Genomic DNA, 288,358 nt, shown 5'->3' with positions numbered 1-288,358 from the left:
CCGCTGAGCTCATGGCCAAACTCCACAGCTAGGCACTTTGCAAAAACAAGGGTGTTTTCTTTGGGAGAATGTGATGTGTCCATTTTGTGTTTTAGGGCATTTCCTGTCGCGGGCGCTAGGCCTACCCACACAAGTGAGGTACCATTTTAATCGGGAGACCTGGGAAAACGCTGGGTGGAAGGACATTTGTGGCTGCTCTCAGATTCCAGAACTTTCTGTCTCTGAAATGTGACGAAAAAGTGTTTTTTGACCAAATTTTGAGGTTTGCATAGAAGTCTGGGTAACAGAACCTGGTGAGAGCCCTACAAGTCACCCTATCTTGGATTCCCCTAGGTGTCTAGTTTTTAAAAATGCACAGGTTTTGGTAAATTTCATTAGGTGCCTGCTGAGCTCGAGGCCAAAAACCACAGCTAGGCACTTTTAAAAAAAAGGGGTGTTTTCTTTGGGAGAATGTGAAGTGTCCATGTTGTGTTTTGGGGCATTTCCTGTCGCGGGCGCTAGGCCTACCCACACAAGTGAGGTACCATTTTTATCGGGAGGCTTGGGGGAACACTGGGTGGAACAAAAATTGTGAGTCCTCTCAGAGTCCAGTACCTTCTGTCACCAAAATGTGAGGAAAAAGTGTTTTTTGGCCAAATTTCGAGGTTTGCAAAGGATTCTGAGTAACAGAACCTGGTGAGAGCCCCACAAGTAACCCCATCGTGCATTCCCCAAGGTGTCTAGTTTTCAAAAATCCACAGGTTTGGTAGGTTTCCTTAGGGTCCGGCTGAGCTCGAGGCCAAAATCCACAGCTAGGCACTTTTAAAAAACAGGGGTGTTTTCCTTGGGAGAATGTGAAGTGTCCATGTTGTGTTTTGGGGCATATCCTGTCGCGGGCGCTAGGCCTACCCACACAAGTGAGGTTCCATTTTTATCAGGAGGCTTAGGGGAACACTGGGTGGATAGAAATGTGTGGGTCCTGTCAGATTCCAGAACTTTCTGTCAATAAAATGTGAGGAAAAAGTGTTTTTTGGCCAAATGTCGAGGTTTGCAAATGATTCTGGGTAAGAGAACCTGGTGAGAGCCCCACAAGTCACCCCATCGTGTATTCCCCAAGGTGTCCAGTTTTCAAATATACACAGGTTTGGTAGGTTTCCTTAGGTGCCGGCTGACCTCGAGGCCAAAATCCACAGCTAGATACTTTGCAAAAACAGGGATGTTTTCTTTGGGAGAATGTGATGTGTCCATGTTGTGTTTTGGGGCATTTCCTGTCGCCGACGCTAGGCCTACCCACACAAGTGAGGTACCATTTTTATCTGGAGGCTTGGGGGAACAGTGGGTGGAAGGAAATTTGTGGGTCCTCTCAGATTACAGTACTTTCTGTCACCAAAATGTGAGGAAAAGGTGTTTTTTGGACAAATTTCGAGGTTTGCAAAGGATTCTGGGTAAGCGAACCTGGTGAGAGCCCTACAACTCACCCCATCTTGGATTCCCCCAGGTGTCTAGTTTTAAAAAATGCACAGGTTTGGTAGATTTCATTAGGTGTCGGCTGAGCTACAGGCCAAAATCCACAGCTAAGCACTTTCCAAAAAACGAGCTCTGTTTTCTTTGGGACAATGTGAAGTGTCCATGTTGTGTTTCGGGGCATTTCCTGTCGCGGGCGCTAGGCCTACCCACACAAGTGAGGTACCATTTTAATCGGGAGTCTTGGGGGAACACTGGGTGGAGGGAAATGTGTGGGTCCTCTCAGATTCCAGAACTTTCTTAAACCAAAATGTGAGGAAATAGTGTTTTTTGGCCAAATGTCGAGGTTTGGAAAGGATTATGGGTAACAGAACCTGGTGAAAGCCCCACTAGTCACCCCATTGTGGATTCCCCAAGGTGTCTAGTTTTCAAAAATACACAGGTTTGGTAGTTTCCTTAGGTGCCGGCTGACCTCGAGGCCAAAATCCACAGCTAGGCACTTTGCAAAAACAGGTGTGTTTTCATGGGAGAATGTGAAGTGTCCACGTTTTGTTTTGGGGCATTTCCTGTTGCGGGCACTAGGCCTACCCACACAAGTGAGGTACCATTTATATCGGGATACTTGGGGGAACACTGGGTGGCAGGATATTTGTAGGTCCTCTCAGATTCCAGAAATTTCTGTCACCAAAATGTGAGCAAAAATTGTTTTTTGGACAAATGTTGAGGTTTGCAAAGGATTCTGTGTAACAGAACCTGGTGAGAGCCCCACAGGTCACCCCATCGTGCATTCCCCAAGGTGTCTAGTTTCAAAAATACACAGGTTTCGTATGTTTCCTTAGGGGCCGGCTGAGCTCGAGGCCAAAATCCACAGCTAGGCACTTTTCAAAAACAGGGGTGTTTTCTTTGGGAGAATGTGAAGTGTCCATGTTGTGTTTTGGGGCATTTCCTGTCGCGGGCGCTAGGCCTACCCACACAAGTGAGGTACCATTTTTATCGGGAGGCTTGGGGGAACACTGGGTGGAGGGAAATGTGTGGGTCCTCTCAGATTCCAGAACTTTCTTTCAATAAAATGTGAGGAAAAAGTGTTTTTTGGCCAAATGTCGAGGTTTGCAAAGGATTCTGGGTAACAGAACCTGGTAAGAGCACTACAAGTCACCCCATCTTGGATTCCCCTAGGTGTATAGTTTTCAAAAATGCATACATTTGGTAGGTTTCCTTAGGTGCCGCTGAGCTCACGGCCAAAATCCACAGCTAGGCACTATGCAAAAACAAGGGTGTTTTCTTTGGGAGAATGTGATGTGTCCATGTTGTGTTTTATGGCATTTCCTGTCGCGGGCGCTAGGCCTACCCACACAATTGAGGTGCCATTTTTATCAGGAGGCTTAGGGGAACACTGGGTGGATAGAAATGTGTGGGTCCTCTAAGATTCCAGAACTTTCTGTCAATAAAATGTGAGGAAAAAGTGTTTTTTGGCCAAATGTCGAGGTTTGCAAAGGATTCTGAGTAACAGAACCTGGTGAGAGCCCCACAAGTAACCCCATCGTGCATTCCCCAAGGTGTCTAGTTTTCAAAAAACCACAGGTTTGGTAGGTTTCCTTAGGGGCCGGCTGAGCTCGAGGCCAAAATCCACAGCTAGGCACTTTTAAAAAACAGGGGTGTTTTCCTTGGGAGAATGTGAAGTGTCCATCTTGTGTTTTGGGGCATATCCTGTCGCGGGCGCTAGGCCTACCCACACAAGTGAGGTTCCATTTTTATCAGGAGGCTTAGGGGAACACTGGGTGGATAGAAATGTGTGGGTCCTCTCAGATTCCAGAACTTTCTGTCAATAAAATGTGAGGAAAAAGTGTTTTTTGGGCAAATGTCGAGGTTTGCAAATGATTCTGGGTAAGAGAACCTGGTGAGAGCCCCACAAGTCACCCCATCGTGTATTCCCCAAGGTGTCCAGTTTTCAAATATACACAGGTTTGGTAGGTTTCCTTAGGTGCCGGCTGACCTCGAGGCCAAAATCCACAGCTAGATACTTGGCAAAAACAGGGATGTTTTCTTTGGGAGAATGTGATGTGTCCATGTTGTGTTTTGGGGCATTTCCTGTCGCCGACGCTAGGCCTACCCACACAAGTGAGGTACCATTTTTATCTGGAGGCTTGGGGGAACAGTGGGTGGAAGGAAATTTGTGGGTCCTCTCAGATTACAGTACTTTCTGTCACCAAAATGTGAGGAAAAGGTGTTTTTTGGACAAATTTCGAGGTTTGCAAAGGATTCTGGGTAAGCGAACCTGGTGAGAGCCCTACAACTCACCCCATCTTGGATTCCCCCAGGTGTCTAGTTTTAAAAAATGCACAGGTTTGGTAGATTTCATTAGGTGTCGGCTGAGCTACAGGCCAAAATCCACAGCTAAGCACTTTCCAAAAAACGAGCTCTGTTTTCTTTGGGACAATGTGAAGTGTCCATGTTGTGTTTCGGGGCATTTCCTGTCGCGGGCGCTAGGCCTACCCACACAAGTGAGGTACCATTTTAATCGGGAGTCTGGGGGGAACACTGGGTGGAGGGAAATGTGTGGGTCCTCTCAGATTCCAGAACTTTCTTAAACCAAAATGTGAGGAAATAGTGTTTTTTGGCCAAATGTCGAGGTTTGGAAAGGATTATGGGTAACAGAACCTGGTGAAAGCCCCACTAGTCACCCCATTGTGGATTCCCCAAGGTGTCTAGTTTTCAAAAATACACAGGTTTGGTAGTTTCCTTAGGTGCCGGCTGACCTCGAGGCCAAAATCCACAGCTAGGCACTTTGCAAAAACAGGTGTGTTTTCATGGGAGAATGTGAAGTGTCCACGTTTTGTTTTGGGGCATTTCCTGTTGCGGGCACTAGGCCTACCCACACAAGTGAGGTACCATTTATATCGGGATACTTGGGGGAACACTGGGTGGCAGGATATTTGTAGGTCCTCTCAGATTCCAGAAATTTCTGTCACCAAAATGTGAGCAAAAATTGTTTTTTGGACAAATGTTGAGGTTTGCAAAGGATTCTGTGTAACAGAACCTGGTGAGAGCCCCACAGGTCACCCCATCGTGCATTCCCCAAGGTGTCTAGTTTCAAAAATACACAGGTTTCGTATGTTTCCTTAGGGGCCGGCTGAGCTCGAGGCCAAAATCCACAGCTAGGCACTTTTCAAAAACAGGGGTGTTTTCTTTGGGAGAATGTGAAGTGTCCATGTTGTGTTTTGGGGCATTTCCTGTCGCGGGCGCTAGGCCTACCCACACAAGTGAGGTACCATTTTTATCGGGAGGCTTGGGGGAACACTGGGTGGAGGGAAATGTGTGGGTCCTCTCAGATTCCAGAACTTTCTTTCAATAAAATGTGAGGAAAAAGTGTTTTTTGGCCAAATGTCGAGGTTTGCAAAGGATTCTGGGTAACAGAACCTGGTAAGAGCACTACAAGTCACCCCATCTTGGATTCCCCTAGGTGTATAGTTTTCAAAAATGCATACATTTGGTAGGTTTCCTTAGGTGCCGCTGAGCTCACGGCCAAAATCCACAGCTAGGCACTATGCAAAAACAAGGGTGTTTTCTTTGGGAGAATGTGATGTGTCCATGTTGTGTTTTATGGCATCTCCTGTCGCGGGCGCTAGGCCTACCCACACAATTGAGGTGCCATTTTTATCAGGAGGCTTAGGGGAACACTGGGTGGATAGAAATGTGTGGGTCCTCTAAGATTCCAGAACTTTCTGTCAATAAAATGTGAGGAAAAAGTGTTTTTTGGCCAAATGTCGAGGTTTGCAAAGGATTCTGAGTAACAGAACCTGGTGAGAGCCCCACAAGTAACCCCATCGTGCATTCCCCAAGGTGTCTAGTTTTAAAAAAACCACAGGTTTGGTAGGTTTCCTTAGGGGCCGGCTGAGCTCGAGGCCAAAATCCACAGCTAGGCACTTTTAAAAAACAGGGGTGTTTTCCTTGGGAGAATGTGAAGTGTCCATGTTGTGTTTTGGGGCATATCCTGTCGCGGGCGCTAGGCCTACCCACACAAGTGAGGTTCCATTTTTATCAGGAGGCTTAGGGGAACACTGGGTGGATAGAAATGTGTGGGTCCTCTCAGATTCCAGAACTTTTCTGTCAATTAAATGTGAGGAAAAAGTGTTTTTTAGCCAAATGTCGAGGTTTGCAAAGGATTCTGGGTAAGAGAACCTGGTGAGAGCCCCACAAGTCACCCCATCGTGTATTCCCCAAGGTGTCCAGTTTTCAAATATACACAGGTTTGGTAGGTTTCCTTAGGTGCCGGCTGACCTTGAGGCCAAAATCCACAGCTAGATACTTTGCAAAAACAGGGGTGTTTTCTTTGGGAGAATGTGATGTGTCCATGTTGTGTTTTGGGGCATTTCCTGTCGCAGACGCTAGGCCTACCCACACAAGTGAGGTACCATTTTTATCTGGAGGCTTGGGGGAACAGTGGGTGGAAGGAAATTTGTGGGTCCTCTCAGATTACAGTACTTTCTGTCACCAAAATGTGAGGAAAATGTGTTTTTTGGCCAAATTTCGAGGTTTGCAAATGATTCTGGGTAACCGAACCTGGTGAGAGCCTTACAACTCACCCCATCTTGGATTCCCCCAGGTGTCTAGTTTTAAAAAATGCACAGGTTTGGTAGATTTCATTAGGTGTCGGCTGAGCTACAGGCCAAAATCCACAGCTAAGCACTTTCCAAAAAACGAACTCTGTTTTCTTTGGGACAATGTGAAGTGTCCATGTTGTGTTTCGGGGCATTTCCTGTCGCGGGCGCTAGGCCTACCCACACAAGTGAGGTACCATTTTAATCTGGATACTTGGGGGAACACTGGGTGGCAGGATATTTGTAGGTCCTCTCAGATTCCAGAAATTTCTGTCACCAAAATGTGAGCAAAAATTGTTTTTGGGCCAAATGTCGAGGTTTGCAAAGGATTCTGTGTAACAGAACCTGGTGAGAGCCCCACAGGTCACCCCATCGTGCATTCCCCAAGGTGTCTAGTTTTCAAAAATATACAGGTTTCGTATGTTTCCTTAGGGGCCGGCTGTGCTCGAGGCCAAAATCCACAGCTAGGCACTTTTCAAAAACAGGGGTGTTTTCTTTGGGAGAATGTGAAGTGTCCATGTTGTGTTTTGGGGCATTTCCTGATGGGGGCGCTAGGCCTACCCACACAAGTGAGGAACCATTTTTATCGGGAGGCTTGGGGGAACACTGGGTGGAGGGAAATGTGTGGGTCCTCTCAGATTCCAGAACTTTCTTTCAATAAAATGTGAGGAAAAAGTGTTTTTTGGCCAAATGTCGAGGTTTGCAAAGGATTCTGAGTAACAGAACCTGGTGAGAGCCCCACAAGTCACCCTATCTTGGATTCCCCTAGGTGTCTAGTTTTCAAAAATGCATACATTTGGTAGGTTTCCTTAGGTGCCGCTGAGCTCATGGCCAAAATCCACAGCTAGGCACTTGGCAAAAACAAGGGTGTTTTCTTTGGGAGAATGTGATGTGTCTATGTTGTGTTTTATGGCATTTCCTGTCGCGGGCGCTAGGCCTACCCACACAAGTGAGGTACCATTTTAATCGGGAGACCTGGGAAAACGCTGGGTGGAGGGACATTTGTGGCTACTCTCAGATTCCAGAACTTTCTGTCACTGAAATGTGAGGAAAAAGTGTTTTTTGACCAAATTTTGAGGTTTGCATAGAAGTCTGGGTAACAGAACCTGGTGAGAGCCCTACAAGTCACCCCATCTTGGATTCCCCTAGGTGTCTAGTTTTTAAAAATGCACAGGTTTTGGTAAATTTCATTAGGTGCCTGCTGAGCTCCAGGCCAAAAACCACAGCTAGGCACTTTTAAAAAAAAGGGGTGTTTTCTTTGGGAGAATGTGAAGTGTCCATGTTGTGTTTTGGGGCATTTCCTGTGGCGGGCGCTAGGCCTACCCACACAAGTGAGGTACCATTTTTATCGGGAGGCTTGGGGGAACACTGGGTGGAACAAAAATTGTGAGTCCTCTCAGAGTCCAGTACCTTCTGTCACCAAAATGTGAGGAAAAAGTGTTTTTTGGCCAAATTTCAAGGTTTGCAAAGGATTCTGAGTAACAGAACCTGGTGAGAGCCCCACAAGTAACCCCATCGTGCATTCCCCAAGGTGTCTAGTTTTCAAAAATCCACAGGTTTGGTAGGTTTCTTTAGGGGCCGGCTGAGCTCGAGGCCAAAATCCACAGCTAGGCACTTTTAAAAAACAGGGGTGTTTTCCTTGGGAGAATGTGAAGTGTCCATGTTGTGTTTTGGGGCATTTCCTGTCGCGGGCGCTAGGCCTACCCACACAAGTGAGGAACCATTTTTATCAGGAGGCTTAGGGGAACACTGGGTGGATAGAAATGTGTGGGACCTCTCAGATTCCAGAACTTTCTGTCAATAAAATGTGAGGAAAAAATGTTTTTTGGCCAAATGTCGAGGTTTGCAAAGGATTCTGGGTAAGAGAACCTGGTGAGAGCCCCACAAGTCACCCCATCGTGTATTCCCCAAGGTGTCTAGTTTTCAAATATACATAGGTTTGGTAGGTTTCCTTAGGTGCCGGATGACCTCGAGGCCAAAATCCACAGCTAGATACTTTGCAAAAACAGTGGTGTTTTCTTTGGGAGAATGTGATGTGTCCATGTTGTGTTTTGGGGCATTTCCTGTCGCAGACGCTAGGCCTACCCATACAAGTGAGGTACCATTTTTATCTGGAGGCTTGGGGGAACAGTGCGTGGAAGGAAATTTGTGGGTCCTCTCAGATTCCAGTACTTTCTGTCACCAAAATGTGATGAAAAAGTGTTTTTTGGCCAAATTCCGAGGTTTGCAAAGGATTCTGGGTAACAGAACCTGGTGAGAGCCCCACAAGTCACCCCATCTTGGATTACCCTAGGTGTCTAATTTTCAAAAATGCACATGTTTGGTAGGTTTCCTTAGGTGCCGCTGAGCTCACGGCCAAAATCCACAGCTAGGTACTTTGCAAAAACAAGGGTGTTTTCTTTGGGAGAATGTGATGTGTCCATTTTGTGTTTTAGGGCATTTCCTGTCGCGGGTGCTAGGCCTACCCACACAAGTGAGGTACCATTTTAATCGGGAGACCTGGGAAAACGCTGGGTGGAAGGACATTTGTGGCTACTCTCAGATTCCAGAACTTTCTGTCACTGAAATGTGAGGAAAAAGTGTTTTTTGACCAAATTTTGAGGTTTGCATAGAAGTCTGGGTAACAGAACCTGGTGAGAGCCCTACAAGTCACCCCATCTTGGATTCCCCTAGGTGTCTAGTTTTTAAAAATGCACAGGTTTTGGTAAATTTCATTAGGTGCCTGCTGAGCTCGAGGCCAAAAACCACAGCTAGGCACTTTTAAAAAAAAAGGGGTGTTTTCTTTGGGAGAATGTGAAGTGTCCATGTTGTGTTTTGGGGTATTTCCTGTCGCGGGCGCTAGGCCTACCCACACAAGTGAGGTACCATTTTTATCGGGAGGCTTGGGGGAACACTGGGTGGAACAAAAATTGTGAGTCCTCTCAGAGTCCAGTACCTTCTGTCACCAAAATGTGAGGAAAAAGTGTTTTTTGGCCAAATTTCGAAGTTTGCAAAGGATTCTGAGTAACAGAACCTGGTGAGAGCCCCACAAGTAACCCCATCGTGCAATCCCCAAGGTGTCTAGTTTTCAAAAATCCACAGGTTTGGTAGGTTTCCTTGGGGCTGGCTGACCTCGAGGCCAAAATCCACAGCTAGGCACTTTTAAAAAACAGGGGTGTTTTCCTTGGGAGAATGTGAAGTGTCCATGTTGTGTTTTGGGCATTTGCTGTCGCGGGCGCTAGGCCTACCCACACAAGTGAGGTACCATTTTTATCAGGAGGCTTAGGGGAACACTGGGTGGATTGAAATGTGTGGGTCCTCTCAGATTCCAGAACTTTCTGTCATTAAAATGTGAGGAAAAAGTGTTTTTTGGCCAAATGTCGAGGTTTGCAAAGGATTCTGGGCAAGAGAACCTGGTGAGAGCCCCACAAGTCACCCCATAGTGTATTCCCCAAGCTGTCTAGTTTTCAAATATACACAGGTTTGGTAGGTTTCCTTAGGTGCCAGCTGACCTCGAGGCCAAAATCCACAGCTAGATACTTTGCAAAAACAGGGGTGTTTTCTTTGGGAGAATGTGATGTGTCCATGTTGTGTTTTAGGGCATTTCCTGTCGCAGACGCTAGGCCTTCCCACACAAGTGAGGTACCATTTTTATCTGGAGCATTGGGGGAACAGTGGGTGGAAGGAAATTTGTGGGTCCTCTCAGATTACAGTACTTTCTGTCACCAAAATGTGAGGAAAAGGTGTTTTTTGGCCAAATTTCGAGGTTTGCAAAGGATTCTGGGTAACCGAACGTGGTGAGAGCCCTACAACTCACCCCATCTAGGATTCCTCCAGGTATCTAGTTTTAAAAAAATGCACAGGTTTGGTAGATTTCATTAGGTATCGGCTGAGCTACAGGCCAAAATCCACAGCTAAGCACTTTCCAAAAAACGAGCTCTGTTTTCTTTGGGACAATGTGAAGTGTCCATGTTGTGTTTCTGGGCATTTCCTGTCGCGGGCGCTAGGCCTACCCACACAAGTGAGGTACCATTTTAATCGGGATACTTGGGGGAACACTGGGTGGCAGAATATTTGTAGGTCCTCTCAGATTCCAGAAATTTCTGTCACCAAAATGTGAGCAAAAATTGTTTTTTGGCCAAATGTTGAGGTTTGCAAAGGATTCTGTGTAACAGAACCTGGTGAGAGCCCCACAGGTCACCCCATCGTGCATTCCCCTAGGTGTCTAGTTTTCAAAAATGCATACATTTGGTAGGTTTCCTTAGGTGCCGCTGAGCTCATGGCCAAAATCCACAGCTAGGCACTTTGCAAAAACAAGGGTGTTTTCTTTGGGAGAATGTGATGTGTCTATGTTGTGTTTTATGGCATTTCCTGTCGCGGGCGCTAGGCCTACCCACACAAGTGAGGTACCATTTTAATCGGGAAACCTAGGAAAACGCTGGGTGGAAGGACATTTGTGGCTACTCTCAGATTCCAGAAATTTCTGTCTCCGAAATATGAGGAAAAAATGTTTTTGGGCCAAATTTTGAGGTTTGCAAAGGATTCTGAGTAACAAAACCTGGTGAGAGCCCCACAAGTCACCACATCTTGGCTTCCCCTAGGTGTCTAGTTTTAAAAAATGCACAGGTTTTGTAGGTTTCCTTAGGTGCTGGCTGAGCTAGATGCCGAAATCCACAGCTAAGCACTTTCCAAAAAACAGCTCTGTTGTCTTTGGGAAAATGTGATGTGTCCGTGTTGTGTTTTGGGGCATTTCCTGTCGCGGGCGCTAGGCCTACCCTCACAAGTGAGCTACCATTTTTATCAGGAGACTTGGCGGAACGCTGGCTTAAATGTGTGGCTACTCTCAGATTCCAGACCTTTCTGTCACCGAAATGTGAGGAAAAAGTGTTTTTTGCCCGAGCTTTGAGGTTTACAAAGGATTCTGGGTAACATAACCTGGTGAGAGCCCCACAAGTCACCCCATCTTGGATTCCCGTCGGTGTCTAGTTTAAAAAAATGCACAGGTTTGGTAGGTTTCCTTAGGAGCTGGCTGAGCTAGAGGCCAATATCTACAGCTAGGTACTTTCCAAAAAACGGCTCTGTTTTTTGGGGGAAAATGTAAAGTGTCTATGTTTTGTTTTGGGGCATTTCCTGTTGCCGGAGCTAGGCCTACCCACACAAAGGAGGTACCATTTTTATCGGGAGACTTGGGGGAACACTGGGTGGAGGGAAATGTGTGGGTCCTACAAGATTCCAGAACTTTCTGTCACCAAAATGTGAGGAAAAAGTGTGTTTTGGCCAAATTTCGAGGTTTTCATAGAAGTCTGGGTAACAGAACCTGGTGAGAGGCCTACAAGTCACCCCATCTTGGATTCCCCTAGGTGTCTAGTTTTTAAAAATGCACAGGTTTTGGTAAATTTCATTAGGTGCCTGCTGAGCTCGAGGCCAAAAACCACAGCTAGGCACTTTTAAAAAAAAGGGGTGTTTTCTTTGGGAGAATGTGAAGTGTCCATGTTGTGTTTTGGGGCATTTCCTGTCGCGGGCGCTAGGCCTACCCACACAAGTGAGGTACCATTTTTATCGGGAGGCTTGGGGGAACACTGGGTGGAACAAAAATTGTGAGTCCTCTCAGAGTCCAGTACCTTCTGTCACCAAAATGTGAGGAAAAAGTGTTTTTTGGCCAAATTTCAAGGTTTGCAAAGGATTCTGAGTAACAGAACCTGGTGAGAGCCCCACAAGTAACCCCATCGTGCATTCCCCAAGGTGTCTAGTTTTCAAAAATCCACAGGTTTGGTAGGTTTCTTTAGGGGCCGGCTGAGCTCGAGGCCAAAATCCACAGCTAGGCACTTTTAAAAAACAGTGGTGTTTTCCTTGGGAGAATGTGAAGTGTCCATGTTGTGTTTTGGGGCATTTCCTGTCGCGGGCGCTAGGCCTACCCACACAAGTGAGGTACCATTTTTATCAGGAGGCTTAGGGGAACACTGGGTAGATAGAAATGTGTGGGTCCTCTCAGATTCCAGAACTTTCTGTCAATAAAATGTGAGGAAAAAGTGTTTTTTGGCCAAATGTCGAGGTTTGCAAAGGATTCTGGGTAAGAGAACCTGGTGAGAGCCCCACAAGTCACCCCATCTTGGATTACCCTAGGTGTCCAGTTTTCAAAAATGCACATGTTTTGTAGGTTTCCTTAGGTGCCGCTGAGCTCACGGCCAAACTCCACAGCTAGGCACTTTGCAAAAACAAGGGTGTTTTCTTTGGGAGAATGTGATGTGTCCATTTTGTGTTTTAGGGCATTTTCTGTCGCGGGCGCTAGGCCTACCCACACAAGTGAGGTACCATTTTAATCGGGAGACCTGGGAAAATGCTGGGTGGAAGGACATTTCTGGCTACTCTCAGATTCCAGAACTTTCTGTCAACGAAATGTGAGGAAAAAGTATTTTTGGCCACATTTTGAAGTTTGCAAAGAAGTCTGGGTAACAGAACCTGGTGAGAGCCCTACAAGTCACCCCATCTTGGATTCCCCTAGGTGTCTAGTTTTTAAAAATGCACAGGTTTGGTAGATTTCATTAGGTGCAGGCAGAGCTCGAGGCCAAAATCCACAGCTAAGCACTCTCCAAAAAACAGCTCTGTTTTCTTTGGGACAATGTGAAGTGTCCATGTTGTGTTTCTGGGCATTTCCTGTCGCAGGCGCTAGGCCTACCCACAAAAGTGAGGTACTATTTTAATCAGGAGACTTGGGGGAACACTGGGTGGAAGGATATTTGTGGGTCATGTTAGATTCCAGAACTTTCTGTCACCAAAATGTGAGGAAAAAGTTTTTTGGGGCCAAATTTCGAGGTTTGAAAAGGATTCTGGGTAACAGAACCTGTTGAGAGCCCCACAAGTCACACCATCTTGGATTCCCCTAGGTGTCTAGATTTAATAAATTCACAGGTTTTGTAGGTTTCCTTAGGTGCCGGCTGAGTTCAAGGCCAAAATCCACAGCTAGGCACTTTGCAAAAACAAGGGTGTTTTCTTTGGGAGAATGTGAAGTGTCCATGTTGTGTTTTGGGGCATCTCCTGTCGCAGGTGCTAGGCCTACCCACACAAGTGAGATACGATTTTTTTTGGGAGACTTGGGGGAAGACTGGGTAGAAGGATATTTGTGGGTCATCTCAGATTCCAGAACTTTCTGTCACAAAAATGTGAGGAAAAAGTGTTTTGGGGCCATATTTCGAGGTTTGCAAAGGATTCTGGGTAACAGAACCTGGTGAGAGCCCCACATGTCAGCCCATCTTTGATTCCCCTAGCTGTCTAGTTTTAAAAAATGCACAGGTTTAGTAGGTTTCCTTAGGTGCCAGCTGACCTCGAGGCCAAAATCCAGAGCTAGGCACTTTGCAAAAACAGGGGTGTTTTCTTTAGGAGAATGTGATGTGCCCATGTTGTGTTTTGGGCATTTCCTGTCGCAGGCGCGAGGCCTACCCACACAAGTGAGGTACCATTTTAATCGGGATACTTGGGGGAACACTGAGTGGCAGGATATTTGTAGGTCCTCTCAGATTCCTGAAATTTCTGTCACCAAAATGTGAGCAAAAATTGTTTTTTGGCCAAATGTTGAGGTTTGCAAAGGATTCTGTGTAACAGAACCTGGTGAGAGCCCCACAGGTCACCCCATCGTGCATTCCCCAAGGTGTCTAGTTTTCAAAAATACACAGGTTTCGTATGTTTCCTTAGGGGCTGGCTGAGCTCGAGGCCAAAATCCACAGCTAGGCACTTTTCAAAAACAGGGGTGTTTTCTTTGGGAGAATGTGAAGTGTCCATGTTGTGTTTTGGGGCATTTCCTGTCGCGGGCGCTAGGCCTACCCACACAAGTGAGGTACCATTTTTATCAGGAGGCTTGGGGGAACACTGGGTGGAGGGAAATGTGTGGGTCCTCTCAGATTCCAGAACTTTCTTTCAATAAAATGTGAGGAAAAAGTGGTTTTTGGCCAAATGTCGAGGTTTGCAAAGGATTCTGGGTAACAGAACCTGGTGAGAGCCCCACAACTCACCCCATCTTGGATTCCCCTAGGTGTCTAGTTTTGAAAAATGCATACATTTGGTAGGTTTCCTTAGGTGCCGCTGAGCTCACAGCCAAAATCCACAGCTAGGCACTTTGCAAAAACAAGGGTGTTTCCTTTGGGAGAATGTGATGTGCCTATGTTGTGTTTTATGGCATTTCCTGTCGCGGGCGCTAGGCCTACCCACACAAGTGAGGTACCATTTTAATCGGGAGGCCTGGGAAAATGCTGGGTGAAAGGACATTTGTGGCTACTCTCAGATTCCAGAACTTTCTGTCACTGAAATGTGAGGAAAAAGTGTTTTTTGACCAAATTTTGAGGTTTGCATAGAAGTCTGGGTAACAGAACCTGGTGAGAGCCCTACAAGTCACCACATCTTGGATTCCCCTAGGTGTCTAGTTTTTAAAAATGCACAGGTTTTGATAAATTTCATTAGGTGCCTGCTGAGCTCGAGGCCAAAAACCACAGCTAGGCACTTTTAAAAAAAAGTGGTGTTTTCTTTGGGAGAATGTGAAGTGTCCATGTTGTGTTTTGGGGCATTTCCTGTCGCGGGCGCTAGGCCTACCCACACAAGTGAGGTACCATTTTTATCGGGAGGCTTGGGGAAACACTGGGTGGAACAAAAATTGTGAGTCCTCTCAGAGTCCAGTACCTTCTGTCACCAAAATGTGAGGAAAAAGTTTTTTTGGGCCAAATTTCGAGGTTTGCAAAGGATTCTGAGTAACAGAACCTGGTGAGAGCCCCACAAGTAACCCCATCGTGCATTCCCCAAGGTGTCTAGTTTTCAAAAATCCACAGGTTTGGTAGGTTTCCTTAGGGGCCGGCTGAGCTCGAGGCCAAAATCCACAGCTAGGCACTTTTAAAAAACAGGGGTGTTTTCCTTGGGAGAATGTGAAGTGTCCATGTTGTGTTTTGGGGCATTTCCTGTCGCGGGCGCTAGGCCTACCCACACAAGTGAGGTACCATTTTTATCAGGAGGCTTAGGGGAAGATTGGGTGGATAGAAATATGTGGGTCCTCTCAGATTCCAGAACTTTCTGTCAATAAAATGTGAGGAAAAAGTGTTTTTTGGCCAAATTTCGAGGTTTGCAAAGGATTCTGGGTAAGAGAACCTGGTGAGAGCCCCACAAGTCACCCCATCGTGTATTCCCCAAGGTGTCTAGTTTTCAAATATACACAGGTTTGGTAGGTTTCCTTAGGTGCCGGCTGACCTCGAGGCCAAAATCCACAGCTAGATACTTTGCAAAAACAGGGGTGTTTTCTTTGGGAGAATGTGATGTGTCCATGTTGTGTTTTGGGGCATTTCCTGTCGCAGACGCTAGGCCTACCCACACAAGTGAGGTACCATTTTTATCTGGAGGCTTGGGGGAACAGTGGGTGGAAGGAAATTTGTGGGTCCTCTCAGATTCCAGTACTTTCTGTTACCAAAATGTGAGGAAAAAGTGTTTTTTGGCCAAATTCCGAGGTTTGCAAAGGATTCTGGGTATTAGAACCTGATGAGAGCCCCACAAGTCACCCCATCTTGGATTACCCTAGGTGTCTAGTTTTCAAAAATGCACATGTTTGGTAGGTTTCCTTAGGTGCCGCTGAGCTCATGGCCAAACTCCACAGCTAGGCACTTTGCAAAAACAAGGGTGTTTTCTTTGGGAGAATGTGATGTGTCCATTTTGTGTTTTAGGGCATTTCCTGTCGCGGGCGCTAGGCCTAACCACACAAGTGAGGTACCATTTTAATCGGGAGACCTGGGAAAACGCTGGGTGGAAGGACATTTGTGGCTACTCTCAGATTCCAGAACTTTCTGTCACCGAAATGTGAGGAAAAAGTATTTTTGGCCACATTTTGAAGTTTGCAAAGAAGTCTGGGTAACAGAACCTGGTGAGAGCCCTACAAGTCACCCCATCTTGGATTCCCCTAGGTGTCTAGTTTTTAAAAATGCACAGGTTTGGTAGATTTCATTAGGTGCAGGCTGAGCTCGAGGCCAAAATCCACAGCTAAGCACTCTCCAAAAAACAGCTCTGTTTTCTTTGGGACAATGTGAAGTGTCCATGTTGTGTTTCTGGGCATTTCCTGTCGCAGGCGCTAGGCCTACCCACACAAGTGAGGTACTATTTTAATCAGGAGACTTGGGGGAACACTGGGTGGAAGGATATTTGTGGGTCATGTCAGATTCCAGAACTTTCAGTCACCAAAATGTGAGGAAAAAGTTTTTTGGGGCCAAATTATGAGGTTTGCAAAGGATTCTGGGTAACAGATCCTGTTGAGAGCCCCACAAGTCACACCATCTTGGATTCCCCTAGGTGTCTAGATTTAATAAATTCACAGGTTTTGTAGGTTTCCTTAGGTGCCGGCTGAGTTCAAGGCCAAAATCCACAGCTAGGCACTTTGCAAAAACAAGGGTGTTTTCTTTGGGAGAATGTGAAGTGTCCATGTTGTGTTTTGGGGCATCTACTGTCGCAGGCGCTAGGCCTACCCACACAAGTGAGGTACGATTTTTTTTGGGAGACTTGGGGGAAGACTGGGTGGAAGGATATTTGTGGGTCATCTCAGATTCCAGAACTTTCTGTCACAAAAATGTGAGGAAAAAGTGTTTTGGGGGCATATTTCGAGGTTTGCAAAGGATTCTGGGTAACAGAACCTGGTGAGAGCCCCACATGTCAGCCCATCTTGGATTCCCCCAGCTGTCTAGTTTAAAAAAATGCACAGGTTTAGTAGGTTTCCTTAGGTGCCAGCTGACCTCGAGGCCAAAATCCAGAGCTAGGCACTTTGCAAAAACAGGGGTGTTTTCTTTAGGAGAATGTGATGTGCCCATGTTGTGTTTTGGGCATTTCCTGTCGCAGGCGCGAGGCCTACCCACACAAGTGAGGTACCATTTTAATCGGGATACTTGGGGGAACACTGAGTGGTAGGATATTTGTAGGTCCTCTCAGATTCCAGAAATTTCTGTCACCAAAATGTGAGCAAAAATTGTTTTTTGGCCAAATGTTGAGGTTTGCAAAGGATTCTGTGTAACAGAACCTGGTAAGAGCCCCACAGGTCACCCCATCGTGCATTCCCCAAGGTGTCTAGTTTTCAAAAATACACAGGTTTTGTATGTTTCCTTAGGGGCCGGCTGAGCTCGAGGCCAAAATCCACAGCTAGGCACTTTTCAAAAACAGGGGTGTTTTCTTTGGGAGAATGTAAAGTGTCCATGTTGTGTTTTGGGGTATTTCCTGTCGCGGGCGCTAGGCCTACCCACACAAGTGAGGTACCATTTTTATCAGGAGGCTTGGGGGAACACTGGGTGGAGGGAAATGTGTGGGTCCTCTCAGATTCCAGAACATTCTTTCAATAAAATGTGAGGAAAAAGTGGTTTTTGGCCAAATGTCGAGGTTTGCAAAGGATTCTGGGTAACAGAACCTGGTGAGAGCCCCACAAGTCACCCCATCTTGGATTCCCCTAGGTGTCTAGTTTTGAAAAATGCATACATTTGGTAGGTTTCCTTGGGTGCCGCTGAGCTCACGGCCAAAATCCACAGCTAGGCACTTTGCAAAAACAAGGGTGTTTTCTTTGGGAGAATGTGATGTGTCTATGTTGTGTTTTATGGCGTTTCCTGTCGCGGGCGCTAGGCCTACCCACACAAAGTGAGGTACCATTTTAATCGGGAGACCTGGGAAAACGCTGGGTGGAAGGACATTTGTGGCTACTCTCAGATTCCAGAACTTTCTGTCACTGAAATGTGAGGAAAAAGTGTTTTTTGACCACATTTTGAGGTTTGCATAGAAGTCTGGGTAACAGAACCTGGTGAGAGCCCTACAAGTCACCCCATCTTGGATTCCCCTAGGTGTCTAGTTTTTAAAAATGCACAGGGTTTGATAAATTTCATTAGGTGCCTGCTGAGCTCGAGGCCAAAAACCACAGCTAGGCATTTTTTAAAAAAAGTGGTGTTTTCTTTGGGAGAATGTGAAGTGTCCATGTTGTGTTTTGGGGCATTTCCTGTCGCGGGCGCTAGGCCTACCCACACAAGTGAGGTACCATTTTTATCGGGAGGCTTGGGGGAACACTGGGTGGAACAAAAATTGTGAGTCCTCTCAGAGTCCAGTACCTTCTGTCACCAAAATGTGAGGAAAAAGTGTTTTTTGGCCACATTTCGAGGTTTGAAAGGATTCTGAGTAACAGAACCTGGTGAGAGCCCCACAAGTAACCCCATCGTGCATTCCCCAAGGTGTCTAGTTTTCAAATATACACAGGTTTGGTAGGTTTCCTTAGGTGCCGGCTGACCTAGAGGCCAAAATCCACAGCTACATACTTTGGAAAAACAGGGGTGTTTTCTTTGGGAGAATGTGATGTGTCCATGTTGTGTTTTGGGGCATTTCCTGTCGCAGACGCTAGGCCTACCCACACAAGTGAGGTACCATTTTTATCTGGAGGCTTGGGGGAACAGTGGGTGGAAGGAAATTTGTGGGTCATGTCAGATTCCAGAACTTTCTGTCACCAAAATATGAGGAAAAAGTTTTTTTGGGCCAAATTTCGAGGTTTGAAAAGGATTCTGGGTAACAGAACCTATTGAGAGCCCCACAAGTCACACCATCTTGGATTCCACTAGGTGTCTAGATTTAATAAATTCACAGGTTTTGTAGGTTTCCTTAGGTGCCGGCTGAGTTCAAGGCCAAAATCCACAGCTAGGTACTTTGCAGAAACAAGGGTGTTTTCTTTGGGAGAATGTGAAGTGTCCATGTTGTGTTTTGGGGCATCTCCTGTTGCAGGCGCTAGGCCTACCCACACAAGTGAGATATGATTTTTTTTGGGAGACTTGGGGGAAGACTGGGTAGAAGGATATTTGTGGGTCATCTCAGATTCCAGAACTTTCTGTCACAAAAATGTGAGGAAAAAGTGTTTTGGGGCCATATTTTGAGGTTTGCAAAGGATTCTGGGTAACAGAACCTGGTGAGAGCCCCACATGTCAGCCCATCTTTGATTCCCCCAGCTGTCTAGTTTTAAAAAATGCACAGGTTTAGTAGGTTTCCTTAGGTGCCAGCTGACCTCAAGGCCAAAATCCAGAGCTAGGCACTTTGCAAAAACAGGGGTGTTTTCTTTAGGAGAATGTGATGTGCCCATGTTGTGTTTTGGGCATTTCCTGTTGCAGGCGCGAGGCCTACCCACACAAGTGAGGTACCATTTGTACTTTCTGTCACCAAAATGTGAGGAAAAAGTGTTTTTGGCCAAATTCCGAGGTTTGCAAAGGATTCTGGGTATTAGAACCTGGTGAGAGCCCCACAAGTCACCCCATCTTGGATTACCCTAGGTGTCCAGTTTTCAAAAATGCACAAGTTTGGTAGGTTTCCTTAGGTGCCGCTGAGCTCACGGCCAAACTCCACAGCTAGGCACTTTGCAAAAACAAGGGTGTTTTCTTTGGGAGAATGTGATGTGTCCATTTTGTGTTTTAGGGCATTTCCTGTCGCGGGCGCTAGGCCTACCCACACAAGTGAGGTACTATTTTAATCGGGAGACCTGGGAAAACGCTGGGTGGAAGGACATTTGTGGCTACTCTCAGATTCCAGAACTTTCTGTCACCGAAATGTGAGGAAAAAGTATTTTTGGCCACATTTTGAAGTTTGCAAAGAAGTCTTGGTAACAGAACCTGGTGAGAGCCCTACAAGTCACCCCATGTTGGATTCCCCTAGGTGTCTAGTTTTTAAAAATGCACCGGTTTGGTAGATTTCATTAGGTGCAGGCTGAGCTCGAGGCCAAAATCCACAGCTAAGCACTCTCCAAAAAACAGCTCTGTTTTCTTTGGGACAATGTGAAGTGTCCATGTTATGTTTCTGGGCATTTCCTGTCGCAGGCGCTAGGCCTACCCACACAAGTGAGGTACTATTTTAATCAGGAGACTTGGGGGAACACTGGGTGGAAGGATGTTTGTGGGTCATGTCAGATTCCAGAACTTTCTGTCACCAAAATGCGAGGAAAAAGTTTTTTGGGGCCAAATTTCGAGGTTTGAAAAGGATTCTGAGTAACAGATCCTGTTGAGAGCCCCACAAGTCACACCATCTTGGATTCCCCTAGGTGTCTAGATTTAATAAATTCACAGGTTTTGTAGGTTTCCTTAGGTGCGGGCTGAATTCAAGGCCAAAATCCACAGCTAGGCACTTTGCAAAAACAAGGGTGTTTTCTTTGGGAGAATGTGAAGTGTCTATGTTGTGTTTTGGGGCATCTCCTGTCGCAGGCGCTAGGCCTACCCACACCAGTGAGGTATGATTTTTTTTGGGAGACTTGGGGGAAGACTGGGAAGAAGGATGTTTGGGGATCATCTCAGATTCCAGAACTTTCTGTCACAAAAATGTGAGGAAAAAGTGTTTTGGGGCCATATTTCAAGTTTTGCAAAGGATTCTGGGTAACAGAACCTGGTGAGAGCCCCACGTGTCAGCCCATCTTTGATTCCCCCAGCTGTCTAGTTTACAAAAATGCACAGGTTTAGTAGGTTTCCTTAGGTGCCAGCTGACCTCGAGGCCAAAATCCAGAGCTAGGCACTTTGCAAAAACAGGGGTGTTTTCTTTAGGAGAATGTGATGTGCCCATGTTGTGTTTTGGGCATTTCCTGTCGCAGGCGCGAGGCCTACCCACACAAGTGAGGTACCATTTTAATCGGGATACTTGGGGGAACACTGAGTGGTAGGATATTTGTAGGTCCTCTCAGATTCCAGAAATTTCTGTCAGCAAAATGTGAGCAAAATTTTTTTTTGGCCAAATGTTGAGGTTTGCAAAGGATTCTGTGTAACAGAACCTGGTGAGAGCCCCACAGGTCACCCCATCGTGCATTCCCCAAGGTGTCTAGTTTTCAAAAATACACAGGTTTCGTATGTTTCCTTAGGGGCCGGCTGAGCTCGAGGCCAAAATCCACAGCTAGGCACTTTTAAAAAACAGGGGTGTTTTCTTTGGGAGTATGTGAAGTGTCCATGTTGTGTTTTGGGGCATTTCCTGTCGCCGGCGCTAGGCCTACCCACACAAGTGAGGTACCATTTTTATTAGGAGGCTTGGGGGAACACTGGGTGGAGGGAAATGTGTGGGTCCTCTCAGATTCCAGAACATTCTTTCAATAAAATGTGAGGAAAAAGTGGTTTTTGGCCAAATGTCGAGGTTTGCAAAGGATTCTGGGTAACAGAACCTGGTGAGAGCCCCACAAGTCACCCCATCTTGGATTCCCCTAGGTGTCTAGTTTTGAAAAATGCATACATTTGGTAGGTTTCCTTAGGTGCCGCTGAGCTCACGGACAAAATCCACAGCTAGGCACTTTGCAAAAACAAGGGTGTTTTCTTTGGGAGAATGTGATGTGTCTATGTTGTGTTTTATGGCATTTCCTGTCGCGGGCGCTAGGCCTACCCACACAAAGTGAGGTACCATTTTAATCGGGAGACCTGGGAAAACGCTGGGTGGAAGGACATTTGTGGCTACTCTCAGATTCCAGAACTTTCTGTCACTGAAATGTGAGGAAAAAGTGTTTTTTGACCACATTTTGAGGTTTGCATAGAAGTCTGGGTAACAGAAACTGGTGAGAGCCCTACAAGTCACCCCATCTTGGATTCCCCTAGGTGTCTAGTTTTTAAAAATGCACAGGGTTTGGTAAATTTCATTAGGTGCCTGCTGAGCTTGAGGCCAAAAACCACAGCTAGGCACTTTTAAAAAAAAGGGGTGTTTTCTTTGGGAGAATGTGAAGTGTCCATGTTGTGTTTTGGGGCATTTCCTGTCGCGGGCGCTAGGCCTACCCACACAAGTGAGGTACCATTTTTATCGGGAGTCTTGGGGGAACACTGGGTGGAACAAAAATTGTGAGTCCTCTCAGAGTCCAGTACCTTCTGTCACCAAAATGTGAGGAAAAAGTGTTTTTTGGCCAAATTTCGAGGTTTGCAAAGGATTCTGAGTAACAGAACCTGGTGAGAGCCCCACAAGTAACCCCATCGTGCATTCGCCAAGGTGTCTAGTTTTCAAAAATCCACAGGTTTGGTAGGTTTCCTTAGGGGCCGGCTGAGTTCGAGGCCAAAATCCACAGTTAGGCACTTTTAAAAACAGGGGTGTTTTCCTTGGGAGAATGTGAAGTGTCCATGTTGTGTTTTGGGGCATTTCCTGTCGCAGGCGCTAGGCCTACCCACACAAGTGAGTTACCATTTTTATCAGGAGGCTTAGGGGAACACTGGGTGGATAGAAATGTGTGGGTCCTCTCAGATTCCAGAACTTTCTGTCAATAAAATGTGAGGAAAAAGTGTTTTTTGACCAAATGTCGAGGTTTGCAAAGGATTCTGGGTAAGAGAACCTGGTGAGAGCCCCACAAGTCACCCCATTGTGTATTCCCCAAGGTGTCTAGTTTTCAAATATACACAGGTTTGGTAGGTTTCCTTAGGTGCCGGGTGACCTCAAGGCCAAAATCCACAGCTAGATACTTTGCAAAAACAGGGGTGTTTTCTTTGGGAGAATGTGATGTGTCCATGTTGTGTTTTGGGGCATTTCCTGTCGCAGACGCTAGGCCTACCCACACAAGTGAGGTACCATTTTTATCTGGAGGATTGGGGGAACAGTGGGTGGAAGGGCATTTCCTGTTGCAGGCGCTAAGCCTACCCACACAAGTGAGGTACCATTTTTATCGGGATTCTTGGGGGAACACTGGGTGGAAGGAAATGTGTAGCTACTCTCACTTTCCAGAACATTCTGTCAGCGAAATGTGAGGAAAAAGTGTTTGTTGGCCAAATTTTGAGGTTTGCAAAGGATTCTAGGTAACAGAACCTGGTGAGAGCCCCAGAAGTCACCACATCTTAGATTCCCCTACGTGTCTAGTTTCCAAAAATGCACAGGTTTGGTAGGTTTCCTTAGGTGCTGGCTGAGCTGGAGGCCTAACTCCACAGCTAAGCTCTTGCCAAAAAACAGCTCTGTTGTCTTTGGGAAAATGTGATGTGTCCATGTTGTGTTTTGGAGCATTTCCTGTCACGGGCAACGGGCATACCCACACAAGTGAGGTACCATTTTTGTCGGAAGACTTGGGGGAACACTGAATGGAAGGACATTTGTAGGTCCTCTCAGATTCCAGAACTTTCTGTCACCGAAATGTAAGGAAAAAGTCTTTTTTGGCCAAGTTTTGAGGTTTGCAAAGGATTCTGGGTAATAGAACCTGGTGAGAGCCCCACAAGTCACCCCATCTTGGATTCCCCTAGTAGTCTAGTTTTCAAAAATGCACATGTTTTGTAGGTTTCCTTATGTGCAGGCTGAGCTCTAGGCCAAAATCCACAGTTAGGCACTTTCCAAAAAAACAGCTCTGTTTTCTTTGGGAAAATGTGAAGTGTGCATTTTTTGTATTGGGGTATTTCCTGTCGCGGGCGCTAGGCATACCGACACAAGTGAGGTACCATTTTTATCGGGAGACTTGGGGGGACACTGTGTGGAAGGAAATGTGTGGGTACTCTCTGATTCCAGAACTTTCAGTCACCAAAATGTGAGGAAAAAGTGTTTTTGGGCCAAATTTTGAGGTTTGCAATGGATTCTGGGTAACAGAACCTGTTGAGAGCCCCACAAGTCACCCCATCTTGAATTCCCGTTGGTGTCCAGTTTTAAAAAAATGGACAAATTTGGTAGGTTTCCTTAGGTGCCGGCTGAGCTCTAGGCCAAAATCCACAGCTAGGCACTTTGAAAAAACAGGGGTGTTTTCTTTGGGAGAATATGAAGTTTCCATGTTGTGTTTTGGGGCATATCCTGTTGCGGGCGCTAGGCCTACCCACACAAGTGAGGTACCATTTTTATCAGGAGACTTGGGGGAACACTGGGTGGAAGAAAATCTGTGGCTATTCTGAGATTCCAGAACTTCCTGTCGCTAAAATGTGAGGAAAAAGTGTTTTTTGGCCATATTTGAGGTTTGCAAAGGATTCTGGGTAACAGAACCGTGTGAGATCCCCACAAGTCAGCCCATCTTGGATTCCCCTAGGTGTCTAGTTTTTAAAAATACACAGGTTTGGTAGGTTTCCTTAGGTGCCGGCTGACCTTGAGGCCAAAATCCACAGCTAGGCACTTTGCAAAAACAGGGGTGTTTTCTTTGGGAGAATATGAAGTTTCCATGTTGTGTTTTGGGGCATTTCCTGTTGCAGGCGCTAGGCCTACCCTCACAATTGAGGTGCCATTTTTATCGCGAGATTTGGGGGAACACTGGGTGGAGGGAAATGTGTGTGACCTCTCAGATTCCAGAACTTTCTGTCACCAAAATGTGAAGTAAAAGTGTTTTTTGGCCAAATTTTGAGGTTTGCAAACGATTCTTGGTAACAGAACCTGGTGAGAGCCCCAGAAGTCACCACATCTTAGATTCCCCTAGGTGTCTAGTTTCCAAAAACGCACAGGATTGGTAGGTTTCCTTAGGTGCAGACTGAGCTCTAGGCCAATATCCACAGCTAGGCACTTTGCAAAAACAGGGATTGTTTTCTTTGGGAGAATATGAAGTTACATGTTGTGTTTTGGGGCATTTCCTTTTGCGGGCGATAGGCCTACCCACACAAGTGAGGTACCATTTTTATCGGGAGACTTGAGGAAACACTGGGTGGAAGGAAATTTGTGGCTATTATGAGATTCCAGAACTTTCTGTCACCAAAATGTGAGGAAAAAGTGTTTTTTGGCCATATTTTGAGGTTTGCAAAGGATTCTGGGTAACAGAACCTGATGAGATCCCCACAAGTCAGCCCATCTAGAATTCCCCTAGGTGTCCAGTTTTACAAAATGGACAAATTTGGTAGGTTTCCTTAGGTGCCGGCTGAGCTCTGGGCCAAAATCCACAGCTATGCACTTTGCAAAAACAGGGGTGTTTTCTTTGGGAGAATATGAAGTTTCCATGTTGTGCTTTGGGGCATTTCCTGTTGCGGGCGCTAGGCCTACCCACACAAGTGAGGTACCATTTTCATCGGGAGACTTGGGGGAACACTGGATGGAAGACAATTTGTGGCTATTCTGAGATTCCAGAACTTTCTGTCACTAAAATCTGAGGAAAAAGTGTTTTTTGGCCATATTTTAAGGTTTGCAAAGGATTCTGGGTAACAGAACCTGGTGAGATCCCCACAAGTCAGCCCATCTTGGATTCCCCTAGGTGTCTACTTTTTAAAAATACACAGGTTTGGTAGGTTTCCTTAGGTGCCGGCTGAGCTTGAGGCCAAAATCCACAGCTAGGCACTTTGCAAAAACAGGGGTGTTTTCTTTGGGAGAATGTGATGTGTCAATGTTGTGTTTTGGGGCATTTCCTGTTGCACGCGCTAGGCCTACCCACACAATTGAGGTACCATTTTTATCGGGAGACTTGGGGAAACACTGGGTGAAGGGAAATGTGTGTGTCCTCTCAGATTCCAGAACTTTCTGTCACCAAAATGTGAAAAAAAAGTGTTTTTTGGCCAAATTTTGAGGTTTTCAAAGGATTCTTGGTAACAGAACCTGGTGAGAGCCCCAGAAGTCACCACATCTTAGATTCCCATAGGTGTCTAGTTTCCAAAAACGCACAGGATTGGTAGGTTTCCTGAGGTGCCGGCTGAGCTCTAGGCCAAAATCCACAGCTAGGCACTTTGCAAAAACAGAGGTGTTTTCTTTGGGAGAATATGAAGTTTCCATGTTGTGTTTTGGGGTATTTCCTGTTGCGGGTGCTAGCCCTACCCACACAAGTGAGGTACCATTTTTATCGGGAGTCTTGGGGGAACACTGCGTGGAAGGACATTTCTGGCTATTCTGAGATTCTAGAACTTTCTGTCACTAAAATATGAGGAAAAAGTGTTTTTTGGCCATATTTTGAGGTTTGCAAAGGATTCTGGGTAACAGAACCTGGTAAGAGCCGCTAAAGTCAGACCATCTTAGATTCCCCTAGGTGTCTAGTTTTTTAAAATACACAGGTTTGGTAGGTTTCCTTGGGTGCCTGCTGAGTTTGAGGCCAAAATCCACAGCAAGGCACTTTGGAAAAACAGGGGTGTTTTTTTTGTTTGGGAGAATGTGAAGTGTCCATGTTGGGTTTTGGGGTATTTCCTGCCGCAGGCGCTATGCCTACCCACACAAGTGAGGTACCATTTTTATTGGGAAACTTGGGGGAACACTGGGTGGAAGGAAATGTGTGGTTATTCTGAGATTCCAGAACTTTCTGTCACTAAAATGTGAGGAAAAAGTGTTTTTTGGCCATATTTTGAGGTTTGCAAAGGATTCTGGGTAACAGAACCTGGTGAGAGCCCCACAAGTCAGTCCATCTTTCATTCCCCTAGGTGTCTAGTTTTCAAAAATAAACAGGTTTGGTAGCTTTCCTTAGGTGCCGGCTGAGCTTGAGGCCAAAATCCGCAGCTAGGCACTTTGCAAAAACAAGGGTGTTTTCTTTGGGAGAATGTGATGTGTCCATGTTGTGTTTTGGGGCATTTCCTGTTGCAGGCGCTAGGCCTACCCACACAATTGAGGTACCATTTTTATTGGGAGACTTGGGGGAACACTAGGTGGAGGGAAATGATTGGGTCCTCTCAGATGCCAGAACTTTCTGTCACCAAAATGTGAAGAAAGGGTATTTTTAGCCAAATTTTGAGGTTTGCAAGGATTCTTGGTAACAGAACCTGGTGAGAGCCCAAGAAGTCACCACATCTTATATTCCCCTAGGTGTCTAGTTTCGAAAACCGCACAGGATTGGTAGGTTTCCTTAGGTGCTGGGTAAGCTAGAGGCCAAAATCCACAGCTAAGCACTTTCCAAAAAAACAGCTCTGTTGTCTGTGGGAAAATGTGATCTGTCCGTGTTGTGTTTTGGGGCATTTCCTGTCACGGGCACTAGGCCTACCCACACAAGTGAGGTACCATTTTTATCGGGAGACTTGGGGAACACTGGGTGGAGGGAAATTTGTAGGTCCTCTCCGATTCCAGAACTTTCTGTCACCGAAATGTAAGGAAAAAGTGTTTTTGGGCCATATTTTGAGGTTTGCAAAGGATTCTGGGTAACAGAACCTGGTGAGAACCCCAAAAGTCACCCCATCTTGGATTCCCCTAGTTGTCTAGTTTTAAAAAATGCACAGGTTATGTAGGTTTCCTTAGGTGCCGGCTGAGTTCTAGGCCAAAATCCACAGCTAGGCACTTTCCAAAAAACAGCTATGTTTTCTTTGGGAAAATGTGAAGTGTCCATTTTATGTATTGGGGTATTTTATGTCGCGGGCGCTAGGCCTACCCACACAAGTGAGGTACCCTTTTTATCAGGAGAGTTGGGGGTACACTGGGTGAAAGGAAATGTGTGGGTACTCTCAGATTCAGAACTTTCAGTCACCAAAATGTGAGGAAAAAGTGTGTTTTGGCCAAATTTGAAGGTTTTCAATGGATTCTGGGTAACAGAACCTGTTGAGAGCCCCACAAGTCACCCCATCTTGAATTCCCCTAGGTGTCCAGTTTTAAAAAATGGACAGATTTCGTAGGTTTCCTAAGGTGCCGGATGAGCTCTAGGCCAAAATCCACAGCTAGGCACTTTGCAAAAATAGGGGTGTTTTCTTTGGGAGAATATGATGTTTCCATGTTGTGTTTTGGGGCATTTCCTGCCGCAGGCGCTAGCCTACCCACACAAGTGAGGTACCATTTTTATCGTGAGATTTGGGGGAACACTGGGTGGAAGGAAATGTGTGGCTACTCTGAGATTCCAGAACTTTCTGTCCCTAAAATGTGAGGAAAAAGTGTTTTTGGCCATATGTTGAGGTTTGCAAAGGATTCTGTTTAACAGAACCTGGTGAGAGCCCCACAAGTCAGCCCATCTTTGATTCCCCTAGGTGTCTAATTTAAAAAAATAAACAGGTTTGGTTGCTTTCCTTATGTGCTGGCTGAGCTTCAGGCCAAAATCCACAGCTAGGCACTTTGCAAAAACAAGGGTGTTTTCTTTGGGAGAATGTGATGTGTCCATGTTGTGTTTTGGGGCATTTCCTGTTGCAGGCGCTAGGCCTACCCACACAATTGAGGTACCATTTTATCGGGAGACTTGGGGAAACACTGGGTGGAAGGAAATTTGTGGCTATCATGAGATTCCAGAACTTTCTGTCACCAAAATGTGAGGAAAAAGTGTTTTTTGGCCATATTTTGCGGTTTGCAAAGGATTCTGGGTAACAGAACCTGATGAGATCCCCACAAGTCAGCCCATCTTGAATTTCCCTAGTTGTCCAGTTTTACAAAATGGACAAATTTGGTAGGTTTCCTTAGGTGCCGGCTGAGCTCTGGGCCAAAATCCACAGCTAGGCACTTTGCAAAACCAGGGGTGTTTTCTTTGGGAGAATATGAAGTTTCCATGTTGTGCTTTGGGGCATTTCCTGTTGCGGGCGCTAGGCCTACCCACACAAGTGAGGTACCATTTTTATCGGGAGACTTGGGGGAACACTGGATGGAAGACAATTTGTGGCTATGCTGAGATTTCAGAACTTTCTTTCACTAAAATCTGAGGAAAAAGTGTTTTTGGGCCATATTTTAAGGTTTGCAAAGGATTCTGGGTAACAGAACCTGGTGAGATCCCCACAAGTCAGCCCATCTTGGATTCCCCTAGGTGTCTACTTTTTAAAAATACACAGGTTTGGTAGGTTTCCTTAGGTGCCGGCTGAGCTTGAGGCCAAAATCCACAGCTAGGCACTTTGCAAAAACAGGGGTGTTTTCTTTGGGAGAATGTGATGTGTCAATGTTGTGTTTTGGGGCATTTCCTGTTGCAGGCGCTAGGCCTACCCACACAAGTGAGGTACCATTTTTATCGGGTGACTTGGGGAAACACTGGGTGAAGGGAAATGTGTGTGTCCTCTCAGATTCCAGAACTTTCTGTCACCAAAATGTGAAGAAAAAGTGTTTTTGGGCCAAATTTTGAGGTCTGCAAATGATTCTTGGTAACAGAGCCTGGTGAGAGCCCCAGAAGTCACCACATCTTAGATTCCCATAGGTGTCTAGTTTCCAAAAATGCTCAGGATTGGTAGGTTTCCTGAGGTGCCAGCTGAGCTCTAGGCCAAAATCCACAGCTAGGCACTTTGCAAAAACAGGGCTGTTTTCTTTGGGAGAATATGAAGTTTCCATGTTGTGTTTTGGGGTATTTCCTGTTGCGGGTGCTAGCCCTACCCACACAAGTGAGGTACCATTTTTATCGGGAGTCTTGGGGGAACACTACGTGGAAGGAAATTTCTGGCTATTCTGAGATTCTAGAACTTTCTGTCACTAAAATATGAGGAAAAAGTGTTTTTGGGCCATATTTTGAGGTTTGCAAAGGATTCTGGGTAACAGAACCTGGTGAGAGCGCCACAAGTCAGTCCATCTTTCATTCCCCTAGGTGTCTAGTTTTAAAAAATAAACAGGTTTGGTAGCTTTCCTTAGGTGCCGGCTGAGCTTGAGGCCAAAATCCACAGCTAGGCACTTTGCAAAAACAAGGGTGTTTTCTTTGGGAGAATGTGATGTGTCCATGTTGTGTTTTGGGGAATTTCCTGTTGCAGGCGCTAGGCCTACCCACACAATTGAGGTACCATTTTTATTGGGAGACTTGGGGGAACACTAGGTTGAGGGAAATGATTGGGTCCTCTCAGATGCCAGAACTTTCTGTCACCAAAATGTGAAGAAAAGGTGTTTTTAGCCAAATTTTGAGGTTTGCAAGGATTCTTGGTAACAGAACCTGGTGAGAGCCCAAGAAGTCACCACATCTTATATTCCCCTAGGTGTCTAGTTTCCAAAACCGCACAGGATTGGTAGGTTTCCTTAGGTGCTGGGTGAGCTAGAGGCCAAAATCCACAGCTAAGCACTTTCCAAAAAAACAGCTCTGTTGTCTGTGGGAAAATGTGATCTGTCCGTGTTGTGTTTTGGGGCATTTCCTGTCACGGGCACTAGGCCTACCAACACAAGTGAGGTACCATTTTTATCGGGAGACTTGGGGAACACTGGGTGGAGGGAAATTTGTAGGTCCTCTCCGATTCCAGAACTTTCTGTCACCGAAATGTAAGGAAAAAGTGTTTTTGGGCCACATTTTGAGGTTTGCAAAGGATTCTGGGTAACAGAACCTGGTGAGAACCCCAAAAGTCACCCCATCTTGGATTCCCCTAGTTGTCTAGTTTTAAAAAATGCACAGGTTATGTAGGTTTCCTTAGGTGCCGGCAGAGCTCTAGGCCAAAATCCACAGCTAGGCACTTTCCAAAAAATAGCTATGTTTTCTTTGGGAAAATGTGAAGTGTCCATTTTATGTATTGGGGTATTTTATGTCGCGGGCGCTAGGCCTACCCACACAAGTGAGGTACCCTTTTTATCGGGAGAGTTGGGGGGACACTGGGTGAAAGGAAATGTGTGGGTACTCTCAGATTCAGAACTTTCAGTCACCAAAATGTGAGGAAAAAGTGTGTTTTGGCCAAATTTTAAGGTTTTCAATGGATTCTGGGTAACAGAACCTGTTGAGAGCCCCACAAGTCACCCCATCTTGAATTCCCCTAGGTGTCCAGTTTTAAAAAATGGACAGATTTCGTAGGTTTCCTAAGGTGCCGGATGAGCTCTAGCTCAAAATCCACAGCTAGGCACTTTGCAAAAATAGGGGTGTTTTCTTTGGGAGAATATGATGTTTCCATGTTGTGTTTTGGGGCATTTCTTGCCGCAGGCGCTAGCCTACCCACACAAGTGAGGTACCATTTTTATCGGGAGCTTTGGGGGAACACTGGGTGGAAGGAAATGTGTGGCTACTCTGAGATTCCAGAACTTTCTGTCCCTAAAATGTGAGGAAAATGTGTTTTTGGCCATATGTTGAGGTTTGCAAAGGATTCTGGGTAACAGAACCTGGTGAGAGCCCCACAAGTCAGCCCATCTTTGATTCCCCTAGGTGTCTAGTTTAAAAAAATAAACAGGTTTGGTTGCTTTCCTTATGTTCTGGCTGAGCTTGAGGCCAAAATCCACAGCTAGGCACTTTGCAAAAACAAGGGTGTTTTCTTTGGGAGAATGTGATGTGTCCATGTTGTGTTTTGGGGCATTTCCTGTTGCAGGAGCTAGGCCTACCCACACAATTGAGGCACCATTTTATCGGGAGACTTGGGGGAACACTGGGTGGAGGGAAATGTGTGGGTCCTCTCAGATTCCAGAACTTTCTGTCACCAAAATGGGAAGTAAAAGTGTTTTTTTGGCCAAATTTCGAGGTTTGCAAAGGATTCTGGGTAACAGAACCTGGTGTGGGCCCCACAAGTCACCCCATCTTGGATTCCCCTAGGTGTTTAGTTTTCGAAAATGCACAGGTTTGGTAGGTTTGCTTAGGTGCCGGCTGAGCTCAAGGCCAAAATCCACAGGTAGGCACTTAGCAAAAACAAGGGTGTTTTCTTTGGGAGAATGTTATGTGTCTATGTTGGGTTTTGTGGCATTTCCTGTCGCAGGCGCTAGGCCTACCCACACAAGTGAGGTTCCATTTTTATCGGGAGACTTGGGAGAATGCTGGTTGGAAGGAAATTTGTGCTACTCTCACATTCCAGAACTTTCTGTCACCGAAATGTGAGGAAAAAGTGTTTTGGGCCAGATTTTGAGGTTTGCAAAGGATTCTTGGCAACAGAACCTGGTGAGAGCCCCAGAAGTCACCACATCTTAGATTCCCCTAGGTGTCTAGTTTGCAAAAACGCACAGGTTTGGTAGGTTTCCTTAGGTGCTGGCCGAGCTAGAGGCCAAAATCCACAGATAAGCACTTTCCAAAAAAACAGCTCTGTTGTCTTTGGGAAAATGTGATGTGTTCGTGTTGTGTTTTGGGGCATTTCCTGTTGCGGGCGCTTGGCCTACCCACACAAGTGAGGTACCATTTTTATCGGGAGACTTGGGGGGACACTGCGTGGAAGGAAATGTTTGGGTACTCTCAGATTCAAGAACTTTCAGTCACCAAAATGTGAGGAAAAAGTGTTTTTTTGGCGAAATTTTGAGGTTTGCAGTGGACTCTGGGTAACAGAGACTGTTGAGAGCCCCACAAGTCACCCCATCTTGAATTCCCCTAGGTGTCCAGTTTTAAAAAATGGACAGATTGGGTAGGTTTCTTAGGTGCCGGCTGAGCTCTAGGTCAAAATCCACAGCTAGGCACTTTGCAAAAACCAGGTTGTTTTCTTTGGGAGAATATGAAGTTTCCATGTTGTGTTTTGGGGCATTTCCTGTTGCGGGCGCTAGGCCTACCCACACAAGTGAGGTACCATTTTTATCGGGAGACTTGGGGGAACATTGGGTGGAAGGACATTTTTGGCTATTTTGAGATTCCAGAACTTTCTGTCACTAAAATGTGAGGAAAAAGGTTCTTTTGGCTATATTTTGAGGTTTGGAAAGGATTCTGGGTAACAGAACCTGGTGTGAGCCCCACAAGTCACCCCATCTTGGATTCCCCTAGGTGTCTAGTTTAAAAAAATGCACAGGTTTGAGAGGTTTCCTTGGGTGCCGAGTGAGCTCAAGGCCAAAATCCACAGCTAGGCACTTTGCAAAAACGAGGGTGTTTTCTATGGGAGAATGTTATGTGTCTATGCTGTGTTTTAGGGCATTTCCTGTTGCAGGCGCTAGGCCTACCCACACAAGTGAGGTACCATTTTTATGAGGAGACTTGGGAGAATGCTGGTTGGAAGTAAATTTGTGCTACTCTCACATTCCAGAACTTTCTGTCACCGAAATGTTAGGAAAACGGGTTTTCGGCCAGATTTTGAGGTTTGCAAAGGATACTTGGCAACAGAACCTGGTGAGAGCCCCAGAAGTCACCACACCTTAGATTCCCCTAGGTGTCTAGTTTGCAAAAACGCACAGGTTTGGTAGGTTTCCTTAGGTGCTGGCCGAGCTAGAGGCCAAAATCCACAGCTAAGCACTTTCCAAAAAAAACAGCTCTGTTGTCTGTGGGAAAATGTGATCTGTCCGTCTTGTGTTTTGGGGCATTTCCTGTCACGGCGCTAGGCCTACCCACACAAGTGAGGTACCATTTTTATCGGGAGTCTTGGGGGAACACTGGGTGGAAGGAAATTTGTAGGTCCTCTCAGATTCCAGAACTTTCTCTCACCGAAATGTAAGGGAAAAGTGTTTTTTGGCCTAGTTTTGAGGTTTGCAAAGGATTCTGGGTAACAGAACCTGGTGATAGCCCCACAGGTCACCCCATCTTGGATTCCCCTAGTTGTCTAGTTTTAAAAAATGCACAGGTTTTGTAGGTTTCCTTAGGTGACGGCTGAGCTCTAGGCCAAAACCCACAGCTAGGCACTTTCCAAAAAACAGCTATGTTTTCTTTGGGAAAATGTGAAGTGTCTATTTTGTGTATGGGGGTATTTTATGTCGCGGGCGCTAGGCTTACCCACACAAGTGAGGTACCATTTTTATCGGGAGACTTGGGGGGACACTGGGTGAAAGGAAGTGTGTGGGTACTCTCACATTCCAGAACTTTCAGTCACCAAAATGTGAGTAAAAAGTGTTTTTGGGCCACATTTTAAGGTTTGCAATGGATTCTGGGTAACAGAACCTGTTGAGAGCCCCACAAGTCACCCCATCTTGAATTCCCCTAGGTTACCAGTTTTAAAACATAGACAGATTTGGTAGGCTTCCTAAGGTTCCGGCTGAGCTCTAGGCCAAAATCCACAGCTAGGCACTTTGCAAAAACAGGGGTGTTTTTTGGGGGAGAATATGAAGTTTCCATGTTGTGTTTTGGGGCATTTCCTGTTGCGGGCGCTAGGCCTACCCACACGAGTGAGGTACCATTTTTATCAGGAGACTTGGGGGAACACTGGGTGGAAGGAAATTTGTGGCTATTCTGAGATTCCAGAACTTTCTGTCACTAAAATGTGAGGAAAAAGTGGTTTTTGGCCATATTTTGAGGTTTGCAAAGGATTCTGGGTAACAGAACCTGGTGAGAGTCCCACACGTCAGCCCATCTTGGATTCCCCTAGGTGTCTAGTTTTTATAAATACACAGGTTTGGTAGGTTTCCTTGGGTGCCGGCTGAGTTTGAGGCCAAAATCCACAGGTAGGCACTTTGGAAAAACAGGGGTGTTTTCTTTGGGAGAATGTGAAGTGTCCGTGTTGTGTTTTGGGGCATTTCCTGTTGAGGGCACTAGGCCTACCCCCAAGTGAGGTGCAATTTTTATCGGGAGGCTTGGGGAACACTGGGTGGAAGGAAATTTGTGGGTCCTCTCAGATTACAGTACTTTCTGTCACCAAAATGTCAGGAAAAAGTGTTTTTTGGCCAAATTTCGAGGGTTGCAAAGGATTCTGCGTAACAGAACCTTGTGAGAGCCCGTCAGGTCACCCCATCTTGGATTCCCCTAGGTGTCTAGATTTATAAAATGCACAGGTTTGGTAGGTTTCCTTAGGCGCTGCTGAGCTCACGGCCAAAATCCACAGCTAGGCACTTTGCAAAAACAAGGGTTTTTTCTTTGGGAGAATGTGATGTGTCCATGTTGTGTTTTGGGGCATTTCCTGTTGCAGGTGCTAGTCTGACACACAGAATTGAGGTACCATTTTTATTGAGAGACTTGGGGGAACGCTGGGTGGAAGGAAATTTGTGGCAACTCTCAGATTCCAGAACTTTCTGTCACTGAAATGTGAGGAAAAAGTGTTTTTGGGCCAAATTGTGAGGTTTGCAAAGGATTCTTGGTAACAGAACCTGATGAGAACCCCACAAGTCACCACATCTTAGATTGCCCTAGGTGTCTCTTTTTTTTAAAATGCACAGGTTTAGTAGGATTCCTTAGGTGCCGGCTGAGCTAGAGGCCAAAATCCACAGCTAAGCACTTTCCAAAAAACAGCTCTGTTGTCTTTGGGAAAATGTGATGTGTCTGTGTTATGTTTTGGGGTATTTCCTGTCACGGGAGCTAGGCCTACCCACGCAAGTGAGGTACCATTTTTATCGGGAGACTTGGGGTAACACTGGGTGGAAGGAAATTTGTAGGTCCTCACAGATTCCAGAACTTTCTGTCACCGAAATGTGAGGAAAAAATGTTTTTGGTCCCAAATTTTGAGGTTTGCATGGATTCTGGGTAACATAACCTGGCGAGTGCCCCACAAGTCACCCCATCTTGGATTCCACTAGATGTCTAGTTTACAAAAATGGACAGGTTTTGTAGGTTTCCTTAGGTGCCGGCTGAGCTCTAGGCCAAAATCCACAGCTAGGCACTTTGCAAAACCATTGGTGTTTTCTTTGTAGAATGAGAATTGTCCATGTTGTGTTTTGGGGCCTTTCCTGTCACGGGCGCTAGGCCTAGCCACACAAGTGATGTCCCATTTTTATCGGGAGACTTGGGGGAACACTGGGTGGAAGGACGTTTGTGGGTCCTCTCAGATTCCAGAACTTTGTCACCAAAATGTGAGGAAAAGGTGTTTTTTGGCCACATTCAAGGTTTGCACAGGATTCTGCGTAACAGAACCTGTTGAGAGCCCCACAAGTCACCCCATGTTGGATTCCCCTAGGTGTCTAGTTTTAAAAAATGCATATTTTGGTAGGTTTCCCTAGGTGCCGGCTGAGCTCGAGGCCAAAATCCACAGCTAGGCACTTTGCAAAAACATTGGTGTTTTTTTGGAGAGAATGTGATGTGTGCATGTTGTGTTTTTGGGGCATTTCCTTATGCAGGCGCTAGGCCTACCTACACAAGTGAGGTACCATTTTTATCAGGAGACTTGGGGAAATGCTGAGTGGAAGGACGTTTGTGGCTAATCTCAGATTCCAGAACTTTCTGTCACCAAAATGTGAGGAAAAAGTGTTTTTCGGCCAAATTTCAAAGTTTGCAAAGGATTCTGGGTAAGAGAACCTGGTGAGAGCCACACAAGTCACCCCATCTTGGATTCCCTTATGTGTCCAGTTTAAAAAAATGTACAGGGTTGGTAGGTTTCCTTAGGTGCCGGCTGAGGTAGAGGCCAAAGTCTACAGATAGGCACTTTGCAAAAAACACGTCAGATATCAATGTAAAAATGTGATGTGTCCATGTTGTGTTTCCTGTCGCGAGCATTAAGCCTACCCACGCAAGTGAGGTACCATTTTTATAGGGAGACTTGGGGCAACACGGAATAACAAAATAAGTGTTATTGCCCCTTGTCTTTCTCTATATTTCTTCCTTTCAAATGTAAGACAGTGTGTAAAAAAATACATCTCTTTGAGAAATGCCCTGTAATTCACATGCTATTATGGGCACCCTGGAATTCAGAGATGTGCAAATAACCACTGCTTCTCAACACCTTATCTTGTCCCCATTTTGGAAATGCAAAGGCTTTCTTGATACCTATTTTTCACTCTTTATATTTCAGGAAATGAATTGCTGTATACCTGGTATGGGATGAAAACCCAACGGTATATTGCTTTAAAAAATCTGACATTGCAGGAAAAAGTAACAGAGTAAAACGTTGAGAAAAATGGCTGTTTTTTTACCTCAATTTCAATTTTTTTTTTTATTGCAGCTGTTATTTTCTGAAGTTAAATCTTGTAGGATCTACACAAATTACCACTTGCTGAATTCAGAAGTTTGTCTACCTTTCAGAAATGTTTAGCTTTCTGGGATCCAGCATTGGTTTTATACCCATTTCTGTCACTAACTGGAAGCAGGTTGAAAGCACAAAAAATAGTAAAAATGGGGCATGTCCCAGTAAAATGGCAACATTGTGTTGAAAAATGTGGTTTTCTGATTCAAGTCTGTCTGTTCCTGAAAGCTGGGAAGCTGGTGATTTTGGGACCGCAAACTCTTTGTTAATGCCATTTTCAGGGAAAAAAACACAAGCCTTCTTCTGTAGCACTTTTTTCCCATTTTTTTTTAACTAAATTTTCACGGTATTTTGCCTAATTTATTAGTCTCCTTCAGGGGAACCCACAAAGTCTGGATACCGCTAGAATCCCTAGGATGTTGGAAAAAAAGGATGCAAATTTGGCGTGGGTAGCTTATGTGGGCAAAAAGTTATGGGGTCCTAACCACGAACTGCCCAGAATAGTAAAAAAAAAGGCATGGCACCTGAGTGGAAAAGGCCAGGCAACAAAGGGGTTAATTGACAATATATATTAAAATCCTTCTTATCTGTCTTAGTGACATAGCTATTGTCCATACAACAAAATTGTTTTTATCGGTCCAGAAACTAAAGCCCATATTTATACTTTTTTAGCGCCGCATTTGTGTCATTTTTTGAAGCAAAAGCGGCACAAACTTACAAAATACAATTGTATTTTGTAAGTTTGCGCACTTTTGTGTTAAAAAGCGGTGCAAATGCGGTGCTAAAAAGGTATAAATATGGTCCTACATGAGGCAAAGAGGGTCTACCGTAAGGCATTGCAACATACCTTAGAATTACCATTGTCCAAACATCGCAATGCAAGAATCCATCAATTAAGATTGCATTCAGAAAGAAAAACAAAAAAATAAAACTGGATAGTCAAGAAAATGTTTGGGCCAAGTTGATGTGTATATAGGTTGACCTAGGTCACCCCTTCTAGGAAAGCTACAGACGAGATCTATTTCTGCTTTACCATACCTGATCTAATTTTAGCGCCAGGGTACTCCCTAGGGAGTGACAATGCACTCTATAAGTATCAAATCAAATCTCGATCAGCGACAAAAGAGCTTTTTGGACTTTGGTTGGTCAAGGCACAGGGTCATACACGTGTCCCAATGACCTGTTCATATCAAATGATAAGTGGGACACACATTTAAAGATTTTGGCCCTCATTACAATCCTGGCTGTCGATGTTAAAGCAGCGGTAATACCGCCAACAGGCCGGCACTAACAAAAATGGAATCATAACTATGGCGGAATCCATCAACACATATACAGCCACTTTAACACTCTGACCGCCACAGCGGTAGCAACAAACACCACGGCGGTAACCGCCAAAAGACAGGTATAAGACAATGTACTGCCCACCCTATTACAACCCGCCCATCCGCCAGCCTTTCCAGGGCGGTACCAACGCCATCAAAAGCACGGCGGAAACAGTACTTTGAAGGGAAACCATTCACCTCTCAACACTTAAGGAAGAACCACGACGCCATGGAGCCCGAACTACAGGTGTTACCCATGCTGTTGTATCTACTCATATACCAGGAGTACCAACGCCGGCGACGACGACCACGGAGGGTACTGCACCTAGTACACAGGGGTGGGGGGAGGAAAAAGAGTGACACACAAACACATCACGTAACACCCCCACCCCCACCCTCACCCCCAACACCATACACACAAACACATGCAACAACATTACATATACACCCCGTAACCCTTTGGAATAACACAAGAACACCTGCAGGCTCAGATGGCTGACGTGTCTTGACTGGTCTTTTGTGTCCCTTCCTGCCCTTGGCAGATGGTGGTGTCATCTTGGGTCTGGCAGCTGGAGTCTTTCTGGAGGCCTTGCTGGATGGTTGTGGCTCTTTCCCCTTGCTGGATGCTGTCCCCTACTTCACCTTGCCAGGTAGTGGAATGTTCTTGCACTTGGCAGGGGTTGGTGGCACACTGGCTGGGCTGACAGGTGCCCCCTTTGAGCCTCTGACAGCTGTAGACACCACAGCAGACGTGGATTTGGTAGCTGAGGTGCTGGACTGGGTTTTGGCCACCCTGGCCCAAGGTGAAGGACCGGGGGAGGGGTAGGAAAGAGGTCAATGTTTGCTAGGAAGAGCTTCTTAGGGACATTGGGGCGGGAAGAGGGTGAAGGTTTGGGAGTGGAGGAAGAGGAAGTGGTTGTAGGAGGTGTCAGTCTGCTGTGTTTGGGTGCAGGTGCATGAGCTGGATGCTGTTGGGTGGGTGTGTGCTTGCGTTTGTGTACTTTGGGAGGAGGGGTCACAGACACAGTGTGTAAGGAAATGCCTCCTTGGTATGGTTACTCCCTGACTTTTTGCCTTTTGCTGATGCCAGTTATGATTGAAAGTGTGCTGGGACCCTGCTAACCAGGCCCCACCACCAGTGTTCTTTCCCTAAACTGTACCTTTGCTTCCACGATTGGCACAGCCCTGGCACTCAGATAAGTCCCTTGTAAATGGTACCCCTGGTACCTAGGGCCCTGATGCCAGGGAAGGTCTCTAAGGGCTGCAGCATGTCTAATGCCACCCTTGGGACCACCTCACTCAGCATATGCACACTGCCTCACAGCTTGTGTGTGCTGGTAGGGAGAAAATGACTAAGTCGACATGGCACTCCCCTCAGAGTGCCATGCCAACCTCACACTGCTTGTGGTACAGGTACGTTACCCCTCTAGCAGGCCTCACAGCCCTAAGGCAGGGTGCATTATACCATAGGTGAGGGCATTTGTGCATGAGCATTATGCCCCTACAGTGTCTAAGCAAAACCTTAGACATTGTAAGTGCAGGGCAGCCATAAAGAGTATATGGTCTGGGAATTTGTCAAACACGAACTCCACAGTTCAATAATGGCTTTACTGAAATCTGGGAAGTTTGGTATCAAACTTCTCAGCACAATAAATGCACACTGATGCCAGTGTGTGGGATTTATTGTAAAATACACCCAGAGGGCATCTTAAAGATGCCCCTGAATACCAGTCCGACTCCTAGTGCGAGGCTGACCAGTTTCTGCCAGCCTGCCACAACCAGACGAGTTGCTGGCCACATGGGGATAGAGTTCCATTTGGGTGGAGGTGCTTCTCACCTCCCCCTGCAGGAACTGTAACACCTGGCGGTGAGCCTCAAAGGCTCATGCCTTTTGTTACAGCACCCCAGGGCATCCCAGCTAGTGGAGATGCCCGCCCCGCCGGCCACTGCCCCCACTTTTGGCGGCAAGGCTAGAGGAGATAATGAGAAAAACAAGGAGGAGTTACCCACCAGTCAGGACAGCCCCTAAGGTGTCCTGAGCTGAGGTGACTCCTGCCTTTAGAAATCCTCCATCTTGAGATTGGAGGATTAGGATTAGGGATGTGCCCACATCCCCTCAAGGAGGAGGCACAAAGAGGGTGTAGCCACCCTCCAGGACAGTAGCCATTGGCTACTGCCCTCCTGACCTAAACACACCCCTAAATTTAGTATTTAGGGGTGACCCAGAACCCAGGAAAACAGATTCCTGCAACCTGAAACAAGAAGAAGGACTGCTGACCTGAAAGCCCTGCATAGACGACGGAGACGACAACTGCTTTGGCCCCAGCCCAAGCGGCCTGTCTCCTGACTCGAAGAAAACTGCAACAGCGACACATCCAACAGGGACCAACGACCTCTGAAGCCTCAGAGGACTGCCTTGAACCAAAGGACCAAGAAACTCCTGTGAGCAGTGGCTCTGTTCAAAAACAGCAACAACTTTGCAACTTTCTTGCAACTTTCAAAGACCTCACTCTTCCCGCCAGAAGCGTGAGACTTCACCCTCTGCACCCGATGCCCCCGACTCGAGCTCCAGAAAACCAACACCACAGGGAGGACTCCCAGGTGACTGCGACCTCGTGAGTCACCCGAGAAGAGCCCCCTGGACCTCCACAGCAACGCATGAAGAGAGAATCCAGAGGCTCCCCCTGACCGCGACTGCCTGTAACAAGGAACCAGACGCCTGGACGAAGCACTGCACCCACAGCCCCCAGGACCAGAAGGAACAGAACCTCAGTGCAGGGCGACCCTCTGCCTTGCCCAGTTGGTGGCTGGCCTGAGAAGCCCCCCTGTGCCCTGCCTGCACCGCTAGAGTGACCCCCGGGTCCCTCCATTGTTTCTAATACAAAACCTGATGCCTCCTTTGCACACTGCACCCGGCCACCCCTGTGCCGCTGAGGGTGTGTTTTGTGTGCCTACTTGTGTCCCCCCCAGTGCTCTACAAAACCCCCCTGGTCTGCCCTCTGAGGACGCGGGTACTTACCTGCTGGCAGACTGGAACCGGCGCACCCCTGTTCTTCATAGGCACCTATGTGTTTTGGGCACCTCTTTAACCTCTGCACCTGACCGGCCCTGTGCTGCTGGTGTGGTAACTTTGAGGTTGCCTTGAACACCCAACGGTGGGCTGCCTATGCCCAGGAACTGTTGATTTTTGCACTGTGTCTACTTTTGAAATAGCTTATTGTCATTTTTACTAAAACTGTGTACGCTATTGCTCTAATTCAAAGTTCCTAACTTACCTGTGTGGAGTACCTTGCATTTTATGTATTTAGTTCAAACCTTGAACTTGTGGTTCTAAAAATAAATTAAGAAAATATATTTTTCTATATAAAAACTATTGGCCTGGAGTTAAGTCTTTGAGTGTGTGTTCCTCATTATTGTCTGATAAGCCTACTGCTTGACCACACTACCACAAAATAGAGCATTAGAATTATCTAATTTTGCCATTATCTTACCTCTAAGGGGAACCCTTGGACTCTTTGCAAACTATCTTTTACTTTGAGATAGTATATACAGAGCCAACTTCCTACGCAGTGGGAGAGGACACAGGGGACATGTGCATGGATGTGGGGGTGGAGACTGCCAGTGAGGGGTGTGTAGTGATGGGCGTGCTGGTGATGGAGGTAGTGGATAAGGATGTAGTGTATGCAGGTGTGAGTGGAGATGCAACTGGGAGGGAGGTGGACGACGAGGAGGAGGGGACACAGTGGAGGCAGCGGATGTTGGTGTGTCTGCATGGAGATGGTGCTTGTGTGAGTGTCAGTGAGATGAAGTGTGATGCTTGTGTTTGCCTGAGCCACTTGTGTGTATTGATTTGGGTAAATGCTGGTCTGAAGGTGTGCTTGGGATAGGTTGTGGTTGAGGGGATTGGGACACGGTAGAGGAAGTTGGAGGGGGGATGCTGGATACAAGGACAATGGCTGCCATCAGTGCGGAGGCCAGAGCCTGAAATGCTCTCTGTTGGGCTGCCACGCCAGAGAGAATGCCCTCCAGGTATGCATTTGTTTGTTGCAAATGCCTCTCGACAGCCTGGATGTCATTCAGTATGGTTGACTGCCCAACAGTGAGGGATCTCAGGAGGTCAATAGCCTCCTCACTGAGGGCAGCAGGGCTGACTGGGGCAGGGCCTGAGGTGCCTGGGGCGAAGGAGATGCCCACCCTCCTGGGTGAGCGGGCACAGGAAACACGCTGAGGGGCTGCTGGGAGGGCGGTGTTGGAAGGGGGGGATGGCGGCTGTACCTGTTGTTGGGGTGGACACAGGCACCAGGGAGCTTCCATCGGAGGAGGAGTCGCTGTCTGTAGTGTCCCCTTCTGTCTCCGTCATGGTGCTCCCTTTGCCCTCTGTCCCACTAGTGCCCTCACCCTCGGTGGATTCGGCCTCCAGGCCCATGGGGGATGCAGCTTCCTCGTCACCGGTGCCTCTACTCCTCCGCCAGATGATGCTAATGCACACAAGGACAGGGTGACAAAAGAAAAAGGGGGGGAGACAAAGGATACACTTGGTCAATGCCTGCAACAACACTACCATTGGCGTACACAAAACACAGGGAGAATCCCTATGTAGTAGGCCATGCACTACCAGTTACAATTGTAGTCACCAGCCCATGGAGAACATAGCATAACGCCATCAGCTGCACACCTGAAACAAACAGGGCCCTGACCAGTAGGAGATGCCCACTAACACCATTGGGTTTGGAGTGCTTCAGAGCCTGCCCAAAAAGGGACCTAACTTGCCATGTTCGCCCTGGCCTAGGGTCACCCACAGTCCACATCTCCACCCAGGTAAAACCTTAACAGGTGCAAAGTCATGATTCTGATTTTGTACTCACCCCCTTGCGGCTGCTGTGAAGCCCTCAAGTGCCCATCCAACTCCGGATAGGCCACCGCCACGATGCAGAACATCATGAGGGTCAGGGTACGACAGGCACCCCTTACTCGTTGGGAGGCTAGCCCCAGCTGGGCCTCTGCCATCTTCCTTGCCCAGTGGCGCAGGTCCTCCCACCATTTGTGGCAGTGGGTGCTCCGCCTGTCAAAGATCCCATGGTTCTGCACCTCCTTGGCAATGGCATGCCAAATACCCTTTTTCTGATGGGCGCTGACCTTGAGGAAAAATACAGCAGAAAAGGGATTAGTCATACCGTCAGGACTATCATACTCATGGCCCACCATATCCCTCCCATCCCCTTAAGCACATACATTGACCACCATACATGCAGCACTCTGCCCAGGACACCTCAGCCCCCCCATACATGTCGCTTACACACACAGCACTCCATACATTCATGGCCCACTCATCATGCTCACAGTGTACTCACCTGTTTCTCTGGAGGACCATAGAGCAAAGTGTACTGGGGTAGGACCCCATCCACCAGTCTCTCCAACTCCTCCAAAGTGAAGGCAGAGGCCCTTTCCCAAGACACATGAGCCATTGTCGCTTCCAGACACAGGTCACAGCAGCACTTCCAGCGTAGGTCCTCTCTTGTTGAAGGTCAGGTAGCAAGTGAGTGAACAGATAGAAAATGGCGGTCACGTCCGCGGCGGTGCATACCGTCACCTCTGGCGTACATCACAATTGGATCCTGGAACCCATAGGGCCTAATGTTAACCAATGCGAAGTTGCGCACCGGTCGTCGACCGCCGACGGCAACGGCTTACAACGCCAGCGGAATTACCTCATTTCCACTTGTCCCTCCTCACAGGTCAGGCAGCCGCCATTTCAGGGTGGCACTGGCCATGGGACCTAACTGCGTCACAGCAGACATTGGCACATCAACTGACTGTCGGATTCACATACTGGTTCTGTAAATAAACATATGCATCATTATTTCAATAGATGTGTGTCTATGGCCCTCTGCTCACTGTTTTCCTCCCTAGACTTCAACCGCTGAGGATGAATATGAGATGGAGACATCCTCCAGTGTACAGACCCCTGGTGGACCTGGCGACAATGGAGGACAGACACATTATCCTAACCTACAGACTTGATTGGGCCACAATCCAAAAACTGTGTGCCCAATTGGAGCCAGACCTGATTTTAGCTATCCACCACCCCACAGGTATTCCCCCTCTAGTGCCGGTCCTGTCAGTGCTCCATTTTCTGGCAAGTGTTTCCTTCCAAACAACAGTGGCCATGGCATCAGGGATGTCTCAGCTAATGTTCTCCAACATGTTGACCAGAGATCTTGTCTGCCCTGCTGAAACACATGCACAGCTACATCGTATTCCCCCAGGTGGAGGATTTGGCCACAATGTAGGCTGACTTTTATGCCCGGGGATATATCCCCAACATCATTGGTGCCATTAATGGTACCCATGTAGCATTTGTCCCCCCCCCCCGGGGAAATCGACAAGGAATAGAAAAAGCTATCACTCTCTGAATGTGCAGATGGTGTGTTTGGCGTACCAGTACCAGTACATCTCCCATGTGAATGTATCCTGGCTCTGTGCATGACACCTTTGTCTTGAGGAATAGCAGCATCCTATATGTGATGGCTTAACTCCAGAGGCACCGGGTGTGGCTAATAGGTGAGCCCAATGTCCCCCACCCCTTATATATTGGTGTATGGGTATTGGTTGTCCCTAAGGGTGAGTGTGTGGATAACAGGTATCCCTTGATATTTGCAGGTGACTCTGGTTCCCCAAACTCTCATGGCTACTGACCCCAGTGAGGAATTCCAGGACAAGGGCAGAGGAACGTTACAATGAAGCACATGGACGAACAAGGTAGATAATTGAAAAAACCTTCGGCCTCCTGAAGGCCAGATTCAGGTGCCTCCATCTGACTGGTGGATCCCTGTACTACTCACCCAAGAAGGTGTGCCAGATCATTGTTGCATGTTGCGTGTTGCACAACCTGGCCTTGAGACAGTAGGTCCCTTTTCTGCAGGAGAATGAGCCTGGAGATGGTCTTGTGGCAGCAGTGGAGCCTGTGGACAGTGAGAAAAAGGAGGCAGAGGATGAAGATGTGGACAACAGACGTTCTCTCATACAGCAGTACTTCCAGTGACACACAGGTAAGACACTGTAACTTCACTTTACATGGCAGTTTTGTGTTGGACATTGGACATGGCAGCATGATTTCCCCATGTCTATAGCCACTCACTGTACCCTTTGGCATCTCTATTTTCAGGTCTCTGTGCCCCACTCTGGCTCCTGGTGTGTTTACTGCTGCCCACTACAGGTCATACCAATGTATATATAACTGTACATATGAATTGCAATGTTTACAGATTGTTAAACTAATACATTTCCAATCAATTGACAGACTCCAGACTTGTATTTGTTCCAAGGGTGTTTATTTAAGTGCTAAGAGGTAGAGGGGGACGTGCAATGGGCTTGGGAGATAGTGGAGGAATGTACAGTTAGAGTCCAGTCTCTTTGTATCACAGGTGCAGTGTCCAATGGGGCATTGGAAGGGGAGCAATGGCAGTTCAAGGTGGACGTGGTAACAGAGTGGGACACAAGGGTGACAATCAGGAGAGTCTTATTTCCTGTCGGGGGTCTTGGCAATTTTCTCTGGCTTCTGCCTGGATCGCAGTGACCGTTTGCGGGGTTGTTCTCCTTCTGCAGGGGGTGGGGTGCTAGTGGCCTGTTATTCCAGGGGCAGGGCCTCCTGTCCACTAGCGCCGGCAGAGGTGGAGGGCTGTTCTTCGGTGTGGCTAGTGTTAGGGGCCTATTGATCTGCCACTGCCTCCATCATGGTCTTGGCCATGTCAGCCAGCACCCCTGCAATGGTGACCAGGATGGTGTGGATGTCCTTCAGGTCATCACTGATCCCCAGGTACTGTTCCTCCTGCAGCCGCTGGGTCTCCTGCAACTTGGCCAGTATCTGGCCCAAGGTCTCCTGGGAATGGTGGTATGCTCCCAGGATCCCTGCAAGTGCCTTGCGGAGAGTGGGTTCCCTGGGCCTGTCCTCCCCCTGTCGCACAGCAGTCCTCCCAGCTTCCCTGTTGTCCTGTGCCTCTGTCCCCTGAACTGTGTGCCCACTGCTACTAACCCCAGGTCCATGATTGTCTTGGGGTTCTGGGGTTGCCTGATTGATGTGTCCTGGGGACAGTGGTGTGGGCCCGCTAGGTGGGTGCTGTGCTGGTGTTTCCTGAGGAGGGAGGGTCTGTGGTGGTATGGGACTGTTCCTGGGTACCCGACTGTCCAGAGGTCCCCGATGGGCCAGGTTGGTCATCGTGGTCCAGGCGTGCAGAGCTGCTGTCATCACTGTGGGCCTCTTCTGTGGGGGGACTGGATGTTGGTGGCACCACCTCTCCGGTGACCTTGAGTGGGGGTCCTGTGGGAATGTAAATGCAGTGTTGTTGTATCTGCGTGTGCCATCTTGTGCATGGGTGTGTTTCCCTGTATGGTTGTGATTGCCCTGTCAGCTTTGCCTTGTTTGCATGGTGATTTTGTGGGCTAGGTGATACTCTCTAATGGGCATGCTTTAGTAATGGGTGTCCATGCAGGTTTGTGATGGGTGTCAATGCATAGGTGTTGCATGCAGGGCTTTGTATTGGGATGGGTGGGTTGTAATTGTGGGGTATTTGTGAGGTGGTGGAGTGATGGGGGTGAGGGTAGGGGTAGGAGTTTGTGATGGCATGCAGGTAGGGTAGTTGATATAGTAGTAAAGATTTGACTTACCAGAGTCCAGTCCTTCTGCTACTCCTACGAGGCCCTCTGGATGCATTTTTGCCAAGACTTGCTTCTCCGATGTTGTTAGTTGTGGGGGAGGAGGTGGGGGTCCAGCTACCTGGTGTCTTGCAACCACGGAACGCACCTTCCCCCGTAGGTCGTTCCACCTCTTCCTGATCTCATTCCTTGTTCTGGGGTGCTGTCCCACGGTGTTTACCCTGTCCACGACTCTCCGCCATAGCTCCCTCTTCTTTGCAATGGACATCTGCTGCACCTGTGATCCGAATAGCTGTGGTTCTACCCAGATGATTTCCTCCACCATGACCCTTAGCTCTGCCTCCGAAAACCTGGGGTGTCCTTGGGGTGCGATGGATGTGGTGTGAGTGGTATGTGTGAAGATGTGTGGGGTGATGTGTTGTGGTGTGTGCTGTGAGGTGCATGGATGGTGTATGGGTGATGGTGTTCTGTGACTTAGATTGAGTGGGTGCACCTGGCTTGTCTCTCTCTCTCTCTCTCTCTCTGTTAGCTATCATTTTTTTTCATTGAAAGGGTTGTGGGTAATATGGGTGTGTGTTTTATAGTGGTGTGGGTGTGGTGGGTGTATGTGTGTCAGGTGTGTGTAGTTTGAATTGTCCAATGTGGTGGAGTTTTGTAAGTGTGTGTGTATTGTGAGCGCGGCGGTGTGTACCGCCAATGGTTTACTGCAGTTGAAAGAACGCCGTGTTGATTCCTGGATCCTGATACTGTGGGAGCATTCCTGTTGGCGTAACAGTGTGGGTTTTGGTACCCCCAGTTTATCACTGACCTTTGGTCTGGCAGACTTGTGTGGGTGTCTGTATAGTGGTGGCTTTCTCTGTGTGGGTCATAATACCTGTAGCGGTATACCGCCGCGGTCACGGTATGTTGGCGGCCGTCAGCACGGCGGTAGGTGGCATTTACCACCAATGTTGTAATGTGGGCCTTTGTATAAATCTACTATCTGTATCTCATTGGATTTTTAGATTTTGAAGGAAAGCTATTTTCTAAGTACCTACAGCTTAAACTGAAGAATCTGGTTGAGGATCAGTTTTTAATTCCATTAACACAAACCGGATTCTGCTCTGGTTGTTCTACGTGGACAACATCATGGCATTGACATTACTTACAAACAATATTTAACAAAGAAATCAACATTATATGCCTGCTTTGTGGATTATTCCATGGCATTTGATAAAGTGAACTGGCACAGGCTGTGGGCCAAGCTTACAAAGTGGAAAATTGACCCCTGTTTGTTACATTTTCTTATCGAACTGCATACTGACACATGGCTGCAGGTAAAATTAACTTCCAACAATACTAAGGTGGTCATTACAACCCTGGCGGACTGTGTTAAAGTGGCGGTAAGACCGCCAACAGGCCGGCGGAAAAAATTTGCAATTACGACCCTGGCGGAAACCGCCAACAAAGACAGCCACTTTAACACTCCGACCGCCACGGCGGTACAAACAAAGAGCGCTGCGGTTAACGCCAACAGACAGGCGGAAGACAATGTACCGCCCACACTATTATGACAGGCCAATCCGCCACCTTTTACGGGGCGGATTCACCGCGGATAAAAACACGGCGGAAACAGGAATTTCGAAGGGAAAACGCTCACCTCTACACGCTCCACGAGGAACGAGGACACCATGGACCCGGAACTCCAAATCCTACCTGCGATAGTCTTCCTGCTCCTGTACCAGGAGCACGAACGCCGGCGGCGAAGACCACGGTGAGTAGTGCACCTACGACACAGGGGAGGGGGAGGCAAAAAACAGGGACAGACACACGCAACACCCCCACCCCACCCTCACCCACTACAACACACACACTAATACATATCTCTACATTATAGTTACAACCCCAACCCCCCCGGAAGAATGCAAAGACAAAAGGAAATGAGTGTAACCATTGTAATCTATTAAAATGCAGTACGCAAAAATATACATATATACACTATTAACAAAATATACACCAAGAATAGTAGTCCAGGTATTGCACCATTCATAGTCCGTGGACCACTGGGCCCAAAATGCATGGGCGAGGCCCACACTCAGTACCAGATCAAAACAGAGAGAACACTGCAGGGGCATCAGATAGAAATACAGCAGGCACCTCAGGGGGAAGGGAAGGGGGGCACCTCAGCCGGATGAGTGCACAACGCCAGATCCACGAGGGGGCTCAATGCCCACTGTTCAATCCTGGGGAGTGCAAAGCCACAGTCTCTCAAGTCTCTCCAGTGGGTGGGTTGCCCACTGCATTATCCTGGGGAGTACAAAGCCACAGTCTCTCAAGTCTCTCCAGTGGGTGGATTGCACACTGCATTATCCTGGGGAGTGCAAAGCCACAGTCTCTCAAGTCTCTCCAGTGGGTGGTTTGCCCACTGCATTATCCTGGCCAGTGCAAAGCCACAGTCTCTCAAGTCTCTCCAGTGTGTGGTTTGCCCACTGCATTATCCTGGGGAGTGCAAAGCCACAGTCTCTCAAGTGGACAACAGTCTCCACTGGTTCTGGAGGGGGACTGGTGCCCAGAGTGCTTCATCCTGTGAAGGACAGAGGTAGTGGATGCATGTCTCCACTGGTTCTGGAGAGGGACTGGTGCCCAGAGTGCTTCATCCTGTGAAGGACAGAGGTAGTGGATGCATGTCTCCACTGGTTCTGGAGGGGGACTGGTGCCCATAGTGCATCACTCACCCCGTGACGGTCCCAGTTGCGTCAGTGCCCTTGCCGCTCATGGGCTAGCAGTGCTTGAGTTGGCGTGCCCTGTTCAGCGGTGCTTGAGTTGGCGGTGCCCTGTTCAGCGGTGCTTGCCCTGTTCAGCGGTGCTTGATTTGGCGGTGCCCTGTTCAGCGGTGCTTGCCCTGTTCAGCGGTGCTTGAGTTGGCGGTGCCCTGTTCAGCGGTGCTTGAGTTGGCGGTGCCCTGTTCAGCGGTGCATGCCCTGTTCAGCGGTGCTTGAGTTGGCGGTGCCCTGTTCAGCGGTGCCTGAGTTGGCGGTGCCCTGTTCAGCGGTGCTTGATTTGGCGGTGCCCTGTTCAGCGGTGCTTGGGTTGGCGGTGCCCTGTTCAGTGGTGATTGATTTGGCGGTGCCCTGTTCAGCGGTGCTTGCCCTGTTCAGCAGTGCTTAAGTTGGCGGTCCTTCATGGCCCAGCAGTGCTTGAGTTGGTGGTCCTTCATGGCCCAGCGGGTCTTGTGCTGGCGGTCTTTCATGGCCCAGCTGGGCTGGGGCTGGCGGTCCTTCATGGCCCAGCTGGGCTGGGGCTGGCGGGGCCCTCCTGGGCAGCTGGCTGGGGCTGGCGGGGCCCTCCTGGGCAGCTGGGCTGGGCCTGGCGGTGGCCTCCTGGGCAGCGGGGATGGGGCTGGCAGGGCCTCCTGGGCAGCTGGGATGGGGCTGGCGGGGCCCTCCTGGGCAGCTGTGCTGGGGCTGGCGGTGGCCTCATGGGCAGCGGGGATGATGGCAGTCTTCTCCGCCGTGCTGCTCTTCCCAGACTTGCCGGGTTTCTTGTGGCCCTTCCCCACCTTGGGAGGTGTCACTGCTGAGTCCACACTCCCACCGGGACCCCTGGGAGCGGCTTGGGTGGCTGGAGTCTTCCCCCTCTCCCACCGGGCACTGGCCAACTTCTGATGCTTCACGGGGGGACTGGCTGTGCTGTGGCTCCGTGCCACACTGGCTGTCCTGGTGGCCGGTGCACTCCACATACCTGTGACTACAGGCATCACTGGTCCCGGAGATGTTGTGGCTGAGGTGCTACTTTGGGACCTATGACATGGACCGGGTGGGGGAGGTGTGGGAAAAATGTCAAGGCTGGACAGGAAATGTTTTTTGGACACACTGGGACGAGTAGCTGGAGGGGTTTGGGAGTGGAGGAAGAGGTGGTCGTAGTAGGAGGTGTACGTTTGTTGAGTTTGGCTGCAGGTGCATGCGCTGGAGGCTGTCGTGAGGTGGATGGCTATTGGGTGGGTGTGTGCCTGCGTTTGTGTATCTTGGGAGGGGACGTCACAGACACACTGGGAGAGGACACAGGGGACGTGTGAATAGTAGTGGCAGTGGTGACAGCACGTGAGCGGGGTGTGCTGGTGAGGAACGTAGTGGATGTAGAGGTAGTGCATGCAGCTGTGTGTGTAGACGAGACTGGGAGGGAGGAGGGAGACGACGAGGAGGGGGACACAGTGGAGGCAGTGGATGTTGGTGTGTCTGCATGTGTTTGATGCTTGCGTGAGTGCCTGTGGGCTGTGTGGTGCTTATGTTTGCCTGAACTTGCCTTGTGTGGTGAGGTGTGTGCAGGCTGGTCTGATGGTGTGCTTGGGATAGGCAGAGGTACAGGGGATTGGGTCTGGGTGGAGGAAGTTGGAGGGGGGAAGCTAGACACAGGGACAATGGCTGCCATCAGTGCTGAGGCCAGAGTTTGAAAGGCTCGGTGAAGGGCCGCCTGACCAGAATGAAATCCCTCCAGGAATGCATTAGTTTGTTGCAACTGCCTTTCTACACCCTGGATGGCATTCAAAATGATAGACTGCCCAACAGTGAGTGACCTGAGGAGGTCAATGGCCTCCTCACTGAGGGCAGCAGGGGTGACTGGGGCAGGGCCTGAGGTGCCTGAGGCGAAGGTGATGCCCACCCTCCTGGGTGAGCGGGTACGGGGCGAAGGCTGAGGGGCTGCTGGGAGGGCAGTGCTGGTAGGGGGTGTGGCGGTTGTACCTGTAGATGTGGGGGGCACAGATGTTGCCACCACCACAAGGGAGCTCCCATCAGAGGACGAGTCTGTGTCACTGGTGTCAGCTCCTGTCCCTGCCGTGGAGCTCCCCTCGCCCTCCGTCCCACTGGTGAATTCAGAGTCCGTAGTGTGGCCCTCCAATGCCATGTGGGATGCAGCTCCCTCGTGCTCCGGTGCTACTGCTCCTCCGCCTGATGATGCTAATGCACACAAGAACAGGGAAACCACAAAAAGTGGGGGCAGAATAAAGACATGTTGAGTGCATGGATTATCGCTACCGTTGGTGGAGATAACAGACACAGTAGCCCCCTGCACTATGCCGCGCTCTTGGGCTCTACAGTGCAATTCCTGGGAAATGGCCTACAAGGCTATGGACGACATCTGCACACATAGATGACACAGGGGCATGAATAGCTGTACTTGGCACTCTACAGAGGTGGGGTGGGGGGCCACAGGGCCATGCCTTACGGAGGGGCCTAGCCTACGGAACTCGCCCTGGCCTAGGGAAACCCACAGCCCTCCTCCCCCACCCAGACAACTCCACTGCGCGCAAAGTCAGCTGAATGAGAGTGTACTCACCCCCTTGTGTCTGCTGTGATGTCCTCAAGCGCCCATCCAACTCCGGGTAGGCCACAGCCAGGATCCTGAACATCAGGGAGGTCATGGTTCGACGGGCACCCCTCCCACGTTGGGAGGCCATCCCCAGCTGAGCCTCCGCCGTCTTCTTGCTCCAGCGGCGAATGTCCTCCCATCTTTTCCGGCAGTGGGTGCTCCATCTGTGGTAGACCCCCAGGGTCCGGACGTCCTTGGCGATGGCACGCCAAATATCTTTCTTCTGGTGGGCGCTGACCTACATGAAATGTACAGGGGAAAAAGAGAAGTCATTACCAACTGCACCGTCAAAGTGAGTGGCCCCCATCCCTACCCTTGTCATGTGGCACATGCACCCACCGTCTTTCATGCACGCAGAACTCTGCCCCACTTCCTTCTTACATCCAGCCCTCTCCACACATGCATAGCCCATACGAAATGCTCCCTCTGTACTTACCTGTTTGTCTGGAGGACCGTAGAGTAGCGTGTACTGGGGGAGGACCCCATCAACGAGCTTCTCCAACTCCTCTGATGTGAAGGCAGGGGCCCATTCCCCAGACGCACAAGCCATTGTCTCTTCCAGACTGAGGTCACAGCAGCACTTGCAGTGTAGGTCCTCTCCTGTCGAAGATCAGGTATCGAGTGATTGAACAGATAGAAAATGGCAGTCACGTCCGCGGCGGTCACGTCCGCGGCGGTGCGTACCATCACCGCCGGCGTACATCGTCATTGGCTCCTGGGACTCATCGGGTCCAATGTTAACCAATACATCATTGCGCTGCGGTCTCCGACCGCCTACCGTGACAGTGTACAACGCCAGCGCAGTTACCTCACATCCCATTGTCCCACTTTAGAGGTCAGGCAGCCGCCATTTCAGGGGCCCACATGGCCTAATTTCCAACTGCGTCACACATACCTAGGCCTAGTCTCAACACACATACAGGCCACCTATTGTGTATGATTGGTGTTCTGGGTAAACTGTGGGTACGTACCTTCAAGTTGTTTGACTCTGTGATCGCTGTTGTCCTTCATAGGCACCGTCCGCTGGGACATGTGAGGAGATGGCGGAATCCTCCGGTGTACCGACCGCTGATGGACCTGTCGACAATGGAGGAAAGACATTTGATAATCACCTACAGGTTTGACCGTGCCACAATCCAGGAACTGTGTACCCAGTTGGAGCCAGACCTGATGTCAGCAATCCGCCATCCCTCAAGAATCCCCCCTCAAGTGCAGGTGCTATCAGCGCTCCATTTCCTTGCAAGTGGGTCTTTTCAAACAACTATGGCCATGGGATCAGGAATGTCCCAGCCTATGTTTTCCAACTTATTGTCCAGAGTGTTGTCTTCCCTGCTGAAACACATGCGGGGCTACATTGTTTTCCCTCAGGTGGAGGATTTGCCTACAGTGAAAGGTGACTTCTATGCCCTTGGACATATCCCCAACATCATAGGTGCCATTGATGGGACCTATGTGGCTTTGGTCCCCCCCCCCACAGGAGTGAACAGGTGTACAGAAACCGGAAGAGTTATCATTCCATGAATGTACAGATGGTATGTTTGGCAGACCAGTACATCTCCCATGTGAATGCTATGTTCCCTGGCTCAGTGCATGACGCCTACATCCTGCGGAATAGCAGCATCCCTTATGTGATGGGTCAACTCCAGAGGCACCGTGTGTGGCTATTAGGTGACCCCCTGGAAGCAAGACAGTGGGAATGGGTGTCTGGGGTTATCCCTACAGGTTAGTGTGTGTCTAACAGTTGTCCCTCGCCATTTGCAGGTTACTCTGGGTACCCCAACCTGTCATGGCTACTGACCCCAGTGAGGAATCCCAGGCCCAGGGCAGAGGAACGCTACAATGAGGCCCATGGGCGAACTAGGAGGGTGATCGAGCGGACGTTCGTCCTCCTGAAGGCCAGGTTCAGGTGCCTCCATATGACAGGTGGATCCCTATTCTACTCACCAAAGAAGGTGTGCCAGATCATCGAGGCCTGCTGTATGCTTCACAACTTGGCTTTGCGGCGACAGGTGCCTTTTCTGCAGGAGGATGGTCCAGATGGCGGTGTTGTGGCAGCTGTGGAGCCTGTGGACAGTGATGAGGATGAAGCAGAGGAAAAAGACATGCAGAACAGGGACTCAGTGATCCAGCAATATTTCCAGTGAAACACAGGTGAGAATACATTCCTGCCTACTACATGTGTTTTTCAACTACTACCTCTCTTCTGTCTGTCGTTTTCCCCCAGTGTATGGTCACTGAGTTGTCACGTTCCTTTACGGTTTCACAGATGTGGGTCCCAACGTGTGTCATCTGCTTAGATTCCTCATGGACGAGAGCTGTGTGACATAGGTATGTTGACATTACTATTTCAAGAACATTTTGTCACTGTAATTGCAAATACACTATTTCGAAATCACAGACAGACTCCAGATCATTTTGTGCTTTAGGTGTGTTTATTTAAATGCAAAATATTGGAGGGGGAAGTTAAATGGTGAGGTGTGATGGCGGAGGAGTGTCCATGGCAGAGTCCAGTATATTAGTCTTACAGGTGCATTGTCCATATGGGCATAGGAAGTGAAGCTGGGGCAGTTTAATTATGGACAGGCTGACAAAGTGGGACAGTTGGATGACAATCAGGGTGGTCTAATTTCTTGGCGGGGGTCTTGGCATCGTGCTCTGTCTTGTTCCTGGATCTCAGGGACCGTTTGCGGGGTGGTTCTCCCTCTGCAGGGGGTGGGGTGCTGGTGTGGTGGTCCTGTGGCGGGGCGTCCTGTCCACTAGTGCCGGCGGAGGTGGTGGGCAGTTCATCGTCCATGCTAGTGTCAGGGGCCCCTTGGAGTGCCACAGTGTCCCTCCTGGTGTTAAGTAGTTCCTTCAGCACCCCTACGATGGTGCCCAGGGTGGAGCTGATGGTTCTGAGTTCCTCCCTGAAGCCCATATACTGTTCCTCCTGCATGCGCTGGGTCTCCTGAAACTTGGCCAGTACCATTGCCATCGTCTCCTGGGAGTGGTGGTATGCTCCCATGATGGAGGAGAGGGCCTCGTGGAGAGTAGGTTCCCTTGGCCTGTCCGCCCCCTGTCGCACGGCAGCCCTCCCAGTTCCCCTGTGTTCCTGGGCCTCCTTCCCCTGGACCGTGTGCCCACTGCCACTGCCCCCAGGTCCCTGTTGTTGTTGGGGTGGTGGGTTATCCTGGGTTCCCTGTAGTGGTGGACACACAGCTGATTGACGTGTCCTGGGGACGGAGGTATGGGCCTGCTGGGTGGGTGCTGTGCTGGTGTTTCCAGAGGGGGGAAGGTCTGTGGTGGCCTGTGCCTGTGTGAGGGGAACCGACTGTCCAGAGGTCCCCGATGGTCCGTGCTGGTCATCTAGATCCAGTTGGACAGAGGTGCTGTCATCACTGTGGGCCTCTTCTGTGGGTGGAGTGGACATGTCTGGACCCTCCTGTCTGGTGACGTTGGGTAGTGGTCCTGCAGGGGTGGAAAGGCATGATTATTGCATCTGTGTGTGGCATGGTGTGCAATGGGTGGGTGACCGTGTACCCCAGTGCTGGCATTCCTGTGTGGGAGCTTGTGTGATGATGGTTTAGGGGGTTGTATGGGTATGTGCAGTGGGCATGCTTTAGTGATGGGTGTCCATGCTATGTTGTTGCATGCAGGGCTTGGTGTTGGGATGTGTGGTTTGTGATATTGGTACATTTGTGAGGAGTTGGAGTGATAGGGGTGAGGGCGAGGGTGGGGGTATGTGATAGCATGCAGGTAGGGTGGGGGATGTAATAGTTAAGATTTGACTTACCAGAGTCCATTTCTCCACCAACTCCTGCGAGGCCCTCAGGATGCAGAATCGCCAAGACCTGCTCATCCCATGTTGTTAGTTGTGGGGGAGGAGGTGGGGGTCCGCCGCCAGTCCGCTGAACCGCAAGGTGGTGTCTTGAGACCATGGAACGCACCTTCCCCCGTAGGTCGTTCCACCTTTTCCTGATGTCCTCCCGATTTCTTGGGTGTTGTCCCACTGCGTCGACCCTGTCCACTATTCTTCGCCATAGCTCAATCTTCCTTGCAATTGAGGTGTGCTGCACCTGTGATCCAAATAGCTGTGGCTCTACCCGGACGATTTCCTCCACCATGACCCTGAGCTCCTCCTCCGAGAACCTGGGGTGTCTTTGGCGTGCCATGGGGTGGTGTGGGTGATGTGTGGGGTGGTGTGTGTGGTGATAAGTGTGGTGATATGTAGTGGTGTGTTGTGTGAGGTGCGTGGAAGTTGTGTGGGTGATGGTGTTATGTGCCTGTGGATGCTGTTGTACTTGCTGGTGGTGTCTCTCTCTGTGCTTCGTTCTCAATTTTTGGTAGTAGGGTTTTGTGTGTGATGTGGGTGTGTGTTTTATATAGAATTGGGTGTGTGGGAGTGGTGTGTGTATGTGTATCAGGTGTGTGTATTTTGAATTGTCCAACGTGGCTGTGTTTTGTAAGAGTGTGTGGATTTTGAGCGCAGCGGTGTGTACCGCCAATGGAATACCGTGGTTGAAAGACCACCATGTGGATTCGTGTGTCGTGATAGTGTGGGCGTATTTCTGTTGCCGTGACGGTGGAGATTTTATTTTCGCCAGTTTATCACTGACCTTTGGTGTGGCGGACTTGTGTGGGTGTCTGAATTTTGGCGGGTTCCAAGATGTGGGTCATAATAGCTGTGGCGGAATTCCGCAGCCGAGGCGGTGTGTTGGCGGTCTTCTGCACGGCGGTAAGCGGCTTTTACCGCCAATGTTGGAATGACCGCCTATGTCACCTAAATTCTATACAGAGAATGGCCTTAAGCTAGGTTGTATCTTAGCACCCTTATTGTTTTCTTTGTATATCGCAGACTGAACGGAGATGTTGGGGTCAGACCAGGGGTGCCCGCCTAAGGAGAAGTTAAAGTATCATTCTTGGCTTTGCCGATGATCTGTTGGTATTCTTGCCAATTGACCTTCAACACCAATTAAACAACTTGAATAGATTTGGAGAATGGACTAATTGCCAATTTATCAAAAACAAAAATTATGATTTTTAGAAAGAAACCTAAGTTCACGAGGTGGGTCTTTGGAGATGCTACGATCAAAATAGTTAAAAAATACAACTATCCTGGAATCACATTTGACAGTAAGCTATCATGGTTTAACCATTTAACCATTTAACCATTTAACCATTAGGAAGCATAAGTCAGCCATGATCACGAAATCTGTTGCAAGATTTGCATAATTTTCAGCAGTAAAACAATCAAGCCAGCATTGTGAGTATTAAATATGAAACATATCCCATACTTGCTACATGCGTCTCCAGTGTTAAATCAGAAAATCATTGATGACCTCAACAAAACTTTTATAAAATGTGTTCCAAACCTCCTTCATCTTCGTATGGCCACTCCTGCTGTGTCATCAGGCTAAAACTAAGGGACAAATTTCAGAGCCCCTAGTGCCTCCTTGCACCACATTAGCATAATTTGTATTGATGCTAATGGGGTCCAACGAGGCAAAAATCACCGCACCAAATTTACAAAGTGTCACAATGCTTGCATTGTGCCACTGTGTAACACTTTGCGCTACATTATGCCTGCACCAGGCATAATGAATGCAAAGGGGCATTTCCCCATTCGGGGGGCTGAAAAATGTCACAAAGAAATCTAAGAAATTTCTTTGCATCATTTTTTTTAGCACTTTAAATGCCTGCTCAGAGCAGATCCTAAAAGGAGACACACCATTGTTTAAAATGGGCCTCAATAGGCTTTGCAGGATTAGCGTCAACATTTTTTACGCTAATCCTGCAAAACTCTAACCTAGCTTCAAAAATGTAGACGCTAGTTCCCTAACTACCACTGTGGTATGCCATATCTTATATACGGTGCAAACATGGTGGTGTTAGAGGAGCACTAAGGGGTGCAAGAAAAGTTGCGCTGTAGTGGGTGCAGCACCACTTTTCTTAAATCTGGTCCTAAGTCTAAAATCTTTAACTTCACTCCATCACAGAAGCACCATGGCTACTTCTGTGATTGTGCTAGAGCGGATCCATTATCTCTGAAATTTCTAATCCATCAAGAAACTAGGGAAACTACATATGAGGATCTAGAGTTGCAAGCTATACCCTCAATCGTGGGACGATATACCTGATATAGAGTCTCTGATACCACTAAAACCCATGGCTCTGAAAAGTCTATTATGGGGAATTTTCAATGCTAGCCAGGGGGGCTCTGACTTAGCTCAGGTCAAACTATACAATCATATTGATGAAGTTTTTTATATCTTTTCCTTGCCGCCTCAAGAGTGTCATGGTTCAAATCTGCCTGGGTACGTTCAGATGACATTTTTAAGATTCAGACTTTTATATTCCAATTTATGAATCTGAGAGGAAATGGAACCCAGTATTCAAAGATAACACTGCTTGTCAACTTTGTGAACACATAACAGAATCCTTCCTTCACCTTGTATGTATTTGCCCCAGATTTTTACCTTTGGGAAGAAAGTACTTGCGACCTATGTTCAACAAGGCAAATCTTAGATCAACTGTGGAGGCTGTTAGATACTGTTTTAATGTTAGGGAGGATTGTGCAATATTATCGGTAACACAATAATTAGATCAGGCTTATTAAGTATTAACTCCTTGATTTTGGCATTGGATTTTATACTCTGTTGTAAATTTTCACTTTATCTGTATATAAGTACCCCAACATCATAATTGATCATAAAGTATAGGTTTTTGCACTTTTCAAGGAATTTCTTCATGTGCTTATGAAAACGAGTTCTTATAGTTTCTTAAAATGTAAACTAGGGGTCTTTTGAAGAAGTAGTTGGAAAAGGACACAGCGTCAGAAATATTAGTGCAACTATAGGATTGATTGTTCGATATTGCGCTTGTGTTTCGGACACTGTTACAATAACAACGGTAAAGATGCTTTTAATTAGGTATATAATGCACCAACATTATTATTAGTACTCTGAATGAATTTATTTTTGTTTAGATTCTGATTAATTTACTTTTAGTGCTGATTTTAATTAGGTTATGATCCTAAAATGTATTGTCAACATTTATTATGTCGGTAAACTGTGTGTTTCATATTTGCTTAAATTGTAATTTTTGATTTATACAATAACATTTTTACCTACCTACAGTTGCTTCACAACAGTAATCCTTTTGTATTCCAGATTCAAATCTAGGAACTCAGAATCCACACATAAACCTTGATCTTCTCCATAAAAATTGTTCCTATACTGTTGCAGTCCATTTCCTGCCCATGTACCTTTCATTGTAGTTTTTAGATGCTTTTACTAACCTATGATTTATGTTAAGTCTTGATGTGTATCAGAGTTCATTAAGGAAATTGAGCCTTGTCCACTGTTTGACCAGCTCTGATGCTAACAGGGTCTTTTAGGCCCTGGTGCAAGGCCTGCTGGTCTGGTAAGTCAGTATAGCCCATGGCCTCTATTCTTCTGGAGGAGGACTGCCTACCAAATTTAGAGGGCCCCTGCAAGCAGGCAGTGATCTCTGTAGATTCATTGGATCCCTCTGTGCTGCAACTGTGCTAAAGGCATTGTATTTTGCTGTGTGAGTGCCTTATTGTTGCATCTCCTGGCAAAGTTTTTATTTTCCAGAAGCAAATTATCAGTGTCAGTTTGAGCCACAAAATAATAAAAACAATGGCCCCATTGAGCCAGGTCCACCCTGAGATTTTGGGTCATTTTTCTGTTTCTTTACCCAGGACTACCATGTCCTGCATGCTGTTCCTGAACAGGAAAAATTGCAGACGGTCACCATGTCTTAACCCTTTGGGTGCTGCTGAGTGAATAGTTCCGTCATCAGCTGTGATGGGTGTGTGCTGAGGACAGAACCATTCTGCCCTTGCACCACCCACTGCAAAAGTGCTGGCGCTCCCCTCATGGGCAGCCCACGTTTACCCCCCCACTTCTGCTGCCATGCCCAATCCCCCCTTTGGCAATCTGATGATGTTGATGCACAGAGCATGCACTGACATCACTATAAACCACCTGACACGCTGGAAGCCATTTGGCTTCTAATGTGCATCAGAGCAGGTAAGCTTTTCCTGTCAGTGCGGGGGGGGGGTGTTACAGTGCACAGAGGCATCAGGGGAGAGAAAAGAGTTTTTCCTTTCTCTGATGTCTCTCTGCAGGTTATTCCTGCTGCACGATCCCCTATAGGGGATAATAATGTTTGTATTACTTTTTGGCATTTTCTGCCCCCCGGGGGGCAGATCGGGCCTATTTTAAGGCCCCTCTACCCCTGGTGGGACAGAAAACCCATTAGTGCCTGGGATTTTTTTATATTGTGTGGGGGCTGCCCCTTGGGCAAGGTTTGTCCCTATTGGGCAATAATATTGTTTAAAATTTATTTTGGCCTTTTTCTGCCCTTTTCTGGGGGTAGGTCGGCCCTACTTGGAAGCCCATCTGCCCCTAGAGGGGCAGAAAGTCAACTTGTACCAGGGATTTCTTTATAGTATGTTTGGGGGTGGCACCTCGGGCAAAGGTTGCCCACCAATAGCCGATAATAATGTTTGTAATTAGCTTTGGCTGTTTTCTGCCCACCCTGGGGCGAGATCAGCCCTATTTGGAGGCCCATCTGCCCTGCGGGGGAACCTACTAGCACCAGGGATTTCTTTATAATATGTTTGGGGGCAGCCCCCTGGGCAAAGGCCATCCCAGTGGGGGATAATAATGGCTGAAAATACTTTTGGCAATTTTCCACTCCCCCCAGGGGTTTTTGCCCCTATTTGGAGGTCCATCTGCCACCGGGGGAGGGCAGAAAACATACTAGCACCAGGGATTTTTTATAGTATGTTTGGGGGTGGCTCCTTGGGTAAGGGTTGTCTTAGTTGGGGAGTGGGTATGAGTTTTTGTTTAGTAATGGTCACTTTTCTGTCCCCCTTGGTGGCAGATTGGCCATAGTTTTAGTCCCGTCTGTCCCCAAGGGAGGGGGAGAAAACTACTAGAGACCAAGTAAAGTTTTTGTGTTTATCTGGAGTTCAGTTGATGGTGTTTGTGGACTTGCACTTGGCTGGCAGTGTATGCAGACTGGCATTTGGGTAGTGACGTAAAGTTTTATAACGTTAACTGTTTTATTTCTTGTCTTTTGCAATTGTGATTGTAATGTTTTTTCTCCTTTTTATTCTAATGCAAAGCTTTTGATTTCCTTTGCTCTGATTCCTCACTGGTAAATTTGTAGTTTGTGTAGTTGCAAGTGTTAGTTAAGAAAACATATTTTGTACAATTTTGTCCAAATTAATATATTTTCCATGAATTAATGTGTTTTTGTAAATGGTGTAATAATATCAGCATTTTTAGCTTCTGTTTTTTCTGTGTGAAAATGCTGCTTGCATTTGTGCACGATGTGTATTGTGTAGTCTTCTGAGTATTTATTTTGTGTTTACTTTTTAGCTGGATATTGTTGGTGCTTGCTGTGTCTGTGCAGAGTAGGTGCTGTTTTTTTCAGCTCTCTCTGGCAAGTGGGTGGCATTGTTTTTGAGTATATAGGTTTTTGCCATAAAACCACACTTTGTTTACTACTTACTTTACACAGCGTTGGTTGTTGTTGACTTTTTTGTCAAGTTACATTTATTAGTAAGGCCTATGACTAGCTGCAAGATGACAGCTCAGCAGGTTGTTGGTATGCTTTTGAATTTTTCCTCTAACCATGATGATGACACTGCCTCTGCATCTGAGGCAGAGGAAGAAGTGTAAGATTCTGGCAGTGAATTTACGGTCCGAGAGGAGTCATCTGATGATGAAGCCCAAGTCAGAGCAGACAAAGTGCCTCTTTTAGGGGACACTGATGTGCCAATAGCTCAGCAAGAGGCACTTGGATTGCAGCATTGGAAGAGCTGAGCTCTGGGTTGCCCCAAACATGGTGCAGCCAGTGTTGCCAATCTTTACTGGTGTCACAGGGTGTAGAGTGTATACTGAAAACTTTTCAGTTGTTTATGGACAATGTATTTTTGGATGAGATTGTTGAGCAGACTAATTTGTATGCAGAACAGTTCATGGTTGGCATTAGCGTCATGTATTTAGTTAGAGCTTTTGTGTTTTTAGTTTTGTATTTAATTACAGTTGGTGTTTTCTTTTTTGTTACAAAAAATGTGATGCTGGTGTGTGTGGACTGGCAGTTGGCTGGTGGTGTGCATGGACTGGCACTTGGCTGGTGATGTGGCACTTGGCTGGCGGTGTGTGTGGAATGGTGCTTGGCTGGTAGTGTGTGTGGACTGGCTGCTGGTAACTACACACACTGCTAGCCAAATGCCAGTCTACACACTCCGTTAGCCGGTGTGATTATTATGTCAGGCATATGCACGTATGAAAGTGATGGGTCTTTAAATGGCGCTGTTTGTTGATGTGAGTTTTGTAATGTGCTAGGCCCACTGCTGGTGGCATCAATGGTCTTGTGTTTGTTCTGTATGAAAGATGTATGATAGCCTGTTAGGCGGTTGGTGCCTAGTCGCAGCTTTACAGCTCATGAGCTGTAAGTGATTGGTTCAGTTTTTTGACCTTTCAATTATTAACACTGCATTTAATTTTTGTGAAATCTCTTGTTAATAAAATTGTATAAATTGAACCATGTAATGGTCACGACATGGATCGCAGGTTGGAAAGGTATTTTTTTATTGAATAATCATAGATTAAACACCTCAATCAATCAATCAATCAAGGAATTTAGAGAGTGCACTACTCACCCGTGAGGGTCTCAGGGTACTGAGGGGGGGCACTGCTACTGCTCCAACAGCCAAATCTTGAGAAGTCTCCTGAAGGTAAGGAGGTCCTTGGTCTGACGCAGGTGGGTGGGAAGAGTGTTCCACGTCTTGGATGGGAGGTGCGAGAATGATCTGCCACCGGTTGTAGTTCTGTGGATGAGCGGGAGGGTTGCGAGGGCGAGGTCGGCGGAGCTGTCGGGTTGGGGTGTCGAAGGAGAGCCATCTGTTGAGGTATTCTGGTCCGGTGTTGTGCAGTGCCTTGTGAGCACAGGTGAGGAGTTTGAAGGTTATTCTCTTGTTGACGGGGAGCCAGTGCAGGCCTCTCAGGTGGCCTGTGATGTGGCATTGGTGGGGGATGTCCAGGATGAGGTTCTGGAGGTGTTGCAGCCTTTTCTGGAGTTTAGCCATAGTTCCTGCATAGAGGGCATTGCCGTAGTCTAGTTTGCTGCTTACGAGGGCTTGGGTGACTGTACTTCTGGTTTCCATGGGGATCCATTTGTAGATCTTTCGGAGCATGCGGAGGGTGTTGAAGCAGGAGTAGGAGATGGCATTGACTTGCTGGGAAAACATAGTGAGGAGTGCTTTGTGATCAGGAATAACACCATTGTTACAGTCTTTATTGCATATGTTTTGAACATGAACCACCTTTGACTTGTTCCACCACTTGTTCCCATTCACTCGTATGACACTGCCACGTACAGCTTCTACTATCACAGGATAACAAAATGTAGAACTGCCTTTTTAAACAAATGTTGGGATTTTAATTCATACCCAATCCTCTTTAGATATGGAGATCTGTTTTACTCCCTCCTTCTTGCCATAATATATTTTTTGTTTACTCTGAGTTATATTAGCATTCAATCTGATTGTGTCATCACATCTACCAGTTTATGTCTGCTTCAATAACTTAGACATCCAACCTGGCTTAAATTGCGTAACCACTTTTTTTCCTCTTAGGACTTCAAAAGGAGACACTCCTGTGGTTGAATGCGGTGTGGTCCTGTAGAACCAGACCATTTAATGCAATCTCCCAAAACTTGATTAAAGCGTTCCACTAAACCATTTGTTTGGGGCTGATGGAGTGAACATTTTAAATGTTTTAGAGACCATTCTTTCAGAAAAGATTCAAATTCCTCTGAAAGAAATTGTACTCCGTTGTCAGAAACTACTTCTTCGGGAGATCCTTCATTCATAAAAATGTCTCTTAGAAATGCCATTGCTGATTTTGGATTTGGTTCATGTACAAATTTCACATAAAGCCACTTTGAACAAAAGTCTGCCAGTACAGAAGAATAATGTAGATTGTAATTAAATGAATAAAACGGCCCAACTAAGTCAATCCCTAACTTCCTCCATGGGCCCGTTGGACATTCTATGGGTTCTAATGGTGTTGAACATGTCTTGAGAGACTTATCACTGTCCGAACAAATTTTAAAATGGTTTACTATTTGATCAATTTCTTCATCCATATATGGCCTCCAATGTTCCTTTTTGTCAAAGTGGCACCCGGATGACCCTCATGTGGTTGTTTTATGATTACATCTCTCAGTACATCTGGTGGAATTAATGTTTCATTCCTTAAAATAACTTTGTTTTCAACTGTAAGTTCCTCAGAAATCTTACAGAATGGTTGAACATTGACCGCTAACACTTTCTCCTGAGGCCAACCCTCTCTGACATATTTCATGATCTCACACAAATTGTCATCTTTGTCCAGTTTAGACTTCCATTCTTCTTCTGGACAAACATTCACCTGATCTATTTCAACTGAAACAACCAAACAACTTTCATCATCATAATTCTCATCATCAATGTCCTTAGCTAAGATCATATGTCTGGACAAATAATCAGTTCTGACATTATGATCCCCTGATATATGCATGGCCTCAAAGTCATATTGCATTAACCTAGTTATGAAACGCGCAATTCTGGGGGTACTTGTCTTATTGTTTGTTGCATTGAGAATTGAGACTAGTAGTTTGTGATCAGTCTTTAATAAGAAATGCCTGCCCCAAAAATAACTTCTGAATTTTTCTATTGCCCAGAGCCAAGCAAGAAGCTCTTTCTCTATCACAGAGTAAAGTGTTTCAGGCTCCCTTAAAACCCTAGATACAAAACCAATGGTGTGTTCCACGCCATCCCTTTCTTGTGTAAGTACAGCACCTAACCCACACTTACTTGAATACAGTGTCAAGCAGCATTCAAAACATTGATCATAGGATTTCAATACACAAGCCCTAGAAAGTTGTAGTTTGATGTCAGCAAACACATCAGCACAGACTGAATCCCATGTAAACTTTGTTTTCTCTTTAAATAGGTGCGAGATCAGCCTAGCTTTTGTCACAAAATCTGGAATAAAAGGTGAGTAAAACTCACACAGCCCTAAAATGATTTAACATCCGTTTTACCACTGGGTGGGAGTACATCAACAATTGCTTAAATCAACCCCAGTTTTGGGTGAATACCATCAGAGAAGATTACATTTTCCAAATATTCCACAGAAGATATCAAAAACTCACACTTATCTCTTTTCACAACGACCCCATGTTGTTCAAAAATTTCTAAAACCTGAAGCAAAATTTTGTTGTGAAACTGTATGTCTGGTGCATGAATCAATACATCATCCTGGAAAACACACACATTCTTAACATCTTTAAGTAATGTCATCATTATTTTCTGAAATACCGAGGCTGCAGACGCCAGCCCAAACGGCATTCAGCAGTATTGGAAAGTCCCTGATGGTGAAACAAAAGCCGTCAAATATCTGGAGTCATGTGTCAACTCTACTTGATGGTAAGCTGTAGTGAAATCCAATTTGATGAAAACGTTTGCCACTTTTATAATTGATAACGTCTCATTAAGGTTTGGCAAGGATGAGAATCCACCCAAATCTCCTTGTTTAATTACCTAAGGTCACTACATATCCGCTGGTCCCTATTTATTCCTTGCTACTACAATGGAGAAAGCCATAGGGAAGAATCAATAGCTTCAATAATCCTTTTGTTTTTTAGCTTTTCAAGTTCTTTTTCCAAATCATCTCTGATGCTAAACAGAACACTTCTCAGCTTATGCTTAACCAGCCTAGCATTTTCTTTTACTTTGATTCTATGTTTGAAGTCCTCTATTTTTCCTGGTTTACCTTAGAACACCTTTGGAAATGTAGTTAAGAGATCTTCAATTTAATCTGGATCTCTGATCACAGTTACTTGATCACTGGTGCCTGGACACAAAATCAATCCAAACAACCCTTGATTGAACCAACCTAGAATGTTTAAAGCCTTTACAGCCACATAAATGTTCCCATGTATACGTTGTCCCCTAAATTCTAAAAACTCTTCAAAAAACCGTTGGAGGGCAATCTTCCTCCCCTCATAAGAAACAGGAGCTTTATCCAGAGGAAACAGCGTATACTTCCCCCAGTTACGATGAAATAAATCTTGAGTGATCATAGTGATTCTGGCTCCTGAATCAACTAAAAGACGTAACTGTTTGTTACCCACTAGTGTATCAACATTGTTCAGGAATACCACTGCTAATGGTGCCATCACCAACCACCAACACCATATCTTGCACCTCACCCAACAAACTTTCAACCATGTTATCATTTCCTTCACCAACTGATATTACATTGTTACTTGTCTGCGTTCCACTTTGACACACTTTTGCAAAATATCCAACTTTCCCACAACTTCTGCATTGAACATTTAAAGGTGGACAAGATTTGACTCCATTTTGATGTAGAGTATTACCGCACCTAAAACACACGTTCCTTTGCTTAAAAAAATATTTTGGTTAGTATACCTATTGTACATTGAGTTCTGCATGATACTGCGTGAAGTTGTTTTGACAGTTTTTTTCTTTTTCATCTTTACTTCTGACGACACTGACTTTACTGTCTAGAGGCTTCTTCAATTATTTGGTTGATTTTATGGACCATTCAATAATTTTTGCAGTCTTGATAATTTCTACTAACAATGGATTGTCTAATGACAACAACTTTTGCTTAATAGATCTGTTGATACACTGACATATGAACTGGTCACAAATCAATTGATCGTGCAGGACTCTGAATTGACACTCTGCTACCAATGTTCTGAAAGCAGAAATGTAAGTATCTACATCCTTACAGGTTCTCTGATCCCTTTTGAAGAATTTGTGTCTTGATACGACTAAACTGGGTGGAGCATCAAATCTGATACTCAATTTCTTTATTGCTTCTTCATATTCATATTCATCTGTTTCTTCTCCATTAATATTTTGAATATCTGGTAAATGTTTGTATATAGCTCATCCTTCAAAAACAATTTAATGAAGAAGAAGATATTTCTTTCGTTCTGGTCTAAATAATGCCCCTCCTGTAGCTCCTAAATATGTTTCAAATGCATCAAGCCAGTGTCTCCACTGTATATGTGGTTCACTTGGACTTTATAGAAAAGGTGGCAGTGGGTTAACAGATTACATATTTAATAAATGCTTTAAAATATCATATAACAAACTGCAGTAGAATAAAATATTAAAAGATATATTATTTTGTCTGTAATGATGCAATGCTGTATCACCTTTAAGACTGCAGACCAAAACAATTAAATCCAGACCTGGATTTGCGTACTGGTTACAACATTTTAGTAGGTGACCTTGAATTTTATTTCAGTTAACATCTTAACCCGTTCTGTGCTGAGGACGTAGTGGTTACGTCCTTCGGCACAGTGCTGCCCAGAGGGAGGGCTCTCGCTCCCTCTGTGTGCTTCCCCCCACCCCCCCAAAGTCAGGGATGGAAGGGGAAGCCCTTCCCCTTCCACCCCGACCCCCCCACCCCCCCATAATGACGTCAGCGCGCAATCGCGCGCTGACTTCATTATGGGGTTCTCGCCGCACAGGAAGCCATTTGCTTCCTGTGCGGCGAGAAAGGAAGAGGTGAGTTTCTCTTCCCGGTGGGTGGGGGGTTTTGCAGAAAGAGGCACCGGGGGAAAGGAAAGGCTTTTCCTTTCCCCCGGTGTCTCTTTGAGCATTCCTGCTGCCCGATCGCATTGCGATCGGGCAGCAGGAATGCCCACTAGACACCAGGGATTTATTTTTTTGGTATTTCTTTTGTGATTTTGACTTGCGGGGAGCGGCCCCTGGGGCAAGGGTCGCTCCCCTTTTGGGGGCAATTACTTACGGCCATTTCTGCCCCCCTTGGGGGCAGATTGGCCTACTATTTTAGGCGGATCTGCCCCCAAGGGGGGCAGAAACCACTGGATCACCAGGGATGTTTTATTATTCGTGTATTTATGTGGGGGGGTGCCCCCTTGGGCAAGGGGCGCCCCCCACAAGGGGGCATAGAACTGTTGGCCTTTTCGGCCTATTTTTTTTAGGTCCATCTGCCCCCAAGGGGGGCAGAAGCCACTTAGGCACCAGGGATTGTGTGTGTAGTGGATGGGGGGGCGGCCCCTTGGGCAAGGGTCGCTCCCCTTTGGGGGGCATGTCTTTTAGGGCCATTTCTGCCCCCCTTGGGGGCAGATCAGCCTATTATTTTTAGGCTGATCTGCCCCCAAGGGGGGCAGAAACCACTAGAATGACAGGGATTTTTTTTTATTTGTTTATTTTTGTGGGGGGGCGTCCCCTTGGGCACGGGGCACCCCCCCAAGGGGGGCATTGACCTGTTGGCCATTTCTGCCCCAGATGGGCATATTTTTTTAGGCCCACCTGCCCCCAAGGGGGCCAGAAGCCACTTGGACACCAGGGATAGTGTGTGTGTGTGTGTGTGTGTGTTAGTGGAGGAGGGGGGGCCTTGGGCAAGGGTCGCCCCCCACTTTGGGGGCATATCTACCAAGGCCATTTCTGCACCCCTTGGAGACAGATCAGCCTATTATTTTTAGGCTGATCTGCCCCCACGGGGGGCAGAAGCCACTTAGGCACCAGGGATAGTGTTGTGTGTGTTTTTTTGTTTTTTTTGTTTGGGGGCTGTCCCCTTTGGCAAGGGTCACGCCCCATGGGGACACACTACTAAAGGTATTTTCTGGCCTCCTTGGGGCAAACAGGCCTATTTTTTTAGTAGGCCCATCTGCCCCTATGGCAGAGTCCACTTAGGCACCAATTTCTACATGTTTGATGGTGGGGTGTTTGTCAACTGATGAAGTATTTGCATTTGTGATAAAAAATGTTTTCCTCCTTTTTGTTCTAGTTCAAAGCTTTTGCTTTATTTGCTGTGGCTCCTTGCGGTTTTGGCGGTGGTTGACCTGCAGTTTGCACAGTTGCATGTTTTAGGTAAGTAAAAACAATTTACTCCAAAGGAGTATTGTTGCCATGCATGAATGACATGTTTGTAGGGGGTGTACTAAATGCAGGATTGTGTGTGAAATTGTCCTTAGATTTGTGCACAATGATATTTGTTTTGCCTTATTTCTAATTTGCCTTTCTTTCTTTCTTTTTAGTGGGATATCATTGGTGATTGCTGTGTCTGTGCAGAGTAGTTGCTGGTGAATCAAGCTTTTTCAGGCAAGTGAGCAGTATAGTTTTTGAGTTTATAACTCTTACTAACAAAGCTACACTTTGTTACTTGTCTTACACAGTGCTGGTTGTTGGAGGTGAATTTGTCCAGTTAATTTTAGTAGGAGAGACCATGGCTAGCCGCAGGATGACCGTTCAGCAGGTGGTTGGTATGCTTTTTGAGTCACTGTCTGATCATGATTATGAGACGGACTCTGCAGCTGAGGCAGAGGAGGAAGTGAGAGATTCTGGCAGTGATGTTTCTGTTGGAGGGGAATCTTCTGATGATGAAGCCACACTCAGTGCAGATGAAGGGCCTGTTTTAGAGGAGGACACTGATGTGCCAATAGTGCAGCAAGCTGGGGCTGAAAGGTTTCCCGTTATAAGACCTGATGTCTGGGTTGCCCCAAACATGGAGCAGCCAGAGTTGCCTGCCTTTACTGGTCTCCCGGGGTGTAACGCCAATACAGAGAACTTTTTGCCTATCAATTTCTTTGAGTTATTCATGGATGATGTGTTTTTGGAAGAGATTGTTGAGCAGACTAATTTGTATGCGGAGCAGCATTTGAGGGACAACGCTGCTAGACTTAGGCCACACTCTAGAGCTGCCCAGTGGATTCCCACAAATTTGAAGGAGATAAAAAAGTTTTGGGGTTTGACTTTTTTGATGGGGTTGATAAGGAAGCCGTCACTGGCTTCTTATTGGTCTACTAGTCCTTTGATGGCAACAGCTATATTTCCTGCGACCATGAGTCGTAATCGGTATTTGCTTCTTCTTAGGATGCTGCATTTTGTTGACAATGCATTAGCCTTGCCACGAGATCCCCCAGATTCTGCCCGTCTTTTTAAGATTAGGCCTGTCCTTGATCATTTTGTAGATCGGTTTTCGGAGGTCTATGTTCCAGGCAAAGAGATAAGTGTGGACGAGTCTTTGGTCCTCTTCAAGGGTCGTTTGGTTTTTAGGCAGTACATTCCTAGCAAAAGGGCACGATATGGAATTAAATTGTATATGCTGTCTGAAAGTAGTACAGGATATGTGCATAGTTTCCGTGTCTACACTGGTAGGGATTCCAATATTGACCCCCCTGGTTGTCCTCCCACTTTTGGAGTTACTGAGAAAATTGTGTGGGATCTTTGTAGACGACTGTTCAACAAAGGTCACCATTTGTATGTAGATAATTTCTACACTGGAGTGCAGTTGTTCAAGGAATTGTTTAGAGTGGACACTGTTGCTTGTGGCACAATCCGTTCTAACCGGAAAGGCTATCCAAGGGAGTTTGTCTGTAAAAAACTTGAGAGGGGACAGTGCTGTGCCTTGCGGAATGATGAGCTGCTAGCTTTGAAATTTTCAGACAAGAGGGATGTCTACATGCTAAGTACCATCCATGATGAGAGTACTTCCCCAGTGACTGTTTGGGGCCAGGTTGCTGAAGTGCGCAAATCTGTGTGCATTTTAGATTATAATAAGCACATGGGAGGTGTAGATAGAGTTGATCAGAGGTTGGAACCTTATACTGCTATTCGTAAGTCTTACGTTTGGTATAAGAAGTTAGCAATTCACCTCTTCCACTTAGCAACCTTCAATGCTTTTATTGTGTTTAGGGATAGGTCTCCAGAGTCAAAGATGACATATGTGAAATTTCAGGAGTCAGTGATAGGGAGCCTTATTGTGGTGAAACAGGCCAGAGTTCCTAGAGAAGCAGTGGTGGAGGATGTGGCTAGATTGAAAGATCGCCACTTTGCTGAGCACATTCCTCCCACACCCAAAAAAGACTTTCCAGCTAAGAAATGTAGAGTGTGTTTTCGAAGAGGTATCCGGAGGGAGACTCGAATGTACTGCCCAGATTGTCCTTCAAAGCCTGGGCTGTGTGTGGGTGGTTGTTTTAAGAATTACCACACCCAGAAGAATTTCTGGGAACAACCATGAGTGTAAACTCATGTCTGTTTTGTATTTTCAGGTGTTCAGTTTCATGGTTAGCATTTCTGTCATGTACTTAGTTAGAGCTTTTGTGTTTGTAGTTTTGTAATTCTTTCTACTTAGTTAGGGGTTCCTCTGTTTAAAAAAAAAAAGAAATGATGCCATTGTGTGTGGAGTGGGGCTTGGCTGAGAGTGTACATATTGGCTTGCTGTTGGCTACTGCAACACACTGCCAGCCAAACACCAGTCCACACACTCCCATCAGCTGGTTTGATTGTTGTATCAGGCATGTGGGCGTATGTAAGTGATGGGCCCTTGAGTGGCGCTGTCTGTCGATGTGAGTGTTGTAATGTGCTGGGCCCGTGGCTGGCGGTGTGAATGGTCTTGTGTGTGTCATGTATGAAAGTTGTGTGAATGGACTGTAAAGCGGTTGGTGCCTTGTCGCGGCTTTACAGCTCACGAGCTGTGAGTCATTGGTTTAGTTTTTTGCCTTTCAGTTATTAACAGTGCATTTCATTTTTGTGAAAGCTCTTGTTAATAAAATGTGATCCACTGAACCATCACTCACCCTCGTGCCAAATCCAACCAGTATGTGTGGTAAAAATGACAAAACCTGCTCCGCTGTAATCAGGCGTCGCAGCACACCTGTGACACGCTAGGTGCCTTAGGTGGGACCCCGATGATGAAGCATGCCACCAACTTGGTTGGTGGGTGAGGGGTCTTTTTCATATAACCTAAGTGCGTTTCTTTTCACAATTTTAGTGTTTGGCACATCACGGACGTATGTGGACACATCAAAACGATATATTACAAAACTACCTGTGTTTGGGGGGAGAGGGCACCTATGTTTTTGGTCCTGGGTGCGGCCTTCATCTAGGGAAACCTACCAAACCCAGACATTTTTTTAAACTAGACACCCCAAGGAGTCCAGGGAGGTGTGGCTTGCGTGGATCCCCCAACATTTTCTTACCCAGACTCCTCTGTAAACCTCAAAATTTGCTTAAAAAAGCATATTTTCCTGACTTTTCTTCATAGGATCAGCGCTCCAGCACAAAATGCCTACTCCCCAGTGTTCCTCTCAGTCTCCCAAGTAAAATGACACCTCACTTATGTGGGTCCCCAAAGCAGAGTCAGTCTAAAGATGTATAAAAGAATATGTCCTTATAAACTCGCTGTGCTATCCCCTCTATCTCTACAAGTTTTGGGCCTTATTCTGTTGCAGGCACCTGGCCCACCCACACAAGTGAGGGCATCATTTTTACCGGGAGACTTGGGGGAATGCTGGGTGGAAGGAAATTTGTCCCTCCACTCAGATTCCAGAACTTTCTATCACCGAAATGTGAGGAAAACGTGTTTCTTTAGCCAAATTTTGAGGTTTGCAAAGGATTCTTGGTAACAGAACCTGGTAGGAGCCCCACAAGTCACCCCATCTTGCATTCCCCTAGGTCTCTAGTTTTCAAAAATGCACAGGTTTGGTAGGTTTCCCTAGGTGCCGGCTGAGCTAGAGGCCAAAATCTACAGGTAGGCACTGTTTTCAATTAAAAAATGTGATGTGTCCACGTTGTGTTTTGGGCCATTTCCTGTTGCGGCGCTAGGCCTACCAACACAAGTGAGGTATCATTTTTATCGGGAGACTTGGGGGAATGCTGGGTGGAAGGAAATTTGTGGCTCCTCTCAGATTCCAGAACTTTCTGTCACAGAAATGTGAGGAAAATGTGTTTTTTTAGCCACAATTTGAGGTTTGCAAAGGATTCTGGGTAACAGAACCTGGTCAGAGCCCCACAAGTCACCCCATCTTGGATTCCCCTAGGTCTCTAGTTTTCAAAAATGCACAGGTTTGGTATGTTTCCCTAGGTGCCGGCTGAGCTAGAGGCCAAAATCTATAGGTAGGCACTTTGCAAAAAACAGCTCTGTTTTCTTTCAAAAAATGGGATGTGTCCACGTTGTGTTTTGGGGCGTCTCCTGTTTCGGCCGCTAGGCCTACTCACACAAGTGAGGTATCATTTTTATCGGGAGACTTGGGGGAACGCTGGGAGGAAGAAAATTTGTGGCTCCTTTGAGATTCCAGAACTTTCTGTCACCGAAATGTGAGGAAAATGTGTTTTTTTAGCCAAATTTTGAGGTTTGCAAAGGATTCTGGGAAACAGAACCTGGTCAGAGCCCCACAAGTCACCCCATCTTGGATTCCCCTAGGTCTCTAGTTTTAAAAAATGCACAGGATTGGTAGGTTTCCCAAGGTGCCGGCTCAGCTAGAGGCCAAAATCTACAGGTAGGAACTTTGAAAAAAACAGCTCTGTTTTCTTTAAAAAAATGGGATGTGTCCACGTTGCGTTTTGGGGTGTTTCTAGGCCTACCCACACAAGTGAGGTATCATTTTTATCGGGAGACTTGGGGGAATGCTGTGTGGAAGGAAATTTGTGGCTCCTCTCAGATTCCAGAACTTTCTGTCACCGAAATGCGAGGAAAATGTGTTTTTTTAGCCAAAATTTGAGGTTTGCAAAGGATTCTGGGTAACAGAACCTGGTCAGAGCCCCACAAGTCACCCCATCTTGGATTCCCCTAGGTCTCTAGTTTTCAAAAATGCACAGGTTTGGTAGGTTTCCCCAGGTGCCGGCTGAGCTAGAGGCCAAAATCTACAGGTAGGCACTGTTTTCAATTAAAAAATGTGATGTGTCCAAGTTGTGTTTTGGGCCATTTCCTGTTGCGGGCGCTAGGCCTACCCACACAAGTGAGGTATCATTTTTATCGGGAGACTTGGGGGAATGCTGGGTGGAAGGAAATTTGTAGCTCCTCTCAGATTCCAGAACTTTCTGTCACCGAAATGTGAGGAAAATTTGTTTTTTTAGCCAAAATTTGAGGTTTGCAAAGGATTCTGGGTAACAGAACTTGGTCAGAGCCCCACAAGTCACCCCATCTTGGATTCCCCTAGGTCTCTAGTTTTAAAAAATGCACAGGTTTGGTCGGTTTCCCTAGGTGCCGGCTGAGCTAGAGGCCAAAATCTACAGGTAGGCACTTTGCAAAAAACAGCTCTGTTTTCTTTCAAAAAATGGGATGTGTCCATGTTGTGTTTTGGGGCGTCTCCTGTCGTGCCCGCTAGGCCTACTCACACAAGTGAGGTATCATTTTTATCGGGAGACTTGGGGGAACGCTGGGTGGAAGGAAATTTGTGGCTCCTCTCAGATTCCAGGACTTTCTGTCACCGAAATGTAAGGAAAATGTGTTTTTCTAGCCAAATTTTGAGGTTTGCAAAGGATTCTGGGAAACAGAACCTGGTCAGAGCCCCACAAGTCACCCCATCTTGGATTCCCCTAGGTCTCTAGTTTTAAAAAATGCACAGGTTTGGTAGGTTTCCCTAGGTGCCGGCTCAGCTAGAGGCCAAAATATACAGGTAGGCCCTTTGCAAAAAACAGCTCTGTTTTCTTTAAAAAAATGGGATGTGTCCACGTTGCGTTTTGGGGCGTGTCCTGTCGCGGGCGCTAGGCCTACCCACACAAGTGAGGTATCATTTTTATAGGGAGACTTGGGGGAACGCTGGGTGGAAGGAAATTTGTGGCTCCTCTCAGATTCCAGAACTTTCTGTCACCGAAATGTGAGGAAAATGTGTTTTTTTAGCCACAATTTGAGGTTTGCAAAGGATTCTGGGTAACAGAACCTGGTCAGAGCCCCACAAGTCACCCCATCTTGGATTCCCCTAGATCTCTAGTTTTCAAAAATGCACAGGTTTGGTAGGTTTCCCTAGGTGCCGGCTGAGCTAGAGGCCAAAATCTACAGGTAGGCACTTTGCAAAAAACAGCTCTGTTTTCTGTGATGTGTCCACGTTGTGTTTTGGGGCATATCCTGTCGCGGGCGCTAGGTCTACCCACACAAGTGAGGTACCATTTTTTTCGGGAGACTTGGGGGAACGCTGTGTGGAAGGAAATTTGTGGCTCCTTTGAGATTCCAGAACTTTCTGTCACCGAAATGTGAGGAAAATGTGTTTTTTTAGCCAAATTTTGAGGTTTGCAAAGGATTCTGGGAAACAGAACCTGGTCAGAGCCCCACAAGTCACCCCATCTTGGATTCCCCTAGGTCTCTAGTTTTAAAAAATGCACAGGATTGGTAGGTTTCCCAAGGTGCCGGCTCAGCTAGAGGCCAAAATCTACAGGTAGGAACTTTGAAAAAAACAGCTCTGTTTTCTTTAAAAAAATGGGATGTGTCCACGTTGCGTTTTGGGGTGTTTCTAGGCCTACCCACACAAGTGAGGTATCATTTTTATCGGGAGACTTGGGGGAATGCTGTGTGGAAGGAAATTTGTGGCTCCTCTCAGATTCCAGAACTTTCTGTCACCGAAATGCGAGGAAAATGTGTTTTTTTAGCCAAAATTTGAGGTTTGCAAAGGATTCTGGGTAACAGAACCTGGTCAGAGCCCCACAAGTCACCCCATCTTGGATTCCCCTAGGTCTCTAGTTTTCAAAAATGCACAGGTTTGGTAGGTTTCCCTAGGTGCCGGCTGAGCTAGAGGCCAAAATCTACAGGTAGGCACTGTTTTCAATTAAAAAATGTGATGTGTCCAAGTTGTGTTTTGGGCCATTTCCTGTTGCGGGCGCTAGGCCTACCCACACAAGTGAGGTATCATTTTTATCGGGAGACTTGGGGGAATGCTGGGTGGAAGGACATTTGTAGCTCCTCTCAGATTCCAGAACTTTCTGTCACCGAAATGTGATGAAAATTTGTTTTTTTAGCCAAAATTTGAGGTTTGCAAAGGATTCTGGGTAACAGAACTTGGTCAGAGCCCCACAAGTCACCCCATCTTGGATTCCCCTAGGTCTCTAGTTTTAAAAAATGCACAGGTTTGGTCGGTTTCCCTAGGTGCCGGCTGAGCTAGAGGCCAAAATCTACAGGTAGGCACTTTGCAAAAAACAGCTCTGTTTTCTTTCAAAAAATGGGATGTGTCCATGTTGTGTTTTGGGGCGTCTCCTGTCGTGCCCGCTAGGCCTACTCACACAAGTGAGGTATCATTTTTATCGGGAGACTTGGGGGAACGCTGGGTGGAAGGAAATTTGTGGCTCCTCTCAGATTCCAGGACTTTCTGTCACCGAAATGTAAGGAAAATGTGTTTTTCTAGCCAAATTTTGAGGTTTGCAAAGGATTCTGGGAAACAGAACCTGGTCAGAGCCCCACAAGTCACCCCATCTTGGATTCCCCTAGGTCTCTAGTTTTAAAAAATGCACAGGTTTGGTAGGTTTCCCTAGGTGCCGGCTCAGCTAGAGGCCAAAATATACAGGTAGGCCCTTTGCAAAAAACAGCTCTGTTTTCTTTAAAAAAATGGGATGTGTCCACGTTGCGTTTTGGGGCGTGTCCTGTCGCGGGCGCTAGGCCTACCCACACAAGTGAGGTATCATTTTTATAGGGAGACTTGGGGGAACGCTGGGTGGAAGGAAATTTGTGGCTCCTCTCAGATTCCAGAACTTTCTGTCAACGAAATGTGAGGAAAATGTGTTTTTTTAGCCACAATTTGAGGTTTGCAAAGGATTCTGGGTAACAGAACCTGGTCAGAGCCCCACAAGTCACCCCATCTTGGATTCCCCTAGATCTCTAGTTTTCAAAAATGCACAGGTTTGGTAGGTTTCCCTAGGTGCCGGCTGAGCTAGAGGCCAAAATCTACAGGTAGGCACTTTGCAAAAAACAGCTCTGTTTTCTGTGATGTGTCCACGTTGTGTTTTGGGGCATATCCTGTCGCGGGCGCTAGGTCTACCCACACAAGTGAGGTACCATTTTTTTCGGGAGACTTGGGGGAACGCTGTGTGGAAGGAAATTTGTGGCTCCTTTGAGATTCCAGAACTTTCTGTCACCGAAATGTGAGGAAAATGTGTTTTTTTAGCCAAATTTTGAGGTTTGCAAAGGATTCTGGGAAACAGAACCTGGTCAGAGCCCCACAAGTCACCCCATCTTGGATTCCCCTAGGTCTCTAGTTTTAAAAAATGCACAGGATTGGTAGGTTTCCCAAGGTGCCGGCTCAGCTAGAGGCCAAAATCTACAGGTAGGAACTTTGAAAAAAACAGCTCTGTTTTCTTTAAAAAAATGGGATGTGTCCACGTTGCGTTTTGGGGTGTTTCTAGGCCTACCCACACAAGTGAGGTATCATTTTTATCGGGAGACTTGGGGGAATGCTGTGTGGAAGGAAATTTGTGGCTCCTCTCAGATTCCAGAACTTTCTGTCACCGAAATGCGAGGAAAATGTGTTTTTTTAGCCAAAATTTGAGGTTTGCAAAGGATTCTGGGTAACAGAACCTGGTCAGAGCCCCACAAGTCACCCCATCTTGGATTCCCCTAGGTCTCTAGTTTTCAAAAATGCACAGGTTTGGTAGGTTTCCCTAGGTGCCGGCTGAGCTAGAGGCCAAAATCTACAGGTAGGCACTGTTTTCAATTAAAAAATGTGATGTGTCCAAGTTGTGTTTTGGGCCATTTCCTGTTGCGGGCGCTAGGCCTACCCACACAAGTGAGGTATCATTTTTATCGGGAGACTTGGGGGAATGCTGGGTGGAAGGACATTTGTAGCTCCTCTCAGATTCCAGAACTTTCTGTCACCGAAATGTGATGAAAATTTGTTTTTTTAGCCAAAATTTGAGGTTTGCAAAGGATTCTGGGTAACAGAACTTGGTCAGAGCCCCACAAGTCACCCCATCTTGGATTCCCCTAGGTCTCTAGTTTTAAAAAATGCACAGGTTTGGTCGGTTTCCCTAGGTGCCGGCTGAGCTAGAGGCCAAAATCTACAGGTAGGCACTTTGCAAAAAACAGCTCTGTTTTCTTTCAAAAAATGGGATGTGTCCATGTTGTGTTTTGGGGCGTCTCCTGTCGTGCCCGCTAGGCCTACTCACACAAGTGAGGTATCATTTTTATCGGGAGACTTGGGGGAACGCTGGGTGGAAGGAAATTTGTGGCTCCTCTCAGATTCCAGGACTTTCTGTCACCGAAATGTAAGGAAAATGTGTTTTTCTAGCCAAATTTTGAGGTTTGCAAAGGATTCTGGGAAACAGAACCTGGTCAGAGCCCCACAAGTCACCCCATCTTGGATTCCCCTAGGTCTCTAGTTTTAAAAAATGCACAGGTTTGGTAGGTTTCCCTAGGTGCCGGCTCAGCTAGAGGCCAAAATATACAGGTAGGCCCTTTGCAAAAAACAGCTCTGTTTTCTTTAAAAAAATGGGATGTGTCCACGTTGCGTTTTGGGGCGTGTCCTGTCGCGGGCGCTAGGCCTACCCACACAAGTGAGGTATCATTTTTATAGGGAGACTTGGGGGAACGCTGGGTGGAAGGAAATTTGTGGCTCCTCTCAGATTCCAGAACTTTCTGTCACCGAAATGTGAGGAAAATGTGTTTTTTTAGCCACAATTTGAGGTTTGCAAAGGATTCTGGGTAACAGAACCTGGTCAGAGCCCCACAAGTCACCCCATCTTGGATTCCCCTAGGTCTCTAGTTTTCAAAAATGCACAGGTTTGGTAGGTTTCCCTAGGTGCCGGCTGAGCTAGAGGCCAAAATCTACAGGTAGGCACTTTGCAAAAAACAGCTCTGTTTTCTGTGATGTGTCCACGTTGTGTTTTGGGGCATATCCTGTCGCGGGCGCTAGGGCTACCCACACAAGTGAGGTACCATTTTTTTCGGGAGACTTGGGGGAACGCTGTGTGGAAGGAAATTTCTGGCTCCTCTCAGATTCCAGAACTTTCTGTCACCGAAATGTGAGGAAAATTTGTTTTTTTAGCCAAAATTTGAGGTTTGCAAAGGATTCTGGGTAACAGAACCTGGTCAGAGCCCCACAAGTCACCCCATCTTGGATTCCCCTAGGTCTCTAGTTTTCAAAAATGCACAGGTTTGGTAGGTTTCCCTAGGTGCCGGCTGAGCTAGAGGCCAAAATCTACAGGTAGGCCCTTTGCAAAAAACAGCTCTGTTTTCTTTCAAAAAATGGGATTTGTCCACGTTGTGTTTTGGGGCGTCTCCTGTCGCGGCCGCTAGGCCTACCCACACAAGTGAGGTATCATTTTTATCGGGAGACTTGGGGGAACGCTGTGTGGAAGGAAATGTGTGGCTCCTCTCAGATTCCAGAACTTTCTGTCACCGAAATGTGAGGAAAATGAGTTTTTTTAGCCACATTTTGAGGTTTGCAAAGGATTCTGGGTAACAGAACCTGGTCAGAGCCCCACAAGTCACCCCATCTTGGATTCCCCTAGGTCTCTAGTTTTCAAAAATGCACAGGTTTGGTAGGTTTCCCCAGGTGCTGGCTGAGCTAGAGGCCAAAATCTACAGGTAGGCACTGTTTTCAATTAAAAAATGTGATGTGTCCACGTTGTGTTTTGGGCCATTTCCTGTTGCTGGCGCTAGGCCTACCCACACAAGTGAGGTATCATTTTTATCGGTAGACTTGGGGGAACGCTGGGTGGAAGGAAATTTGTGGCTCCTCTCAGATTCCAGAACTTTCTGTCACCGAAATGTGAGGAAAATGTGTTTTTTTAGCCAAAATTTGAGGTTTGCAAAGGATTCTGGGTAACAGAACCTGGTCAGAGCCCCACAAGTCACCCCATCTTGGATTGCCCTAGGTCTCTTGTTTTAAAAAATGCACAGGTTTGGTAGGTTTCCCTAGGTGCCGGCTGAGCTAGAGGCCAAAATCTACAGGTAGGCACTTCGCAAAAAACAGCTCTGTTTTCTTTCAAAAAATGGGATGTGTCCACGTTGTGTTTTGGGGTGTGTCCTGTCGCGGCCGCTAGGCCTACTCACACAAGTGAGGTATCATTTTTATCGGGAGACTTGGGGGAACGCTGGGTGGAAGGAAATTTGAGGCTCCTCTCAGATTCCAGAACTTTCTGTCACCGAAATGTGAGGAAAATGTGTTTTTTTAGCCACATTTTGAGGTTTGCAAAGGATTCTGGGAAACAGAACCTGGTCAGAGCCCCACAAGTCACCCCATCTTGGATTGCCCTAGGTCTCTAGTTTTCAAAAATGCACAGGTTTGGTAGATTTCCATAGAAGCCTGCTCAGCTAGAGGCCAAAATCTACAGGTAGGCACTTTGCAAAAAACAGCTCGGTTTTCTTTAAAAAAATGGGATGTGTCCACGTTGCGTTTTGGGGCGTTTCCTGTCGCGGGCGCTAGGCCTACCCACACAAGTGAGGTATCATTTTTATCGGGAGACTTGGGGGAACGCTGGGTGGAAGGAAATTTGTGGCTCCTCTCAGATTCCAGAACTTTCTGTCACCGAAATGTGAGGAAAATGTGTTTTTTTAGCCACAATTTGAGGTTTGCAAAGGATTCTGGGTAACAGAACCTGGTCAGAGCCCCACAAGTCACCCCATCTTGGATTCCCCTAGGTCTCTAGTTTTCAAAAATGCACAGGTTTGGTAGGTTTCCCTAGGTGTCGGCTGAGCTAGAGGCCACAATCTACAGGTAGGCACTTTGCAAAAAACGGCTCTGTTTTCTTGAAAAAAATGGGATTTGTACACGTTGTGTTTTGGGGCCGTGTCGTGTCGCGGCCGCTAGGCCTATCCACACAAGTGAGGTATCATTTTTATCGGGAGACTTGGGGGAACGCTGTGTGGAAGGAAATTTGTGGCTCCTCTCAGATTCCAGAACTTTCTGTCACCGAAATGTGAGGAAAATGTGTTTTTTTAGCCAAATTTTGAGGTTTGCAAAGGATTCTGGGTAACAGAACCTGGTCAGAGCCCCACAAGTCACCCCATCTTGGATTCCCCTAGGTCTTTAGTTTTAAAAAATGCACAGGTTTGGGAGGTTTCCCTAGGTGCCGGCTGAGCTAGAGGCCAAAATCTACAGGTAGGCACAATTTTCAATTAAAAAATGTGATGTGTCCACGTTGTGTTTTGGGCCATTTCCTGTTGCTGGCGCTAGGCCTACCCACACAAGTGAGGTATCATTTTTATCGGGAGACCTGGGGGAACGCTGGGTGGAAGGAAATTTGTGGCTCCTCTCAGATTCCAGGACTTTCTGGCCCCAAAATTTGAGGAAAATGTGTTTTTTTAGCCAAAATTTGAGGTTTGCAAAAGATTCTGGGTAACAGAACCTGGTCAGAGCCCAACAAGTCACCCCATCTTGGATTCCCCTAGGTCTCTAGTTTTAAAAAATGCACAGGTTTGGTATGTTTCCCTAAGTGCCAGCGGAGCTAGAGGCCAAAATCTACAGGTAGGCACTTTGCAAAAAACAGCTCTGTTTTCTGTGATGTGTCCACGTTGTGTTTTGGGGCATATCCTGTCGCGGGCGCTAGGTCTACCCACACAAGTGAGGTACCATTTTTTTCGGGAGACTTGGGGGAACGCTGTGTGGAAGGAAATTTCTTGCTCCTCTCAGATTCCAGAACTTTCTGTCACCGAAATGTGAGGAAAATGTGTTTTTTTAGCCAAAATTTGAGGTTTGCAAAGGATTCTGGGTAACAGAACCTGGTCAGAGCCCCACAAGTCACCCCTTCTTGGATTCCCCTAGGTCTCTAGTTTTCAAAAATGCACAGGTTTGGTAGGTTTCCCTAGGTGCCGGCTGAGCTAGAGGCCAAAATCTACAGGTAGGCACTTTACAAAAAACAGCTCTGTTTTCTTTCAAAAAATGGGATTTGTCCACGTTGTGTTTTGGGGCAGTTCTTGTCGCGGCCGCTAGGCCTACCCACACAAGTGAGCTATCATTTTTATCGGGAGACTTGGGGGAACGCTGTGTGGAAGGAAATTTGTGGCTCCTCTCAGATTCCAAAACTTTCTGTCACCGAAATGTGAGGAAAATGTGTTTTTTTAGCCATATTTTGAGGTTTGCAAAGGATTCTGGGTAACAGAACCTGGTCAGAGCCCCACAAGTCACCCCATCTTGGATTCCCCTAGGTCTCTAGTTTTCAAAAATGCACAGGTTTGGTAGGTTTCCCTAGCTGCCGGCTGAGCTAGAGGCCAAAATCTACAGGTAGGCACTGTTTTCAATTAAAAAATGTGATGTGTCCACGTTGTGTTTTGGGCCATTTCCTGTTGCTGGCGCTAGGCCTACCCACACAAGTGAGGTATCATTTTTATCGGGAGACTTGGGGGAACGCTGGGTGGAAGGAAATTTGTGGCTCCTCTCAGATTCCAGAACTTTCTGTCACCGAAATGTGAGGAAAATGTGTTTTTTTAGCCAAAATTTGAGGTTTGCAAAGGATTCTGGGTAACAGAACCTGGTCAGAGCCCCACAACTCACCCAATCTTGGATTCCCCTAGGTCTCTAGTTTTCAAAAAAGGACAGGTTTGGTAGGTTTCCCTAGGTGCCGGCTGAGCTAGAGGCCAAAATCTACAGGTAGGCACTTTGCAAGAAACAGCTCTGTTTTCTTTCAAAAAGTGGGATGTGTCCACGTTGTGTTTTGGGGCGTGTTGTGTCGTGGCCGCTAGGCCTACCCACACAAGTGAGGTATCATTTTTATCGGGAGACTTGGGGGAACGCTGGGTGGAAGGAAATTTGTGGCTCCTCTCAGATTCCAGAACTTTCTGTCACCGAAATGTGAGGAAAATGTGTTTTTTTAGCCACATTTTGAGGTTTGCAAAGGATTCTGGGAAACAGAACCTGGTCAGAGCCCCACAAGTCACCCCATCTTGGATTCCCCTAGGTCTCTAGTTTTCAAAAATGCACAGGTTTGGTAGGTTTCCCTAGGTGCCGGCTCAGCTAGAGGCCAAAATCTACAGGTAGGCACTTTGGAAAAAACAGCTCTGTTTTCTTTCAAAAAATGGGATGTGTCCACGTTGCGTTTTGGGGCGTTTCCTGTCGCGGGCGCTAGGCCTACCCACACAAGTGAGGTATCATTTTTATCGGGAGACTTGTGGGAACGCTGGATGGAAGGAAATGTGTGGCTCCTCTCAGATTCCAGAACTTTCTGTCACCGAAATGTGAGGAAAATGTGTTTTTTTAGCCACAATTTGAGGTTTGCAAAGGATTCTGGGTAACAGAACCTGGTCAGAGCCCCACAAGTCACCCCATCTTGGATTCCCCTAGGTCTCTAGTTTTCAAAAATGCACAGGTTTGGTAGGTTTCCCTAGCTGCCGGCTGAGCTAGAGGCCAAAATCTACAGGTAGGCACTGTTTTCAATTAAAAAATGTGATGTTTCCACGTTGTGTTTTGGGCCATTTCCTGTTGCTGGCGCTAGGCCTACCCACACAAGTGAGGTATCATTTTTATCGGGAGACTTGGGGGAACGCTGGGTGGAAGGAAATTTGTGGCTCCTCTCAGATTCCAGAACTTTCTGTCACCGAAATGTGAGGAAAATGTGTTTTTTTAGCCAAAATTTGAGGTTTGCAAAGGATTCTGGGTAACAGAACCTGGTCAGAGCCCCACAACTCACCCAATCTTTGATTCCCCTAGGTCTCTAGTTTTCAAAAAAGGACAGGTTTGGTAGGTTTCCCTAGGTGCCGGCTGAGCTAGAGGCCAAAATCTACAGGTAGGCACTTTGCAAGAAACAGCTCTGTTTTCTTTCAAAAAGTGGGATGTGTCCACGTTGTGTTTTGGGGCGTGTTGTGTCGTGGCCGCTAGGCCTACCCACACAAGTGAGGTATCATTTTTATCGGGAGACTTGGGGGAACGCTGGGTGGAAGGAAATTTGTGGCTCCTCTCAGATTCCAGAACTTTCTGTCACCGAAATGTGAGGAAAATGTGTTTTTTTAGCCACATTTTGAGGTTTGCAAAGGATTCTGGGAAACAGAACCTGGTCAGAGCCCCACAAGTCACCCCATCTTGGATTCCCCTAGGTCTCTAGTTTTCAAAAATGCACAGGTTTGGTAGGTTTCCCTAGGTGCCGGCTCAGCTAGAGGCCAAAATCTACAGGTAGGCACTTTGGAAAAAACAGCTCTGTTTTCTTTCAAAAAATGGGATGTGTCCACGTTGCGTTTTGGGGCGTTTCCTGTCGCGGGCGCTAGGCCTACCCACACAAGTGAGGTATCATTTTTATCGGGAGACTTGTGGGAACGCTGGATGGAAGGAAATTTGTGGCTCCTCTCAGATTCCAGAACTTTCTGTCACCGAAATGTGAGGAAAATGTGTTTTTTTAGCCACAATTTGAGGTTTGCAAAGGATTCTGGGTAACAGAACCTGGTCAGAGCCCCACAAGTCACCCCATCTTGGATTCCCCTAGGTCTCTAGTTTTCAAAAATGCACAGGTTTGGTAGGTTTCCCTAGGTGCCGGCTGAGCTAGAGGCCAAAATCTACAGGTAGGCACTTTGCAAAAAACAGCTCTGTTTTCTTTCAAAAAATGGGATGTGTCCACGTTGTGTTTTGGGGCGTGACCTGTCGCGGCCGCTAGGCCTACCCACACAAGTGAGGTATCATTTTTATCGGGAAACTTGGGGGAACGCTGTGTGGAAGGAAATTTGTGGCTCCTCTCAGATTCCAGAACTTTCTGTCACCGAAATATGAGGAACATGTGTTTTTTTAGCCAACTTTTGAGGTTTGCAAAGGATTCTGGGTAACAGAACCTGGCCAGAGCCCCACAAGTCACCCCATCTTGGATTCCCCTAGGTCTCTAGTTTTAAAAAATGCACAGGTTTGGTAGGTTTCCCTAGGTGCCGGCTGAGCTAGAGGCCACAATCTACAGGTAGGCACTTTGCAAAAAACAGCTCTGTTTTCTTTAAAAAAATGGGATTTGTCCACGTTGTGTTTTGGGGCGTGTCGTGTCGCGGCCGCTAGGCCCACCCACACAAGTGAGGTATCATTTTTATCGGGAGACTTGGGGGAACGCTGTGTGGAAGGAAATTTGTGGCTCCTCTCAAATTCCAGAACTTTCTGTCACCGAAATGTGAGGAAAATGTGTTTTTTTAGCCAAATTTTGAGGTTTGCAAAGGATTCTGGGTAACAGAACCTGGTCAGAGCACCACAAGTCACCCCATCTTGGATTCCCCTAGGTCTCTAGTTTTCAAAAATGCACAGGTTTGGTAGGTTTTCCTAGGTGCCGGCTGAGCTAGAGGCCAAAAACTACAGGTAGGCACTGTTTTCAATTAAAAAATGTGATGTGTCCACGTTGTGTTTTGGGCCATTTCCTGTTGCGGGCGCTAGGCCTACCCACACAAGTGAGGTGTCATTTTTATCGGGAGACTTGGGGGAATGCTGGGTGGAAGGACATTTGTAGCTCCTCTCAGATTCCAGAACTTTCTGTCACCGAAATGTGATGAAAATTTGTTTTTTAAGCCAAAATTTGAGGTTTGCAAAGGATTCTGGGTAACAGAACTTGGTCAGAGCCCCACAAGTCACCCCATCTTGGATTCCCCTAGGTCTCTAGTTTTAAAAAATGCACAGGTTTGGTCGGTTTCGCTAGGTGCCGGCTGAGCTAGAGGCCAAAATCTACAGGTAGGCACTTTGCAAAAAACAGCTCTGTTTTCTTTCAAAAAATGGGATGTGTCCATGTTGTGTTTTGGGGCGTCTCCTGTCGTGCCCGCTAGGCCTACTCACACAAGTGAGGTATCATTTTTATCGGGAGACTTGGGGGAACGCTGGGTGGAAGGAAATTTGTGGCTCCTCTCAGATTCCAGGACTTTCTGTCACCGAAATGTAAGGAAAATGTGTTTTTCTAGCCAAATTTTGAGGTTTGCAAAGGATTCTGGGAAACAGAACCTGGTCAGAGCCCCACAAGTCACCCCATCTTGGATTCCCCTAGGTCTCTAGTTTTAAAAAATGCACAGGTTTGGTAGGTTTCCCTAGGTGCCGGCTCAGCTAGAGGCCAAAATATACAGGTAGGCCCTTTGCAAAAAACAGCTCTGTTTTCTTTAAAAAAATGGGATGTGTCCACGTTGCGTTTTGGGGCGTGTCCTGTCGCGGGCGCTAGGCCTACCCACACAAGTGAGGTATCATTTTTATAGGGAGACTTGGGGGAACGCTGGGTGGAAGGAAATTTGTGGCTCCTCTCAGATTCCAGAACTTTCTGTCACCGAAATGTGAGGAAAATGTGTTTTTTTAGCCACAATTTGAGGTTTGCAAAGGATTCTGGGTAACAGAACCTGGTCAGAGCCCCACAAGTCACCCCATCTTGGATTCCCCTAGGTCTCTAGTTTTCAAAAATGCACAGGTTTGGTAGGTTTCCCTAGGTGCCGGCTGAGCTAGAGGCCAAAATCTACAGGTAGGCACTTTTCAAAAAACAGCTCTGTTTTCTGTGATGTGTCCACGTTGTGTTTTGGGGCATATCCTGTCGCGGGCGCTAGGGCTACCCACACAAGTGAGGTACCATTTTTTTCGGGAGACTTGGGGGAACGCTGTGTGGAAGGAAATTTCTGGCTCCTCTCAGATTCCAGAACTTTCTGTCACCGAAATGTGAGGAAAATTTGTTTTTTTAGCCAAAATTTGAGGTTTGCAAAGGATTCTGGGTAACAGAACCTGGTCAGAGCCCCACAAGTCACCCCATCTTGGATTCCCCTAGGTCTCTAGTTTTCAAAAATGCACAGGTTTGGTAGGTTTCCCTAGGTGCCGGCTGAGCTAGAGGCCAAAATCTACAGGTAGGCCCTTTGCAAAAAACAGCTCTGTTTTCTTTCAAAAAATGGGATTTGTCCACGTTGTGTTTTGGGGCGTCTCCTGTCGCGGCCGCTAGGCCTACCCACACAAGTGAGGTATCATTTTTATCGGGAGACTTGGGGGAACGCTGTGTGGAAGGAAATGTGTGGCTCCTCTCAGATTCCAGAACTTTCTGTCACCGAAATGTGAGGAAAATGAGTTTTTTTAGCCACATTTTGAGGTTTGCAAAGGATTCTGGGTAACAGAACCTGGTCAGAGCCCCACAAGTCACCCCATCTTGGATTCCCCTAGGTCTCTAGTTTTCAAAAATGCACAGGTTTGGTAGGTTTCCCCAGGTGCTAGCTGAGCTAGAGGCCAAAATCTACAGGTAGGCACTGTTTTCAATTAAAAAATGTGATGTGTCCACGTTGTGTTTTGGGCCATTTCCTGTTGCTGGCGCTAGGCCTACCCACACAAGTGAGGTATCATTTTTATCGGTAGACTTGGGGGAACGCTGGGTGGAAGGAAATTTGTGGCTCCTCTCAGATTCCAGAACTTTCTGTCACCGAAATGTGAGGAAAATGTGTTTTTTTAGCCAAAATTTGAGGTTTGCAAAGGATTCTGGGTAACAGAACCTGGTCAGAGCCCCACAAGTCACCCCATCTTGGATTGCCCTAGGTCTCTTGTTTTAAAAAATGCACAGGTTTGGTAGGTTTCCCTAGGTGCCGGCTGAGCTAGAGGCCAAAATCTACAGGTAGGCACTTCGCAAAAAACAGCTCTGTTTTCTTTCAAAAAATGGGATGTGTCCACGTTGTGTTTTGGGGTGTGTCCTGTCGCGGCCGCTAGGCCTACTCACACAAGTGAGGTATCATTTTTATCGGGAGACTTGGGGGAACGCTGGGTGGAAGGAAATTTGAGGCTCCTCTCAGATTCCAGAACTTTCTGTCACCGAAATGTGAGGAAAATGTGTTTTTTTAGCCACATTTTGAGGTTTGCAAAGGATTCTGGGAAACAGAACCTGGTCAGAGCCCCACAAGTCACCCCATCTTGGATTGCCCTAGGTCTCTAGTTTTCAAAAATGCACAGGTTTGGTAGATTTCCATAGAAGCCTGCTCAGCTAGAGGCCAAAATCTACAGGTAGGCACTTTGCAAAAAACAGCTCGGTTTTCTTTAAAAAAATGGGATGTGTCCACGTTGCGTTTTGGGGCGTTTCCTGTCGCGGGCGCTAGGCCTACCCACACAAGTGAGGTATCATTTTTATCGGGAGACTTGGGGGAACGCTGGGTGGAAGGAAATTTGTGGCTCCTCTCAGATTCCAGAACTTTCTGTCACCGAAATGTGAGGAAAATGTGTTTTTTTAGCCACAATTTGAGGTTTGCAAAGGATTCTGGGTAACAGAACCTGGTCAGAGCCCCACAAGTCACCCCATCTTGGATTCCCCTAGGTCTCTAGTTTTCAAAAATGCACAGGTTTGGTAGGTTTCCCTAGGTGTCGGCTGAGCTAGAGGCCACAATCTACAGGTAGGCACTTTGCAAAAAACGGCTCTGTTTTCTTGAAAAAAATGGGATTTGTACACGTTGTGTTTTGGGGCGTGTCGTGTCGCGGCCGCTAGGCCTATCCACACAAGTGAGGTATCATTTTTATCGGGAGACTTGGGGGAACGCTGTGTGGAAGGAAATTTGTGGCTCCTCTCAGATTCCAGAACTTTCTGTCACCGAAATGTGAGGAAAATGTGTTTTTTTAGCCAAATTTTGAGGTTTGCAAAGGATTCTGGGTAACAGAACCTGGTCAGAGCTCCACAAGTCACCCCATCTTGGATTCCCCTAGGTCTTTAGTTTTAAAAAATGCACAGGTTTGGGAGGTTTCCCTAGGTGCCGGCTGAGCTAGAGGCCAAAATCTACAGGTAGGCACAATTTTCAATTAAAAAATGTGATGTGTCCACGTTGTGTTTTGGGCCATTTCCTGTTGCTGGCGCTAGGCCTACCCACACAAGTGAGGTATCATTTTTATCGGGAGACCTGGGGGAACGCTGGGTGGAAGGAAATTTGTGGCTCCTCTCAGATTCCAGGACTTTCTGGCCCCAAAATTTGAGGAAAATGTGTTTTTTTAGCCAAAATTTGAGGTTTGCAAAAGATTCTGGGTAACAGAACCTGGTCAGAGCCCAACAAGTCACCCCATCTTGGATTCCCCTAGGTCTCTAGTTTTCAAAAATGCACAGGTTTGGTATGTTTCCCTAAGTGCCAGCGGAGCTAGAGGCCAAAATCTACAGGTAGGCACTTTGCAAAAAACAGCTCTGTTTTCTGTGATGTGTCCACGTTGTGTTTTGGGGCATATCCTGTCGCGGGCGCTAGGTCTACCCACACAAGTGAGGTACCATTTTTTTCGGGAGACTTGGGGGAACGCTGTGTGGAAGGAAATTTCTTGCTCCTCTCAGATTCCAGAACTTTCTGTCACCGAAATGTGAGGAAAATGTGTTTTTTTAGCCAAAATTTGAGGTTTGCAAAGGATTCTGGGTAACAGAACCTGGTCAGAGCCCCACAAGTCACCCCTTCTTGGATTCCCCTAGGTCTCTAGTTTTCAAAAATGCACAGGTTTGGTAGGTTTCCCTAGGTGCCGGCTGAGCTAGAGGCCAAAATCTACAGGTAGGCACTTTACAAAAAACAGCTCTGTTTTCTTTCAAAAAATGGGATTTGTCCACGTTGTGTTTTGGGGCAGTTCTTGTCGCGGCCGCTAGGCCTACCCACACAAGTGAGCTATCATTTTTATCGGGAGACTTGGGGGAACGCTGTGTGGAAGGAAATTTGTGGCTCCTCTCAGATTCCAAAACTTTCTGTCACCGAAATGTGAGGAAAATGTGTTTTTTTAGCCATATTTTGAGGTTTGCAAAGGATTCTGGGTAACAGAACCTGGTCAGAGCCCCACAAGTCACCCCATCTTGGATTCCCCTAGGTCTCTAGTTTTCAAAAATGCACAGGTTTGGTAGGTTTCCCTAGCTGCCGGCTGAGCTAGAGGCCAAAATCTACAGGTAGGCACTGTTTTCAATTAAAAAATGTGATGTGTCCACGTTGTGTTTTGGGCCATTTCCTGTTGCTGGCGCTAGGCCTACCCACACAAGTGAGGTATCATTTTTATCGGGAGACTTGGGGGAACGCTGGGTGGAAGGAAATTTGTGGCTCCTCTCAGATTCCAGAACTTTCTGTCACCGAAATGTGAGGAAAATGTGTTTTTTTAGCCAAAATTTGAGGTTTGCAAAGGATTCTGGGTAACAGAACCTGGTCAGAGCCCCACAACTCACCCAATCTTGGATTCCCCTAGGTCTCTAGTTTTCAAAAAAGGACAGGTTTGGTAGGTTTCCCTAGGTGCCAGCTGAGCTAGAGGCCAAAATCTACAGGTAGGCACTTTGCAAGAAACAGCTCTGTTTTCTTTCAAAAAGTGGGATGTGTCCACGTTGTGTTTTGGGGCGTGTTGTGTCGTGGCCGCTAGGCCTACCCACACAAGTGAGGTATCATTTTTATCGGGAGACTTGGGGGAACGCTGGGTGGAAGGAAATTTGTGGCTCCTCTCAGATTCCAGAACTTTCTGTCACCGAAATGTGAGGAAAATGTGTTTTTTTAGCCACATTTTGAGGTTTGCAAAGGATTCTGGGAAACAGAACCTGGTCAGAGCCCCACAAGTCACCCCATCTTGGATTCCCCTAGGTCTCTAGTTTTCAAAAATGCACAGGTTTGGTAGGTTTCCCTAGGTGCCGGCTCAGCTAGAGGCCAAAATCTACAGGTAGGCACTTTGGAAAAAACAGCTCTGTTTTCTTTCAAAAAATGGGATGTGTCCACGTTGCGTTTTGGGGCGTTTCCTGTCGCGGGCGCTAGGCCTACCCACACAAGTGAGGTATCATTTTTATCGGGAGACTTGTGGGAACGCTGGATGGAAGGAAATGTGTGGCTCCTCTCAGATTCCAGAACTTTCTGTCACCGAAATGTGAGGAAAATGTGTTTTTTTAGCCACAATTTGAGGTTTGCAAAGGATTCTGGGTAACAGAACCTGGTCAGAGCCCCACAAGTCACCCCATCTTGGATTCCCCTAGGTCTCTAGTTTTCAAAAATGCACAGGTTTGGTAGGTTTCCCTAGCTGCCGGCTGAGCTAGAGGCCAAAATCTACAGGTAGGCACTGTTTTCAATTAAAAAATGTGATGTGTCCACGTTGTGTTTTGGGCCATTTCCTGTTGCTGGCGCTAGGCCTACCCACACAAGTGAGGTATCATTTTTATCGGGAGACTTGGGGGAACGCTGGGTGGAAGGAAATTTGTGGCTCCTCTCAGATTCCAGAACTTTCTGTCACCGAAATGTGAGGAAAATGTGTTTTTTTAGCCAAAATTTGAGGTTTGCAAAGGATTCTGGGTAACAGAACCTGGTCAGAGCCCCACAACTCACCCAATCTTTGATTCCCCTAGGTCTCTAGTTTTCAAAAAAGGACAGGTTTGGTAGGTTTCCCTAGGTGCCGGCTGAGCTAGAGGCCAAAATCTACAGGTAGGCACTTTGCAAGAAACAGCTCTGTTTTCTTTCAAAAAGTGGGATGTGTCCACGTTGTGTTTTGGGGCGTGTTGTGTCGTGGCCGCTAGGCCTACCCACACAAGTGAGGTATCATTTTTATCGGGAGACTTGGGGGAACGCTGGGTGGAAGGAAATTTGTGGCTCCTCTCAGATTCCAGAACTTTCTGTCACCGAAATGTGAGGAAAATGTGTTTTTTTAGCCACATTTTGAGGTTTGCAAAGGATTCTGGGAAACAGAACCTGGTCAGAGCCCCACAAGTCACCCCATCTTGGATTCCCCTAGGTCTCTAGTTTTCAAAAATGCACAGGTTTGGTAGGTTTCCCTAGGTGCCGGCTCAGCTAGAGGCCAAAATCTACAGGTAGGCACTTTGGAAAAAACAGCTCTGTTTTCTTTCAAAAAATGGGATGTGTCCACGTTGCGTTTTGGGGCGTTTCCTGTCGCGGGCGCTAGGCCTACCCACACAAGTGAGGTATCATTTTTATCGGGAGACTTGTGGGAACGCTGGATGGAAGGAAATTTGTGGCTCCTCTCAGATTCCAGAACTTTCTGTCACCGAAATGTGAGGAAAATGTGTTTTTTTAGCCACAATTTGAGGTTTGCAAAGGATTCTGGGTAACAGAACCTGGTCAGAGCCCCACAAGTCACCCCATCTTGGATTCCCCTAGGTCTCTAGTTTTCAAAAATGCACAGGTTTGGTAGGTTTCCCTAGGTGCCGGCTGAGCTAGAGGCCAAAATCTACAGGTAGGCACTTTGCAAAAAACAGCTCTGTTTTCTTTCAAAAAATGGGATGTGTCCACGTTGTGTTTTGGGGCGTGACCTGTCGCGGCCGCTAGGCCTACCCACACAAGTGAGGTATCATTTTTATCGGGAAACTTGGGGGAACGCTGTGTGGAAGGAAATTTGTGGCTCCTCTCAGATTCCAGAACTTTCTGTCACCGAAATATGAGGAACATGTGTTTTTTTAGCCAACTTTTGAGGTTTGCAAAGGATTCTGGGTAACAGAACCTGGCCAGAGCCCCACAAGTCACCCCATCTTGGATTCCCCTAGGTCTCTAGTTTTAAAAAATGCACAGGTTTGGTAGGTTTCCCTAGGTGCCGGCTGAGCTAGAGGCCACAATCTACAGGTAGGCACTTTGCAAAAAACAGCTCTGTTTTCTTTAAAAAAATGGGATTTGTCCACGTTGTGTTTTGGGGCGTGTCGTGTCGCGGCCGCTAGGCCCACCCACACAAGTGAGGTATCATTTTTATCGGGAGACTTGGGGGAACGCTGTGTGGAAGGAAATTTGTGGCTCCTCTCAAATTCCAGAACTTTCTGTCACCGAAATGTGAGGAAAATGTGTTTTTTTTAGCCAAATTTTGAGGTTTGCAAAGGATTCTGGGTAACAGAACCTGGTCAGAGCACCACAAGTCACCCCATCTTGGATTCCCCTAGGTCTCTAGTTTTCAAAAATGCACAGGTTTGGTAGGTTTTCCTAGGTGCCGGCTGATCTAGAGGCCAAAAACTACAGGTAGGCACTGTTTTCAATTAAAAAATGTGATGTGTCCACGTTGTGTTTTGGGCCATTTCCTGTTGCGGGCGCTAGGCCTACCCACACAAGTGAGGTATCATTTTTATCGGGAGACTTGGGGGAACGCTGGGTGGAAGGAAATTTGTGGCTCCTCTCAGATTCCAGAACTTTCTGTCACCGAAATTTGAGGAAAATGTGTTTTTTTAGCCAAAATTTGAGGTTTGCAAAGGATTCTGGGTAACAGAACCTGGTCAGAGCCCCACAAGTCACCCCATCTTGGATTCCTCTAGGTCTCTAGTTTTCAAAAATGTACAGGTTTGGTAGGTTTCCCCCAGGTGCCGGCTGAGCTAGAGGCCAAAATCTACAGGTAGGCACTTTGCAAAAAACAGCTCTGTTTTCTTTCAAAAAATGGGAAGTGTCCACGTTGTGTTTTGGGGCGTCTGCTGTCGCGGCCGCTAGGCCTACTCACACAAGTGAGGTATCATTCTTATCGGGAGACTTGGGGGAACGCTGGGTAGAAGGAAATTTGTGGCTCCTCTCAGATTCCAGAACTTTCTGTCACCGAAATGTGAGGAAAATGTGTTTTTTCAGCCACATTTTGAGGTTTGCAAAGGATTCTGGGAAACAGAACCTGGTCAGAGCCCCACAAGTCACCCCATCTTGGATTCCCCTAGGTCTCTAGTTTTAAAAAATGCACAGGTTTGGTAGGTTTCCCTAGGTGCCGGCTGAGCTAGAGGCCAAAATCTACAGGTAGGCACTTTGCAAAAAACAGCTCTGTTTTCTTTAAAAAAATGGGATGTGTCCACGTTGTGTTTTGGGGAGTGTCCTGTCGCGGCCGCTAGGCCTACTCACACAAGTGAGGTATCATTCTTATCGGGAGACTTGGGGGAACGCTGGGTGGAAGGAAATTTGAGGCTCCTCTCAGATTCCAGAACTTTCTGTCACCGAAATGTGAGGAAAATGTGTTTTTTTAGCCAAAATTTGAGGTTTGCAAAGGATTCTGGGTAACAGAACCTGGTCAGAGCCCCACAAGTCACCCAATCTTGGATTCCCCTAGGTCTCTAGTTTTAAAAAATGCACAGGTTTGGTAGGTTTCCCTAGGTGCCGGCTGAGCTAGAGGCCAAAATCTACAGGTAGGCACTTTGCAAGAAACAGCTGTTTTCTTTCAAAAAGTGGGATGTGTCCACGTTGTGTTTTGGGGTGCCTCCTGTCTTGGCCGCTAGGCCTACTCACACAAGTGAGGTATCATTTTTATCGGGAGACTTGGGGGAACGCTGGGTGGAAGGAAATTTGAGGCTCCTCTCAGATTCCAGAACTTTCTGTCACCGAAATGTGAGGAAAATCTGTTTTTTTAGCCACATTTTGAGGTTTGCAAAGGATTCTGGGAAACAGAACCTGGTCAGAGCCCCACAAGTCACCCCATCTTGGATTCCCCTAGGTCTCTAGTTTTCAAAAATGCACAGGTTTGGTAGGTTTCCCTAGGTGCCGGCTCAGCTAGAGGCCACAATCTACAGGTAGGCACTGTTTTCAATTAAAAAATGTGATGTGTCCACGTTGTGTTTTGGGCCATTTCCTGTTGCTGGCGCTAGGCCTACCCACACAAGTGAGGTATAATTTTTATCGGGAGACTTGGGGGAACGCTGGGTGGAAGGAAATTTGTGGCTCCTCTCAGATTCCAGAACTTTCTGTCACCGAAATGTGAGGAAAATGTGTTTTTTTAGCCAAAATTTGAGGTTTGCAAAGGATTCTGGGTAACAGAACCTGGTCAGAGCCCCACAAGTGCCCCAATCTTGGATTCCCCTAGGTCTCTAGTTTTAAAAAATGCACTGGTTTGGTAGGTTTCCCTAGGTGCCGGCTGAGCTAGAGGCCACAATCTACAGGTAGGCACTTTGCAAAAAACAGCTCTGTTTTCTTTAAAAAAATGGGATTTGTCCACGTTGTGTTTTGGGGCGTGTCGTGTCGCGGCCGCTAGGCCTACCCACACAAGTGAGGTATCATTTTTATCGGGAGACTTGGGGGAACGCTGTGTGGAAGGAAATTTGTGGCTCCTCTCAGATTCCAGAACTTTCTGTCACCGAAATGTGAGGAAAATGTGTTTTTTTAGCCAAATTTTGAGGTTTGCAAAGGATTCTGGGTAACAGAACCTGGTCAGAGCACCACAAGTCACCCCATCTTGGATTCCCCTAGGTCTCTAGTTTTCAAAAATGCACAGGTTTGGTAGGTTTCCCTAGGTGCCGGCTGAGCTAGAGGCCAAAAACTACAGGTAGGCACTGTTTTCAATTAAAAAATGTGATGTGTCCACGTTGTGTTTTGGGCCATTTCCTGTTGCGGGCGCTAGGCCTACCCACACAAGTGAGGTATCATTTTTATCGGGAGACTTGGGGGAACGCTGGGTGGAAGGAAATTTGTGGCTCCTCTCAGATTCCAGAACTTTCTGTCACCGAAATGTGAGGAAAATGTGTTTTTTTAGCCAAAATTTGAGGTTTGCAAAGGATTCTGGGTAACAGAACCTGGTCAGAGCCCCACAAGTCACCCCATCTTGGATTCCTCTAGGTCTCTAGTTTTCAAAAATGCACAGGTTTGGTAGGTATCCCCCAGGTGCCGGCTGAGCTAGAGGCCAAAATCTACAGGTAGGCACTTTGCAAAAAACAGCTCTGTTTTCTTTCAAAAAATGGGAAGTGTCCACGTTGTGTTTTGGGGCGTGTGCTGTCGCGGCCGCTAGGCCTACTCACACAAGTGAGGTATCATTCTTATCGGGAGACTTGGGGGAACGCTGGGTAGAAGGAAATTTGTGGCTCCTCTCAGATTCCAGAACTTTCTGTCACCGAAATGTGAGGAAAATGTGTTTTTTCAGCCACATTTTGAGGTTTGCAAAGGATTCTGGGAAACAGAACCTGGTCAGAGCCCCACAAGTCACCCCATCTTGGATTCCCCTAGGTCTCTAGTTTTAAAAAAAGCACAGGTTTGGTAGGTTTCCCTAGGTGCCGGCTGAGCTAGAGGCCAAAATCTACAGGTAGGCACTTTGCAAAAAACAGCTCTGTTTTCTTTTAAAAAATGGGATGTGTCCACGTTGTGTTTTGGGGAGTGTCCTGTCGCGGCCGCTATTCCTACTCACACAAGTGAGGTATCATTCTTATCGGGAGACTTGGGGGAACGCTGGGTGGAAGGAAATTTGAGGCTCCTCTCAGATTCCAGAACTTTCTGTCACAGAAATGTGAGGAAAATGTGTTTTTTTAGCCAAAATTTGAGGTTTGCAAAGGATTCTGGGTAACAGAACCTGGTCAGAGCCCCACAAGTCACCCAATCTTGGATTCCCCTAGGTCTCTAGTTTTAAAAAATGCACAGGTTTGGTAGGTTTCCCTAGGTGCCGGCTGAGCTAGAGGCCAAAATCTACAGGTAGGCACTTTGCAAGAAACAGCTGTTTTCTTTCAAAAAGTGGGATGTGTCCACGTTGTGTTTTGGGGCGCCTCCTGTCGTGGCCGCTAGGCCTACTCACACAAGTGAGGTATCATTTTTATCGGGAGACTTGGGGGAACGCTGGGTGGAAGGAAATTTGAGGCTCCTCTCAGATTCCAGAACTTTCTGTCACCGAAATGTGAGGAAAATGTGTTTTTTTAGCCACATTTTGAGGTTTGCAAAGGATTCTGGGAAACAGAACCTGGTCAGAGCCCCACAAGTCACCCCATCTTGGATTCCCCTAGGTCTCTAGTTTTCAAAAATGCACAGGTTTGGTAGGTTTCCCTAGGTGCCGGCTGAGCTAGAGGCCACAATCTACAGGTAGGCACTGTTTTCAATTAAAAAATTTGATGTGTCCACGTTGTGTTTTGGGCCATTTCCTGTTGCTGGCGCTAGGCCTACCCACACAAGTGAGGTATCATTTTTATCGGGAGACTTGGGGGAACGCTGGGTGGAAGGAAATTTATGGCTCCTCTCAGATTCCAGAACTTTCTGTCACCGAAATGTGAGGAAAATGTGTTTTTTTAGCCAAAATTTGAGGTTTGCAAAGGATTCTGGGTAACAGAACCTGGTCAGAGCCCCACAAGTCACCCAATCTTGGATTCCCCTAGGTCTCTAGTTTTCAAAAATGCACAGGTTTGGTAGGTTTCCCTAGGTGCCGGCTGAGCTAGAGGCCACAATCTACAGGTAGGCACTGTTTTCAATTAAAAAATTTGATGTGTCCACGTTGTGTTTTGGGCCATTTCCTGTTGCTGGCGCTAGGCCTACCCACACAAGTGAGGTATCATTTTTATCGGGAGACTTGGGGGAACGCTGTGTGGAAGGAAATTTGTGGCTCCTCTCAGATTCCAGAACTTTCTGTCACCGAAATGTGAGGAAAATGTGTTTTTTTAGCCAAATTTTGAGGTTTGCAAAGGATTCTGGGTAACAGAACCTGGTCAGAGCACCACAAGTCACCCCATCTTGGATTCCCCTAGGTCTTTAGTTTTAAAAAATGCACAGGTTTGGTAGGTTTCCCTAGGTGCCGGCTGAGCTAGAGGCCAAAAACTACAGGTAGGCACTGTTTTCAATTAAAAAATGTGATGTGTCCACGTTGTGTTTTGGGCCATTTCCTGTTGCGGGCGCTAGGCCTACCCACACAAGTGAGGTATCATTTTTATCGGGAGACTTGGGGGAACGCTGGGTGGAAGGAAATTTGTGGCTCCTCTCAGATTCCAGAACTTTCTGTCACCGAAATGTGAGGAAAATGTGTTTTTTTAGCCAAAATTTGAGGTTTGCAAAGGATTCTGGGTAACAGAACCTGGTCAGAGCCCCACAAGTCACCCCATCTTGGATTCCTCTAGGTCTCTAGTTTTCAAAAATGCACAGGTTTGGTAGGTATCCCCCAGGTGCCGGCTGAGCTAGAGGCCAAAATCTACAGGTAGGCACTTTGCAAAAAACAGCTCTGTTTTCTTTCAAAAAATGGGAAGTGTCCACGTTGTGTTTTGGGGCGTGTGCTGTCGCGGCCGCTAGGCCTACTCACACAAGTGAGGTATCATTCTTATCGGGAGACTTGGGGGAACGCTGGGTAGAAGGAAATTTGTGGCTCCTCTCAGATTCCAGAACTTTCTGTCACCGAAATGTGAGGAAAATGTGTTTTTTCAGCCACATTTTGAGGTTTGCAAAGGATTCTGGGAAACAGAACCTGGTCAGAGCCCCACAAGTCACCCCATCTTGGATTCCCCTAGGTCTCTAGTTTTAAAAAAAGCACAGGTTTGGTAGGTTTCCCTAGGTGCCGGCTGAGCTAGAGGCCAAAATCTACAGGTAGGCACTTTGCAAAAAACAGCTCTGTTTTCTTTTAAAAAATGGGATGTGTCCACGTTGTGTTTTGGGGAGTGTCCTGTCGCGGCCGCTATTCCTACTCACACAAGTGAGGTATCATTCTTATCGGGAGACTTGGGGGAACGCTGGGTGGAAGGAAATTTGAGGCTCCTCTCAGATTCCAGAACTTTCTGTCACAGAAATGTGAGGAAAATGTGTTTTTTTAGCCAAAATTTGAGGTTTGCAAAGGATTCTGGGTAACAGAACCTGGTCAGAGCCCCACAAGTCACCCAATCTTGGATTCCCCTAGGTCTCTAGTTTTAAAAAATGCACAGGTTTGGTAGGTTTCCCTAGGTGCCGGCTGAGCTAGAGGCCAAAATCTACAGGTAGGCACTTTGCAAGAAACAGCTGTTTTCTTTCAAAAAGTGGGATGTGTCCACGTTGTGTTTTGGGGCGCCTCCTGTCGTGGCCGCTAGGCCTACTCACACAAGTGAGGTATCATTTTTATCGGGAGACTTGGGGGAACGCTGGGTGGAAGGAAATTTGAGGCTCCTCTCAGATTCCAGAACTTTCTGTCACCGAAATGTGAGGAAAATGTGTTTTTTTAGCCACATTTTGAGGTTTGCAAAGGATTCTGGGAAACAGAACCTGGTCAGAGCCCCACAAGTCACCCCATCTTGGATTCCCCTAGGTCTCTAGTTTTCAAAAATGCACAGGTTTGGTAGGTTTCCCTAGGTGCCGGCTGAGCTAGAGGCCACAATCTACAGGTAGGCACTGTTTTCAATTAAAAAATTTGATGTGTCCACGTTGTGTTTTGGGCCATTTCCTGTTGCTGGCGCTAGGCCTACCCACACAAGTGAGGTATCATTTTTATCGGGAGACTTGGGGGAACGCTGGGTGGAAGGAAATTTATGGCTCCTCTCAGATTCCAGAACTTTCTGTCACCGAAATGTGAGGAAAATGTGTTTTTTTAGCCAAAATTTGAGGTTTGCAAAGGATTCTGGGTAACAGAACCTGGTCAGAGCCCCACAAGTCACCCAATCTTGGATTCCCCTAGGTCTCTAGTTTTCAAAAATGCACAGGTTTGGTAGGTTTCCCTAGGTGCCGGCTGAGCTAGAGGCCACAATCTACAGGTAGGCACTGTTTTCAATTAAAAAATTTGATGTGTCCACGTTGTGTTTTGGGCCATTTCCTGTTGCTGGCGCTAGGCCTACCCACACAAGTGAGGTATCATTTTTATCGGGAGACTTGGGGGAACGCTGTGTGGAAGGAAATTTGTGGCTCCTCTCAGATTCCAGAACTTTCTGTCACCGAAATGTGAGGAAAATGTGTTTTTTTAGCCAAATTTTGAGGTTTGCAAAGGATTCTGGGTAACAGAACCTGGTCAGAGCACCACAAGTCACCCCATCTTGGATTCCCCTAGGTCTTTAGTTTTAAAAAATGCACAGGTTTGGTAGGTTTCCCTAGGTGCCGGCTGAGCTAGAGGCCAAAAACTACAGGTAGGCACTGTTTTCAATTAAAAAATGTGATGTGTCCACGTTGTGTTTTGGGCCATTTCCTGTTGCGGGCGCTAGGCCTACCCACACAAGTGAGGTATCATTTTTATCGGGAGACTTGGGGGAACGCTGGGTGGAAGGAAATTTGTGGCTCCTCTCAGATTCCAGAACTTTCTGTCACCGAAATGTGAGGAAAATGTGTTTTTTTAGCCAAAATTTGAGGTTTGCAAAGGATTATGGGTAACAGAACCTGGTCAGAGCCCCACAAGTCACCCCATCTTGGATTCCCCTAGGTCTCTAGTTTTAAAAAATGCACAGGTTTGGTAGGTTTCCCTAGGTGCCGGCTGAGCTACAGGCCAAAATCTACAGGTAGGCACTTTGCAAGAAACAGCTGTTTTCTTTCAAAAAGTGGGATGTGTCCACGTTGTGTTTTGGGGCGCCCCCTGTCGTGGCCGCTAGGCCTACTCACACAAGTGAGGTATCATTTTTATCGGGAGACTTGGGGGAACGCTGGGTGGAAGGAAATTTGAGGCTCCTCTCAGATTCCAGAACTTTCTGTCACCGAAATGTGAGGAAAATGTGTTTTTTTAGCCACATTTTGAGGTTTGCAAAGGATTCTGGGAAACAGAACCTGGTCAGAGCCCCACAAGTCACACCATCTTGCATTCCCCTAGGTCTCTAGTTTTCAAAAATGCACAGGTTTGGTAGGTTTCCCTAGGTGCCGGCTCAGCTAGAGGCCACAATCTACAGGTAGGCACTGTTTTCAATTAAAAAATGTGATGTGTCCACGTTGTGTTTTGGGCCATTTCCTGTTGCTGGCGCTAGGCCTACCCACACAAGTGAGGTATCATTTTTATCGGGAGACTTGGGGGAACGCTGGGTGGAAGGAAATTTGTGGCTCCTCTCAGATTCCAGAACTTTCTGTCACCGAAATGTGAGGAAAATGTGTTTTTTTAGCCACATTTTGAGGTTTGCAAAGGATTCTGAGAAACAGAACCTGGTCAGAGCCCCACAAGTCACCCCATCTTGGATTCCCCTAGGTCTCTAGTTTTCAAAAATGCACAGGTTTGGTAGGTTTCCCTAGGTGCCGGCTGAGCTAGAGGCCACAATCTACAGGTAGGCACTGTTTTCAATTAAAAAATTTGATGTGTCCACGTTGTGTTTTGGGCCATTTCCTGTTGCTGGCGCTAGGCCTACCCACACAAGTGAGGTATCATTTTTATCGGGAGACTTGGGGGAACGCTGGGTGGAAGGAAATTTGTGGCTCCTCTCAGATTCCAGAACTTTCTGTCACCGAAATGTGAGGAAAATGTGTTTTTTTAGCCAAAATTTGAGGTTTGCAAAGGATTCTGGGTAACAGAACCTGGTCAGAGCCCCACAAGTCACCCAATCTTGGATTCCCCTAGGTCTCTAGTTTTCAAATAAGGACAGGTTTGGTAGGTTTTCCTAGGTGCCGGCTGAGCTAGAGGCCAAAATCTACAGGTAGGCACTTTGCAAGAAACAGCTCTGTTTTCCTTCAAAAAGTGGGATGTGTCCACGTTGTGTTTTGGGGCGTGTCGTGTCGTGGCCGCTAGGCCTACTCACAGAAGTGAGGTATCATTTTTATCGGGAAACTTGGGGGAACGCTGGGTGGAAGGAAATTTGAGGCTCCTCTCAGATTCCAGAACTTTCTGTCACCGAAATGTGAGGAAAATGGGTTTTTTTAGCCACATTTTGAGGTTTGCAAAGGATTCTGGGAAACAGAACCTGGTCAGAGCCCCACAAGTCACCCCATCTTGGATTCCCCTAGGTCTCTAGTTTTCAAAAATGCACAGGTTTGGTAGGTTTCCCTAGGTGCCGGCTCAGCTAGAGGCCACAATCTACAGGTAGGCACTTTGCAAGAAACAGCTCTGTTTTCTTTCAAAAAGTGGGATGTGTCCACGTTGCGTTTTTGGGCGTTTCCTGTCGCGGGCGCTAGGCCTACCCACACAAGTGAGGTATCATTTTTATCGGGAGACTTGGGGGAACGCTGGGTGGAAGGAAATTTGTGGCTCCTCTCAAATTCAGAACTTTCTGTCACCGAAATGTGAGGAAAATGTGTTTTTTTAGCCACAATTTGAGGTTTGCAAAGGATTCTGGGTAACAGAACCTGGTCAGAGCCCCACAAGTCACCCCATCTTGGATTCCTCTAGGTCTCTAGTTTTCAAAAATGCACAGGTTTGGTAGGTTTCCCCCAGGTGCCGGCTGAGCTAGAGGCCAAAATCTACAGGTAGGCACTTTGCAAAAAACAACTCTGTTTTCTTTCAAAAAATGGGATGTGTCCACGTTGTGTTTTGGGGCGTGTCCTGTCGCGGCCGCTAGGCCTACCCACACAAGTAAGGTATCATTTTTATCGGGAGACTTGGGGGAACGCTGTGTGGAAGGAAATTTGTGGCTCCTCTCAGATTCCAGAACTTTCTGTCACCGAAATATGAGGAACATGTGTTTTTTTAGCCAACTTTTGAGGTTTGCAAAGGATTCTGGGAAACAGAACCTGGTCAGAGCCCCACAAGTCACCCCATCTTGGATTCCCCTAGGTCTCTAGTTTTAAAAAATGCACAGGTTTGGTAGGTTTCCCTAGGTGCCGGCTGAGCTAGAGGCCACAATCTACAGGTAGGCACTTTGCAAAAAACAGCTCTGTTTTCTTTAAAAAAATTGGATTTCTCCACGTTGTGTTTTGGGGCGTGTCGTGTCACGGCCGCTAGGCCTACCCACACAAGTGAGGTATCATTTTTATCGGGAGACTTGGGGGAACGCTGTGTGGAAGGAAATTTGTGGCTCCTCTCAGATTCCAGAACTTTCTGTCACCGAAATGTGAGGAAAATGTGTTTTTTTAGCCAAAATTTGAGGTTTGCAAAGGATTCTGGTAACAGAACTTGGTCAGAGCCCCACAAGTCACCCCATCTTGGATTCCTCTAGGTCTCTAGTTTTCAAAAATGCACAGGTTTGGTAGGTTTCCCCCAGGTGCCGGCTGAGCTCGAGGCCAAAATCTACAGGTAGGCACTTTGCAAAAAACAGCTCTGTTTTCTTTCAAAAAATGGGATGTGTCCACGTTGTGTTTTGGGGCGTCTGCTGTCGCGGCCGCTAGGCCTACTCACACAAGTGAGGTATCATTCTTATCGGGAGACTTGGGGGAACGCTGGGTGGAAGGAAATGTGTGGCTCCTCTCAGATTCCAGAACTTTCTGTCACCGAAATGTGAGGAAAATGTGTTTTTTTAGCCACAATTTGAGGTTTGCAAAGGATTCTGGGTAACAGAACCTGGTCAGAGCCCCACAAGTCACCCCATCTTGGATTCCCCTAGGTCTCTAGTTTTCAAAAATGCACAGGTTTGGTAGGTTTCCCTAGGTGCCGGCTGAGCTAGAGGCCAAAATCTACAGGTAGGCACTTTGCAAAAAACAGCTCTGTTTTCTTTCAAAAAATGGGATGTGTCCACGTTGTGTTTTGGGGCGTGCCCTGTCGCGGCCGCTAGGCCTACCCACACAAGTGAGGTATCATTTTTATCGGGAGACTTGGGGGAACGCTGTGTGGAAGGAAATTTGTGGCTCCTCTCAGATTCCAGAACTTTCTGTCACCGAAATGTGAGGAAAATGTGTTTTTTTAAGCCAACTTTTGAGGTTTGCAAAGGATTCTGGGTAACAGAACCTGGCCAGAGCCCCACAAGTCACCCCATCTTGGATTCCCCTAGGTCTCTAGTTTTCAAAAATGCACAGGTTTGGTAGGTTTCCCTAGGTGCCGGCTGAGCTAGAGGCCACAATCTACAGGTAGGCACTTTGCAAAAAACAGCTCTGTTTTCTTTAAAAAAATGGGATTTGTCCACGTTGTGTTTTGGGGTGTGCTGTGTCGCGGCCGCTAGGCCTACCCACACAAGTGAGGTATCATTTTTATCGGGAGACTTGGGGGAACGCTGTGTGGAAGGAAATTTGTGGCTCCTCTCAGATTCCAGAACTTTCTGTCACCGAAATGTGAGGAAAATTTGTTTTTTTAGCCAAATTTTGAGGTTTGCAAAGGATTCTGGGTAACAGAACCTGGTCAGAGCACCACAAGTCACCCCATCTTGGATTCCCCTAGGACTCTAGTTTTCAAGAATGCACATGTTTGGTAGGTTTCCCTAGGTGCCGGCTGAGCTAGAGGCCGAAATCTACAGGTAGGCACTGTTTTCAATTAAAAAATGTGATGTGTCCACGTTGTGTTTTGGGCCATTTCCTGTTGCGGGCGCTAGGCCTACCCACACAAGTGAGTTATCATTTTTATCGGGAGACTTGGGGGAACGCTGGGTGGTAGGAAATTTGTGGCTCCTCTCAGATTCCAGGACTTTCTGTCACCGAAATGTGAGGAAAATGTGTTTTTTTAACCACAATTTGAGGTTTGCAAAGGATTCTGGGTAACAGAACCTGGTCAGAGCCCCACAAGTCACCCCATCTTGGATTCCCCTAGGTCTCTAGTTTTCGAAAATGCACAGGTTTGGTAGGTTTCCCTAGGTGCCGGCTGAGCTAGAGGCCAAAATCTACAGGTAGGCACTTTGCAAAAAACAGCTCTGTTTTCTTTCAAAAAGTGGGATGTGTCCACGTTGCGTTTTGGGGCGTTTCCTGTCGCGGGCGCTAGGCCTACCCACACAAGTGAGGTATCATTTTTATCGGGAGACTTGGGGGAACGCTGGGTGGAAGGACATTTGTGGCTCCTCTCAGATTCCAGAACTTTCTGTCACCGAAATGTGAGGAAAATGTGTTTTTTTAGCCACAATTTGAGGTTTGCAAAGGATTCTGGGTAACAGAACCTGGTCAGAGCCCCACAAGTCACCCCATCTTGGATTCCCCTAGGTCTCTAGTTTTCAAAAATGCACAGGTTTGGTAGGTTTCCCTAGGTGCCGGCTGAGCTAGAGGCCAAAATCTACAGGTAGGCACTTTGCAAAAAACAGCTCTGTTTTCTTTCAAAAAATGGGATGTGTCCACGTTGTGTTTTGGGGCGTGCCCTGTCGCGGCCGCTAGGCCTACCCACACAAGTGAGGTATCATTTTTATCGGGAGACTTGGGGGAACGCTGTGTGGATGTAAATTTGTGGCTCCTCTCAGATTCCAGAACTTTCTGTCACCGAAATGTGAGGAAAATGTGTTTTTTTAGCCAACTTTTGAGGTTTGCAAAGGATTCTGGGTAACAGAACCTGGCCAGAGCCCCACAAGTCACCCCATCTTGGATTCCCCTAGGTCTCTAGTTTTAAAAAATGCACAGGTTTGGTAGGTTTCCCTAGGTGCCGGCTGAGCTAGAGGCCACAATCTACAGGTAGGCACTTTGCAAAAAACAGCTCTGTTTTCTTTAAAAAAATTGGATTTGTCCACGTTGTGTTTTGGGCCGTGTTGTGTCGCGGCCGCTAGGCCTACCCACACAAGTGAGGTATCATTTTTTTCGGGAGACTTGGGGGAACGCTTTGTGGAAGGAAATTTGTGGCTCCTCTCAGATTCCAGAACTTTCTGTCACCGAAATGTGAGGAAAATTTGTTTTTTTAGCCAAATTTTGAGGTTTGCAAAGGATTCTGGGTAACAGAACCTGGTCAGAGCACCACAAGTCACCCCATCTTGGATTCCCCTAGGTCTCTAGTTTTCAAGAATGCACAGGTTTGGTAGGTTTCCCTAGGTGCCGGCTGAGCTAGAGGCCAAAATCTACAGGTAGGCACTGTTTTCAATTAAAAAATGTGATGTGTCCACGTTGTGTTTTGGGCCATTTCCTGTTGCGGGCGCTAGGCCTACCCACACAAGTGAGGTATCATTTTTATCAGGAGACTTGGGGGAACGCTGGGTGGAAGGAAATTTGTGGCTCCTCTCAGATTCCAGGACTTTCTGTCACCGAAATGTGAGGAAAATGTGTTTTTTTAACCACAATTTGAGGTTTGCAAAGGATTCTGGGTAACAGAACCTGGTCAGAGCCCCACAAGTTACCCCATCTTGGATTCCCCTAGGTCTCTTGTTTTCGAAAATGCACAGGTTTGGTAGGTTTCCCTAGGTGCCGGCTGAGCTAGAGGCCAAAATCTACAGGTAGGCACTTTGCAAAAAACAGCTCTGTTTTCTTTCAAAAAATGGGATGTGTCCACGTTGTGTTTTGGGGCGTGTCCTGTCGCGGCCGATAGGCCTACCCACACAAGTGAGGTATCATTTTTATCGGGAGACTTGGGGGAACGCTGTGTGGAAGGAAATTTGTGGCTCCTCTCAGATTCCAGAACTTTCTGTCACCGAAATGTGAGGAAAATTTGTTTTTTTAGCCAACTTTTGAGGTTTGCAAAGGATTCTGGGTAACAGAACCTGGCCAGAGCCCCACAAGTCACCCCATCTTGGATTCCCCTAGGTCTCTAGTTTTAAAAAATGCACAGGTTTGGTAGGTTTCCCTAGGTGCCGGCTGAGCTAGAGGCCAAAAACTACAGGTAGGCACTGTTTTCAATTAAAAAATGTGATGTGTCCACGTTGTGTTTTGGGCCATTTCCTGTTGCGGGTGCTAGGCCTACCCACACAAGTGAGGTATCATTTTTATCGGGAGACTTGGGGGAACGCTGGGTGGAAGGAAATTTGTGGCTCCTCTCAGATTCCAGAACTTTCTGTCACCGAAATATGAGGAACATGTGTTTTTTTAGCCAACTTTTGAGGTTTGCAAAGGATTCTGGGAAACAGAACCTGGTCAGAGCCCCACAAGTCACCCCATCTTGGATTCCCCTAGGTCTCTAGTTTTAAAAAATGCACAGGTTTGGTAGGTTTCCCTAGGTGCCGGCTGAGCTAGAGGCCAAAATCTACAGGTAGGCACTTTGCAAAAAACAGCTCTGTTTTCTTTCAAAAAATGGGATGTGTCCACGTTGTGTTTTGGGGCGTGCCCTGTCGCGGCCGATAGGCCTACCCACACAAGTGAGGTATCATTTTTATCGGGAGACTTGGGGGAACGCTGTGTGGAAGGAAATTTGTGGCTCCTCTCAGATTCCAGAACTTTCTGTCACCGAAATGTGAGGAAAATGTGTTTTTTTAGCCAACTTTTGAGGTTTGCAAAGGATTCTGGGTAACAGAACCTGGCCAGAGCCCCACAAGTCACCCCATCTTGGATTCCCCTAGGTCTCTAGTTTTAAAAAATGCACAGGTTTGGTAGGTTTCCCTAGGTGCCGGCTGAGCTAGAGGCCAAAAACTACAGGTAGGCACTGTTTTCAATTAAAAAATGTGATGTGTCCACGTTATGTTTTGGGCCATTTCCTGTTGCGGGCGCTAGGCCTACCCACACAAGTGAGGTATCATTTTTATCGGGAGACTTGGGGGAACGCTGGGTGGAAGGAAATTTGTGGCTCCTCTCAGATTCCAGAACTTTCTGTCACCGAAATGTGAGGAAAATGTGTTTTTTTAGCCAAAACTTGAGGTTTGCAAAGGATTCTGGGTAACAGAACCTGGTCAGAGCCCCACAAGTCACCCCATCTTGGATTCCTCTAGGTCTCTAGTTTTCAAAAATGCACAGGTTTGGTAGGTTTCCCCCAGGTGCCGGCTGAGCTAGAGGCCAAAATCTACTGGTAGGCACTTTGCAAAAAACAGCTCTGTTTTCTTTCAAAAAATGGGATGTGTCCACGTTGTGTTTTGGGGTGTCTGCTGTCGCGGCCGCTAGGCCTACTCACACAAGTGAGGTATCATTCTTATCGGGAGACTTGGGGGAACGCTGGGTGGAAGGAAATGTGTGGCTCCTCTCAGATTCCAGAACTTTCTGTCACCGAAATGTGAGGAAAATGTGTTTTCTTAGCCACATTTTGAGGTTTGCAAAGGATTCTGGGAAACAGAACCTGGTCAGAGCCCCACAAGTCACCCCATCTTGGATTCCCCTAGGTCTCTAGTTTTCAAAAATGCACAGGTTTGGTAGGTTTCCCTTGGTGCCGGCTGAGCTAGAGGCCAAAATCTACAGGTAGGCACTTTGCAAAAAACAGCTCTGTTTTCTTTAAAAAAATTGGATGTGTCCACGTTGTGTTTTGGGGAGTCTCCTGTCGCGGCCGCTAGGCCTACTCACACAAGTGAGGCATCATTCTTATCGGGAGACTTGGGGGAACGCTGGGTGGAAGGAAATTTGAGGCTCCTCTCAGATTCCAGAACTTTCTGTCACCGAAATGTGAGGAAAATGTGTTTTTTTAGCCAAAATTTGAGGTTTGCAAAGGATTCTGGGTAACAGAACCTGGTCAGAGCCCCACAAGTCACCCAATCTTGGATTCCCCTAGGTCTCTAGTTTTCAAAAATGCACAGGTTTGGTAGGTTTCCCTAGGTGCCGGCTGAGCTAGAGGCCAAAATCTACAGGTAGGCACTGATTTCAATTAAAAAATGTGATGTGTCCACGTTGTGTTTTGGGCCATTTCCTGTTGCGGGCGCTAGGCCTACCCACACAAGTGAGGTATCATTTTTATCGGGAGACTTGGGGGAACGCTGGGTGGAAGGAAATTTGTGGCTCCTCTCAGATTCCAGGACTTTCTGTCACCGAAATGTGAGGAAAATGTGTTTTTTTAACCACAATTTGAGGTTTGCAAAGGATTCTGGGTAACAGAACCTGGTCAGAGCCCCACAAGTCACCCCATCTTGGATTCCCCTAGGTCTCTAGTTTTCGAAAATGCACAGGTTTGGTAGGTTTCCCTAGGTGCCGGCTGAGCTAGAGGCCAAAATCTACAGGTAGGCACTTTGCAAAAAACAGCTCTGTTTTCTTTCAAAAAATGGAATGTGTCCACGTTGTGTTTTGGGGCGTGTCCTGTCGCGGCCGATAGGCCTACCCACACAAGTGAGGTATCATTTTTATCGGGAGACTTGGGGGAACGCTGTGTGGAAGGAAATTTGTGGCTCCTCTCAGATTCCAGAACTTTCTGTCACCGAAATGTGAGGAAAATGTGTTTTTTTAGCCAACTTTTGAGGTTTGCAAAGGATTCTGGGTAACAGAACCTGGCCAGAGCCCCACAAGTCACCCCATCTTGGATTCCCCTAGGTCTCTAGTTTTAAAAAATGCACAGGTTTGGTAGGTTTCCCTAGGTGCCGGCTGAGCTAGAGGCCAAAAACTACAGGTAGGCACTGTTTTCAATTAAAAAATGTGATGTGTCCACGTTGTGTTTTGGGCCATTTCCTGTTGCGGGCGCTAGGCCTACCCACACAAGTGAGGTATCATTTTTATCGGGAGACTTGGGGGAACGCTGGGTGGAAGGAAATTTGTGGCTCCTCTCAGATTCCAGAACTTTCTGTCACCGAAATGTGAGGAAAATGTGTTTTTTTAGCCAAAACTTGAGGTTTGCAAAGGATTCTGGGTAACAGAACCTGGTCAGAGCCCCACAAGTCACCCCATCTTGGATTCCTCTAGGTCTTTAGTTTTCAAAAATGCACAGGTTTGGTAGGTTTCCCCCAGGTGCCGGCTGAGCTAGAGGCCAAAATCTACAGGTAGGCACTTTGCAAAAAACAGCTCTGTTTTCTTTAAAAAAATGGGATGTGTCCACGTTGTGTTTTGGGGAGACTCCTGTCGCGGCCGCTAGGCCTACTCACACAAGTGAGGTATCATTCTTATTGGGAGACTTGGGGGAACGCTGGGTGGAAGGAAATTTGAGGCTCCTCTCAGATTCCAGAACTTTCTGTCACCGAAATGTGAGGAAAATGTGTTTTTTTAGCCAAAATTTGAGGTTTGCAAAGGATTCTGGGTAACAGAACCTGGTCAGAGCCCCACAAGTCACCCAATCTTGGATTCCCCTAGGTCTCTAGTTTTCAAAAATGCACAGGTTTGGTAGGTTTCCCTAGGTGCCGGCTGAGCTAGAGGCCAAAATCTACAGGTAGGCACTTTGCAAGAAACAGCTCTGTTTTCTTTCAAAAAGTGGGATGTGTCCACGTTGCGTTTTGGGGCGTTTCCTGTCGCGGGCGCTAGGCCTACCCACACAAGTGAGGTATCATTTTTATCGGGAGACTTGGGGGAACGCTGGGTGGAAGGAAATTTGTGGCTCCTCTCAGATTCCAGAACTTTCTGTCACCGAAATGTGAGGAAAATGTGTTTTTTTAGCCAACTTTTGAGGTTTGCAAAGGATTCTGGGTAACAGAACCTGGCCAGAGCCCCACAAGTCACCCCATCTTGGATTCCCCTAGGTCTCTAGTTTTAAAATATGCACAGGTTTGGTAGGTTTCCCTAGGTGCCGGCTGAGCTAGAGGCCACAATCTACAGGTAGGCACTTTGCAAAAAACAGCTCTGTTTTCTTTAAAAAAATGGGATTTGTCCACGTTGTGTTTTGGGGCGTGTCGTGTCGCGGCCGCTAGGCCTACCCACACAAGTGAGGTATCATTTTTATCGGGAGACTTGGGGGAACGCTGTGTGGAAGGAAATTTGTGGCTCCTCTCAGATTCCAGAACTTTCTGTCACCGAAATGTGAGGAAAATGTGTTTTTTTAGCCAAAACTTGAGGTTTGCAAAGGATTCTGGGTAACAGAACCTGGTCAGAGCCCCACAAGTCACCCCATCTTGGATTCCTCTAGGTCTCTAGTTTTCAAAAATGCACAGGTTTGGTAGGTTTCCCCCAGGTGCCGGCTGAGCTAGAGGCCAAAATCTACAGGTAGGCACTTTGCAAAAAACAGCTCTGTTTTCTTTAAAAAAATGGGATGTGTCCACGTTGTGTTTTGGGGAGACTCCTGTCGCGGCCGCTAGGCCTACTCACACAAGTGAGGTATCATTCTTATCGGGAAACTTGGGGGAACGCTGGGTGGAAGGAAATTTGAGGCTCCTCTCAGATTCCAGAACTTTCTGTCACCGAAATGTGAGGAAAATGTGTTTTTTTAGCCAAAATTTGAGGTTTGCAAAGGATTCTGGGTAACAGAACCTGGTCAGAGCCCCACAAGTCACCCAATCTTGGATTCCCCTAGGTCTCTAGTTTTCAAAAATGCACAGGTTTGGTAGGTTTCCCTAGGTGCCGGCTGAGCTAGAGGCCAAAATCTACAGGTAGGCACTTTGCAAGAAACAGCTCTGTTTTCTTTCAAAAAGTGGGATGTGTCCACGTTGCGTTTTGGGGCGTTTCCTGTCGCGGGCGCTAGGCCTACCCACACAAGTGAGGTATCATTCTTATCGGGAGACTTGGGGGAACGCTGGGTGGAAGGAAATTTGTGGCTCCTCTCAGATTCCAGAACTTTCTGTCACCGAAATGTGAGGAAAATTTGTTTTTTTAGCCACATTTTGAGGTTTGCAAAGGATTCTGGGAAACAGAACCTGGTCAGAGCCCCACAAGTCACCCCATCTTGGATTCCCCTAGGTCTCTAGTTTTAAAAAATGCACAGGTTTGGTAGGTTTCCCTAGGTGCCGGCTCAGCTAGAGGCCAAAATCTACAGGTAGGCACTTTGCAAAAAACAGCTCTGTTTTCTTTTAAAAAATTGGATGTGTCCACGTTGTGTTTTGGGGTGCCTACTGTCGCGGCCGCTAGGCCTACTCACACAAGTGAGGTATCATTCTTATCGGGAGACTTGGGGGAACGCTGGGTGGAAGGAAATTTGTGGCTCCTCTCAGATTCCAGAACTTTCTGTCACCGAAATGTGAGGAAAATTTGTTTTTTTAGCCACATTTTGAGGTTTGCAAAGGATTCTGGGAAACAGAACCTGGTCAGAGCCCCACAAGTCACCCCATCTTGGATTCCCCTAGGTCTCTAGTTTTAAAAAATGCACAGGTTTGGTAGGTTTCCCTAGGTGCCGGCTCAGCTAGAGGCCAAAATCTACAGGTAGGCACTTTGCAAAAAACAGCTCTGTTTTCTTTTAAAAAATTGGATGTGTCCACGTTGCGTTTTGGGGCGTTTCCTGTCGCGGGCGCTAGGCCTACCCACACAAGTGAGGTATCATTTTTATCGGGAGACTTGGGGGAACGCTGGGTGGAAGGAAATTTGTGGCTCCTCTCAGATTCCAGAACTTTCTGTCACCGAAATGTGAGGAAAATGTGTTTTTTTAACCACAATTTGAGGTTTGCAAAGGATTCTGGGTAACAGAACCTGGTCAGAGCCCCACAAGTCACCCCATCTTGGATTCCCCTAGGTCTCTAGTTTTAAAAAATGCACAGGTTTGGTAGGTTTCCCTAGGTGCCGGCTGAGCTAGAGGCCACAATCTACAGGTAGGCACTTTGCAAAAAACAGCTCTGTTTTCTTTAAAAAAATGGGATTTCTCCACGTTGTGTTTTGGGGCGTGTCGTGTCGCGGCCGCTAGGCCTACCCACACAAGTGAGGTATCATTTGTATCGGGAGACATGGGGGAACGCTGTGTGGAAGGAAATTTGTGGCTCCTCTCAGATTCCAGAACTTTCTGTCACCGAAATGTGAGGAAAATGTGTTTTTTTAGCCAAATTTTGAGGTTTGCAAAGGATTCTGGGTAACAGAACCTGGTCAGAGCACCACAAGTCACCCCATCTTGGATTCCCCTAGGTCTCTAGTTTTCAAAAATGCACAGGTTTGGTAGGTTTCCCTAGGTGCCGGCTGAGCTAGAGGCCAAAATCTACAGGTAGGCACTGTTTTCAATTAAAAAATGTGATGTGTCCACGTTGTGTTTTGGGCCATTTCCTGTTGCGGGCGCTAGGCCTACCCACACAAGTGAGGTATCATTTTTATCGGGAGACTTGGGGGAACGCTGGGTGGAAGGAAATTTGTGGCTCCTCTCAGATTCCAGAACTTTCTGTCACCAAAATGTGAGGAAAATGTGTTTTTTTTAGCCAAAATTTGAGGTTTGCAAAGGATTCTGGGTAACAGAACCTGGTCAGAGCCCCACAAGTCACCCCATCTTGGATTCCTCTAGGTCTCTAGTTTTCAAAAATGCACAGGTTTGGTAGGTTTCCCCCAGGTGCCGGCTGAGCTAGAGGCCAAAATCTACAGGTAGGCACTTTGCAAAAAACAGCTCTGTTTTCTTTCAAAAAATGGGATGTGTCCACATTGTGTTTTGAGGCGTCCGATGTCGCGGCCGCTAGGCCTACTCACACAATTGAGGTATCATTCTTATCGGGAGACTTGGGGGAACGCTGGGTGGAAGGAAATTTGTGGCTCCTCTCAGATTCCAGATCTTTCTGTCACCGAAATGTGAGGAAAATGTGTTTTTTTAGCCACATTTTGAGGTTTGCAAAGGATTCTGGGAAACAGAACCTGGTCAGAGCCCCACAAGTCATCCCATCTTGGATTCCCCTAGGTCTCTAGTTTTCAAAAATGCACAGGTTTGGTAGGTTTCCCTAGGTGCCGGCTGAGCTAGAGGCCAAAATCTACAGGTAGGCACTTTGCAAAAAACAGCTCTGTTTTCTTTAAAAAAATGGGATGTGTCCACGTTGTGTTTTGGGGAGTCTCCTGTCGCGGCCGCTAGGCCTACTCACACAAGTGAGGTATCATTCTTATCGGGAGACTTGGGGGAACGCTGGGCGGAAGGAAATTTGAGGCTCCTCTCAGATTCCAGAACTTTCTGTCACCGAAATGTGAGGAAAATGTGTTTTTTTAGCCACATTTTGAGGTTTGCAAAGGATTCTGGGAAACAGAACCTGGTCAGAGCCCCACAAGTCATCCCATCTTGGATTCCCCTAGGTCTCTAGTTTTCAAAAATGCACAGGTTTGGTAGGTTTCCCTAGGTGCCGGCTGAGCTAGAGGCCAAAATCTACAGGTAGGCACTTTGCAAAAAACAGCTCTGTTTTCTTTAAAAAAATGGGATGTGTCCACGTTGTGTTTTGGGGAATCTCCTGTCGCGGCCGCTAGGCCTATTCACACAAGTGAGGTATCATTCTTATCGGGAGACTTGGGGGAACGCTGGGTGGAAGGAAATTTGTGGCTCCTCTCAGATTCCCGAACTTTCTGTCACCGAAATATGAGGAAAATGTGTTTTTTTAGCCACATTTTGAGGTTTGCAAAGGATTCTGGGAAACAGAACCTGGTCAGAGCCCCACAAGTCACCCCATCTTGGATTCCCCTAGGTCTCTAGTTTTCAAAAATGCACAGGTTTGGTAGGTTTCCCTAGGTGCCGGCTCAGCTAGAGGCCAAAATCTACAGGTAGGCACTTTGCAAAAAACAGCTCTGTTTTCTTTAAAAAAATGGGATGTGTCCACGTTGCGTTTTGGGGCGTTTCCTGTCGCGGGCGCTGGGCCTACCCACACAAGTGAGGTATCATTTTTATCGGGAGACTTGGGGGAACGCTGGGTGGAAGGAAATTTGTGGCTCCTCTCAGATTCCAGAACTTTCTGTCACCGAAATGTGAGGAAAATGTGTTTTTTTAACCACAATTTGAGGTTTGCAAAGGATTCTGGGTAACAGAACCTGGTCAGAGCCCCACAAGTCACCCCATCTTGGATTCCCCTAGGTCTCTAGTTTTAAAAAATGCTCAGGTTTGGTAGGTTTCCCTAGGTGCCGGCTGAGCTAGAGGCCAAAATCTACAGGTAGGCACTTTGCAAAAAACAGCTCTGTTTTCTTTCAAAAAATGGGATGTGTCCAGGTTGTGTTTTGGGGCGTCAGCTGTCGCGGCCGCTAGGCCTACTCACACAAGTGAGGTATCATTCTTATCGGGAGACTTGGGGTAACGCTGGGTGGAAGGAAATTTGTGGCTCCTCTCAGATTCCAGAACTTTCTGTCACTGAAATGTGAGGAAAATGTGTTTTTTTAACCACAATTTGAGGTTTGCAAAGGATTCTGGGTAACAGAACCTGGTCAGAGCCCCACAAGTCACCCCATCTTGGATTCCCCGAGGTCTCTAGTTTTAAAAAATGCACAGGATTGGTAGGTTTCCCTAGGTGCCGGCTGAGCTAGAGGCCAAAATCTACAGGTAGGCACTTTGCAAAAAACAGCTCTGTTTTCTTACAAAAAATGGGATGTGTCCACGTTGTGTTTTGGGGCGTGCCCTGTCGCGGCCGCTAGGCCTACCCACACAAGTGAGGTATCATTTTTATCGGGAGACTTGGGGGAACGCTGTGTGGAAGAAATTTGTGGCTCCTCTCAGATTCCAGAACTTTCTGTCACCGAAATGTGAGGAAAATGTGTTTTTTTAGCCAAATTTTGAGGTTTGCAAAGGATTCTGGGTAACAGAACCTGGTCAGAGCACCACAAGTCACCCCATCTTGGATTCCCCTAGGTCTCTAGTTTTCAAAAATGCACAGGTTTGGTAGGTTTCCCTAGGTGCCGGCTGAGCTAGAGGCCAAAATCTACAGGTAGGCACTGTTTTCAATTAAAAAATGTGATGTGTCCACGTTGTGTTTTGGGCCATTTCCTGTTGCGGGCGCTAGGCCTACCCACACAAGTGAGGTATCATTTTTATCGGGAGACTTGGGGGAACGTTGGGTAGAAGGAAATTTGTGGCTCCTCTCAGATTCCAGAACTTTCTGTCACCGAAATGTGAGGAAAATGTGTTTTTTTAGCCAAAATTTGAGGTTTACAAAGGATTCTGGGTAACAGAACCTGGTCAGAGCCCCACAAGTCACCCCACCTTGGATTCCTCTAGGTCTCTAGTTTTCAAAAATGCACAGGTTTGGTAGGTTTCCCCCAGGTGCCGGCTGAGCTAGAGGCCAAAATCTACAGGTAAGCACTTTGCAAAAAACAGCTCTGTTTTCTTTAAAAAAATGGGATGTGTCCACGTTGTGTTTTGGGGTGTCCGCTGTCGCGGCCGCTAGGCCTACTCACACAAGTGAGGTATCATTCTTATCGGGAGACTTGGGGGAACGCTGGGTGGAAGGAAATTTGTGGCTCCTCTCAGATTCCAGAACTTTCTGTCACCGAAATGTGAGGAAAATTTGTTTTTTTAGCCACATTTTGAGGTTTGCAAAGGATTCTGGGAAACAGAACCTGGTCAGAGCCCCACAAGTCACCCCATATTGGATTCCCCTAGGTCTCTAGTTTTCAAAAATGCACAGGTTTGGTAGGTTTCCCTAGGTGCCGGCTGAGCTAGAGGCCAAAATCTACAGGTAGGCACTTTGCAAAAAACAGCTCTGTTTTCTTTAAAAAAATGGGATGTGTCCACGTTGTGTTTCGGGGAGACTCCTGTCGCGGCCGCTAGGCCTACTCACACAAGTGAGGTATCATTCTTATCGGGAGACTTGGGGGAACGCTGGGTGGAAGGAAATTTGAGGCTCCTCTCAGATTCCAGAACTTTCTGTCACCGAAATGTGAGGAAAATGTGTTTTTTTAGCCACATTTTGAGGTTTGCAAAGGATTCTGGGAAACAGAACCTGGTCAGAGCCCCACAAGTCACCCCATCTTGGATTCCCCTAGGTCTCTAGTTTTCAACAATACACAGGTTTGGTAGGTTTCCCTAGGTGCCGGCTGAGCTAGAGGCCAAAATCTACAGGTAGGCACTTTGCAAAAAACAGCTCTGTTTTCTTTTAAAAAATGGGATGTGTCCACGTTGTGTTTTGGGGAGTCTCCTGTCGCGCCCGCTAGGCCTACTCACACAAGTGAGGTATCATTCTTATCGGGAGACTTGGGGGAACGCTGGGTGGAAGGAAATTTGAGGCTCCTCTCAGATTCCAGAACTTTCTCTCACCGAAATATGAGGAAAATTTGTTTTTTTAGCCACATTTTGAGGTTTGCAAAGGATTCTGGGAAACAGAACCTGGTCAGAGCCCCACAAGTCACCCCATCTTGGATTCCCCTAGGTCTCTAGTTTTAAAAAATGCACAGGTTTGGTAGGTTTCCCTAGGTGTCGGCTCAGCTAGAGGCCAAAATCTACAGGTAGGCACTTTGCAAAAAACAGCTCAGTTTTCTTTAAAAAAATGGGATGTGTCCACGTTGCGTTTTGGGGCGTTCCCTGTCGCGGGCGCTAGGCCTACCCACACAAGTGAGGTATCATTTTTATCGGGAGACTTGGGGGAACGCTGGGTGGGAGGAAATTTGTGGCTCCTCTCAGATTCCAGAACTTTCTGTCACCGAAATGTGAGGAAAATGTGTTTTTTTAACCACAATTTGAGGTTTGCAAAGGATTCTGGGTAACAGAACCTGGTCAGAGCCCCACAAGTCACCCCATCTTGGATTCCCCTAGGTCTCTAGTTTTAAAAAATGCACAGGTTTGGTAGGTTTCCCTAGGTGCCGGCTGAGCTAGAGGCCAAAATCTACAGGTAGGCACTTTGCTAAAAACAGCTCTGTTTTCTTTCAAAAAATGGGATGTGTCCACGTTGTGTTTTGGGGCATGTCTTGTCGCGGCCGCTAGGCCTACCCACACAAGTGAGGTATCATTTTTATCGGGAGACTTGGGGGAACGCTGTGTGGAAGGAAATTTGTGGCTCCTCTCAGATTCCAGAACTTTCTGTCACCGAAATGTGAGGAAAATGTGTTTTTTTAGCCAAATTGTGAGGTTTGCAAAGGATTCTGGGTAACAGAACCTGGTCAGAGCACCACAAGTCACCCCATCTTGGATTCCCCTAGGTCTCTGGTTTTCAAAAATGCACAGGTTTGGTAGGTTTCCCTATGTGCCGGCTGAGCTAGAGGCCAAAATCTACAGGTAGGCACTGTTTTCAATTAAAAAATGTGAAGTGTCCACGTTGTGTTTTGGGCCATTTCCTGTTGCGGGCGCTAGGCCTACCCACACAAGTGAGGTGTCATTTTTATCGGGAGACTTGGGGGAACGCTGGGTGGAAGGAAATTTGTGGCTCCTCTCAGATTCCAGGACTTTCTGTCACCGAAATGTGAGGAAAATGTGTTTTTTTAGCCACAATTTGAGGTTTGCAAAGGATTCTGGGTAACAGAACCTGGTCAGAGCCCCACAAGTCACCCCATCTTGGATTCCCCTAGGTCTCTAGTTTTCGAAAATGCACAGGTTTGGTAGGTTTCCCTAGGTGCCGGCTGAGCTAGAGGCCAAAATCAACAGGTAGGCACTTTGCAAAAAACAGCTCTGTTTTCTTTCAAAAAATGGGATGTGTCCACGTTGTGTTGTGGGGCGTGTCCCGTCGCGGCCGCTAGGCCTACCCACACAAGTGAGGTATCATTTTTATCGGGAGACTTGGGGGAACGCTGTGTGGAAGGAAATTTGTGGCTCCTCTCAGATTCCAGAACTTTCTGTCACCGAAATGTGAGAAAAATGTGTTTTTTTAGCCAACTTTTGAGGTTTGCAAAGGATTCTGGGTAACAGAACCTGGCCAGAGCCCCACAAGTCACCCCATCTTGGATTCCCCTAGGTCTCTAGTTTTAAAAAATGCACAGGTTTGGTAGGTTTCCCTAGGTGCCGGCTGAGCTAGAGGCCACAATCTACAGATAGGCACTTTGCAAAAAACAGCTCTGTTTTCTTTAAAAAAATGGGATGTGTCCACGTTGTGTTTTGGGGCGCCTTCTGTCGCGGACGCTAGGCCTACTCACACAAGTGAGGTATCATTCTTTTCGGGAGACTTGGGGGAACGCTGAGTGGAAGGAAATTTGTGGCTCCTCTCAGATTCCAGAACTTTCTGTCACCGAAATGTGAGGAAAATGTGTTTTTTTAGCCAACTTTTGAGGTTTGCAAAGGATTCTGGGTAACAGAACATGGCCAGAGCCCCACAAGTCACCCCATCTTGGATTCCCCTAGGTCTCTAGTTTTCAAAAATGCACAGGTTTGGTAGGTTTCCCTAGGTGCTGGCTGAGCTAGAGGCCACAATCTACAGATAGGCACTTTGCAAAAAACAGCTCTGTTTTCTTTTAAAAAATGGGATGTGTCCACGTTGTGTTTTGGGGAGACTTCTGTCGCGGCCGCTAGGCCTACTCACACAAGTGAGGTATCATTCTTATCGGGAGACTTGGGGGAACGCTGGGTGGAAGGAAATTTGTGGCTCCTCTCAGATTCAAGAACTTTCTGTCACCGAAATGTGAGGAAAATGTGTTTTTTTAGCCACATTTTGAGGTTTGCAAAGGATTCTGGGAAACAGAACCTGGTCAGAGCCCCACAAGTCACCCCATCTTGGATTCCCCTAGGTCTCTAGTTTTCAAAAATGCACAGGTTTGGTAGGTTTCCCTAGGTGCCGGCTGAGCTAGAGGCCAAAATCTACAGGTAGGCACTGTTTTCAATTAAAAAATGTGATGTGTCCACGTTGTGTTTTGGGCCATTTCCTGTTGCTGGCGCTAGGCCTACCCACACAAGTGAGGTATCATTTTTATCGGGAGACTTGGGGAAACGCTGGGTAAAAGGAAATTTGTGGCTCCTCTCAGATTCCAGAACTTTCTGTCACCGAAATGTGAGAAAAATGTGTTTTTTTAGCCAAAATTTGAGGTTTGCAAAGGATTCTGGGTAACAGAACCTGGTCAGAGCCCCACAAGTCACCCCATCTTGGATTCCCCTAGGTCTCTAGTTTTCAAAAATGCACAGGTTTGGTAGGTTTCCCTAGGTGCCGGCTGAGCTAGAGGCCAAAATCTACAGGTAGGCACTTTGCAAAAAACAGCTCTGTTTTCTTTCAAAAAATGGGATGTGTCCACGTTGCGTTTTGGGGCGTTTCCTGTCGCAGGCGCTACGCCTACCCACACAAGTGAGGTATCATTTTTATCGGGAGACTTGGGGGAACGCTGGGTGGAAGGAAATTTGTGGCTCCTCTCTGATTCCAGAACTTTCTGTCACCGAAATGTGAGGAAAATGTGTTTTTTTAGCCACAATTTGAGGTTAGCAAAGGATTCTGGGTAACAGAACCTGGTCAGAGCCCCACAAGTCACCCCATCTTGGATTCCCCTAGGTCTCTAGTTTTCAAAAATGCACAGGTTTGGTAGGTTTCCCTAGGTGCCGGCTGAGCTAGAGGCCAAAATCTACAGGTAGGCACTTTGCAAAAAACAGCTCTGTTTTCTTTTAAAAAATGGGACGTGTCCATGTTGTTATTTGGGGCATGTCTTGTCGCGGCCGCTAGGCCTACCCACACAAGTGAGGTATCATTTTTATCGGGAGACTTGGGGGAACGCTGTGTGGAAGGAAATGTGTGGCTCCTCTCAGATTCCAGAACTTTCTGTCAACGAAATGTGAGGAAAATGTGTTTTTTTAGCCAAATTTTGAGGTTTGCAAAGGATTCTGGGTAACAGAACCTGGTCAGAGCCCCACAAGTCACCCCATCTTGGATTCCCCTAGGTCTCTAGTTTTCAAAAATGCACAGGTTTGGTAGGTTTCCCTAGGTGCCGGCTGAGCTAGAGGCCACAATCTACAGGTAGGCACTTTGCAAAAAACAGCTCTGTTTTCTTTAAAAAAATGGGATTTGTCCACGTTGTGATTTGGGGCGTGTCGTGTTGCGGCCGCTAGGCCTACCCACACAAGTGAGGTATCATTTTTATCGGGAGAATTGGGGGAATGCTGTGTGGAAGGTAATTTGTGGCTCCTCTCAGATTCCAGAACTTTCTGTCACCGAAATGTGAGGAAAATGTGTTTTTTTAGCCACATTTTGAGGTTTGCAAAGGATTCTGGGTAACAGAACCTGGTCAGAGCCCCACAAGTCACCCCATCCTGATTCCCCTAGGTCTCTAGTTTTCAAAAATGCACAGGTTTGGTAGGTTTCCCTAGGTGCCGGCTGAGCTAGAGGCCAAAATCTACAGGTAGGCACTGTTTTCAATTAAAAAATGTGATGTGTCCACGTTGTGTTTTGGGCCATTTCCTGTTGCGGGCGCTAGGCCTACCCACACAAGTGAGGTATCATTTTTATCGGGAGACTTGGGGGAACGCTGGGTGGAAGGAAATTTGTGGCTCCTCTCAGATTCCAGAACTTTCTGTCACCGAAATGTGAGGAAAATGTGTTTTTTTAGCCAAAATTTGAGGTTTGCAAAGGATTCTGGGTAACAGAACCTGGTCAGAGCCCCACAAGTCACCCCATCTTGGATTCCTCTAGGTCTCTAGTTTTAAAAAATGCACAGGTTTGGTAGGTTTCCCTAGGTGCCGGCTGAGCTAGAGGCCAAAATCTACAGGTAGGCACTTTGCAAAAAACACCTCTGTTTTCTTTCAAAAAATGGGATGTGTCCACGTTGTGTTTTGGGGCGTGTTCTGTCACGGCTGCTAGGCCTACTCACACAAGTGAGGTATCATTCTTATCGGGAGACTTGGGGGAACGCTGGGTGGAAGGAAATTTGTGGCTCCTCTCAGATTCCAGAACTTTCTGTCACCGAAATGTGAGGAAAATGTGTTTTTTTAGCCACATTTTGAGGTTTGCAAAGGATTCTGGGAAACAGAACCTGGTCAGAGCCCCACAAGTCACCCCATCTTGGATTCCCCTAGGTCTCTAGTTTTAAAAAATGCACAGGTTTGGTAGGTTTCCCTAGGTGCCAGCTCAGCTAGAGGCCAAAATCTACAGGTAGGCACTTTGGAAAAAACAGCTCTGTTTTCTTTCAAAAAATGGGATGTGTCCACGTTGCGTTTTGGGGCGTTTCCTGTCGCGGGCGCTAGGCCTACCCACACAAGTGAGGTATCATTTTTATCGGGAGACTTGGGGGAACGCTGGGTGGAAGGAAATTTGTGGCTCCTCTCAGATTCCAGAACTTTCTGTCACCGAAATGTGAGGAAAATGTGTTTTTTTAGCCACAATTTGAGGTTTGCAAAGGATTCTGGGTAACAGAACCTGGTCAGAGCCCCACAAGTCACCCCATCTTGGATTCCCCTAGGTCTCTAGTTTTCAAAAATGCACAGGTTTGGTAGGTTTCCCTAGGTGCCGGCTGAGCTAGATGCCAAAATCTACAGGTAGGCACTTTGCAAAAAACAGCTCTGTTTTCTGTGATGTGTCCACGTTGTGTTTTGGGGCATATCCTGTCGCGGGCGCTAGGTCTACCCACACAAGTGAGGTACCATTTTTTTCGGGAGACTTGGGGGAACGCTGGGTGGAAGGAAATGTGTGGCTCCTCTCAGATTCCAGAGCTTTCTGACACTGAAATGTGAGGAAAATGTGTGTTTTTAGCCAAAAGTTGAGGTTTGCAAAGGATTCTGGGTAACAGAACCTGGTCAGAGCCCCACAAGTCACCCCATCTTGGATTCCCGTAGGTCTCTAGTTTTCAAAAATGCACAGGTTTGGTAGGTTTCCCTAGGTGCCGGCTGAGCTAGATGCCAAAATCTACAGGTAGGCACTTTGCAAAAAACAGCTCTGTTTTCTGTGATGTGTCCACGTTGTGTTTTGGGGCATATCCTGTCGCGGGCGCTAGGTCTACCCACACAAGTGAGGTACCATTTTTTTCGGGAGACTTGGGGGAACGCTGGGTGGAAGGAAATTTGTGGCTCCTCTCAGATTCCAGAACTTTCTGTCACCAAAATGTGAGGAAAATATGTTTTTTTAGCCAAATTTTGAGGTTTGCAAAGGATTCTGGGTAACAGAACCTGGTCAGAGCCCCACAAGTCACCCCATCTTGGATTCCCCTAGGTCTCTAGTTTTAAAAAATGCACAGGTTTGGTAGGTTTCCCTAGGTGCCAGCTGAGCTAGAGGCCAAAATCTACAGGTAGGCACTTTGCAAAAAACAGCTCTGTTTTCTGTCAAAAAATGGGATGTGTCCACTTTGTGTTTTGGGACATTTCCTGTCGCGGGCGCTAGGACTACCCACACAAGTGAGGTATCATTTTTATCGGGAGACTTAGGGGAACGCTGGGTGGAAGGAAATTTGTGGGTCCTCTCAGATTCCAGAACTTTCTGTCACCGAAATGTGAGGAAAATGTGTTTTTTTAGCCAAATTTTGAGGTTTGCAAAGGATTCTGGGTAACAGAACCTGGTCAGAGCCCCACAAGTCACCCCATCTTGGATTCCCCTAGGTTTCTAGTTTTCAAAAATGCACAGGTTTGGTAGGTTTCCATAGGTGCCGCCTGAGCTAGAGGCCAAAATCTATAGGTAGGCACTTTGCAAAAAACAGCTCTGTTTTCTGTGATGTGTCCACGTTGTGTTTTGGGGCATATCCTGTCGCGGGCGCTAGGTCTACCCACACAAGTGAGGTATCATTTTTATCGGGAGACTTGGGGGAACATAAAATAGCAAAACAAGTGTTATTGCCCCTTGTCTTTCTCTACATTTTTCCCATCCAAATGTAAGACAGTGTGTAAAAATGACATCTATTTGAGAAACGCCCTGTAATTCACATGCTAGTATAGGGACCCCGGAGTTCAGAGATGTGCAAATAACCACTGCTTCTCAACACCTTATCTTGTGCCCATTTTGGAAATACAAAGGTTTTCTTAATAGCTATTTTTTACTCTTTATATTTCAGCAAATTAATTGCTGTATACTCGGTATAGAATGAAAACCCACTGCAGGGTGCAGGTCATTTATTGGCTCTGGGTACCTAGACTTCTTGATGAACCTACAAGCCCTATATATCCCCGCATCCAGAAGAGTCCAGCAGACGTAACGGTATATTGTTTTTGAAAATCTGACATTGCAGGAAAAAGTTACAGAGTAAAACGTAGAGAAAAAATTATGTTTTTTTCACCTCAATTTCAATATTTTTCTTTTTCAGTTGTTATTTTCTGTAGGAAACCCTTGTAGGATCTACACAAATTACCCCTTGCTGAATTCAAAATGTTGTCTACTTTTCAGAAATGTTGCGGTTTCTGGGATCCAGCGTTGGTTTCATGCCCATTTCTGTCACTGACTGGAAGGAGGCTGAAAGCACAAAAAATCGTAAAAATGGGGTATGTCCCAGTAAAATGCCAAAATTGTGTTGAAAAATTGGGTTTTCTGATTCAAGTCTGCCTGTTCCTGAAAGCTGGGAAGCTGGTGATTTTAGCACCGCAAACCCTTTGTTGAGGCCCTTTTCAGGGAAAAAAACCACAAGCCTTCTTCTGCAGCCTCTTTTTCCCATTTTTTTTTTAAAAAAACAACATTTTTACTGTATTTTGGCTAATTTCTTGGCCTCCTTCTGGGGAACCCACAAAGTCTGGGTACCGCTAGAATCCCTAGGTTGATGGAAAAAAAGGACGCAAATTTGGCGTGGGTAGCTTATGTGAACAAAAAGTTATGAGGGCCTAAGCGCGAACTGCTCCAAATAGCCAAAAAAAGGCTCGGCACAGGAGGGGGAAAAGGCCTGGCAGCGGAGGGGTTAAATAAACTGACTGGAGCAAAAATATATTTCAAGAATGAAATTATGGCAGCTAAACTGTTGTTAAGATGGCCGCCGCAGTAAACTGCTTTTAGACTGGTGTTATAGATTGAGGTTAAAGCAGCTAAACTGTTGTTAAGATGGCCACCGCTGTAAAACCGCTTATAGGCTGTTGTTAAGATCGCCGCTGCTGTAAAACTGCTTATGTTGGGGGCTAAAGGGTTTGCTGGCCGTGAAACGACGTATTTGCCTCTAAGATGTCCGCCACCGAAGTCCGCCTTTTAACGTGTGTAACACGCTAGCGCCCATACTATGCGCTCCCCGCTCACTATATCCTGAGTGAAGCAAGACTTCTGAGCAGCAGGAGAAAACTTTCCCTATGGTCAGAGCAATGCAAATGAACTTCCTCCTTCACGGCCTGTGAAATTTCCGATAACTGTGAATCAGCTGACTGCGAGGCACCTTGCACTTCATGAATTAGCTGACTGCCAAACACAAAGGAGCTGGGTTCGTTGATCCTGAGGTGACCCAACTCGATGACAAATATGTAATGATCACGACATGGATCGCAGGTTGGAAAGGTATTCTTTTATTGAAGAAACACAGCTTAAACACCTCAGGAAGTTCCAACCATCATATCGCTCGTTGTTCGCCCAACCCTCCCCTCACAGCATTCTCCCTCGAACCTTCCGATTCCAACAACCTGAACTTACATTCTAGAACTACATAGAAAGTAACATAAACATAGCCTCCCACGTAACCAACTATACATATAATATAATGTAATATAAGTAGATTTAACATTTCACTATGTAATATCAAAATACTACAAACCATCCCTCACTCTCTTGCCAAGTCCAACCAGTATGTGCATGTTATAAGAACAGTGGGCTGCCACAAGCTGTATTTATTGCACTTCTCTCAGTTGGGAAGACAACTCATGAAAATATCCCATTCCACTGTAATCAGGCATCAAAGCACACCCCTGACATGCTAGGTGTCTCGGGTGGGACCCAATGATGGAGCTTGCCACCAACTAGGTTGGTGGGTGAGGGGTCTTTTGAACAAAAGTAAAGGGTGTTTTTTTTACAATTTGAGTGTTTGGGACATCACAGAAGTGAGAGACTTGGTAGTGTGCTCTCTTGTTGTCTAGGGAATATCTACCAAACTCCAGATATGTTTAAAGTAGAAACCCAGGGGAGCTCAGGTTGGTGTGACTCTCATGGATCCCAACACGTTTTCTTACCCCCAATATCCTGCAAACCTCAAAATGTGACTAAAATCACATATTTACTTTGCATTTCACTGCCATACTCTTCCACAAGCAAACATAAACCACAGATTACCTTCCAACCAGCATACCCCTAAGTCTCCCAAGAAAATGTATACATCACTTCTGTGGATGTCCAAAGCAGAGTAGGCCTAAAATCATATTAAAAGAAACTGTGCTAATGACCACACTTTGGTGCCCTTTCAATCTCTACACATTTTTGGCCCTTTCCTTTCACAGGAACTTGGACCACCCACACAAGTGAGGTATCGTTTTTATTGGGAAACCGAGGGAAACGCTGAGTGGTGAAATGTGTGGCTATGCTCAGATTCCAGAACTTTCTACCTCAGAAATGTGAGGAAAATGTGTTTTCAGACAAGTTTTGAGCTTAGCAAGGGATTCTGGTAACAGAACCAGAACCTGGTGAGAGCCATACAAGTCACCTCATCCTGGATTCCCTTAAGTGTATAGTTTTCAAAAACGTACAGGTTTGCTAGGTTTTCCTTGGTGTCGGCTGAGCTAGGACCCAAAATCCACAGCTAGGCACGGTGCAAAAAAAGAGTCTGTTTTCAATGAAAGAATGTGATGTGTCCATGTTGCATTTTGGGTCATTTCCTGTTGTGGGCACTAGGCCTACCCCAAAAAGTGATTTAGCTTTTTTTTGGAAGACTCGGGGAACGCAGAATAGCAGAACAAGTGTTATTAACAATTATCTTTCTCTGCATTTGTGCCTTCCAAATGTAAGACTGTGTGTAAGAAAGAAGACATTTTGAGTAATGCCCTCTTATTCACATGCTGGTATTGGTACCCTCTAATACAGAGATGTGCAAATAACCACCTGTCTAAACTCCATATCTTGTGCCAATTTTGGAAATACATAGGTTTCCTTGATACTTATGTTTCACTCTTTATATTTTACCAAATGACTTACTGTATACCCAGCACACAATGAAAACCATTGCAAGGTGCAGCTCAGTTATGGGCTCTGGATAGCTTGGCTTCTTGGAGAACCTACAAGCCCTATATATCCCTGAAACCAGAAGTGCCTAGCAGATGTAACAGTATATTGCTTTTGAAAATCTATCATATGTAGAGAAGGTTACAGATGAAAACTTAGACACAAACGGCTGTCTTTTCAACTCAATTTCAATATTTTTTATTTCAAGTGTTGCTTTCTATAGGAAAACCAATGGTCTACACAGATGACCCCTTGATAAATTTAAAATGTTGTCTGCTTTTCAGAAATGTACAGCTTTCCAGGATCCACTATTGGTTTCACACCCATTTCTGTCAGTAACTGAAATGAGGTAGAAAGCACAAAAAAACAGGAAAAATGGGGTATGTCCCAGTAAAATGCAAAAACTGTGTTGAAAAATGTGGTTTTCCTATTGAAATCTGCCTGTTCCTGAAATCTGGAAAGGTGGTGATTTTAGCACCGCAAACCCTTCAATGATGCCATATGCAGGGAAAAAACATGCTTTGTTCTCCAGCACTTTTTCTAACTTTCCCCAGAAAAAACTAAATTTAGCTGTATTTTGGCTAATTTCTTGGTCCTCCCAAGGGAAATCCACAGACTCTGGGTACTTCTCGAATCCTCAAGATGTTGAAAAAAAGACACAAATTTGTCATGGATAGTATAATGTGGACAACGAGGTATGGGGGCCTAAGCACAACCTACCCCAAATAACCAAAAAAGGCTTAGCACGGGGAGGCTTAGCAGCAAAGGGGTTAAATAGGGCAGAGCAAACACCAACATGACCTAATGGCTGTGCGTTGAGCAGGCCATCAAGTCAAAGATTTACTTGACTACTCTGGAAGACCCAGCTAGAGTTCTAACTGCATAAACTGAGAGCTTCACTGACTCTAAAAAAGTGAGGAAACTGACAATTTATGTGGGCAGGATCACCAATTATTTACAGCGGTACTCCTGCTTTGCCAAACACTAAGTGATACCCTCAGCCTGCACAGTTCAGTTTGGGGAATGTACATTTATACCTTTATTACAACTGTTACGGGGAAACCAAATAGGAAATGGCAAATATAATGTTGCTAATACTGTACTGTATGGTAATTCGAATGTGTTGCAATATGCTGTTTTCTGAGGTTTACCTAGAGGAATGGGGCATAACCACAGAAATCCATGTTTGCACACTAATTCCCTGTATGCATTCCCCTCATTTCATTAAACTTTTCCTGCACACGTTTCATTGGGATTCTCTTGGTGAATGTGCATGAGGAAAGTATTTTTAAGTGCAGATTTCCTGCACAACTTCTAATCCCAATCATACCCATAACTACTGTAATCAGCCAAATCATAATCTACTGAAAAACTGTAGTGATTGCCTTAGTTTCTAAATAAACTTCTGCTCTCCAGAATTATACCCAGATTATATGAACTAGGCACTCGTGTCATGTCATTTTGCTCTGACAGTTGTGTCATGGATACATTTTAGTTAGTCGTTTAGGCACAGTGGTAGCTTAGCACAGGCTTGAGGCCTGTGCCCTTTTACCCAGTTATCATGTTCTGATGTTTTTATTCATGTTTTTTTCCTAAAACGTTTAGTGGTATTGTTTCAATCCCAATATCAGCTACGTTTCAGCAAAAGCGTCATTATCAGTGGTATGGATGACATACTTTGCATCATGTTCTTTTCTTCAGAATCACAAGAACAGAATGCGAGACACGCAGAATAATATTTTGTATTGCCGGCTCCAAATCTGTTTAAACAGTCCAGCACTTAGGTCCATACCCACATTATGCTTCTGTCTAGGAACCCTATAAAAACATATTGTAGGACAAATAGCATCAGAGGGAGTTCCAGCTAGGATTGTAATCTATGCTGCATGCCAGTTTTTGACCAACCTCAGCCTTTGTATCTCCAAGGATCCAGATCTGGAGACTGGTGGCCTGACCTGTACCAAGGTAATGGGGGTGAGGTGTGCTTCTCATGGACACTGTATATACATGCTCTCTCTTAGGGGCTAGAGATTAGGCTTTTAGGTAGGAATTGGCCATTCATGTTATGACAATATGTTGGGGTAGTTTATATTCTCATCTCTGATTTTCACAATCCTGATTTTATTTCTTATTATGTTAATCATTGCAGCACATGCATTTTATCGTAGATTGAAGTTTTTTCAATAAATGTATTGAAAACTGTCCTGCATCCCTTTTCTTGCCTATCTGTGTGTAAGAGATTTTGGGCCTGATTACAACTTTGGAGGAGGTGTTAATCCGTCCAAAAAGTGACGGATATACCACCAGCCGTAGTACGAGTTCCCTAGGATATAATGGACTCGTAATACGGCTGGTGGTATATCCGTCACTTTACCGTCACTTTTGGGACGGATTAACACCTCCTCCAAAGTTGTAATCAGGCCCTTTATGTGGAGAGAAAAGGGTAAGAATTGTTTCCACCACAATTTCCCTGAGAGGTTTTCAGAGTCCAAGCAAGGCTGCCACAAATCACCTTTACTGGTTGGGTTTTGGTGAGGTACTTCTAGTGAGTCAGGCGGGTTGGGCCAACAGCTGCCAACTGGTGTGGGAGTGACTCAGTGGCCTACAATGCAGAGGTGCTGCTGCCCAAAACCTAGCAGTCTTGTCAGAGAACAAGAGTCCTTATGCCATGGCACCACCAATGATGGTATAGGCTATAATTTAATGATTTTCCTGATTATATTTGTCTCACAAACATTAAAGGTACCCTAAGTACCATTACACTGAGAAATCTGTGGTCTTAGGGGCAATCATCCTCAGCTGAATAGAGAGCAACTATCCAGGATGTAAGTTGTTCAAGCTTGAACCATAAAAGGACTCTTTTCCCCTGTTGCTGTTCCCAACCCTAACACCTATTTCCAAATATGGCAAATAATGTAAACATCAGGGATAACTGCGGACAACCGCTCATGCAGTTTGTTTTAGCCCATGGCTTAACAGAAGACGAAAGGAATGTTACATTCATTGTGGAAGAGGAAGACGCATATAGGATAGAAATAATCTTTTCCTGGGTCATCTCTCCTGAAGTAGATGCAAACACACATACCTTTCATGCATACAGAATAGCAAACATACAACAACAGTACCAAGCTTACCTATACTTAGAGATACCTCTCCCTTATCAAGAACATCAGAACCTGTTCAATGGTGCCCTTCCACATGTAGTACAACCCGTAAGATTAGGTCCTCTAAGCAATGACGGAACAACGTGGCCAACACTTAGCTCATATACACCACATCCCAATGTGCATGCCATGCAAGTAGCTGATGTACGTGCACTTTACAAGAGCTAGTAGCAATATATATATATATGAGTAATACAATTAATGATTTGGACTTTGAACACCACTCCAGCGAGGGCTACTCCAGCTGTTCCTCAATTGGCCATTCCGGAAATTAATCCACAAACAGTCCACTCAATATTGGGAAAAGCACCCACAGAGCAGGAGATTTCATTCTGGATTGCACAAAAACAAACCAGGTGGAAGCAGTGTTTCCCCATACAGGAACCTAAGATACATATAGAATTCTTATCATGTGCTTGCTCTTTGGATGGGCCCCTCAAAATAAGGACGGTAACACTTTAGGTTTAGTCTTTGCCACAATCTATGCTACCACGCATGGTACCCTGACACTTACCAATTTACCGGAAGTGTTAAAACAAATTCAGAATGAACACAGGACCACCCCCGCTCTCGATTTGTGGATGAAACTGATGCACAATTTTGACACAGAGTCCTCAATTATTTTAAGTATTATTAAAGGGAAGCAGCGGCGTTGGCCATTCGGCATAGGCTCCGAGAGGTCCCTCAGCAGGAACAGGACTGCAAGCTGGCAAAGAATATTTCTGAAACCTATACTAGTACAAGGATGGCATAGTCTGGGGGCCAGACCAACTAAACCACAATTAAAAAGTACCACCTGTAGGAAAGGTACCAAACAAGCACAAGAGAGCTCTGAAAAATGCTGGAATAAACAAAAACAAATTAAAGACAGGCAAAGTCAGAGAGGAGATCCTCCGCATCTGGGGACCTCTGAAAGAAGTAATAATCTCTAAAATATAGAAACTAAAAAAAACACTCCTGATAGATACCAATATACTGATACACGTCCCGCTCGTTCCTTTCAGGACACACCAGACAAACAGAGTGAGAGAGTGGGATGGTCTGAACCATGAAGTGACTACTCAAAGCTGAAGAGGGACTTACCACGTTTCCCGGAAGCTCACGTTACCGTAGACAACAAATCTCCTCAACAAAACCCCCAATTTAAAAATAAAAAGGTGACTGTAATTTTGGTCCAAAATGCCAGCCATGCTGAGAATGTTGCTGAAGAACAGGATGTGGGCAGCGACTCCAGCCAGACAGTGTGGCAGAAGTTACGATTTGTCGCCAGACTCTTAAAGATCATCTGGATGTGACAGCAACAAATGACTTTATCACCATAGAGACTGCAGACAGGCTTGTCTCCCCACCCAACAGAGTTTATGAATGAAATATCCAAATAGAGAGAGATATAGGCGGTCATTACAACCCTGGCGGACAGTGTTAAAGCTGCGGTAATACCGCAAACAGGCCGGCGGACCAAAAAAGGGAATTATGACCGTGGCGGAAACCTCCAACATAGACAGCCACTTTAACACTCTGACCGCCACAGCAGTACAGACAAGCAGCGCAGCGGTCACTGCCAACAGACAGGAGGAAGACAAAGTACCGCCCACAGTATCACAACCCGCCAACCCGCCATCTTTTCCGGGGCGAATTCACTGTGGATAAAAACACTGCGGAAACAGCTTTTGCAATGCGAAAACGCTCACCTGAACACACTCCACGACGGAAGGAGGCTACCATGGAGCCCGAACTACAAATACTCCCTGCGCTTGTCTTCCTGCTCCTGTACGATCACCAGCAACGTAGGCGCCGAAGACAACAGTGAGTACTGCACCTACGACATAGGGGAGGCAAAAGTCAGGGGGAAACACACGCAACACCCCCACCCCCAACCCGACCCTCGCACACTACAACACACACACCAATGCAGTTCCAAACAGCACAGTAACAACCCCCAACCCCCCCGGAAGAATGCAAAGACAAAACGAAATCAGTTCAAACATTGTAATGTATCAAAATACAGTAACCTACTATATACAGATAGATATACACTTTCCAAATATATACATCACGATTAGTAGTGCAGGTATGCACATTTCAATGTCCGTGGACCACTGGGCCCAAAATGCATGGACGAGGCCCACACTAGATACCTGTCCACAAACGGAGAGAACACTGCAGGGGCATCAGATAGAAATACAATAGGCACCTCAGGGGGAAGGGAAGGGGGGGTACCTCAGCCGGATTACAGCACCACGCCAGATCCACAACGGGGCTCCATGCCCATTGATGTATCCTGGGGAGTGCAAAGCCACAGTCTCTCAAGTCTCTACAGTGGGTGGCTTGCCCACTGTACCATCCTGGGGAGTGCAAAGCCACAGTCTCTCAAGTCTCTACAGTGGGTGGTTTGCCCACTGTACCATCCTGGGGAGTGCAAAGCCACAGTCTCTCAAGTCTCTACAGTGGGTGGGTTGCCCACTGCACCATCCTGGGGAGTGCAAAGCCACAGTCTCTCAAGTCTCTACAGTGGGTGGGTTGCCCACTGCACCATCCTGGGGAGTGCAAAGCCACAGTCTCTCAAGTCTCTACAGTGGGTGGGTTGCCCACTGCACCATCCTGGGGAGTGCAAAGCCACAGTCTCTCAAGTCCCTACAGTGGGTGGTTTGCTCACTGCACCATCCTGGGGAGTGCAAAGCCACAGTCTCTCAAGTCCCTACAGTGGGTGGGTTGCCCACTGTACCATCCTGGGGAGTGCAAAGCCACAGTCTATCAAGTCTCTCAACTCGATAACAGTGGGTGGGTTGCCCACTGTACCATCCTGGGGAGTGCAAAGCCACAGTCTCTCAAGTGGATAACAGTCTCCACTGGTTCTGGAGGGGGACTGGTGCCCAGAGTGCTTCACCCTGTGAAGGACAGACAGAGTGGATGCAGGTCTCCACTGGTTCTGGAGGGGGACTGGTGCACGGAGTGCATCACGCTCCCCGTGACGGACCCTGTTCCGTCTCTGTCCCAGCTGCACATGGGCTAACGATGCTTGATTTGGCGGTGCCTTGCCCTGTTCAGCGGTTTTCACCATGTCGGTCTTTGGCCTGTTCAGCGGTCTTCACCATGGCGGTGCTTTGCCCTGTTCAGCGGTGCTTTGGCCTGTTCAGCGGTCTTCACCATGTCGGTCTTTGGCCTGTTCAGCGGTGCTTGCCTTTGCTGTCTCTGACCTGTGCAGCGGTGTGTGGCATTACGGTCCCTCAGTGCCCAGCGGGGCTGTGGCTGCCGGGGCCCTCCAGGTCACTGACTCCGGCGGTGGTCTCCTGACCTGTGACGATACTGGTGCCCTCCAGGTCACTGACTCCAGCGGTGGTCTCCTGACCTGTGACGATACTGGTGCCCTCCAGGGCACTGACTCCGGTGGTGGTCTCCTGACCTGTGACGATACTGGTGCCCTCCAGGGCACTGACTCCGGCGGTGGTCTCCGGACCTGTGACGATACTGGTGCCCTCCAGGGCACTGACTCCGGCGGTGCTCTCCTGACCTGTGACGATACTGGTGCCCTCCAGGGCACTGACTCCGGCGGTGGTCTCCGGACCTGTGACGATACTGCTGGCGGTGGGGTCCCGGCCGGCGGGGAGGATGGCGGCCTTCTCCGCCGTGCTGCTCTTCCCAGACTTTGGAGACTACTTCTGCCCCTTCAACACCTTGGGAGGAGATACAGCAGACTCAGCACTCCCCCGGGACCCTTGTGAGCTGTTTTTCCGCCAGGAGTCTTCACCCTCTCCCGTCGGCCACTTTCCAACTTAAGGTGCTTTACAAGGGGTGGACTGGCAGTGCTTTGGCTCCGTGTCACACTGGCTGCCCTGGTGGCCGGTGCACTCCACACACCTTTAACACGCACCACTGGTACCTGACTTTTTTTGGCTGAGGTGCTACTACGGGACCTATGAATTTGAGGGGTGGGGTTGGGGGGAAAGAGGTCAACGTCGCGGAGGAAGAGTTTCTGACGAACCTTCGGATGGGTAGCTGGAGGGGGTCTGGGAGTGGAGGAAGAGGAGGTGGTTGTAGGAGGTGTCACTTTAGGTGATTTGGGTGCAGGTACTGGATGCTGTTGTGAGGTGGATGGATGTTGGGTGTGTGGGTGCCCACGTTTGTGTACTTTGGGAGGGGGCGTCACAGATACACTGGGAGTGGACCCAGGGGATGTGTAAATGGTAGTGGGGGTGGTGAGTGCAGGTGAGCGGGGTGTGGTGCTGGGTGTTCTGGTGCGAGTCCTAGTGCCTGTAGATGTGGTGCATGCAGGTGAGAGTGTAGACGACACTGGGAGGGAGGAGGGAGACGACGACGAGGGGGACACAGTGGAGGCAGTGGATGTTGCTGTGTCTGTATGTGGGTGATGCTTGTGTGAGTGCCTGTGGGATGTGCGGTGCTTATGTTTGCCTGAGCTACTTTTGTGTGTTGGGGTGTGTGCATGCTTGTCTGATGGTGTGCTTGGGATAGGCTGGGGTACAGGGGATTGGGTCTGGGTGGAGGAAGTTGGAGGGGGGAGGCTAGACACAGGCACAATGGCTGCCATCAGTGCTGAGGCCAGAGATTGCAGGGTTCGATGAAGGGCAGCCTGACCAGAATGAATGCCCTCCAGGAATGCATTACTGTGTTGCAACTCCCTTTCTGCACTCTGGATGGCATTCACAATGGTAGACTGCCCAACAGTGAGTGACCTGAGGAGGTTAATGGCCTCCTCACTGAGGGCAGCAGGGGTGACTTGGGCAGGGCCTGAGGTGCCTGGGGCGAAGGTGATGCCCACCCTCCTGGGTGAGCAGGCACGGAGCGAAGGCTGAGGGGCTGCTGGGAGGGCGGTGCTGGTAGGGGGGGTGGCGGCTGTACCTTTAGAAGTGGGAGGCACAGATGGTGCCGCCACCACAAGGGAGCTCCCATCGGCGGACGAGTCCGTGTCGCTGTTTGGTGATCCGGTGACCGACGTGAAGCTCCCCTCGCCCTCCGTCCCAATGGTGTATTCAGAGTCTGTGGTGTGGCCCTCCATGGCCATGTGGGATGCAGCTCCCTCGTGCTCCGGTGCCACTGTACCGCCGCCTGATGATGCAGATGCACAAAAGAACAGGGAGAGCACAAAAAGGGGGGGGGACGACAGAAGAAAGACAGGTTGAGTGCATGGCTTACCGCTACTGTTGGCGGACAATACAGACACAGCAGCCCCCTGCACTACGCCGTGCTCTTGGCCTCTACAGATGCAATTCCTGAGATCTGGCCTACATGGCTATAGTGGACTTCTGCACACATAGATGACACAGGGGCATGTATACCTGTACTTGGCACTCTACAGAGGTGGGGTGGAGTGCCACATGGCATGCATTACGGAGGGGCCTAGCCTACCTAACTCGCCCTGGCCTAGGGGAACCCACAGCCCTCCTCCCCCACCCAGACCCCTCCACTGTGCGCAAAGTCCGCAGAATGATGTTGTACTCACCCCCTTGTGTCTTCTGTGATGCCCTCAAGCGCCCATCCAACTCAGGGTAGGCCACCGCCAGGATCCGGAACATCAGGGGGGTCATGGTGCGACGGGCACACCTCCCACGTTGGGAGGCCATCCCCAGCTGAGCCTCCGCCGTCTTCTTGCTCCAGCGGCGAATGTCCTACCATCTTTTACGGCAGTGGGTGCCCCGTCTCTGGTGGACCCCCAGGGTCCCGACGTCCTTGGTGATGGCATGCCAAATGTCCTTCTTCTGGTGGGCGCTGACCTACATGTCATGTACAGGGGAAGAAGAGAAGTCATTAACAAGTGCACCGTCGAAGTGAGTGGCCCCCATCCCTACCCTTGCCATGTGTCACATGCATTCACAGTCCTTCATGGTCGCTTAACTCTGCCCCCTTGCTACTGACATCCAGCCCTGTCCACCCAGCATAGCCCATACAACGTGCTCCCTGTGTACTTACCTGTTGGTCTGGAGGACCGTAGAGTAGCGTGTACTGGGGGAGGACCCCGTCGACTAGCTTCTCCAACTCCTGAGCAGTGAAGGCAGGGGCCCTTTCCCCAGACGCAGCAGCCATTGTCTCTTCCAGACCGAGGTCACAGCAGCACTTGCAGTATAGGTCCTCTCCTGTCGAAAATCAGGTATCGAGTGATTGAACAGATAGTAAATGGCGGTCACGTCCGCGGCGGTGACGTCCGCGGCGGTGCGTATCATCACCGCCGACGCACTTCGTCATTGGCCCCTGGGACCCATAGGGTCCAATGTTAACCAATGCAGCATTGCGCCGCGGTCTACGACCGCCTACCGCGACGGTGTACAACGCCAGCGCAGATACCTCACACCCCATTGTCCCACTTTACAGGTCAGGCAGCCACCATTTCAGGGGCCCACATGGCTTCATTTACTACTGCGTCACACATACCTAGGCCTACACTCAACACACATACATGATGAGTTTTGTATTTGGTGTTGTGTTCTGTGTAGCTGTGGGTACATACCTGGGATTTTGTTGACTCTGTGGTCACTGTTGTCCTTCTTAGGCACCGTCAGCTGGGACATTTGAGGAGATGGCGGAATCCTCCGGTGTACCGACCGCTGGTGGACCCGTTAACAATGGAAGAGCGACATTTGATCATCACCTACAGGTTTGACCGTGCCACAATCCAGGAACTGTGTACCCAGTTGGAGCCAGACCTGATCTCACCAATCCGCCATCCCACAGGAATACCCCCTGACGTGCAGGTGCTATCAGTGCTCCATTTCCTTGCAAGTGGATCATTTCAAACAACAGTGGCCATGGCATCAGGGATGTCCCAGCCTATGTTTTCCAACGTGCTGTCCAGAGTGCTGTCTGCCCTGCTGAAACACGTAAGGAGCTACATCGTTTTCCCTCAGGTGGAGGATTTGGCTACAGTGAAGGGTGACTTCTATGCCCTGGGACATATCCCCAATATCATAGGTGCTATTGATGGCACCCATGTAGCTCTGGTCCCCCACGCAGGAGTGAACAGGTGTACAGGAACCAGAAGAGTTCTCATTCCATGAATGTACAGATGGTATGTATGGCAGACCAGTACATCTCCCAGGTGAATGCTATGTTCCCTGGCTCAGTGCATGACGCCTACATCCTGCGGAATAGCAGCATCCCTTATGTGATGGGTCAACTCCAGATGCACCGTGTGTGGCTATTAGGGGATTCTGGTTACCCCAACTTGTCATTGCTACTGACCCCAGTGAGGAATCCCAGGACCAGGGCAGAGGAATGCTACAATGAGGCCCATGGGCAGACTAGGAGGGTGATCGAACGCACCTTTGGGCTCCTGAAGGCCAGGTTCAGGTGCCTCCATATAACAGGTGGTTTCCTATTCTACTCACCAAGGAAGGTGGGCCAGATCATCATCGCCTGCTCCATCCTTCACAATCTTGCTTTGCGACGCCAGGTTCCTTTTCTGCAGGAGGATGGTCCAGATGACGGTGTTGTGGCAGCTGTGGAGCCTGTGGAGCCTGTGGACAGTGATGAGGATGAAGCTGAGGAAGAAGACATAGACAACAAGGAGTCAGTCATACAGCAATATTTCCAGTGACACACAGGTGAGAACATTTTTTAAACTATCACATTCACTTTCACAATTCTACCTCTATCCTGTCTGTCAATTTGTAGCCGTATATGGTAACTGAGTTGTGCATTTCCATTACGGTTTCACAGGTGTGGTTACCAACGTGTGTCATCTGCTTGCATCCTTCATGGACTTGTGATGTGTGACATAGGTATGTTGACATTACATTTTCGAACGGATTTTGCCATTGTCATAGTTAATACACATTTTCATAATCACAGACTGACTCCAGATTGTTTTGTGGTTCAAGGGTGTTTATTGCAGTGCTAATTATTAAAGGGGGTGGCAAAATGGTGATGGGTGATGGTGGAGGAATGTCCATGACAGAGTCCAGTCTATTAGTCACACAGGTGCATTGCCCATATGGGCATAGGAAGTGGAGCTGGGGCAGTTCAAATCTGGACAGGGTAACAAAGTGGGACAGTGGGAGGACAATCAGGGTGGTCTCATTTCCTGGCGGGTGTCTTGCCATCTTGCTCTGTCCTGTTCCTGGATCTCAGGGACTGCTTGCGGGGTGGTTCTCCGTCTGCAGGGGGTGGGGTGCTGGTGTGGTGGTCCTGTGGCGGGGCGTCCTGTCCACTAGCGCTGGCGGAGGTGGTGGGCAGTTCATCGTCCATGCTAGTGTCAGGGACCCCTTGTAGTGCCACGATGTCCCTCATGGTCTTTTGTATGTCCTTCAGCACCCCTACGATTGTGCCCAGGGCGGAGCTGATGGTTCTAAGCTCCTCCCTGAAGCCCAAATACTGTTCGTCCTGCAGGCGCTGGGTCTCCTGAAACTTGGCCAGGACCGTCGCCATCGTCTCCTGGGAGTGGTGGTAGGCTCCCATGATGGAGGAGAGGGCCTCATGGAGAGTGGGTTCCCTTGGCCTGTCCACCCCCTGTCGCACAGCAGCCCTCCCAGTTCCCCTGTGTTCCTGTGCCTCCGTCCCCTTGACCGTGTGCCCACTACCACTGCCCCCAGGTCCCTGTTGTTGTTGGGGTGGTGGGTGACCCTGGGTTCCCTGTTGTGGTGGACACACCGCTGATTGACGTGTCCTGGGTATGGAGGTATGGGCCCGCTGGGTGGGTGCTGTGCTGGTGTTACCAGAGGGTGGAAGGTCAGTGTTGGGCTGTGCCTGTGCAAGGGGAACCGACTGTCCCGAGGCCCACGATGGTCCGGGGTGGTCATCTGGATCCAGTTGGCCAGAGCTGCTGTCATCACTGTGGGCCTCTTCTGTGGGTGGGGTAGAGATGTCTGGACCCTCCTGTCTGGTGACGTTGGGTAGTGGTCCTGCAGGGTATAAAAGCATGATTATTGCATGTGTGTGTGTCATTGTGTGCAATGGGTGGGTGTGCGTGTACCCCAGTGCTAGCATTCCAGTGTGGGGGCTTGTGTGATGATGGTTGGGGGGGATTTAAGGGTATGTGCTGTGGGCATGCTTTAGTGAGGGGTGACCATGCTTTGGTGTTGCATGCAGGGCTTGGTGTTGCGATATGTGGTTTGTGTATTGAGTACATTAGTGAGGATTTGGCGTGATAGGGGAGGGGGTGAAGGTGGGGGTATGAGATAGCATGCAGGTAGGGTGGGGGATATGATAGTTAAGATTTGACTTACCAGTGTCCCATCCTCCACCGACTCCTCCGAGGCCCTCAGGATGCATGATGGTCAAGACCTGCTCCTCCCATGTTGTTAGTTGTGGGGGAGGAGGTGGGGGTCCGCCGCCAGTCCGCTGAATCTCGATGTTGTGCCTGGATATCACGGAACGCACCTTCCCCCGTAGGTCGTTCCACCTCTTCCAGATGTCCTCCCGATTTCTTGGATGCTGTCCCACAGCGTTGACCCTGTCGACGATTCTTCGCCATAGCTCCATCTTCCTGGCTATGGAGGTGTGCTGCACCTGTGCTCCAAATAGCTGTGGCTCTACCCGTAGGTTTTCCTCCACCATGACCCTAAGGTCCTCCTCGGAAAACCTGGGGTGTCTTTGGCGTGACATGGGGTGGTGTAGGTGATGTGTGGGGTGGTGTATGTGTTGATGAGTGTGGTGATGTGTGGTGGTGTGGGGTGTTTTGAGCGTGGATGTTGTATGGGTGATGGTGTTGTGTGCCTCTGTGTGGTGGGGTTGTCTATTGCTGTTGTCTCTCTCTGGCCTTCTTTCAGATATTTTGGTCGTAGGGGTTTGTGGGTGATGTGGGTGTGTGTTTTATATTGTATTGGGTGTGTGGGAGTGGTGTGTGTATGTGTATCAGGTGTGTGTATTTTGAATTGTCCAATGTGGCGGTGTTTTGGAGATGTGTGTGTATTTTGAGCGCGGCGGTGTGTACCGCCAATGGAATACCGCGGTTGTAAGATCGCCGCGTGGATTCGTGGGTCGTAATAGCATGGGCGTGTTTCTGTTGGCGTGACGGTGGAGGTTTTGTTTTCGCCAGTTTATCACTGACCTTTGGTGTGGCAGAGTTGTGTGGGTGTCTGAATTTCGGCGGATTCCGAACTGTGGGTCATAATAGCTGTGGCGGGATTCCGCGGCCGCGGCGGTGTGTTGGCGGTCTTCTGCACGGCGGTAAGCGGCTTTTACCGCCAATGTTGTAATGACCCCCATAGAGTGCACTATTGAAGTATTATTCCGGAAAAATATAAACTGTGATATTCTTTTGGCAGAAAAAGATTGGCCTTCTGAATTTGTCCGAAAGCTCCCACCTGGGGAAGATGTCATTTTGCCTTCTTTCTTAGTCCTGGTTCCAGACGCAGTAAAGGGGGCCTTTTCTGCCAGTTGGGCTCTAGTGCAGGCTCCTGTTCTGCCCTGAAACCACGTGGGATGGGATAAAGAATCTCCCTACCATGTAATACCTATTAGATTTTCACCACAGCCTAAGAGAGATTCTCACACAACTTGAGTACCAGAAAGTAATTTAACCCTGTGTTTCTGCAACAAATAACCTGTTATTTCCCGTTGCCAAACCAGATCATTCATATAGAATAATCTTAGATTAAATGGTCACACACGCACTTATGCAATCCAAAACGCACAGCGCTAATTAACAACATAGGATGCAAAAATGCAAAACAGCCTTGGATATCTACAATGGCTTTTTCTGGCAAAAATCTAGTGCCTGAAAGTTGGGATCAAATCACTTTGATCTCATTAGGCTTGCAGCATCCCTCTTGTCGCTTGCCACAAGAGTACAGGAACAGCCCTGGATTGCTTTCAGCAAGAGTAACATCAATACTACATGAGATTGATCTTGAAACGTTGTCTTATGTGGATGATATTTATCTCACAGATGACGACCTCAACATACATCTGGCCAGGGTGGATCCTATCGTGTTAGGCTACAAATTAAATTTCAGATGAAGGCAAGAGCCTGGCCCCGCACTCAACTTCAACCTCCAAATACAATAAAGAAACTGCAGTCATTGGTGGGTTTCTTTAACTTTGGCAGAACATGCATACCCGATTATGCACAATGCATAAAACTACTTTATGACTTAATTTGTCCAGATTTTCAACTAAACACTGGATGGTAGAACACATATGCATCCTCAGAGAAACTCAGCAAGACATGCTTGAAGCAAAACATTTACACACATGTGACAACAAAACAAACCTTCTCATCAAAATAATTGCAAGGATAACACTCTTGAGCTTCACACATGTCACATTCAATGAAGGTGACACACTACCCGTAGCATACAAATCACATTTGTACTCTAACACAGAACAAGGTTTTGCACCAACAGAAAATATACTGACCACTTAGCCACACTAAGAAAAACAAAACATCCATTAAGGGCTACATTTATTATGTTGTTGCATCATATTTGCACCACTCAACGGGGTGCAAGCATGATGCAACTACTAAGTACGATTTATCAAGCCACGCAAGGCCAGCTTACACTGACATTCACAGATCTAATGGCAGCGACACAGAGCTCCAGAGATGAACTGGTTACAAAGATAGATTTAGTCGCTATCAATGTCAATCTGCTTCATACTGTCCTCTGGAAGGTGGCAGACTGGGTCACCATTGTAGAGCAGAATGTTGATGCCCTGCAATAAGAGGTCCATACCCTTCACAACACAGTTGCCACCGTCCAGAAACTGACCGACCAACTTAGAGGATGCAGAGGGTAGATCTTGACGGAATAATTTAAGATTTGTAGGGTTCACTGAGTAAACTGAAGAACAGTCGACATAATTGTTCCTTGAAGACTGGATTACCAATACCTTGCGTCCTAAAAGACTGTCCACCTTTTTCACCATTGAGAGGTCTCACCCTCAATCATGACAGGCAGAGCCCACATGGCCTGTCACTAGCGCTCACCCATCAGTGATCACTCCCCTTGCATACATCACATGCTGATGCTTCGCACTGACCCGGTTCCTTTTTCTATGCCTTGCAGAATTGTGGGTCGGTGCTGTTTGCTGACATTGCCTTGGAAATAATTTTGCAGCACCATCTTAAAGCAAACATGCACAAGAGAAGCTCTTGACATAGTGACTCCTCTTCGCTGGTGAAGAAGCAATGGGATGGCACAGGAAAGCACAATGATGCAGAAGGCTGGAAAGTGTCAAGAAGCACGGGCAGCCCAGAGGGTCCGGAGGTAGGTGAGCACCAATCGTGAAGAGTTGTGGGAAGGGGCTCTGACTGAGGGACCCAGAGGGGCTGTTTGCAAGTTTTGTTAGCATGAGGCAGAACCATTCGAAGTTGGCAGTGCTAGAACCTAACACACCCTCTGCCTTAGAGTTAAGGAGACAGGTGATGCAAGGTCGCTTGGCAGCCCGGAAGGACAGAAGCAACAGCGTGAAAACACCACCATTGCACCCACTCCAGAACCAAGATACTGAACAAACACAGTCTGATCTGCCAGTAGGTGGTGAGCCACACTTCTAATTATGCCTGCTTTAACCATCACAGAGACTCAGTCCATCAATTTTTGGAGCAGGGCATCACACCAGGGGCCATATGTACGAACACATTTTCCCATTGACACAGAATGGGAAAAACCCTTTGCTACATCTGGCCCCAGATGTCAGACGATGCAACTTTGTATTCAGGTTTGAATCCCATGATAGATGTAGTATCTAAGGCCAAGGACTACCCCATGTTTAAAAAATGATCCTCCAAGTTGGCAAAAGAAAAGAGCCAGGAAGAACAAATTATTTGTGGAGGAGTTAGTGGTCAAACAGGGCAGAGAAAACTGGGGCAGATTGATGGGAGGCCATAATCAGCTGGAGATTATCAGGAGACTGACATTTTTAATTCGTCACCCACATGTTTTAGTGAGGAAGGTCAAGCCCAAGTCTGAGCCTAGGGAGTGAATCAGGGAGAGGAGCATATAGGTCAAGGGAGGTTATTTCTGCTGCCAGGAAGCCAAGCAAAGAATTATAGATTTAGAGGATAAAATTGTGCTATACCACAAGGCTATCACTCTCAATCAAAAATGGGTTTGCCAGCTAGAGAGTAAGGTTGAAGAACTGAAGAATCACTCTAAATTCTCTAACCATTAATTTATTGGAATTCCAAGGGCAGTGTGGCATCAGGAACCATCCAGAGCATTCCACAAACAATGGACTCATTGGTCAAAAAGTACATTCTACTGGACGTACCAGCTGATTTGACAATTATGAAGGCTCACAGTCCAGCCGAAGTAAAATATGCACATACAATCTTGGTGAATTGTTTAGACTTCCATATTAAGAGACGGATTCTAGCTGCAGCAATTCATAAAAAATGCTTTACTATTGCTGACAATGTTCACATGACGGTGTTTTCTGATTTGTCCATTAAAGCAGCACGTCACTGAAGAGCCTTTCAAGGTTGCATCAGTAGTGATGAGGGGAGTAGCGATATTATTTTCTACCTCTGTGGATTGGCAGATAAGGAAGTATTAAGGGATAGCAAGGGTAGGTGGATCTGGTAAAAGGTCTATGTAGAAGGTAGAAGGTAGGGTTCTAAACCTGCTGAATTACTATGGCCCTATCTCAGACAAAACTGAGTCTTTGGAGCAAACCTATAATCTCGCAATACGGCAGAGGGACCACTAGTGATAGGTGGAGATTTTAATTTTAAACAAGATTTGATGAATGATACCTCCAACAAAGCCAAAAAGCAGCTGAAGCCAAAAACAGCCATGCTACTTTATGTAATTAAGCAAGATCAAGGCATAGTGGATCCTTGGCACCTAAACCATCCAGACGTAACGCAATACACATTCTGTTCTCGTAGGTTTTGGTCAGCCTTACCACTAGACTTCTTTCTCTTGACTGATTTGCTGACTGGCAAATTCCTTCTCAAACCTCTCAATAGTCTCTCTTTTGGTGATCCCAGAATTACTGTAGAAAAAGAGACCAAGATGGAAATTTGACAAATCTTTGCTTTCAGACCAAATTTGGTTAAATGAAACAAGGCATTTTATTCAAGAGGTTTTTTTAGATAAACTTTAACTCTGCTCCGACTTCATGGTATGGGAAGCAATTAAAACCACCCTTAGGGGCAGGTCTATAAAGCTGACCTAACCAGGTCCCGCTTTTGTAAAATCCAGAATCCCTAAGTGGCAATTGTTAATGTTATGAGTGAACTTACAAGGCTACCTGGAGGTCCAATATCTCTACCTGAACGTCATCTAATGCAAGAGCAGTTAGTAAGGGCAAAACAAGAGCTTGGAGATAATTATTTGTTAGAAGAAATCGCCAGTAGTTAAGCCTTCCAGCAGAAGCTATACCAGGAGAATCAGCTGATAGGGAAATACCTGGTGTGGTTGACCTCAACCAAAAAGAACAGACAGGCAATAAATAAAATCAAGAATCCTGCTACCAGGGCTATGGAGGTCCAAAGATAGGGGATAGCCAAGGTATTTTGTCTCCGTTATAGGAGTATATATGAAGAAACCGAGTGGGTCCCTCGGCCAGAGTTAGAACAGTATATTGTTTCATTGCAACTAAAGCAATTTTATTGTGCTCAAAAAAGTGCATTGGCAAAGACATTAGAGCTCCTCAAGGTTGCTACTACACTTAGAAACATGGCAAATTCCAAAGCCAGTGGGAGCAATAGCATTACTGTTAGACCTAACAGCCTTAGGGTGGTCACCCCTAACTTTTTGCCTGCCTCCCTCCACTTTTTGTACACTGTTTTTGCTTGCTTTTAGACTCTGCACACTTTACCACTGCTAACCAGTGCTAAAGTGCATATGCTCTCTCCCTTTAAACATGGTAACCTTGGATCATACCAAATTGGACTATTTAATTTACTTATAAGTCCCTAGTAATGTGCACTATATGTGCCTAGGGCCTGTAGATTAAATGCTACTAGTTGGCCTGCAGCACTGGTTGTGCCACCCACTTTAGTAGCTCCTTTACCTTGTCTCAGGCCTGCCATTGCAAGGCCTGTGTGTGCAGTTTCACTGCCACTTCGACTTGGCATTGAAAAGTACTTGCCAAGCCTAAAACCCCCCTTTTTCTACATATAAGTCACCCCTAATGTGTGCCCTAGGTAACCTTGTAGGAGGCTGGCCTGGCTTGTAGTGGGTACCAGAGGTACTTACACCTTGTGCCAGGTCCAGTTATCCCTTATTAGTGTAGAAGAGGTGTTTGTAGCAGCTTAGGCTGATAGAAGGTAGCTATAGCAGAGCAGCTTAGGCTGAACTAGGAGACATGCAAAGCTCCTACTATACCACTAGTGTCATATGCACAATATCATAAGAAAACACAATACACAGATATACTAAAAATGAAGGTACTTTATGTTTATGACAATATGCCAAAAGTATCTCAGTGAGTACCCTCAGTATGAGGATGCCAAATATACACAAGATATATGTACACAAACCACAATTATGCAGTAAATAGCAAAAGGAAGTAATGCAAGCAATGTAAAGTTACAATAGATTGCAATAGAAGCACATAGGTATAGGGGCAACACAAACCATATACTCCAAAAGTGGAATGCGAACCACAAATGGACCCCAAACCTATGTGAGCTTGTGGAGGGTCGCTGGGACTGTAAGAAAACAGTGAGGGTTAGAAAAATAGCCCACCCCAAGACCCTGAAAGGTAGGTCTAAAGTGCACCTACAACCCCCAGAGAGCACAGAAGTCGTAATAGGGGGATTCTGCAAGGAAAACAAACACCAGCAATGCAACAACAGTGGATTTCCGGACCTGGGTACCTGCAAGAGAAGGGGACCAAGTCCAAGAGTCGCGACAGTGTCGAGAGTGGGCAGGAGCCCAAGAAATGCCAGCTGAGGGTGCAAGGAAGCTGCCACCTGTTGGAAGAAGCTTGGTGTTCTGCAAGAACTAAGAGGACTAGGAACTTACCCTTTGGAGGATGGATGTCCCACGTCGTGAAGAAGCTTGCAGAGGTGTTCCCACGCAGAAAGACCGCAAACAAGCCTTGCTAGCTGCAAGGGTTGCGGTTAGGGTTTTTGGATGCTGCTGTGGCCCAGGAGGGACCAGGATGTCGCCACTTGGATGAGGAGACAGAGGGGACACCCAGCAAGTCAGGGAGCCCTCACAGAAGCAGACAGCACCCGTAGAAGTACCGGAACAGGCACTTAGAAGAGGAGTGAACCGGAGTCCACCCGAAGTCAGAAAAGGGAGTCCCACGCTGGAGGACAACTCAGAAGGTTGTGCACTGCAGGTTAGAGTGTCGGGGACCCAGGCTTGGCTGTGTATGAAGGAAATCCTGGAAGAGTGCACAGGAGCCGGAGCAGCTGCAAATCACGCGGTACCCAGCAATGCAGTCTAGCGTGGGGAGGCAATGACTTACCTCCACCAAACTTGGACTGAAGAGTCACTGGACCTTCGGAGTCACTTGGACAGAGTTGCTGAGTTCCAGGGACCACGCACGTCGTGCTGAGAGGGGAGCCAGAGGACTGGTGATGCAGTCTTTTGTTTCCTGCGGTTGCAGGGGGGAGAATTCCATCGACCCACGGGAGATTTCTTCAGAGCTCCTGGTGCAGAAAGGAGGCAGGCTACCCCCAGAGCATGCTCCACCTGGAAACAGTCGAGAAAGCCGGCAGGATGAAGCGATACAAGGTTGCAGTAGTCGCCTTTGCTACTTTGTTGCGGTTTTGCAGGCGTCCTGAGCAGTCAGCGGTCGATCCTTTGGCAGAAGGTGAAGAGGGAGATGCAGAGGAACTCTGGTAAGCTCTTGCATTCGGTATCTGAAGAATTCCCAAAAGCAGAGACCCTAAATAGCCAGAAAAGGAGGTTTGGCTATGTAGGAAGCAGTATAGGCTCGTAAGAAAGGTAAGAGCCTATCATAAGGAGTCTCTGACATCACCAGCTGGCCCTGGCCACACAGAGCAGTCCAGTGTGCCAGCACACCTCTGAATCCAAGATGGCAGAGGTCTGGGGCACGCTGGAGGAGCTTTGGGCACCTCCCCTGGGAGGTGCAGGGGAGTGGTCACTCCCCTTTCCTTTGTCCAGTTTCGCGCCAGAGCAGGGCTGGGGGATCCCTGAACAGGTGGAGACTGGCTTATGCAGAGATGGGCACCATCTGTGCTCATCAAAGCATTTCCAGAGGCTGGGGGAGGCTACTCCTCCCCAGCCCTGGCACCTATTTCCAAAGGGAGAGGGTGTAACACCCTCTCTCTGAGGAAGTCCTTTGTTTTGCCTTCCTGGGCCAGGCCTGCCTGGACCCCAGGAGGGCAGAAACCTGTCTGAGGGGTTGGCAGCAGCAGCAGCTGCAGTGAAAACCCCGGAAAAGGCAGTTTGGCAGTACCCGGGTTCTGTGCTAGAGACCCGGGGGATCATGGAATTGTCCCCCCAATGCCAGAATGGCATTGGGGTGACAATTCCATGATCTTAGACAATGTTACATGGCCATGTTCGGAGTTACCATTGTGACGCTGTACAGAGGTAGTGACCTATGTACAGTGCATGCGTGTAATGGTGTCCCCGCACTCACAAAGTCTGGGGAATTTGCCCTGAACGATGTGGGGGCACCTTGGCTAGTGCCAGGGTGCCCACACACTAAGTAACTTTGCACCCAACCTTCACCAGGTGAAGGTTAGACATATAGGTGACTTATAAGTTACTTATGTGCAGTGGTAAATGGCTGTGAAATAATGTGGGCATTATTTCACTCAGGCTGCAGTGGCAGGCCTGTGTAAAAATAGTCAGAGCTCCCTATGGGTGACAAAAGAAATGCTGCAGCCCATAGGGATCTCCTGGAACCCAAATACCCTGGGTACCTCAGTACCATATACTAGGGGATTATATGGGTGTACCAGTATGCCAATGTGAACTGGTAAATTTAGTCACTAGCCTGTTAGTGACAAATTTGGAAGTAAAGAGAGAGCATAACCACTGAGGTTCTGTTTAGCAGAGCCTCAGTGAGACAGTTAGGCATCACACAGGGAACACATATAGGCCACAAACTTATGATCACTGGGGTCCTGGCTAGCAGGGTCCCAGTGACACATAACAAACATACTGACAACATAGGGTTTTCACTATGAGCCCTGGGCCCTGGCTAGCAGGGTCCCAGTGAGACAGTGAAAACACCCTGACATATACTCACAAACAGGCCAAACGTGGGGGTGACAAGGCTAGAAAGAGGCTACTTTCTCACAAACCCCTAGAGCAGGGTGCTGTTTGGGTAAAAGGCAGGACATGTACCTGTGTAGCTTTACATGTCCTGGTAGTGTAAAACTCCCAAATTTGTTTTTACACTACTGTGAGGCCTGCTCCCTTCATATGCTAACATTGGGGCTGCCCTCATACATTATTGAAGTGGTAGCTGCTGATCTGAAAGGAGTAGGAATGTCATATTTAGTATGGCCAGAATGGTAATACAAAATCCTGCTGACTGGTGAAGTTGGATTTAATATTACTATTCTAGAAATGCCACTTTTAGAAAGTGAGCATTTCTTTGCACTTAAATCTTTCTGTGCCTTACAATCCACATCTGGCTGGGTTTAGTTGACAGCTCCTTGTGCATTCACTCAGGCACACCCCAAACACAGGGTACTCAGCATCACTTGCATACATCTGCATTTTGAATGGGTCTTCCTGGGCTGGGAGGGTGGAGGGCCTGCTCTCAAACAAAGGACTGCCACACCCCCTACTTGGACCCTGGCAGACAGGATTGAACTGAAAGGGGACCTGGTGCACTTCTTAGCCACTCTTTGAAGTCTCCCCCACTTCAAAGGCACATTTGGGTATAAAACTGGGCCTTGCCCTACCACATCAGACACTTGCTGGAGAAGAAACCTGAACCAGAACCTGCATCCTGCCAAGAAGAACTGCCTGGCTGCCCAAAGGACTCACCTGACTGCTTTCTACAAAGGACAGCTGCCTTGCTGTTGGCCTGCTGCCTTGCTGAACTCTTGCCTTGCTGCAGAAGAGCTCTCCAAGGGCTTGGATAGAGCTTGCCTCCTGTTCCCTGAAGTCTCAGGACCAAAAAGACTTCCATCTTTCAACTGGACTCCTTGTGCGCCGACAAATTCGACACACAGCTTGCTCTGCGGTGAAAAATTCACTGCACACCGATCCGGAAAGACGCTGCTCGACCCCTCAACTAAAAGATCGACGCGACGCCTGCGGTGCAACCGGAACTTCGACGCACGGCCTGCCTGGACAACGCCGCCTGACTTCCAGAGAGGAAATCGACGCCGCGCCTGCCGTGAGGAAGAAAATTCCACACACAGCCCACCGGAACGATGCACAGCCAGACAACAAGCACAGGATTCCACGCACAGACCCCGGGGCATCTGAAAACCCCGCGACCCACAGAGGAGACCTGTCCGCATGCCAGAAATCGACACACGTCTTCCCCGCGTGAAAAATAATGACGCAAGTCCGTGTGTGAAGGGGCAAAATCGATGCACACACCATTTTTCCACGCATCTCCTTCTCTGCGGCCCTTTGTGGAGATTTTTCACTCCAAACCAGGTACTTTGTGCTTGAAAGAGACTTTGTTTGCTTTTTAAAGACTTAAGACACTTCATATCACTTTTCAGTGATATCTCTACAATTTCTTATTGCATCTTTTATCGTTTTGACCTGCAAAATACCCAGATAAGTATTATATATTTTTCTAAACACTGTGTGGTGTATTTTTGTGGTGCTATATTGTGTTATTGTATGATTTATTGCACAAATACTTTACGCATTGCCTTCTAAGTTAAGCCTGACTGCTCAGTGCCAAGCTACCAGAGGGTGGGCACAGGATAATTTGGATTGTGTGTGACTTACCCTGACTAGAGTGAGGGTCCTTGCTTGGACAGGGGGTAACCTGACTGCCAACCAAAGACCCCATTTCTAACATTGGTGATCAGCAGTGAGGATAGGACTTGTATTTGTGCAGAGACATACAGCAGCTAAGTATTTCACTACCTACCCACAGTTGAAGGTCAACTTGATTTTTATCTCTTTTTGCAAATTTGTTTTTCCTGACAATTTTCAAAACTTAAATCCTCACTCAACATGTCTCTGGCTCGGTCTCAAGCAGGAGATTTTAACTTAGCCCTGGTGGAGACATAAACTGTCAAACAGCTAAAAAGGTTCTGCAGGGAGATGAGTGTACCCACCCTAGGGGCCTCCAGAAATTAGGACTTTCAAGTGGCGCTGAGTGCCTGGGCAGAAGCCCATTTAGAAGAGGATGATGAGACAGAGGAGCCAGAAAATGGCCCCTCAGAGGATTTTTTGCCTGTTACCACTGCAATTGTGCCCCCTTCCAGACCAAGGAGCAGTGTCTCTGAGCAAGGCCTGACCGCAGAGGAAAGGAGAGAAGAGAGGGAGTTCCAATTGCAAATGGCAAAACTGAAAATTGAGGCCCAACAGGAGGAAAGAAGGGCAGAGAGAGAAGCCAAGCAAGCTGAGGCTGAAAGAGCAGCCAAACAGATTGAAGCTGAAAGAGCTGAAGCTGCAGCTGAGAGAGCCTTGGCTGAAAATAAACTTTTGTTGGCTTATGAACTGAGTCTCAAGGAGCTGGATCTTAAGGCAAGACAGTCTGAATCCAGCAGTAATGGTGGCAGCATACAGACAGGACCTGCTGGAAAAAAGAAGGTTTGTATACCCAAAAATGTGGTGCCCAGTTCTGTGGTGGAAAGATGACATAGATAAATGGTTAGCTGCTTATGAAGTTGCACTAAGGGCTCATGAGGTTCCTGAAGGGCAATGGGGTACAGCTATGTGGAGTTATGTGCCACCTTTGGGGAGGGACACACTTCTCACATTGGACAAACCAGATCAAAAAACATACCCATGTCAGAAAGCCATTTTACTTGCCAAGTTTGGACTGACCCCTGAGAAATACCGTCAGAGGTTTAGGGACAGCACCAAACTATCCACACAAACATGGGTAGATTTCTTTGACTTTTCCAGTAAGGCACTGAATGGATGGGTGCGGGGCTGCAAAGTAGATGATTATACAGGATTGTATCATTTGATTCTGAGAGAGCATATGCTTAGTATTTGTTTTACAGAGTTGCGCCAGCACCTAGTAGACAGTAAGCTGACTGATCCCAGGAAGCTTCCTGAGGAGGCGGACCTCTGGACTAGTACCAGAGTGTCCAAAAAGGTATCTGGGGGGGACACCCACAAAGGTGGTCAGGGTTTCCATCAGAAGAAAGAGGGGGGAGAAAAACTTTAAAACAAGGAGTTCTCAAAAGGCCCCCAAAATAGTTCCCAAGGGAGTAGTGGTAACCAGTCCCGGTCTGATTTTCAGAAGAAAGGTTTTACTGACCATAAGACAGGGAGGTATGTACCCCACTGTGCAGAGTGCAATAAGTATGGGCACTCTGAGGGCGACTCCAAGTGTCCCAAGAGGGCACAGCCCCCCAAAGGAGGGCAGACACCTGGGTTGGCTAGCGTAGCGCTCAGGGAGGAGAGGGTCCCAGTCAGTTTTTGTGAGCATACAGAGGTAACCCTAGTGTCCCTGGGGGATGTAGAGATGGTGCCAAAAGCCCACATGCCTGCCAATACTTCCAAGTATAGACAGTGGGTCACCATCAATGGGCAAAGGGTGGAGGCTCTGCGTGACACAGGAGCCAGCATGACTACTGTCAAGGGTCAGCTGGTGTCAGCAGAGCAGGTCATCCCAAATACATTCCACCAAGTCATAGTCGCCGACAATCGTGAGAGCCACCTACCGGTAGCTCTGGTTCCCTTTGAGTGGGGGGGGGGTCTCTGGTACTCTGAAAGTAGCTGTGAGTCCTGCCATGCCTGTAGATTGTCTGTTAGGCAACGACCTTGAGCACACTACCTGGAAGGAGGTAGAGCTAAGGTCTCACTTAGAAATGTTAGGATTGCCTGAGTGGGTCTGCATGACCACACAGTCCATGGCTGACCGAGAGGAAAGTCAAGGGCGTTTGGAGCCTGGAACAATGGCCCAGGCAACTGCCAAGAGGAGGGGCAAGGGGCGTGGGAAACCGCTCCCAGAAGTTCCCGCAGTGGTTGACGGGGTTCCTGAGGAAGAGGTCCCCGAGTCAACTGGGGAAGACATTGCCGCCCTAGGTGACCTACCTGAGCTTGCTGGCTGGCAAGTTGAGGGTGGGCCCACCAGGGAGGAATTCTGCAAGCCTCAGAAAGAATGTCCCACTCTAGAGGGCCTGAGACAGCAAGCCTCAGCCCAGGCAGCAGGTGAAGCCTCTGGCGATCACCACATATATTGGGAGAATGATCTCCTCTACAGTGAGCCTAAGGTTCTGACCATTGGGGCAGCGCGTGCGCTGGTGGTCCCCCAGTGTTACCGAACCTTCCTACTGGGTCTGGCTCACGACATTCCCCTGGCAGGAAATTTGGGGCAAGACAAGACCTTTGCCAGGCTTGTCACCCACTTTTATTGGCCCAGAATGAGGACAAACTTAGATACGTTCTGTAGATCCTGTCCTACCTGCCAGGCCAGTGGTAAAACAGGAAAAAGGGTTAAGGCCCCCCTGATTCCACTTCCTGTTGCTGGCACCCCCTTTGAAAGGGTGGGCATCGACATTGTTGGTCCATTGGACCCCAAAACTGCCCTAGGCAACAGGTTCATCCTGGTTTTGGTGGATCATGCCACCCGTTACCCAGAGGCAATCCCTCTGAGGACCGTAACTGCACCGGTAGTGACCAGAACTGTAATGGGGATATTTACCTGTGTGGGGTTCCCAAAGGAGATAGTGTCTGACAGAGGCACTAACTTCATGTCTGCATACATGAAGTCTATGTGGGATGCGTGTGGTGTAACCTACAAGTTCACCACACCCTATCACCCCCAATCTAATGGTCTTGTGGAGAGATTCAACAAGACCTTGAAAGGCATGATTGGTGGCCTCCCTGAGGCCCTGAGGCGTAAGTGGGACGTCCTCTTACCATGCCTTCTCTTTGCTTCCAGAGAGGTACCCCAGAAGGGGGTAGGGTTCAGTCCCTTTGAGCTCCTCTATGGGTACCCTGTCAGGGGACCCTTAAGCATTGTCAAGGAGGGGTTGGAGAAAGCTCCAAAGGCACCCCTTCAGGATGTGGTCAGCTACATGCTGGCCCTCCGCAACCAGATGAACCGCTTCTGGAAAGAGGCCAAAAGTAACCTTGAGGCCAGTCAAGAGGTAATGAAACGCTGGTATGACCAGAAGGCCACCCTGGTAGAGTTTCAACCTGGAGATAAAGTGTGGGTAATGGAGCCAGTAGAGCCTAGAGCTCTCCAGGACCGCTGGTCTGGCCCATTTAAAGTGAAGGAGCGGAAAGGGGAGGCCACTTACCTAGTGGACCTCCAATCCCCTAGGAACCCCCTAAGGGTGCTCCATGTCAACCGACTGAAGCCTCATTTTGAGAGGTCAGAAGTCAACATGCTTCTGGTCACAGATGAGGTCATGGAAGAGGAGAGTGAACCTCTCCCCGACCTCCTCTCTGCCCAAGAAGGTGATGGGTCAGTGAGAGGTGTCATTCTCTCTGACTCCCTGACTCTAAACCAGAGAGGAGACTACTATGAGCTGTTGGAGCAGTTCTCCCCCCGTTCTCCCTTACTCCTGGACTGACCCACCTCTGTGTTCATGACATTGACACAGGTGACAGTCCCCCTGTGAAGAACAAAATTTACAGGTTATCGGATAAGGTGAAGGCCAGCATCAAGGAGGAGGTCTCCAAGATGTTAGCTTTAGGGTTTATTGAGAAATCCAGTTGTCCATGGGCCAGCCCTATGGTGTTGGTCCCTAAGGCTACTGCCCCAGGTGTGAAGCCAGAACTCAGGTTCTGTGTGGACTACCGGGGTCTCAACTCAGTCACACGGACTGATGCTCACGCCATCCCCCGAGCTGATGAACTCGTTGACAGACTAGGCGCTGCCAAGTTCCTGAGTACGTTTTATCTTACTTCAGGGTACTGGCAGATCGCCCTGACTGAGGGGGCTAAAGAGAGATCAGCATTTTCCACACCTGATGGCCATTACCAGTTCCGGGTGATGCCCTTTGGGTTGAAAAATGCCCCTGCTACCTTCCAACGGTTGGTTAACGGGGTCCTAACTGGCAAGGATGCCTACTGTGCAGCCTACCTGGACGACATAGCTGTCTACAATTCCATCTGGGAGGAACACCTGCTCCACCTCAAGGAGGTGCTTCAGGCTCTGCGACAGGCAGGCCTGACAATCAAGGCTAGTAAGTGCCAGATTGGGCAGGGTTCCGTGGTGTACTTGGGACACCTAGTAGGTGGTGGCAAGGTGCAGCAACTCCAGGCCAAGATTGAAACTATCAAGGCCTGGCAACCACCTAGAACACAGACTGAGGTGAGAGCCTTTTTAGGCCTCACCGGATACTACTGCAGATTCATCAAGGGCTATGGTACCATTGTGTCACCCTTGACAGAACTCACTTCCAAGAAACAACCAAGGTTGGTGAATTGGACAGAGGCTTGTCAGAAAGCCTTTGACTCCCTGAAGGAAGCCATGTGCACGGGCCAGTGCTCAAGGCCCCTGACTACTCCAAGGAATTTATTGTGCAGACAGACGCTTCAGAGCATGGCATAGGGGCGGTCCTAGCACAGCTAAATGAGGAGGGCCTAGACCAACCAGTAGTCTTTATTAGCAGAATACTATTACCACGGGAACAGAGGTGGAGTGCTATTGAGAGAGAAGCTTTTGCTGTGGTCTAGGCAATGAAGAAACTGAGGCCATACCTGTTTGGGACTCACTTCCGGGTTTAGACAGACCACAGGCCCCTCAGATGGCTCATGCAGATGAGGGGTGAAAATCTAAAACTCTTGAGGTGGTCCATTTCCCTACAGGGGATGGACTTTACGGTGGAGCATCGTCCAGGGGTTGACCACGCCAATGCTGATGGTCTCTCCAGATACTTCCGCCTTAGCGATAAGAGCTCCCAGGAGGTGGGGTAGCTCTCCCCACTTTCAGCTGGGTGGACACATGTTAGACCTGACAGCCTTAGGGTGGTCACCCCTAACTTTTTGCCTGCCTCCCTCCACTTTTTGGACACTGTTTTTGCTGGCTTTTACACTCTGCGCACTTTACCACTGATAACCAGTGCTAAATTGCATATGCTCTCTCCCTTTAAACATGGTAACCTTGGATCATACCCAATTGGACTATTTAATTTACTTATAAGTCCCTAGTAATATGCACTATATGTGCCTAGGGCCTGTAGATTAAATGCTACTAGTGGGCCTGCAGCACTGGTTGTGCCACCCACTTTAGTAGCCCCTTTACCTTGTCTCAGGCCTGCCATTGCAAGGCCTGTGTGTGCAGTTTCACTGCCACTTCGACTTGGCATTTAAAAGTACTTGCCAAGCCTAAAACTCCCCTTTTTCTACATATAAATCACCCCTAATGTGTGCCCTAGGTAACCCCTAGAGAAGGGTGCTTTGTGGGTAAAAGGCAGGACATGTACCTGTGTAGTTTACATGTCCTGGTAGTGTAAAACTCACTAATTCGTTTTTACACTAATGTGAGACCTGCTCCCTTCATAGGCTAACATTGGGGCTGCCCTCATACATTATTGAAGTGGTAGCTGCTGATCTGAAAGGAGTAGAAATGTCATATTTAGTATGGCCAGAATGGTAATACAAAATCCTGCTGACTGGTGAAGTTGGATTTAATATTACTATTCTAGAAATGCCACTTTTAGAAAGTGAGCATTTCTTTGCACTTAAATCTTTCTGTGCCTTACAATCCACGTCTGGCTGGGTTTAGTTGACAGCTCCTTGTGCATTCACTCAGACACACCCCAAACACAGGGTACTCAGCCTCACTTGCATACTTCTGCATGTTGAATGGGTCTTCCTGGGCTGGGAGGGTGGAGGGCCTGCTCTCACACAAAGGACTGGCACACCCCCTACTGGGACCCTGGCAGACAGGATTGAACTGAAAGGGGACCTGGTGCACTTCTTAGCCACTCTTTGAAGTCTCCCCCACTTCAAAGGCACATTTGGGTATAAAACAGGGCCGTTGCCCTACCACCTCAGACACTTGCTGGAGAAGAAACCTGAACCAGAACCTGCATCCTGCCAAGAAGAACTGCCTGGCTGCCCAAAGGACTCATCTGACTGCTTTCTATAAAGGACTGCTGCCTTGCTTTTGGCCTGCTGCCTTGCTGAACTCTTGCTTTGCTGCAGAAGTGCTCTCCAAGGGCTTGGATAGAGCTTGCCTCCTGTTCCCTGAAGTCTCAGGACCAAAAATACTTCCATCTTTCAACTGGACTCCTTGTGCGCTGAAAAATTTGACGCACAGCTTGCTCCGCGGTGAAAAATTCACCGCACGCCGATCCGGAAAGACGCCGCTTGACCCCTCAAGGAAAAGATTGACGCGACGCCTGCGGTGCGACCGGAACTTCGACGCACGGCCCGCCTGGACAACGCCGCCCGACTTACAGAGAGGAAATCGACGCAGCGCCTGCCGTGAGGAAGAAAATTCCACACCCAGCCCACTGGAACAACGCGCAGCCGGACAACAAGCCCAGGATTCCACGCACAGACCCCAGGGTGTCTGAAAACCCCACGACCCACAGAGGAGACATGTCCGCGCGCCGGAAATCGATGCACTTCTTCCCCGCGTGAAAAATAACGACACAAGTCCGTGTGTGAAGGGGCGAAACTGACGCACACACCATTTTTCCACGCATCTCCTACTCTACGGCCCTTTGCGGAGATTTTTCACTCCAAACCAGGTACTTTGTGCTTGAAAGAGACTTTGTTTGCTTTTTAAAGACTTAACACACTTCATATCACTTTTCAGTGATAGCTCTACAATTTCTCATTGCATCTTTTATCGTTTTGACCTGCAAAATACCCAGATAAATATTATATATTTTTCTAAACACTGTGTGGTGTATTTTTGTGGTGCTATATTGTGTTATTGTATGATTTTTTGCACAAATACTTTACACATTGCCTTCTAAGTTAAGCCTGACTGCTCAGTGCCAAGCTACCAGAGGGTGGGCACAGGATAATTTGGATTGTGTGTGACTTACCCTGACTAGAGTGAGGGTCCTTGCTTGGACAGGGGGTAACCTGACTGCCAACCAAAAACCCAATTTCTAACAATTACTATTTGCAAACTTTTGCAGATGATCTTCTTCCTTTTATAACAACTCCTTTCAACCAGATCAAGGATGGGACAGGAATTCTAAAAGTTTTTAAAGAGTCCGTTGTAGTGAGTTTTCCTAAAAAAGACAAAAATCCTACTGATGCCACTTCATACCGCCCAATAAGCTTGTTACCTGCTGATTATAAATTATTTATGGAAATCGGGGTGGATCGATTTGCACCACGGGCCGAAACAATGATCCATCAAGATCAGATTGGGTTCCTACCTAAAAGATTGATGGCTGCAAATGCCCGTTTTGCAATTCAAGCAATTGCATATTTCACAGTTAAGAAGGAGAAAGCAGCAGTATAAATAATGGGTGCAGAAAAGGTGTTTGATCGAGTTACCTGGAAAGTGTTGTTTTAAATTTAGGAAAAAATTGGATACCTGGCTCAAATTATAAATGTGCTCAAGAAGCTTTATAACAGGGCAGAGGCCAAGATTATTATCAATTCAAGGGAAGCTGGGGTATTAAAGACAAATTGCAGTATCCACCAAGGTTGCCCCTTATTCCCCACTTCTTCATACCTTTTTTATAGAGCTCCTGGTTGGTAAGATCTGCAGTAGTCCTTCTACCCTACCACCTATAGGTGGGATGGCAAAAATGTAATTGTTCGCCAATTACATGATTTTATATCCAGAATGCTATAGATTAAATTCTGCTTTCACACAAATAGGAGGTTATATAGTAAACCAAGCAAAAACAGAGCTTCTATTGTTTAATTCACAAAGCTCTGAGCTTTCAACCGGTTTACAGCTGATTCCTCAATACCCTATTAGATATTTGGGAATTTATGTTATAAGTAGTTTTCCCCAACTTTTTCAGTTAAATTATGGTTCAATGCTTACTAAGGTAAGGAAGCTACTAGATAAATGGACCATTCTACCTTTGTCCCTAATCGGTAGGGTTCCACCATTTAAAACGTCTATCCTCCAATTGTTCCTATTTCTTTATTTGAACCTCCATCTAAGAATCTCCAATGTTTACTTTAAAGAGCTTGATACTATCATTAGAAATTTTATATGGCGCAATAAGCAGCCTAGGGTAAAAAACTGACTTTCCTACAACTAAACATAGACCAGGATGGGTTAGTGCGGCCACATTTTTTGACATACTACCAGGCCTCATTAGTTGGCTCTATGATTCAGTTAGCAGCACCACCCACGATCTATGACAATTTTGCACTGAATCTTATGATTAGAGAAAGTCTAATCAGGCTACCGGTCTTTTTACAAACTGTGAATCTCCCCAAGAAATCAAGTTACAAAGTGCTAGACCCCTTAACATCTCACATCCAGGTATTTTTTAAATCCTGAGGTGTCCCTGCATACCATGCCCATACCCTAATACAAGACTGTGAGATTTGGGGGCTATTATCCAAAGGGACCCTACAGACATGGAAAGCCATGTGGTTCAATAAATTGAGTGATTTTTATGATTGTTTAAATCTGATTTCATGGGGTGTAATAACTCAGCAATGTGGCAGCCAGAATTCATCATAATTTCAATCAAATAATCAGTTTTCTAAACATCAATTATCTGGTAGTGAAGGAAGACACTCACCTGCTAGTTCATCGTATTAATGAAACCAAGCTCTCAGGAATGGGGAACTGGAATAATTTTCTCCGACAGTATACCAACAAGGCATCGCTACCCAAGCTGTTGGAAAAAGTATTTCATAATACCAATTGTTGGTTTAATAGTAATGAGTGGCAGTATTTCAGCGAGTTAGAACATAGATCACTTAAAGCAGCAAACTTTACAAAAATGGCATTTCTATCAAGAAGGTTAGCACACTATACACCACACAGTTTGCATAGGATGTTTCTATCCCACCCTGACCAATGTTTCACTTGTAATACAATGGATAGGGGGGATTGGGTACATATTTTCTTTGAGTGTCACAGGTTACAGCAATTCTGGAGTGAGGTTTTCCATGAAATTTGACGAAACACCGAAACCAAACATTTCCCACTGCCAATGTTGGTACTGTTCAGCTCGTCGCATGAGGTGTATCGATTGCATAAACACCAGCAGTATGTTGTCTCGATAGCTATTGCAGTGGCTCGTTCACTGATCTTGGGTAACCTCTCCGCTATAATACTAAGTATCAAATTGTATCACCAGTGTTGGTTCAACTATTGATGGAACAATTATGAAACCACACGCAAACGGAGTATAAATACGGGCCTTAGTACCTTCCACACTGATATACATTCTTAGGCCCGTATTTATACTCCGTTTGCGCCGAATTAGCGTCGTTTTTTTCGACGCAAATTCGGCGCAAAACTAACGCCATATTTATACTTTGGCGTTAGACGCGTCTAGCGCCAAAGTATGGGCAAATAGCGTAATTTTTTTGCGTGAACGCCTTCCTTGCGTTAATGAGATGCAAAGAAGGCATTCCCGTCTAAAAAAATGACGGCGACGCAAATGCGTCGTATTTATACTCCCGGGCAAAAACCACGCCCGGGAGTTGGCGGGTCAAAAAACCCCGCATTTGCGCCACTATTTAACGCCTGGGTCAGGGTAGGCGTTAAGGGGCCTGTGGGCTCAAAATGAGCCCACAGGTGCCCTCCCCTGCCCCCAGGGACCCCCCCTGCCACCCCTGCCCACCCCAGGAGGACACCCAAGGATGGAGGGACCCACCCCAGGGACATTCAGGTAAGTTCAGGTAAGTATAATTTTTTATATTTTTTAATTTTTTTTGGTGGCATAGGGGGGCCTTATTTGTGCCCCCCTACATGCCACTATGCCCAATGACCATGCCCAGGGGACATAAGTCCCCTGGGCATGGCCATTGGGCAAGGGGGCATGACTCCTGTCTTTACTAAGACAGGAGTCATTTAAATGGCGTCTGGGCGTCGAAAAAAATGGCGCAAATCGGGTTGAGGTGATTTTTTTGCCTCAACCTGACTTGCCCCATTTTAAGACGCCCTAACGCCATTTTCCCCCTACGCCGGCGCTGCCTGGTCTACGTGGTTTTTTTCCACACACACCAGGCAGCGCCAGTCTGCTAGCGCCGGCTAACGGCATTCCATAAATACGGCGCCCGCATGGCGCTTCAGAATGGCGTTAGACGGCGCTAAATTTTTTGACGCTAAACTGCGTTAGCGCAGTTTAGCGTCAAAAAGTATAAATATGGGCCTTAATGTCTTTAATGTTCTTTTTGACATTCCAGTTACGAACTGCATTTTGTTTAGCACTCATTTGCACACTCCAATTTGGAAATTGTGCTATGTGAAGCACTTCATGCACTAGTTCACTTTAAAGATATCTATTGTTGCTAATGTATCCTTTCTGTTGGCAAATTATTATCCTTACAATCCTGATAAAGTATGATCATGTTTTCAATGTCACCAGAGTGTTTTATCAGTAACAGCCCGATTTTTTGATGACATGGTTTTTTTCTCCTTTTTGTTTATCCTGCTCAATAAAACAAATATTAAAAAAGAGAGGGCCAACAAACCTCTGCCCCCCCCGCTGAAACCCAAAACCCCTCCGAGAGCCCTGATTACCCGCCTGTTTAATTTTTGCAAATGGGACATTATACTTCAGCATGTTAGGTTACAAGGCCCTTCGCTGTTCAAAGGGAAACCCATCTCATTCTTTCCCGACTTTACACAAAAAGTTCAGGAACAGAGGAAAACTTTCACATCTGTAAAGAAACTAATGAGAGACTTAAAACTGAAGTATAGACTAACATTCCCTGCAAAACTGAGGTGTTCTACGTGGAGGGAAGGTGCCCTTTTTCTTCAATCCAAGATAGGCATGCAATTGGCCAGACATTTCTAGAGGGAATGTGGGCCAAGCCACTCTTATGGAAAAATCGATGAGGCAGAGCACACAGAGGCAATCTGCCTGTCCAAAATGGTGAAATAACCACAGGAGAAGCCTGGACGAAGTGCAGACACCAGGGACAATCATGGTTTGTTCAGATGGTACTCTATGCAACACCAAGGACATCCTTGACTCAAAAGGCTCATTCCAGAAATGTCAGAGTGATTCTGGCACAGCCAGCGATAGTACAGACCACTATCCTGCTCTGTCGGCTTGCCTGTGAGTACTACTGACCCCTATGGGAACTGGGGCTGCCTGAAGGGTTGTAGTGCCTGTCTGATGGGGCTGAATTTTGTCTCATGGCTTCTATTATAATAATCAGACTGTGTGTTTAGGGGGGGCAGCACCAATAATTGTGGGAGACTGAGTCAACCCCACATGGTCTGAAAGTTGTCGGCCTGACTCATAGCTAGCCGGCAATACCTCACCCACCTCAATCAGGGTAGTAGTGATTTGTGGCAACCTAAACATGATACTCTGACTGCTCAGGGAAGTCATGATGTACAGATCACACCCCTTTTGCTCAGTTACTCAAAGAGTCACACATACCAAGTCAAGACCAGTGAAGAAAACAGAAGTTTCATATATTTATTGAAGCAATTGCATCCTAGTTAGAATGCTTACGCTGTGATACTAAGAAAGATGAAACATAATACAGTGATCATCACTACAATAAGCGTGAAAAAGATAAATAACGTATAATGTATGGTTCTAGAAAGTCTAGTGATTCCAGCCTAACCTCTATCTATGAGTGCATAGCGGAAGTAGCCCATCTGCCAGTCCCAATCTAAGGGAGGAACCCCGACCCCATATCTGAGTTAAATCGCAAGGGTCTGCCAGTTGTCTGGATGGCAATCCTCTCTGGAGATGAAGAGTTAGTCAGAATCTGCAAAGCTGGCTGCAGTATGATGTACACCCCAGGACAGTCCTGATTGGAATGTCCTCTGCCCTCCTTACATCACAGGACGTAAGTCCATTCTACATAACATTACCAGAGAAGAAAAAGAGGCATTCCACTCCCTTTCTAGGGCACACAACATCATCATCAAAGAAGCAGACAACGTAGTCCTGATGAATAAAGACAACTATATCAGGGAAACTGATTGTCAACTAGCAGACACTTCAGTATACTGCAGACTTAATCATAACCCTTTAATTGAGGTCAGCAACATTGTACAAGAAAAATTGAGTCACTGGAGGGATTTATCCCCCATTACAGACATGTAGTGTCACCATATTTACAATTCTACACCCAAATCACCTTACATATACATCCTTCCCAAAATACACAAGACAGACTTTTTTCCACCCGGCAGGCCCATTATTTCAGGAATAGGATTCTCCTCTGAGAACTTAACCCCTTCGCTGCCAGGCCTTTTCCCCCTCCTGTGCCAGGCCCTTTTTTGCCTATTTGGGGCAGTTCGCGCTTAGGCCCTCATAACTTTTTGTCCACATAAGCTAACCAAGCCAAATTTGCGTCCTTTTTTTCCAACATCCTAGGGATTCTAAAGGTACCCAGACTTTGTGGGTTCCCCTGAAGGAGGCCAAGAAATTGGCCAAAATACAGTGAAAATTTCGTTTTTTTCAAAAAAATTGGAAAAAGGGGCTGCAGAAGAAGGCTTGTGGTTTTTCCCCTGAAAATGGCATCAACAAAGGGTCTGCGGTGCTAAACTCAGCAGCTTCCCAGCTTTCAGGAACAGGCAGACTTGAATCCGAAAACCCAATTTTTCAACACAATTTTGGCATTTTACTGGGGCATACCCCATTTGTGCAATTTTTTGTGCTTTCAGCCTCCTTCCAGTCAGTGACAGGAATGGTCATGAAACGAATGCTGGATCCCAGAAACCTAAACATTTCTGAAAAGTAGACAAAATTCTGAATTCAGCAAGGGGTCATTTGTGTAGATCCTACAAGGGTTTCCTACAGAAAATAACAGCTGAAAAAGAAAAATATTGAAATTGAGGTGAAAAAACCATCAATTTTTCTCTACGTTTTACTCTGTAACTTTTCCCTGCAATGTCAGATTATCGAAAGCAATATACCGTTACGTCTGCTGGACACCTCTGGTTGCGGGGATATATAGGGTTTGTAGGTTCATCAAGAACCCGAGGAACCCAGAGCCAATAAATGAGCTGCACCCTGCAGTGCGTTTTCATTCTATACCGGGTATACAGCAATTCATTTGCTGAAATATAAGGAGTAAAAAATTGCTATCAAGAAAACCTTTGCATTTCCAAAAAGGGCACAAGATAAGGTGTTGAGGAGTAGTGGTTATTTGCACATCTCAGAATTCCGGGGTGACCATAGTAGCACGTGAATTACAGGGAATTTCTCAAATAGATGTCTTTTTTCACACACTCCTATATTTGGAAGGAAAAAATGTAGAGAAAGACAAGGGGCAATAGTACTTGTTTTGCTAATCTATGTTCCCCCAAGTCTCCCGATAAAAATGGTACCTCACTTGTGTGGGTAGGCCTAGCACCCGCGACAGGATATGCCCCAAAACACAACGTGGACACATCACAGAAAACAGAGCTGTTTTTAGCAAAGTGACTACCTGTAGATTTTGGCCTCTAGCTCAGCCGCCACCTAGGGAAACCTACCAAACCTGTGCATTTCTGAAAACTAGAGACCTAGGGGAATCCAAGGAGGGGTGACTTGTGTGGCTCGGACTAGGTTCTGTTACCCAGAATCCTTTGCAAACCTCAAAATTTGGCTAAAAAAACACATGTTCCTCACATTTCTGTGGCAGAAAGTTCTGGAATCTGAGAGGAGCCACAAATTTCCTTCCACCCAGCGTTCCCCCACGTCTCCCGATAAAAATGATACCTCACTTGTGTGGGTAGGCCTAGCACCCGCGACAGGATATGCCCCAAAACACAACGTGGACACATCACAGAAAACAGAGCTGTTTTTAGCAAAGTGACTACCTGTAGATTTTGGCCTCTAGCTCAGCCGCCACCTAGGGAAACCTACCAAACCTGTGCATTTCTGAAAACTAGAGACCTAGGGGAATCCAAGGAGGGGTGACTTGTGTGGCTCGGACCAGGTTCTGTTACCCAGAATCCTTTGCAAACCTCAAAATTTGGCTAAAAAAACACATGTTCCTCACATTTCTGTGGCAGAAAGTTCTGGAATCTGAGAGGAGCCACAAATTTCCTTCCACCCAGCGTTCCCCCACGTCTCCCGATAAAAATGATACCTCACTAGTGTGGGTAGGCCTAGCGCCCGCGACAGGATATGCCCCAAAACACAACGTGGACATATCACAGAAAACAGAGCTGTTTTTAGCAAAGTGACTACCTGTAGATTTTGGCCTCTAGCTCAGCCGCCACCTAGGGAAACCTACCAAACCTGTGCATTTCTGAAAACTAGAGACCTAGGGGAATCCAAGGAGGGGTGACTTGCGGGGCTCGGACCAGGTTCTGTTACCCAGAATCCTTTGCAAACCTCAAAATTTGGCTAAAAAAACACATGTTCCTCACATTTCTGTGGCAGAAAGTTCTGGAATCTGAGAGGAGCCACAAATTTCCTTCTACCCAGCGTTCCCCCACGTCTCCCGATAAAAATGATACCTCACTTGTGTGGGTAGGCCTAGCGCCCGCGACAGGATATGCCCCAAAACACAACGTGGACATATCACAGAAAACAGAGCTGTTTTTAGCAAAGTGACTACCTGTAGATTTTGGCCTCTAGCTCAGCCGCCACCTAGGGAAACCTACCAAACCTGTGCATTTCTGAAAACTAGAGACCTAGGGGAATCCAAGGAGGGGTGACTTGCGGGGCTCGGACCAGGTTCTGTTACCCAGAATCCTTTGCAAACCTCAAAATTTGGCTAAAAAAACACATGTTCCTCACATTTCTGTGGCAGAAAGTTCTGGAATCTGAGAGGAGCCACAAATTTCCTTCCACCCAGCGTTCCCTCACGTCTCCCGATAAAAATGATACCTCACTTGTGTGGGTAGGCCTAGCGCCCGCGACAGGATATGCCCCAAAACACAACGTGGACATATCACAGAAAACAGAGCTGTTTTTAGCAAAGTGACTACCTGTAGATTTTGGCCTCTAGCTCAGCCGCCACCTAGGGAAACCTACCAAACCTGTGCATTTCTGAAAACTAGAGACCTAGGGGAATCCAAGGAGGGGTGACTTGCGGGGCTCGGACCAGGTTCTGTTACCCAGAATCCTTTGCAAACCTCAAAATTTGGCTAAAAAAACACATGTTCCTCACATTTCTGTGGCAGAAAGTTCTGGAATCTGAGAGGAGCCACAAATTTCCTTCCACCCAGCGTTCCCCCACGTCTCCCGATAAAAATGATACCTCACTTGTGTGGGTAGGCCTAGCGCCCGCGACAGGATATGCCCCAAAACACAACGTGGACATATCACAGAAAACAGAGCTGTTTTTAGCAAAGTGACTACCTGTAGATTTTGGCCTCTAGCTCAGCCGGCATCTAGGGAAACCTACCAAACCTGTGCATTTCTGAAAACTAGAGACCTAGGGGAATCCAAGGAGGGGTGACTTGTGTGGCTCGGACCAGGTTCTGTTACCCAGAATCCTTTGCAAACCTCAAAATTTGGCTAAAAAAACACGTCTTCCTCACATTTCTGTGGCAGAAAGTTCTGGAATCTGAGAGGAGCCACAAATTTCCTTCCACCCAGCGTTCCCCCACGTCACCCGATAAAAATGATACCTCACTTGTGTGGGTAGGCCTAGCGCCCGCGACAGGATATGCCCCAAAACACAACGTGGACACATCACAGAAAACAGAGCTGTTTTTAGCAAAGTGACTACCTGGAGATTTTGGCCTCTAGCTCAGCCGCCACCTAGGGAAACCTACCAAACCTGTACATTTCTGAAAACTAGAGACCTAGGGGAATCCAAGGAGGGGTGACTTGTGTGGCTCGGACCAGGTTCTGTTACCCAGAATCCTTTGCAAACCTCAAAATTTGGCTAAAAAAACACATGTCCCTCACATTTCTGTGGCAGAAAGTTCTGGAATCTGAGAGGAGCTACAAATTTCCTTCCACCCAGCGTTCCCCCAAGTCTCCCGATAAAAATGATACCTCACTTGCGTGGGTAGGCCTAGCGCCGGCGACAGGAAACACCCCAAAGCGCAACGTGGACACATCCTAAATTTTGGAAAAAAACAGAGGTGTTTTTTGCGAAGTGCCTACCTGTAGATTTTGGCCTCTAGCTCAGCCGGCACCTAGGGAAACCTACCAAACCTGTGCATTTCTGAAAACTAGAGACCTAGGGGAATCCAAGGAGGGGTGACTTGCGGGGCTCGGACGAGGTTCTGTTACTAAGAATCCTTTGCAAACCTCAAAATTTGGCTAAAAATACACGTTACTCACATTTCTGTGGCAGAAAGTTCTGGAATCTGAGAGGAGCCACAAATTTCCTTCTACCCAGCGTTCCCCCAAGTCTCCCGATAAAAATGATACCTCACTTGCGTGGGTAGGCCTAGCGCCGGCGACAGGAAACACCCCAAAGCGCAACGTGGACACATCCTAAATTTTGGAAAAAAACAGAGGTGTTTTTTGCGAAGTGCCTACCTGTAGATTTTGGCCTCTAGCTCAGCCGGCGCCTAGGGAAACCTACCAAACCTGTGCATTTCTGAAAACTAGAGACCTAGGGGAATCCAAGGAGGGGTGACTTGCGGGGCTCGGACCAGGTTCTGTTACCCAGAATCCTTTGCAAACCTCAAAATTTGGCTAAAAAAACACATGTCCCTCACATTTCTGTGGCAGAAAGTTCTGGAATCTGAGAGGAGCTACAAATTTCCTTCCACCCAGCGTTCCCCCAAGTCTCCCGATAAAAATGATACCTCACTTGCGTGGGTAGGCCTAGCGCCGGCAACAGGAAACACCCCAAAGCGCAACGTGGACACATCCTAAATTTTGGGAAAAAACAGAGGTGTTTTTTGCGAAGTGCCTACCTGTAGATTTTGGCCTCTAGCTCAGCCGGCACCTAGGGAAACCTACCAAACCTGTGCATTTCTGAAAACTAGAGACCTAGGGGAATCCAAGGAGGGGTGACTTGCGGGGCTCGGACCAGGTTCTGTTACCCAGAATCCTTTGCAAACCTCAAAATCTGGCTAAAAATACACATGTTACTCACATTTCTGTGGCAGAAAGTTCTGGAATCTGAGAGGAGCCACAAATTTCCTTCTACCCAGCGTTCCCCCAAGTCTCCCGATAAAAATGATACCTCACTTGCGTGGGTAGGCCTAGCGCCGGCGACAGGAAACACCCCAAAGCGCAACGTGGACACATCCTAAATTTTGGAAAAAAACAGAGGTGTTTTTTGCGAAGTGCCTACCTGTATATTTTGGCCTCTAGCTCAGCCGGCGCCTAGGGAAACCTACCAAACCTGTGCATTTCTGAAAACTAGAGACCTAGGGGAATCCAAGGAGGGGTGACTTGCGGGGCTCGGACCAGGTTCTGTTACCCAGAATCCTTTGCAAACCTCAAAATTTGGCTAAAAAAACACATGTCCCTCACATTTCTGTGGCAGAAAGTTCTGGAATCTGAGAGGAGCTACAAATTTCCTTCCACCCAGCGTTCCCCCAAGTCTCCCGATAAAAATTATACCTCACTTGCGTGGGTAGGCCTAGCGCCGGCGACAGGAAACACCCCAAAGCGCAACGTGGACACATCCTAAATTTTGGAAAAAAACAGATGTGTTTTTTGCGAAGTGCCTACCTGTAGATTTTGGCCTCTAGCTCAGCCGGCACCTAGGAAAACCTACCAAACCTGTGCATTTCTGAAAACTAGAGACCTAGGGGAATCCAAGGAGGGGTGACTTGCGGGGCTCGGACCAGGTTCTGTTACCCAGAATCCTTTGCAAACCTCAAAATTTGGCTAAAAATACACGTTACTCACATTTCTGTGGCTGAAAGTTCTGGAATCTGAGAGGAGCCACAAATTTCCTTCTACCCAGCGTTCCCCCAAGTCTCCCGATAAAAATGATACCTCACTTGTGTGGGTAGGACTAGCGCCCACGAAAGGAAAGGGCCCAAAACACAACGTGGACACATCACATTTTTTTATAAAAAGCAGTGCCTACCTGTGGATTTTGGCCTGTAGCTCAGCCGACACCTGAGGAAACCTAGCAAACCAGTGCATTTTTGAAAACTAGAAACCCAGGGGAATCCAAGATGGGGTGACTTGCGGGGCTCTGACCAGGTTATGTTACCCAGAATCCTTTGCAAACATCAAAATTTGGCCAAAAAAACACTTTTTCCTCTCATTTCGGTGACAGAAAGTTCTGGAATCTGAGAGGAGCCACAAATTTCCTTCCACCCAGCGTTCCCCTAAGTCTCTCGATAAAAATGGTACATCACTTCTGTGGGTATGCCTAGCTCCCACAAAAGGAAATGGCCCAAAACACAACGTGGACACAACATATTTTTTCACAGAAAACAGAGGTGTTTTTTGCAAGGTGCCTACCTGTGGTGTTTGGCCTGTAGCTCAGCCGGCCCCAGGGGGGGGGGGGCAGAAATGCCCTAAAATAAATTTGCCCCCCCAACCCCCACCCTCCCCGCCGGGAGCGACCCTTGCCTACGGGGTCGCTCCCCCTGCGTGACATTGGCACCAAAAAACAAATCCCCGGTGCCTAGTGGTTTCTGCCCCCTTGGGGGCAGGTTGATCTAAACTCAGCCAATCTGCCCCCAAGGGGGGCAGAAAAGGCCTAAATACAATTTGTCCCCCAGGGGAGCGAGCATTGCCTGATGGGTCGCTCCCCATCTCTAAAAAAAGAAAAAAAAAACACACAAAAAAAATTGCCCTGGTGCCTAGAGTGTTCTGCCCCCCCCCCGGGGGCAGTTCGGCCTAATAATAGGCCGATCTGTCCCCCGGGGGGGCAGAAATGGCCTAAAATAAATTTGCACCCCCAACCCCCACCCCCCCCCCGGGAGCGACCCTTGCCTACGGGGTCGCTCCCCCTGCGTGACATTGGCGCCAAAAAACAAATCCCTGGTGCCTAGTGGTTTCTGCCCCCTTGGGGGCAGATTGACCTAAAATTGGCCAATCTGCCCCCAGGGGGGCAGAAATGGTCTAAATACAATTTGCCCCCCCAGGGGAGCGACCCTTGCCTGATGGGTCGCTCCCCATCTCTAAAAAAAGAAACAACAAAAAAAAAAGACACAAAAAAAAAATTGCCCTGGTGCCTAGAGTGTTCTGCCCCCCCCTCCCCCGGGGGCAGTTCGGCCTAATAATAGGCCGATCTGTCCCCCGGGGGGGCAGAAATGGCCTAAAATAAATTTGCCCACCCAACCCCCACCCCCCCCGGGAGCGACCCTTGCCTACGGGGTCGCTCCCCCTGCGTGACATTGGCGCCAAAAAACAAATCCCCGGTGCCTAGTGGTTTCTGCCCCCTTGGGGGCAGATTGACTTAAAATTGGCCAATCTGCCCCCAGGGGGGCAGAAATGGTCTAAATACAATTTGCCCCCCCAGGGGAGCGACCCTTGCCTGATGGGTCGCTCCCCATCTCTAAAAAAAGAAACAATAAAAAAAAAACACACAAAAAAAAAAATTGCCCTGGCGCCTAGAGTGTTCTGCCCCCCCCCCCGGGGGGCAGTTCGGCCTAATAATAGGCCGATCTGTCCCCCGGGGGGGCAGAAATGGCCTAAAATAAATTTGCCCCCCCAAAGTCCCACCCCCCCCCCGGGAGCGACCTGGTGTCTAGTGGTTTCTACCCCCCTTGGGGCCAGATTGGCCACAAGGGGGGCAGAAATGGTCAAAATATAATTTTCCCCCAAGGGGAGCGACCCTTGCCTAAGGGGTCGCTCCCCACCAAAAAAAAAAAAAAAAAATGAAAAAAAAAAAAAAAAAATGGTCCCTGGTGCCTAGAGGTTTCTGCCCCCCCTGGGGGCAGATCGGCCTAATAGTAGGCCGATCTGCCCCCAGGGGGGGCAGAAAAGGCCTTCCCGAAAATATGCCCCCCTGGGAGCGACCCTTGCCCAAGGGGTCGCTCCCTTTTGTCAATAACAATAAAAAAAAAAAAAAAAATCCCTGGTGTCTAGTGGTTTCTACCCCCCTTGGGGGCAGATTGGCCTCATCAAAATAGGCCAATCTGCCCCCAAGGGGGGCAGAAATGGCCAAAATATAATTTTCCGCCAAGGGGAACGACCCTTGCCTAAGGGGTCGCTCCCCACCTCAATAAAAAAAAAATGAAACAAAAAAAAAAAATCCAGCACTCCCCTAAGTCTCCCGATAAAAATGGTACCTCACTTGTGTGGGTAGGCCTAGTGCCCACGACAGGAATCACCCCAAAACATAACATGGACACATCACATTTTCCCAAACAAAACTGACCTGTTTTTTGCAACGTGCCTAGCTGTGAATTTTGGCCTCTAGCTCAGCCGGCACCTAGGAAAACCTAGTAAACCTGGACATTTCTGAAACCTAGACACCAAGGGGAATCTAGGATGGGGTATCATGTGATATTCTCACCAGGTTCTGTTACCCAGAATCCTTAGCAAACCTCAAAATTTGGCAAAAAAACACTTTTTCCTCACACTTCGGTGCTGCAAAGTTCTGGAATCTGAGGGAAGCCACAGACTTCCATCTTCCCAGCGTTCCCCCAGGTCTAAATGGTACCTCACTTGTGTGGGTAGGGCTAGTGCCCGCGCCAGGAAATGCCCCAAAACACTATGGGGGTCATTTCAACCCTGGCGGTACAGGACCGCCAGGGCTGAAATGACAGAAGCACCGACAACAGGCTGGCGGTGCTTCGAAGGGCATTACGACCGCGGCGGAAGCGCCGAGGTCGCACCGCCGGGGCCGGTAGTTTCCCGCCACAATGGCCCTGGCGGTAGTAATCCGCCAGGGCAGCGTTGCTAGCAGTGCTGCCCAGGGGATTACGAGTCCCCCTACCGCCAGCCTTTTCCTGGTGGTTTGAACTGCCAGGAAAAGGCTGGCGGTACGGGGAGTCGCGGGGCCCCTGGGGGCCCCTGCACTGCCCATGTCACTGGCATGGGCAGTGCAGGGGCCCCCTGACAGTGCCCCATGAGGCTTTTCACTGTCTGCTCTGCAGACAGTGAAAAGCGGGACGGGTGCAACTGCACCCGTCGCACGGCCGCAACACCGCCGGCTTCATTTGGAGCCGGCTCCCATGTTGCGGCCCACATCCCCGTTGGGCCGGCGGGCGGAAACTCTGTTTCCGCCCGCCGGCCCAGCGGGGATGTCATAATGGGCACCGCGGGAGTGCGGCCGCATTGGCGGCCGCACGGCGGTTACAACTTGGCGGGCGGCAATGTTGTAATGAGGGCCTATGTGAACACATCAAAATTAGCGAATACAAAACTACTTGTTTTTGCAGGAGGGCACCTGTGTTTTTGGTCCTGGACTCAGCAGCCATCTAGAGAAACCTACCAAACCCAAACATTTCTGAAATCTAGCACCTGAGGGAGTCCAGGGAGGTGTGACCAGCATGGATCCGCCAGTGCTTTCCTACCCATAATCCTCAGCAAACCTCAAATCTAGCTAAAAAATCACACTTTTCCCACATTTCAGTGTGAGATCACCTCACCGGCACAGATTTCCTACCACCCAATGTTCCCCTCAGTAAACTCCCATTCAAGGGTGGAACTACTTTGGAGATACTGTGTTTTTTTCTTTTTACGACTTTCAATGCTACACGAGTTCAATTTAGTCAAACCTTTGCCCAGAATCTTGATGTTAATCTTTATGATTATATCTTTTCTCTTCTCTGTGTTTTTTTCCGAATAGGATTTTTTAGCTCTATACCAATTTCAGTTTTCCCTGACTATATCTTTTTCGTTTTGTCTATATGTCCTAGGCTTATCATGGCCTTTGCAATCAGGTACTACTGGGAAAACTCTTTCTCTACACAGAAGACACAATCACATGGAATATTGTACTCTATGAGTGTTATTATCTCATTGCGGATAAATTGATACTGAATTTGGTATGCTTTTATTTGATGGTTCTTCTAAGTTAACACTTGTTGGCTATTTTAGATTTGGACCAATATTTACCATGGGAACTGCGTTCCCTATCCTTTTCCCACATCGCTTATTCACTGACTGACACTGGGTTTTTTATACTAATAGTCTAGATATCATAAATCACATTGTGCCACATGTTCCATCTCCCTTTCTTTTGCGCACACTTTACTGTAACTGAGCATCATGAATATAAGAAGATACATATACAACTCCCCTAAGAAACATTTGATTTTCTGATATGGTGATTTTCAACATTTAAATTTTTTTTTGTTATCGTCCTTACAAAATGACTGTGAATTGTTTTTTTCTCTTGCATTAACTTTCCACAGCCTTGAAAAAGTTTTGATGACGGAACACGTGTCGGCTGTTGGCTGTTATTATTGGAACCAACATAGCGTGGGACGAATACATGAATTATTGACAATACTTTTTTGGACTTTCTTTGAATCATCTCACATACTACTAAAATCGTAGATGACTTTGGTGCGCCTTGGTTTGGCTGAAAAAGGGTTGTTCAGTCCTAACTTGTGCGCTAGCTGTGACAGCCACACCATTGGTGGTTGGGTGTGTACACTAGTACAGCCCCCTATGCACATTGTGTAGAAGTATGACATACCCTTTCCCCCCACTACTTGATTTGAGTGCTGAGGATGTGCAGACATGAAAGCATATCCACCGTTTTCTTGTAATTCATATAACAAACCCTGCACATTTCGTGGAAGTAGGTCTGATCTCATGACATGTCTAAAGGATAGAAAATGTCTCCTGAGGTGACAATCCAAGCTGGCATGTCATGTACTGAATGCAACAGCCTTGGAGAAGGCAGAGAACACGTGTTGTGCTTAAAGCTGATAATAATGGGCAGTACGTACTCTGTCTTCCTAGAGGAAGGCAGCTGATTTAAAAAACAAGGCACTAAAACAGACTTGGCTGACTCAATGACAATGAATAAAATATATGTATGTATTTAGAAGGCACAGACCATAAAATCAACTAAAACCTGGGTGTTCAGCTCGGCACTAAAGGACTGCCACAAAACCCACCCCTTTGCTGTTCAGGTGTGCGGATCCTAGTAAATATAAAATTAAAATAAAAACCATAACTTCTAAAAAATGTTTATAACCTATCATAATAAAACACTACAGCATTAAACTCCCCTTGAAAGAAAGTAAAAGGAATAAAATGTCCAGGTCGACAAGCAAAGCAACCAAAGGGACAAGGCCAAAATTAAATTATTTTGGAAAAAAGGTGCAAAATTAAAAGTTAGTGGAATCCCCCAGGAGGTTATCCAATACATCAGTGGAGATAGAATCCAGAACAGACACCACTGTGCAGGAAATAAATCCACCAGTTTTTCACTTAAAAGACCGAAGTAGCACTTATGATCCATTGCCTCAGCCATAACTACAGCCAGGGAGGCAGCTCTCCGCTCAGTGACAGATGACAAGGTACCAGGAACCACTTGATCCGGGAAGGCTGACTCATAGAAGGCATAATGGTGCAACCACAAAAGCAAAGGACAACTCCGGCAATGAACCCTCATCGAGATCATCATCAGATGTTTGTTCACAGGAAATGCATGCTGCTGAGCAAGACACACTTCCAGTGCATGTTCAAAGGTGCACCATAAACAGTGGAAAATGGGCTGCACACAGCAGAATAAGAGGCCAAAATTACAATGACTAGTCTTGGCCAAGTTCTTCTATCAGTGCTGTTCCACAGTACTGTTTCATGCTTTCATGATACAGCTGAGCTGGTGGCAGCCCCATCACTCTTATTGGTTGAGTAGGGGCAGCCATTGCGATTGAAAATAGCAACAGCAAAGTACTGCCAATTAATGCCATTAAAGTCGGGAAATCTCTAAAATCACTCAATAAAGTAAGTGAATGGCTTAAGGTATTATTTCACAGACAGCCTGGAATGTACTCACAAATCCATATCCACCAGCTTTAAAAAAGTGTACAATCCCTGTGGTGTGAGATGCATTAAAAATGCGACTGATCAATTCACCAAAGTGTCTTGGAATGTTTGTATTTAAAAGGGACTGTATCTAAGCCAATGATCTTGCCACTTGTAGATCATAGGTCTCGCAGTCAGATGTTGTAGGAGGCTGGCCTGGCTTTTAGTGGGTACCTTGTGGTACTCACACCTTGTGCCAGGTCCAGTTATCTCTTATTAGTAGATTAGAGGGGTTCTAGTAGCTTAGGCTGATAGAGGTAGCTATAGCAGAGCAGCTTAGGCTGAACTAGGAGACATGCAAAGCTCCTACTATACCACTTATATCACTTAGCACTATATCATAAGAAAACACAGTACTCAGAGTTACTAAAAATAAAGGTACTTTAATTTAGTGACAATATGCCAAAAGTATCTCAGAGGATATACTCCCTTAGGAGGTAAGTAATATACACAAAATATATACACACAAACCAAAATCAGGTAAGTAACAGTTAGAAAAGTAGTGCAAACAATGTACAACACAATAGAATGCAATAGGGAGAAATAGGCCTAGGGGCAACACAAACCATATACTCCAAAAGTGGAATGCGAACCACGAATGGACCCCAGGCCTAGTGTAGTTTGTAGAGGGTCGCTGGGAGTGTAAGAAAACACTAAGGGTGTCCAAGATACCCCACCCCAAGACCCTGAAAAGTAGGAGTAAAGTTACCCTACTACCCCAGAAAGACAGTAAAGTCGAGATAGGGGATTCTGCAAGGACAACAACTGACTGTAAAACACTGAAGACGGATTCCTGGGCCTGAGGACCTGTAAAGGAAGGGGACCAAGTCCAAGAGTCACGCAAGTGTCCAGGGGGGGCAGGAGCCCACTAAAACCCGGATGAAGGTGCAAAAGGGTTGCCTCTGGGTGGAAGAAGCCGAAGATTCTGCAACAGCGGAAGGTGCCAGGAACTTCTCCTTTGGTCAGAAGATGTCCCACGGTGTGCTGGAGGATGCAGAGTTGTTTCCACGCAGAAAAACCGCAAACAAGCCTTGCTAGCTGCAAGAGTCATGGTTGAAGGTTTTGGGTGCCCCTTGGAGGAGGAGACAGAGGGGGCGCTTCGCAACACAGAGAGCCCACGCAGAAGCAGGTAGCACCAGCAGAAGCACTTGAACAGGCACTTAGAAGATCTGAGGACGACGGTCGACTCAGAACAACAAAAGAGGGTCCCACGACGTCGGAGTCCAACTCAGCGAGTTGTGAAATGCAGGACGGAGTGCTGGGGACCTGGGCTACGCTGTGCACAAAGGAAGTCTTGCAAAAGTGCACAGAAGCCCGAGCAGCTGCATTTCACGCAGTACACAGGTTTACTGTCTGGCATGGGGAGGCAAGGACTTACCTCCACCAAATTTGGACAGAAGGGCCACTGGACTGTCGAAGAGACTTGGACCCAGCTCCTGTGTTCCAGGGACCACGCTCGTCAGGATGAGAGGGGACCCAGAGGACTGGTGATGCAGAAGTTTGGTGCCTGCGTTGGCGAGGGGAAGATTCCGTCGACCCACAGGAGATTTCTTCTTGGCTTCCAGTGCAGGGTGAAAGCAGACAGCCCTCAGAGCACGCACCACCAGGAAACAGTCGAGAAAGCCGGCAGGATGAGGCGCTACAATGTTGCTGGTAGTCTTCTTGCTACTTTGTTGCGGTTATGCAGGCATCCTGGAACAATCAGCGGTCGAATCCTTGGCAGAAGTAAAAGAGGGAAGTGCAGAGGCACTCTGGTGAGCTCTTGCATTAGTTATCTGGTGAGATACCCACAGGAGAGACCCTAAATAGCCCTCAGAGGAGGATTGGCTACAGAGAAAGGTAAGCACCTATCAGGAGGGGTCTCTGATGTCACCTGCTGGCACTGGCCACTCAGAGCTGTCCATTGTGCCCTCACACCTCTGCATCCAAGATGGCAGAGGTCTGGGACACACTGGAGGAGCTCTGGGCACCGCCCCTGGGAGGTGCTGGTCAGGGGAGTGGTCACTCCCCTTTCCTTTGTCCAGTTTCGCACCAGAGCAGGGCTGGGGGGATCCCTTAACCGGTGTAGACTGGCTTATGCAAGGAGGGCACCATCTGTGCCCTTCAAAGCATTTACAGAGGCCAGGAGAGGCTACTCCTCCCAGGCCCTTCATGTCTATTTCCAAAGGGAGAGGGTGTAACACCCTCTCTCAGAGGAAATCATTTGTTCTGCCTTCCTGGGACTGGGCTGCCCAGGCCCCAGGGGGGCAGAAACCTGTCTGAGGTTGGCAGCAGCGGTAGCTGCAGAGGAGACCCCGGAAAGTTAGTTTGGCAGTACCCTGGCTCTAAGCTGGAGACCCGGGGATGCGTGGAATTGTCCCCTGTACGCGAGGAGCTCGCCCCATCGTCGAGGAAAGCGAGGAAGAGACTCTCTGCTGGGGTGATGAGAAGATATCCTGGCTGGGGCACCCTACCCCACTCTTCCATTTATTGAATGTATGTGAAGTGGTGTAAACCTTCCAATATGGCATCTAATTTGATCCAACTCCGGGGCTCGTAGCTTCGGGTGAGAAACCAATTAGTACGTCCTGTGGGCGGGGTTTTGGAGTCGCTGAGAGGAGAACCGCTGTTGCCTGTTAAGAGGATCGTCATGAGCACAACTGATTTGAGTATCATCCTGATCGAGATTCCTTGCTCAATGGATTGAAGACTGAATTGTGTATCCCGCGCTTGACTCTTCCTCATTGGGCCAGCACAGGGCAGGAGCCCTTTAAACTCTGCGTAGCGCTCCCGCCACTTGGGACGCGCTTGACTCTTCCTCGTTGGGCCAGCACAGGGCAGGAGCCCTTTAAACTCTGCGTAGCGCTCCCGCCACGTGGGACGCGCACGGGCGAAGCCCGGGCCAAGGGCGGGCCCGTCCTGCGCCCGTCAGCGGCTGGCAGAGGCTGGGCTGGGCCACCCCCCTGACATTTACCACCCAAGTAGGCCTCATTTGACTTAGCCCTATACGCTATTCCCAACACTGTGCCCCCAGTAAGCTGCTCTACCAAATCTAACACTTTATAGATCAATCTTGCACTAACATCTATTCCAGATGGGCAAAAGGAAAGCAATAGAGGCTGGGGCAGGGGTTGTGCTAAAAGCCAAGCGAAAAAGACACAAGCATGAAGCTGGCAACTGCGTTATGGACAGAATCGACTCTCTCCTGGGTGAATGTAATGGAATATTAACTAGCCCCCAGGGAAATAATTCTATTGATGCTGGGGGGGAGCCCTCACCAACCAACAGGAAGGATGGCCCTAAGAAAATAGCTGAGATATTCATGAAACGTGGACAACAAGACGCAGCCACTACAGGGCAGGGAGAGAGCAGGAATGTTATCACCCACACCGCCCCATCTCTAGTAGAAGACCTACCACTGGGCTCCAACGATTTCATCCAGTTCAGTAACCGCTTTAATCCTTTAATCAACACCCCTGAATCACACAATGACATCGACCCAGGCACCCGGGCGGATGGGCCAGCAGCCACAAACATGCATTTAACTCACATAACCCCACAACATATTGAATGCATACTAGATCTAAAAAAGGAAGTTATAGAACTCAAGCTTATGGTCAACTCCTTAATTGTGATAGTAAAACAGCTAACTCTTGCAAATAACACGGCCACCACGAACCTTACCCAAAATCCAACCCTACCAGGCATCACAACAAATCTGCCCAATTTCTCAGCACCCAGCTATGTCGGCCCCCTCCCAATCAGAGATAAGACCACAACCTTATACCAGATTCCCTTTTTCCACAATTTAGGCGTAGGAAATTCACTAGACGTCCATCACAAAACCCCCAAACCCATGAGCAACACTGCCTTAAAATACTCAGCACAGCCTGCCACTGATCGGCCCCATTCAAATAATATAGTTCTAATGGTTAACGTTCCCAAGTTAAACACATTGACACATAAGGAAGGGGCAGACTCCATCAAAAACAAGGCAATCCATTGGATTCGCCATGTTAGAGGCTGTCGCTCCATAATACGCAAGTACTTAATTAATGTAGTACGATAGCCAGTCCCGGGAACACATTTTGACATTTTAAAACTGACACTCAAGGACGGGATCATGGCGAACAATCTGGTGGCCCTAGATGCAAGAACAAGCCAACCAGCATACTCACGCATCCAGTTTAAATACCCTAGGCCACCTAAGTACTACGAGGACTCCCGAGTTACCACCCAGCAGAAAATGTATCTACTCTTGGCAAAAATGATTGACTTCCAGCTTCATCTAAAATCTATGCTGGTAAACCATTTAACCTTCTAACATCTATCACCCTCAGGTCTACCTTAAACCCCACCACTGTCTGTCCATGTATTCTCTCCCCTATCCATGACACTAAGACCACTGCCAGTCCACTGAGCAAACATGACAACGATGCATCTCTCATCTTGCAGGCGTATTGTCCACCAAACCAAGTGCTGTTGGCTAGGCCTGCAAGCACCTCCTGGACCAGGACCAGGTCACTTCCAATAGAGGAACATCACCAATCACCTCAGGCTCCACGGGTAAACATTGGTATTGACCCACTTCCTCCCACTCAACCACATCTGCCAAATCAACCTCTGACAGCCAACCATGCAAACACCAGGCATTTAGACAGGATAGCTCAACCACTGACTGGGGTACGACTCGTCTCGTGGAACGTGGCAGGTTTGAAATCTATTCTCCCCCTTCCATCCTTCGCCTCCTTTATTGACGAACATGACATATGTCTTTTCCAAGAGACATGGTCACTCGACCCACTTTTTCGAACAGGCTATTCAAACTTCCACATCCCCGCTGTGGCCAGTACGAGAGGCAGGCCCTCAGGGGGCCTGACCATCTGGATTAAAACATCACTTGGCTGCCATATATCACAGCTACCTACCGATTCTCCAGACCTGTTAGGCCTATGTCTATCCTTTGGGCCTGACTCTGTGGTGAACATTTTTTATATCTACACTCGAGGGGTCAGGGGGGGTCAAGTCTCCAAAACCCTCTGCGCCCTCGTAGCCCTCTTACAAAATTATCCCCGCCATCATAAAACCATTGTGGCAGGGGACTTCAATGTCACATTCGAACCCCTTGACTGGGACGATCTCAGGTCCACAAACGTGGAGGATCAAGCATGGTCTATCCCTGCCCTGTCGATCCCACCCATCAAGAAATGGACGCAGGCCGCTGTCCAAGTCAAATCACTGACCATGGAGTTCGGGCTCAGGGCGTTAAATGGCAGAACCAAATCAGACACCAATGGCCGTCACACGTTCAACAAAACCAATCACACCAGCAGAATCGACTATTGTCTATTCGACATAAGACTATGGCCCCTAGTCATCGACATGACGATCGTTGAAAGGACTGAAAGCGATCATAACCCTCTCTCTGCTCACACATTAGCTCTAGGTAATCTCCCACCCACGTTTAACTCCCCAGCAGTAGCACCAGAGGGTATTAGCCTGGTTAACAATAAACGACACTTAAAGTGGGACAAGGTCGCGGCTCAGCCCGCACTCATCAACGCAGCTAATAACACCCTAAAATCCACACTAATGGTCCTAGAGGCGGGTCCTGCAATTCCCTACCAGGAAATAAGCTTAATCCACACCTCCTGTTTCAGGCATATCGCAGCCCATTTCTCAGTACCCCCAGCCTATGACGGCAAACGACCCATAGGTAGGCACCGCTGGTTCAATAAAACGTGTCGGTCCATAAACAAGCGCTTAGTCCAAGCCATTAAATCCAAGGACCCCACCGCCATCCGCGTAGCTAGGAAGTCCTACAAATCTGCAATACGCAAAGCCAAGCGTGACCAAGATAATAAATGGTGGACAGCACTCAGTGACACTGTGCGCAAGAGGAACTATAGTCTGTTCTGGTCCCTGGCAGCGCAAGGCCCAGAAACCTGTGGTTTGGACATCACAACCAATATTGCCCCGAAAGACTGGGTAGTTCACTTTAGCAGCCTGTACTCCCCTGACCATGATAGCCCCATTCCTGTTCGCATGGGCCCCCTACCTAAATACCTCATTAGCACCCACCACCGCAGCACCCCTGTTGTTCTCCCAAAGTGACATAACCTATTCCCTAAGCACTTTAAAACGCGGCAGGGCCCCTGGATCAGACTGTGTCCCGGCAGACCTGTTCTCAACAGACTTAGCATCCTGGTCAAGATACCTCACCATTATAGCAAACGCAATAGCATCTGGGGCGCCAATCCCCGAGTCCTGGAAAGCGGCTATTGTTATTCCAATCTTTAAAAAAGGGCGACAGATCACTCCCTTGCAACTATAGACCTATTAGCTTAATTGACTGTGTGCAAAAAGTCTTCTGCCACTGCCTCCTAGGAAAGATCGAAGACTGGATGACTGAACATGATATTCTTAGTCCCCTACAAGCCGGTTTCCGAAAGAAAATATCCACCACTGATCAAGCCCTCAGATTCCTATTATTATATTGGAAAACAGTGTTCATTGGCAAAGGCAGCCTTTATGTAGCTTTTGTGGACCTAAAATCTGCTTTTGACCTAGTACCTCACAACAAACTATGGGACACTCTCTCTCGGATGGGAATCCCGGAGCATATTCTAGCCATATTGATATGACTCCACGAGGACAACTACGCACAAGTCAGGTGGGGCAACAAGGGGCAACTAACTGATAGAATCCATGTTTCTAGGGGTGTGTGGCAAGGGTGCGTCCTTGCCCCGACCCTCTTTTCCCTGTATATCAATGAAATCGTCCCCTCCCTCCTCAGAATGCAGGCTGACGCACCTTCACTTGGCACACAAAAAATCCCAGTCTTACTCTTTGCTGATGACACTCTTCTGATATCCAAGACCCCTAGCGGTCTAAGGAAACTCCTTACTTGTTTCGAGAAATTCTGCTCAACACAGGGACTTGAAATCAATGCCTCGAAAACAAAACTAATGACCCTCAATCCCCATAGATCTTTTAAAGGGAAGTTTACTCTAGAGGGCTCCACACTTGAGAAGGTGGGCATTTTCAGCTACCTGGGCATAACATTCACTGACGTCATGTCTTGGAAACCACACATAGGAAAACAAGCTCTAAAACTAAAACAAACAACAGGGGCACTACTAAAAAACTTTCACCTCTCACACACAAAACCAATTCACCCAGCAATACAGTTATACGAAGCCCAGGCCATGTCCTCAGCGCTTTACGGGGCTGAACTATGGGGCTACACCAAAATCCAAGACATAACCATCGCTGAAAACAACTTCCTGAGAAACCTTGTGTCCCTTCCGCCAAGCACCCCACTGTTCCCCCTCTTTAAGGATCTCGGTATCAAACACATTGGACATAAAGCCCGCCTGCGTCCTCTGCTGTACTGGCGGCGTCTCTGGACCACCCCTGAGCTCGATATCTTCACTGAAGCTCTACAGGTCATTTTAAAAGCCGACCATTTTCACAGAATCCCCTGGCTACAATACATCAAGGGTTCACTGTACTCACTCGGGCTAGATGATCTCTGGAACTCACCAACCACGTCCGTCTTCCCCTCGAAAAGCGAACTAAAGAAACTATATTGGCAAATGGCAAATTACAAAGACACAAGGGCTGCACTCCACACTTCATTATCTTGTGACTTTGCCAACCTAAAAGAGTCATGCAAGTATGAAGCTTTTTGGGACCTAATCACGGCCCCAAGGGAAAGGAAACTGTACTTTCAGCTCCGCATTGGAACACTCCCATTAAGACTTTTCACCAGCAGCTGGTCACACAATGAATCAACCGCCTGCCCAGCCTGCAAAGCCCCCGTCGAGAATCTCCCTCACGTCCTTTTTGCCTGCCCCGCGTACACCGCCCCTCGCATGAAATGGCTGGCCCCGGCATGCAGACTACTGGGAGTCCGCAGCTCTGAGCTAGCCCTGCGAATCCTCAGATCAGACACTAGGCCAACGTTAGTGATCGCCGTCGCCAAATTCCTCGGAGCTAGCTGGCTTGTTAGAGGGAAATTCTTATCTGCATAAAGACTCCAACTAAGACTGTCCCATCGTTCTGTGCGAGCGCATTTTTATTCCGTTTTATCCTTATCTTTTACTTCTTTTCATCATTATATTTATTATTGTAATTATCATTTTGTGTATTTATTTGTATTTATTACTGCTTGCGCTTTTATGGCTCCTGTAGCCGCAATAAAGTTCCTTGAATTGAATTGAATGCAACAAACACCTCTTTAGAGTTCACATGCTTCTAAGGCAAGCGGCACACCTTCAGAACGTGTAAAGTCCAACTCAGCTGCATAATGGATCTAAGCTGACTTTGTCCATGGTGTAAAAATGACATGTCCTTTTGTGCTATGTCATTAGCAGATGACACAATGTTGTTTAATGGGTGTATGTGAGTGGACAATGTGATCATACTATTATTGACAACAGCTAAAGCTTTCTCTAAGTTTTCCTTATCTATTTGCCTTAAACGAGCGACAGCTTCCATTTGTGAAAGCTTCCAGATCTCATTATAACTTTTAGAGTGTGCTTTTCTAGAACCTAACAAGTCATTTTGTAAGTCTCTGTCTTCAGAACAGAGAGAAAGTGTTCATTGACAGCTGTTAATATGGAAGTTGTAACAATTGTTGACATAATTTACCCATGTTGTAAGTGGTTATGACACCTGAATGTTGTATGGGGACATAACGAAGATCCTGTCTACTTGCACTAAAACCATGTGTGGAGTTGATGAAACACGCATGACAAACATTTGAGTCCACTGGCCACAATAGCCACCCAATGAGACTGGAAAGTGATAAATTAAAGGTGCAGTTCTTAACTAAACCTTTGAGCTCTTTGTCTGAAATATTCATAATATTTGACAAATTATCAAATTTGGCTTTGAAGAGAGTACTGGGCACATTCATTTATTTTACTTTTGCCAATACAAGGCAAGTAGTTTGCTGGACAGTATGAATTAGAAAGATCATTTGTAAAGGAACTAGACACAATAAGGCTTGAATGCCATATACCTGCCAGTCTTTTGTGCTTTAAGCAGTTTTTAAATCAATTAATTTCTTCTAATATCCATAGCCCTGTATTGCTAACTGGGAAACAAATGAGTCTGAATAAATTTAGTGTCAGTAAGAATTATGCTCTTGCTTTTGTTGGTGGCAATTTGAAATAATAGGACTCAGGATTAGTAGCATCATGCCCAGAAAAATAGGTGAATATTCCTACATGTGCTTTAGAACTCCCTACTGGAATCAGATAATGTTCCCACTGTGTATAGTTAAAAACTGTTCAAGGAGTATCAGCTCTTTGTAATGAATGATGTCCATATAATGGTAACAGAACACTTCCCCATGATTTGCACTATTCATGTACTTAACTTCACTTCCAAAAACAGTGTAATATTGGAGCTCTAAAGTGAAGAAACAATTGTTTTAACATCCCAGTCATCAGAATAAACCCCTGGTGTAATAACATAATAACATAATTCTTAGAAATCGTAAACCCATATGGAATTTGTATTGCTTCAGTTGGTAGAAAGGAATTTTATTCCAAACAATTCCATCAGGAACTGGAACAGCAGAAATCTTCACAAGGGACAAGTTTATTAGTACTTTGTGGGAAAAAAAATACGCCTTTCAAACCTCATCCACCAGTTCAACAGCAGAGAATTCAGGCAAATAATGGTCATGTATGAGCAAAAAGAGGACAACAACGTATCCAAAACTTAGAAGAAATACACACAAGCAGTACCAGTGTAATCCACAGGTAGTACCATGGACCTGCACAAATCAAATAGGTATGTTTTAACCAGTTAAAAAGCTTGTTTATACCATGCACTGTGGCAGTAGTAGATGATGAAGAATTTGAAGAAAAATCATCAGTGTTGGCAAAACAACCAGAAGCAGTTTGTGCAAAAACTGGTGTGAAAGAGAACGGTTGATGTATCCAATGGAAGTTTGTGTAGACAATCCTATCAGTTTGTGTTGAATTTGTTAGTTGCAAATTAAACATTTTGATATTTCTTGTTGATGTAGTGGTTACTGGAATCAACAAAAGTTAATTCTCCACCCTCTACAACTCATGGAAACAATTTCAGTGTTATTGAATGCTGGAAGAGGCATCCCCTGTATGGTAGTGAGAGGAGCAATCGAGCTACCCATGATTCCTCATGGTCCACTATGCAGAACCAGTTGTATGTGATTAATGGAGACAAAGTGGTTGTCTTTGGATCCTGGCGGCGATGGTAGAATGACTGTTCTTATACCTTGCACTCCAAAACCAGCAGCGATCCCCAACTTTTGGAATCCAGCCTGTTAATTACGTTGAATCCCTCATTCACAAAGTGGCGTTATGTGCTAATGAGCTTTCATCACAGAACTGTTGTATGTCCTGAAAGACAGTGGCATGTTCATTTATGTTAAAATGTGTTTCTGCCGCCACCATGCCAGGACCATCAAGATCTAGGATGAACAGGACTTCATAGGCAGCATGGCCTCCCAGAGACCTTCTAGGCAGATTATTTAATACTCTCTGGACCCCATACAGACGATGGAGCCAACCACGACCTGAGCCTAATACTCTAGCTGTTAAAGATTGCCTTAAGTCTTATGTTTTTCTCATCACTACCAAACTTCTCTTGGGATGGTAAGGATTAGAATAATGCAATCCAACACTCAGTGTTCCCATGGCATCCCTATATGCCCTGGAGGCGTAAGCAGGGCCCTGGTCCAAGAGGAATGCTGTGGTTGCATTTGTCCTGATAAAGACTTGCAAATCTTTAAAAACAGTTTGAGCGTCAGTCAACCTTTGTGGCCGCACCCATAAGAGTCTGGAGCAAGAGTCTATTGCAAGTAGAATGTATTTGTATGCACCGTCTGAATGTGAGGTACCCCAATGGTCCAGGTATACACACTGCAAACACCTGTTTGATATGAGGAGGGGTGTCTGCAGAAGGTGCTTTATGATCAACCCTTTTATTTGCTGACAGATGTCACAACTAAGGACATACTGTTTGGTCTATTTATGTAGTAGTGCAACTGTAGCAAACACACCAACATGGGCAGAAACAACACCCTCATGAGCTGCTGTGAGCAGTTGTAGCCTACGATCTTCATTGTGCATCATACAATCGCCCACTCCTGGTATTGTTACAAAGGGAATGTTTTTGGTACTTAAGTGGTAGGAATATTTTTTGGGGTATGCTTTTGGTAAAGGCTTGCCATTAGCCGAGGCATTTACAGCAGCCAGTGTGTCATCATCCATAATTCGTATGAGAATGAGTTATTGATGCTGTAGCAACTGCAGATTTGGCAGCCTCATCACCCAATGAATTTCCTACAGGGTATATTCCAGCACGTTGGTGGCCCAGTGTATGTGTTATGCAAGCTTGTCCTTAAGCTCTGCTACTTTCCCCCACAAGAATTTGTGGTTTATGGTCTTTCCTTTGGAAACCCTGAGCCCATTGATGTGTAAGTGTTCATTGGAGGACTGGACACAATAATATGAATCACACATCAGGTGTTGGGAGTTCTTGATCCGTAAGTTCCAATGCTAAAGACAAGTTATGCTGTGGAATCCCCTAGGGACTTTGTGTAGGTTTGCTGAAGGCATAAATTGACCTCCCTCATCACTCGACATACACCTGCACAGGCCCCCAAGTGTTGATGTTTGGTACCTGCAGCTGGTTCAGCTGAACCATCAGTGTATATGATGATTCTGTAATGGTCAAGAGCCATGACGTTAGTGGGCATGGGGTATTCAAGCTCATATTGGAGATATTCTTGGGTCTGCAGTTTTGGATCGAAAACCTAATCAATGCCAGTGGCATTCAAGGAGCCCATTGTATCCATCTCAGATGTATGCCTTAACCTTCATAATGCCAGCTTTAGTAACTGCCTCAAGAGCTGGTGCCTGGGTAACAACAATGATGCATTTACCCTGGGCAAGTGGTCTCTCCTTGATGACCACCATCTGAACTGCAGCCAGTATTTTTTCTGTGGCTGCTAACTGCATTTCAGCATTTGATTTAAATGTGAATTACATGCTTTTGTGACTGTGTCACCTTAATTGAATGTAACATATTTGAAACCGATGGCACGCTTGATTACCCGGATCACCAGGTTATTTTTTTACACATGTGTGTAAATGTTTTGCCTCAAACATGTCAGTCTGTAGTGATATGAGAATGTATGTATGTTGTGGTGTCCAGTGTTTGCTTGAGAAATCTGGACGTATTAAGTCATATAGTGGCTTTATGCACTGTGCATAGTCCGGAATGTATGTTCTGCCAAAGTTAAAGAAACTTAAAAAGAATTGTCATTTTTTGATGACATTTAGTGATTGTAGTTGTGCACATTCCTCTATGAAGTTGGGTGCCACACTCTTCCCTCATTTGACAACTCATATCCCATAAATAGGACACGGAGAAAGGCAATTTTAGTTTTCTTAAAATTGAATTTGCAGCCACAGACAATCCCAGTACAATGCAACCTACCCTAGCCAAATGTGTGTTGAGGTCATCATCTGTTAGACAGATGTTATCTAATTAGAGAAATGCCTCAGGATCGATATCATGCAATATTGATGTCACTCGGGCAAAGAACAATCTTGGACTGTTCTTATACCCTTGCGGTAGATGACAAAAATGACTCTGAGAGCCTTACGTAGAAAATGTGTCTAGCTCTCTACTATCAGGTGCTTGATTTTGGCATGATAAAACTTTGGAAATGTCCGAGGTTGTTTTACAATTTTTGCTCACAATGTTCATTAGGACGGTGCTATATGAATTTTGAATGGCAAACGTACCTGTGGGACTGTTTAAATGTTAATTTAAGACTTTTTTGTAAGAATGGTCCAGTTTAGCTATGGTAAACAAAGGGTTATTCATAACTGATACGTAGGGTTTCATTACTCCCTGGTTCTCAAGTTGCGAGAGTATTTCCCTAACTAGGGTGTTTGCTTCATGTTTTATTGGGTACTGAGGTAGTATTTGTGAGTTGCACCATATTGGTATAACATGATAAGGAGAATCAGTATCGTAGACCACATGGTTGTGGTACAGTGCATGTGCCTGTTCTAGAGCCCAATCTGCAGCATAGGCTTCGTTTACTGGATCTGGAATGAGGACTGAGAAAGAAGGCATATCTCCCCCTTGTGGGAGTGTTCGGACAACCTCTGGCAGCCAATCTTGTTCTGTCAGAAGGATATCATAACTCAGCATTAATCTTTCCCAGAAAATTACCTTAATTGTGTGCTTGATGGTCCCCTCAATCTGATTTTTTAATTTGTAGACCCTGTCAGGTTGGACGACAAGTTTGTCTGGGGTTTTGAGTTCAAGGTCACAGCCAGATGCTCTTGAAAAATCTGGCGAACTATTGTGACCTCTGTCTAGCAGTCACTGCCCATGTCCTGTTCTTCAGTAATGCTCTATTTGGTCAAAATCCCAGCAACGTTCTTCTTTCTGAATTGGGATGTTAGTTTTGGAAGTTTCTGGTCTGTTTTGATCATGATGTCAGATGAGTGCTGTGTCCCCTTTTTTGGTTGAAGTACTCGTTCCTGTGATCTGACCACCCACCTCTCTCTGTTCGTTTGTCTGATGAGTCCTGAAAGGTACGAGAATGGCTTGTATCAGTATACTGATACGCTCCAGGTGGTTTCAAATTATCACAAGTTCTTAAATTGTAATGTTTCTCTGAGGTCCCATACTGTGGAGATTCTCCTCATTGTTTAATTTGATTTTTATTACATTTTTGTTTGTCCTGGTGCTTTTTAGGACCCTTTTGCCCATGAATTTCCTTTGAGTTGTGGTTTATTAGGTCGGGCCTCCAGACTCTCCTGACCGATACTAATATACATTTTGGTAATAAATGTGGTAGCTAACACTCCTGGTCTATTTGAAGAACATCCTTGATCCATTGGTGTACTGACAATGCTTCTGTTTATGCTTTTATAATACTTAAAATAATTGTTGAGACTGTGGTAAAATTGCCCATTAATTTCAGCCCCAAATCCGGGGGCCCTGAAAGCCACGTGTTCATTTTGCATTTGTTTTAACACTTCTGGAAGATTCCCAAGTGTGGCTGTGCCATGCATCATGGTATATATTGCAGCAAATACTGCCAAGTGGCACAGTTACCTATGGAGGGGACCATCTATTAAGGCAAGCATATTGTGAGAATTCTGTGTTTGTCTTGGGGTCCCATATGTGGAAACACTGCTTCCAGCTAGCTTATTTTATGTGCAATCCAAAATGGAATTCTGCCACATTTGGTGGGAACCTTACCCATAATTGTACTAAGTTGTTACTGGATTTATACGAGGTGTTGCCAGTTGCTGGATAGCTGGATCAGCCCTCGCTGGGGCAGATTCAGAGTTTGCATTTCAAATTGTACTACGTATATAGTTGTAGATTCTAACTAGACTAGTATATAGTGTGTGCAGATCTGCTGCCTGTAAATTTTGTATGTTTGGAAATGGTGTGTAACCAACTAGACCTAGCCTTGAGAACCAATCATTAAAGAGGGGTCCCAGTCTAACGTGATCTATAACATGTGCACCTTGAAACCCGTTTTGCTGTTTTTAATATGTGAGTGGTAATTCTAAATATGCATAAGCTCTGTTTTGTGCAGGTGGATTTGCTACAGTATAAGTGTGAAAAGTGTTTGAAGTTGCATCAACTGCGGGAAAGGAGACCCAGAAAAGAAAGTCTCTGTTCAGTATGCAGTGTGGGCCTCTACCATGAACATAACATCTTCACCCCCATTGGTAAACCCATTTGCAAGTAAAAACTCTGTTACTGTTGGTCTACAGTTTACTGGAATTACTGCTCGTTGTGCCAACTCCTTAAGACAGCGTTCAGAGATAAAAAATCACAAACTGGGAATGCTTCTAAGGTTCAAGATTAAACAACCTACAGGTTAGTATAGGACCCACCTTTATAGTGACCCAGTTTAGTGACTCCATATTCCAATTCCAATTGGCACACTGAACCCCCCCTTATAAGTCCCTAGTATACAGTACCGAGGCACCCAGGACATTGGGATTCCAGGAGATTCTTGCGGGCTGCAGCATTTCTTTTGCCACCCATAAGGAGCTCAGACAAAGCTTTCTTCAGGACTGCCATTGCAGCCTGAGTGAAATAGTGTACACACTATTTCACAGCCATTTTCACTGCACTTAAGTAACTCATGAGTCACCTGTGTGTCTAACCTTCATTTACTGACGGCTAGGTGCAAAGTTACTAAATGTGAGGGCACCCTTGCACTACCAAAGGTGCCCCCACGCTGTCCAGGGCCAATTCCCCAGACTTCGTGAGTGCGGGGATACCATTACACGTGTGCACTACATATAGGTCAATATGTAGCTTCATAATGGTAACTCCGAATATGGCCATGTGAGGTTTCTAAGATCATGGAATTTTCCCATCATTCCAAATATGGTACTGGGGGGCCAATCCCATGCATCCTGAGGGCTCCACCATGGACCCCCACACTTCTGCCAAACCAGCTCTCTGAGGCTTGCACTGCAGTTAGAGATACTGCCACCTCACAGACAGGGTTCTGCCCTTCTGAGGTCTGAGATGCTCAGCCTAAGGAAGGCAGAACAATGCATTTTCTTTGGGAGGAGGGTGTTACACCCTCTCCCTTTGGAAATAGGTGTTACAGGCTTCGGAGGGGTAGCCTCCCAGAGCCTCTGAAAATGCTTTGAAGGGCACAGATGGTGCCCTCCTTGCATAAGCCAGTCTACACCGGTTCAAGGGCTCCCAGTCCCTGCTCTGGCGTGAAACTGGACAAAGGAAAGGGGAGTTATCACTCTCTGTCCATCACCACCCCAGGGGTGCTGCCCAGAGCTCCTCCAGTGTGACCCTGGTGTTAGCCATCTTGTTTTCCAAGTTGTGGGGACACTCTGGAGACCTCTGAGTGGCCAGTGCCAGCAGGTTATGTCAGAGACCCCTCCTGATAGGTGCATACCTGGGTAGGTAGCCAATCCGCCTCTCAAGGCTATTTAGGGTCTCTCCTGTGGGTTCCTCTTCAGATTCAGCTTGCAAGACTCCTTCAGGAATCCTCTGCATCCTCTGCTTCAATTTCTGACCGTCGGATCAACCGCAGACTGCTCCCTGGCCCTTGAAAGGAGAAGCTGGTGAATCCAAGGTGAAAATCCACGCACCAGAGTCGAGCAGCAGAAAAATTGATGCAGCACCTGCACAGTGGCTGAAAAATCGATGCAGCACTGGAGAAATTGATTCATCACCAGTTCAGCAGGGATTCATCGTTGCTTTGCATCTGGATTTTCCACGCATTGTCCCTGTGCGTCAAAATCTTCGACATCACTGCACAGACCCAAGGCTGCTTGTCCGGAAGTCGACGTATCCCTTCCCAGTGAGGAAAGAATCGATGCATCGCTTATCCGGTGTAGAAATAATTAATGCACAGCCTCACTTGCGAGTAAGGAATCGAGGCATCGCTTGCTTTTCAGACGCACGCTCGCCCCTGCAGCTTTATTTTTGATGCATACAAGGTACTTTGTGCTAAAACAATGCATCCGTTCATTTCTATGGATTGAGACTCTTTTTACTTTAAACATTCATATCTTTGCTTGTGTATGTTGTATATTTGTCTTGTTTGATTTAGATCAATATTATCTATTTTTCTAAACTGGTGTGGAGTTCTTTTATGTTGTTTTCACTGTGTTACTGTGTGTGATGGTACAAACAGCTTTACACATTGCCTCTGAGATAAGCCTGACTGCTTGTGCCAAGCTACCAAGGGGTGGAGCAGGGGTTATCTAAGCTGGGTATCTCCCTTACCCTGACTAGAGTGAGGGTCTCTACTTGGACACAGTGTAAACTGACTGCCAACTAGAGACCTGATTTCTAACAGTACCTTTGACATGCATAAGAGACCTACTCAGGAGATCTGTTAAATAAGTACCAGACCCCCATGTTGGGCACCATGTCTCATGACTTCTGGCTTTTATTATAAAGACTCCATATTTAGGATGGCAGTACCAATGAGTGTGGGAGACTGAGTCAACCCCACACCATCTGAAAGCTGTTGACCTATCTCCTGGATAGCCCGCAGTACCTCACTCACCCCAATGAGGGTAGTAGTGATTTGTGGCATACTAACCCTGACACTCTGACTCCTCGGGAAAGTCATGGTGAAGAGATCACGCCCCTTTTGTTCAGTTATTCAAAGACTCTTGCATGCCAAGGTAAGACCAGGGATGCAAACTTAATTTCAATATATTTATTGAAGCAATTGCATCCTAGTATGGAAAGCACGCACTATGATAATAAGGCAGATTAAATATACTACAGTGATCATCATTACAATGAGCGTGGAAAAGATAAATAACCCCAACATTGTGTATGGTTCTAGAAAATCTAGTGATTCCTGGCCTCTATGTATGAGACCATAGTGGTAATAACCCATCTGCGGGTCCCAATCACAGAGAGCAACCCCAACACCACACCTGAGTTATAGAGCAAGGGCCTGCCAGTTGTCTGGATGGCCATACTCTTGGAAGCTGAAATGTCAACATCAGAAACAGCAAAGCTGGCTGCAGTATGATGTACTCCCCATGACCATCATGACTGGAGTGCTTATCAGCCCTCCTTAACTCTATATGTTGTTTATATAATAAACACTACACTGTTTGTGGAAGTAGGCCTGATATCAAGATAAATCTCAAGAATAAGAACTGTCTTTTGAGATGACAATCCAAGCAGGCATATCATGTATTGAATGTAACAGCCTTGGAGAAAGCACAGAATACATGATCTACTATAGGCTGATAAAAATGCACAGTATGTACTCTGTCTTCCTAGAAGGAGGCAGTTGATTAAACAAAATGCGCTAATTAAATGACAATTAATAAAATATATGTATTTAAAGGTGCAGGTTCTAAAACCAACTAAAACCTAGGTGTCCACCATAGCAGTAGAGGGCCACAACAACAAAGTTGCAGCAGACACGGTACGAGCTATAAACACTCAGGTGCTCGGAACTCTAATACATGCATTTACTGGGTGTGTGGAGGGGCAGTTTACTGTAATATAATGGGATCTGACTCACTGATTACCTATATAAGCTGGCAGGAGGACAGGATTTGAGTGGTACAGTCATGGGGGAGAAGTTTGAGTACTTTAACCTAGCACCTCTACTGGGGTCTGCTGTCTAGTGCAGTGCACATGCTTTTTATCAGACTTAGAATGTTTTTATGCTAGTTCTGGAATTGGAGCGGCCGAAGCCGGTTCCTGCCTGGCCTGCTGCTGAAATGGATGAGAGGGTTGAGCTACTTCATTGAGTTGGGGATTTATGTGCTGGTGTTGTACAATGTGGCCTGGATTTCTGCCCCCAAGGGGACTGGATGGGCAGTGGGATGCTGGGGACACCTACTGGTTGAGGAGTCGCCTCAAGATTATTAGAAATTGCAGGACAAGCAATTAAATTCATGCCATGGAATGTCAGGGGTATAGCCCAGTATGAGAAGCACCACAGGGTGTATGAGTATTTGACACTTTACAAACTGCCCACTGCATTTGTACAGGTAACACATGTGTGGGGAGACTATTCCTTGTTTTCTTAAGAGGTGAAGAGGACAACTCTATGCCACATCCTATTCTGGGTTTGCCCATGGTACATTCCCATGGGGGGCTACGGGGTCCATTTTCCATATAGAGGTCATGTCCTTGACCCGGAGGGTAGATACTTGATATTAAATGGTGATCTGAAGGGTCACTAGCTCTGCCTCATAAACATCTAAGCACAAAATATTGACTGTCCAGACTTTTATACTTCAGTGGCGGTACCTTGCTGCAGACATTATAATGACAGGGGACTGTAACTGCATCCTAGTAGGAACACTTGACAGGGATCTGTCCAGACATCATAGCAAGCCAAACATGACAAGGGCCTTACGGGACACAGTGCAAGGTCTCAGACTCCTAGATGTGTGGAGAGAAAAACTCAAGACAGAGAAAATATACTTCTGTTTTATGCCCGCAGTGGAGACCATCAGCTGGTTGAACTGTTGTCTGGTCTCCAACAGACTGGCACAAGGGGTTAAGGAGATAGCCTATCTGGTATAATTTGTATCGCATCATTCTCCTCTTTTGAGGAGCTTTGCAGGAGAGCGTAAGTGCACCACAGTCCTGCTGTGGAGGTTAAGAGTGGGGGCGTTATTAGACCCCAATTTGATTCAATGGTGCATGAGATGCATTTACATTATTGTGAGGAGGACTGAGGCAACATGAGTACTAAAGCACTGGAATGGGAGGCAATGAAGGTAGTGCTCCAAGGGGTGTGCCTAAAAATGACATATGGGGGACATTCAGAAACACAAGTATTACTTAGGTGCCATAGGGAAAGTGCTGCATACACACCCAGATGGAACACCCTTGTGGTCTCCCTCTATTTCGACAATGCTCTGATTTATCTGAGAAAACCAGTATATTCAGTTCTGATACTCCTATATGTGATGCAGGAGTTTGTTGAAATATCTGGCCTTCGTGTTAATCCAGCAAAGTCCAAGCTGTTTCCACTGGGGGACTGGCAGGTCTACCAATGGAGGCACTTCAGCAGGTGGGACTTCCCTAGGTATTGGATGGGGTGCGGTACTTGGGAATTAGATTGGCATGTACGAAAAAAAGGTTCCTGGATCTTAACTTTGGGAGGGTTATTACCAGAATACGATCCTCAGTATGTTTTTGGAAAGAACTCCCACTCTCTTTGATATGAAAGGATGCTATTGTTAAAACGACTGTGCTACCTAGATGCCTATACACCCTCTAGGGCACTCTGTGCATGATTCCCAGACATTATTTTAAAACAGCCTTGTGGTGAAACTGCTATGGCCAAACAAGCAGAAGCATGTCGGTCTGTCCACCCTTAAACGGACTTGGGGACAAGGGGGGGTTTGAGGTCCCTCAAATGGAACTCTATGTGACTTCACAGTTGCAGCACTCAGTCCACTGGCTGGAACTAGATGACAACTGGGGGAAGGTTCTCGTGAAGAGAGAACACTTCCTGTCCTGCTGATGGGAGGAGTGAGTTATGCCCGCCTAAGCCCTGGATTATACCCCAGGTGTTCGAATTCTGGAAAGGGGCTGTAAAGAGAGTGCTGTAGAGAGCGCTGTATTCCCAGGGCATGCCGCTATGGTCCCTCCAACTGTTTTTAAAAATACCAGAATCCATGTCAGTGCAGGAATGGAGAGACAGGGGCTGCAATACAGTAGAGCACTTCTACCCTGCATGATGATTTATCACACAATATGACACTATGTAATCCTTCATACTAGGAGTAGGACAATATCTGCAATATGCGAAGATCTCAGCAACAGCCCGAGACCTTTGGCCCACTTTTCCGGACCCATGGCAGCCCTCTGACAACCTGGTGATTTTGCTGAACATGGTGGGAGGACACAGCCTGATTTCTACTATATACAGGGCCCCGCAAGCTGACAATCTGACTGCGATGCTCCGTGTCTAGGACAAATGGGAGGGCGTGCTAAAGGACCCCATGACCACAAAAGATAGGGTGTGGGTACATGAGGAAGTGAGGGTGGTTAGCTCCAGTGCCAAATTTAAATTATTATTACAATATAATTATGTGCACCAAACTTACCTTTCCCCCAAAACACTGCACACCGCATATGATACCCGTAGTGATAGTAGTCCATGGTGTGGGGGATTGGAAGCAGACTTTATTTACATGGTGTGGTCCTGTACAGCAATGACACCTTACTAGTAAAGAGTGCTGAGAGACATTAACAGAGCCACTGGGTGGACTAAAGAGATTACGATAAAGCAAGTACTGCTGGGGCTGATTCCCTCTCCTACTCAAAATAACTCAATAGAAAGCGTATTTCACTTTGCCTACTGTTAACAAAACGCATGATAGTGATAAAATAGTTGAAGATTGATCCCTCGAGACATTCGGAATAGCTTAGAGATGTTTCTAATTGGACGACCGCTGAGGAGATACGTTTCAAACACGTTCATAGAGATCAAAAATTGAAAGACGATTTGAGGGCATGAGTGACTATGCTGTCTAGTTTATCAAAACACCCATACAATGCCCCCTCGGAGGAGCCCACAGTGTGATGCACATGGAGGCCCCATTGTCATCATCGCAGGGGGGAAGGATGCAGGGTTCTGGTAGGGGTCAAGCTGTCCCTGGAGCTACTTGACGGGCCGTTAAAATAAGATACCTCTTAGCACGTTTTGCAGGACCGGACACGAGAGCAGCGCCGATAGGGGAGTTGGTTGAGGTTTTGTTGATCTGACTATATTGAGGATTGCATTATGATGTTGGAATGTAAACCAATCATTTATTATAGTTACATCTTGTATCCTATGAAACCTCAATAAAGATCATTAAAAAAAAAAATCACATTTGTAAAACTATAATGTCTTAGGTCTGCAAAGCAAGGTTAAGGAAAAACATCTAAGATATTTTACAAGATGGAGTCCTTGTTTTCCTTTCATCAGGCCTCGGCGTTAGGTTTTCTCGTTTGGTTGCAAACTGACAGCTGAGGAGGGGCAGAGATGGCAAAATTAGCACAGGGTGTCGTGATAAATCCTACACAGCACACATGGAGAGCCCTGATGCAGCACATTCTCAGCTGCACTGCGTCAGACCTCTTGCTGCTTCCAATGCTAAACGAAGCACTATCACCGCACAAAGAGACACTACAGAGATCGCTGTCTCGCTCTTTCATACCCAATCACTTTCCTAATAGCATCTTTCAGTGTATAAGCAATCATCTGCTCTCTCAAATCGAAATGTGTTGACTCGGAGAAAATTATTGACTGGTCAGTCAATTACCAATTTCGCTCAAGTGATCTAATCTGTAGTCAATCATTGCATACAAAGTAATCACTGCAACCTTACCACCTAATCACTGCATTCCCTGCTCGGGTGCATTACTATGCAAGTGCCATTGATGTATAAAGAATATATATATATTTTTTTAACAATTAACTTGCTGGATTTTACAGAAATAAAGTCAATTTTCTTCAAATAAATTCCAAACTCATCCATTGCGGTGTAGAACACGAGTGTGCCTTTACTTAATATCTATAGTAAGTATCTTTCATTTGGTTAACCTTGTTGCACTGTCTTGACCTCGCACATTTGTTTTCTACTTATTAGACAGATTTTTTTTAGTGTAAATCACTTGTCACTGTAGCCATCTTCACTGTAATGTGAATTAGCCTGCTGTGATAAGGGAACTTTCTCTCTACCTTAGTGGCAAATTTTTTAGACAACATGAATTACACATAAGTAAGTGACAGTCAATATAATTCAAACAATGATCACGCTAATGATTTCAGCGTTGGAATTTTTCAGTGGTAAATATCAGTCTATCACTGAAGAAAGTGTAAGCAACATGCACAATAACCTTAGTCAGTATGCATCATGCTAAGGCAGTGGTGAACTCCATAAAGCTGGTTGGGAGCTAGAAATGTGACCTTGTTCACATATAATGTACAAATTACGAGTGCAAATTGTGTACCTGCTAATTAACATGCTCTTATTAACAGGTATACAATTTACTTTGGGTTCTGAGTTGTAGACCTCCTAATGTGGGATAACACCGTAATTGAGCCCTTTTTTTTGTTCTAAAGTATGCAAAAAGTGACTGTGCGTTGTTTTCTCTTCACAGCAAACTAAGGGCCTGATTTATACTTTTTGCTTCATAACTGCGCAAATGCAGTTTTGCGGCAAGAAGTATAGCGCTGGCTTGCACCATTCCACGGCACCAGCCGGGCACCATATTAAAGGAACGGCGCAAGCCGGTGCTAAACTTGGGCTAGCATATTGAAAAAAGACGCTAGCCAGGTGGGGGTGGCGATAGGGAAGTAAGGGATTGTGCGTCAGAAAATGACTGCAGCCTGGTTAGAGGCAAAAAAATTCCTCTAGCCAGACTAGCACCATTTCCTGGCACACAACCACCAACAATATGACTCCTGTCTTAGAAAAGACGGGAGTCATGCCCACCACCCCAATGGCCAGCACAGGGGACAAGTGTCCCCTGGGCATGGCTATTGCACCCTGTGCCACGCACGGGGCCCCATGTTAGGGCCCCCGATGGCACTTAAAAAATAAAATATATATACATATATATATATATACACACAAATACTTAACCATATTTACCCTGGATGGGGTCCCACATCCTCTGGTGTCCCTCTGGTGTGGGTGGGAGTGTTCTTCAGGCTTGGGGAGGGCACCTGTGGACCCATTCCATGGGGTTTAACCATTGAAATGGGTCCACAGGTCTCCTAACACCTGGTCTGACACAGCAAGCAAGCTTTGCACCATTATTTAGCCCCTCCTCCCACCCTTGTGTCATTTTAGCCAGCGGGATAGATATGGGCCTATGGGGATAGCACATTTTTTTAGATGGGAATGCCTACCTTGCATCTCATTGACGCTAGGTTGGTGCATACATCCAGAAAATTGTGCAAACTCCTATATTTTGATGTTAGACGTGTCTAGCGTCAAAATATAAATATGGAGTTAGGTTTCTGCTAAATTTGCGTAAAAAAAAATGATGCAAATTTGGTGCAAACAGAGAACAAATATGCCTCTAATTGGGAAGGGATACACATCAGACACACTTGTGGCCAACTTGTAATTTTTCTTCAGGAGTAAATGGGAGTTTGTACCCCGTAAAGTGATTAACGGCCCTCTTGCGATAAGGGACCTACATGTTCAATACCAAACGCCTATTGTTCTCTGCCACTCAGCCTGTGAAGTTTAGTCTCTGATCACTCATGTACAGCCCTCATAACTAATCAACCATTGATAATGGTTAACTGGGAACATGACTTGATTTCTGCATGCAGGAGGAAATCTTTATTTTACACTAGAACATAGGTTCTTGCTGTGACCCTCAGACCCATTCTAGACATGCTAGATACTCCCATCATGGCATCTACCAGTCATGTAGCAGCAGCCCGACTTTCAATTCTATTTATTGGCTAAGCCTTCTTTACAGTAACTTTTGCCATTCAGAGGCAACCTTTCTATTTATCACCTCTTTTCTGCTTAATTTTAGCATGCCCACTTTCATTGTGGCAGTGTACGTCCATATTGACCATTGTTGAGTAAGTTCTTGACAACTGCTTAGTCACATGTGTGAGAAGTTGGTTATTGGTTGAGGACGGTGTGAACCCTTCTCAAGCAACAACCATAATCCTTGTCATTGTGAACCACAAAAAGTCACTAAATTAACTTGTGCTTAACCCTTTGGAAGCTTGGCACAAGAGCAGACAGCAGGCAACACAAGAGAAATCCCACACCAATTTAAAAAAATAGAGTGAATTTGTAGAAATTATTTGACACCAAAATGAAAATGTCCAATCAATAGAACCAGAGTTATGATTTTTCAAAGGTTATAGTGAAACATAGTGCCTAAAAGATTAAAGCACCAACCACTGACATCTAGCCTGAGACTGGGGCAAAGTTGAAACATATGGTTGACTGCGATGGAATACGGTTCAGATACAATGAGTGGATTGGCCTGATATCCGCTTGCTTTCTGTCTTAGAGGAATTTTGAATAAAAAATGTCTGAGAAGATAAAGTTCAGAGGGGCAAAGCAGTCAGCATGTTCAAAGGAGGAGACATCGTCTTTGGAGAGCCACTGGGCGAAGTTTCAGAGAAGCTTTCTATGTCGAACTTGTACAACACAAGGGGACGCAAGGTGAGGCAAAACCTTACTGGCCCTGTTCAGCTTGGTAAATCTGTAGTTATGAATGGCAGTGTAAGTTGCTGCCTTACATTACTCTGCCTCATTGGGAACTTACATAGGTGGAGCAAGGGTGTTCACTGTAACACAGGCACCCTTGCTCCATGGCACAAGGGTGCCTGCATTGGTGCCAGGGTGCAAATTGTGCCCCAGCACAGGCAGAGGACAGGAATATGCCATATCCTGATAGATATGGTGTATTCCTGCCCTCTCCCTTTCAGCCAGTGCAGCACAGCACGTTGTCTTGCAGCACTGTGTTGCATGAAAAAAATGTTAAGTCTGGCCCCAGTCTCATTTTGGAAGTCAAAAGTTTCCTGTCAGATGAAGCTGCAGACTATAGCCGATGAGGGCTCCATGAGGCTGGATACCCCTTATGCGAGGAGCAATGAACAGGATGTGATGCTGCAGAGAAGAACATAAAGGTAGCTACTGCAAAGTCAAGTCAACTGGCCATGCATCTTGAGTGGACCAACAAGCAGGTAGGTCCCAGTCTCCTCAGGACACTTTTTGGCTGAAAATGTTTTAAGTCAAAATAATTTGATTTTGGCTATCTGGCCGCCCTCAGTACCACTCCGAAGAGTCCACTACTAAAAGGGCACCACTAGATGGGTCAGGACTCACTCAGGCTCGGTCCAGGTGTGTGTTCATGATGGTTGGAGACTTTTCTGTCCCCATGGTTCTAATCAGGAGGCCAGCCAACTGGACCTTGGAGTTACTCTGGAAGTCCTGAGTTCAAGAAGAAAAGCACATCTCGAGGAGCAGGGCAGTTCTCGAGAGCACAGGGCAAGCCTCAAGCAGCAGGGCAACAGATGGATGGGGTTTGGTAGGTTAGGTGCTTTATCACATTTGTGATGGAGTATCTTGTCTGCCAAACTCTAAATAAGACTCCTAGTTGCACCTTGTTATCATTTGGGAGATGGTGCCTTCAGAGAGTTAAGGTCCCAGAAAGGAGGACCGGCAGTGCATGTGCCATGGAGAAGCTGCACCTGCAGTACACAACAGCACAAAGGCACGCACAATGCTATTTTCCCATGGGCATTTGTAAAATCAGCAAAGCTATAGAAGAGAGTACAGACAATTTAGAAACCTACTCTGTGTAATGGGCCCGTGTGAAGAATGCAGAGATATATAGCACTGTGTGCAATGGTTTGTCTGTTGGAGGCTGGGTAGCAGGGCAGGAACATAGCAAAGAGTGGTGAAAGGTAGTGTTGATTCATAGTTTGCGCTCAAGGGAGAACTGGGAGGAGGAGAATTTTCATCTTGAATTGGTACAACCCGGACAAAGCGTCTGGCACAGTAACTTGCAGATGCCACCGACTGATGCAAGCGATTCATATTCTGCTGCATATTTTTTTCTTGTGCTTTGTGTGTAAAAAAAGAATAGAAGTCAATGTAACCTTTAAATTGGAGCCTGCTTTTCATAAACTATCCGTAAGGCATTTAGAATAAAAAAAATGAATGATACCATTTTCTGCCAGACTACTGCAAGGTTCACAAAGCTGACTTATCAACCATTAGCAAGCCAAGATGACAGTTTAACACAATGACCCTCATTCAAACAATGATTGACAAAGGTGATCCCTTTCTCCCCTTTTCTAAGGGCAGCTGCTAGCTATCTGAGCGAAAAAAACATAATTTCAGTTTAGCTCCCGGCAGATTCGCAGCGAAAAATGGACCTTTTGTGTGAGTAAAGAGAGGGGAAGTGTCAGCCGCCCTATCTGGGACTGCAGTCGCTCCTTTTTTGCGCAGCAGTGCTTATGCAATGAAAGGCAGCCAGCGGTTACTCAGTCCTGTTCCAATGTGAGGAAGTTCAGATTATTCCGGGAATCGCAATTGAAGAACAGGAATAGGTTTTGCGTGTATGAAAGAAAAGTCTTTTCATTACATCCCAGCAATTGACACCACTTCTGCCTAAAGAGGGAGTTTGTGGAACTGCAAAATCGAATGGATTATAAAATCGTCCCAGTTTATTTTCATTAAAACGTATCACAATCCTGCGTGTTTGGATTTCTGCTCTAAAGACTATTACATAAAGAGAATGCATGTGATCATCATGCGACACATTAAACGCACTGCTTCTTTTATATGTGGATTCAGAATTATCTGTATTCAATAGAAGGTGAGAGCTTGACCAACCTTTAGTTACGTTCAGTCTCAGTGGGATTGCAAGCCTGGACTAGTGCACTTCAAATCTCCAAAGTGGTAATAATCTTTCTGGTGCACTTCAGCTCCCATGATATGTAGAGGTTTTCTGACACCAACAAAAACTTTCCACGGTTCTTGTTGTACATTGGCACTGCGGGTGAATATGAATGCTCTTAATATTCGTATCCAGTCTGCCCATCTCTGCTCATCGTGTTTGTCCCAATGGAAACAAGAAACATCTCTCTCATTGTCACTTCTCTGAACTGACACCCACAGTGGACTGTAATAAAAAGAAAAATGTTTGGATGCTGGGCTTCAATCCTCTATTCCTTCTCTGTTACACAGGTGCTAGCTCAGGTATTTTTATAAAAAATATTAATGAGTGTTCATGTGTTCTGAGTAATGGATTTGCATAGAAAATGTAATAACCATAGAAAAATAATGCACACCTTTGAAACTGTTATCACGATGAGTGGCCACCAATGCTCACGAAGTGTACTTATTAATAGTCTATTACTGTGAAATGCTGAGTATATATGTTTGACTAATGTGGTAATGTGTCATATAAAGGGATATGTATTATGTATTAGCTTTATTAATTATAGGCCTTAACTTAGCATAGGTCTTGGATTAGTTGCCAAGCCTCATGTCTACCTGTATTTCTCAGCGTATATTAAATGGCTGTCCTAGAGAGTCAATCTGTGATTTTCCATTGTATTGTGTAAATGTGCACGTAGCTGAGAATCTTTTCTCATGAGTACCGACTGCTAGAAGATGCTGTTCTTGCTAAATGAAACAATATGTATGTAATGTGTGTGAGACTGACTTTCTCAGGAGGAGAACAATGGAGACACTGACTGGAGTATAAGCTGCAACAATATTGTTACCTGACGAGCCGGATGATGAGGACATTGCAGGAGAAACAAATCAGCGACATGTGAACTGAGTAGTCGTAGAATTCATAGATTTTAAGTTTTAGTTTTATTGGATAAAGTGTGAACATGCGATCCCTTGACCAGTAGGGACTTGGGAAATAGTTTTAGGGAATTTAACTGAACAGGACTGCACTGAGAAGAAACCAGCATTCTTCCATTTTTGCTGTTTGCTGGGCCATTATCTCTATTCTTCTTGAGGGTATACCTCTGTTCTTTCGATTTGCTTAAAGACTTTGCGTTTTCCCAACTTTGATGCTGAATCTTGATGCCTTGCTGACCGAACTGATGTCCTGATGACGAAGATTATTTTAGCTTGCCGATCTAATTTAATAGAGGTATTATTGTACACATGTGTTTGTTCTGCCTATTTGTTTTTTTCTTTCTAGGGGCCAGATGTAGCAAAGGTTTGCGACTCGCAAACGGGCAGAATCGCAATTTGCGACAGTGCAAAATCGGAAATGGGATGCAAAAAGCCCATTTCCGACTCGCAAAAAGCGATGTGCCCCGTTTGCGAGTCGCACCCGTTGCGACCCCCTTTTGCGACCCGCAATGTGCGTGTCGCAATTTGCGACTCGCAAAGCTTATGCAATTGCAACTCGCAAATTGCGACTAGTCGCAAAAAACCCAGTTTGCAAGTCGCATTTACCACTAACTCAGAGCAGGTGGTAACCATTACCAAAGTATAAATGGAGACCCAGAAGGCATCTGGGTCACTCAAGATGGCGGACATATACCTGATAGCAGTGAGGAGGAGAGTCTACGCAGCCCAGCAGAGGAGGAGGAGGGGCCACAGACAGGAGAAGATATATAGAACAAGGCAGACCCTTTTCCAGTAAACTGAAGAGGAGATCTATGCTAAATACCGCCTTAGCAGCGCTGCCATTCTAGAATTAATAGATTTACTAAAACCACAGCTAGAACACAAGACCCTGCGTGGCTGCGCCATCCCTACGCATGTGCAAGTACTATGCGCACTGCACCTCTTGGCATCAGGGAGCTATCAGGGGGTCATTGCCGTGGCAGGTGGGGTATCCCAAAGTGCAGTGTCAAGGTTCCTCAGGGCATTCCTAGATGCCTTAGTAGCGCACAGGTCTCAGTTCATATACTTACCAAGGAATGAGGCAGAAATTAACAGCATGAAGCTGGACTTTTACCGCATTGCCCACTTCCCCCAGGTCATTGGATGTGTAGATGGGACACACATTCAAATATGCCCCCCCGCTAATCTGGAACATATTTTTCGCAACAGAAAGTGTACCCACTCACTCAACATACAGGTTGTTTGTGATGCCCATTACGTCATCACGGACATCGTAGCTAAGTTTCCAGGCAGTACCCATGACTCCTACATTTTTAGACATAGTGGGATCCATCAACGCCTGGAACGTGGGGAGTTTGGAGACGGATACCTCCTAGGTAGAGCTGCATACACCTTGCAGACACACACACAGGTCACTGTGCACGACTATCTGGACTTACTAACAGTGTACTTTTGTGCCCAACAGGTGACAGTGCATATGCTCTAAGGCCATGGATCATGACTCCATTTTTAACACCCAGCAATGAATCAGAGAGGCAATACAACAGTGCGCATAAGAGGACCAGGAACCTGATCGAGCGCACCTTCGGACTCCTGAAGGCAAGATTCCGATGCCTCCACCGCAGCGGAGGCGCCCTCCAATACACCCCCATTACCGCCTTCAAAATTGTGGTCGCATGCGCCATCCTCCACAACATAGCCACCAGACGTGGGCTACCTCTCACCCCTGCAGACCCAGATCCTGATGAGGAAGAGCAAGAACAACCACACCGCCATCATGGGGATAGGAGTCTAGCTAATCAAGGCAGACTGAGACGGGAACACATCGCAATGCAATATTTTGGACGGTACGTGTAAACTCCCACCATACTCACCATACTCACCCATTAACTAGACACTCCTTTTGTTAAGTGGAAGAGAAATAACAGTTTTAATAATGTAATGGATGAACTATATACATGATTCAATTGTCCATGGGCAGGGAAATGCCAACCACTCATGTGGCACATTAAAGCCATGTGCCACATTTGTTTGTCCGGGCTGTTGGCTAACTTCTCCTGCCCCTCCTGCCAGCCTGGCTGGTCCCAGCCGCATCTATGGTGCTCTGCCTCCCACTCCTTAGCACCCTACTGTCAGTGGCAGATACACTGCTCACTGTGGAGCCCTCTTCACTATCTTGGGGTGTTTCCCCAGTGGCCCTCGACATCTCACGTGTCTCCATTAGTTCAATGATATGTGTGAGACGTCCCAGGCCCCTGGCAACATCCCCAGCAAAATGGCCCATCTCAATTTGCAGGCCAACTGTCCTCCTCGACAGGCCTGTTGTGTTGATGGCTAGCCTGCCGATTGATGTGGCCATCCTGTCCAGTCTTAACATAATCTGCCTATCCCTGCGCCGCCCAGCCTCTGCCTGACCCAGCAGTCCGGCCGCCAGTTCCCTGATGGCAGAGGCAATGTCCCCAGTGTTCTGGCACATCAGGTCCATCCGCCTGTTGAGATGCCGCATGCTTGCCTGGTTTTGTCTTTCAATGCGGTGCAGCACCCCACTGATCCTGCCCAATGTTGTGTTTTGCAGGCGCTGACCCCGCAGCAGATGTGCCTCACTGCTGGTTGGAGGATGATTCCGGATATCAGACGCTCTTGCCCTGCGACGCCTGCGCAGTGGTGGCTGCCCTGTCCTCGCACCTGTATCCTCCCTGGCTGTTGCTGGGGCAGCTCCTGGCGTTGCTGTTGCAGCGGGCGTTACAACTGCAGGAATGCTGCTGACTGTGCATGTGGGGGTGCTGGAGGGTCCTGGGGTGTCCTCCTGGGCCTGGGTGCTTGGGGTGTAGGGGTTGTCTTGCTGGAGACCTGTGGGACATGGGGAACACACTGTCAGTGTCTAGTATCTGTTGCACAATTCCTAATAAACATTTGCCTATGCACTGCCTATTGGACTACATTTCCCATAATGCATCATTCTGGCTTTTTCTACCCTGAAATGGAGCTAATTTGGTTGTGCATGCACATGTGTACATGGTGGGTGGGGTATGACATTGATAGGGGTACAGGCTTATCACATGGTACTCACCGGTTGATGTGCTGGGCTCTGAAGTGTCCAGGTCCCCAAATCCACACACTGCCTCCGGCTCAAAGGTTTGCTCAATCCTGTCTTCAAGGGGTGTGGGTGGTGGCACAGATGATGGTCCCCCTCCAGTGCCTCTCATCTCCCAGAGCCTTTCTGCCACCCTCTCCTTGGTCCGGGAGCGGAGGTCATACCACCTCTTCCTTATGTCCTCAATTGTCCTGTGGCTCACCCCCAGGGCATTGATTTTCTCCTGCATTTCCTGCCAGATTTTTCTTTTGGTGGCCTCTGGAACAGTGAGGGCAGCTCTCCCAAAGAGCTCATCATGGTGCTGACAACATTCTTCGGTCAGCACCTCAAGCTCCCTCTCTGAGAATTTAATTTTCCTTTTTCGGGGGGTTCCCTCCATGGCTGCTGCAGCTAGCTCAGTGTGCAGACTGGCAGTTGTAAAAGGGTGTGGTCCAGCCTCCTCCCAGGTGTATTTGTTAACTTCCTGGCTGTGATGTCATCATCATGTGCCAGGAAGTGTTTCCAGAGTGTTTTGGTGTGCTTTCTGGAGTGTTCTGCTGCACCTGCAAGCAATTTTGAGGGAACTCGCAATTTGCGACACCAACTCGCTAATTGCGAGTTCGTTTTTTGCACACTCGCAAACAGCGACCTCGCAATCTGCGGACTCGCACACAGCGTTGCGAGTCCGGATGCGAGTCGCTAAATCGGACCGGTTTCTTTCCTGGCATACCAATTTGCGAGTCGCATTTTGCGAGTCGCATTGACTCGCAAAATGCGACTCGCAATTTTTTTGTTTCGTACATCTGGCCCTAGGTGCCAACCGCACTGTTTTGATAGAGCCATAGTTAGACGTTTTCCAAATTTGTGTTACTAAATTGTTTTGCATGAAGCCCACCATACTGATGCTAATCTGGTGTTAGTTAAGGATTCTCACTAATGAAATTTGTCAATAGGGAATACGGTTTGATGAATTTTTCTGCTGAACTTAAATGTATGTGATATAGTTTACGCAATTGTTCTTATTATTAATTTGCCTTGTAACCTTAGAATGTGTGGTAGTTCAAGCCTTGATTACATTGAGCTTCTTCTGTCAATTTGGACAGCCAGTGTTGTTTCTGTATGTGTATAATTTGATTTTTAGGTTAATTTACGTGACTTTAGCATTGTTAATATAGGGTAATAAATATTCCAACTTTTACTAAAAGGTGTGGTTATTCATGACTGAAAGGTCACGGTGTGTGACAATTACTGACTCCATCGATTATTAATGTTATTGATAATTATTGATTATTGATATTGTTTATTGATTATTGATTATTGATTATTGATCTGCCTGTACTGGATCTATGGTGGGAACATCTTAATTGTGAGTCAAAAGGCTCATCGACCTATTAGCGTCCCCTTGTAAGTTTACTTATTAAGGTCAGACGCGCTAGCAGAGATGGTAGCAGAGGTGATTGTTTGTCTCCTTAAGAGCTCACCATAGACGTCCCGCACAGAGTAACAAATACTGACAGAGAAGATAGCAGAGACTGATGGTTCATCTCCCTAAGAGCCCATCATAGGTGTTCCCAGAGATGGTAGCATAAACATCTGAAATAGAATAACAGATATTAACAGAGATAGTAGTAGGATTGATGGTCCCAGAGGTGGTAGCAGGAAGACATAAAGATCAACAGAGATGGTAGTAGCTTGATTGATTTGGTCTTTTGAGAGTTCAGTATTACTGAGATTTGGTTTTTATTTTTCAAAGATGTTAATTGTAGAGAAAACGTTTCTTTAAGTCCAGAAATGACTTTCCCAGAATCTTGGAGCCTGACAATGGTTGCTTGAGGATGTTCTTGGCGTTCTAGTGACAGTGTGAATGAAGTGGGTTGCGCTTGCATGACTTATACAAATCACAGGTGAATTGTGATATTTGTGAGGGCTTATGGAGTTTGCGTACTCCAAATCAGGTTGTAGAAAGAGTGTGCATACTCCGCAGGGTCAGAGTAGGGAAGTCGTCGAACTTCACATGTGTGTGGTGCTTTGTGCTAAAAAATTGTCCACATGGTTGTTGATGTATGGACCCTGCGTGGTCTAAGACTCCGGAGTATATTGAAAAGTGTATGAGACAGTTGGTTTTATGTTGTAATCTGTCTGGTTTGATAGGTCGATCAGGTGTGGTCGACAAGTCAGAGTGTGAGTCAAAGTGAGTGAAAGACATTTTTGACTGAGATCTGGTGAGTCCTATGTGCACCAGAACAGACCCACTGATCAGTTGAGAATAAAATTTGTGGGTCGAATTTTGCATGCAAATCTGGGAGACTGAGAAGTAAGGAGTAGTTCTAAGTGCAGGAAGAGCCATCAGTGAAAAATCTGTAAAGTTTCCGAAGCGATTGTGTTACCTTTCCTGTAGTAAACCAGCAGATTTGGTTTTTCGGTTTGATTAGTGCTTGCAATTTTGCATTAGTTTTGTGTGAATCTGAGTTTGACAAGCCGCAAGACTTTGTCAGCCAAAGTACGTGTGTATGTGACATCATTGGATCTGCGCTTGGATAGTTCGGTTAGTGAGAAGGGTCACCCACGGATTGGCAGCCGTCCATGAGGGGCAATTGGTTGAGAAAGTAGGTGAAGAGAATTCTTGGATTAAAAGTCACTTCCTGATACAATCTTGAATAACAAAAAGGTTGAACATTCTAAGGGGAGATACGTACATTACAGCGAGTATAGGTGAAGCTACACCCCCAGAAGGTACACCAGCTTACATTGTAATGGAAGAGAAAGGTGTCCCTCCATGTCTTTGGCTAAAGCAATGGTGCAAAGTGACAGACAAGGATGGGAACTTAGCATTTCCTGCAAATGGGATGTTCAGTTTGAGGTTTCTGGGGAATTAAAGGATGGTGCTATATGAATCAAAGCCCCTTCCAATAACAGCACAGTTTGAGGCAGTAGCGATTTGGGAGCTAGTAGCCAGACAGCAACAGCAACAGAAATTTGAGAAGAGAAAGAGAAAGGCAAAAAAGACTTTAACAGAGGCTAGGGTGGACAGTGCTCAGAGAGTTTGGAGAATGGAGACTTTGCATGGAATGAAGTTGTTCCCAGTGATTACGCAGGATAATGAAAAGGAAGGGAGGAAAGCTACTAGAAAAACTAACAGAAGCCCATCTGCAAATAGGGAGGCTAGGAAGTCTTCAACACTGGAGGAAGAATCAGATGATGATGAGTTTATTTTAAAGTTATTGAGAAATCGCCCACCACCTTATGTAGAACATGAGAGTGGTCCAAGCACCAGTGCTGATCCTACAGCTCCGACACAAGTTAATGGGATAGCGAGTTCGGTGCGGGTTAATGCTGGACTGACACAGAATATGATGCAGAGTGGTCTTAACATGCCTACTACCCCTGTAGTGCAAAATAAGGTGCAGCCACCACAAGTCCGGAGAATTTACCCTGATGTGCCCATTATGGAAACAACTTCGAATTTGATGGTGCCTACGGAAGAGGTTTTCCCGAGACCAATGTTGGTTCAGATTGAAGCAACTCCACTTTTCCTGCCCCAAGTGCAGCCGCACGTCATGCCAAGATTCACTCCAGTAACAGAGACACAGTCAGAGATGACTCCGATGCTGAATCAGAACATGGGAGTTACTCTTCCCCAGAACTTAAGTACCAGAACAAACCCAGATGCTTTATCTTTACCTACTAATGTTGGTCCAGCCGTACCCCTCTGTAATGGGGGTCGCAAGGATGACACAAAGCCCGTGGTTAGATAGCATATGAATAGTCTTTATTTTTCAGACTACAGGACAATGTTTGTTCTCTGTTTTTTCTTCTTTAGGTAGTGTTCTTGGGCCACTCTTCCTCTAGTGTTAACTTCTGGTCTTCTTCTTTTCCAGGGTGACTCCCAGGAGGCACATGTGGAAAGAAAAGAAATGGATACAGACAACGGTAATTGGCCTATTAGCGTTTTCTTTTCTTTTTCTGTTTTTCTATTTCTCTCTCTCCCTGTTCCCTCTTTTCCTTCTTTCTGTTATCATCTCTGCACTTTTCTTTTGTCTCTCTCTCTCCCTTCTTTCCTTTCTTCTCTTCTCCTTGCGGTTCTTTGTCCCTCTCTTCTCTTGTCTTCTTCTGCCCCTTTCTGTCTTTCTGCTTTCCCCTTAGTTGATGGTTATGACTGACCTTCACTGTACTTTTTATGCTTCAGAGGGGTGGGGTTATCTAAGCTACTCCTGAGGGTGTAGGAACTTTCCATCTCCTTGTGTGGTAGCACCCCAGACCCCAAAACAGAGGGAAAAAAAAACACAAGCACTACCCAGTACCCACTAAGTGAAGGATGGTTTGAAGGGAAAATCAAAACCAGTACCCAAAGCAAACGAAACACAAATCAAAGAGAAAGAAAAGCACCCCCGTTGTCCCTCCCCGAGAGTTACCTTCCCTGCTTGCTCCCCTCCTCCCCCCTGACATTGTTTTACCCTGCCCACACACCTGCGGAGGCCACACTCTTCCCAGAGAGTGGCCGGGGTCTTGGGGTATTGCCTCCGGGTCCTAACTTCTCTTGGATCGCCACTGGTGGTCCCGATGTCTTCCTGCTCTTGCGCTGTCCGCGGGTCCGTCACTGCCTCCTTTTCTGCTCCTGATGTCGTGGTCTTCTCCCTCGTCATCGCGTTCTTCTCCGGCTCCTCATCCTGCTTCCCCGGGTCAGAGTGAAGAGTCCCTTTTCTTCCTGACGTCACCCGGAAGTTCCTCAGGATTGGTTCCTGCCCCGAGGACTTCCAGGTCAGGAAGGTCTGCACAGCCGGTGCCCCACGGGTATGGTGGGTCCTACGATAGTGTCGGCCCGTCACACCCTCTTTGCACAAAAGAAACCTAGTATAGGTGAACAGGGTGTCATGACACAGAATGTAATGAGGGGAGGACAGAACAACAATGCTCGAGTAGACATACTTTTGACAGATCAAGATCACTGTTGGACCTTAGTCCATTCAGAGTACTTTCACATACCATAGTAGGGTCAAACAGTAGCCAGAGTTTGAAAATGTTGACACCGCAGTCTCCGAATCCAGTTGCACAGCAGGTGCCACCAGTCCAAGCCAGTAACATTTTGTTGCAAGGACTGACAGCGCAGCAGTTGACTGAATGGTTAGAAACGCTGAATACCCCACAGAGTGCTCCCAAGGCAGAGGAGTGTTTAAATTATGCTAAGCTCAGCATGGAAGTGGGTGAGCTCATTGAAGGACCTATGTGTGTGAATAGGGTAGAATTCTACACAGAGGCAGAATTGAGATATTTGTGCTTGAAGATTACAAGGGAAGTGAGTAATGTGCATCAGAAGCTAGCAGATCTGGCAGAGAAGTACGGCATAGAAATAGATAAAACAAAGCATTTGAAAAGGAGTTATAGACTAGATTTTGAGACTAAAGATTTGAACACATGAGATCTGCCAGTATGAAGGCACACCTTAAGGAATTGCTTTAAAGTGCCCAGACCTGGGGAGCATTAGACAAATGGAAAGGCAGATGGGTAAAGAAAAGAGACAAGAGAAAAAGGGATTCTATGGAGCTGACTGCAAATGTGCAGCAAGGCCAAGATTCTGTAAAGATTTTACCAATGAGAGAGATTCCAGGAGGGAATTTTGTTAATGTCCCTTGGAGCGGAAGTGACATTCCATCATTTATGAATGATTATCCAAAATTGAGAGAGAAGCCAGTGGAGTGGTACCAGCAGACAGAGAGGTTTGTAAAACTTGCAAAGTGCCTGTGGGAGGACTTCAACACATTACTAGAGATAGTGGTTCCAGATGATCTGTGGAAAGAATGTAAAAGGAGTGTAGATTGGCCAACAAGCGAACCAGAGAGAGACAAGAATACAGGTGCAACGTCTTCCGAAGTAATGAAATATTACTATAAGGTGATTGAATTTTTTAAAATGCGAATTTCGCCCAAGAATATTGTTTGGCAGAGGATTGACAGGACAGCTCAGAAAGGAAAGGAGTCAATACATGCGTATTATGAGATTGTTACAGGCGTTTAAGTATTACAGTGGTACAGAGACAATTGAGGCGAAAGACATGATTCATTTTCTGTTCAGATTTGTGGATGGTTGAGACCTCAAATTAGCCAGATAATCAAGAGTCATTTGATTTGCTGGCAAGCAAAGCCGATTGATGAGGTGTTGCAGTATGCAAAGTACTATAGTGATGAAATTGATTTAAAGCAAAGGAAGCTGAAAGAGAAGGTGATGGTGATGCAAATTAAAGCAAATTAAAGCCGCTCAAACAGGCATGCAAAGGAATTTTCCACAACAGTTACCACAGTAGCAGCAGGGAAACAAGATGTTTCAGCCCCAGATGAGAGGTAGAGTTCATCGAGGAAATGTGAATCGCCGTCCAGATTCGGGGACTGTATTAGTTCAAAATGATGTGCATGGAATGAAAAAAGTATTGCCTTGTCACGTTTGCGGAGCCGTCGGATATTGGAAACGGGAGTGTCCGATGACGGTGCAGCAAGGTGTTGTTCAGCAGAGTAATGACATCAATTCATTCCAGAACATGAGGGAACCGAGAGTGAGAGGTCCCAACCCAAACTTTCAAAATAATGTGAATGAAGTGCAGAATTTTCAACTCATGCAGCAGGTGCAAATGCCATGTGTACAAATGACACACTTGCAACCGATGCGGCAGCAGGTTCTCATGGTACCTAGACAGCAAATTCAGATACCTCAAGCCCCAATGGAGCAGCAGCAAACAATGCTTTCTCAACAGGTCACATGTCAGAGGCTGAACCAAAGTAATAACACAGCACACTAATTCCCATTACACAGTGAGACTGGAATAAATGATGATTGGATGAGTGAAAGTTGAGATGAGGAGCCATGTGTGCTTGCAACCTCCTTAGAAGTCGATCAGAGAGGTCCCTATGTGAACGGAAAAGTCATGGGTCACAGAGTTTCATTTTTGTTTGACACTGAAGATACACACTCTATAGGGGGAAGTGCAGAAGTTCCAAACTTGCCCCTTTTAGGGAAAACAGTTCAGATTGTAGGAGCAGCAAATCAGTATTTGACTAACCCGATTACAGAACCGGTTCAGGTTAAAATTGGCAACTTTCATGGATTGCACAAATTTGTAGTCTGTGATTCAAGTCCAGTATCCCTACTGGGAAGAGACTTGCTTTGTAAAATAAAATGCTCAATTACTTGTTCAAATGATGGAATTGAGATTCAGACGAACAGTGATGATGAAGATGATCAAGCCCCAGAGACCGAATGCAAAACTGCAAATGAGGAATATCCTCTGATTGAATTTTTCACAAGGTTCACCGTGAAGGAGCTTCATTCTGATTTACAAGGAACAGTTAAGGAGAAAGTGTGGAATTTGACAAGAAGAGAGATAGGTCTGATAAAGGGAGTTGAGCCAGTTAAAGTTACTGTAAAGCCAAATGCAGTTTTACCTCAAATTTCCCAGTACCACATGCCACAAGATGTCCTTATGAAGGTCGCCCAGATAATTGCAGACTTTGGGAAACAAGGCGTTTTGAAAGAAGTATTGAGCAGCCCATGTAACTCACCGATAATGGGATTGCAAAAGCCCTGTGGGAAAGTTCAAATTGTCCAAGATTTGAGAAAAATAAATGACATGGTGGTCAAATGTTGTCCCATGGTACCAAATCCAGCTGTGATAATGTTTCAGATTCCATGTGATGCTGAATGGTTCACTGTCATTGATTTGTCACAAGCCTTCTTTTCTGTGCCTCTTCAGGAGGACAGCCAATTTCTCTTTTGTTTCAAGTTTTTGGACTGTGTTTACTGCTGGGGCAGAATTCCTCAAGGGTTTTCAGAGTCACTTTTCATATTCACTCAGATCTTGAAAGAATTTGGAGTCGTTGGATGACTTACTGATTGCGTCCAAAACCAGGGACAAGTGCAAGTATGACACGATTGCCTTACTGAATCATTTGGGAAAGAATGGTCATAAAGGGGCATATTTATACTCCGTTTGCGCCGATTGTGCGTCAAAAAATTTGACGCACAATCAGCGCAAACGGTGCCCCATATTTAAACCCTGACGCCCGAGCCCGCGGATGACAAAAAAACCCGGCGTGTGCGTCATTTTCTGGATGCGGCAACCCGTCCTGTGTTAATGATATGCAGGGTAGGCGTTCCCGTCCAAAAAACGACGCACACGGCCGTGCGTCGTATTTATGCTTCCGGGCAAAAATGACTCTCGGCCGGGAGGCGGAGCAAAAAAATTACGCAAAGCCCGATGTGCGTCAAAATTTAACACCTGGGTCAGGGCAGGCGTTAAAATGGGGCAAAAACACCTGTATTTAATCAGAACACACAGAACAAACAACAGAGCAGCAGAGCAGCAACAGGGAGACATGGAGGTGATTTATATCAAGCGTGCACGTAGACGCAGAGCGCTGCAGCAACAGCAGCAGCAACAACAGCAGGGACCCCAAAGGCAGCGCAGAAGGCAGGGGAGGATATTCCACCCAAGAACAACCCTGCATGGCCTCAGGGAACACGACATCATCCAGAGGTACCGGTTGAACTGGCAGGCCATTCAGCAGCTGCTGTGAAACATTGAACAGCAGTTGGCCCCCACTTTGGTGACACCCCGAACTATCCCAACAGAAACAAAGCTGCTTGCCGTACTTCACCTGCTGGCAAGTGGCTCCTTTCAAACAACTGGTGCCCTGGTTGGCGGAATATCGCAACCATCATTCTCCGCATTTCTGCCAAAAGTACTGGATGCCATCATTCGCCTGACACCCTTCCACATCTGCTTCCCTAACACACTGCAGAAACAGCAGGAAACTAAACAGGGGTTCTACGCCATCAGTGGCTTCCAACACGTCCTTGGTGCAATCGACTGCACACACGTACGCCTTGTGCCACCTGCTGCAACAGAACACCTCTACCGCAAAAGGAAGCACACACAATCAATCAACGTGCAGGCCATAGTCGATCACCAGGGATTGATCACCAACATCGTGGCTAAATATCCTGGGAGTGTACATGACTCATTCATCTTCCGTCACAGCACCATCAACCAACACTTCCAGGATGGACAGTATGGCAATGGACTACTTGTTGGTAAGTACAAAAACTTACTTATATACACACTGCACAGTAACCCTCTAGGACACACAACACATACACCACAACAGCAACACCTAGACAGGAACACACTAGCCATGTTTCTTAACTCACCATTGAACCTGTCACACATTGGAATTTACTGTTCAGCTTAATGTGAAGACATAAATGAGTGTGGTTGCCTAAATGTCACCTTGCAAATGGTAAGTGTCACAATAACCTTTACATTAATACATTGCATAAGTATCAAGGGATGGGATGTCCAGGGTACTTTGATATGAACGTGTTAACAACACTTTCAATTTTAACTCTGCATGGAACTATCATCTCACCCCCAGTGAAGACACACGGACCCCTGTATCACAAGTCACAATGCTAGGGAGGACACACTCTATTGCAATTCCCAAAACATACTGCTGACAGAGGGTTAGCAGACAAACACTTGCTCAGCCAAGGAAAAAACACAATGCAGAAGATATAGCCTACAAGTATAGGTTGTCACATTAGTGCACAAAAGGGTCTCAGACAACACAAGACAACTACTGCCATTAAAGGTCTTTTCAATAGTGCCAGCTACATCTACATGATCCCATTCTGTGTTTTTCTTTCAGCTGATCAGGGGTATGGCATCCAGCCATGGCTAATGACACCATTTGGGAACCCGACTACTGCTGCAGAGCGGGCATACAACGATGCCCATAAGAGGACACGCAGCATTGTCGAGCGCACCTTTGGGATCCTAAAGTCAAGGTTTTGGATCCTAAAGTCAAGGTTCCGCTGCCTTGACATCACTGGCGGTAGCCTACTATATTCCCCAGAGATGGTCTGTAGGATCATACTCACTTGTGCCATATTGCACAACATTTGTGTAAAAAGGAACATTCCCCTCCTCGAACCAGACCCATACATGCCTGAAGACGACGAAGAGGAGGATGCTGGCCTGCAACAGGATGGGGAACAACCAAACACGGCTGCTGGAGTGCGTAGACGCCAACACATTGTAAATAAAAAAAAATCTTAATTTTTACTATCACCACTTAATGCACAATTGTAAATAAACACAGATAACAAACACCACATCATGGTTGGCCTAATCATTTCTGCCCACCTTTAGTTTGAAATTGCTGAAGAAGATTGTCGTCTCATTGAGCAATAATGATATAACAATCATCACACAAAAAATATACACCACAAATGTAATGGCCACCATACAATGGTCAAATACACACACCATGTAAATGACAGACATCCTGTACAGTTCACCTTTGAAGGGCAATAGCTGAGGACCACACATATGACTCACATACATGTAGGAAACATGGATCATCGCAGCAGATGGCACACAACTAAAACACCATCACTCAACTAGGGGAAAACAGGCCTCATACATCAGCCAGTTCACATGCTAATGCTTCAGGAACAGGAATGTAGTACTAGACTCTTGACAACAGTAATTCCAACTACTTACTATCATTGCAATGACTATCTGTTACTAGAGTTACACATAAGCAGAACATACACAGCACAAGTGCTACACCTATGACAAGCATCCAGCACATCACATCCCATCTACTTGTCAGCCCTTTTCTAAAAACAATACACACACTTGCAGCTGCTCACACCCCACCTGTCTGAAGAGGTCCCTGGAATGCCGATTTGTGTACACTCAGATTCCCTCATCTACACACACACACTCACAAGAGTCATCCAGTGTGCCACACCCTTTACTATGCCGACCATTGTCATACTACCATCTCACTGCATGGAACACAGCTCATATAATACACTGCCTTGGAGTTCATAAGGCCTGGGATCACCTGTAGATTGCTTCTTCTGTGAAAGGTACTGTAGGCTAATTATCAGCTAATCCCATCTGACAGGACTAGTGAGACACAGATGGAGGCCACACCTGTGATCCCCTCCATGCACACCACCCAAATGTACATGCCCTGTCCCTGCAGATGCCTCCTACTGCATACATGTTTGAATGTGAGCCATTACATCATTAAGCTTTGACACAAATGTTGCCGTGTAATACTTTATCAGGGTTCATGTGTCACCTTCAAAGCAACACAGGACATACACAGTGTGACATCTCAACTGTCTAATGCTCCCTCTGACCAGTCCTAGTCAGAACATGTGATCATGTGATTACTGAAAGAGCTTGCACCTGATTGACCCAGCATCCTGTCAGCCTGACTGGCACCTGTCCGTGGGTCACTCTACAGATATGTGGGGTCCACCTATGGACCACACATGCTGTCCAATACCTTTTGTACCTCAGACAATAATTTGTCATTAGCCTCATCAATGTATACTCAAATACATAGTAGTGCATCATCTGACTGTCATTTGCATCAGATTTGTGACAGTGCCCGTGAATAGCCAAATCTTGCCCCTTCCATTGTCTGACCTTCATTAATGCCTAAACTTAAAGGTGTGACAGTGGACCAGGACCATAGTGTATGATGGTGTAAATGGCCTCCATCAAAGCCAGCAACCTCAGATAATGTCCATGAAAAGTCAACACATATGAGGACCCTGACTGTTCAAAACGCTGAGTAACACTTTTTCAAATGATAAAGATGAGTCGTGTGTTGAATACCAGCCATTTACTTCTGCACAGAGGCTATGATGTTTCATGATACATTACCATCCACAGAGGCCAACTGGAGTACAAATGTGGCAATGACACATGCCAGATCCAGACACCTGAGACATTCTCTCACTCAGCAGAAAAAGGTTGCCCATTCAAAAGTCTCATTACACGTGTTCAGTGACAGGGTGGGACCATCCATGTGTAGGTGACCATGTCCTCAATGGCTTCTCTCCATTTTTGCTACAAACAATGCCCAATTGGAACAAGATTAGCTGCCACTAACTCATGAGGAGACCTGGAAGTTACAGTGACAACATACACCCTGACAGTTGATAGTGGATCTACATTGGACCACACATATAAACATGTGCCATCCAATCAACAAAATATTTGCAAGCAGCCGATCACAGTAGTGTCCTATTTGGAACCTAGCAGGAAGAATGAAACATGCCACTAAACCAGGTAATGCATAAAGGGCCACATACATCAACAACCTATTTGTCATCAGCACATGAGGAACGTTGAGATTTAGCAAAAAATATCAATGCAAAATGGTATGTCAGATTGCTCCAAAGAATCAATAGGGCAAACGTCAAATGGGCAAATGGGATTATTGAATGGCAAACAGTGAATCATACCCTATGGGCTTCCATGAGCCTGCTGCTGCAGGTTTAGCATTACTGAATAAATGAAACCCTTGGATAAATTAGCAAATCTGGAAGGGCAAACCCTAGGGTGCTGGGGGCCTAAGTCCACCTCTACCGCCCCCCAAATATACATGAAATATGCACATGTGAAGTACACACATGCATAAGATACACAAATTCATGATTAGGACATGGTTACCCCCAGAAAAAGTGTAGGTGACAATTGCACTACTTATTTGGCCTATAGATAATTTTGATTACCGTGATAAATGTGGACACATTTTTGCTAAGGAATACATCCTGGTATCCCATTCATCATTTGAAATTAGCCATCAGCAATTACCCAAAATATGTGTACAATTATGGGTAATAACCATTTGGAGCAATCCTTACTATTACACTGTGAATTCCTTCTACACATCCTATAAGGGACATATGCCATAGCTAACCCCAAATGTGTATCACTTAGTACCGTTTGGTCATGACAAAATTCTTTTCACAATTTGACAAATTAAAGACATATTTGTCAAAATGCGTCATATTTCCACGCATACAGCTTGTGCGTCATAAATTTTGACGCATATGAGTGCACATAATGCTGAGTCCAAAAATATAATTTTAAAATAAATATATTAATAACCAGCATTACATGGCCACCGTATTTTCTATAATGCGTCATATTTCCACGCATACAGCTTGGGCGTCATACATTTTTGACGTACAGGAGTGCACATAATGCTGAGTCAAAAAATATCATTTTAAAATAAATATATTAATAACCAGCATTACATGGCCACCATATTTTCTATAATGCGTCATATTTCCACGCATACAGTTTGGGCGTCATACATTTTTGACGTACAGGAGTGCACATAATGCTGAGTCAAAAAATATCATTTTAAAATAAATAAATTAATAACCAGTATTACATGGCCACCATATTTTCTATAATGCGTCATATTTCCACGCATACAGCTTGGGAGTCATAAATTTTTGACGCACAGGAGTGCATATAATGCAGAGTCAAAATTAATTTTCATATTTGGTCATCATATTTGCCAGCGGATTAAATTTCAACTCTAGAACTGTAAAATAAGCCTCACACAAATATAAGGTAACAATGAGGATTTTTTTTTTGACTCTGCATTATGTGCACTCTTATGCGTTAAAAAATATGACGCACAATCTGTATGCGTGAAAAAATGACACATAACGGAAAAATAAAAACGGCGGCTATTTTATGCAGGATGTGATGTAATAGGATATCCTGTTTACAGATTCTGTACTGTGGGTGTACTTTCACTTTCACCTTGCAGTCTCAGATTATTCTAGACTGTGTGGCTGTGTGGAAAGTGTTGTCCTGTGTTTTAGTGCTTTTGTGTCCAGTGTACTTCTCTATTGTGCTTTTGTCATTATTGTCTTGTTGGTGAATACTGTCTGAGTCTGTATTGTATAATTTTATCAAGTCCAGTGTTTCTGTTATTGTCTGTGGGAGTCTGTTCTGGGTAGTGTAATTTTGGGGTTAGTTGGGCTCTTATTCTTAAGTTTTCTTTGTTTTTCACTACTCTACCTTTCCCCATTTCCCCCTTTTCCTTTTTGTCCAACTTTTTCCACTTTGTTAGTGCAGATATGTCAGGTAGGCCATGGCTTGCCAGGATGGGTGAGGAGGAATTGGGGGGATTTATATGGCTTGTTTGCCATTTCCTCCCACTCATACAGGGGTATCACACGGAGGCACGTAAAGTCCGGTGGGGGAAGGTGCACCATCACTTGGTCCGTGTCTATGGTAGCCTGAGGAATGACCATCAACTTAAGCACCGCTGGGCTGATCTGATATCCAGGGAGCAGGATCTGCTGGACCACCTGGGAATCCGGATTGGTGGCCATGTTGGTGAGCACACATCAATTACATGTGAACAATTTAAAGCTGTGTGGGGACATGTGATGATTGTTACCCAATCTGCCAGATAAGTAGCTGACTGTGTGTAATGCTAGGGAAACCTACTGGGTAATTGTTGCACAATGTGAAGGAAGACAAATGCTAGCAGTCAGGTAGCTCATTTTTTCTACACATACCGGTTGCCTGTAGCTGTATGTAATGTAGTGTTGCCTTTGTGTCAGACAAGCGATACGTTAATGCCTCGATTTGAACTCTACAGGTCACAATAGCCAGTGAAAAATGGATGTTGAAACATCATACCTACATATGGACACGGCATAGCTAGACTGATATTTGTAAAACCAATATGATGCTATAAATGAGTGCTGCCTTCAAGTCAATTGAAGTTAGCTATGTTGTCCACACATATGTCACATGTGTGTCAGGTCGGTGTGTGTTGAAAATGACCACATAGGCTGTTTGAGTTTGAGGGGTCATGCAGTCCTCAAGTAACCAGCTTTTGGATGTCGTTCTGGGATGCACATGATGAGATGAATGCACCCCTATATTGTTGGGGCATACTAATGGAGGTGCATCTTTGACACCACATGACTGTCCTGGCCACTGCATGTGTGTAGTAGGGTGTGTAACTGTAGCAGGAGACTCATCCAATGTAAATGTTGCTCAAGAATTATTCCATGCAGTATGAGCATGTGTGAAAGGGTTTCAATATGCATGTCATTTTCTCACATTGCCTTTGTAATTGCAATTGTTTGTCAGTGCACGGAGTCTGAGTATATTCTTCCTTCCATGCTTTACAGGTGGACCTGCACCGTACACTGTGGGAAAGGTGGCTCATTTTGAGGACCCCGACACCTACAGTGAGTGTTGCATGTGTGCTATTTTTATTGTTTGTTAGTGATGCATGATGGTCTACTGTGTGTTCAACAGAATTCAAGGTTTGATGCACTGCCCATTCATTAGTATTGTTCCATTAGTGGGATTTCAAATATCACTTCAGTTTCAGTAGACCTATGCTTATCCAACTCTCAGATTTAGGGTCTGTAGGCCATTCCAGTCGGGCCCGCTATGGGGAATGGGATGAGTCATGTGGAATACACTGGTTAATGTAAGAGTTGCTCTGGGACTTGGCTTGTACTGAGTCTGCATTTCAGACTGACATTCTCCCAGATAGCTTCTGCAAAAGGCTTGTATTAAATATGCAGCTTCCCTAGTTGAGGATGGACTGAGTACACTGTAGGTTGGATCTTCCGGGGGCATGTACTTCCACAAGTTGAACTAGAAGTGTGTGGGACCAGAGTGCAATGGCCTAGGTTTTCATTCTACTCATGATCATGGGTGTTCTTGCTCCTCTGTGTGTGTGGTAAAATATGCCTCACTGGTAGTATGTGATGTTGGCCTAAGTCAGTACATTTTGACATGTGTGGACCGTGGATAGGACAAGGTTTGGCTGACTCCAATTTGTTGCTAGCCCTTCATTGGTGTTGTGTGTGGAGGCAAATACTTGTTGACCTTTCTATACACTCCTGGGTGTGCATTGAATATGGGATTGTTGGTTGTTCTTCCCACCCCACCCTCAAAGACTGCCATGTGTTTGGGAATAGGGTACCTAGGACTGTAGCAACCAGTATGTTACACATACTTGTGACCTTTTGCAACTTTGTTTTGAACCTAGTGTACACATTCGGTTGTGGCACATGATTTCTATATTAGCAAAAAACAATTACAAATGGCAGATATTGAGGGTTGTGATTGTTATCACATAGAGTCACATATGTAGTGAAGTCAGTAGGCAGAAGAGGTACAGCCATAATGTCAGCTGCATTACCCTTTATTTGGATGAGAACTGTAGGCTGATGTCACCCATCATGTAGAGACATGGATATGCTAGGTGTGAGATGCCCTTTTGTATGCAGGCTTCCCATGTACTTCCTCTGAGACTTTCAATGATCTATGTTGTGAAAATAGCTGTTACAAATACAGTAAAAGTGATGTGCAATTGACCCATTGTGCTATTCCACCCAATGCATTTCCTATGGTAAATAGTTGCCCTTTCTCTTCACAGCTGCAAACATGAGTGCCCCACAGAGACATCAGTTTGAAAGGCGTGCAATGAGATACTGGCACATCCTGCAGGTGCAGTCGGGGTTCAGAAGGATGGCCCGAAAATACCAAGCGGATCGGGCCTCCGGAGCATGGTGAGCCTCACCACAGGGTGGCCCAACATTGCCCACAACAGCCACCACCACCACATCCACCAGTTCTCTCCAAGTGGCCCCAGCAACGGCGGGGACAGTTGACCCTGCCTCTGCAGCATGACCTGGACCCAGCAATTTCCGAGCTGCAGGACAGTCCAGTGGCCAAACAACAACTCCCACACCGTGCACCTCTGCAGCAGCCCCTCCTATTGACCCTGCGGCATTCCTGGCTTTAAACAGGAAAATGGACAAGTTTATTACCAGGGTGGACAAGCTAAGCCAGGATGTGGCCTACATTAAGAAAAGGGTTCGGTCCATCAGGCGGACCCTACGGAGGGCCAACCTCTAGGACTTTACTGCTTGTTTTAAATATATCCCTCCCCTCTCTCCTCTTTCCTTTTTGTAATGATAGTTGGGTTTTGGGGATTAGTGTTAGGTTAGTGTAGGTTGTTAGCTTAGTTAGTGTTAGGGAGGAGGGTGGGGGGTCCTTATTCTTTCTATTTTTCATTTTTCTGTGGGTGGGTGGGGGTCAATGTTGGGATTCCTGTCTGTTTATAAAAATAAAAAATAACAAAAAATAAATTAATACAAAAAAATACAAAAAAATATATGATTGTTTAGGATAGCATAGTATGTGTGTAGGTTAGTATGTGTTGTCCTGCATGTGTCCTGTCTCATAATGGTAGGTGGGGGGTTGATGTTTAGATCGATTCGTTATATGTGTAGAGTAAGTTTAGCTTAGGTTAGTTAGGGACAGTTGTGGGTTAGGAGTAGTCAGGTTAGATTAGTGTAGGTATGATTTTTCCCTTAGTTGCCTCTGGTGTGGATACATAGGAATAAACATATAGTTAACCCTTTGCATTATGCGTTAACTGCTACTTGATCATGGGCCTGACATCAGTGTAGGTGATTGTTTTTCTATGACATTTGTGTCCTATGCTACACACCACAGAAAAAGGAGGTTTAACATGGCAGCTACCCCTGTGCTAACTTGGTAAGTATCCACCATTTGGTAGACCCACCATTAGTAGTTTACATGGATCACCAAGGATTTGTGTTGATGAGTAGGTATTCTACATCACAAAGTGTGCTTCCAGACTTGGTATTGTGGGTAAGTTATTAGGTCGGACTGCAGTGTGATGTTCAGGGACATCTTTGTAGATGAGGTTTTGTTAACACTCTTGTCTTGTTGTCTTCATTGCTGACATAGATCATGTGTGTAAAAATTCAACATGACTTCCCTTCATGGAAGTATACTCAGAAAGGGTGATTGATGCAGTGTTTAGTTGTGTTTGCTTAGATTATGCTGCATAATTTCTTTTTTTAGTATTGCATGGTGCCTACATTTCTCAGCCACCATTAGTTGACTTTGATTGCTATAGATGGAGCATTATTCTCTCCAACACAGCATAATTGTTTGTGGTTTGTCCCTTCATCAGTTATTCTCCTCAGGATGGTCAGTCTATGATGCAATCCTGGCCACTGCACAGATGTATCAGACTACATGATGTCAGGACAGTTGTATTGACGAGCTACATGGTTCTCACACAGGCACTTTAGAGTTATCTACTGCACAGTTGATGTGTCAAATTACACAGAGACATATTAGGTGTGCAAGTGCTATTTATTGATAGGTGCTGTAGTGCAAAATGTACATTGTCCATGTTTGCAGAGTCCGTTCTGGTGCATTCTTACATGGTGATCCTACAGAAGGGGTGTGGATGATGCTCCTGACATGCTGGGGTGATGTTACAGACAGTGCAGAGGGACAGGATTTGCCGAATAGTAGGAGAGAGACATTCACTGGCAATGCTGACAAGTCATACAGTGGTTAGCAGAACAGTCATTGAGTATAGTTGTAGTGAGACTGGCATTTGACAAAACGTAGGACCTTGGTCAAAGTAGGCCATGGTGCAGGGACTAGTGCTTCCGGGTACTCTTCCGTGAGAATGTGATCTGTTCCATGTCTTCTTCTTCTGATGTGTGTGTTGCCTGGTTTGTCCTTGTTGTTGTTGGTTGTGAAGGGGCAACACACACCTCAGTGTTAGAAGACGTGGAGTCAGACATCCCGGGGGCTACTCCCTGTGAAGTTTTTAAGGGCAGTACTGCTGCAAGGAGGGCCTGCTGGTTTTTGAGAATAGCAGCCACATCACGATGGTAGGCAGCCAGGTCAGCCCTGAGGGAGTCATGATTGCATTCGTGCATGCAGTGGAAAGTTTGGGGTGTGAGGTGTTGTGGCAACTCCCTTACTGCAGTGGTGAATTCCTTTATAGTTTCTTGTAGTCCTTGCAGTATGGATGTTAGGGCTTGCATAGCTGCTGCCTGATCTGCAGATGACAACATGCACGAGCGCACCCCCTCAAGGCTGGCTTCCATATTTTGCATCCCCACCCGCACCTCCTTGGCCAGCTCCCGCTGTACACCAACTACAGTTCTTTCAAAGCTGGTGCCAGTGTCGTCAGAGTCCTCAGCTGTATTGGAGCTGGCAGGTCTTACAATTGGGGTGGTGGGTGGTTCTTCTGTGATGGCTGCTTGTTCTGTGCTCCTCCTTGTGACTGAAGGTGGGGTCTGGAGGGTTTCAAGGACCTTTTGGATGGTCTCCTGGGGAATGTTTAGGGGTTCGTCATCCATGTCATCAGGGAAATCAGGGACAGGCATATCGGCAGGAGATCCATGTTCCTCTGCAATGAAACAGGGTACAATTAGTGTGTCTGTGTTGTGACAATTTTGACGTAACATGCAAGCCTTTGGATTACTTTACTTTGTGATCTTGTTTGGTATTGGTATCTGCTGTCCTTCATATGGGCATTGTTATAGGCCTATGGCCCACCTGTGTGTCACATGTATGATATGGAGTTATCAGACTTGTCTACCTAATCGCATCTAGGTGTTGCTTTGTACCAATTAGGGAATAGCCATCTTTTTGTCCTACTCGACCCTCCGTGTATATCTATTCGTATGGTGAGACCTTTCACTGGCTGTGGGTGTTGTGATTGCCCTGGCAGCACACTTGCCTCTCAGGACCTGCCTCAAAATCTGTTTGTTCACATTGACCTAATTGTAATTGTTATGTGGCATATCCTATGCATGGCAATGTTACGATGTGATATGGATGTAGACATTGTTGAAGTTTCCAGCTGATGTTGGGTAATGTGTGTTTAATTGGATTGCCCTGTTTATAGTATTGATAGAGCGGTCCGTACTAGTAATTTGCCTGTATTTTGGACGCTCTTTAGGCCGATGAATCTTTTGACTAAGTGGAACTCTCTGTACTCTATATCGATCAATTTCCTTAAATCAATAATTAATAACGAACATAAGCAATACCTTGATCAACATAACACTTGACAATTAATCCAGAATACATTTCGGCGAACCCTGATCTTTCAGTCAGGAATAACCACACCAGTTTATTCAAAGTTAGTGAATTTTATTTCCCTATATTAACAAAGCTAGCACAATATAAATGTGTCTCAACACCAAATGATAAACGTAAATGAACATTAATAGCTGTCCATAGCGGCGAAACAGGTGCAATCTATGTAGCATTTGAATCACAAGGCATTCGATAATAGCAATGCAAATCACTAATACGATAATCTGTAATGAACTAATCGCATACATTTAGTCAGCATAACAAGATCTCAAATTGCATCGTGCGACATATGGAATCCTCGTCTAACCTCAAATGAGCATCGGCATGTGGGACTTCATGCAAAAAACAATTTAGCAACATTAATTTAGAAAAACTCCTAACTAGGGCTCTTATCAAAATCAGCAGTTGGTTACCTAAAGGAAACACAATGCAATTTTACAATTTCCTTTCATATTTACCAATTACGATCAGCATACAAGGTAGACTTCGTCTCACAGGTACCGTTTCTCGATCAGCATGGGTACCGTTTTGATCAGCATGGAACGGGGCAAAGGGGCAGGGGTGGACGGGGCAGTTGCCTCACAGCGGCAAGATAAAACTACTACTTCATGCAAGGGGATCAAATCAAAGTTAAAGTCTCTAGGGTAAGAATCATTAAAGTCTCTTTCTCTCGATTAGAGAAAGCATCAAAGTCTCTTTCAAAATGGTGTCGCAGCAAAGTGGGCCATAATAGCTGCAATGTCCGAATGTTCGTTATCGCGGGCAAATGGCTATAATGGCTATAATGGCTATGATGTCCGGGTAATGGCTGCTTTCTTCTCGTGCACCTGGTTTAAATAGACAACAGTTCGAATCCAGTAGGGTCTTCCATTGGAGGGTTCATAGGTTAGCTTCAAATTGTCCAATCAAAAACGACAGTTCTCAAGCTTTTACTTAAGCATACATTATCCTTGGAGATGGGTACGCAAGTTGCAACATTTTATACCAATTAACTCACTTTCAGAGCTTCCATTGTCCGGACCTGCAGATTGACCCTGGAGTAAAGAGAAAATATGCCAGGCTGGCACGAAACCTTAAGATAAGCATGTGAACGATCTCAGTGGAAAAGTACAGCTTCAAGCAAAAATACACGTTTAATAGCACATTGGAAAAATACGAGCATCTAAACCGTGAGACCAGGCCACTAGGCCAAAGCCTCCACTAAAGTTATGCTAAGCTAAAGCATTTCAAACAAGCAAATCGTAGCACACGTTTACGATTATGTCGGATTAGTGCAATTCTAATACACCACGTTATATAAAGCACGCTTATAAATGTTGGCAAACTACTCTGAGGGCACATTTTGTCCCCGTACATTCTTTATTAGTTCGGTTAAAGTCACACATGATTATTTCAACACTACGTTTAAGCGCTAATAAATGTAAAACCTTCATTTCTGCTTCATCAATTTGGTCCTCTGACTGTGCAGGTGTATTTCAGTGACCAGTTGCATGTGTCCCCTCCTCAATGTTGTTGTCTGAGCAGTATGACATTAGTGATGTTGCCTTGTTAGCCAGGCACGTGACGGACCCTGACGTATGCAGCATGTGTGTGTCATTAGTGCTGTGTGGCTCCTATTGCTGTTTACTTTGGCTGATGTATGTGTCAACTATGGGCATTGACATTTGAGTGTACTGGTGCCTTTGTCTTATTTCTGGAGATTGTTGCAGATGTCATCCTCACCCCCTAATTTAGGTATGTATGTTCCATGGGGAGGTTACTGCCATTGGCTACTATAGCTGCACAGAGATCAGAGGTGTTAGTGTCAACTGTTGTTGCAGTTACATTGCAGTTGTTGTTTTGGCTACTGGATTACTGATAGGGACCTAGTTGATGTAGGATATATTTTGACTGACGAATGCCAGGATGTAAGTTTGACGTAGTGGCCTTCCCACCTGTCGAGGCTTTCCCTTAGCTCCATTGTTGTCATGACAGGATGCCCCCGTGGGACTGTTGTTGGTGCTGTGTTATGTCGTGCCCCAGCTTCTGTCTGTGCTGGGCATGCCCCCCTGCCGTGCCCCTTTACCCATGCCACTCCATATCTATGATGACTTACATACATTGTGTAGTAGGTATTCCCCACCCCGGTTGCAGTTAACATTATTGCATTATAATTCCCCATGCGACTTACCCTGCATGGGCGTTGTCTCGTGGTAGTCTGCGCTGTCCTGTCCTTGAATCCCTGGGACGATCTCCTCAGGGATGACGGCTGCGACCATCTCCTCCATGTGGTCCAGGAGCTCCTGGTGTGCTGGACTCCCACCTCCAGTCTGCAGTGCTGCCTTCCTGTTCCTGGCCATTTTTTCCTTTGTCCTACGTTTGCAGTCATGTCAGCGTTTCTTACACTCGGTGACTGTTCTGCGTACTTCAGCCACACTGTTGATCTTGTCAACAATTTGTTGCCATGTGGCCTCTCTCCTGCTGATTGGCAACTTAGAGGTGATGAACAGTTGGTGCTGGTGTTCCGTCACCTCTTTAACCAGGATTTCCTGCTCCTCTGCACTGAAGCGACACTTTCTTTTTTTTCTATATATGTCCTGTTCCTGTATGGATCATCCTGGCTACTTCCTGGTCTGCTGTCATCTTCCTGGGGTCTGTAGTGATATCTGGGATCCATTTTGGCTCTCCTCTGCTGAAAGGGCAGTGTTCGCGGGTATTTTTGACGCTATTGCGTCAAAAAAAACGCCACTTTCCGGGTTGTGCTGTCGTAAATCGACCCACAGTCATTCACGTCGCGTTAACGTTGTTTTCCTTTACGACTTGACGCCGCTGTGTGCGTAGAAAAAAAATGACTCCCACCTGTTGGTTGCGTCACCGTGCGTCAAAGTATACATTTGACGCCCGCACGGCGCATCGAAATGGCGTTAGCCGGAGGTAATATTTTTAACGCAAAACTGCGCCTGCGCAGCTTTGCGTCAAAAAGTATAAATATGGCCCAAAGTGTCTACGCTTAAATTGCAATACTGTCAGAAAGAAGTGAAATACTTGGGTCACCAGATTGAGAAGGGATTGAGAAAGAAATCCAGAGAAATGGTTACAATCATATTGCAAATGAACCCCCCGACCGCACACAAAGATGTCAGGACGTTTTTAGGGATGGTAGGCTACTGTCGCCAATGGATTCCAAATTTTTCAGTCATTTCAAGACCATTGCAGAAACTGGCTCATAAGGAAGTCACTGATCCCATACTGTTAGACCAGGCTGGAATGAAAGCGTTCACTGAATTGAGAGAGTCTGTGCAAGGCTCCAGCTTAGGGTATGCCTGACTACACAAAACCTTTCACATTGTTTTGTCATGAGCGTGATGCATGTTCTTTGTCTGTCTTGACACAGGTCCATGGACGTGTAAACCACCCAGTAGCATATTTTTCATCTACTTTGGACCCAGTTGAGGCAGCCTTACCAGGTTGTTTGCTCGCAGTTACAGTGGTTGGTCAGAGCCTTACACAGTGTGAGGGCATTGTGATGGGATATCCTTTGACTATAATTGTCCCTCACTCTATTAAGATTCTGCTCACAAGAACGAAAACCCAGTAATTGACTAGAGCGAGATTGACCAGATATGAAACGAGTATTATAGGATCACCAAATGTGTCACTGAAGTAATGTACAGTGCTGAACCCAGCAACCTTACTTCCTAATGAAAATGTTGAAATTGAAAAGGTGGAAGATGTTGAGCATGATTGTCTTGAAGTAACTGACTTGTGCACAAACCCGAGACCTGACATTAGAGATACCCGATTGTAAGAGAATGACCAATTATCTTTGTTGATAGTTCTTGCATTAGAGACAATACATGGACACTTAGAGCAGGATATGCTGTGTGCACAATTACTGGTATTTTAGAAGCTTCTTGGCTTCAAGGAGTGTATTTTGCCCAAGTAGCCGAAGTGGTAGCCCTTATTAGAGCATGCTATGATTCTGTTCAGCTGAAAGTTACAATCTACACGGATAGCCAGTATGGATTTGGAATAGTCCATGATTTTGGCCAGTTGTGGTCACAGAGATGTTTCATGACCTCTTCTGGTTCACCAGTGAGAAATGGTAAATTAATTAAATAAATGTTACATGTTATTCAAATGCCAGAGAAGATTGCCGTGGTGAAATGCAGTGCACATCTGAAGTCGCAGGACTTCGTGTCATTGGGAAATGGATATGCGGATCAAGTCGCAAGGTTTTCGCATTGAACTGTATATCGTTCAAAGATAAATGGGAACTGTTACCTAAAGAAGACAAAACATGTCCAAGATTTGCATTAAAAGTAATTGACACCTTGAAAATGTTGCAAAATAATGCTGACAGAGAGGAAAAACATTCATGGAGTAAAATGAAATGTGTCCAAAGACTAGTTGAGTTGTGGGTTTCAGAAGAGGGTCAATAGGTTTTGAGAAACAGTCTGTTGTCTCAAATGGCTAGGTATTATCATGGTCAAGCACATGTTGGGAAAATTGTCATGATTTGGTTGTTCAAACATGATTGGTTCAACCCAAGGTTTGACAGGTTTCCGAAGCAGTTTGCCATTGTTGTGTCATTTGCAGACAAATGAACGCAGGGAAAGGCACAGTGGTTAATTTGAGCCACATTGGAAGAGCAGGAGGTCCAGTCAGCAGAATGCAGATGGATTTTATTGAGATGCCTGTGTGTGGAGGTTTGAGATATGTGTTGGTGATTGTGTGCATTTTTAGTTGCTGCATTGAAGCTTACCCCACACGAGAAATGACAGTCTCACAGCAACTACTGCTTAGGGGACTGATACCTTGTTTCGGGTTTCTATTGAACATTGAGCAAAAGTTGCATTGTAGTTACCGCCCTGAAGCATCAGGACTAGTGGAACAAATGAAAGGCACCTTCAAGTCAAGAGTCACAAAGATGTGTACGTCCACAAAACTGAAGTGGTCTGACACATTACCTTCTGTTTTGATGACAATGAGAAATACACCCGACAGGGAAACAGGATTGTCGCCGTATGAGATCCTTATGGTCCGAGCCATGAGGTTACCAGCGGTTCAGTCACTCCTGTAAAAGACGAAGGAGAAGACCTCCAGGAGGGTGATGGAGAGCCTATCTCAATTGAGGCAGCAGGGGAGCCTAGTCAGAGTAGGGCTTTCCCAGAAGCAGACAATTTTGAGGGCCAAACAGAGCAATTGCCAGACCCTGAGAGGAAAGGAGTTGTGGCAGATCAAAGTCACTGTGGTCTGACTCCTCCTGAACCTGCTGTATGTCCGTCAAGTGAAAACAACGCAGAGCAAGAAGTTTCAAGTGATGCATGTTCTTTGACTCTGAAGAGAACAATGACAAAAGGTCCACTGAAAGTAGATAAGTGGCCGGAGTCACAAGGAAAGGGAAAGAATGTGGTTGTTGAGACAACAATCGAGGAATCTGCAGTGGGACTGGAGGAGAGCGATGAGGAAATTGGAAAAGATATTCAGAGAGTCCATCAGGACCCTTTTAGGATGCGGATGAACAGTAGTAAAACTCGGAGAATTTTGATTTAAAAATGTACGTATGAGATGAAAGAAAAGATCCTGTCTAGAGCGTTGAAACAAAAATCCTTAAAAGTAAATGATGTTGTCTTTGAGATTAGGTCTGATCTATCTAGGTCTACCATGGATAGGCAGTGGGAGTTGGGGAAGCGCTTGGAGGTATTTAAGAGTTTTTATGGGTTTCGGCTCAGTTGAAATTTCCAGCCTTTCTCCGGGTTATGTATAATAGCAAAATGTATAATATCTGAGATATAACTGAAGCGGATGAATTATTGGAAGTAGTTAAGAGTATAAAAAAGTGCCTTGTTCAACCCAGTTATTTTTTTTTGCAATATTTGAGATATAGCTAATAGGGGGAGAGGACAGGGGACAAGGGGTACACTACTGCAAATTCTCTCTTGGAATGTTAATGGTTTGAGTACGAGTGGGAGACGGGATAGAATATTGCAGTATTTGTGTGATTCAACTGCACAAATTTTGGTTTTGCAAGAAACCCACTTAGCAAAGGCTGAGTGTATGAGCTTAATAAAAAAGCTGAGGTGGGTTCAAGCGTCTGTATGCACAGAGCACAATTACCATACTGAAGGTGTGGCGATTTTGTTTAAACGGCTCCAACAGGGAAATTTAGTAATATTGGATGTAAGATCGGAGACAGCAGGGCGTTGGGTTGTAGTTAAAAGTACAGCTCAATGGTCGAAACCTGGTTTTAGTGGGGTGCTACAGGCCTAATTGCGATGACATAGAACCTCTAAGACAGCTTTTTTCTCAGCTTCTTGAATTTTCGGACCCGGTTATTATGATGGGTGACTTTAATGTTGTGTTAGACAATGAGCTGGATCGGGATAATTGTAAGCCGCGAGGCACTCCCAAATTGCAACAATATTTAAGGAGGTTGATGAAAGAATTTGGGTTGTGTGACATTTGAAGACAGAGAGTGGGAAACAATAGGGATTTCTCCTTTTTTAATAAGAAATATAGACATGCCTCCCGAATTGATTTTTTTCCACTAGATATACGCTTGAGAGAGGCGGTGGAGAAGGTAGTATATCTGTCCTCTCACTTATCTGACCATTCTGCGGTCGTTTTAGATATGATTTTTCTGCAGAGGACAATCAGTTATAGGTGGACCATTGACCGCTCCTTACTGCTGGATCAGGAAGTGGTGATGCAACTGCGCAAGGAATCAGAATTTTTCTTTAGTGTAAATGCTGGGTCCGCCCCAACATCAGTGGTATGGGACACTTTTAAGGCTGTTATTAGGGGGGAGATAACGAACATCTCATATCAGAAGTATAAGCTGTTCAGAAATGAAATTAATTTGATAGAGTAAGAAATGTTGAAGTATAAGGCTGAGTCGATAGAATTAGGTAAGACAGAGGTTTTGAGGGCTAGTTTGGATGGGCTAAGAAAACAGTTGGAGAACGTATTTCAAGGAAGAATTTTAAAGAGATGGGAGGTAAGTAAATTGGCTCATTTTGAGTATGGGGAAAATGCTGGGAAGCTTTTAGCTTGGAAGTGCAAAGCAGACCGAGTAAGGAACTATATTAAGGAGATTGAAATGGAGCAGTTAGGGGAAAAAGTAACGGATAATGCTGCTATTGAATCTGCTTTTCGAAACCTTTTCGCACAACTGTACTCGGAGGAGTTAGAGGTGGGAGAAGATATGGTGACGGACTGGCTGGGGTCTGATATATCTTTATGTATAGCACCGCAGGAAAAGGAAATACTGAACCTTGAATAGCAGTAAAAATGGGAAGGCCCCAGGCCAGACGGCATTCCAGTAGAAGTATATAAGGCATTAGGAGACTCGATTATCCCAGCCCTGACAGACTTGTTCGGGGGGATTTTCGAGAATGGCTATAGTATTCCTATTTCGTGGAATGAGGCTATTATTTCATTGATTTTGAAACCGGATAAAAACCTGGCAAAATGTGCTTCTTATAGGCCTATATCGCTGTTGAACAGCGATTATAAATTATTAGCTAAAATCTTAGCGAATAGGCTGAGTAAGATAGTCAATAACTTGGTTCACCCAGGTCAGAAAGGCTTCTCTAAAGGTAGATATCTGCATGAGTTGACTTTTGAATTGATCGGGCGATAGATTTGGCCACAATTTCTGGGTCACCGCTGGCAATTATTATTTTAGATGCAATTAAAGCTTTCAAACAGGTAAACTGGAACTATTTAAAAGGTAGAAAGTTGGGGTGACCTATCTCGAGATGGAACTTTGCTTTCATAGTAGGGATAACGGGTGGATCCCTGTCTAGGCTGAAGTTTTTGCAGATGAAAGAGTGGGAAAGAGGAATTAAGGAAGGTCTGGGGGTGGGAAATAAATTGGAGGATTCTTTTTTAGAGTTCTCTGTCTCTGTAAAGAAGTTGGCGGTTTGGTATTGGGAAATGGTAGAAATATCAGACGGGAACTTTACACTGCCGATTGATCTGTGGGGTAATCTTATGCCCAGGGATAAGGTTGGTGGATGGTGGAAGAAGTCTTTGTCAATCCTTTACGAAGTAGTGAAGCCAGCCCGGTTGAGGAAGAATCATCTTTATACTCTACATAGAGCTTATATTTTGCCGGAGAAGCTTTCTAAGATTAAGAAAGGAGAAGTGATTACATTTTTGAAATGTGGTAGTGTTGGAGCAACGGATGTTCATATGTTTTGGGATTGCCCTGGTATTCGTTTGTTTTGGGAGGAAGTTTGTGATATTGTATCATCAATATTGGGTTGGGAGATTATTGCATCGCTTCCGCTGATTATATTTGGGCAGCTACGGGAAGAGGGCATAAGGGGCAGTGTGAGTAATGTCAAACTTAAATTTTTGTGTTATGTAATTTTGTTGGGTAGAAATTAAATTAGCAAGAACTGGATGAAGGACTCCCCTCCGGTGTATATGGATTGGCTTACCGCTGGTTTTCGCGTATCGAATTTGGACTTGAACATGCGGTGTACTAGGACAAATGCGGAATTGTGGTCGCCTTTATTAAATTGGGGGGAGATATCTGAAATATGCTATTTAATTATGGTACAATGATTATTCACCGCTCTCCAACCTCTCTTGTCGGATAAAGCGGACCGGGAGATATAATGGTGCCCCCTGGCTTGAGCCTCTCTCTTATCTAGATGGTGAGAAGGGTGTACGGATCAAGAGGTGGCTTAGAATGCGGGGTTGAATGAGGACAAAAAAAAAACAATCAGGGAAGAGGTAGATACAGCAAGGAGAGAAGATCTAAGTTAAGGAGAATTGAATGGTGATCAAAAGTTGAAAAGAAAGAGAATAGCAAGTCGAAGATACGCAGGTCCTAAATTGGCTTCGGCAACTACAAGTGAGTGGCATCAATAATTTTTGTCTTTTTGTTTTGATAGAGACATTCCGGGTCAATATTTTGGCACTTGAAGGAAGCTGATAAAATGAACTGAACTGTTGAAACCATCTGAGAGATAATCTGAGAAAACATTTTGAGAAAGAGACTGTTTAAAGTAACGGAAAAGACATTGATAACTTGATTTTACTTTTTGAAACCTGATTTTGACAAGTTGCTTACCTATTTTTGACAAGGGGTCCTGGAAGTGAAATTGAGAGCTGTAAATAATGGTTGAAAGAAGATTTTGGTTTGGTTTGCTCAAACTTTTCTTCTGCTTCCTGATTCTTTACAGGTCATGAGTAACATTGGCCAGCAGGGTAGGAATAATAGGTGCTGTAAATATATGAGTATTGGTTTGGCGATTGTTTTTGGGATATTGTTTGTGGTATTGATTGTGGGTATGTCTGTTCTTGATAAGGGTGGAGCCAACCATACTTCTGCTTTTAAGGCAACTACTGTACTAACGACAATAGAGAAGTTTAGGTTAGATGAGAAGTATTTGCATGAGGGTACTAATGCGCAAGGAGAACTTTCTTCTAATGTCTTCTATTGCTTGCTGAGGGAGGATGTTGAGGCGATGGATCCGAGGAATTGTTATGTGTGTACGCAGATTCCTTCATCAGTTGAGGAAGGAGTTACATACAATTGCCTGCCTCTAACATATGGAAGATGTTGTAGTTTGCTACTAACAAGATTTTATAACCAGGAGTACATCTAGTACTTTTACTCAAACTAGGATATTGTGTTTTCGTTTGTCTCTATAGTTCGGTATTGGAGTAGAGTAGCTAGGGATAATGACATAGTAATAGCTAGAGGTTTCTATGAGCCTACATTGACATTTGACACAGCTTATGCACATCACAATAATTTAACATGCTTGCTTACACCTTTAGAGAAAAGCTTCTTAGATCACACAAATGACAGGAGAAAGGCATTGAAGGAGAAGTTAGAAAAAGGCTTACAGAAAATGACTTACAGGAATGATTATGCTTGTAGTGCCATTAAAACACAAGGGAAATATCTCTAGATGCGCAACACATAGGGAAACTTTGGATATATAGACCTAAATCACACGCTGTCACTTAGTTTGTGGGGACGAGTGAATGCAAACATGTGTTTTTGTTTCAGAGTAAATGGATGTTCATGTTGAATGGACAGGACCCGGCAATTCCTTGAATTTATTGCATCTGTGGTCCTAATGTTCATTGCCGTCTTCCAAGAGGATGGTATGGGACATGTTATTTGGGGATAGTTTTCCCAAAGATTTCTCAAATGAATGATTTGAAGAAGTTTCCGAAAGTGATGAATTACATCACACGTGACAGAGGAGGGAGTCTCCTTCTGACATAGTGGGAGATATATTTGGAGCAATGATTCCTTCAGTAGGATTTGTTCTGAATTCAACAAAGATTCATAAGTTGTCTACTATTGTGGATAACATGCTGACAAATTTTTCAGGAGCCATACTCCTGACAGGTACTGAATTAGCTGCTGAAAGAGCTATGACTCTTCAGAATCGCTTTACTTTAGACATTCTTTTAGTGAAGGATGGCGGAGTTTGTACAATGATTAATTCTAGGCATTGCTGCTCATATATTCCTAGTAACAGTAAAGAAATTCGAGATTTAATTACTAATCTGACTAATGAAATTGCTGATCTGAAAGAATTGAAAGAACCAGGTGTTTGGGAAAAGGATGGCAAAGGTTTTGCGTCAGTGGGACATTGGCTCAGCAACATTTGGAATGGGATTCTATTGAAAATATTGCAGGGGATATTAATTATCATGGCTTGCCTAATTTGAATATGGGTAATGTGTAAATTGTGCAAAAGGATTAAATTGAAGAAGTCAAAAAATGTTCAGGGAAAATTAAAAATGGAAACAAAAGTATAGAGGGATTGAATCAACAGAATTTTAGCTGATGCAAAAATGTGTGGGTGATAGTTTAGAGTGACAACACATTTAGTCATCAGAGGAGGGATTGCTAGAGCAGGTATTTTAATAAAAAAATATTAATGAGTGTTCATGCATTCTGAGTAATGGATTTGCATTGAAAATGTAATATTATAGGAAATTAATGCACACCTTTGAAATTGTGATCACAATGAGTGGCCACCAATGCTCACGAAGTGTACTTATTATTAGTAGTCTATTACTGTGAAATGTTGAGTATATGTTTGACTAATGTAGTAATGTGCCATATAAAGGGATTTGTTTTATGTATTAGCTTTAATAATTATAGGCCTTAACTTAGCCTAGGTCTTGGCTTAGTTGCCAGGCCTCATGTCAAGCTGTATTTCTCAGCGTATAATAAAATGCTGTCATAAAGAGTCAAACTGTGATTTTCCATTGTATTGTTGAAATGTGCTCGTAGATGAGAATTTTTTCTCATGAGAACCGAATGCTAAAAGTTGCTGTTTTTGCTAAATGTAACAATATGTATGTAATGTGTGTAAGACTGACTTTCTCAGAGGAAAACAATGGAAACATTGACTGGAGTATAAGCTGCAACAATGTTGTTACCTGACAAGCCGGGTGATGAGGACATTGCAGAAGAAACCGTACTGCGACATGTGAATGGAGTAGTAGTAGTATTCATAGATTTGAAGTTTTCGTTTTATTGGACAAAGTGTGAACATGCAATCCCTTGACCAATAGGGACTCAGGAAATAATTTTAGGGAATTTAACTTAACAGGACTGCACTGAGAAGAAACAAGCATTCAAGCATTGCACATTTTTGATAATTGCTGGGCCATTCTCTCTATTCTTCTTGAGGGTTTACCTTTATCCTTTTGCTTAAAGACTTTGGTACATGTTTATACTTTTTTTGTTCTGCATTTGTGTCGTTTTTTTACGTAAAAACAGCACAAACTTACAAAGTGTATTTTGTAAGTTTGCGCCGGTTTTGCATAAAAAATTACACTTATGCGGCGCAAAAAAAGTATAAATATGGGCCTTTGCATTTTCTGAACTTTGATGCTGAATCCTGATGCCTTGCTGACCAAACTGATGTCCTGATGACAAAGATTGTCTTAGTTTGCCGATCTAATTGAGGAGAGGTATTATTGTACACATGTGTTTGTTCTGCCTATTTGTTTTTTTCTTTCTAGGTACCAACCGCACTGTTTTGATAGAGCCATAGTTAGACGTTTTCCAAATTTGTGTTACTAAATTGTTTTGCATGAAGCCCAACATACTGATGCTAATCTGGTGTTAGTTAAGGATTCTCACTAATGAAATTTGTCAATAGGGAATAACATTTGATGAATTTCTGTGCTGAACCTAAATGGATGTGATATCGTTTGTGCAATTGTTCTTGTTATTAATTTGCATTGTAAGCTTAGAATGTGTGGTAGTTCAAGCCTTGATTGGATTGAGGTTCTTCCATGAATTTTGGACAGCCAGTGTTGTTTCTGTATGTGTATCATTTGATTTTTAGATTAACTTACGTGACTTTAGCATTGTTAATATAGGGAAATAAATATTCTAACTTTTACGAAAATGTGTGGTTATTTATGACTGAAAGGTCATGGTGTGTGACAATTACTGACTCCATCGATTATTAATGTTATTGATTAATGATATTGTCAATTGATCATTGATTATTGATCTGCCAGGACTGGATCTAAGGTGGGAACATCTTAATTGCGAGTCAAAAGGTTCATCGACCTATTTGCGTCACCTTGTAAGTTCACTTATTAAAGTCAGACGCCCTAGCACAGGCAACCATTTCAATAGAGCATATAAACAAGCTGCCCTTCATGCACTCAACAAAATTTGAAACAATCATTGCCAAAGCCCATTGATTTGGCTTATAAGGAGTGCATACCAGAACTGGCTGTAGGTGTGACACTTCCTATAGTATGTGTTGTACGTATGTTTTTTCATAATAGAACATTTGCTGGCTCAATATTACACAGCAGGGAGCCACTGGCAGCTAGAGGGATGAACTTGTTTGCCTTGATGATTAATTTAGCATATCTGTATGTGTTAACCTGTGTTTTATCTATACAAAGCAAGCCACTTTAAATATGATATCTGCCTGGAAATTAGCCCCTTGCCTTTCTCTGGCAAAATACAACATAAGAAATGTAGGATATACCCTTTGCCCACCCACTGCACTGAAATATGTGGCTACTATTGCTCATCACCATGTGCCTTGTGAACCGTAGTCCACTTAAGCACAGATTTACTAGAGATTTTAGCCATGGCAAATTGGAGCAATGCTAAACAAAGCCTCTCAAGAGTATTAACGTTCCAGAGTTCAAGTGATTTTGCTCTGAAATTTGCCCTTTTCTCAGTGCAAGTTGAAGTTTGTGCTGCTCTACGTTACTTTTTGTCAAGCGAGTGTTACTGGGGTGTAACTTGGGTGGATCAAGGCAGATCACCATAGTTTTTGACATAAAGCTCAATCTTCTGTGATAGGCTAACTATACTTTGCATTAACCAAGAAATGCCGACTTAAAGCGGGCTTTAAAAGAGGTAATGTTTTCATTTCTCCGAACAATCCACACATTTTTATATGTGCTGCAAGACAATACATACAAGTGTCAGCTGTTTCAGAGATTCCTCACTTAGGGCCAGATGTAGCACAAATCTGAATTGCGACCCGCAAATTGCAAGTCAGACCGACTCTCAATTTGCGAGTCGCAATTCAGAATGTTGGATGGTGTCCCTAACACCATCTGCAATTTGCAGGGGGGTCGCAAAGGCCCACCTCATTAATATTAATGAGGTGGGTCGCAATTTGCGACCCCATTGAGAATCGCGGCACTCACAGGGATGGGGACCTGCTGGAGACAGCAGACCAGCATGTCTGTGACTGCTTTTTAATGAAGCAGTTTTTTTTTTTTTTGTAATGCAGCCCGTTTTCCTTAAAGGAAAACAAGATGCATTACAAAACTAAAAAATGAAACGTTTTAGTTTCATTTTTTTAGAGCAGGCAGTGGTCCATAGGACCACTGCCTGTTCTGGATTTTTTTTTAATGCTTTTCACAAAGGGGAAGGGGTCCCATGGAGACCCCTTCCCCTTTGCAAATGGGTGAGCACCCATTTGAAATGGGTGCTAACTGCAATTGTTTTGCGACCGCGTTCGCGGTCACAAACCAATACAACATCGCGCTGCGACTTGCAATTAGGAAGGGGAACACCCCTTCCTAATTGCAACTCGCAGTCCCATTTTGTGAATTGGTAGCCAGGTTACTGAATCGCAAAACGGGGATTGGGCATTGCGATGTGCTTTTTGCACGTCGCAAACAGCAAAATTTGCTGTTTGCGACATGCAAAAAGTTTTGTACATCTAGCCCTTAGTGATCTATCGAGATGCACCCCCAATGCTTCTATGAATTGAATCACTCACTGCTCCTCCACCTATAAAAAGCTAGACCAGTCCTATCTTTTTATGTGTGGCATCCTGCCCTGACTGTAGAGTGTCCACAGTTGTCAACTAACTAATAACTTGTAGTTTGCCAAAAAAACAAAAAGTCCCAAAAATGTACATTAACGTTTGTGTATCAGGTCCATGGTAGATACCTCAGTGTTCCACAGTGGCACACTTCTGGTTCTCTCCATCTGTATATACACTTTAAGCACTCTAAGGCAGATTTAAGAGCCCCTAGTACCTCCTTCGGCCACATTGGCATAATTGTCTTTTATGTTAATATGGCTCAATGAGGCCATAATCGATGCGCCAAATTTACAAAGTGACTCACTGCATGCATTGCGCCACTTTGTAACCCTTAGCACTACATTATGCCTGCAACAGGCATAAAGTATGAAAGGGAGCGTTCCCCTGTTAGGTGAGCTGAAAAAATGGTGCAAACAAATCAAAGAGATTTCTTTGCATGATTTTTACCGGCACTTTTAACGCCTGCTCAGAGCAGGTGTTAAAAGAAGGCACAGCAGTGTTTACAATGTACCGCAATCGGTTTTGCAGGATTAGCAATTTTGACATTAGTTCTCCTAACTAGAACCATGGTGCCCATTTTTTAGATATGGCGCACACATGGTGGCTTTAGGGGGGCACTAAGGGATGCACCTAGTGCAGCGCCACTTTTCTTAAATCAGCCCTTTGTGCATCACCTTTTCCCTCCATATGCCTATCATCCTTTGCTACTCAATTCCTCTTGCAAAGGGTTACATATGATTGTTGGTCTATGCACATGTCTTTTCCTACTCTTAGCCCTGCGTGCCTGCAGCCTGTGTCTGATCACTTGTCTGGGGTGTGTGACAGCTGGGCTTTGTGTATTCCCTTTAGACAGCCGCGCACAATGAGAGCTTTGGTGTGGCTTGATGGTCCCTAATGGGCCAACAGGACTGGATGGGAGGGAGGAACTGGCCACAGCCTCACACTTACACTTAAATAGGCTGTGTCCTGCTCCCACACAAAGGGCTCCATACCCCCTTGTAGTGACTCTGGAGACAGAACAGGAAGGGACAACCTCTGTGCACTTCAAAGACTCCTTTTAAGACTCCCCCACTTTAAAGGCACCATGGGTACAAGAGCTGGACCTGAACCACTATCACTTCAGTATTATTCTGGACCTATGGATGCTCTGCCAGGAAGAAGGAATGCTGTGTTGCTGAAAGAATGCCACTTGGCTAGACTGATGCTCTAGAAGAACAGCTTTCTTGCTGTGCTCACCTACTGCGTACTAAACTCCTTGCCTGGGTGAGAAGGACTGAACTCACATCACTTGAACTCAGAGTGACTCCAAGGGCCAGCTGACTTGTCTCCTGTTTTCTAAAGTCTCAAGGATATAAAAGGCTTTCAACCAACCCAATTGGACTCTGCCATCTGTTAGCCGTACCAGCCAAGTGGTGACACCCCAGCCCTGTACCCTTGGAGGTACATCCTCAGGTACTTCTCCAGCAAGACCACTGCATCTCCACCATAGCATAGCCAGAACCAGTTCACCTCTGCTGTTGCATGGATAAAAACCAGTGCACTGCTTTTGGAGCCAGCACTGCAGCATTACCTTTAGCACAAGGCTCCTGCTTCTCCATCGATGCCAGCCTCAATGATGATGCCAAACTTCATAGCACAGCCACTGTTCTCACTGGAATCAGCTCATCTCCTCGACATTGACACGGCCAGCTCCTGCACCCAAAGTCCATTGCATCTTGTCTCTGATGCATCGCCACTACTGCGCAGGGAACTTTGATGCCTCTCTTCGAGTATGTGGGGACAATAAATGCACTCCCCCAACAGCATGGTTTGCAACCACTACAATGCTCCAGCACTAGTATTTTAAGGTACTTTGGTTCAGCTGTCCCACCTGGATCCCTGTAGCCAGCCCACACTCCAACGTGGTTGGCTTGAACTTTTGATTTTGTTCTGGTCTGGCATAACCAGATGGCCTCGATTGGTGTTTTTTGCTTCTAGCACTTTTCTACAGTTTCATCTTTAAAAATGTATAACTCAAGTTGGATTTTTTGTGTGGTGTTTACACTGTTTTACTGTTTGAAGTGTTTCACCAATACTTTATACATTGTCTCTTATCTTAAGCCTGACTGCTGTGTTCCAAGCTACCGGAGGGTGAGCACAGGTTAATTTAGAGTGCGTTTGTGATACCCTGACTAGAATTGTGGTTCATGCTTGGACAGGCTGCATAACTTTGCCACCCAGAAACCCAATTTCTAACAAGCGATCCTCACTCAAGGCTATGTCATGGGCCAACTGGCAGCTTACTAATCACAAGTTAGGTGCTGCAAAACAGCTCATGCCACATGCCTGGCAGAAGCCCATGACCCCCATATTGCCATTTGGTTTACGTGTCTATGGCATGTTATGGCAATGAAACAGTTATTCCACAAATTAACTCACACTGATAAAAATGTATGCATATCTGGCAACAGTACTTGACTACTTCTTTCGAATTGAAAATACCAGCTTCACCCTACCTAAGCTTAAAGCTCTGCAACTCTTTGACTTAAGTGCTTCTCCACCATCATGTTGGGAGTCAGAATCTTGAACATGTACCCTCCACCCACTCCTTCCAGGGAGGTCCTGACCTACACCTCTCCGATGCAGTAACACAGGCCAGGAACTCCTTGTGAGGCCCTATGACTTGGCGCCTGCTGTAGATTTTGTTTTATTCTTAGTTGTTTTTTGACATGTATACCCAACACTAGATGACACCAGTTAGGTACCTCACACATGCTGCAATTAGCTCCATATCACCTCATGCCTGTTACACTAACTACCAATGTACTGAAATACCTTGTTACATGTACCTACTGTGAACATGCCTTTGAAGTCATGTCTTGCTTGTTTCTTGAAAAACCTTCTGGAAGCAGTTTTAAAGTAACAAGGTCTTATCACCAAAGGAGGTGGAAGGAGCTCTAACAGTGAAGAGGTTAAGGATGATGATTCACTGGTTATATTTTGCATTTTATAGAATTCTTAGACTTGCTCAAGGTTTCTCAAGAGTCAGCAAACCAGAGTCAGCAAAAGGTCAGAGGATCGTACAATGGAATTCAAGGCACAGTGTTTAATTTGAGCTGCTAGTTGCCGGTGGGGCTCATCAGACATCATCAGACATTGTTGAAAAGCAAGAGAAGGAAAACACATAAGGGAGAAACTGTCACAAAGAGAGAAAGCAGGAGTCTGCAAGAGTGAGATAAAGGGGTGCACTGTGTCCAGTAGTGGAGAATGGAGGCATGGGATGGATTCAAGGCTGCACAGCCTTGATATTTGGAACAGAGACATTCAATACCTGGGGCTGCAGGCATTGCTTTGGGCACTGGCACTGATTCTACTACAAATTAAGCACTGGCCACAAAAGTATCATTAACTGTATCAACCTTAAAAAGTGAGTGCGGGAGGCAATCTGTTTCACATGTAGCATCGGACTACAAAGCATTAGTAGGTATACAAAACCTAGTATGACTGAAATCTGCAGATTTAAAAGAATTTCCATTGGAAAAAGTGACAAAATTCTGGCATTTGATTTCACAGTGTATCCAAGATCATCAAAGTTTCAAAATACTTATATAATGTTGACTCACACATTTTTCTAGATGGTGAAGGAAGCTAGACATATACCTGTTCATTATACTTAAAGACTACTTTCAGAGCAGGACACTTTAATTGCCCAAAGCAAGTTCACTTTGAAGGACTATCACTTGTTTTTCAAAAAGTGGAAGCTGGTCCGTATTTTTTTATCCATAATTTTGAAGTAAGGGTGACCCTTCTGAACGGTTCATTTGAAGATGGGGTGGGCACAGTACATCTGCAAAAACAAGTCATAATTGCTATGTTCAAAAAAGGAGTAAAAATGCTTCCCTAAACCTATTGTATCATTTTCATTTTGGACGTCACACAAAACATCTTGGGTAAGCTTTTAGTTTAATGCAGTAATAGGCATTTTGGCCCTTATGAATGGGTTTTTGGTGCAGGGCAGCACAGCAAGTCATCTTGCTGCGCTACTCTGTATCAAAAGGGAAGGGCAGGAATGCACTGTATCTATGGCATACAGCGCATTCCTATGGATACGTCAAAATTCATGGCTATTGCTTAGGAACACCCACTGCACTGCCCATGAAACACCTCCCTTACACAGAGTAAGTCAACACAGCAATTTGTGCTGTGTTGCCTTACTCCATATCTAGGAGTCCATTTAAAGCATTGTAAAATGGCTTTGTGTAGCCTCCGGGATATGATTTCAAGGTTTGAACCACCGTTGTCACAAAAAGTGACGCAACAGTGGTGCAAGGGGCTCGCAAATAGGCCCCTCTTGTCTATAAAGAGGGCAGTTGTAAATTATCACGAATTTAGAACAAGGTCCTAGATTAATGTACGTACTAAGAGATGTTATGTGTGTAGTGTCGTGGGAGTTATGTTTGACCTGAACCCTCTTGGATCCTGAAGGACTCCGTAGAACTGTGATGTAAGTGTTGGACCGTGGGGAAGTGAATCCAGGTTTAGAATATTGAGTTTGGAGTTACATGCAAACAAGTAAAGACGTGTAATATACAGCTCCATATGTGGCGTAGTTATTGGCAGATATCCCAGCTGGGGAAGATGCTACAATAATGTACATAACAAGAGAGGAAAAGATAAACTCTATTTGGCTTTTTCAGTCTTTAAGGCCACATTTAACAATGTTGATCGGATTATGCTAAGGGTGTTTCCTCTGTGCACAAGATGTTCTCACTGGTCTCAGAAGTGTAATATTTTAACTATACATAATTTTGTGTGGATAAGATTCAGGCCCGTATTTATACTTTTTTTAGCGCCGCATTTGCGCCGCTTTTTGACGCAAAACGGCGCAAACCTACAAAATACAATGGTATTTTGCAAGTTTGCGCCGTTTTTGCGTCAAACAACGACGCAAATGCGGCGCAAAAAAAGTATAAATACGGGCCTCAGTATCTATGTTGAATGTACCTCATACGGTAAAGTAAACAAGGGACTGGAAAAGGGTACATATATGCTCCAACCCTGTTTACTGTTTTCAACCTTGTTCTATTGCCAGCATTCTCTTCAGCTGTTCCTGATATTTCTGGGCTAAATAGAGTACACTTCTTTGTCTAATGTATGTTTATAACAAATGTCCGTACTTGCCACAACACAGATTTCACTTCATAGATTTTTAGCTATTAGTGAGTCACATTGCCTCTGTAAAATGGTGGAAGTACTCACAGGCAAGTGCAAGGTTATTTTCTTATGGAGGAATGTCCTTTGCTTTCAGTTCTTACATTTTGATGTTCTGGCACAGGCAGTCAGTCATCCACTGTATTGGCCACCAAGCACTGGAATGTGCTGCTTCCACACTTAAGGACCCATTACCTGCTTCATTCATTTTGGTAAGCCTTAAAGACTTGTGGCCTAATTTAGAGTACAGTGTGCTGACTTTACTCCGCCAGGGTAACAAAGTAAAGTACTCTGTCACTCTGATGGAGTACTCCCCTCACCCTATTTAGAGATATCTGCTGGTCTAGTGGGCACCTCTTACATTGGCAGGAACGACCATTACCATGCTTCCTTTTCAATGCATTGAAAGTCTGACATACATCACTGTCAACACGAGGAAGGGTATAGCACACTTTTATTTTTGTTTTCAAAAAGAAAATCTCAAGTGGGATTCAGTTTTTGGAAAAAAAAGCAATGACACCCTCACCATGGTAGTTTTCTTCCGTGGCACGCAGATTATTTACAGGATTTTACTCTTCTTACCACAGGTTATAACTAGCGGTGACGGTCAGTGAAAACTAGGAATTTGACTGCCCATCCTTACTCCATCAGACCATCGGAGGTGTTTGTCAGGGGCAGAGACAAAGAAGTTGCCTGACTGTAAAGGAGGTGGCTGGCCCTTTAGTTTGGGGGAGAGGGTACTCCTTTGCAGTTGTGACGGGGTGCCCTCTCTGCCAAATTCTAAATCAGACCTTTGGCTTTTTACCTCCTAATTCTAACTTTTATACTGTCGTCTGCAGTTTATTATTTTTTTGTGCAAGGACTTCTGAGTGCTTTACAGAACCATAAATATAAGTAAATAGCAAAACTTTTTGAGGCAAACCTTCCAAATTATTAAAAGATAGCTCTTAATTATAGATTTGTTTGACAATACTGGTTTATGGTTCACTCACAATTGGGATTGGTCTTTCCAAATAAAGAAAGTTTAATTTATTCTTGCAGCTACAGGCCGTATTCTTACCAGTATTAGCTTCAAGGTTGTAATAGGGACATTTACCAACACCACTTCATACTCTCCAGGCAAACGTTAGAGGCAAATACCCAGTACAGGGCAGAGTTGTGGGTTTAGCAAACTTGAATCCCTTAACCATATCACACAATGTCTTTCTAAGGAGACTCTGTATCTCTCTAAATCTGAGCCTAGGTCTATCCTCAGGAAAGAACTTGGAACTATGTATATCACAGGTGGTTTATCCACAAAATCTGTTATTTTCTAGATGTGAACCAAGATAAACTGCTTCGGTTAATGTATACAAAGAAAATGTTGGTAGGGCTTGGTTTAACAGTATTTGTTGCAAACACAAAAGCCTGATCTGGCAACTAAAGATGATCTGTAACCATTATTTGAAGAAGACCTCACTCATGGATTTTAACCAAAAAGTATAAATATGTCTTTAAAGCCAGAATTCATCTAATTTACATCTCTGCCAGTGTAGAAAAATGTGTTGACTGATCTACATCCCTATCTATATTCAAGAATGGGAATCCTCCCACTAAAACATTTTACATCAAACAAATACTGCCACTGCAAATGGCCACGAGGTCCATTGAAATTAAAAGATATGTATTTATTTACCCATTTTAAAGTTATATGATGATCCTGTTGACCACCCTGTTAACATCATTTAGAGTTAGGTATAGGTACCTAGAAATCCAGTTATTTCACAAGACATATGTACCACTACCATATTGAGAACTGCCAACTAGATCTGTGGAACCTGGATGCTGAGAGCCAAGCTGCCAGTGATAGCACCTTAACTACTATGGGTCATTGAATAGCATCAGGTGTGTGTGGTTAGATCATCGAGGGACATCAATGGGTGCAAACTCTCAATTTTTATGCACTGATCTCTTTAAATATTTACCCTTTACGAAGCTAAGGTATTGCCTATTTTGGGGGCATTGGTATGTGTAAATCTATTGGGATCCTATGGATTTTTGGATATCCAAAATAAATCATTTAGTGATAAGAAAAAAAACAGTCTGCACCACTTTCTTAATGTCATATTTTGCACTCAAGGTAATACTCAGCGTAAGAAGGAATGGGATTTCTCTAAAACAACCCAGCATGCATAGCACAGAAGCAAAATCCTCACTCAAAAATACCTTACAACAAAGTGAAATAGTCAAGGAATCTTCTAATCTTCTAAATTCAATGTGCCATCACAAGCTAGGAGTTAAATGATTTCTCAAAGCAGTACCTGCCCTAGAATCTAACAACAATTGCTCACTCTTTCCCCCATTCTCTCCATAGGCTTACCACTCAACACAACCAAAGACAGTGCAGTGAGTGGAGGGAATCACTTGAAGCATCTCAGAAAAAGTACCCCACTGTATTCTAGTAAATGCAGTTTATGATAGGTCAATGACTCAAAAGTAGAGAATCATTCACCATTATTTGGAGCAGCCAGAGCTGCTTTCCTGCGCATGTGTTTCTGAGTGATTGCCCTTCTTCAGCGGGACGTACCAAAACTGCTTGCACTCAGTGATGGTGAACACTTCTTTACCTTCTCACCACATCGAACTGAGAATATTTTATGTTTCAATACAGTCAAGCAGAAACCATTAGTCACTTTGGAAAACTCTTTACACAGTGCCGTCTCTAGTAACAATATACCAGTAACTATTTTCTCCCCAGTTTGCCAGAGCCTCAAATATTCCTTTTAACCTTTGTGGTAAGGATGAAGAAGAAAATTGCTTTTGGGCTAGGAATAGATGGCGCAAGTAAGGCCCATATTTATACTTTTTGATACAAAACTGCGTTTGCGCAGTTTTGCATCAAAAAGTATAGCGCTGGCTTGCGCCATTCCAGGATGCCAGCCGGGCACCATATCAATGGAATGGCGCAATCCGGCGCAAAGGGTGGGCTAGGTAAAAAAAAAGGACGTTAGCAGGGTGGGGGTGGCTGTTTGGGAGAAGGGGGTTTGGCACCAAAAAATGACGTTAGGCTGGTTAGAAGCAAAAAAATGCTTCTAACCAGCCTAGCTTCATTTTCTGATGCAAACCTATCCATACCACATGACTCATGTCTTAGAAAAGACAGGAGTCATGCCCACCACCCCAATGGCCAGCACAGGGGACCAGCAAGCTTTACACCATTATTTAGCCCCTCCTCCCACCTGTGTGTCATTTTAGCACAGGGGGATAAATATGGTGCTATTGGGTTAGCACAATTTTTTCGATGGAACGCCAACCTTGCATCTCATTGGCGCAAGGTAGGTTCACGCATCTAAAAATGGTGTCAACGCCAATATTTTGACGTTAGACGTGTCTAGCGCCAAAATATAAATATGGAGTTTGTTTTGCGCCAGATTTGTGTTAAAAAATTACGTAAATTCGGCGCAAATTGAGTATAAATATGCCCCTAAGAGTCATGGTTGGAAGTATAGCCAACTAATTGAAACACACCGATGGATATTACTTTATACAGCTGAATATTTACTGACTTGCGGTTTGTCCTAGAGGGGCACGTTCTTTTAAAATTAAGGAGTAGATCAAGAGTTTGGCAGCCAGCAGTCCCTCTGTCAGTGTGGCAAAGACATCTTCGCCACCCTGACTGACTACCTGCTGCCAAATTTAGAAATCACTGCTGGTCCAGTGGTGATTCCTTTACTGTCTCAGAAATTGCCGTCATGATCGTTCTATGCTAGTGTTCAATGGAGCAAATTGATTGACCGAGCTGGTCTTTAGGGATAGAACAAATTGTTGGGTCATTGCCGTTTTGCCATTGTAATGTCAAAATAATTGAAAATAAGAAAAAATTTACACATGGCAATCAGGTAGCATAAGACGTCAGGACGTCCCCATCAAAACTTGTCTTCTGACATGAAGCACAGGAAAAGTGTTTTTCCTGACTTTCATAACTTCAAACAAGATGTATGTATGGAATATGGAGCTGGTCTTCCATAACACGAAGCCAAATCACAAAGGGCTAAGAGATAAGAAGTCAGTCAGAATATTCCACTGTTTCAAGCAAATTTCGGACTCTTGCGAGAGCCACAAAAAATCACATTAGTACTCTCCGTAATCCGTGTCACTCCTAGATTTCCAGATGCCACGCATGTTAAAAAAATGTATTTGCGCATTTCCTCCTGTTGGAAAAAGTGATATGAGCAAATCGTGCATAAATGTGTACTTGACATTTTTAGATCTGACTTGATAGTGCAGCTGAAGCCAGTCTTAATGTAATCGACACACAGGGATCACTCAGAAGCACGACTGACAGAGGGGATTCAACCCCACCTACATGTTGATTTTCTTGGTTACAGCATTTCACTTGCCAGATGTTTTGTGAAAACAAATGCGTGTTTTGTACTCTTTTCTTTGTGGAAATGTTTTTAACCATTATTTATCACAATATATCAACAATAGCATAGCCTCTCCATTCATATCTACCGTTCTTTAGCATAGTTTCCTCAACAATATGTGCATTATGCACATTCAGTAAATCTTTCAATTACCAATATTTCCTCACTTTTCTATTGAGCACTTGTATACATGTTGCACTATATTAAGTAAAATTAGGATATATATCTTCCATATCATGCTCCATTCTCACTGCCACGTTATTCTGAAGTACGATAAGCTTCGTACCTTCGCAGGAGTTCTCAAATAACCTCGGATCGAGACATCACCGAAATAGATTTCAGAGTACGTTTTGCACATACCTAGGGCCTTATTTATACTTTTTGGTGCAAAACTGCACTAAGGCAGTTTTGCCCCAAAAAGTTTTGCACCGGCTTGCACCATTTTTTAGCACCAGCTGGGCACCATATTTATGGAATGGTGCAAGCCGGTGCAAAGGTAGGCTAGCTTAAAATAAAATGACGTTAGGCAGTTTTGAGTCAAAATAAATGATTCTGACCAGATTAGCATCATTTTTTGACGCTAAGGGGCATAGTTATACCCTGTTTGCACTGAATTAGCGTCATTTTTTTTTAACTCTAATTCAGTGCAAAACTAACTCCATATTTATACTTTGGTGCTAGACCCGTCTAGCACCAAATTTATGGAGTTAAAGTCATTTTTTGGAAGTGTAAACCTACCTTGCCTTAATGAGATGCAAGGTAGGCATTCCCGTGCAAAAAAATGACTCTATGGCCTTAACACCATATTTATACTCCCATGTAAAAATGGTGCAAGGGAGGGAGGAGGGGTCAAAAAATGGGGCAAAGTTCGCTTTGCCCCATTTTTTAAGACCTGGGTCAGGGCAGGTGTTAGGGGACCTGTGGCCCTATTTCCATGGTGGAACACCATGGAATAAGCCCAGAGGTGCCCTCCCTAGGCCCTAGGGGCACCCCCACCCACACTAGAGGGACTTCGAGGATGGGGGACCACATCCCAGGTAAGTACAGGTAAGTGCATTTTTTTTGTGAAAGTGCCATAGAGGGCCCTGAAATGGGCCCCCATACATGGCACCGGGTGGAATGGCCATGCCCAGGGGACCCCTGTCCTCTGTGCTGGCCACTGGGGTGGTGGGCATGACTCCTGCCTTTTCTAAGGCAGGAGTCATGTGGCATGGTAGGTTTAGCACCATAAAATGACGCTAATCTGGTTAGAGTCATTTTTTTTTACTCTAACCTGTCTAAAGCCATTTTTTGGTGCTATACTGCCAGCCCCACCCGACTAAAGTCACTTTTTAAAACTCTAGCCTACCCTTTGCACCGGCTTGCACCATTCCATAAATATGGTGCCCAGCTGGTGCACAGAAATGGTGCAAGCCGGTGGTAAACTTTTTGGTGCAAAACTAAGTTAGTGCAGTTTTGCAGCAAAAAGTATAAATAAGGGCCAATATTTTGTAAGTTTGCGCCACTTTTGTGTCATAAAATGACGTTAATGCGGTGCAAAAAAAGTTTAAATCAGGGCCTTGGTGCTAGATGGGTCTAGCACCAAAGTATAAATATGGAGTTAGTTTTGCACCGAATTAGAGTTAAAAAAATGACACTAATTCGGTGCAAACAGAGTATAAATATGCTGCAGAGTATAAATATGCCCCTAAATATGGCGTTAAGGCCATAGAGTCATTTTTTGCACGGGAACGCCTACCTTGCATCTCATTAAGGCAAAGTAGGTCTCCACTTTCAAAAAATGACTTTAACTCCATAAATTTGGTGCTAGAGGGGTCTAGCACCAAAGTATAAATATGGAGTTAGTTTTGCACCGAATTAGAGTAAAAAAAAATGACACTAATTCGGTGCAAACAGAGTATAAATATGCCCCCTAGCTCCTTAAGCCACACATCATTTTTGGGTGTCGCACTCCGGCCGCAGCCCATTCCTACTCTTCTTTTACACAATATTATTGCTATGCCCACACATTTTCTATTGTTCTTTAGTACAGTCATCATATATCCCAGTAGTGCCGTCTTTGACTCCATCTGCAATGCCAGCCCTGTGCTATCATTTAGGATTTGAAACAGTCTATCCCAATGCTTCTGCATCAATGGACAGTTCCATGCCAAATGAAGAAAATCTGTTTCCAGGGCTAAGAATCTGGCATAGTAAGAGGCATATTTAGCCTCTGTTTGCTCCATTTGTACGTCAAGTTTTTTAACGCAAAACGGTGCAAACTTAACCCCATATTTATATTTTGATGCTACACATGTCTAGCGTTAAAATATTAGGGCCCATATTTATACTTTTTGACGCTAAACTGCGCTAACGCAGTTTTGCGTAAAAAAAATTAGCGCCGGCTAACGCCGTTCTGAAGCGCCATGCAGGCGCCGTATTTATTGAATGACGTTAGCCGGCGTTAGCCGCCGTCGCCGTCTGGTGTGCGTTAAAAAAAACGACGTACACCAGGCAGCGCCGGCGTAGGGGGATATGGGGCTTGGGCGTCAAGAAATGGGACAAGTCAGGTTGAGGCAATTTTTTCTCCTCAACCCGATTTGCGCCATTTATTTTCACTCCCAACCCCCATAGAAATGACTCCTGTCTTAGCAAAGACAGGAGTCATGCCCCCTTGCCCAATGGCCATGCCCAGGGGACTTCTGTCCCCTGGGAATGGTCATTGGGCATAGTGGCATGTAGGGGGGCACCAATCAGGCCCCCCTATGCCACCAAAAAAATAAAAATAAATACCTACCTGAACTTACCTTAATGTCCCTGGGATGGGTCCCTCCAGCCTTGGGTGTCCTCCTGGGGTGGGCAAGGGTGACAGGGGGTGTCCCTGGGGGCATGGGAGGGCACCTCTGGGCTCCTTCAGAGCCCACAGGTCCCTTAACGCCTGCCTTTTGCAGGCGCTAAAAAACGGCGCAAAAGCGGCCGTACGTAAATTTTTTTGACCCGCCCACTCCCGGGTGTGAATTTTGCCCGGGAGTATAAATCCGACGCACATGCCTCGGAGTCGATTTTTTAGACGGGAACGCCTACCTTGCATATAATTAACGCAAAGTAGGTGTCCACGCAAAAAAATGACGCTAACTCCATGGACTTTGGCGCTAGACGCGTCTAACGCCAAAGTATGAATATGGAGTTAGTTTTGCGTCGAAATTGCGTCAAAAAAAACGACGCAATTCCGGCGCAAACGGAGTATAAATATGCCCCTAGATTTATCGTCATTTTTTGGATGTGTGAACCCACCTTGCATCAAAGAGGTGCAATGTAGGTGTTCCCATCCAATAAATGACGCTATCCCCATGGCACCATATTTACCCCCCTGTGCTAAAATGACGCATGGGTGGGAGGCGGACCCAAATAATGGTGTTAACCTTGCTTAGCGCCATTATTTAACGCCTGAGTCAGACCAGGCATTGGGGACCTGTGGATCCATTTCCATGGCTAAACGCCATGGAATGGGCCCACAGGTGCCCACCCCAAGCCCCAGAAACACCCCCACCCACACCAGAGGGACACCACAGGGACCCAGAGGATGGGGGAACCCCGTCCCAGGTAAGTAGGATAAGTATAGGTAAGTAATTGTAATAATATTTTTAAGTGCCATTGCGGGCCCTGACATGGGGCCCCCTGCAAGGCACTGGGTGCAATGGTCATACCCAGGGGACACTTGTCCCCTGTGCTGGCCCCTGGGGTGGTGGGCATGATTCCTGTCTTTTACAAGACAGGAGTCATGTGTTATGAATGCTTGTGCATCAGGAAATTAAGCTAGGCTGGTATGCAGCATTTTTTTTGGGCCTCAAACCAGCCTAGCGTCATTGTTTGATGCTCAACCTCCATCTCCTCTACCGCCACCCCCACCCGGCTAGCATCTTTTATTTTGACACTAGCCCAAGCTTAGTGCAAGCTTGGGCCATTTCTTAAATATGGTGTCCAGCTGGCACTGTAGAATGATGCAAGCCGGCGCTAATCTTTTTGATGCAAAACTGCCCTAGTGCAGAGCCACTTTCCCTGCGCCCCTTAGAAACCCCCTACTGCACCATGTGTGTCCCGTATTTAAAATACGAAGCCCTAGTGTTTTTTCACCCAACATATTTGTGCATATTAAGTGATGTGTAGCACAGTCAAAGTAAATATTTGTAATGTGTTAGTCTATCTCTGCCATTCGTTAATATCTCCTTTGCATGACTACAACAGTACATCCATTTTTCATCTGTTAAGTTAAATCCCAGGACCTGTGATCGCTTATCCTTTGATCTGAACTGATTTGATCTACACTTGACATCTCTATCATGACTAAGGTCCTGATTTATATGTTGGGAATGGAGTAATTACATTTGCCAGGGAGGAGTGCTTTACTCCCACCATGGCAAGGGTTCTCCGCCCACCGTATTTAGAGATGTCCGCTGCCCATGCAGACCTCTCTTGCATTTCTATGAATCACGTCACAGCAGTTCCTGTAAATGCAATGGAAGTTTGATGGACAGCTCCGTCAACGAGACGGATTTGTCCATCAATCTTATAACTTTTTTTTCCAAAAGAAAATCCCAAAGTGGGATTCTCTTTTTGAAAAAAAAAAAATGATGCCCCTCATTGTGGGAACATTCTTCTGTGGCATGGTGAAGGGGGGTCATTTCAAAGTTCTCACAGCCCTTACTACTACGTTTTTCATGGCAGTGATAGAGAGTGAAAATTGGCCATGTGCCTGCCCATTTTAAACCAGAGTTATGTAGAGGCGGCATAGACGGCGGAGCCTCTGCCATATACACACATAAAGTTTGCCCAGTTGTAAATGAGTCAGGCAGACCTTCAGGTTGGCTGAAAGAGTACTCTGTCATTGCGATGGAGAACCCTTTCTGTCAACATACAAAACAAGCCCCTATATTATTAATTTAGGTAATTGTCCTCTTAGGAGCCAAGCCCACAGTAAAGAAACATACGCCCTCATTACAACCTTGGCGGGCGGCAACTGCCGCACGCCAAGTTTGAACCGCCGTGCGGCCGCGAATGCGGACGCACTCCCGTGGGGTCTATTATGAGATCCCCGTTGGGCCTGCGGGCAGAAACCTGGTTTCCGCCCGCCGGCCCAGCGTGGATCTCGGCTGCAACACGGGATCCGGCTCCAAATGGAGCTGGCGGTGTTGCGGCTGTGCGACGGGTGCAGTTGCACCGTCACGCTTTTCACTGTCTGCATAGCAGACGGTGAAAAGCTCCATGGGCCGTGGCAGGGGGCCCCACGACTCCCCTTTCCGCCAGCCTTTTCATGGCGGTTCTTACTGCCATAAAAAGGCTGGCGGGAGGGGGACTCGTAATCCCCTGCAGTGCTGCCCTGGGGGATTTAAACTGCCGGGACCAATGTGGCGGGAAACCGCCGGTCCCTGCAGTGCAACCAGTCGTAATTCCTCTGGAAGCACCGCCAGCCTGTTGGCGGTGCTTCCTCCAAAACAGCCCTGGTGGTCGAAGACCGCCAGGGTTGTAATGACCCCCTTAGGCCCTCATTATGACGTTGGCGGTAAACCCACCTACTGCTGCGGTGACGGCCGCCAACAATCCTCCCCAGAGGCGAATATCCGTTCACCATATTATGACACACACACACCAATCTGACAGAATACAGCCACATGCACAATTCCACCAGCCCAAAGGTCAGTGATAAAGTGGTGGTCCCAACACCCATACCATTACACCAACAAAACAAAGCCCACCACATTATGACCCACGAATCACCACGGTGGACATTCAATGGTGGTAAACCATTGGCGGTACACACCGGCGCGCTCAGAATGGCCACCCAAATACAAAACAACACTACATTGGCCAATACTAAAAACACACACCCTATACTCACACACACCCACACACCCACAGCACTATAAAACACATAACCACATTACCCACAACCCTTTCTGAATACAAATGAATGCCACCAGATTGACACCAAGACCACTGCAACAACTAGACAAACACACAACTTACACCCATATATACCTCACGCACCCTACAACACACACCCCACCACATTACTCAACACACTCTCGCCAACACACACCACACAACACCCATGTCCCCACAAAGGCACCCCCGTTTCACTGATGAGGAGTTAAGGGTCATGGTGGAGGAAATAGTCAGGGTAGAGCCACAGCTGCTTGGAGAACAGGTACAGCAAATATCCATTGCAAGGAAGATGGAGCTATGGCGGAGAATCATGGGCAGGGTGAACGCCGTGGGACAGCACCCAAGAACAAGGGACGAAATCAGGAAGAGGTGGAACGACCTACGGGGGAAGGTACATTCCATTGTAGCAAGGCATCAGCTCACCACTAGAGGACTAGCAGTGGACCCCCAACTACTCCCCCACAGCGCACAGCATGGGAGGAGCAAGTCTTGGCATTAATGCATCTTGTGGGACTCACTGGATTAGCCGGAGGGCTGGACACTGGTGAGTCAAGATTTACTACTAATCACCCCCTATTCCTGCATACCCCCTCACCCTCACTCTCATCACTCCACTACATCCCACATACTGCACCTACACATATGACTAACCCCAATGCGAAGCCCTGCATGCTATACCAATCAATGGACAGCCCTCCCAGCCCTGCATGGACACCCATCACTAAAGCATGCACAGTATAGGGAAACCAACAAGCACACAATACATCACCATACACAAGCAAAAGGTGGCAAGGCCACACCAACAAAAGAGGGGAAGATAGGGATGTACAATATGTCACAGACATGAAGCATAAAACATCACTTACATCCCCACAGTGCCCCAGCCAATATCAGTGGAGAGGAGGTGCTACGACAAACCAGTCCTCCAACAGAAGATGCCCCCAGTGATGATAGTAACTCTGGACTTCAGGATCTGGACCAACTACCTGGCACATCAGAGACCACTAGACAGCCGGTCACCGCAGCCAACAAACGGTCCACCACAGAGCCTCCCCCATCAGTATCCAACACTGCAGCACCCACCCACCGTACCCACACCTCTGTCACCAGGGCACGTCAATCAGCAGTGTGCCCACCTGTACAGGGACCCCAGTCCTCACCTCATACCCAAGACAATCAGGGACCTGCGGTCAGTGACAGTGGGCACACCGTTCAGGGGACAGAGGCACAAGCCATAATGGACACTGGGAGGACTGCTGTGTGCCAGAGGGAGGACAGGAGCAGGAAACTGACTCTCCAGGAGGCACTCTCCGAGATCCTGGGAGCCTACCAACATTCCCAGGACACGATCGGCCAGAACTTTGACAACGTGCAGGAGAACAGACAGCTGCAGGTGGGACAGTATCAGGGTATCAGGGAGGTCTTGCAGGTCATGAACACCACCCTGATCTCCATAGTAGGGGTGATGGCAGACATGGCCAACATCATGAGGGAGGCAACAGCACAGCAGCGGGCCCCTACCACTAGGCAGGCCATTGACCAGCCTTCCACTTCGCTGCAGCTAGTAGGCAGGAGGCCCCGCCATAGGACCCACAAGCCACCAGCACCCCTCCCTGTGCAGAAGGTGAACCACCCCACAAACATTCCCTGCGAACCAGACAGAAGACAGAGACACTTGCCAAGACTATCACCAGGAAATGAGACTCCCCTGACTGTCACCTTTGTGTCCCACACAGTCACCTTGTCCACTTTGAACCGCCTTTGCTCCCCTTCCTATGGTCACTTGGCACAAGGCCTGTGCTACAAACAGACTGGAACAATACCCTGGACTTTCCTCCATCATCACCCCATTCCATTGTACTTTCCCCTCAATTTCTTAGCACTACAGTAAAAACCCTTGAACACAACTTGACTACTAGTGTTTTATGTTTTGAAAATGTGCAAACAGTCACATCTAGTGAAAATGATCTGAACACTATGAGAGCATGTAAATAAGGGCCTGTAGCTCTCTGTAGTCAGCACATCAGTAGACAGTTGTTATAGCACCAACATCTATAGAGCCATATAGGTGACAGTAAGTTGAGATGCAAAGGAAGTTAATGCCATCATGCTACAGTCACACAGAATACACCAAATAGTCATAGGAATGGTCAGTTGCTCTGTCTCACCTGTGTGTCATTGGAAGTATTGACAGATAACTGATGTTCTGTTGTCCTCATCCTCATCCTCAGCCCCTTAATCCTCACTGTCCTCAGGGCCTACTGCTGCCACAGGGGCATCTCTAGTCTCCTCCTGCAGAAAGGGTGCATGCCACCTAAGGGCCAGGTTGTGCAACATGCAGCATGCCACTACTATATGGCAGACCTTCTCGGGTAAGTAGCACAGGGATCCACATGTCAGATGGAGGCACCTGAACCTGGCCTTCAGGAGCCCGAAGGACCTGTCGATGATCCATCTGGTTCGCCATGTGCCTCATTATAACGTTCCTCAGCCCCTGTCCTGGCATTCCTCACAGGGGTCAGCAGCCATGATAGTGTTGGGTCGCCAGAGTCAGCTGCAAGTATTGAGGGACAACATTTAGCCTCACACAATGATTTGGGGATAACACCTGAAGGCAAACACTATCATACAGTAGGTGGCGAGCAAGGCTCACCTATTAGCCACAAACTGTGCCTCTGAAGTTGGGCCATCACATTTGGGATGCTGCTATTCCTCATAACAAAGGTAACATGCACCAACCGAGGATACTTAGCATTAACGTGGGATATGTACTGGTCCACCAGGCACACCATTTGCACATTCAGTGAGTGGAAACTCTTATGATTCCTGAACACCTGTTCATTCTGGCGGGGGGACAAACGCAATATGTGTCCCATCAATCGTCCCAATAATATTGGGGATATGTCCCATTGCATAGAATCTGGCCTTCGCAGTGACCAAATCTTCCACCTGTGGGAAAGAATTGCAGCTGCACGTGTTTTACCAGGGCAGACAAGGCTCTTGCCAGTGCGATTGAGAACATTGGCTGTGACATTCCTGCTGCCAACCCATTGTTACTTGGAAAGAACCAGTTGCCAAGAAATGAAGCACTGATAGCACTTGCACAAGAGGGGGGATCCCAGTGGGATGACGGATAGCAGATATCAGGTCAAGATCCAATTGGACACACAGCTCTGTGATTGTGGCCCTCTCCAGGCTAAAGGTGAGGATAATGTGCCTGTCCCCCAGTGTAGCCAAGTCCACAAGGGGTCTGTACACCGGGGTATGTCTCCACCTCCGATTCATCCGCAGCTGTAGGTATCTAAGGGACACAAGAGTGAGTAGGCTGTTACAACTTGAACAATGGAACGACAACTTCTGTGTACATGGTGCATTTATGTAACAGGACAGTATTAATGGCAAGGTTTGTGCCAATCTTGTCTGTGATGCAGTTAATATCAATATGACCATTGTCGGCCCCCTCTGAAATGGCGACCGCCTGTCCTGTATGTAGGGACAGGTGGAAGTGAGATAAGTCCGCCGACGTTGGACGTCGTGGCAGAAGGCGGTCTTGCACCGCTGTGCAATTGCTCATTGGATAATATTGGGCTCCATGGAGTACAGTGGCCAATGGGGATCTGCACCAGCAGTGGCGGTGTACTCGCTGTGGATGTGACCGCCATTTTCTATCTGATTCCTCACTTGTTTCCTGACCTTCAACAGGAGAACACCTACACTGCGTGTGCTGCTGTGATCTGTGTCTGGAACCCACCATGGACCATGTGACCGGGGAAAGGGCACCTGCCTTCACTTCGGAGGAGTTGCAGCGACTGGTGGATGGGGTCCTACCCCTGTACGGACTGCGGTATGAGCCTCCAGACCAACAGGTGAGTACACATTGGTCATGATGCATGTGGGAAGGATGCATGGAGATGTGTGTGCAAGCATTGTGTTATTGGTACTGTCTCATGCATTTTAATAGACGAGGTGCTGAGAGATGAATGTACTCCTATAAAACACTTCTGGTAACCAATCACTACCCTGGACTTTGCCATTACTGAGGTTAGCTATATCTAGTTTATGGGGGTCATTCTGACCTTGGCGGACGGCGGAGGCCGTCCGCCAAGGTACCGCCGTCAGAACACCGCACCGCGGTCGAAAGACCGCGGCGGTGATTCTGACATTTGCCCTGTGCTGGCGGGCGGCCGCCAAAAGACCGCCCGCCAGCCCAGGGCAAATCAACCTTCCCACTGGGATGCCGGCTCAGAATTGAGCCGGCGGAGTGGGAAGGTGCGACGGGTGCAGTTGCACCCTTTGCGTATTTCAGTGTCTGCTGGGCAGACACTGAAATACTTTTTGGGGCCCTCTTACGGGGGCCCCTGCCGTGCCCATGCCATTGGCATGGGCACGGCAGGGGCCCCCAGGGGCCCCGCGGCACCCCCTACCGCCATCCTGTTCATGGCGGGAGAGCCGCCATGAACAGGATGGCGGTAGGGGGTGTCAGAATCCCCATGGCGGCGGAGCGCGCTCCGCCGCCATGGAGGATTCAGACGGGCAGCGGAAAGTCGGCGGTACACCGCCGACTTTCCGTTTCTGGCCGCGGCTGAACCGCCGCGGTCAGAATGCCCAGCGGTGCACCGCCAGCCTGTTGGCGGTGCTACCGCCGACCTCCGCCATGGCGGTAATTACCGCCATGGTCAGAATGACCCCCTATGTCTTTTATTGCTATTGGAGAGCATAATATTGCTCTCTCTGCTGTCTCTACCCACACATGTGGCTGTCTTTAGATCGTTTTGTTTATAACCTTCTCTTGCTTCATTTTAGACCTCTCATCCTTAGGGCGGTCTTCCCCCCAAATGCTTTGTCTGCTTGCCACATATTTTTGCTGATTCTTTTTATTGGACTTAGGACTCTGAGCACTTTACCACTGCTTACCAGTGCTAAAGTGTAGTGCTTCTTCCCTAAACATGGTAACATTGGTGTTTACACGTCTGACATATTTAATTTACTTGTAAGTCCCTTGTAAAGTGGTACACCATAGACCCAGGGTCCTCAAATTAAAAGCTACTAGCGCGCTTGCAACTCTGATTGTGCCACCCACTGAAGTAGCCCTTTGAATATGTCTCAGGCCTACCACTGCACAGCATGTGTGTGCAGTTTGACTGCCACTTCGACTTTCTACTTGGCATTTAAAACCCCTTGCCAAGCCTGAAACTCCCCTTTTATCACATATAAAACTTCCCTAAGGTAGGCCTTAGGTAGCCCATGGGGCAGGGTGCTATGTAACTAAAAGGTAAGACAAGTAATTTTATGTTTTACAAGTCCTGGTAGTGAAAAACTCTCAAAGTCATTTTTTACTACTGCGAGGCCTACTCCTTTCATAGATAAACATTGATAATTCCTTAATACACTTTTAAGTTTTAACATTACTATTTCAGAAATGCCACTTTTAGAAAGCAGGCATTTCTCTGCTTACAGCTCTTTGTGCCTGCAGCCTGCCACCATACATGTTTGGGGTGGGTGACAGCTACACTTTCTGCATTTCTTCTAGACAGCTGAAAACACAGGAAGTGTAGGTTTGTCTGTGTGCTCAGCTGCATTAATCTGCATTTTGATGGCTCTTTCTGGGTAGGAAGGGTGGGAAGAGATGACTCTTGCAACTGAATAGGCAGTGCCTGTCCTCACACAAAGGGCTGATCACCCCCTACTGATAGTCTGGAGCCAGGGCTGAAGAAGAAAGGATACGTGTGAACTTCCAAGACCCTTCTTGAAAGTCACTTCCCACTTCAATGGTACATTTGGGTATAAGTATTGGGTATCTGACTTCACCAAATCAGACACTTTTGGACCTACAACTGGAGTCTGCCAGAAGAACTACTGTGCTGCACCAAGGACTGTTACTCTGCGGGAGCTCTGACCTGGATGGACTGCTTTTCTGCTCTGCTGCCCTGCTGCCTGCTGCTCTTTGACCATGCTGAGGTAGAGTGGAGCTTTGTTTTGCACACAAAGTGATCTCCAAGAGCCAGCTGACTTGTCTCCTGTAGTCAGAGGCTCAGGGATATCAAAGTCTCTACCCCTGCCACTGTGCCTGATTTACTGGAAGCAAATCTAGATACTTGCACCAGCTAAAACAACATTTCTACTGCTTGCTGGAAGCAGCAACCACCACATCAAATCTGTTGCAGAAATAGAACTGGCACAACGCATTCGGAACCAGTGCATCATCATCGCATCCTCGCCGCATTTGAAACCCGCAGCACCGCCACTGCTGAAGGAAGATCAGCGCATCCCTTTACTGCATTGAGAAACCCGGTGCATTGGTATCGAGCCAACACATCAACACAGCATTGGAACGCTCACATCACTGGCAGTCCTGAAACCCAGAGCATTGGCTTCTGAACAGATGTATCACAGCACTGGCACTTCACCTTCCAGACAGTTGCATTGCCAGCACTGCATAAGGAAAATTGATGCATGTCGTGTTTGTGACCAGGATCAACGTACTCTGTTCCCCGGGCTTAAGTGGCCCCTATACCAGGCCCAAGCTTCATTGATGTCGGCTTGAACTGTTGACTTTTCTCTGGCCCAGTCTGACCTCAAGTAACCAATAAAGTGTCATTTGCTTCTACTAGTTGGATTTTTTAAATTTTGGTCTTGAATTATTGTCTACATTTCTAAATGTGTGTCTTTTGTGGTGTTTTCATTGTTTTACTGTGACTGTTACACAAATACTCTACACATTGCCTCTTTAGATAAGTGTTAGAAATTGGGTCTCTAGTTTTCAGATGTATGCACCCTGCCCGAGCAAGGACCACATTCCTAGTTGGGTATGTCTGATACACACTCTAAATTAACCTGTGCTCGCCTCAGACAGTAAGGGCAATTTATAAAGTATTCGGGCTACACATTTTAAATGTTTAAGTTTTAAGCTTAATCAATCCAGCCAAAATGTGACTGGGCTTCACTCCTTCTTCATATTGCCTGGCCTCAACATACTTTCTTCAGTATTTTAGGACATTTATTTGAAGGTTTTACATTGCCCTTGTACCACACAACGGGGTGCAAGGGTAACTCAAAACCTAAGTGAGATTTATCAAGTCATGCAAGGCTACCTTTTTGTGGCCCTGTATGGCTTGAAAAATCTAGAGCAACACAAGACAGCACAAATCACTACCTTGCATAACTCTTCGGCAGGGAGGTGTCCCATGGGTGAAGCGTGGATGTTCCCACTCATACACCCATGACTTTGGTGCATACCCAGATTTACCATTAGTGGTACCTCTGGGAATGTATCAAAATGATATGCCTCACCAGGTGATGCATAACAAGGAGAAATATTGTTTGTTGTCCTCGTTGTTTGCTCTTTCTATGTGTGCTACATTCTGCAGCACATATAGTAGGAGGAAAATGCCTCTAAGAATTGTTTTGTGCACAAAGGTGCCCTATCCTCACAAATAGAATCCTGCCTACACCTTTGCAACATGACACAAGAGTGCCTGTATTGGTGGTAGGCTGCAAAAAAGTGCTCCACCACTTAGAAAGGCAGGAATTCGCCTTATAATGTTAAATATGTTGCATTCCTACCCTTTCCCTTTCATGCAGTGCTTCATAGCAAGGTAGCGTGCTGTTTTGCGCTGTGTGAAAGATTGAAAAATATTCACCTTTATCTCCCTGTCTGCCTCATTACAAAGTTTTCATATTTTGAATTGCATTAGCTCTATTACGTCAGGCATGTGTGTCCTAGTACAGCAGTTCCCAATCTTTTGACTTCTGTGGACCCCCACATTATCATTACTGGAACCTGGTGACCCCCACTGAATCATTCTTGGAACCTGGGAACCTCCCCCCCTACCTCGAGGCATTACTGGAAACTGGCGGCCAAGGCCTAAACATTGATGATGATTTGAAATCTAAAGCAATGCACAGAAAAACAAGCATTCATCAAACCCATACACAAATGATAATACATTTTATTTAATTTACAAACAAATCTGAATATAAAAAAAGTAATTTTAATGGGAAGGTTGGAGCTTTTCTAAATTCAATCAAAGCCACACCTTCCATACTATATTATTTTTAATGCACCTGCACTGCTCCCACTAATCAATCTGAGTATACTAATTCAATACTTAGGGGGTCATTCCTACCCTGGCGGTCCGAGACCGCCAGGGTAGGGGACGGAGGAAGCACTGCCAACAGGCTGGCGGTGCTTCTGGGGCTATTCTGACCGCGGCGGTAAAGCCGCGGTCAGAAAAGGGAAGCCGGCGGTTTCCCGCCGGCTTCCCGGTGCCCCTGTGAATCCTCCACGGCGGCGCTGCAAGCAGCGCCGCCATGGGGATTCCGACCCCCTTCCCGCCAGCCTGGTTCTGGCGGTTTTCACCGCCAGAACCTGGCTGGCGGGAACAGGTGTCGTGGGGCCCCTGGGGTCCCTGCATTGCCCCACATTGATTTTCAGTGTCTGCTTGGCAGACACTGAAAATCGCGACGGGTGCAACTGCACCCGTCGCACACCAGCAACTCCGCCGGCTCCGTTCGGAGCCGGCTTCCTCGTTGCTGGTGCTTTCCCGCTGGGCGGGCGGGCGGCCTTTTGGCGGTCGCCCGTCAGCCCAGCGGGAAAGACAGAATGACCGCCGTGGTCTTTTGACCGCTGTACGGTCTTCTGGCGGTTCCCGCCAGGCGGGCGGCGACCGCCGCCCGCCAAGGTAGGAATGACCGCCTTAATCTCCAATTTAAAATTCCTTGACATTTACAGTATGTTTTAAAAATTTCAGTTGTACATTTAGGCCCTCATTACGTCCCTGGTGGACAGTGATATTTTAGAGAAAGGTACTACCAACAGGCTGGCGGTACCTTTCCCCAAAATATGACAATGGCGGTTTAGCTCAAGCCAAACCGCCAATATACCACTCTGTCCAGGGCAGTAACAGCCACCGGGCTGGAGACTTCGGTCTCCAGCAAGGCGGCCGTCACAGTCCCACCCTCGGGATTATGACCCCGCCTACAACCATGATTTCTGTGGCAATCTTACCGCCACGAAAACCATGGCGGTAGGCACTATCAGTGCCAGGGAATTTGTTCCCTGACATTGATAGGGGTCTCTCCCACCCTCCTCCCCTTCCCCAGAGTCCTACCTCTCCCGACCCCCCAACATACACACACCTACACGCACAGACATACACATGCATACACACACCCATACCCACATTCACCTGCGCATGCATACATTAATTGACACACACATCAATACACACTGACATACACGCATTCACACCACACAACATACACGCACACTCACACCCATTCATGCACACATGCATTCCAAACACCCACACCTGCATGCACGCTCACAAAAACATGCACACACACACCCCCACACACACAACACCCCCCACCCACCTCCCCTGTCGGAGCACCTGACTTACCTGCTTGAAGTGGGTCCTCCGGCAAGAGATGGGATGCGGCGCTGCTGCCAGCAGCATCGTCCATCAGCAGAACACCGCCAGGCCGTATCATGTTTCATGATACTTTCGGTGGTTGTCTACTGGCGTGGCGCTGCTGCTGGTACCAGTGCCACCTTCCCGCCACCTGCCGCCATGACCGCTGGCCTTCTGGTGGAATTCCGGCTATGGTCATAATATGGCGGACGGTAGGTAGCCACGTCGCCGTTCTTTTGGTGACCGTCGCCGTGGCAGTAGGCAGCATATACTGCCTATGTCATAATGAGGGCCTTAGTCACTTTATTTTAATACACTTTATTAATCTGTTAATATTTTATTTTCCAAACAGTCACGGACCCCCTGAGGTGGGTAGACGGACCCCCTGGGGTCCCAGGACCACAGGTTGGGAGCCTCTGTTCTAGTATATTGTATCTGCAGCTATTTAAATTTGTGTTCTTATGTTTTAAGTTTGTCTCTCATGGATTTCAAAATTCCATGGCTTCTAGAAATGCATTCCCTCTTAACATGCCTTTACCCACCTCCCATACTATACTGTATTGGCTGACTGCATCCTTATTTATCTCCAAGTATATTGTCAAGCTTTGTTTAATTTCTTCTTGGAAGAGTATATCTAATAACATAGTGGTTGAAATCTCCACAGTTGTTGTTGACCCACATTGCTAGGTACACACACCAATACAATTATTGGTGAAGGATCAGATAGTGCTCACAGCTTGTGTTTTGTCTCTCCAGTCCACTCTGTTATATGTTTAGTTCTCAACTAGTAGTCTAGTCTTGGTCCCAACCCATGCACTGCAGACTGATATGTGCATGCCCACTAGGATCCCACTCTGACCATTCAAATGTCTATTAATTATTTCTGTTATATTATGTCTAGTTGGACAGAGTATCACCCTTGGCTGTTTCCAAGCAGAGGTACTATCTAAAGTGCTGTGTAGTTTGATGTACAAATCCCTTCCCTAATCAATGTGCATGTCTTCAGCTCATTACATTTTGCCATGACAACCTTCATGTACAGGGGATTCTCATAATTTGGGCCACAGGTATCCCTATAGTGATCTGTTTGAGGTGGAGCAACTCCTGAACAATCAAGTATCATCCCACTGGATATATCTCTGTGTATATCGGGAAACATTTCAGTCCTGTTCTGAAATGTCTAAATTCCTTTTGATTATAAATAGTTGGCAAACAATCTAAGTGGTTCCCAGCTTTCTGCTATGTTACTGCTCCTCTCTCCTATCAGGTGGGTCTCCTAAAACAGCAGCATATTTATCTTATGATAGATATGTCGGGTTTTTAGTGGGTCGTATAGTCTTCTTAAATTCTATTTCATGAACCTAATGAGTGGGGTATTACTCTCATCTCCCATGTCCTTTCTGTATGCTATCTGTAATGATGTGTTGTGTATCACTAACATTTCTGAAATGACTAGTATCTGTCATGATTTTCCATTTTTATTTTCAGTTTCACCTCCCACGCCTTTGCCACAATTAACCTTACTTCCCAATGGAAAATCTAAAGCCACCTTCCTCCCTTCCTCATCTCAAGTGTACAGCATTTCAAAAGGCACGTACGAGCAATCATTGAAGCTGAAATGTCATTAATAAAATTTTACTTTGCTAGACAGAGTTCCTTACTAGCAGATATTACAGTTATCAGAAAATGTATCTGTTCTTTGTACCTTCACTTTGTATAATCCAGTCACTCAATATGCTTGACACATTCAGGCGGTCATTCTGACCCTGGCGGTCAAAGACCGCCAGGGCGGAGGACCGCGGGAGCACCGCCGACAGGCCGGCGGTGCTCCAATGGGGATTCCGACCCCCCCTACCGCCATCCCGGACCGCCGGGAACCGGATGGCGGTAGGGCGGGTCGCGGGGCCCCTGGGGGCCCCTGCAGTGCCCATGCCACTGGCATGGGCACTGCAGGGGCCCCCGTAAGAGGGCCCCTACAAGTATTTCACTGTCTGCTGTGCAGACAGTGAAATACGCGACGGGTGCAACTGCACCCGTCGCACAGCTTTCACTCCGCCGGCTCGATTCCGAGCCGGCTTCATCGTGGAAGCCTCTTTCCCGCTGGGCTGGCGGGCGGCCTGAAGGCGGCCGCCCGCCAGCCCAGCGGGAATGTCAGAATTACCGCCGCGGTCTTTCGACCGCGGAACGGTAACCTGACGGCGGGACTTTGGCGGGCGGCCTCCGCCGCCCGCCAAGGTCAGAATGAGGGCCTTTATCTTTACCACCAATATAGTAGCTAGTCCTTTGGTCGCAGTGCCTCTGTCGTCATTACAGTTCCTACTTCTCTTTTTACTGTTCTTATTAAGAAAAGCAGCATCCATCTGATGATCCCGGAATATATTTACTTTTCCATTCTTATTTAATCACAATCTTGCATTGATATTGAATACGTTTTTGCAGCTTTTACTTACCAGAAGAAATTTACGTTGGACTTCTTGTGCTGCTAGTGCATGGTCTGGGTAAATTGCCAGTTTAATGAGTATCCTTTATGTCTCTTGCCATTGGAAGAATGGTGTCCCGATCTTTATAGTTTAGAAGTTTGACAATTATAGGCCTTGACAGGGCCCGAAAAGCAAACAAACACAAATGATGGATGGAATGCGGAACCAATCAAACATTCACCCAGAGTCACAGATCCGGGTTTAATCCATCAATTATTTTGCTCACCATGCCACCCCAGTTTGGACACAGCCATATACAAATCACTTTTGACCCTGTTCCCCATGAAAACAGTCCAGCCCAAACTGCCAGGCCAGATCCTCCCTGGACCAGAAACAAGCATCCTGGAACCGGTTTCAGCGTGTCACCCTTCATCAGCCAGACTAGCTTGAATCCAGTGGCACAGTGAGACCAGAACCCACGTCTGGCAATACCCGGGGCACTTAGTGCAACAAAAGTAAACAAACACACAAATGATGGACAAAATGCGGAACTGATCAAATATTCAGCCCCAGTCACAGATCTGGGTTCAATCCATCAATTTTGTGGTCACTATGCCACCCCAGTTTTGAATAAGCTATATACAAATCAATCTTGACCCAGTTCCCCATGGGAACAGTTTAGCCTGAACTACCAGGCCAGGTCCTCCCTGGACCAGAAACAAGCATTCTAGGACCGGTTTCAGAGTATCATTTTTCATCAGCCAGGCTAGCTTGAATACAGTGGCACAGTGAGCCCGGACCCACGTCTTGACATACCTGGAGCACTTAGGGCAACAAAAGCAAACAAACACAAATGTTGGACGGAATGCGAAACCAATCAAACACTCACCCCCAAAGACAGATCTGGGTTCAATCCATAAATTCTTTTACTCACCATGCCACCCCAGTTCAGACCCAGCCATATGCAACTCAGTCTTGACCCTGTTCCAGATGGGAACAGTCCAGCCCGAACTACCAGGCCAGGTCCTCCCTGGACCGGAAACAAGCATCGCAGGACCACTTTCAGGGTATAACCCTTTATCAAAAAGCCTAGTTTGAATCCAGTGGCACAGTGAGCTGAGACCTACATCTGGGCATACTCGGCGCACTTAGGGTGACAAAAGCAAACAAACACAAATGATGGACGGAATGCAGAACCAATCAAACATTCACCTGAGTAACGGCTCTGGTTTTAATCCATTAATTGTTTTGCACGCCATGCCACCCCAGTTTGGACACAGCCATATGCAAATCAGTCTTGACCCTCTTCCCCATGGGAACAGTCCAGCCCAACCTGCGAGGCCAGGTCTTCCCTGGAGTGGAAACAAGCATCCCAGGACCAGTTTCAGGGTATCACCCTTTATCAGCCAGGCTAGCTTAACCTCTGGTGGCATAGAAATCACGGGAACCCCATCTGGACATACCCTTCCCTCTTGGGGAAACAATTACAAAAACAACAGATGATGAACGGAATGCAGAACAAATCAAACATTCACCTCCAGTCACAGATATGGGTATAATCCATCAGTTTTTTTGTCTGCCATGCCACTCCAGTTCTGACCCAGCAGATCCAACCACCACCACTGCAGCAACCACAAATCCCACCACAACAGCCACATAGGCAGCACAGAAGGAGGGAGCAAAGTTTCCGATCGAGACTCACCATCTTAGGAATGAGAGAACAGGATGTGATCTGGATGGACAGACTTAACCGGTAGGCCATTGTATGCCTGCTGCATTTGATAGCACCACACATCATGGCAAGGCTGAAAACTCCCCATAACATCCCACCCATTGCAAAACTCCTTACTGTCCTCCACATGATGGTGTCTGGATCATTCCAGACAACGGCTGCTTTAGGCGCAGGTATTTCCCAGTCATTCTTCTCCATCTGCCTACCAAAGGTCCTTGACGCAATCCTATGCCTCACGCCACAACACATCTGCTTTCCAAACATCCAGCAGCTGCAGCATGAGACCAAACAAGGTTTCTATCAGATAGGTGAGTTTCCACATGTGCTGGGTGCAATGGACTGTACCCATGTCCAGCTGGTGCCACTCGCAGCTACGGAACACCTTTACAGGAACTGCAAGCACACACATTCCATCAATGTGCAGGCTATCGTGGACCACCGTTGGCTCTTCATAAACATCCTGGCAAAATATCCTAGCTGCGTCTATGATGCATACATCTTTCGCCACTGCACCATCAACCAGTGGTTCCAGGATGGTGAATATGGCAATGGCCTGCTCATAGGTAAGTCACCATACCGATCATACCACACCACATACCAACCATCGAGGACAAATAAGACTAACTCAAAAAGAAATACACATGGGCAGGGCAACAGAGATGTACAGGCAACAACACATAAGCCAAATGCATCACCACACTGCATACATTGCATGTCACAAACGCATGCACCCTAATCTATATAACACAGCAACTCCCTGACTGGCAAACCAAATGTGAGCCAAATTTACTTTGCATGCAGAAGCTACTCACAAATCACTACAATTGTTCACAGGTTGACAAATAAATACAGATCGTACACACACATCACACCAAATAAAGAAATACACAGGTATGTCAATGGCATAGGCTATGGTCATGTTGAAGAAGTCATACATAGGCACAGTCCCATGTAACTCATGGTGTGTAAGCTTTGGGCAGAACCAAAATCCAGTGCCACCCAAGTGGGGCCATAACCAAGCATACATCAGCTGCACATACCTGAGATACCTGTAGTATACCCATATACCTGTCTGCTGCATTGTGTCCCACACATATGGGTACAAAAATATTTGCCATTGAAGACCATAGGGTTGAATCATGAGAAATGGTGCAGCACCCACTCCAGTGTCACCTCACATGTGCCCCTAGTTCCCACTAAGAACATCATGTCTATTCCAACTACCAGAAAGGCTCCACCATGGTCTTGTGTCTGTGAAAAAATCACTGACATTCATAGATGACATAGTTGGATGTGTTAGGTGTATAGTGGAGATACCTGACCATATGAGCACATTACTTAGGGACGCTTGTGAAAGATAGCTGTGCCCCCTCCCAAAGCTAGAACTGTGCATGTGTTGAAAGTGTCTGTCAGAAATCATGTAATAGAAGGCATGCACAAACTCCTGTAACAAACCACTTCATCCTAGCAATGTGGGACACACACTCACGTACACTTCATGGCTCGCACAACCATCATCTGCCACATAAGGTCTCTAGGGCAGATTAAATTTAGGGAAATGATAGAGTGCAACACTGTGCCAAAATAGGCCACGCAGCCAGCCCTCATTTACACAATGCAGGGATGCACCTAATTTAATAGTATACAGCACACCCCTATGTTGTCACCAATGCCTGCGCAAAAATTAGCTAAGTGCACCAACCCCGGCAGCGTTGCACCATCATGCAAGGATGTCTGTGTTGAGGGCTGTGAATGTTTATGTGTGGGAAGAGACACCTTCCAGCCCATAAACTACCATGTCTGGCATTTTGCTCCTACTAAGCGTGCAGCAGTATGCAGCACATATCGAATTTGCTAAAACACAAGGAGGAATCAAAGTATTCCTTCTCGTTGTTCCTTGCTAATGCCACCCCTGGAGTGGGGTGAGGTATTGGTGCTGCCTCAGGTTAACAAAAACTCCCAAATCAGAGTCAGCTAAAAAATGCTATGGGTGTTGCTGTTGCACACCCACAGCAACACCCACTGTACGCCCCTTCCACGCAAAGGGTTGTGTGTGAAGGGGCCATAGTCACAAGGTGGTATCAAGCAACAAAAAATGGATATAATGCCTGCTTGAAATACGGGGCAGGGCATAGCACCACTGAAGCGTCTATAAAAGTGAAGCTCTGGTGGTGCTAGGTGCTCAAAATTATGCCCTCAAGTGTCACACTGCATGCATAGTGCAACATGTCAAAAAGGAGGGCACAATCTTGCTTTTTTGGACAATAATGCTGTGTCTACATCTGACAGCAGTGTTCTGCTAGGAAGTGGTATGTGCCATGTAAGAATAGTACTATGTTCTAAATTTGGACTACACAACACAAGGGCCCAAATCATGACCATCACTTCTGGGAACAACATGAAAACTTCCCAGTCCTTTGAGCCACTATCCAAGTTTGTCATGTCCATCAACACAGTTCAAAGAAACCATTTCACAAGAACAGGAACATACAATAAATACTCCACAAGCAAGTTTGTGTCACAACTCCAAAGAAAATTTACAACTGCCATGGGATGAACCAAACCACTTTCAACACCTAACAACATATCTCCTATCACTCCTTTGCAGCTGACCAAGGGTATGGCATCCAGCTGTGGGTGATGAACCCTTTTGCTAATCCCACAATGGTGGAACAGCGGGCCTACAACAAGGGACGCAGGAAGACCTGCAATGTGGTGAAAGGGGCATTTGGCCTGCTGACATCCAGGTTCAAGTGTCTGTCTCTGACAGAAGGAAGCCGTTTATATGATCCACCACTTGTGTGTAAGATCATCTTGGCATGTGCAATCCCTCACAATATTTGTGTCCGAACAAATATCCCCTGGGATGAAAAGGATGATGTTCCCAGCGAAGATGATGATGATGATGATGGAGCAGATCATGTGGAGGGGGAACAAATTAACACTGCAGCCAGAGTTTGTAGGAGACTCCACATGGTGGAGAACTTCTACACATCAGCACAATACTTTAAACATCACCTTGTAAATAGCACTAATAAATCACTTAGCTCATGAACCTCCTGGGTCTACCCGTTCTGGACTACATACTGTATTGGAATGTGACTCTAAACACAGTGAGCAGGTAGGAAACACAAAGGGGACATGTATGGTTGCAACAATGTTTGTGACATGAGTGGGTCTACTGCCACCATGTCAAATATCAGTGACACACAAATTGCGGGCAGTGGAATCCTGAAGGTCTAGATCCATGCACCACTACATCTATTGTACGGTCAAGTGGGAAAGGTGCCAGTACCTAGACCATCCACCACAATGACACAATGCATAACAGGATTAATGCAAGGGGGGCACACATGAGGTACGGACTCTCACTAAATGGATAACAAGTCATGTAGGAACAGTACACTGTCACATCTGATGGCTTACAGTAGCATTGCCTGCATGGTACATGTGTGACAAGGGTGGTAGATCATTGTGAACTGTGGTCCCTCAGTTGAAGGCCAGGGATTGTAACCAATGTCCCATGCTGAGCCTGCACAGTGTAACCATGGAAATGTGTCCCAGCACTGCCAATTTGCACAACACAGACACATGGTGGGTGGTACCTCACGTATGGCACACACATGTTGGCTTTGGAGTGTGCAATGGCTTACCTTGGTTACATAAGCAGCTATGGGCACAGAATCAGTATCCAAACACATGATCCAGTGTGACCATCCACGGATCTTTTGGGACAATGCACCACCACATATTCAACTGGGTTAAATGTAGTCAGTGTAGCAAATAAGCACAATGTACATAAGGTGCAAACTTTTCACACAAATCTCGTGGCCTGACACATGGCTAGCCCAAATCTAGGCAAACAAATGCATACTGATGTAAGGGTGTATGTTCTAGGTAGCAACGGTTTTGCCATGATCAACAATGCTTGATGTGACAGCATGTATGTCTAGTATGCTGTGTACAATTACATCACACAGCACAAAGCAATACACACCACTCATTGTCACTAACATGACAGGACAAGTGCATGATGGCAATATGGACAATTTTTCCTATACATGTTGTGGCCTCTAGCATTGCAATCAGGTATGGGATGTACTACTCTGTCCAGCATTGCTGAAATATTTCTGAGACACAACGCCAAACAGAGTGGGAGTAGACCTACCCATATATGTTGCAACTGGCTAATAAACTGTCCAGCACTGAGACAATGTGACACCTCAATAACAGTCAGTCATAGTAAGAGTTACCTAGGCTGTGCCATGCTGGAAGAAATGCTAACACATGTACAATGGACACACTGGATGGACTCCTTCCAGACACCCACACATACTTATACATACAACATGGGATGCCAAATGGAGACAACAGAAGTGGTGTGGCAGGAGTGATGTCATGTGTGTGTGGAACACGACAGCTCATAAAAACTGAAAATGTAACTCTACCTATCAAGTTGGCAGGAGAAGGAGATGTGAACATGTCAATGAACACAAGTCACATGTAGCATCATGTACATGTATATATAAACAATGTTGCAGTATGAGATGTGCACAAAGTGCTAACAGACTAAAGAATGGGAGCAATGTAGGTGACAATACATGCCTCACCAGTGATTCAGGGAATACATGGAGAAGGGACACACATAGACCAGCCCTGACTGTATAACACATCAATGTCTACATGTCAATATTACACATTTGTAAAGAGAGGGTGGCCTGGTCAGTACATCACCCAGTCATGTTGTCCACTTCCATACCATGGCATTTGCCCACTGCATGCCAACCATGACAGGGGCTGCAACAGATACCACTATCTGTTGCCTGGCATGTTTTCAATGTTGAAGTCACAACTGAGATACTAGGCCAAACAGATGCCCAAGGGATATGCCAAGGACATCAAAATATGTCACATGTGCAAAATGTCCACGATCAGAGTTATGTACGTGAGAGGGGAAAGCTGATGTCAAGTACGGCAGTGGTAAATGTGAGATCCAGGACTGTATGACCACAAATGTGCATGTGTCTGCTGGGGGTGTGTACAAAGTACTGCTCAGTGGCAAACATGAAAAGGCTAGGTCCGTGCTCATTGAACCCACACACCACTTCTCTAGCTACCTGTACATCTCACATTGTCAGGAGCCCGATGCATATGCACAGGGGTGTGATCAGACTGGGGTTTCATTGACTTACCTCCTCACATGCAACCATTATTTTGTTTTGCTATAGGAACTCACACTGTTGTGATGATGAGTAGGCTGGCAGCTATGCTAGTCTGCAACACTGTGACACAGTGGTATGCCATTGTTTGTGACAGTCATTACTAACCTGATGGGGAGCAAAATATGGGTGACTAGTTGATGGCATGCACACATATGCCACACATGTCAGCGCACATGGACCTCTGTATTGGCTCAGCCATGTAAATGTTTATAGATTGAGAGCAAAAGGCAACCTAGCACAAAAGTAGGACATAGGTGTCACAAAATCAGTGACTGACAGAAATGAGCTACACATGTGTTCCAACATACAGAAACATGGGTGGCACTGATGTGACAACACATGCATTTGTCAAATGACAACATGTACCCATGCAGGAAGAATGTAATGTGAGATTTCACATCCCATCAACACACCACTTTTGTCACATGTGACAGAAATCACAAAACATGTGTCAATACACACACACAGTAGATACGAATCTTACACAAAACATGTGTACATTACATCTCCTGCACCTACGGTGCATGAGGACATGAATGGCACACATGTAGGAGAGCAACCTGAAGGGAAATCCAACTACACAGCACAGAGTGAACATACATACACAGGCAAATGGGCTGGGTTTTTGTGATGTTAATGCAGTCCACGTCCACTTAGTACTGTGTGTGGAAGCTTACATGGCTGTCACATGCATTACCATGTGTTGAACATAGGTCACCAAACATGTTTGGTGTCATAGGTATGTGAACATCTGTATCTCAGACATAACAATGTAGTCCACACCAAAATTAGCTTACGTATACCTGTTCACACACATGGCACACATTTGCCAACATGTGTGTGGACACAGTGTAGCTACTCATGCACATGTGCATGAGGTATTCAGTAATTGCATGCAGCACACTCACAAATGAACCCAGAGGTCCAACATCCCATTGTCACCGCAATGACAGTAATCAACATACACCTACATGTTGCCATTATACATGTACACCATAGTTGTGCACCCCATGCAACATCTCAAGTCACTCAGGGTGCACTCAAGGGTCACATTGCAAAAATCCACACAATACCATCATGCTTGAAAAACGTTCATGCATACGCATTTGTCATAAAATTCCCCATGGCTAATAGACACAAAGCCCCTGTGCGTCTATCACACATCCACAGGCATTTTCCATGTTAATGGTGTGAAAATGTGGTGCAAAACCGTCATGCATAAAAAAAAAATGATGCATGGTTGAAAAACGTGATGCACACGCCTAGGAAGTGATGTACCAGGACATCCTGCCTGAAAACATGCTATAGTGAGTGTAGTTTCACTTTCACTTTGCATTATGTTTCACTGTGACTGTGTGAGGTTGTATTTTTGTTGCTGGTGAATTTGTGGAGTGTTTGCAGTGTGTGTTTTGTACATTGTGCTCTTTCCTGTGTAGAATTTGTATTATTATTGTGTCAATATTTGTATTTACTCTATTGAGTGTACTGTAATTGTCTCTGTATTGTCGGGAGTTCGTCTAGGGTAGTTTGGGTAGTTGGGGCAGGAGTAGGGGTTAAGTTTAATTTAATTTTTTATTTGGGTGAACAGCATTCACCACTGGTAATGTCTGGGGAAGGGAGGATGAGCCAGATGTCTGCTGATGAGCTGGGGAGGGGTTCATCTGGCTAGTGGCACACTACCTTCCGATGATGCTGCAACCGGGTGGCTAGGTGATCCAAGGCTACCACATGGAGGCAAGGCGGCTGTGGTGGGGCAAGGTTCTCTATCATCTGATCTGGATTTTCAAAACTGGAAGGAACGACCATCAAATCAAGCACCACTGGGCAGATCAGTTGTTGAGGGAGCAGGATCTGCTTGACCATCTAGGAGTAGAGCCAGATGGAACAGTCGGTAAGTCATCCATTGCCATACAACCTAAATTTCTAAGCATATGCATGACAGTTGCTTTTAAGTTTGAGTGCTGCATGCAATGGATTTCGACATGTCGTATGCGAGCTGTATGAAGAGTCTATGCCCCACGTTAGGTCAGCATTTAAATTGTACAACAAGGAAGCAAATGCAAGACAGATGTACAAATTACCATGCATAACCATCTCTAAGTGTTGTGATGAATGCATATTGTAACTGGGTATTGAGAAGCTACAAATGAGACATGCACCATGCAAAATGCATGAAAGGGGACCCCAAAACATTGTTGTGATCCCAATTTTTCATGCACTGAGTCAGAAGATAATTCCCTAGATATATTTTTCCAGCACTCAGAACAGCTGCTGTGATGAGCTGTGTAATGTGGGCATACAAATGTATGAGAAGGGTCCCCATTTACTTAGCATTAGTTTTGATGATCTGTTGCATCTCTCGCTCAGTGCATCATTGACCTTCACATGAATAGATGATGTTGGACGACACATGCAACATGTTGTGACATATTTCTGACTACGCATACACATGGCGGTGAGTAAGGGGTCCACTGAGGGCCACGAGGACAGTACAGATGCACTTGGTAATGCACCACTGTAGTCCTATCAGGCCCTTTGTTGAAATAGCCATGACCAAGTAAGGGTGCTTGAACATGCAGTTCCATGTTCCAGTTCATTGTGTATCACAGACAGCCTACACAATGTCAAAAACCAGACACCTGTGATAGTCAGTTCCACAGGCCTGCCGCTTGTCAATGACAGTATGGGGCTGCCCTGCATCAGCTCCATCACTGGCATACCACTCACTAACCTGCACCATCAGATGCATCCTCTGACCACTGAGCAAGTGTGTCTGTGTTGAGGTGTTTTTCTGTGCCCTTCCTCACTAGACTAATAAAGGTATACCATGGGCACTACTTTCATGATTTCATCCAGTCAATGTGCAGGTAGGTACCTCAACATACATGTGTACACTCTCATAGCTATTTTGAAAGTATGCATGCCTTGAGATGACACACACAGATTACTTATTTGACTGAAGGATGTATGATGCCATTTCTCAAGACACTGTAATACCCACACAACCCCGGGGTAGTAATTTGTCAGTTAGCTGTGACAATGATGTAGACGTTTACAATATCAGATGCAGGCTGAAATGCCATGGGTGTTACAATGGGCCAGGCACTGCAACAACCATCACATGCCCATCCGCTGGAAAAAACATTATCAAGCAGTCCCATATGGTAATGAAGGTGTTGTGCTACCAGATAGTTGCATGACAATGTCATGTATATATGGTGCAGTGAGAAGCACCACAGGAATGTCAGGGGCAGTGATGATTTGTAGGTGTGTGGGTCTATTTATCTGAGAGTATGTGTGATAGAGTGATTATAGAAGTTGGTCAGTTACTGTGATCTACCACTAGGACGACTACCTCATTCAACAAAAGTGCACTATACAATGTTGTCCGTGTACTGCAACTTGCCCTTTACAATAAGCAATGTTTTCCAATCATGTCTTGCAGGTGGACCAGCCCCCTACACCACTGGAAAGGTGACATGTATACAAGACCCGGAAGCATCCAGGAACTGTCACATTGTGAGTCCTGTGAGACAATCCAGGGAATGTTGTGAGTCAGTCAGAGGTGTGGAATGCAATGACAGGAGTGTTTAGTCCTGACCAATGATCTGATATCATAGGAGGATGGATAGTGACATCATGTAAGCTGGAAGGTTATGCAATGAGGATGGGCTGCATGTAGTTCACAGGCCAATGTGTACTGGCATGGAATTCTGTGTAATGAGAATAGTAAGGGCTGACCACATATTCATAGCTGTCTTCCATTATGGGTCACAGGGCAACTGGACATATACATAGAATGCCTTTTGACAACCGCTATGTCACAGCACCATTGTCAGCACCGTGTGCCACACATAGCATACACTTATTGACATGGTGCTACAGATGTGGGTTCTATCTGTAGAAATCAATAGTTGAAATATGTAGTAAACACACACACCACAGGTGCCTAAGTCACTTTCATACCTAATGTGTTTGTAGGATAGCATGGAGCCATAATATGCTGCACAACAGGCAGTACTGTACAGAATTTGTGGACAACTCTATGATTCTCCCACATCAGGGGCAATATGTAGGAGCCACTCGTGCCACTAGAGATTCACTTAATGTGACACTACAGTCCCGCTAACTCCAAATTTACAAGGTGTAACACGATTTTTAGTGGCATTACGCCTCCTTATAAATATGAGCCCCTCCGACGTAGTGCTCACATCAGAGGAGCGAGCAATGGGTATTGATGTGGGCATGCCACAGCAACACCCATCGCATTTTGATGCTGCCTCAGATCTACAGGATTCCATAAACCTGAGGCATCAGCAAAATCAATCGCCACCCCAGGAATAGCGTTAGCAAGGTGCTACGAGGAGGAATAATTTTGTCCTACTCATTCTTCCCTTTTCCTATGTGTGCTTCATTCTGCAGCACGCATAGAAATAGCAAAATTGGCAGAAATGATAGTTTATGTGCCGGAAGGGACACCTTCCCTCATAGGAACCATAACACCCCTCAACGCAGACATCCATGTATGACGGTGCAAGGATGCCTGCGTTGATGCAGACAGATACATTTAGGGCCACTGCAGGGGACAAAACAGGCGTGCGCCTTATCCAATTAAATAAGGTGCATCCCTGCGTTGTGAAATTGACAGAGCCCTGCACAGCAAATTTTGGAGGTGCATCGTGCTCCATCATTTTCCCATGAATATGGGTACAGATGTCTGCAGTTCCCACACCATGGTCCTTCCACCATAATAACTGGGACTGATGTAGGCCACATCACATATGCAAATTATGTGATTTATGTGTGTGTAGCTGGTACCTGGATGATGTATGACATGCATGTGCTAATGATGTAAAACCTTTAATGATACAGTTTCAGCAACCAATGCTGTGCCAATATCATTTTGGGCTTAAGGCCATCCATACAGCCACCTTATATGTGCTGTTTCACACATGTAGGACTGCATAGCACAGCGTAGGGGCTTCAGTTCTGTAATGTGCTGACAACAGTAATGTGCAGCTCAGACTTTGCCTGACCGTTTTTTGGCCAACATTGCATCAGTTGTACATGTGGTCACATAATGGGATGTATCTTGTCTCTTAAAGGGGGGCAGGCCAATGTTTAGAGTGTGGTGTGCCATGTGTAAGATAAGTTTAGATTAGGTTAGATAGATGTAGTTGTTTTATGAGTTTAGTTAATATAAATTAGCTTACTACCGGGTAGGTTTTAGTTACTAAATGGGTTGTTGTTTTAATAATAAATCCACTTTATTTTAGCATTCATTTAGAGTCTGTTGCATGAGTATCCAGATCTTCTCATGAGTGCACTGGGCAATTTGGGGGTATGACTAATGGAAGCCTTACTGTCTTGTAATCCCTGACTGACCATGTGCTTACCCTCTTCACAAAGGAGCTTTCACTTTGTCTGCAACATCACATTCACTGGTCCATGCATTTGCCATCTAGTGTACCTGCCATTCACAATGGCCATGTGTACTTTGTCTTGGACAGGTAAGTCTGGTACTTCCACTGTCATTGGTGGGGTCCTGTAGTTTCAATATTGAGAACTGTGACACATCTGACAACAGGCACAGTTGGAACTGTAACCTACAACACTAACAGGTGGCCATCACTGATTACTTTAGCTACAATTGAGTTGTTCTGTGACTCCCAGCTGTCTATATTGGCATTGACTTGGTTCCCAGCCATACCGGCCGTATATCAGTAGTAAATGATAAAAGCAAACATTTCTATTATTGTACTCAGTAAATTGGTTGTGTCAGACAACATCATCTTACACCTTTCTCATGTCAGCAACCTTGTGTGTAGCTAGGTATCCCACATTCCTCCACTCATTCACTTCTATACTTTAATCAAAGCAATGGATTCACACAATTCAATCATTTAGCTGAGTAGCTGGTTCACAGAAAATGCAGACATGCTAAATGTGTACAAGGAGTTTATGTATTTCCTTGTAAGTGTGAAAGTGACTTATTTACAATGTCCAGGTCTAAGACTCCTTTAGCGAAAGTCATGGATACGTGATACAATCAGAGTCCAGGGTTGTGGGACATGTCATGAGACATGCTCAGGAGTGGTGTCCATTAGTCAAGAGGAACAACAATTGCCAATTGGTATGTCAGAGAGAATGACAGTACATAGCAGGCAAGTCAACAGTGGGTGGGTGAAGAGAGCACATTTCCTACTGTCACAACACTGGCATGGTCTTGAGGCAATAAGTAAGGAGAATTGTCCATGTGGCACATACTGGTGCTACCGGGTACTCTTCGACCGAAAGTAATTTGTTCCACATCTTCATCCTCTGATATGTGTGGTGCCTTTTGTGTCACCGGTGGTGCTGTTGTAGAGGGGGCCACACACACTTCAGGGGATAAAGATGTGGAGTCCAAGTTCCCAGCAACTGCCATTTGTGGTAAGACATAAGGCATCACTGCAGGAGGAACTAATGATTTTTCAATATAGCTGCAACATCCCAATGGTAAACAGCCATGTCTACCCTGTGGGGGTCCACTTCCTACTGAATGGACTCAATCCCGTTGTCTGCTATGCTGCTGCCAGTTTGGGAGGGGAAGTGTTGTGGCCTCTCCCTAATGGCACCAGCTGTGTCCAGCAGAAACTGCTGGACTCCACGCATTGGGGAGTGTGTGCCTCAGATGGCAGCTGTGTTTTCATGACTTTTTATGAGGCACAAGCGCACTTCCTCTAGGCTGCCTGCCATAGTCTCCATCCCCACCCGCACCTGCTTGGCCAGCTCCCGCTGGACTCCTACCACTGTCCTCTGAAAGGTGGTCTCTGGGTCCTCGTTTCAGTACTGGCAGGTGGGATATTTTGGTTGTTGGGTGGTTCATGTGGAGACCCCGCAACACTGTGTGTCCTCCTTGCAACTGGAGGCGGTGTCTGGAGGGATACTAGGACCTCCTGGCAAGTCAGTTCATTGATGAATGTCAGCTCGTCATCCAGGTCATCACTGGAATCCAGGACAGGCAGGTCGGCAGGAGGGAAGCCATCATCTTCTGCAATGAGATATTTTGAAAGCAATCTTAGATTGTTGTGGCAGTTGACATGGCACATCATTTATTTGGTAGTAGAGGCTCAGTGACTAGTTCAAGGCCCAAGGTTGTTATTGTATATTATGTGGCATATATTTTTAGCTTCTAGTGCCACTGGAGTGTCACTTGAAGAGACACCCCAGTGGTGCTATGGGCTGCGTCGTATTTACTAGGTGGCATTAAACCACTTCTTGTGCCTTGATGCCACCATGTAAATATTCGCCCCTTCCCATGCTGCACTTTGTGTGGAAGGGCTGTGCATTGGTTGTTGCTGTGTGTGGCCCATGCCAACACTCATTACATTTTTATGCAGACCAAGATTTACACGTTTTGTAAACTGAGGCTGCACCAATATCTATCACCACACAGGGGTGACATTAGCAGGGCACAATGTTGACGTATACTTTATTTCCTCATCATGTTTTCCTTTGTCAATGTGTGCTGCATTACGCTGCACATATGGACCAAGCAGATTGCTATATAAGTTTCTTGTTCTACACGAAGGTCCTCCTTCCTATACAACAACATTCTCCCCCTCAACGCTGCCTTCCTTACACTGTGGTACAAGTGATGCAGAATTGGTACTTGACAGCTTATGTACCTCTGGCACAGGGGTGGGCACAGGGATGGCCCATATGCTTTACATTTTTGGTCAAGAATGCATTTATGGAATGTCAGTGCATGAGCCAGCCTAAGTTGGTACACAGGCACTCACCTTCATTTCCAGCTCCATCAGCACCTCTATCTTGTTTGATAGTGTGATTGCAGCTACTTGTACTACTGCACACATGGGCCCTCATGACGAGTCTGGCAGTCCTCTGACCACCTGACTTGCAGTGGTGCTCAGACCAGTGCCAACTGCAGCGGTCCAACAGGCACTTTGGGACCATGGTGTAAGCATCACGGTCCAATGGCCTGGCACTGTCAGGTTGCCATCAGCCTGCAGGCTGGTAGTGCCACTGATTGTGATCCTCCATGCCAGCATTGCAATCAGTGCTGCCCTCCAGATTATTAGCCCAGTCTCCCACCAGCCTTTGCATGGCAGTGCGCCCACCATGCATCAACTAATGGTAATGGGGTGTGGGGTACCCCTGGGTGCCACTGCACTGCCTATGCACTTGGCATGGGCAGTGCAGGGGCCCCCATGGGCAGCCCCTTTGCGCTTTCCACTGCACAATTTACAGGCAGTGATGAGCACACCCCAACATTGGCGCTGGCTAAGCCAGCTCCAATGTTGTGATGAGTTTCTCACAGAGCTGGCAGCCTGAGTCACAGATTCCACCCACCAGAATCATAATGCCTACCGCGGCCACAGGACTTTGGCGGGCAGCCTCCACCAGCAAATCTTGTAATGAACGCCATTACGTTCATAGATATGCACATGCATTTTTCAATTGTTTGCCCATTCCCATGTGTGTAATATGGTTGTGTCTGAGTTGTTGTGGGTTCACCCTGTATGTGTTGTGTTCCATAGGTTGCAAGCTTTAGTGCAGATATTTATCTTGTGGCACCGTTCAGGTCAGAAGCAATAACTGTAGCTCAACACTGCACCAGGTTAGTTATGCAGGGAAGTGTCATGTTTACTGGGATATGGGCAGCCCTGCAATCCCCCCTGCAGATGCACTGATTTGTTCTCCCTGCACCGAGACAGGCATTGTTGCTGCATGGTGTAGTTGTGGCTGCCTTGAGTGGTTGAATCGTTTCTGTGCAGGGTGGTGTCCCTTCCTGCACATGTACAAGTCATGTTAGCTAAGGTGGCATTTCAATGTGTGCTGCAAGATGACACATGTGTACTGGCAATGCTACAAGGATGAAGGGGAACATTTTTGCGAGATACACCACCCTGAGCCCACTCAATGCTATTTACTTCCGTCCTAGTGTCAGATAAGTAGTGTGGGTACAGAAAGGTTGACAAAATGCAAGGGGTGTTGTGATGGCACAGCCCCAGGCACAGTATATACACGTTCCTTCCAGCCAATGTGCTGCATGTTTACGTGGTGGAGTATAGCCCTGGTGATTGGTGTATGTCCACGTTGTGTATATGTTGGGGGCATAGCACAACGAAGGCATGTGTATGTGTTGCTTGTATGGGGATGGGGAATCTGGATTCACGGCACATCTGTCCCCATGCACTCCTTTAGCATGCATGGGGAGTGTCTTATCTACCGCCCCCTTCTGGCATTTGCAAGATTCCCAATAATTACCCCAAGCAACTTAGCCTGCATATGTGGTGGTGGTTGGAAGTCTGTGCTGTCCTGTTCTTGGATTTCTGTGACCAGCTCTTCCGGGATGACCACTGCAACTACCTCCTCCAGCTCATCCAGGTAGCCCTGCGGTGCAGGACTTACACCTCCAGTCTGCAGTGCTGTCTTTTAGTTCTTGGCCAAGCACTTCTTTCACTCAGTGACAGTTCTCTTCACCTCTGCCATACAGTTTATTTTGTCTACTATGTGTTGCCATATAGTCTCTCTCTTACCAATTGGCAATTTGGAGGTGACGAAGAGCTGGTGTTGGTTGTCCGTCACCTCTCTGACAAGGATGTCGTGCTACTCCTCACTGAAGCAACACTTGCATTTTTTCTTCCCCGTCTCTAGGGACTTCTGTGGATCCTCCTGGCTAGTGCTTGAGTGATTGGGGTCTCCCTGAGGTCTCTCCTGGCCAGGTTCTTTCATTTTCAGTTGCAATTACACTTTTTCCTGCTTGTATGTTTCAATTTGGCACTAATGTGAGCTAAAAATGACGGTAACCCTTTTGCGACATGTTTACGTGCTTCAAAACGGTTTTGTGTCAATTTTGCAGCATTAACGTCATATTTCTTTACGACAGGGCAATGGTTAACGTCATTTTTTTGATTTTCACTATTGCGCCGGCTAGCCACATTCCATAAATATGGCACCCCGGCTTGCACTCAGGAATGGTGCTAGCAGGTGCTAATATTTTTGACGCAAAACTGCGCTAGCCCAGTTTTGTGTAAAAAGTACAAATATGCTCCTTTTTATTTAAGCATACTGACAATTTTCACTGGTGTTCTGACCCGCATGCTTCTACGTGTTATATACCTTTCCTCCTCACTGCTCAATCTGGTACTTTGGAAAATCCAGATAACCTACTTCAGGCCTGGGGGCACAATGCTGGCTGTCTCAGCCACCAAATAGATTTTCTTCCCAACAGCAACACCATGTTTGTGCACCAATCCTGCACAATCACACCTGGCCCCTCTGTTTAAATTTGGTCCAGCTCTGGAATGCCTTAGTGACAGGTGGTCCTTTTTCCCCGTCATTCTCTAGCTTCCACTGGCATTTCGGGGCGAGAGCAGGTGATTACTCTCTGGTTATGGATCTTCCCATCTGTTAAATGGTTGATGTCAGACTTTTCAGTGTGCTTATTTTGTTGAGTTACACATGGCCCCTGTAGTGATCCTAAAACACTGCCATCTTTGTAGCTCTAGCTAAACATGTCCTCTACCTTGTAGGAAAGGTTATGCTGAATACAGCCAAACTCATTTGGTAATGGTTCTAATTCAATGATCAAGGATATATACCTGATCTGTTTGCTATTTAAAAATTATGACAAGGACAGTAGACCTGGCGTATTTATTGTGAAAATCATACTGGATTTTATGGTCTGATTGTTGTTACACTGTACTTAAAAATATGGAGAGGTATTTTGTTTCATGAAATCTCTCAAATTATAGTGGAAAGCAAATGTTTGGATGTTGGTTACCCGCTCTAAGAAATCCAGGGGGTAGAGGATTTACATTGTGATAATTCATGTTTCACCCTGTTGGAAGGGTTTTATTTTGTGTATTGGACTTTAATTTTGAATATATTTGTAACTTCATGACTGTATGTTTGATGGTTACATATGGGAAACCCGATGCTCAAGCCAGTAGGCCTGATTTGGTTATGGTGACAAGCTAATGATAAACGCAATAGAACTTATTAGGTCACTGGGAAAATTATGTCCAATGTAATATATATCATCTGTTTATCATGACAACTTATGGCAAACGCAAAATTTGGTAAGGCCAATATACCCGAATGGGTCAGTTATTACACTGTGTTAAAGCCTGTATATTTGATTGTTGCCCTGTGGTAAAGCTTATACTCAGTGCAATAGAGCTGGACATGCCAATGATAAAGGCTATGGACCTAAGTTGGTTATCTGGGAAAAGTTGTTAGATGCCATAGATCTACTCTGTTTATTATAAAAAGTTACAACAAAGGCAATAGACGTGATATGTATTTATTGTGAAAGATATATGTTAAAGCAATACACTTTAATGGTGGATCCTTATACTATGTTAAAGGTTCTTGACAGCTACATGTAAACTAAGAGACCACTGTGAGAAACTGGACTATTGGTAGAGTGGGGTGCAACCCTTTTCAAACAACAAGCACAATTGTTCTTTGGGTGAACCACAAAAATCACTTAATTAACCTTTACTTACCCCTGCGGTAGCTTGGCACAATAGCAGATAGGCTTAACTTAGATGACAGGCCTAAGGTGTTTATGTGGCACCCAAACAATATTAACGTCAGATAACAACACAAGAAAATGTCCACACCAATTTAGAAAATTATAATAAATTATGATAAATTATTTGACCAAAATGACAAAAATGTAATCAGTAGAACATATAACATTTCAAGGATTTAGGTAGGTGTAGTACCTAAAAGCATAAACACCACTCATAGTCATCTGGTCATGCTAAACCGGGATACATTCACAAGTTAAGGCCAACCGTATTGGAGCATGGGCTGGATAAAGGGTCAAGGATAGTCCTACTCTCAAAGTGTTGTGTGAAGAATCCAGTTTGTAGTGGAGGAGGCTGCAAAGAGCAGGAAAAGTGTTGCAGATGGCCGTTGCTGGAGCCCCAAGAGCAGGTTGGGTGACACAGATATCATTACTGCAGCGAGAAGATCCTGTTGGACATCACTGACAGTTATTGCTCGACTTTTGCACTAGCAGTCACCATGAGCTGTTGATGATGTAGCGTGAAATGCAAATCGTACATTTCCCATGGTTGTTGCCAAACATTGTAGTATGAAGAGTCAGGTCCACCAGAGTTTTGCATTAATGGTTGTCGTGGGCAGTAAGATCTCGACGCAAAATGGCCTGTTCTCAGCTATGAAGAGTCCAGAATTTCAGGATTTCTCCTCTTCTTCAGAGCAGGGCACTCTGCTGCCAAACAAGGGCCCAGGACCTGGGGAGGGGCCTATTAGAGATCAGGGAATCATTCTAGCAGAGGCCAGTAGGGCTACGCCAGGTCCAGTTGCAGCTGGCCAGCTCTGGAGGTTGCAGGGAGGCCTCTGGAGCTTTTAATACCCCTGTAACTAAGAACAGGAGGTCAGTCAGATGACCCTGGGAGTCACCACTAATAGACTGAGATGAAGGGAGTCGTTCCAGTCTTCCTTCTTAGACAGCAGGGAAGTCCTCTGGCAGCAGGGTAGTCCTTTATCTGTAGTATGTGTCTAGGAGTGTATTAAATACTTGGTCTCAGGGTCCAATATTTATTCCTGGTGCCAGCTTCGAAGTGGGAGGAACTTCTGTAGTTCACCTCACATCAGGTTCTGGAATTTCCTTCCTCCCTGCCCTGGTCGCAGGATGTCTGAAGTCACAAAAACCTAGTGTGACATTTTTTGTGTCTGTGGTGGGGCAGCTCCTTTGAAGTGCAAGTGTGGTGGGTGATAGCTCTTCCCCTCCAATCACGTCAGAATGGTCCATCCTGCTAATACCTAATCTCCCCTAGTGTTGGAGACACAAAGGCCAACTGCTAACTGCACCTTGTCATGTGTCCCAGAATACAAGCTGCAGGCACCAAATGTTTAGGACAGGAATATGCCAACCTTCTAAAAGTGGCATATTTAGAATTGTGCCTTAAAATTCCACTTTGCCATGAAACAGACCTCTAGGATGTTGAGGCACTGATTTGCAAATTCTTCTGCATAAATATAGAAATTTTGCAACACAAATATGGGAATCTTGCAAAATTTTGTGGCACTTTATTTTGTAATTCTTTCAGCACATACACAGAAAGCCAATTTTTATGAGATATTTTACAAGATGAACGTTTACACCAAGACATTGTGTACAGTATTTATGCTACCAGGTCTATATACTTTAGGTAAAATGTAGTATTTCTGTTCACTTTACTTTCACCTTGAGCACTGTGCCATCATTACTGAATATGCACATACTTTGGAGAGAATACAATTGTAATTGTTTCCAATGGGAAGGCCTATGTGCAATTTGTTTATTTACAATTGATACAATTTGGTTTTGGTCGAGATATATATATGTATGACACTAACCTGTTAATAAATAGTACCCAGGGAACATGTATGCTTGTCTTCTTTGGTTTTCATCTTGGCCATGTATGTGTAACACCTCTGAGCAGCCCAAACCTAGACCCAATATTGTGTTTGTGATTATAATGTAAAAACAATAATGCCTGAATGGATTGTTCTGCGAAGGACCAATGTCTGGCTGATAAAGTAATTTTGTAAATTCTGTTGCTCCTTTCAGCATCTGCCGAACTGGTCACACAGTCCTCGTACACAGCTGAAAGCTGTGAAAGGACTGGAATGCAGTCAGCCATCTCACACCAAAAGAAGTCAGTGTCAATCACCCCTGAAACTGATGCCTTTACTGCTTCTGGGATTACATGTTCAAAGTAGAGGCTAAGTTCCTGATCAGGAAATCACTCAAACCAGGGATGGCCAAATATGCACTCTTGTCCTTGGGTAGGATGCAGAGTCATGCAGGGTTGAAAAGGCGTACTTTTTTCAAGAATCCTGTGCCTGGTTAGGCCTCCCGCATGTACTTGCCAAGAAAATTTTCAAATGCTTCATTACGATGGGCTGTATTTTTCTTTTCTGTGCCAGACTCAATTTAGCCCCTGCAGTGGTGTCTAGTTATGGTCGGAGTGACTCCAGAGTGAGGATTGAATTGTTTGTGAGGTTCATGCAGAGCTCTTCTAGACACTCATACACCTTCATTGTCACTGGTATGTGATTCTGGAATAAATCCATAAGACTTAAAATGGTTTGTCATTTTTCTGCCACAATGTCCAACTGAAATTTAATACAGTTTTTCTAGTCACTGTTCAGAATCCTCTGAAGAAATATTTGATGGAATCTGGAGAAGACTTGCAGAGTTGCATCTAAGACTCAATGAACCCAGCATAGGCATCAAAGTGCTTGCATTGGTACTGGACAGCAACAAACCAAGGTCCATATTTATACTTCTTGCAGCAAAACTGCGCAAACTGAGTGTTGCGGCAAAAAGTATAGCGCTGGCTTGCGTGATTTCAAAGCACCAGCCGGGTACCCAATTTATGGAATTGCGCAAGCCGGCGCAAAGGGTGGGCTAGCGTCAGGAAAAATTATGTTAGCTGGGTGGGGGGGTGGAATAGGTAAAGGGGGTTTTGCCTCGAAAAAAGACGCTAGGCTGCTTAGAGGCAAGAAAAATGCTGTTAACCAGCCTAGCGTCACTTCCTGATGCAAAACCATCCATACCTCATGACTCCTGTCTTATAAAAGACAGGCGTCATGCCCACCACCCCAATGACCAGCATAGGGGACCAGGGTCCCCTGGAAATGGCCATTGCAGACAGTGCCATGCAGGGAGGCCCATATCAGGGCCCCAATGGCACTTAGGCCCTCATTCCGACCCTGGCGGTTTCAAACCGCCAGGGTGGAGGGCAGAGGAAGCACCGCCAACAGGCTGGCGGTGCTTCCCGGGCCATTCTGACCGCGGCGGTAAAGCCGCGGTCAGAAAAGGGGAACCAGCGGTTTCCCGACGGTTTTCCCCTGGCCCAGGGAATCCTCCGCCATGGGGATTCCGACCCCCTTCCCGCCAGCCTGTTCCTGGCGGTTTACACCGCCAGGAAGAGGCTGGCGGGAACGGGTGTTGTGGGGCCCCTGGGGGCCCCTGAACTGCCCATGCCACTGGCATGGGCAGTGCAGGGGCCCCCTAACAGGGCCCCACAAAGATTTTCACTGTCTGCTTAGCAGACAGTGAAAATCGCGACGGGTGCTACTGCACCCGTCGCACCCCTGCAAATCTTTTGGAGATCGCCCGCCGGCCCAGAGGGAAAGTTGAAATGACCCCCGCGGTCATTTGACCGCGGTGCGGTCTTTGGGCGGTTTCCGCCCGGCGGGCGGTGCCCGCCGCCCGCCGGGGTCGGAATGACCCCCTTAATGTTTTTTAAATACTTACCTATACTTACCCTACTTACCTGGGATCGGATCAACCATCCTCTGGTGTCCCTCTTGTGTGGGTGGGGGTGTTCATGGGGCTTGGGGAGGGCACCTGTGGACCCATTCCATGGTGTTTAACCATGTAAGTGAGTCCACAGGTCCTCTAAAACGTGGTCCGACCCAGGTGTTAAATAACGGTGCAAAGCAAGCTTTGCACCATTATTTAGCCCTTCCTCCCACCTGTGCGTCATTTTAGCACAGGGGGATAAATATGGGGCTATGGGGTTAGCACCATTTTTTAGATTGAAACTCCTACCTTGTATCTCATGTGTCTAGCATCAAAATATAAATATGGAGTTAAGTTTGTGCCAAATTTGCGTAAAAAAAGAACTAAATTAAGCACAAACATAGTATAAATATGCCCCTAAGAATTCCAGTGGTACTGCAAGACGCCTCTGCCAGACTCATCCTGGACATTCCCCGCAGTCAACACATTTCCAATCACCTAAGAGACCTCCACTGGCTTCCTATTGAGAAAAGAATTAACTTTAAACTCCTCGTCCACACATACAAGGCCCTCCATGACCTAGGGCTCACCTAACTCAACCACAGTATCACCTCCTACTGCCCCACCAGACCTCTCTGCTCTGCACAACAATCACTAGCCACCATACCCAGCATACGGAAGACCTCTGCTGGTGGAAGATCCTTTGCCTACCTCACAGCAAAGAGCAGGAACATCCTGCCCCTGAACCTCAGTTAGTCACCATCACTACCTCAATTCAGGAAGGACCTTAAAACCTGGCTCATAGGACAAACCCACTTAGCATCTTGAGACCGTTACAAGCGAGTAGTTGTTCACTATAGATCCTGATTTGATTTGATTTGATTTGATTTGATTTGCTTTGAGAGTCAGGTGCCATCCATGGTTTCATCCTATGGTTCTCAGCAAGGTGTCGCAGGTGCCTTTACTTTCTGCTACTGGCCATGTAAAAGATTTGTAAGAAGTACAGAAGGAAAGCATTTAGCTCCACAAGAGCCTTCTGGAATGACTCCCAAACAAGGTTCATGATGTGTGCCATGAAGGTGATATATATACAGTTTATATAAAGATTTCTCAACACAGTGTTGTATGCCTTGAGCATGTATGCTGCATTGTCTGAATTAAAAGAAATAACGTTCTGCAAAGCTATGTTGTACTCTGTGAGCACCCTCACAACTTCTTGCTCTACAGCATTGCACTGTGAAAGGAACACTGTGTCCACTTGGTGGGTGTGGAACTGACTATCACCCTTTGAAGAAACCACTGCAAATAAAACATTTAACACATCATCATCCTTCAACATCAGGTGTCTCCTCAAATATAACGCTGATTTTATCTTGCAATTGTTTTTTCAGATTATCCCTGTCTCCTACATATCTCTCTGGGAGACATCATTTTTTAAGCTGATGGCTTCCAAGTATCGCTTTACCATTGTACTAAACTCGGATAAACTTGCAAATAAAAGGGAAAAAAACAGG

The sequence above is a fragment of the Pleurodeles waltl genome, chromosome 8, assembly GCF_031143425.1.
Source record: "Pleurodeles waltl isolate 20211129_DDA chromosome 8, aPleWal1.hap1.20221129, whole genome shotgun sequence".
Classification (NCBI taxonomy): Eukaryota; Metazoa; Chordata; class Amphibia; order Caudata; family Salamandridae; genus Pleurodeles; species Pleurodeles waltl.
This window is presented reverse-complemented; position numbering follows the sequence as displayed.